The 288,358-nt window shown below is 46.6% G+C and overlaps 2 protein-coding genes and 3 pseudogenes across 2 annotated transcripts; 3 read left to right on the forward strand and 2 right to left on the reverse strand.

Moving 5' to 3' along the window:
- The first annotated feature begins 4,194 nt into the window (after window positions 1-4,194).
- On the forward strand, window positions 4,195-9,869 carry LOC144095569 (uncharacterized; annotated as a pseudogene).
- A 51,079-nt stretch (window positions 9,870-60,948) lies between these two features.
- LOC144095025 (uncharacterized) lies at window positions 60,949-93,451 on the forward strand. Its single transcript, XM_077628847.1, has 7 exons — window positions 60,949-61,083; window positions 64,884-65,256; window positions 67,288-67,597; window positions 75,236-75,388; window positions 81,147-81,282; window positions 92,888-93,005; window positions 93,363-93,451. Exons 2-7 carry the CDS (start codon window positions 64,905-64,907, stop codon window positions 93,398-93,400), a joined length of 1,107 nt encoding a protein of 368 aa, XP_077484973.1. The 5' UTR covers window positions 60,949-61,083; window positions 64,884-64,904; the 3' UTR covers window positions 93,401-93,451.
- LOC144095570 (uncharacterized) lies at window positions 93,378-228,848 on the forward strand. The gene is made up of 12 exons (XM_077629259.1): window positions 93,378-93,466; window positions 93,788-93,892; window positions 112,896-112,958; window positions 131,398-131,463; window positions 131,523-131,591; window positions 138,580-138,683; window positions 162,727-162,827; window positions 171,525-171,646; window positions 197,717-197,781; window positions 227,583-227,742; window positions 228,029-228,102; window positions 228,734-228,848. The coding sequence occupies exons 1-12, from the start codon at window positions 93,443-93,445 to the stop codon at window positions 228,846-228,848; spliced, it is 1,068 nt and encodes a 355-aa protein (XP_077485385.1). The 5' UTR covers window positions 93,378-93,442.
- LOC144094416 (uncharacterized) lies at window positions 115,637-119,240 on the reverse strand (annotated as a pseudogene).
- Window positions 119,401-120,877, reverse strand: LOC144094417 (uncharacterized; annotated as a pseudogene).
- Window positions 228,849-288,358: the final 59,510 nt, after the last annotated feature.

Consider the following 288,358-nt stretch of genomic DNA (forward strand, 5'->3'; position numbering starts at 1 on the left):
GTAAAATAAAAAAAAATCCTCCAATAAATTTACCTTTTGCTCGTGCTCTTCAATAATTTCAAAATGAAGGCTGCTGCTCGCAGCTTCTGCTTCTTGACAGCTTCCTTTCTTTGTTTCAAGCTCTGGTATGAAAAATACAGTGACTTTATTTGTTGTACTATAAGTCTCAATTCTGCATGGTTTTTGCCTTTTTTGAAAAAGTAACAGTGTTGAGATAGACCCACAAGATAGGTGGTTATGTATGCCAAAGGCGCTTGGTGCTAGCCTACAGAATACAAAGAATACACATGAGTGACTGCATACTCACCGCCTTTTCACCTGGCACCGTTTCATCGCCTGGCACCCTTTCATTGCCTGGCACCCTTTCATCTGCTTTTTCAATGAAACGCGGCAGCGGTTCCCGCATCAGTTTTATTTTTTTCCTTAATGAATCGAATGTGTCTGAAAAGAGAATGTTGTCCAGATTTGAATTAGTTGCATTCATGGGTTGAAATGGGGCAACTTTACAGTTTTAATACAGCTATGAGATGAGAAACATTATGTACCTTTTGTGCTCCTGATCAAGCTGCCATCAACAGAACTCTGCACAGATGCAAAGCTTCACACCTTGGCAACACCATATGTGCCTAACTCAAAACGTCACAATATTACACCATCCTTGCAACTGTACATTGACCATCAGTATGGTGGTGTCAATTTTTGAGGTAGAGAACACATTCTGTACACTGTAGGTATCGTTTATTGTAGGTGCAGCCACGTGTTGGGAACACAAGAGCGGAACATTACTGCTTGCACTTCGCCTGGTAATCGTGCTCTCAGCAGCGGACAAATAGCTAAACACATTCGATGGCAGCCATTTTACCACGACCGCAAGGCGAACACGGCTGTAGTGGCGCTGCGTCGCTACATCCGTATTGAATTCCTTCCGGCCTGGCGCCTGGGACCGCACAGGAGTACAGAACAGGACCCCACTACGCTTGTGAAGAGCGCTCGAGCGGTGTGCTTAGAAGCAAATGAAGCGAAGCGTTAGCGTAGCTTATCTGCTAGGACCAAACTGTACCTGTACGGTTTGCATGTCAATTCGGACAGCCCCCCCCCCCCCCCCCCCCCCCCTCCCCCCGTGGTTCGGTGGCTTTTGCGTTCGGTCGTGGTGGCCGTATTGCGATGGAGGCTAAGTACAAATCGGCCTAGAGTTGTGCGATGTACGCGCACGTTAAAGAACCCCGGAAGGTCTGAATTAATCCGGAGCCCTCCTTTATCCCTCATGGTCCATGTGTCGCTTCGGTCCGTTTACCTCCACAAAATAAAATTTACTAATTGTCCACTCGAATGTTATTAGTGAATTTCAGTACCTCTGAATGAGTCTGCACAGCCAACAGAAGCAAAGCGCACAGAGCCAACCGCAGGCCGGCAGGTGCCAGGCATGTTCAAGGCACATTTTCGGCCAACGGCGAATGCTACTCAGGACCGGAGCAAACCGTTCGCACGCTCTAAACAAGTGCTGGCGCAGGCTAAGCTCTCTCCAGATACGGTTAAGCAAATCATACAAAGGCAGGCTCACCTGCAAGCGCGAAAACGTACGCTGGGTAGTACCCTAGTACCGCTCCGTCTTCACTACACCAATATATTTCATTTTTTTTTCTCACTGTTGAAGTCGCCTTCATTCGTAGGCGAAAATCGCTTAATTAGTGCCACCGGCACTATTGCTTTCACTCAGCCCTCGTATCTCACAAATGCAAGCATTATGAAAGAAGAAGTACGAGTGTCGTTGCCTCTGAACGACGGCGACAATGCGTTTCGGCTACGGCATGGCTACGACTACATCCCTGAATGGCTGCGTTCGGTATTTGGAACGATACTGCAGTGGCTAACTGTAGCCATACCTCAATTCGATTCCGCTTTTCTAGTATTGATACGCGGACTGAACATTATCAATAAAGCTCTGGTACATTCGTCACGAATATCAGTGCAGTACATAGTCAGGTTGACACACAGAAAATTCTACTCCTTGTAGATATCAAATCATATAATGGCGATTTCCGCTGGTCGTGCTGGAGCAGCTTTTCTTGCTCCGCGACGACAAATTCGAGTTCCACTGTTCGACCTGGACCGACCGCGCGAATTCCGCTGGTCGTTTGGAGCAACTGCGTTCCATACGGAGCGCTGGTCGACAACGGTCGCTGTGCTCCGAGGCGGTTTGGGGCGCTCTTTTGCGATTCCAGCGCCTCGCTTCAGATCCACCAGTGGAATTCGCCATAAGTACAAGGGAGCGTCCCATGTATACATTGCATGACTTGAAAACGAGTCCACACAAGTTCTTAACGAGTCCAGTATGTCCACGACAACATGCATACTGATTCTAGGTAAACAGGGGATTTTACTCGTGCGCTGGTACAATTAATGACTCATTTCCTGAACTTGATTCTTGCCTTGGACAGGGGTACATATGTCAGTGTGCTCTAAATAACCCCACAGAGGCTGAGCCTTCAAAGAACTTTGGGGTACGTTGAACCGCAGAGATAGAGCGAAGAGAGGAGGCATGCTATACTCTAATAATTCGTTAATATTAACTGATTCAACGTCCTTTATTTTGAGAGGAAGGCTCAAAGCCTGTGGGGGGAAATGGGGAAATATACGTTAATCACACTCGAGGTCCGAGACAGTGTAGTTTAGTCGGCACCTTTATACCGCTCTAATCAGGCCACTTTGGCTCCCATATAAGTAGTAAATAGGGGCTGTGTGTCGATATCCGTGTGTCGAGCATAGCAGCGCGGTGCGGCAATTATTTTTTTGCTGTAGTGACTGTATGGCCATTCTCCCGGTTTCAAATGCAGTGCAGTACGAGGACTTTACCGCGGTGATCATATTAAATAACGCAGTGCTCGCGCCGCAACTCTGTAGCACTTTGTGGCACGGCGTCTGCGTTAGTGCAAGCAACTTTTCAGATGTTTTCTCGAAGCGCCTAGCGTCGTTTTCACGAAGTCGGTGGTGCCGCCTGCGTTTAAAATGTCTGCTGGACACAAAGTATTCTAGAGCACTATAGAAATGCCTTTCCAAAGCAAGTTAGACGGACGCCACAAATTCCTGCAGCACGCCTGGGAAGTGCTGCTGTTTTTGGAAGTGTTGTTGTTGTTAGCCTATCAAAAGATGGCACATACCCACACTGGGGCACAAGATGGCACATACCCACACATACCCACATCGGGTGGCTATTCACCTGTACTCAGGTAATAAAAATGAGGGCTGTCTGGTGGAGTAAACTTATTTGCTCTCTAACGTGACGGAATGATTTAGTAAAGGACACTGCAGCTGATTTTTTTTTGCGAAAACAGCTTGGAATGATACTGAAATTAACTTCGCATAAATGTGCTGCAGTTCCTTCCTTGAGCGTGGAAGAAGGCGCTGTGCGTGAAGCGTGAACTGTAGTTATTCGGCCATTCTTGGCATTTTTGACAACAAGGGTGCTTTAAATACACGCAAACAAATTTTCATATTACGCGACAGGAACGATCGCTTCGTCGAAAAGCTGTCGGTGCGAGTGCGTGTCGCAAATAATCGGGTCCTGCTTAAAAAAAACTCGAATAATGCTAACAGTCTGCTGTTCCAGATGGCGTCATACGATTCAGCGTTTCGTGCAGCATAAAGTTACTAGTCAAGTTAGAGCCTATAGCTTGCGTCAGGGATTCGAACTAGCGACCTATATTCAGGGACTGCGTAAAAAAACGTATCATGGTAACTGGCGGCTCTAGTATTTGATGATTGATTGCCATGTGATGGGCGATGACAAGTTAATGAAGTCATTGTTTTTATTTGATTAATTAAAAATAAAATAAGTATTATAAAAAGCAAGGTTGAAAAGCATGATGATGCTAATTAAAAATTTAGTGCGTATAACTGATAAAATTAATCCTTTGAAACAATTGAAGAAAAGCGTTCAATGGTGTACTGCTCAGATTAGAAAGCACCCTTTACGCCATCGCGATTGAGTATTGAGTGCAGGCAAGCTGGAAAAGCCGGTCGTGTACGGAACGTGCTGGCGGATACTATTTCGTGGCCGAAGCTGTGTTGTATAAAAGCGTCTGCTAGGTTGCCAGTAGCCTTCCGCCGGTGCGAACTCTCAACATCCGCGATTGCGAAATCCACCGAGATCGTACTCTGCTGGTCATACGTACCTGAGGTTTACTGACGTTGACGATGTCGGGATCTGCTCCGAAGGAACGGCGTAAGCAGTATGTGGAGCCCGGCGCTTACTTTGACGTGCCGAGCACAACTCTCTACAGGCGTCAAAAGGGCCATTTTGGGGCAGCCGTTGTCGGTCCGTTGAGTGCCATTGTGCTCACGGTCAAACCTACAAGTAATGGAAGTGTCTCCAGCGGTCAACAAAGCGCACCTTCCACTGAAAGCACCGCGTAGGACAACACGGACGACGCAGCGGGCAGTACGGAGCCGAGGGATGAAGTGCACTCCACTGACTACCCAGAAGTTCCGCCCATTGAAGGTGCCGCGCAAAACGGAGCCAGTGGTGCAGCAGCCGACGCAGAGCCTCCAAGCTACGACTTTCAAAATGACGAGTTGCAACCAGAAAGTGATTCTTGCACCGACGCCAGTTCTAATATGAGTGGTGACGTTGGCATTAACAGTGACTACGACCTTGAAAATGACGAGCTGCAACCAGAAAGTGACACCTGTAGCAGAACCAGTTCTGATGTGGGTGGTGACATTGGCCTCGGCAGTGGCAGTCTCACTGAAGAATCTGAGATTTCTGAAGATGAAGATGATGGGTTCCCGTCATCCTTTGCACAATTCAGTAACGAAAAGTTGCCAAATGCAGAGGTGACCAAGATGGGCGCTATAGCAGCTGTTATGGCATATGCAGTATCACATGGCCTAACATGGGCTGCATTAGGGGACTTAATAAAGCTAATAAATTTTCTATTTGTACAAAATGTCTTGCCCCAAAGCACATATGCTTTTCGCAAACTGTGGTGCAAGGAAAAACGAGACATTGTGCAGTACCACTATTTTTGATGGACATGCGGTGCTCTACTAAATGTGATTGAGAAGTCAGCACAGTACCCCAACTGCCGGTGCAAGAGTGCCCTGCAGAAGCTCAAGGACCGCGGCTCATTTTTCATCATTCTGAATTTACATAAGCAATTCAACTTTGCAATTGAAAGTACGAAGGCCCAGCTTCATGAAAACCTGGAGAAGCTGCAAGAGCCACAGTCTGTCATTTCTGACGTTACAAGTGCACAGTGCTACAGCAGTATGCGGGAAAGACTTCCGAAAGATGATCTCACTCTCACTATCAACACCGACGGGAGTCCAGTTTGGAAATCGTCAAAGACTTCAGTGTGGCCCTTACAGTTCATTGTGAATGAACTGCCACCGCACTTGCGGTTTAAGCATCCTGTACTTGCTGGGCTCTGGTTCGGCATGAAACATCCGAACATGCAACTTTTCTTGAAGAAGTTTGTAATTGAAGTCAACACTACCGAAGTAGTTAAGTGGACGTATCTGACAACTACACACCACTCTAAACCAGCTGTGTTGTGTTGCTGAGTCGATGCGCCAGCAAGGACAGCGGTACTGAATATGGTCCCCTTCAACGGGTACTTTGGATGCCCCTGGTGCTTCGTCCGAGGGGAGCATGTTGAATGTGAGCAGTACCTGATGATTCTTAACAGCTTGACACTGGTTTGGGTGATTGCTGAACACTGAACAGTTATCAGGGCTATCAGCAGAACCGAAATCAGAAGAGCCTAATTTTTTTTAAGGGTGCCAGCTTATGGAAACTACTGTTCATGTGCTTAAGTGCTGTATTATCTTTTTGCCTGAAGGGAGCATGCGGTAAACCATAAAAGAACAGCTAGAAGCCAAAACCACGTACATGATTATACGCGACATGAAGCTTGCAGAAGGTTATGATGACGTAATCAATGGCTTCAAATGGCCATCTGCACTCATGAATTTGGGAGGTAAGGGCATTTTTCTCCTTTCTTCCTTTCTTCTCTAGCTGGCATGGACTGACCGATCTCACAACTTCTACATATGTGGCAAAACATGTCCGAGGTATGAACGGTCGATTAGTAAAAAGGAAAATAAGGTTAATCGCCCTCACTAAACATTCAAATTCCTGCATGATCAAGTTCATTTCTTGTTTTCAGCATAAGAACAGTGATGCAAACCACATCCGTTTAGGTGGTGAGAGATAATGTGTAACCTGCGAATTCTTTCCTTGGTTACTCATGGAAACTCCCTTGAGTGGCAGTGCTTGCCATGATATGTGCCATTTTTCCACGTCGTTATGCCGGATTTGTGGTGCACCAAGGCAGCCAAGCCTGTCATATACACAAGCCTAGATCAGTGCAGCATTTACATAAGCACAAGAGATTTGGCCTGCATGCTTTCCCAATGCTCCAGCCTTTCCACCTCAAGAAGGAGGAGCTTCACTTGCTTTTTATCCCCGGGGTTTTCTACACATTCCAAATGTCTCCACCAGGCCATGGTTTTCGTCAGCTATAAAACAATAGCACTAGGCTGCTGCCTTGTTTATTAAACTGTGCAACACTTAATGCAAAATTGGTTGCTTCCAGTATTTACTTTCTACAGCCCCTGCAATATGTTAATTTTTTGCAACTAATTTTTGGCAGTATTTTGTCTCATTTTATCCACCTTCAGTACCTTCATCAGTATTTTACTAATTCCTGTACTTTATCTCATGAAATTGTGCTGTATTTTTACTGATATTAGACGTTCTCTTTTATTTCATGTATAGACCTTGTCAATGGGTTCAGTGTGGAATATATGCACTCCGTCCTGATAGGCGTTGTAAGACAAGTGACCGAGACAATTTTGTCAACGTCGAACTCAGGTCAACACTTCTATGGTGGTAAGGCAATGCACTCAAAGCGGTTCATTCGTGATGCACTTACTAGTGACAGTGCACATTAAAGAACCCCAGGTGGTCGAAATTTCTGGAGCCTTTCACTACGGCGTCTCTCATAGCCTGAGTCACTTAGGTACTTTAAACCCCTATAAACTAAAACTAAAACTTACTAGTGAATGTTGCTGAAATATTACTGCTTTTTGTGGCACTGCATTTATTACTGATTATCGTCACTTTTTGAAATGTGCATCTTATTGCAGGGAAATGGCAGCTGAGAGATCGTAGACCATGCACATGCTATAATCTGTGGCCTTGGCTTTATTGAGTATGATTAGTGGAAGGCACTGTTGATGGTGCCTCTACGTAGTGTACAAAATGTGGTGAAATAGTATGATGCAGCCGTTTAGTACTTACTACTAAGCTGGCTTCCTAGTGGACATATTTTGAGAAACCAAGATGACATAAGATGGTGGTAGCATATTTCATTATCAACCGGCACACTTAGGGACTAGTAGGCTGCTGGTAACTGCTGGGTAGGAAAACGTGCTGCATAAAATAAAATGCTGAATCTTCTTTACAGTGTACTCAGCATTTAATCTTATTTTAATTGGTAGAAGCAAGTTGCAACCATATGCATGTACAGATATTTATATAGTGTGTATAGCAGTGCTTCTGCCTTTAATTTTTTTCCTTTCATCTGTTGGGATTTTTGTATTCTACAGGGTATTATCACCTTGCCTTATTCTCTCTGCTCACAACAAAAGTATGCACATTTATTTTGCAGGTCGTCCTTCTACACTTGAAGACATTAATTTAAGGCTGTTGGCCATCAAACCTCCACACTGCGTGACAAGGCTGCCTAGGCCAATTAGAGAACGAGGACATTGGAAAGCATCTGAGTGGAGGCAGTGGATACTGTTTTATGCTCTGCCGTGCCTAGAAGGTATCCTGCGCCCGGACTATTGGAGGCACCTCTGCAAACTGTCAGAGGCTCTCCACATCTTTTTGCGAGAGGAGCTCACTCTGTCTGAAATTGCCAAAGCAGGTAACTTATTACAGGTCACATTTGTGAATATAGCATAGCTGTAAATTAATTGGCATAATCATAAAATTTTTTGACTATGTAAGATTTTGACCTTTTTACACTCTTCTACAACTGTCTGCAAACCATTTTGAAATATTATTTACAATCATAAATGTTTTTCCTGCATAGTATATTAAGAATAGTCAATTTTGTGAACTGTGGTTCTAAAATATTCACAGAAGGCACAAACTGGTCGGTGCATAAACTTCAAAAATAACTCCTGCCATCTTGTAACCCCTTTTCCTCTTTTTTATAGTGCCTTTCATATTATCCGATGTCATAGTATTCGTCATGTTAGATATATAGTTCTGCTTTTGTGCTATTTGTTCTTGTAATTAACTACAACACTCCTGAAACATTATCCATTGCTTACCTGTTAAAAGTTGTGATGTGGTAAATTTTGTAATGATTCTTTTGCAGTAACACAGACAATTGAGCTAGTTGCTACATCTTTGAAAACTTTCCAAAGCGCTGCGACAGGAGACACAAAGAGAGACACGAAGGAGAAGCGCTACTATCAACTGAAGTTTATGGAAAAAAACACAAGGTTAAATAGCTCACGCAAGGCAGCCAGCAGTGCATGCCCCTACCCCCAAAATGACAAAACCAATCACTGTGTTGAATTAAGATACCGACATTCACAATCATGGATTACAACAGATGGTGTGCTGACGCATATGTCGGAGTTTTCGTGCATATGATATGCCTCTGATAATTCTGTTGTTAGTTGATTAGAATGCCTATACAGAATGTTTGTACTATTGAACACAGGTACACATGCATTTTTGTCCAACGGGTTAGAATTGTTAAGTTCGCTTTCTCTGTAATGCAGGGCCAAATTAGAGGTAGGAGTGCCCTTTAAAGACGAATTATTTTGGCGTAGCTGTGTGCAGCTTTTGCTTATCAGCTAGTGTCATGCAATGTAATGGTGTGTTCTTTCTGGAAGAGAGATTTCATGTTCCTGAACATGGAACTGCTTGTTTTCAATGAACCTTCGCATAGAAAACTTGAAGAAAAACTTGCAATGATGTGGATTGAGAATAACTTGACTGTGTTTGTCGAGGAAATTTTTAATGGCTCTGAACTTCCCCTAATATTCGTTACTTTTTATTTTCAGAGCTGCTTCTGGAGAGCTTCGTCATTCAGTGCAAGAGATTATATGGGGTTGCCAGCTTGACATTTAATGTTCATGTGCTTCTTTATTTGGCTAATTGTGCTCGGTCACTTGGGCCACTGTGGGCACATTCTGCTTTTGTTTTTGAAGGTGGAAATGGACACGTAATTCGGCAGGTGTCAGCTGCAAATGGAATCCCTCAGCAAATTGTTGAACGCATTATTATGCATCGACAACTGCACAAGGTGATGAGCAGCAGCTTTCTGTGTCTCCACGAGAAAGAGTTTTGGATGGAGACCTTTGGGTATCCCCTTTTACAGAAGGCTACGAATGTTGGCAAGTTGTGCCTTTTAGGCAAGGGAAAAGACGTTGCTCTAAGCGCTGAAGAGCAGGATGCTGTGAATAATCGCTTAGGCACGAGTACATTCACAGCATTTCAGTACGAGCGCTTTTTACAAGCAAAACAGGTCTTTAATAGCACTGCATACAAGCGACCATCCCGTTCTGACTCAACATTCATCAAAACATGCAGTGGCTCGTACGAGCGCATCGAAAAAGTATTATTACTAGAGGCCAAAATTTGCGTCTTGATGTGCAGACCAATAATCATTGCAGACAGGGATGCTGCACCACCGCACATCAAAGAGTTCTTTGTCTCATCTGGCAGAACACTTAATGTGGTACTGCCGGAAGAAGTGGCTGACTGCTGCCTTTTCATTGAATTTTTGCAGCAAGAAAAGACATTCATTTGCGACTTACCAAATAGGATAGAAATGTATTGAGGCTAGCAGCAACTGGGTCAAGCGTCTGATCACATGCTTAGAGCATCAACCTCATAAATCCCGCAAATGTAATAATCTAAATTATCGTAATTCCTTAAGCAAATAGCACTAGCACAAATAGAGTCATACCGGTACCTACGAATAACAAGGCTAGCAGACTTTCATGTTCTGAGCATATCCTAACGTAGTAACTGAAAGTTCAAAATCACTCAACCGAAATCCCTCAAAATCACTCCGCAAACTCACCTACAAAACGTTCATTTGCTCAAAATTGGAACTTGTGCCTCACCCATTTGGAACCTGCACCAAACTTATCTTATTTCACTATTAGAATCAGTGCAAAGGTGTGCAGCCCGGAAAATAGTGTGATGTTATGACCACAGCATCAGTGTTTCAGGCACAAAATTGTCGCTCGGCTTACCTCCACTGTCTTTTCATCACACAATTGCCGAACTTTGTCCTTTCCATAAGCTATAGTGTGAGCACTGACTGCGGTTTCATCCATCTCACCTATCTGTACACCCACTTCATCTTCCTCACCTGTGTATACTCATCGTCATCACTTGGGCTTTTTACGGGTTGGAATAAACCTGGTTCGTGAAGTCTTGCCCTACACATACGTGGTGGACGTGTGAGCTACAATTTCCCTCACTTGCACAAAGCATTCCTACTTCCACCAAATAGAACATCGCGTCGTCTTTTCAACAATTTAATTTTGCAGTATTTACATGGTTACACTAATGCCTACCATAAATCCTTTTTTTGCCATCAGCCATAGAACGTTGGAAGTAGCAGTTACCTGCCAGAGCTCATGCTAACTGAGTCCGATCTGAATAAATTCTCGAATCTACTGTTCAACCATACTTGTCATTAGCTGTAATTAACACGCATTGCCTACTACTCCTTATGTATCACAAGTGCACTTCTTATTAACATCTTTTTATGAGTTACTTTTTGCACCCCTATTCATATTATCAGCACCCTTTTCGATGTTGCTTGTATTGCTGCGCGGCCACAGTGTACATAGGTATGTTTGCTTCACCCTTTTGCATTGCCCTATAATAATTTGCTCGCCATCTTTTGCTATGTAACAATAATGTCCTCTTGCTTTTTTTGCTCCGCATTATGTAGTGCCCCACCTAAAGGCCCTTAAGGGACAATAAATGATGATTTTGATACAGGTTGAAAACATCTGCGGAGATGTACTGGCATGTGTTTGTGCCAGTGAATGTACAATAATAGTTATATATATCCTAGTGGAGCAGGATTCCCTTATGCTACTTGGTGCTTATTTGTAGAAAGTACACAACACCAAAGCAATACCTAAATGTGGATTCAGCTGAAATTCTGTCCCGCTGTGTCCTCACTTCATGTCATTTTTTCCTTTCTCTTGAGATCTGTATAGTAACTAGTGAAAGCTGAAATACTATGAAAATAAAGTATACTTTTATTTTTGCATTTCAAGTAGACAGACTGTGTGCAAACTGTCCTGCATGATTATGTGTTTACTGTATCATTTGCTTTATATATAGTGTATTACAGAATATATTTTTGAAGCAAACGTGTCCCTGTCTTTATACATGCATGCTCCAGTAATATCCGAAATTTGTCGATTGTTTAAAATAGCAGATGTACACACTGTAGTGCAATAAATAACAGTGTATAGCAGCTCACTTTTCTAACAAATTTTCGTCACTTCAGGGCGCCTAGTTCTGACAGGTGTTCTCTGAGGTGTTACCAAGAAAAGAAAATGGACCGCATATCGAATGAATTATTCTGAAAAATTTTACTTCCCAGAACCTGGAAATGCAATATTTTTTGCCATACAGGGTATAAGCATGCCAGAGCACACTTTTCGCGTTCATTTTCTTAGTGTTAGGTTGTATACCAGAGCAAAAAATTTGGAGTTGTTTTCATGGTCCATACATATACATGTTTTCCTGCCGATATAGTACATTACACGGTACCGCACTAGAAAAACTTTGCATACATACTTTTAATTGTCTTCACCCATTGAAGTTATCTTCGAACGATTATTCAACAGTTGATTGAGCAATAAAAGCACGGTGTAGACAGCCTTAAAAGCAGACATACAGCTCAAAGGAGCATTCACTGGTGCGCAAAAGCCGTGTTTGAGACCTTTTTTTTAAGGTGCTTCATGTTGGGTGAAGGTGCCGTTATGCATGCGGTGAGGCTTTCGCGCGGCTCCTGCTTTTCTTGGTGGCATTGAAAGCGAATTGATAGGCTTAGCGGAGCGTTTAATTCTACCTTTGAGCAGAATATTTGTTAACCTTGCTCGAAAACTGACGCTGTGTTTTTCTTAAAATTACAAAATTTGATGTCGCTATTAAACAAGACTAATTTAATTTATTGAATTAAAATTGAAGGTTCCTGTTTCATTTTCGCAGTCAAATCCACGCTAGCCATGCACCCAGGGCATCGCGCCGTTCGCTGCCGTGCACGAGCCGAACTCGTGGACTTAGCCGTCGCTGCGGTAGTGTTATTTACGAGTCCGCCCGCACTTTGGCCGCAAAGAGCGCTTAAAACGTGTTCTAACTGCCTGGAGACAGCCCCCGAGGCTCCCGGATCTGGTCGGCCGGCCGCTTTCGAATGGTAGCGTGCTCTGGGTGCACGATAGCGTGCACCCAGAGAGCGCATATAAGTTCGTATAGGCCTCGCCTCTTCGCTCTGTTCCAAGACGGGCCTGCCAGCGTTCCTCTCGACCAGTATGTGCCTGCCGTGCTCGTTGCCTCTATGAAACGCGAAATCAGTCTTGATCGTTTTGAGGTCACCGCGGTGCTCCAAGCCGACTTCTTGTAGTGACGTCCAAGCGCGACACTTAGATTTCTGCATTCGGGGGTAAGCTTTCCGAATTCACCGAGTGCAACGCGTTTCGCGCTTCGACATCCAGGTGCGTCAGCCCTCTGCCAACCACGCAGGTTGCCTCGCATGATCGACGAACATATGACACCATCGCTCACAGCTAACAGTCTACACTCCCAGTATTATGCCAACATCCGCAATGAATGAAGTTTCTCCAGCAGTTGCTGCCACCACGTTGCCACGAAGCCAGCATCACGGACGAAATCCATTATGTTGACCCCTAGCGTCTGCTGGAAACCGCCATGGCCGCCGATACCAGCATCATGGTGGTCAATATAGCGCCAGCATCGATGACCGTACCACTATTTTGCCACTATAGCCACCAAGAATCCACTCTGATTCATCTATAGCCACCAAGAATCCACTCTGCTTCCTCTATAGCCACCAAGAATCCACTCTCCTTCCTCTATAGCCACTAAACATCCACTACGTTTCCGCTATGGATCTCGGTAAGATTTGCGATAGGGATTGCGGGAATTTGAAGACGCTTCAAGTTTAAAACTTCAAAATCACGATATTTGCTGTGCAAATGCTAGGATATATTCTTTATTGAGCTTAATGCATATTTTAGGAAGCTCAAGACCTTAATATTTATGCTTAGCTGCTTGAAGTGCTGCACATGCACCGTATTTATTGCCTAGTCAATACGACTAGCACGGCGGCTTGAAAGAACAATTTTATATTCTAGCTATTTACTTATTTCTATTATCTATTGCAGGAGTGGGCCTGGCCTGGGTTTTAATTAAAATTTCTGGATGATTTTTGGTGCAAACGTATTTCATTAAGTGGTAAAAACATGAAGCTCTCTCAATGACTTACCTAAAATAGTTCATCGAAGATAGTTAAGTGCTGAATCAATATTCAGCGCGGTAAAGCACAATCAGAACCGATATAGTCACTCTATGACGAAATCAACTTCAAGGATAAAATTTGTACTATTATATAAACTATGTAGTGAAAGATTCTGATGCCATATTCAAAACCTCATTCAGTGTTGTATATCATACCGATGACGCCTGCGATGAGTCAAAACTCGCCTTAAAAACCTTCTTTTCTTTGACTCGCTCCTCACATCGCCTTAGACATCGTAATCGCGATAGAGTAGCGCGGTCGCGACGATGGAACGAGTGCCTTAATAACTGTGAAAATTAACATCCCCTATCATACTTAGACAGACGATGGTAAAACGTCGGTAAGGCTACTACACACTACAGCTCTGGGGCACGCGGGAGAGAGACTGCCGTATAAGCTAGGCAAATCAATATGCATTCCGCAACACGTCAGATGCACGCGTATTTGCGAGCAAAAAAATTAACGTCAACAATGCAAACGCTTTTCGCCGAAACCCGCACTGAGTTCCAGAAATTAAAGTGGATATTATGGGTGCATTCCATGCAAGAACAAATGCAAATAGAACACAACAAGCAGTGTCAACAAATGGTAAGAATAGCCTGCGAAAATACACACAATGGCTAGGAACTTAATCACGATTATCTGGCTCCTGATGATCGCGAAAGAATTTTCATGGGTACACACTGCTTTAGGTACCACGAAATGCACAGTACCTCGCAGTGGACAGTGTCGTTTGTCGGAACCAAGACCTTAAGGCCGTTATTAGGATTCACTTTTTGCTGCGGCTGTCATTTTTTTCCTCGAGGAAACGCGAACAGTACGAAGTCATTTTCGTGCCGGCTTGTGCAATGCAATGTGCCGCAATCGGGCATAATGCGGCACTAAATGTAGAGTTGGAATTGCCAGAGTGTAGCCCAACGGAGCTCAACCTGCAGTAGGGCCAGACGGCCTGCGCACGGTGCCGGCGTAAAGCGAAAACACAAGCAACACGATTCTTTCGCACGTATTTTCTGGGCGATGGCCAGAGGGGCAATCATCGTTCAGAAAAGCGTCAAGTGCCGAGACAGGCGCGGAGGACGTGAGATGGTTCGCGGCGCGGGGACAAAGTTCACAAAAGTTCGCTGCTTTCAATATCAAGGGACTTTAGTTGCAATAGGGCGCTTGCTGGTCTTCTGCTGGTTGTACTGGTATCTGTCGGGTACTTACTGGTTTTCTGTTGGTTGTACTAGTTTAAGAAGCGTGCTTATATTGGTTGCCTGCTGGTTTTACTGGTTCCAGCAGGGTACCTAATGGATTTCTGTTGGCTGCACTGGTTCCGGCTTAAGGAATTTTCGCTGTTCAATTAAGAGAGCTTTTTGCTTTTGTTTGCACGGCGTAATATATCCTTCACCTAACAGAATCTTGCTGCTAAATCTATTCGAGTGTGAGGGCTCAAAATTGAATAAATAGTGCAAATATTTAATGGGACAGCTTTGCTTAATAACCATTCCCCACTAACCCCTGTGGGACAACCATCTTTGGGGGATATATAAGCCTGAGCCCCTATGGTATTAGAATGTGAGTACTAGTTACACATGCAATTTTTAGGTATAATATACAGCTTTACTGTTGCTGGTTCCTGGTTTTCACGCGGGGTTTAAAGCTGCGTTTGTATTCCTAATACGTGCAGACATGCATGGTCCTGCAGGATAGCTTTACCAATTTACCGTAGCTTTCGAGTGTTTTTTCGCCCTTTTTTTGCGCTTTGAACGTTTTGGAAGTTACTATTCGTTTTTAGCGTTTCAGAAAGTTTCGAAAAAAGAGGACATATTGTAGAAATGATTTATCTCAACATAATAAAATGTAATGTTTGGGTGCTATATGGAAGCTAACGGCTCCAGCACCAACTGGTTCCAGCACCAACTGCTTCCAGCAGCTACTGTCTCCATAGTGCACAGGGCACAGACCACAAGGCACAGGGCAAAACAGCAATCAACGCCAGAAAAATTCGCCAACCAGCAGAAAACTAGAAACGAACTTAAGCCGTGCAGCCCAGTTACTTCACTGCTAACCCAATGCACACTTATTGTTGACTGGTACGGAATTCTTGGCACATTCGCGTGTGGAAGGCATTTATTAGTTCAACGACTTTTTTTCTTTGTGCCTGAAAAGAATTGTTACTTTTGTAAACAGGCGTGTGTATTCTTTTCCTTTTTCTCTCCGTAATTTTCTACCAATAGGTTTACTTTCAGGAGCGAGTGTTACGTTGAGAGCACTCGTCCTTGTGTCTTTTTTTTCTTAATCCTTACGCGCTGTTGGGAATGCTAGATGTGAGTTGAGCGGAGAATATCTCACTTCAGCCGCCTAATCGCTAATTTATGTAGGCTGCGGCAGTTCTAAAATCATGTCGTTTTTTTTTCTCGCAGCGCTTACGCAAACGCGTGTATGCATGCAGGTCAATTTTTGAAGCTCGATGCGAGCGCGTGGTCCTGAATGCGTTTTGGGCAGTCAAAGGCGCTTGCGCTTCGAAATGAGCCGAAAAATAGAAGTTCCACATGCTACGCCTTTAGCTTTAATTTTCTGTATTAAATAAAAGGTCGAATGGGCGGTTCTTTCTACGTGCACAACATTACGCGCCTAGAACCAAAGCGGGATTATAGCGCCCTCCATTATAGTACTTGTCTTCAAGGTGAAGCTGCTGCATGCAGGCGCAATAAGCAGTTACACTGGTATTCAAGCTCCACTAAAAAACACGGATGACACCTGTAGCAGCGCTCGCATCGCCAGTGGAGCTGATGAAGAGAAAAAAGGGAACGCGAACTGGCTCGCGCAACTCAGAACTCTCTAGCAACCGGCCTGGCCAGCAACGTCTACCACCCGGTCCGCCGGCTCACCAGCCGCAGCTATCGGGACATCAAATAAATGTGGATCACCTTCCACACTTTAAGACTGATCGCAATTGAAAGCGCGATGCAACAGAGTCACTTTGTGCGGCCTTAAGATCTACCACAGAGTACACATTTCACTCCAAAAGTCATGGTCAAGACCTGTATGTTGTTATCTGTCATCATGCCTAGCGAGATGCTGTCACAGAGTCCGGTGGAACAGGAGCTATCCGGGAAGAAGCGCCGAATGACAGGTCCATCCGGCTTATAGACGCCCAAGACTGTTGGAAAAAACAGGCCGAGAAACGAACGGCACAGAAAGGACAGTAAAGGCACTGACTCGCAACTCCGATTTTACTCACAAACAGCAGAATACGTGAATATGCTGAACAAAGGCATATACTAAAGGAAAAAGAAAAGTCATTGAGCCGCGGCTATATATGAGAACTCCTTTTCATGCAGGACAATTGAAGGGTTACTAGCTCATGTGTTCCCCGCAGGGACATCTGCAGCGTGCAAATGTTGGTAAGCTTTGAAATCACGAGCAATTGAGCATCAGCGGGAGCATCCCCGGAACGGGCTGGTGGTGAAGAGTGCGTTAACATGGATCCGAGCGCTGGTGCTTAGCCGTGCGTGGCTCATCCATTTACGGGGAAATTTGGATCCTGGTGGCTGACCCGATGCCGAGCGTTTCTACCTTTAAGGCCCCTCGGCGGAGGCAATACACCACTTTGGCCCCAGCTTCCTTTAGACGCCACCTCCGGCCAGACTCGACCGGGGTAAATCGGCAGTCACCTTTTTCTGTCCTCCTCTTAATCTTTCAATTTCCTGTTTATTTCTCAAAACTCTCTTGTTTCTCCCTCCCTAGTTGGTTTTTCCTTTTTTTCCTGGCGGCAAGAGTTAATATTGTGTCACCATGTAAACTGAGTTGCGCCAACTTTGGTTACAGTTGAAGTGTACAGCTGGCATGAGCTTAACACACATGCAAGTTCCTGCCCTACTTCTTTGTAGGGCTATTTTGTGAGTGGCTGGCCGCACAACCGAACACATACATTTTATGGCTCCCCCTCTCCCCCAAAACGATCGCATTCACAAGAGAGCACGGACCGATGCAACTACGCAATTTTCAGCAAAGCAAAAACATTTCCAAAGTACCATGCTCTTCATAGCCAAGAAACAGAAAAAATCCGCAAGAACCACGTCCCCAATCATAATGTCCAAATGTATAACCGATTTCTTGCGTACAGACTACAAATATATATTCAAAGTGTCTAGTGTCACCTTGAACGCACAAACAGCCGAATACTCGAAACTTCATGGCCTATTATCCATAGGAGAAACAGCGTCTGCGGTGTGATTTCTAAATCAGACTTCGTCCACCTAACTGAGGAGTACATGCTTGAGGGTCTGAGAGAAAAGAATGTCCTAAATGTACATCGTATTGAAATAAGGAAAGAAGACAGATATATCCACACAACCCATCTGGTCCTGACTATCTTCTTGAGCACACTCCCTGAGCCCATAGAAGCAGGCTATCTCAAAATTAACGTTAGACATTACATACCAAATTCCGCGCCGATGCTTCAAAAGCCAAAGATACGGCCATGGGTCGCAAAGCTGCCATGGCCGCAAAACTTGCGCTAAATTCACCTCAAAAGAACATGCTCTCGAAAACTGTGAAGGACCAGCACTGTGCCGCGCAACTGAAAAGGTGATCACTGCGCCTATCAAGGTCATGTACCTGATGGAAGAACGAGAGAGAGAGACAATGAAGACAAAACACGATATCACATTTAAGGAAAGGTGAAGACTCATCTACGCAAACAACAGTTTTACACGTTCCCACGAAGACAAACTCTGCTGATGTGGTGCACAGGGGCGGAGCACAACATGGCACTACGGCATATGCCCAGGCCACTTCCACCGAGCCTATGAGAGGGACAGCGTACATTGTCCAGCAAACTCCAAAGCACTGAGCGCCGGCCCATGGTTCGGGAACCCGCAGGACATCCTCCCCACCGAGGGTTTTCTGCCCGGCATCGCGGGCCTCGAGCACCTCTGGTGAGGTGATTGATGTGTTTCCCACTCCACTTTGCAGCGGCAGAACGGCTCTCTTGAGCGAAGAAAAGTCCGAGCCGTGGTAACGGGGCGTGAAAATAAATCCCTTCCATTCCCACTAAGAAGCATAGAAACTTGACTTTCTTGGTTCAATGGAACTGTAGAGGTATGCTCAGGAATAGCAGTGACATAGCACATATTCCAGAAACAACGTTGTCTGTAGCTTTACGTCTTCAGAAAACCAACATTGGTCCACAACAAGCGAATACCCTAAAACGCTATAAAAGGTTCCAACGCCACGCCTGCAAGCAAATAGACGCTCAGGAGGGGTCCAAATTTTCAAAACAATAACAATCTGCTCTGTATAACTTCCTCCACCGTTTACATTAACAGTCCCGGATCTACAAGAACTTATCGACGAACTTCCAGAACCATACTGGTAGCTGCGGATTTTAATGCTCCCTCTCCTTTTTTGGGGAAGCGAACGCTCCGACTCTAGGGGCCAAACGATCGAAGACTTTTTCCTCACAAATAATATGTCTTTTAAACAAAGGGAGGCCACATACTGCTCCCCAATCTCTAGGAAAATGAGCTGTCTAGCTTTCTCTTTTACTTCACCGTCTGTTCATCGACAACACATATGGCAGCGATCACCTCCCTGTACTAATCTTTTTATCAGCTAAAGCGGAAATCTTCCGAACAAAAATCACGACGTTGGAAGATTCGCTAGCACACTTGAAACTTTTTAGAGCAAAAGCTGCTTTAGAAGTTTTAGAAAATCTCAGCACCGATAAGGTAAATGAAATGTTCACGAATTGTCATAGCTTCCGCACATCTAGCTATTCTGTCATCGGGGCCGGTGCGAACAAAACAAAAAATACAGCTGATACACGTAAGCAACGGAGCAAAAAACTACAAACATAGAGCGTGGAGTTAATTTTGCCGGTATGAGACAGAAGAGAAGGTCGCAGAATTTGAAAAGGCAAGAGGTAAAGCTCGGTACGTCCATCGAAGTGCTGAGAAAACATCATGGCAGGGCTATGCCTCATCAATAATCAGTTCAATCACATATAAACAATGTGGGAGCGGGTATGAAAATTAAATGGCAACTTCTCACTGTTGACAGTCCTTTTAGACGCATCTGGCACACAAACAACCATGGGGAAACAGACAGATATACGGAGGAACATTCCGTTGCAGTTTCCAGTTTCTCACATTATATTCAGTTTTTTTAATACAAAAATGCAGCCTTAAAACAAACTTGCGATGCGTGGAGGTGAAAACGAACAATATAACAATTTTTTAGTCTCCATGAAATATATACAATGCAAGATATACAAGAAATACATGTTCCGCGACCCAATGACATACAGTGCGGATGCTCGGGAAACCAAGGTGTCGCTACTCACCACCATCTGCATGTTGCAGATGCCCCTGCGGAGGGGAGGGAGATCAAAGAGTAAATTTTTTAAATCTATAAAACCACAGGGTTGCTTCGACACTGATGGATTACAAATCAAACCTCTAAAATAAGTTTTAGATACATTTTTCCCTGTATTACAGCGCTGCTTCAAATGTGTTTTTACTCGTGGAATTTTTTCTAAAGGATTACAGACCGCTTAATTTGTTGACTGCGTATTGCTTAAGAGTACGTATAGCGGATAGGGGGAGTATGGAACGTTTTCTGAAAATATCACCTTAAAACTGTACGTTTGCTCTTTTCTAAGGATATTCGGAACTAGTCATGTCCGAAAGACTTCTTTCCTTAAAAAAAGGTAACACTGTATCAATATTGTCTTATGAAAGGTAAATCGACAGAACGTGGTGCTTGCACATAGAGCAGTAATATCAGTAGCACTTGAACGAGAACTGCATGTTTTACGTTTTTTATCGACTGTTTTAAAGCTTTTTACAGGGTCAATCACCTGCCTTCATTGAAGAAAATTAGTCATGTTTTTGTCCACGCCCTATTTAATGACCTAATCAAACCTTATCTTTAGTACCCAAGCAGAAAGTAATAACAATTATGCGTGACGTTTAAGTTCTATATTGTCAGGGGCGCAACAGGGAAGCATTCTTGGGCGATTGTTATTGTGTAAATGCATCAATGACCTAGTTGAATACTGACAGCTCTGCTAAGTTTGACTCTGATGACAACGCATCCTTATCAATGATTGCGCGATATCCAAATGGCTTTGTTAACAAAGCAAACACTTCATTAATGAAGCTATCATTTTGGTAGACAGAAAATTCTCTTGTGGTGAATGCAGCCTGAACATAAGCTGTCCTTTTTCGATCTAAACATCGCAAAATCCATTTGCAATTTAAAAACATGCTCATTAACAGTATGCCTCTTCCTAAATAATTGGCAGTGTTTTCACAACAGCACATGTCTTGCGATCCGTAAGTAGACACGATAAGGGCAAAAATGTGCTCACTTTCTGGAGCATACAAGTCAAGGAAAATAAGATGCCCGTTATGGCATAAATGATGGTAGTCAACAGCCACCGAAACCAAGGTCCATAGGAAAAGTCTTTTTTATTTGTAGTTTTTCACTAATGCTAAATAAGAGCACAATAAAAACAACCACACGCCCTCTGTGGGATTCGAACGCACGACCTTCGAATTTTGCGTCAAGTGCTCGATCAACTGAGCTACGGCGACGGCTGTCTAATCTGATTTCCGGAGAATTTATAAGTTATGTAAGCTAACCTTGAGAGTGTTATGCAGTGGTACCCTCGTTCACAGCGTCGGACTTCATGTGTCCTCTATTACCGCGAGAGAAAGCGAGAGAAATAACTTTAATTTGCACCCGTCAAAAATAAAGGGGGAGAAGGCTATAGCCTAAACCCCCGAGTGCCACGTAGGAACGTAGTCGAACTGTGAAGGCGAAAGCTGTGCGAGAACATTCTTATGCTAGCTATGACCTTAAGGCTGTCAGATTAGAGGCCTTCGTTGAACTACTAAGTATCCGGAGCACTTTGCCAAATTGACATTGCCTCCTTAGCAGCGCAAAACTTATTCACAACTCGCTCTTATATCTGTAGTCCGTTACTGTGATTTTGTCTGAGGGACGACCACCCTACTCCCCCACCCAATATGATGAGATTTGGCAGGATCCGCGCAGACGCAAGAAATATGGTGATCAAATGCTGCGCTATTTGGGTAAATTTGCCTTCCAATGTGATAATGTTGACTTTCTGTTACCATTTCTCGTGTGCAAAGTGTAACTCATTTATTCTGTGCGTGTTGTTTGTTCCTGATTTAGGTATTTTGTATAGTTATTCCCAATGCTGTGTTGCTGTCAAGCCCTAATTTGAAGCTTTCTGTGCACTGGCCGCAAGATTAATCTGTATAGATACTCATGTTGAAATGAAATTGTATTGAATGAAAACCTACAGCATTTGCGAGGATTTGCTTCAATCACTAACGAATCTCGCAAAGAAAGCGCACCGGCACTCAAAAATTGCGAGCGCCGCGAGTGTTTCATGCGGCAAATTACTCCTTCCGAGTGCGCCGCTTACGAAATGTTCAACGTTTCTTTCGCGTCTGTCGCGCTGAGTAGTGATGAGTCTTATGACGTGCAACATGGAAATGGCATTGCAACACATGTGCACAAACAACTGCACATAAATCACTGTACGGATAAGTTTAGCCTTTCCAACCTATAGTGGCTCGTTGCGTCGGACAATCTCTGCATTAAGGGAAGGAATGTTGCCCTGTCATCAGAAAAAAAAACTAGCACGGAAATGTGTTCAAGGCCACAAAAAATTATAGCTTTTCTCTAAGCCACTAAACGGTAAATTCTTGGAACAGTACGTCATTAAATTTAACCATGTGGTGTTAAGCCTGCAATGGCAATTTCGGAAGAAAATACTATAGGCAGCGCAAAAAGCAATTGTATATTCCTAGGGACAGATTTATTACGCTCAGACAATCCTTGCGTTCATAGCATCATGCTAAGGTAGCAAAAGCGACCTGTTCTGACGGGCTATACTGCAAGTCACGCGACACTAAGTGATAACTTTACCATCCTGACGACAGTCTTGTTACGCTGACTAACCTTATTGGTTTCATACCGATCGTTGTGGCGTGGCTGAAATTACTTGTGATGATTAATGTTGCTTTGTGTCACGTGACAACTGTTTCTGCGCATGAAAAATTCATTCGTTTGACGCCTAACGTCACAGGGTTACAATAACGACGTGTTGTGATGCATGATACTGCAATTCATGTAAGGCCGGAGAGATTAAGGACTAAGAGAAAGAGTTTCCTCTCAACGATAGCCATATTACCCAAGGAAAACCCATCCATCCTAGATGCCCAATTTGTTCGGTTGGGAAAGTGCCTCACCATTTCGGAATACAACGGGACGAAAGAGTTCTGAAACATCGATCGTCTTCTAACGCGTGTAACATGGGAGCAATCGATACCCACCTATATAAGGCGCGAAACATTCCACGTCATTTAACAATTTATGAAGTCACTTGACATCGTTAAAACACCTAATTAAAGATGCTTGTCGTTGTGAGTACCTTATTTTATTCGAAGTACCTTTTGTGTCATAACCATCGTGATTGAGATGAAAATGTGTGACGTCATTTTTCAAGTGACACGAAGTCATGCATCGGCTGATCACAGGGACTTTGTGCTGGTCATTACCCTATAGAACGCTACGCATATGTTGCCATGGTATTTAAGGCGTGATACTATGCTGCGAGTTGCGGAAGACTGCCGGTGCATAACACCTATCAGTTTCGCGCACTGTACGCACAGCATCCTTCATTACACAAGCTGGGAGGTATAAACACCTAGTCTAGCATTGTAAGGGTTTAACAGGTTACATTACCGCAATCATGACTTGCTTAATTGGTGCATAATTCTTGTTAAATACAACTAATTTGTAGATCGCGTTGTAAGTCTGAAAAGGCTGGTGATGGGAATTTTGAGGAATAAACTAGCGGCGCTTGAATTAATTTCTTTCGTCCTTGGATAAACATCTGTGCCACCTGGAATAAATTGGTTTAGCTTATTCGGGTTTAACTTCCCAAAGCGACTGAGGCTATGAGGGACGCCGTAGTGAAGGGCACCAGAAATTTCGACCACCCGGGGTTCCTTACCGTGCATGCACTGACATCGCACCGTACGCGAGTCTCTATAATTTCGCCTCCATCGAAATACGATCGCCGCGGCCGGGATCGAACCCGCGTGTTTCGGTTAAGCAGCCGAGCGCTATTACCCCTCATTGAATCTCGGGTTACACATTCGGGCGGTCAGATTTCAGTGAGCAGGAAAGACTAGTCGTTTGATTCCGAGAATGATGCAGTTTGATTCAAAATACTTGCTATAAGCTGCACCAGGAGTGAGTTTTCGAAACTTGTCATGTTGCCCGCTGCGGTTCTGCTTCGACGGTCGGACAATCGCTTCCCTGTAGTATTTTCCGATCATAATTGTGTTTTTATCCTCTTGAGACTGTGATTCACTGTGCATATTGCATAGGTATGGTGACTGTCGTAGTCATTATATAGCTAAAGCTTTGCGCTGCTGAGGAGTGTTTGTACTGTACGAGATGAAGTGCGCACAAGGTGAAGCTGCTTTTCACAACGGAATACGTAAGACATATACCAGCGGGAGGTGAAACAAAGTTGATCTTTTTCACCTGCATCAGAGAAAATGGCTGCTACGTCTAACAAGTACATCTAGAGCACACTCCACTCGAGAGCCTTTGTCCTCTTGGAGAACGATGTCAAAAGCGAAGGAAGCGTAACAATATTTATAAGGTTAAAATTTCTGGCCTAGCGTTGTATATGGCATTAATATTCATAATTAAGTAAGAGGGAAAATATAGTGATGGATGCCGACATTACTGAGAAATTTCTACAATGCTGCTCTGCTATCACCTGCAGCCATATTGGCGGACAGGTATAAAAACATCAGTTGAAGGACAGAATTATAGTCTTCGCTATTAAACACACAACCTTTTAGACGACGCACATCCGCAAGATGCACCTGCTTCTCTCTGCATTGCATCTGCGCTTTCTCTGCTTTCGTTTTCTGTGTGCCACGGCCCCAAAGAATTAAGCGCGGCGTGCTTATCTGACGGCCGTCAAGTGCTCTAAGCTGTTGGTCGCCATGTAGATAAGTCTCGTCAACGGGCTTGCGGGACTAACATCACGGTTGCAAGGAGGACGGCATGCTACGGTAACAAGCTTTTGTCGTTTTTGTTCTGTTTCTATTGTTTACGTTCACTATATATTATCACTTCTCGTTCTTCAAAAAAAATTTAAGTTGCCAGTCAGCGCTTGTCTTGCCTTTGTCTCGCCTTTGTTGCACTGTTCACCCACCATGTACTATAACAACATCTCTGCGCTCGTGCTTTGGTTGTTTTCCATGTATATTCAAGAATTTATAGGGCGCATGTTGAGCCAACATAACAACATTGTATTAGGCGGCATAATTTCTAGACACCGTTGAATGTGCGCACGACACTAAACATGGGAAGAACTTTGCACGGAGAGACGACACACCTCCATGTTTTGCACAGAAATACGTTCATGGCCTATACAGGCCGCCCACAATTCCTTTGCACACAGAACCAAATGCGGTTCCGTGGGCGTGGGTCAATAGCGCCGTCCTAATCTCTGTTATATCTATCTTGCCGCTTTTTCACTTGCAGGTTGCACAGGCAGCATTCATCGCTAAGGAGCCCCTCCGGGCCAACTCGACTGCCGTTGAAGCTCTCGACAAATTAGCTGTCGGGGAATCTAACTCGCTCGAAGACTGGGCCTGCGAGCGGCCAAAATAAACAATATTTAGGACAAAGCATTTGCATTGTTCGCATAAATAGTACAGGTCGCAGACCGCTCAAGGCTTTGGAACGTTGCCTGTCAAACTCAAGCAAATGGCTACATTTATCGGGGGTTTAATCACAATAATGATTTGCTTACAAGAAATCAGACGAGAGAATAAGGTGGCCTGGAGAGCGAAATTCTCGCTGAAATTATTCTCATGAAGTTATTTTGTCCGCAATTTTACTCAAGAATGAGATTAAAGGTGCATCCTTGTAGTCAATTTGTGCCCAGAGGAGGGCAAGTGATTTTACCGAAATAGTCACCAGTAGACTTAGGTTACCCTGCCGAAAGTTTTTCATAATTTCTTGTGTTATCAGAGACGTGATATGGTCTGTATTATAGCGCCTGTACCAGAACTGTAAGGGATTCCAGAGAACTGAGTCATGTGACCAGCTATTCATGGCAACTTCGATTGAGCTTATGTTTCTGAAGCCGGCATAATTACAGTGGCACTCAGAGTGGCAAACGGCCCTCAGCACAGCAATCAAGTCTGGCCAAGTGATTGCTGTGGTAGAGTCCAACCATTGTTTTATCTCATAGCTTAACGGCAGAAGAGGAGTGACAGCGCAGTGCTTACGACGTTCACCTGCTAAGGAAGTTGCGGTACTAAATTTTTTGCCGTGGTAGCGCATTGCAATGCAGGCAATATGCGAATGAATTTCAGATGCTGATGACAATCCCTGGCCGGAAAAAACTTGCACTTGAACAATTCGTTCACAAGACCTGGACTATTAATCATAATCAGATGGATTCCATTTTGAACTTCACAATATAAAGAAGAAATCTGCTTAGGAACTTTTGGAAATGTTTCATGAGGGCTTGAAACATATCGTATCCATCCTCTATATCGTAACGTTTTTTGTTAATCTGACTTTTTGTTTGGAGCCTCTCGGTGCGGTAACTTCATCAGCTAATCAAATGCGAGAAATATGTCAACCAAATTGCGCTTGATCTGTTAATACCTCCGCAATCAGGGCCTGGCATCGTCTATGTACGCGCTACTATATGCTATGAGGCTGGAAATAAAAAGCACAGCTGCTCACACGATAGAAGGAAGATGGCATTGCCATTGGAAATAAGATAAGTTTGCCCGCTTCAGAAGTAATGGCGCTCCTATAATGACGCGGTCTCACCTTGTTGCATATATAGCCTTTGGATTAATTAGCAGACTTCAGCTGACCGCCTGCCGCATGTTCGTTAACGGCAAACGCGGATGGGCGCTAACCGTCAATGGGAGCCCTTTTAGAGTAACTAGACCGGAGCGGTGCGCGGGATGCGCCCAAGTATTCAGAGCTCACCTAAAAGAGAACCAGCCTAGAAACATCTGTTTCTGAGCAGAGGCGCAAGCTCCAGCGAGAAAAGTCGATTCTCCTCGTTGAAGCGTTTCTCTTTCACGCATTAGAGATGTCTGAGTGCCTCCAACGAATTTGTTTCGTTGTAGTTGCTGTGACGGGCACGAAAGCCAGAACAAGCTTGTAGGTGCGCTAGGAAGTGACCAGATTGAGGAACAAGTATGCGGTTATTCAGTTGCAAATCTTTCAAAACAAGTACCGTATACATTGCTGTGGTTTGTAATACGTGCGCTGCAAGCATGCGCACGCAGCTAGACATTTAGACAATCTTAAAACAAAAAAATGATGCTTGTTTAGTCAGAACAGAGAGCTCCTTTCGTGCATTTAACGGCGAAAGCCTTTGATGGCTCATACTCGCGGTGACCGTCCGTCCGGTCACGGTGACCTCGCGGTGTCTATCGGTTACATTTTGCCCCCTAGGTCACGTGACCATGGCCAGGGCGTGACCTAGGCAGGTGGCCCAGGTCACGTGACCTAGGTCAGGTGGCGCCACGCTCGCGCCAGCTGCTCTTTTCGGTTATGAAATGAATTCAAGCGCGGCAAATTCAAATCTGTCCAATGAGTCGCAAACGGCTTTCGCCTTCCCGCAGTTAAGCGATATTTAAGTGCCTACAACGAATTTTTCTCATTTGTAAGTCTAACGAGCACGCTGTTTGATGCCGCCTTATGCTCCGTGAAACAACAACACCTCATTACATCCACTGCAGCGCAAAGGTTTTCCCCATTTCTCTGCATTAGTCCTATCCTTTAGCAGTTCCGTTGAATGTATCCCCGCTAACTCACCTTCTTACGTCCCCTGCTGCGCTTGGCTTCTCTTCTAATCAACGCCGTTACCTTGGACCAGCGACCATCTTGCCTTCGCATTAGATGCAATAAGGGCAAGATGGGCCCAAGCCCATTTCATCTTCTGTATTTCGACAAGGATATATTTAATCCGTGTGTGTTAGTTTTTTCCCTCAACCACTATTCCCGCTTCCTGTCCCTTAATGCTACGGCTATAATTTTTTTTTCTTTTCATAGCTCGCTACGTGGTCCTTGACTCAAGCTGAGCCATTTTCCTGAACGTTTTCGTGTTATAAATGAGTAGCGGTAAGATAGACCTGTTGTATTCTTTACCTTGAAGGACAGTGGTAAAATTCCATTCATGATGTCAAAGAACCTGCCATATGCGCTCCACCCCAATCTTAATCTTGTAGTTATTACGGGCTCATGATTAGGGTCAGCGGTGAGTAACCGCCATAAGTAGATGTATTCTCTTACCACTTCTAGCACCTCGACGCAATCGTGAACTCTGAACAGACCAATGTAATAATGATGGATTTCTCAATAATTATAGTCCGTAAAAACAGACACCAGCTCTAACCTTATTTTACACGGTAGAAAATCCGGTAATAGGAGTTACCGGGCACTGCTCTACTACACTACGATCTTGAGGAAATCCGAAAATGCGATCGGACGAGAGCACATTGAATTCCATCAATTTGTAAACAATTGGTTCCGGCTGCGCGAGTTCAGTCTTATGAGGGTACACATGAACCAGCGAACCTTTTTTAAATGATATAGAAGATTAGCAAGTCACAACAAAACAATCCTCCGTCTTTGGCATTTATTCTGCGTGTTTCCTTGTAAAAAAGAATTCTTGAAGGTATCGCACTGTCCTGTTTGATTTAAGAGCGTGATTGTCTCAAAGCAACTCCGGGCTGTGAGGGACGCCGTAGTGAAGGGCTCCTGAAATTTCAGCCTCCTGGGGCTCTTTATTGTACACTGAGATGGCACAGTCCACAGGCCTCTAGAGTTTCGCCTCTATTGAAATTCGGCCACCCCAACCGGGATCCAAACGGCGTCTTTTGAGTCAGGAAGGACTCAAAGAGCGGACACTCCCATAGGCCTGAGCGGCGCAATTGACTGAGGCGCAACAAGCGGCAGGGTGCGGGAACTTCCGGTGTGGGTTTCTGCCTGGAGCAGCATCCTAGCATGCGATGCGGCCTGCCGCGCTTTCGTGGCGCATTATTTCTTTTCAGCAGGGTTCCCCACTTCATCTGTTTACTTTCGCTCCAGAAAGATGAAAATTACGTTCCGGGCCGTTAGCCGCCAACAGTGCAGCTGCGCCACGCCTTGGTCAAACAGTGTCAATCTACAAGCGACACCAGGTGCTTTGTGAAATGAATATTTTCTTCCGCACATAAACCAAAATCTGATAGAGTAGCCGGCGCCATTGCTCGTCCCACAGTTCTGGCGCGTCCATCGTTACTGCAACGCGTCTCACAGCAGCGGCTGTCGTTACCACCTTGCACCGCGAGCTGAAAAAATGTAAATTACGAGGTGTCATTCTGGTATACCTTACACAAAAACTGTGCGAACAGGCGAAGCACGTGAAAGCAGCAAAAATAAGACCAACGTAAACATGCCTTTACGAATCTCGTATGCGGAACATTTCTGCACCACACACAGTACTGCAAGATATATCCCGATGATTTACAAGCATTCGTTTGTTCCTCGTGGTGATTCTCTGCCCCCCAAAACCTAAGTCCTCTTCCAAGGACAACTGTGTGTTTTGTAACAGCACCGTAACGGCTGAAGCACGGGCTCTCAGTGTGTATGGGCACCGAGAGCAAATGCGCGAATGCAATTTGCACATCTTGAGAAGCGTAGAAGACAGTTTTCACCACACCAGGTCCTAGTGTTCAAACACGTTTATTTTTATTCATGGTCCTTTTGAATAACACACTCCCTTGTTGTCACTAGTAGATGCAATACACAATTTTAGTAGAGCAGACGGCAGAGTCTTCGACGTACGCACAAGTTTTTAGTTTTTGAGCTTTTCATGCGTCACTTTTTTTCCCGGCACTCTTGAAAATTACGTGCCCTTAGTACAACACTAGAATGCTCGTTCTTGACACGTTCGAATGATTTGTCAACAGATATTACTCGAACGATGTTGTAAATTGTTGGGGGCTATAAAAACTTCACATGCCATAAAACGCAAAGCGCAACCATGCGAAACTAAGCGCACCGACCGGCGCCATGGCTCGAGCAGGATAACGTAGGCGTGTTTTTCACATCCGCAATATTCCGCCGGCCAGCGTGCTTAGCAAAACTGCTTCAAATGCAGCGTAGATTGGCAAAAAACAAACGTTTCTAACTTTTCCCCACTGTCAGAAACAGCAGGAGTGCCATAAGCCGCGCCTGAACAGCTGGCAGGCCACGTAGCGTACTCGCTTCTTTACGAACTGCGCAATTCAAGGCACCGGCCCGTGTGGTCAGCGTAAAGTGTTTGAAATTCGGAGTAGTTGGGAAAAAAACATTTCTCACCTTGCCGTCGTGAGAAACCGTGTGAGTTTTACGTCGAAGTTTTGCGCATACACGCAGAGTCTGTGCGCTAGGAAAGACGACGCACGTTGCAGGCGCAGCCGCGCAGGCGACCGTCTCCTTGTTTCAGATCTCGTTTCGTTCTGACTCGTCTGCCCGTCTGCTCCGTCGCCACTTGCCCACTCGCCCGCACCGCCAGCGTGCGCATGCGCGCACCCGCTAACCCTGGCAGGGACACTAAGGAGAGGTGATGCCAATAATCGTTTACGTATTTTCTAGCACCAGATTTCGTCGAGCGCGCGACCTTTATGACTGCCTTTCTCTATGCTCTGCGTCGTCTTTTTGCGATGAGACACGGTGTGAGCGAGTGAATCTGTTGCTTTGCCGTGTTTCTCAATGTTGCACTAAGCTCAAATGAGGCACAGAATGTTAAGCGACTCTTGCGTTGAATAGAGCTACTGCTGCAGAAGTAGCGTCTAGGCCATTTGTGGCCAGCGCTCTTCCGAGAAATGGCTCGGCCAGGACAAAAGGTGACCACATGGGATGTGAAGAGGGGGAGGGGTTAAACAGTTGAGAGGACTCTGGAATGCTCGTAGGATGCGAGATAGGCACTTGCCAAATCGGTAAGAGGCTAGCAAATGACGAAGCGAAGATGAAAAACTATTCTGTATGCGCAAGATAAAAATAAAGAATTGAGGGCGAGCTTCATATCAGGCGCCGGAAAACCTGGAAGTAGAAAACGAAGAGCATGGTCCTCGATGTGACCAAAACGGCTCCAAGGAGCGTAATGTGTTTTGTAGGCTGATTCGTTGAAGCTAGGATGAAAATAATAATGAAAAGTAACAAAAATAAAACAATGAATAAAACCAGTATACACAATGCGTTCTTTTCAATTGTTTAATTACCGCTACATGTGGCAAACAAGGTAGCCGAACACACGACCTAAGAACACCGTTCATAAATACAATTACTGGTTGGTGATTAAAGGGGTGGTGTACTTTCGATACACAACAGTGCAGAAAAGTCGGCCTCAACGATGTTCATGTGGCCCGCCTGTGTGTGTCTGGGGAAGCTCGAAATAATGCGATGCGCTACTCCGCAATGCCACCATTCGGGATCGTTGGTTGTAAAACTTTGCTCAAAGAAATAACAAACAATACCAGTAAATTGCGATTGGAAACAACTTTCAATTCGTTTATTAAATAAAAACGATGTTTACAAGCAAAGACAGATGCAAGAGCCATTCATACGAAATATTCAAAGGAACAGTAAATACCGAAGAAAAAAACATTTACAGATCAAAGAAGCGTGGCATGAAAAGGATTGAAAAGTTTTGTTTTTAAATCTGAGCTTTATCTCTTTTTTTTCTTTCTCGTAATCTGCCTCTTCACGCAGTAAAACTACTTCGTTTTTCACGGCTGCTGCTGTTTATTTGCGATAAGACCCAAATTCAGCTTTAATCACATCGTCTCTCCTTTCCAGAGGCGCCATGCACCTAGTTAAATTTACTAACATGCAAATAGCGTATTTATTTCTTATTTCAAAGACGCCGATTCGGTGGGTGCGGCATTGCTTCGCGACGGCGTTTGTCGTCGGTTTGCCGAGAGCGGGAGCGAAAAGCATATTTCGGGTATTTTCCCGGCTGTGAGTACGCAAGCGCGCTCGAACACACCTCAAGCGAATGTTTTCTTCTTCTTGCTTTATTTCTTGCTTAGACATTTGCCTAGGAGTTGGCTGAGCCTAAAGGCACACACGTTGCCTGACAGGGCATCAGCCCCCTCCTACATGACAAACAAACGTGCAAAATACAAAAGCCCGGCAGGCCGGTACAAAACTGTATCGTAGATAAGGACATAAAATCAAAGAAAAGTAGGCACAAAAACAAGCATTCTACATAACAGAAATACATACGCAGTCTGCAAAAATACCGAAGCGTTTGACGAGAATTTGCATCGTAAAATTACGGCGCTTAGTGTGTAAAGAAATAAGGAGACCAATACATATACATATATATACATGAAACACTGCATCAAACAATGAAGCACTACTTATACTTATACAAGCCTACTCAAAAACAAGGCATTATGGACATAAAAGCGCAAACAGGACAGACAGGAATACACAGACGAGAACAAAAAATCACTGTCTTCTCACTTAGCAATTTTAGGCTACAATATGCTTATATGAGGAACTTTAGTGATCGGTATAGGCGACATAGGCAGGGTATAGGCAGGGCAATGTCATTAGCAATATGGATAAGATAGTTAACGTAGCCGAAGAGTTCTACACAGACCTGTACAGTAGCCAATGTAATCAGAGCGTTAATGAGAAAGCCAGCAGTGCACAGCAATGCGTCATCCCGCCAGTAACGAAAGATGAAGTAAAGAAAGCCTTATAAGCAATGAAAAGGGGAAAAGCAGCTGGGGAGGATCAGGTAACAGCAGATCTGTTGAAGGATGGAGGGGACATCGTGCTAGAAAAACTAGCCACCCTCTATACGCAATGCGTTATGACCTCGACTGTACCAGAAGCATGGAAGAATGAAAACATTATCTTAATTCATAAGAAGGGAGACGCCAAGGAATTGAAAATTACAGGCCGATCAGCTTACTATCCGTTGCCTACAAAGTATTTACTAAGGTAATCGCTAATAGAGTCAGGGCAACGTTAGACTTTAATCAACCAAATGATCTGGCAGGCTTTCGTAAAGGATATTCCACAATAGATCATATTCACATTATCAATCAGGTGGTAGAGGAATGCGCAGAATATAACCAACCTCTATATATAGCTTTCATTGATTACGAGAAAGCATTCGACTCAGTGGAATCCTCAGCAGTCATACAGGCATTGCGTAATCAGGGGGTAGAAGAGCCTTATATCAAAATACTGAAAGATATATATAGCAACTGCACAGCTACTATAGTCCTCCATAAAGTCAGCAATAAAATTACAATAAGGAAGGGCGTCAGGCAAGGAGACACGATCTCGCCAATGCTGTTCACCGCATGTTTACAGGAGGTATTTCGAGGCCTGAATTGGGAAGAGTTGGGAATAAGAATAAATGGAGAATACATAAATATTCTGCGATTTGCTGATGACATTGCCTTGCTGAGTCACTCAGGAGGTGAACTGCAAATCACGATCAATGAGTTAGACAGGCAGAGCAGATCGATGGGTCTAAAAATTAACATGCAGAAAACCAAGGTAATGTTCAACAGCCTACCAAGGGAACAACAGTTCACAATTGGCAGCGAGAGCCTAGAAATTGTGACGGAATACGTCTACTTAGGGCAGGTAGTGACAGCTGATCCGGATCATGAGAGGGAGATAACTAGAAGGATAAGAATGGGGTGGAGCGCATATGCCAAATTCTCGCGGATCATGAGAGGCAGCTTACCAATTTCTCTCAAGATGAAAGTGTACAACAGCATAATCTTGCCGGTACTCCCCTACGGGGCAGAAACGTGGAGGCTAACGAAAAGTGTTCAGCTTAAGTTAAGGACAACGCAGCGAGCCATGGAAAGAAAAATGATAGGTGTAACGTTAAGAGATCGGAAGAGGGCAGAGTGGGTGAGGGAACAAACACGGGTTAATGACATCCTAGTCGAAATAAAGAGAAAGAAATGGGCTTGGGCAGGGCATGTAATGCGAAGGCAAGATAACCGCTGGTCCTTAAGGGTAACGGAGTGGATTTCAAGAGAAAGTAAGCGTAGCAGGGGGCGGCAGAAGGTTAAATGGGCGGATAAGATTAAGAAGTTTGCAGGCAAAGGGTGGATGCAGCTGGCAAAGGATAGAGTTGATTGGAGAGACATGGGAGAGGCCTTTGTCCTGCAGTGGGTGTAGTAAGGCTGATGATGATGATGATGATGATGATGATAATAGGCGACATTGCGACAAAGAAGAACCCTCTTACATTCATTTCTGAATGCGGAAAAAGTTATTGTAACTTATAGTTATCTCTTTTAATGAAAAATCTGGCAACTTGAAAGGACAATGTTAGACGACCATAATTTATCCTTACTCTCGGCATCCTTATTTCGAGGTTCTCTTATAGCGTACAAACTTACTCTGTCTGTGGATGGGACAAACAAACGATTGTTATGTACCCATTGTAGCAACTTAAAGTGGTATACCTTATCTGCCCACAGCACATTGTACTTTGTAAAGAGTGGATTCTTTCTTAGTCCCCTTTCCTCACCGTGATAATTTTCGCATATGCGTAATACCTTCTTTTCTGAAGTAATAATTTTTTATTGTAATTGGAAGCACTTTTTGTACCCAAGACTAAAATACTATAGCTTTTTCTGGAATAGAATAGTTAGTGATATAGTGTCTGCTTCATCCATGGTGGGATGAAGTATTCGACTCTGTAGAGACAACCAATGACACGTCATAAGCCAGGCTTAAAGCAACTAACGCGGGCGTTGCAGGACGTATCACTACTAAACCTTACACCAAGGAATTTTCGGCTCAGTGACCTCCCTCTCCAACAGGCTGCTTTCATATCTGATGCTAATACGACTCTAGTCCCTCAAGCTTGTGCGCTTAAATATTAGGTGTTTAGATTTTGTTGTATTTAGAGTAATGCGATTGGCTTGTGGCAACCTGGAAAGTTTTAATAAGTAATCATTAGCAGATTTTAAGGCATCTTTTTGTTGTTCCTGTACAAAAATATATATGTGTCGTCATCATACATTTTTAACTGAGGGGATCCTGGTATTATATTTATATCATTCACATATATAAGAAATAGTAAGGGCCTCAAAATTGATCCTTGAATGACGCCGTGTTGTATTCGAAGTGTGATTGCCTATGGCTACATATTGTGATCTGTTTTTCAGGTATGTTTCCAGTAGTCTCAGTGCAATGCCCCGAATCCCACAGATCGCTAGTTTTCATCAATATTTTATGCTGCATAGTGTCGAACGCTTTTCTAAGATCATTAAATAAACCAAGGGTTAAGAGTTTCTTTTCTGTTTTCAATAACATTGTCTTTTATGTGTATAAGGGCCTGTTCCGTAGACTTATTTGCTTGAAATTCATACTGCGCATCAGCTATTATTTGATGTTTCTGAAAAAGCTAGTGAATCGATCATTAATGACGCTCTAAAATATTTTTGAGAATACTCTAAGAACAGAGATCGGCCGGTAGTTATTCATATTTGCTGCACCGCCGCCTTTACACACAGGAACTACTTTACTACATTTAGGTCATCCGAAAACTCCCCAGTGAGAAGCATTAGGTTTATTATATAGTACAACTCAAAACTAAGATGATTTGCGGCATGTTTAATTGGAACAGCCTTTAGGCCGTCATCTCCAGGCGCTACGTCACTTTTCAAGCTTCCATTTGTTTTGAAATCGTCATTTGGACTGCAAGGAAAAAGGGAGATAGAGTTCATTGTACTGTTTTTGTGTGTACGGCCGTGCATGCAAGAAATTGGACCTGTGTACTTCCCTGTGCTAATGAACCTAAGAGTCATTTTTTCTGCAGGCTGATCATTGAAGAGACGTTCACCATCGACTGAGATATGTCTTACACACTGGCTTGGGCGCCTTTTCTTCATTAGATCGGTAACCATCTCCCATACCCTTTCACGGTCATTGTGAAAAAGATGAATTTGAGCCTGAACTTATTCGATGATCACTTTCTTCAGATCTGAGTTCAATTTGTGTCTGTAGGATTTAAACTCTTAATCAGTAAATGTACCCGGAATGGGGAAAATAAAGGAAGGACTGCCGACAGTGGAAGCCATTCGAAGCAGAGCAGCATTTTTAAAACCTGTCAATCAACGACGGCTGGCTGCAGTTCGAACCATATGGGATCGCAAACTGAACATGTAGGTTGACCTGCGGTTGAGATATCGCAGTGACCGCGGTTTCCTTTGACAGCCATTTTTTAGTGTCTCGCGAGACCAGTCAGTGGTAATCGAGAGTGTTTTTGGTTGTGCGATACGCGAAAAAGTTTACACCTCTACTGCGTTGTTGTAAATATTAGTGGGCACATGCAAAACCTAAACTTCAAGGAAAGCGCGGAGCGTATAGGGTGGCTCATAGTGGTAGTCTATGTTGGAGTGCCTTCGTATTCGCCCATTTACTTCTCTTTAACGTACAGCACTACTAAAGCTTTTTACAAATTTTCTCTTTTTTTTCAAGAAACTGATCACTACAGCTCCGCGGCTAGAAAACATAGAGCAAAGCTTTTTTTTTATCTAAGCTACTGTTTTCACTCTCAAAGGCGCACCTCTTTTCGAATGGCAGCGTGTTCGCTTGACCTTTCGCGCATCAGATACGAACCAAGTTGTGAAATTTTCTATACCTGCTTTAATTTCTTGTAACCAATGGTACTATATTTAATCACATGTTCTCTGTAGAATTCTTTATAGAAATAGGGACTACAGAAACTCTGCTTGCCGTTTTAGCGAGACTTGTGTGGTCTTTGGCATCAGGTAACGATGTTGATCTCGTGCATTCCAGTGTTAGTTGAAAGCTAGCTTTCCTCGCAGACATTTTATATGTAATTCAAATCAAAACTAGACGTGAATGGGAGCTGAAAGCATCTGATGCATCTAACACTATTAATAAGCGAGCATGCGTGAGCGCTCGGTCGCGCGCAGTTACCATTACATTTGCTTTTACCCTTAATAGTCTTGCAATTTCATTTGTCTTGCAGTACATTGTACTTTTTACTGACTGCAGTTCGTTCCTTGTGTTCAATTTGTCGCTTGCTTTGTCTCTTTTCTTCTGTCTGTTTGTCTACAGAGTGCTCGTGTAAGGACTGATACGGAACTTGTTATTATTGCAGATGTCCTACTTTGTATTCTGTCGTGTTGCCACCACCCTTCTCTGAGTAGCATTTGGCAAAATCTTGTACAATGGCTCTTTTATTTTTCTGTTTTTTCACCATTTCTTTTTTTGAGGTCTCGTTGGCATTCCCCTTTGCCCCTAACTCTACCAGTTTCTCTTGGAAGTTGCCGCCTCGTTGAACAGGGGTCAAGTTCCTCACGCTTGTCACCAAAATTCGGTGATGATCATCAGCTCGAGGGTCAGTTCACTTCCTTTCTAAGGTAGCTCTGATGTGGTGATTGTTGTTTGTAGAGGCTATATGTTAATAAAATAAGAACGGTAGGAAAAGATGTTTCCAGCAGCGGCATCTGCCATCGGAACCTCAAGCAGTTGAGCTGCGACTAGCGGGAATAAAAGGACATGGAGAGGACAGGGAGAGGGAGAGAAAGGAAAAACGATAGTAGGAAAGAATAGGGGTGGGGGTAATATTCAATATGTACAAATAAATAATATCGAAATAAAAGCGGGATGCTGCGCCGCGCATGATATGAGTACTGAGGTGGTGGCGAAAGTACTTTTCCTGTCCATTTTTAATTTTATCTTTAATTTCTTTTTTTTCTGTCGTTCGCCTCCTTCCGAACACGTGCATTCACTTAGGCTATCGCCTTTTTAAGTTTTCATGAATTCTCTTTTTCGTTCGTCGTCTCTTTTCCTCGCCCCCCCCCCCCCCCCCCCCCCATGGCTTGCACTCACGCTTTACACTGCTTTTGAACCTCGCGCGCGCTTTATAAAAGCTTTGTGTTTCAGATGCTGTAGTACACTCGAAAAAAGCTAGTGCTCCATCTGAGCGGTCGTGAAATAAATTCTGCTATGTTTTTATATTTCTGCTGACTCTATACATCTATATCTGTCAAACAATCTCCTTGTTTCCTATATATGCGCGCGAGGTACAAACGCGGCGCAAAGTACGAGTGCAAACAGTGGGAGGGAAGGAAAAAAGACGACGAAGGAAAAAAAGAGAATCTATGACATCTAAAAAGCCGACACGCTATATGTATATCATATGTTTGCCAAAAGAGCCCCTCATTTCTCTTCTCTCTCTCTCTCTCTCTCTCTCTCTCTCTCTATATATATATATATATATATATATATATATATATATATATATTAAAGTTACGAGTTGAAATACACTTGAAGAAACACATATTTACCAACAGTTTCCAGACGGTTGACGTCCCTTCATCAAGGCACGATGTGCGAACGCAAAGGTCTCCGTTTTCGGAGCCCCGAATGCACGTGGAGAGGATAAAACGCTCGCTTTTGATTAAACAAAGCGCTCACGAGAGAGACAAACAGGGAGTCACCAGAATCCTTCTATCGACTGAGGGAAAAGATGATGGTTGTCAAACGAACAGGCGAAAGAATGGAAAAACAGAGAGAAAAGAAGAGAAAGCAGAGGTAAGACACACTGGGGGCGGAGTGGGGTGAGTTGCCCACAAGAAAAATGCCAACAAGAATTATTATTCGTGGAAGCGTCCTTTGGCGGAAGCGAGACGTTCGAACACGAGGAATAAAAATAGCATAGACCGGAAAAAAGACAGAAAAGGAAAAAACAGCCGCAAAAGTACAATGAAAGGAAAAACACCACTGCGCTCATACGTCTTAGAGCGCGACCTGCTCCTCAGGGGCGCAGCTGTTAACAAGACGATATGAAGAAAAAAAGTGATTTAATTTAAACTGCCTAGAGAGCCCAATTTATTTTTATTGACTTCTTTAAGGTAACAGAAAGCGGCACCATCATTTCATAGTGCTTCTCGCTCAAGCGCAACGAGGAGATCGGCTACAGTGGTCGTTGGGCCGCATCTCCAGTTAGAGGTGGGGTTACTGGATGCTCCTGGTACGCGGTCGCTTAATTTTTTTATTGTAAAAGTGCCATTGAGTAGATTTCTGTACTCCAGAAGCTGAAAGCATTCAAGTCCAGCACAACACCTGCAGTACTGCCTATACCTACGCTTGCAGCTGATTCCAGCATGCATTGCACTGGGGAGCAGGCACGGAGTAATACCGCAGTAGGGCATTGGTGCTGAACTTGCAAAGTTACGCTTTTTAGAAGAAAAATTACTTGAATTCAGCTTGCGAGAATAAATGCGACTGAATGGTATTATGCACTGTGACGTTCCTTCTGTGTGCTACGAGGGTGCGCGTTCGACGGCGCGGCGTAGACGGAGCCCCCAGTGGCGGCGAAAGCACTCAAGGGAAAACAATTCAGCTGGAAGAGAGGAGAACGGCGACAGCCGGTCTCGTTTTGGAAGCAGCCAGCAGACATGTTTCTACTGTATATGGCTGCAAGCAACTTGAGTGGGATTGCTTTCGGGCCTGCCGCCGCGGAGCGCACGGAGACGACCCAGGTGACAGCGGCATCATCAATTACCGAGCCATACTCGTTGAGAGTGAACGACCAGAACGAAGGGGTTTAAGCACAACCGGACCCCCTTTCCATAGTGTCGGCACGAGTCGAACGCCGCCGCCGCGGGGAGACGGGCGTTATCTTCCCCAATTGCCATGGCCGTCCAGGAGACAAAGGGGCCTCGTTTCGGCGGGCCTAGCCCCGTGGCAAGACGGCGGGCATCATCAATCAACCCTTCCGAGCACATCCCAGGACAAGGGACCCCTTTCCCGGCCTTTTAGTGACCTCGCGTTCCGGCCTTGAGTGGCGAGTGTCATTTGATGGAGAACGGAGGTCGGTGACCCGCGGGAACCGTCAACCAGCCAGAGCGCGCCTTACCACAGCCGACGCTACCTCGACGACAACCTTCTTCCCTAGGACTCAACACCTGAGGGAGCGAGACCATAAGTGCGGTGGTGTGTTTGTGCGCCCAAGTGAAAGCCCTAGCCCCCCCCCCCCCCCCCGCCCCTCCGGCGTGGGCGTCCTCACCCTAGGGAGTGTGGGGATAAGAGGATATAAAAATCGACAAGGAGCACGGAAGAGAACGCTGAGGACGACATCATTCGCCAAGGGGGCCTTCAGCGCAGAAGCCCGACGGCGTGCAGCTTCTGCCAGCAACCGTTCGAGCTCAACTCCGGAGCCCCTCCATCGTCCCCATGAAGTCGTCGCCACGTAAGCTCGGACGCCCCAGCCTCTGATGTATAATCATAATCATGTGTAATTATTGAATATATCTGTTTGTTTAAACTGAGCCATACGGTGTCTCATTGCCTCTCCGTCCCGTGTGGACCTGCGCATTATGGGGGGTCATCACACTGGTGTCAGAAGTAGGGTTTCAAAAGCAAATGTCCTCTGAATGCTGCGACATTCATGACTTCAAAATTGTAATCAAAAGGGAATCACAGTACTGATTGTGGGACTTTTACTCCCATTTGAGAGGCTTGAGGCACCGGAGGGCTTGAGTGAAAAATAAAATGTCTGTATCTGAGGGAGCTCCCACTCCACAGCCGTCGCTCGGAGCAAGCATGCTGGCATTAGGAAGCGTCATTCCGACGTTTACAGGAGATAAGACAGGGGTTCCAATCTGCGATTTCTTTTCCATGCTAGAAGAGATTGGGAAAATGGGGGGATGGTCCGATGCTCAAATGCTGGGAATGGCGAGGTGTAATATGGCAGGAGCTGCTCATGATTTTGCATGGCGAGACGAAAAAGTAAAATCCACAATATCATTTGCGGAATTTAAGAAGCTCGCGTTTGAGCATTTCGACACTGAACCACGTCACGTGCAGGTACAGAGGTTCCGTGACGCCGGACAGATGGTAGGGGAGGACGTGCGAACGTTTGCGTCGCGGCTTCAGCGCCTAGCACGCGATACGTTAAGCAGGGAGGAGGAAGGTGACCAGCTAAGGAAGAAATACGCGGAGGATCTACTTAAAGAGGAAATGACCGCTTTGTTCGTGGCTGGTCTGCAAGACCCCGTGCGCCGGTTCGTGCTCTCGCGCAAGCCGAGCAATTTCGACCAAGCCGTGGCGGCCGCATTGGATGAGGAACGAAATGAGGCGTTAACGACAGCCGCAGCGAGAGTACGCGTCATAGAGAGAGCGGTGCTCAACCCTGAGGTTGCTCTCTTGACAGAGCGGTTAGATCGCTTAGAACAGATGCTATCTCAGCAGGTGGAACGCCAGGTTGAAGCGCGCGCTCAACAGCGCCCATTCGCTGGAAACCGGAGACCGCCACAAAGCTAGAGGCGCGGTATGCGAGATTTTGAAGAAATCGTATGCTTCGCTTGCCAGGGTCGCGGACACATCGCCAGGTTCTGCCAAAACGTGCGCCGTGGGGAGCCACAAAGAGAAGCAGGCGAGACGCCCTAAGCAAGCCTACAGCGGGGCTCCAGATACCGAGACAAAAAACTAGATAGTCCTCCCCATCCTGAGGAGCATGGGGAGGGAGCAGTGGATGATGTGGTGGTAGTTTGTGTGGCCGACGAGGCTTGCCCTGTTGTGCGTTGCAAGTTAAATGGTTTTTGCATGGAATTGTTGATAGATACGGGGTCAAAGGTGACATTGCTTAAGGAGAGCAGTTTTAACACGCTTCGAAGGAAGGGGGACCGCGAGGTGCTGGAAGTGTCTGGTGGTATGGCAACCAAATTTGTAGGCATAACGGGGGATCCTCTTGGCATAAGTGGACTCTACCGGTTACACTTCTCTCTCGGCGGAATTGCATTGGAGCACCCCTGATACGTATGCCCGGACACGGTGTCTCTGCCAAACGGAGTGTCAGGTATATTAGGGCAGGATTTTTTGAGAAAAGGGAAGGTAGTAGTCTCATTCTCTTAGGAAGAGGTTAATGGGGGCGGCTCAAAAGTTCCGTTTTTGAACAGGAGAGGGGCTGAGATTCGCATTACCGATATTGACACCCGTCAAACAGTGGGATCATTGGAGAAGGTATATTCGCGGGTTGCCGTCAGGCTGGTCGATGAGGCGGTCATCCTTCCTTGGTCGGAGCACATTTTGTACGCGTTTGTGCCATCAGATGTAGAGAGGGGCGCCGTGGGAGTGCTTGAGCCGGTCGACTCTCTCAGCAATGGCCTGAAGGCAGCCGCGTGCCTCGTGACAGTTAATGACGCCCACAGAGTGCCCCTACGGGTGGTTAACTGTAGCCAGCAGCCACTGAGCCTTCCCAAGAACAAAACATTGGCTTAAAGTGAAGTCGAGAGTTGGACGAAAACTCGTCTGGTCGGGGACGATCATAATAAAACTTAAAAAGAGGACGCCGACCAGAAGTAAAAACCGAAAAAAAAACAACAAAATGACGTTTCGGCTCCCGTACGGGAGCCTTGTTCACAATGAGAAGGATTAGAATGTGCAACAGGATTCAATACGTTTGAAAAGAGGGCGCAGGGAGCGTGCGTATACAGGAGTTAGATTTCCAGTGTTGCGATTGAGGGTGCAATTAGTCGTTTAATGAATAATGATTCGAGGTGAAGGCGTACGGTACAGATTCTTTTCAGTTGCCAGCACGTGTGCCCCACCCCAGTCAATATCGTGGCCAGTTGATACGGAGTGTTCGGCGATAGCATTAGAGTTCACTTTTTTGTTTTTAAGTCATTACAATGTTCTTTTAGGCGTCTATTAAAATCACCAGTCTCGCCGATGTAGACGCTGTCACAATTAGAGCAGGGGACGCTGTAAACAACGCCAGGGTACTTTTATTTGGGGAGAACGTCTTTGACGTTAACCAGCGCATGCCGAAGTTTCCTTGTGGGGACATGGGCAACGTGAACTTGGAATTTGCGCAGAATACGCGCCAAGGCTTCGCTTATTCCAGGTGTGTAGGGAACAGCGGCACGTTTCAGAGGGGACAACACTAGATTTTCGCGTGTCGGGCAAGATAACTGCTTTTCAGCGGATGCCACAAAAGCAGCTGGGTACTCGTTTCGCGCGAGTTCTTGCCGTACAGTACCAAAGTCGAACGCCCGATCTTCAGGAAAACTGCATATGCGTTCAGCGCGTTTGAACAAGGTTGTGGCAACAGATTTCTTTTGATTAGCCGGGTGCACAGATTTGAAGTTAAGGTATCTTCCGGTGTGAGTGGGTTTCCTGTAGACGCTGAATGATAGCTTTTCACTGTTTCGTTTTACCATTGGCTTTCTTCACATCTGCGATAGAGAAACGTGAGCCCACCGATACGGTACTCGCAACTGTAGAGCATGCTAGTCCTTCGGCTGCTCCAAAGGTGTCGTTCGATCTTTCTCACGTAAAATCCAGGGAGAGGGAGGCTCTGGCTGGTTTGCTGAACGACTACTCGGAGGTATTCGCCGCGTCCAACCTGGATTTGGGCTGCTGTGGCGTTATAAAGCACAGGATAGAAACCGGCACTTCATCGCCCGTTTACCAGCGTGCGTACAGGATTCCTTACTCCCAACGTGAGGAGATGGAGCGGCAGGTGCAGGACCTGATTGATCGCGGCATTGTCGAACACTCAAAGTCGCCCTGGGGAGCACCAGCACTATTGGTGGAAAAACCAGATGGCTCGTATCGATTGGTAGTGGACTACCGCAAACTAAATGCCGTAACTCGCATCGATCCATACCCCATCCCCAATATACAGGAGACGCTTTCTCAGCTGGGCTCTGCCAGGTACTTCACGGTAGTGGACATGGCGGCGGGATTCTGGCAGATAGCAATGGATCCGGCAGATGCCGAGAAAACGGCATTCAACACGCCCTCAGCGCACTATGAATGGAAAAGAATGCCGATGGGTTTGGCCAACAGCCCTGCTGTCTGGCAGAGAACCGCTGATGTTATCCTGGCAGGTCTTCTGGGGAGGCTGTGCTTCGTGTATATGGATGACATAATCATATACAGTGACAGTTTTGAGAACCATTTGCGCGATATTGAGCAGGTTTTGGTGCGACTAAGAGGAGCTGGTCTCAAGCTGAAGCCGTCTAAGTGCCAATTCCTCAAAAACGAGGTGAAATACCTCGGGCACGTTGTTTCAGCTGACGGCGTGCGACCGGACCCTGAGAAACTAAGGTGTGTCGCGGATTTTCCATCACCGACTAGCGTCCGGCAGGTCCGGCAATTTCTCGGCCTGATCGGTTACTACCGAAGGCACATAGAGGAGTTCGCCAAGCTCACTAAGCCGCTCACCGCCTTAACAGCCAAAAATGTCGCCTTTCGATGGGACGAAAACGCGGAGGATGCTTTTGGGGCCCTGAAAAGGAAGCTAATGAGTGCACCGCTGTTGCGCCACCCAGATTTTAATTTGCCCTTCGTTATGACCAAAGATGCGTCAAAGTTCGCAGTTGGTGCCGTGCTATCTCAGGTTATCGAGGGCAAAGAACGTCCCGTTGCTTTTGCTAGCCGACAGCTGAGCCCCACAGAGCAAAAGTACGGAGCTACGGAAAGGGAGTGCCTCGCCGTTGTCTGGGCAGTAAAGTACTTCAGATGCTACCTTTACGGCCGCAAATTCAAGCTAGTCACAGACTGCCATCCTCTGAAATGGGTGATGAGTGTCAGGGACCCTAGCTCGCGACTCGCTAGATGGAATCTACACCTGCAGGAATACTGCTTTGAAGTTGAGCACAAGTCAGGAAAATACATCTGAATGCTGATGCACTCAGCCGCACAGCTGCCGTGGCAGCTATAGATGAGTTTGTCCCCGTAGTCGACCCCGCCGAATTACGCACAGAGCAGTGCAAAGATCGTGACCTGAAGCGAATAATCGAAAGCTTAGAGGGCGCACCGTCTCACCCCGAACAGCTAGGTTATCTCATTGGCAAAGACGGCACCCTGTGTCGGCGCACAAGGCCAACCAGGAAAGGGAGACCAGAGAAAACCGCTTGGGAGAGAGTCGTCATACCTCGGTCGTGGACAGAAAGGGTTCTTCGCGCGTTTCACTATGCGCCATGCGCCGGTCATTTTGGCGTAGCGAAGACACGCAGGCGTGTGGAGCGTTTGTACTTTTTTAGTGGCATGCGACAGGATGTTAGAGACTACTGTGCGAAGTGTCATTCCTTTCTCGAAAGAAAAACACCCAAGGGACGAAAACCAGCTCCAATTCAGCCGTTCCCTGAGGTTTCGGCTCCCTTCGAGCGGACAGGTATGGACATAATGGGCCCATTGCCCACGACCACTTCCGGAAACAAGTACATTTTAGTATTGGTCGATCACCTTTCAAAATACGCGGAAGCGGTAGCACTCCCAGATCAGACGGCAGACACGGTTGCAAGAGCATTTGTCGAACAGATCGTGCTCCGACATGGACCCCCGAGGCAACTCTTGACAGATCGGGGAACGAACTTCGTGTCGCAGCTAATGAGGAGAGTTTGCGAGCTGCTTAAGATCGCTAAGAAGCAGACAACACCGTACCATCCGGCTTGCAACGGCGCGGTGGAGCGACTGAACCAAACCGTGGCCGGGTTCCTGTCGCATTTTGTTTCGCGCGACCAGCGGTACTGGGACTTGTGGCTCCCGTATGCAATGTTTGCCTACAATTCCGCAGCACACGAGAGCACGCGCGAATCGCCATTCTTTCTTCTCTACGGCCGAGACCCGGACCAGCCTAGTGAAGTGCCAGAGGGCCCCCGTCGTGTCCCATACGCTTCACTGGACGACTATAAGGTTGAGCTAGAATCGCGCTTGCAAGTGGCGAGGGACATCGCAAAGGAGGCCTTAAAGAAAGCGGCGAAGCGCGGGAAGGAGGTGCACGATCGCAGTTCTAGAGACGCGCCGTTTGATGTGGGGGACAGCGTGTACATTGAAAACTGCCAAAGGCAGATTGGGCTAGCTCGTAAGTTCCAGACGAAGTGGAGAGGACCGTGCGAGGTTGTCTAGAAGCTTTCTCCGGTAAACTTCAGAGTCCGAGACGTGAACCGGCGCTTGATAAGGATACACGCAAATCGCCTGAAGTCGGCACCGGTTCAGTATTCACGAAATGAGGAAAGGGAAAGCGCGGATTTTGATGGGGACAGAAGTGAAGCGGAGCGCGCAGATAGTTCGCAAGAAACGCCCTCTCCTGCATTTGTTCGGCAGCCGCCAGAGGTGACGGCCGGAATTCCACCGGATTTACTTCATGCATTGCTAGAAGAAGAAGCGCGCGAGGTTGCCGCGCAGATAACGCCAGGAGAGGCTCCTGCCACGAGCCCTCGCGAGTCCCAAAGCAGACAAAGGGTCACAGACTTACTTAGTATGACTCATGAAGGCCGATATCCGCTGCAAAATCGGAAAGCTAAGTCGGACTAATGGCGTAAACAGAGCGGAGTTGTGAACTGGTTAGAATTGTGTAATGCCGCAGCTCATAACATTGATATGTGCTTATGTGTTAAGTTATCGGAGTTGGTAGTTAAACCTTTCTGTCATTAAGTAACACCTTCACAGGAGAGCATGCGGAGCGCATGCAGAACCTGCCCTACTTCCTTTCGTTGTCTATATTTTTGTCTGCGCCGTGATCGTGCTAGAAGTGGGAGCTCCTTTGTAACTGTGGTAAATTTATTTCGTCCAGTTTTGACTAGAAAGGAGAGGCTTGGGTGCTGAGTTTCATGTTTATCTGTAAAAGAAGATCAGTGCTGCCCCTGGAGACGCCAGTTATGACAGCGGAGGCATATGGTGTTGTGCAGAGGTGTTGAGTGCAGCGAAAAGTGTTTTGTCGGACGCACTGTGCGAGGCGATTCAGAAAGACAAGGGGAGCTGCATGGACTCAAATGTTCGGAGAACATTCTTCTGGAGGGTGAGCGAGTGTGACGTTCCTTGTGTGTGCTACGAGGGTCTGCGTTCGACGGCACGGCGTAGACGGAGCCCCGAGTGGCGGCGAAAGGACTCAAGGGAAAACAATTCAGCTGGAAGAGAGGAGAACGGCGACAGCCGGTCTCGTTTTGGAAGCAGCGAGCAGACATGTTTCTACTGTATATGGCTGCAAGCAACTTGAGTGGGATTGCTTTCGGCCTGCCGCCGTGGACCGCACGGAGACGACCCAGGTGACAGCGGCATCATCAATTACCGAGCCATACTCGTTGAGAGTGAGCGACCAGAAAGAAGGGGTTTAAGCACAACCGGACCCCCTTTCCATAGTGTCGGCACGAGTCGAACGCCGCCGCCGCGGGGAGACGGGCGTTATCTTCCCCAATTGCCATGGCCGTCCCGGGGACAAAGGGGCCTCATTTCGGCGGGCCTGGCCCCGTGGCAAGACGGCGGGCATCATCAATCAACCCTTCCGAGCACATCCCAGGACAAGGGACCACTTTCCCGGCCTTTTAGTGACCTCGCGTTCCGGCCTTGAGTGGCGAGTGTCATTTGATGGAGAACGGAGGTCGGTGACCCGCGGGAACCGTCAACCAGCCAGAGCGCGCCTTACCACAGCCGACGCTACCTCGACGACAACCTTCTTCCCTCGGACTCAACACGTGATGGGGGCGAGACCATAAGTGCGGTGGTGTGTTTGTGCGCCCAAGTGAAAGCCCTAGGCCCCCCCCCCTCCGGCGTGGGCGTCCTCACCCTAGGGAGTGTGGGGATAAGAGGATATAAAAATCGACAAGGAGCAGGGAAGAGAACGCTGAGGACGACATCGTTCGCCAAGGGGGCCTTCAGCGCCGAAGCCCGACGGCGTGCAGCTTCTGCCAGCAACCGTTAGAGCTCAACTCCGGAGCCCCTCCATCGTCCCCATGAAGTCTTCGGCACGTAAGCTCGGACGCCCCAGCCTCTGATGTATAATCATAATCATGAGTAATTATTGAATATATCTGTTTGTTTAAACTGAGCCATACTGTGTCTCATTGCCTCTCCGTCCCGTGTGGACCTCTGCATTATGGGGGTCATCACAGCACCTTACTATCTTTCATATGTTTACTAGGAACACATCAATATGCAATTGACAGCTAAATATGCCACAGAAAGCAACCTGTCTTGAATTTAGAATTTTTACTGGCATGGCTTAGGTTTTCTCACCGTTGAAACATTTTATAGGCGTCTTCGCCATGCATACAACTACTGCGAGATCATCAAGTGTGGTAAAGAATTTCAGAATGTGATAGGTTTGCAATTTTTTCAGTTTTATAATTAACAATAGTATAACAAATTATTTTCATACTATCATTTGGGAAAGCATAGTGTCTACCCTAAAAAAAATTGATATTCATGTGTTGTTTATTCAGCCAAAAGAAAAGTGATAGTGCGAGGATGTGGTACTTCTCAGATATCTTAAGCACATTCTCCTTTCCACGAGGAAGAAAACATGAAAAACCAGGCACCTGCATAGTTCTTCTCACGTTTAGGATATGCATGAGTGCGTGTCTGCATGAGCACATAATAAAAATAACAACAAGCAGTTCGCAATTCCATAATGCCCACTGCGAGCCCAAAGTAGCTGATTCGGTGGCTGAAGGGAGAAAGAAGCAGCTTGACCAGCCGCATAGCAAGCATACACAGCCTGAATGCAGTTCTGAGCTTGCGCTTCTGATTTTGCTGTGTACTATGGCTACACACAGCCAATGCACAGAATGCCCAGGGAATGGTTCAGCGCTATTTGCAGCAAACCTTTGTACTAGTCTTCTGATTTTTTTCGCGCTGTTTTAACTGCGAGGCCCTTCGCACTGTTGGCTATGCTCGCCGTGCTGCCTTCTTCGATTTCGATGGTAATAGCCCAATATGGCGAAATAGCTTTCCTCCAAAAAGCTAACGAGCACGTCGCTCGCTATCGTTCTTCAATGGGCGTTATACCGTGTTACTCGCTTTTCGCAGTTTTTGCTACACTTATCACAATAAGTGTAGTTTTCTAGTAAAAATGACATATATGCTTTCAGGTGATCTTACCCTACAGGTCTAGCCTATCTTCGTATTTTCCTTTAATGCCCCTTTAAGATGCGGCCACACATTTTTTTTGCCAAAAACAACTTGCGGTATTGATTTTCAGAGTAATAGAGTAAACTATTTTTATTTTAAAAGAAATTGAAGACGCTCGAGCACAATGTGGGTCAGATGGCTTGGAAGTACCCAGTTTCAAGTTTATCAACGAAAAATTCACCAACCCAAACGCTATACATTGTTTTCCCCCTGTCCGACGCTCAAAACACATGCACAGAGGACTCACAAACCGAAGGTTTCTGCTGACATTGCAGTTTTTGTTATGTGTACCCAGATATCTTTCATTCAATCCACCAGACACATCAAAATACTTATAGGAGCACACTTATCGGTTGTGTTATAGGCTCCACCTTCCCACAGAACGATGTATGAAGTCTTCAGAATATTTTTCAGTGAGTAAATCACAGTGAACAGATAAGAAAAGGCAGCTCATCTGCTAACACAGCAATGCATAAATGATCATTTACCACATGCTTCTTTTCTCCTCCAACTGCACCAACAAACCGAAATGTCATTAAAAAATTTAAGTGCACTCTTAATGACAGCAGAACGTTTTACTGCCAGAAATGAAAAATTTATGGTATTAGCGTGACCGCACCTGAATGTGCTGGTAAAACCGTCAGACCACATGATACGGCACAGCTGTGCAACAAGCAGGCAGATATTCTTGCTCCCTGAAGCAAAAAAAAAATGACGTAAGAACATCGTGACCCGAAGCGTTGAAAGCAAATAAAAACACTACACACACCCTTTCTTTACAGAGAGAATGTTAGATCAAAGCACATACAAAATGGCTTTTTGAGCTACTTGTTTCTCCATTGTCAAAACAGCGCTCTAAGATATGGACAGAAGGATGATAGCATTACACACAGTGCACTGAATTAATAACTGAATTTTGTTCTTGATGCATTGCAATATTCACCGTGCAGATAAAAGAGTCAACAATCAGTCCTATCACATGCTCTACCATTATTATAATATTTTCCATTCCAAAAATGCCTTTTCTCTCACTAGATGCTATTGCGATGCACTACTCACGCTTGAGTCATTGTAATCAATGATTACATTGTTACAGTACACAGTCGCGAAGCGAAGAAGACGTTGTTCTGTGGCTGAGCAGTCGACGACGACAAAGATGCGGCAGCTAGGGCTAGTGACTGATGTCAGTACTCCTATTTTTGTGTCTCAGCCGGCCTTATTCTTTTCTCATCAATGGCCACGGTATCAAATGCCACAAATTATGTTAACGCAGAACCTTTTAACACCGATTGGTGTTGATCTCAGTTCTTTCCAGTGGGTTGATGACACGCCGGCAGCAGTGGAATTCCATTTCGACCACATCTTCCCATCTCATGCGAAACACATGCCAGCAAACATTTTAAACGGTATTATCTCGGATCACATAGAGAAATACCCCCATCATACGGTGCTTGCTACCGATGCCTCCGTCAACTGCCAAAAAGCTGCAGTTGGCATCTTTTCGCAGGATTTGGCATGGAGCTATTCCGTCCGCATCCCAGATTATATTCCTATATTCTTTGCCGAATTTTTGGCTCTTGGAATGGCCCTTCACCAAATTCCATGCCATGTTTCTCATGCTATTATTCTCGCTGATTGTTTGTCAGTGTTAGTCTCCCTTGACACTTCACAAGAAGATTTTTTTAGCCGTATCCTGCGATTTTTTATCCCATGCACTTTGAAGGTGGTCGGTTTGTCTGGGTCCCTGGCCATGCAGGTATTCATTCAAATGAGGTGGCTGATTACTTAGAAAGGTCGGCTTTGACGGGTCAGTGACACATCCCGTCCCGAATTTCAGCCTGCTGGCGTTTTCCAGGTTTCAGCGGTTCCTACATATATCAGCCAGGTAACGAGATCCCTTACTAAATACCACTGACTATCAGCACTTAGCATATAATTGGAACGTCCGTTCGTGTAAATCCAGGCTGTGTGAGGTAACAATGACGCGGTTGCGGTGCAGGATTCCAAGTTTGAATTTATATCTATGCAGGTGTGGGTTGACACCGACGAACCTATGTGACGCATGTGGGAAAGTTGAATCTTTAGACCATTTTCTCCTCTACTGCCCAAAGTTCGCACTTCAGAGAAAGATTTACCTGGAGGTCCCTCTCTCCAGGTTAGGGATTCCTTTATCTTTGCCAGTATTATTATCGTTTGGTGCGAACGCCAAGGGATTTGCATTGGGTTCTATTTGTGGGTTTCTCCACGATTACATAATTGCAACTGGTAGGTTGATGTGCTAATTCTTTTAAAGTTCTACCAGCTCTTTTTTTTTCACCAAAATGCTGTCTGTTATTTAACTGTCAATATTGTTCTCTTGTTTTTATTCATTGGTTTTTCAAAATTCACGATTGGTGCTACATTTTGTCATCATCTTCCATGGAAACTTTGTTTATTCAACTACACCTTGGTTATGTGCCATATACCTGGGGTGAAGAAGAAGAAGAAGTAGTGCTTTGCTATGCTTAGCAAGGAGAAAGAGAAGTTAGTGCTTGAGTGACCGGATTTTCTGGTGTGCCTTCTGTGCACTTCCTATTGTTCCTGCTGCTGAACTATCCACGCAATATTTGGAGGAGGTTTTGCTTGGCGCTACACCACGCCCTGAACCTCCGCTGCGGTCGTCACATTGAATCCTTTGCTGTGCCATCCAACGCACATCCGGCCACAGCGTCAACCCCAGCGCCGACTGTGGTCGTGGCACAGCCTCGCAACCCGGACACATTTTATGGCACAGATGACGTCGATGTTGAAGATTAGCTAGCCCTGTATTAGCGTGCGAGTTATCTCAACCGCTGGGATGCGACCTTCATGCTTGCTAACATGATCTTCTACTTGGCGGGCACGGCGCGGGTCTGGTTTGAGACGCATGAAGAAGACCTTACTTCTTAGGACACCTGTAAGATTTATTTCGCAAGCCAATTGGACGCAAGCTCGCCGCTAAAAGGGCCTGGTTCCTCGAGCTCAGTAATCCACTGAGTCTTACAACCCTTACATCCAGGACGTCCTCGCATTTTGCCGTAAAGTATACAGCGTAACGTCAGAGACCGACAACGTGGGTCACATACCCAAGGGGATCGCTGACGATGCTTTTAACCTGCTCCTATAAAAATACTGCGCAACAGTCGACTCTGTCCTGCGGGTTCCCGCAGTTTGAGCAAGCCAAACACCGCCGCATTTCTCCCCGTTTCGACCGCCTTCCGAACACTGCGGCGATATCTTCCTGCGAAGACCTGCCAATACTGCAATAGCCGTCCCATCCTGCCAGTTTAACCCGAATTGTACGAAGAGAACTGGAGGCTATCACTCCCGCCGCTTTCGCCACTCAGCAGCCTGACGCTGCGATTGCTCTCATCCAGGCCGTTGTTCGCCAGCACTTCGCGAACGTGGGTCGCAATTCTGGCCTGCCTTCTGCGTCGTCCTGATCACCAACCATCGCTCCGTTGGTTGTTGCTGCTTCACCGACACCGGCCACCCAGCCACGTTACCGCTATTGGAATCTGGCGGGCTGCCGCACCTCTGACGACCAGCCTATCTGCTTCACCTGCTCGTGTGTCGGCCACATTTCCCTCCACTGCCACAGCCGTTGGTTTTCCCCACTTCACGTTAGCTATAATTATGATCGTCATATGGACTACGGACCTAACTCTAACTATGGTCGTCGGGCCGACAACGGACCTCGTTCTGATTACCATCGTCGTGCCGCCTACGGACCGCGCCAGATGTCTTTCCGTAATGAGTTCTCACACGCCGACACTCCAACCCCGCGCAGTTACAGCCGCTCGCCTTCACCTCAGGTTCGTCACTCCCGTTCGTCACAACTTCAAAGCCATAATTAAATAGTTTTAGGCGCAAAAAAGGACAAGACACATAGGGTAGGAGACAGGACGAAGCGCTTCGTCCTGTCTCCTACCCTATGTGTCTTGTCCTTTTTTGCGCCTAAAACTATTTAATTATGAACCAAAACCAACTAGCCCAGCAGCAAGTGCTCTTAAACTTCAAAGCCCGTCCACTCCACCCTTACCTAGTTCTCATTCGGAAAACTCACCAATACAGCTCCCGGAGGTGACGCTGCATTGACGACCCGGCCCGAAAATGCTCTCCTGACCCCCGCTCCTCGCCGCAACCTTCTCGATATCTGCGTGGATGGTGCACATGTTACGGCTCTTATGGCACTGGCGCTCAAATTTCGGTCTTAAGCTCCTCCTTTTGCCGTCGTCTGAAGAAGGTTGTGACACCCGCCGTTTCCTCAGCCGTTCGTGTCGCCGACGACAGTGCTGCTGCTTCCAGTGGAATGTGCAGTGCGCGTGTTTTCATTGCCGGTCGAACTACAGCCTTCTTGTTCACTCTGCTCGACCACTGCCAGCAAGATGTGATCCTCGGCATCGACGTTTTAATAACATACACGGCGCTAATTGATTTCTCCACTGGCCTTCTTCTTTTGGAACTGCCGCTCTGCTCTGAAAGCGCCGATTCCAGACCATCCCGCTTACGTGCCGCTGAATTTCCTCGCCTGCCGCGCGATGCTGCAACCTATGGTCCAATGCCCTCAATTCTCCTCGTTCCTGATGGTGCCTACTTCACGGACCCATTCAATGACGTCGTCCTTCAGCGAAACGTCATCCTTACACACACCATCCTGACCGTTATTGTAACCGCACCTACCTTCTGATTCTCAACATCAGCTTTTATACTCAAGTCTTACCCCGTGGAATAGCGCTCGCTGAACTATTTTCTTGGACGAATGCGCAGTTTCTGCTCTCGCAGCTGAACCTCAATCTGGTGTCCCTCCTCCCCGCTCGGCCGCTTCACGTCCAGACCTTCTTTCTGCAGTGAATGCGGCGGATTGGCCACCTGACCTAGCTAACGCAATCTCCACCTTGTTATTTTCGTACAATGACGCCTTCGATTTTGGGAATCGTCCTCTCGGCCAAACAACTGCCGTGACCCATCACATAAATACGGGCAATGCCAGCCCCATACACAGAAGGCCCTACCGTGACTCCCTTCCTTAGTGTCATGTCATTCAGACGAAGGTGGACAAGATACTAGCGAACAACATTATCCAGCCTTCTAGCAGTCCGTGGGTGTCCCCTAAGGTGTTGGTCAAAAAGAAAGATGGCAGTTGGTGCTTCTGTGCCGTTATCGTCATCTGAATCAAATAACAAAGACGTCTATCGTCTTGCGGGAATTGATGACGGCCTCGACTGCCTACACGGTGCCAGATATTTTTCTTCTATTGATCTCCGTTCTGGCTACTGGCAAATTGCTGTTGACGAATGGGATCGTAAAAAGACAGCCTTTCTCACTCCCGATGGCCTTTATCAATTCAAAGTCTGCCTTTCGCCTCTGCAACGGTGCTGCCACCTTTGAGCGTATGAGGGACTCGCTCTTGCGTAGATTCAAACGGACGACGTGCTTGTGCTACCTAGATGACGTTTTCTCCCCAACTTTAGAAAGCTACCTACACCGTTTTCTACTTTCCTTGCCGTTTTCCACCGCGCCGGTCTCCAACTCAACTCCAAGAAGTGCAGCTTCGGCTAGTAACCCGCCGCGGTGGCTCAGTGGTTAGGGCGCTCGACTACTGATCCGGAGTTCCCGGATTCGAACCCGACCGCGGCGGCTGCGTTTTTATGGAGGAAAAACGCTAAGGCGCCCGTGTGCTGTGCGATGCCAGTGCACGTAAAAGATCCCCAGGTGGTCGAAATTATTCCGGAGCTCTCCATTACGGCACCTCTTCTTCCTTCCTTCTTTCACGCCCTCCTTTATCCCTTCCCTTAGGGCGCGGTTCAGGTGTCCAACGATATATGAGACAGATACTGCCCCAAGCAGCACAGATCATCGGGCCAATATTGGAAGAGGATGGTCCCATCTTGGTCATTTGTAGGGCCAGCTTTGCCAATACAGTTCCAATGTTGGGCCAATTACTTGTCCTGCTTGGGGCGCCATTTCCTTTCCCCAAAAACCAATTATTAGCTTCGGCCAGCGTCAAATTAGGGTCCTCGGTCACTTGGTCGATGCTTTTGATGTCAAGCGGGACCCTGACAAAGTTCTTGCCGTTCACGAATTCCCCACCTCCAGTTTTTCAAGCGATGTGCGCAGTTTCTTCGGGCTCTGCTCGTATTTCCGACGGTTCATCCCAAACTTCGCCGACGCGGCCCGTCCCCTTAACTACCTTCTGATGAAAGCTGTGCCTTTCTCCTGGGGCCTTGACCAAGCTCGCGCCTTCAGCGCACCTGTTGCGGCTCTCACTGCTCCACTTGTGCTGGCCCATTTCAACCCTCCTGCGGCTACAGAAATTCGCACCGTCTCCAGTATCCATGGTATTGGGGCCATTCTTGCGCAGCGCCAGCACGACAACTATCGTTTCGTTGCCTAGGCCAGCCGCCTGCTATCTCCCTTTGGCCGTAACTATACCATCACTGAGTGGGAGTGCCTTGCACTTGTTTGGGCCTTAACAAATTTCTTCCCCTATTTGTTTGGGCTGCCCTTCTGCGTAGTTACAGACAACCATACCATGTGTTAACTTCCCTCTCTTAACGACCCCTCAGGCCGACTGATTTGCTGGGCCTTGCGCATGCAGAAATACACAATTACTGTTGTTTACAAGTCCGGCCACTTGCACCAAGACGCCGACTGTTTCTCCCGCCATTCTGTCGATTCTCCTGATTCCCACAACCATGCTGCCGATGACTTGTTTTGTCCATCTCGGACTTTCTAGACATCGACGACGAGCATCGCTGTGATCCATCTCTGAGCCCTATAATCGACCACGTCCAAAGCGTCGCTTCCAATCCTGCTCTGTGCCTGTTCGTGCTGCATCGCGATAGTCTGTACCGTCGCAATATGCACCCTGACGCCGCCGACCTCTTCATCGTCGTCCCAACGCATCTCCGCTCCACAGTCCTGCCCAGTTTCATGGCGCTCCTACAGCAGGGCACCTCGGCGTGTCCCGCACGTACGACAGCGTGCGCCGGCGGTTCTTCCGGCCTGGCCTTTACCACTCTGTCCGCGGTAACGTTACTTCTTGGGATCAATGTCAGCGCCGAAAAACGCCCCCGCTCCCGCTTAGTGGCCCATATCAGCCATCAACATTCCGAGTGACCCATTTTTTCGTGTTGGTCTCGATCTGCTTGGGCCTTTTCCCACATCAACTTCCGGAAACAAGTGGATTGCGTTCCGACCGATTACACTAGCCGGCACGCCCTCACGCGCGATATCCCGACCAGCTGTGCCTCCGATGTCACCATCTTTCTCCTCCATGACGTCGTCTTGCTTTGTGGCGCTCCTAGTGATCTGCTTACAGATCGAGGCCCCTGCTTTCTTTCTAAAGTGGTCCGCGATCTTCTCCGCTCCTGCTCCATCCATCACAAGTTGACAACGGCCTATTATCCCCAAACTAACGGCCTTACTGAGCGCCTTAACAGCACCCTGACGGAAATGCTGTCCATGTATGTCTCCGACCACCATCGTGACTGGGACGTCAGTTTACCCTTCATGACGTTCGACTACAATTCCTCGCCCCTAGATACCACCAGATACTTCCCCTTCTACCTGCTCTTTGGCCGCGACCCGCTGCTACCTTTTGAGAGCTTACTGCCTTCTGACCGTTCTACTAGCAATTAGGCTTGTGACGACATTGCCCGTGCTGACGCTGCCCGCCAAATCGATAGGGATGGTCTCCATACTTCTCAGAGCACTCAAAAACGTCGTTACGACCTTCATCATCGTGACGCCCACTACCCTCCCTGGTACTCCTCTGGCTCCCTGCACGCCGTGTGATACTGTGTGAGAAGCTTGTGCTTCATTACGTCGGTCCTTGACGCGTCTTGAGGCAACTGAGCGATGTGACCTCCGAACTCACGCCGCTGCACCCCCATGGTCCTTACGTGGCCCCTCCATGCAGCTTGTGCACGTCGCCCGTCTCAAATCCTACCACTCTCACCCACCCCTAGGCCTCCCCGGGAGTGTGCCTTCTCCAGCGGGGCGGGAGGGGGGGTAGTGTTGCGGTACACAGTCGCGAAGCGAAGAAGACATGTCGCTGGGCAGTCGACGACAAAGACTCTGGAGCTAGTGCTTGAGTGACCTGGTTTTCTGGTGCGTCTTCTGTATAGGGCCTATCGTTTCTGCTGCTGAACGAACGTCGTAATAATGTGAAATACATTAATAACTGACTGAAGCCGGGACCAAAAGCATGGGAAATTATTAAGAGTAAAACAATGTTGAATGATAAAGACACATGCGTATGCACCACCTTCCTATCACTACTAGCGAAGGAAGATGCATTTCTGAAAGAGGAAAGATGAGGGTAACAATGGGGTGTGACCGGACTGGTTTTTGACTATTTTATCGGCACTGTGCATATAGAAATGCTTCATAAATAAATTTTTGTTGCCAGTTCAACGCAGCGTGCGCCTCCTCCTCCTGTCCACATTTTCCAGCACTGTTCAGTATAACGTATACCAAAGCCGAAGTATATCCAGCACACAAGGTTTGCATATTGGGACGGCCCATATAAAAAATTCAGCTCCTTTTTGCTTTTCGTCACAAAAATCAACAAAATAAGCGCACTCGCTACGCTAGGTAGCCTGCTCACATTTAACTTCCAAGAGGCATAGTCCTGCTCCTCTTGGAAAGACATTTTTAAGTTTGCCGGTGTCTGACGGCCGTCAATCCCAGCAGATGACAATGCAAGAATTAGTTGTTCAAAAATAACTGCCTGCATGAGTTAACTGCCAGCAAAGCAAAGATCGGAACTGCTCTTTTTTAAAAATAAAATTGGCCTTAACTAGCAAATGGACTTATCTAAGAGGTGATGACAGCCTGTGTTGCATGGCGTATTCTCCTTCGTTTGTAGAGCCTTCTCATCTCTTTTGGTAAACCTCCCAAGATAATGAACTTTCCTCATATCGTTTAGGAAACGAAGGAACACCCCAATAGCATATTTTTCGCAACCTAACGCAGGTAAATGAAACCTCACTGCAATGTTTTATGCTGGCTGGCTTAGCTTATGTTTCAAGGAAGTGAAAATTAAGTATTGCGATGCTTACATGTTTAGAAAGTTTCCTGAATTAAATACATAGAGGGCATTGGCCATTCAGCCACATGGCTGGCCATAATCTGAGCTTTTTTTCATAAAAATATTTAAACGAAATATTTTATTGGTAGCTTCTTCCGACATGCCGCAGGTTCAATGTTTACCTCGACAGCAAAAAGGGCGCTCTTTATGATAGCTTGAGCCACTCATCGGGCATAATATCTGAAATTGCAATACTCAGCACGCGTAAATATCTGTGGCAGCACACGCAACTTGTTCTGGCTGCTTTCTGGTGACGTTAAGCAGGCGAAAATGACTACAAGCAAACTTGCACTGAACTCGAAAACCTTACATTGGGCAAACTCATGCCATCAAATAGCAAGTAGTTCTGCGGCAGCAACAACGGCTATATTACAGTTTTCCTGACACTTGCTAACTCATTACTCGTTAGTACTCCTTCGAGGAATCGATACGAGCCCGTAGTATATGGGGGAGGGGTAAATTAACCCATGACACGTTAAAAGTGATATCAGTGTAATTAAGTACTATATACATTGCCCTGCAATACTTATTTGACAGTCAAATGGTAGTGAATTTGAGTCTGACTTTCCGTTATACAAGTATAGTGTCAAGCCACAAGCCAATAATGACGCTACAGGACTTACCACTTGCAAGTCGTGGATGCTTTTTCCTTCGATAGTCCATTTTTATGAGATGAGCCCAAAACTTTCAATCTCCAAGTTTTCCTTTTCTTCCTGTTAGCATTTAGTGTATTTTAATTATATACCATGAGATATACGCAAGAAATTCATCAAAGTACGACCTTCTGGATGAGGAATGAGAGAGTGATCCGCGCTTTAAAACAATTTCATCGAGCACATTTTGTGATCAATCTTTGCGCATGAGGGCTGCATTAGCTTATCTTTTTAAATTTCAGTGCTGCGCGGGAATGGAGGTGAATTCCACCAATCACCGAAAATGCGAGCAGGGAGCAAGCGCAGGGAGGGGGGGGAATGCTCATCACGCCTATAGCGACTATAGACAGCGTGACTTCTGGAGAAAAACTACCAATGCTTCTGCTGTGGTTTTGAAGGCCTTAGGAAAGAGCTAAGCAGTCCCTTCGACACTAGCTTGGCCTCATATGCATACAAATGGTAAAAGTGCGTCCAGAATTATTCTGTAAATTCAATGACATCATTGTCAAGCCATTTGGGCCAAAAGTTTTGCACAAAAATGGGGAACATATTTGCACGAATGACTTCAATTCTATAAAAAGACCTCAAATGCGGTGCCTATGCCTTATCGACCTTTAAGAACAGTTGTCATGTAATTGAAGATTGGTTCAAGGCAGTTTACTTAGAGAAAAGGCTTAAACGTTTAAGAATTTTCCAAAGTTTTTTCTCACCAGTGCAGGCCACATCAAACTGAACACCTGTAACCTTTGCAGCCATACTGCATGCCCACCCCTCATGTAATACCCAGTAATGGGGCCTTTGAGGTATCGAGAAATTAATAAATAATAAAATAAATGACCAGTTAAATACCCATTCCGCCACCACGCTGGAAGCTCGAAGTATTAAGCCGCAACTCGATGGACACATCCTACGCGTACCGGCGGAGCGCATACGCGCACGGGCGTACGCCGGATCCTGTCTGCGCATGCGCAAAGCGCGACGCGCGCGCAGGCGCGAGCAGGGGCAGATATCTGTCCATGTCAGATATCCGCGCCTGAGCGCGCGCGCTTGTGCGCGCGTCGGAAGCGGGGTCCGGTTTACAACAATAGGAGGACGGCGGGAGCTCTCGGGACTTTTCTTTATGGCTTGAACCTATCCCAGATTCCTGGAACTTTTCTTCGCGGTTTAAGTTGTCCTTTCAGTGCCCCCCAAATCCCCTTTCTTCACGCTTGAAATTCCTTCGGTCGGCTCGAGAGGGAGAACGCCCCAGCACAGGGAGCATGGAGGTGTATGACTTTTTTCGACGCTTGGCACGGCGCGGCGCTGGGCGCGTAGGCGCTCCGCCGTACGCCTAGGATGTGTGCATCGAGTTGGGGCTTTAGCGTAATGTAGGCGCGCGGCGCACACACCAGCTTCGGGCTCTGACGCCACTCCGCGCATGCGCACTACTGGCAACGCGAGCGGCGTCTGCTCCGCCGTCGGCGAGCCGCGTAGCGCGCACACCAGCGGCGGGCTATGAAGTCACTCCGCGCATGCGCACAACTGGCAAAGCGGGCGGCGTCTGCTCCGCCGTCGGCGAGCCGCGCACACCAGTTGCTGGCTATGAAGTCACTCCGCGCATGCACACAGCGGGCGGAGCGGTGGTGTCACGGCTCAGCGCGCAGCCCCGCTGACCTCGCGAAGTGGCTGGCGTAGTGTAGTTATCGCTAGAAAACCTGTGCGTTGAATTTTGATGAAACAGCCCACTGTGGCATTCTGCCGTTCATATATTGAATAGATGCGTGAGGTTCCTCGAAAAGATCAACCTGGGTCACAAAAGCCTCTCCTCTGATAGCACCTGCAATCGCAGGGCGGTGGTTCATAGCTTAGCCATTCCACCGCGGCGCCAGGAAATACATGAGGACTATATCGATCTATGATTTTTAAGTAGAGATCTATGACAAATTCCGCATATATTGGGCATTAACACATTTACGCTACAACATTATAGACTTAACGCGGAGCTTAATGTTCCCCTCCAATTTTAGTGCGCTAGCAAAAATGCGCCCACTCACCGATGTCGGGGATTTTTTGTTTCTAAAGTCTGCTTGACCTTGAAATCCGAGCCTAGACCCGAAACCGTCAGGAAACTGAAAACTGAATTTCTAGCGTACCTAAATCGCAATTGGCCTAACCAGGAAAGATCATCCGTATTTTTTTCCAATGCCTAGCAAAATCTTTGTTTTAAAGTGTGTCTGTGGCATGCATCGAGTAGTTAAGATTGCCATAAGGGAACGTTGTTGACAAAAGCACAAAAAATAGTACAGAAAAATTGCTACCAGGAAGAGCGGATTTCCGCGGTGTATTGATTGGTATGGCGGAATCGTAAGATATGAACAAATGTTCTGCCGAGAAACAACCTCTCGTTTAAAAATGCGCTCCTCAAGTATTTCGGGGCTTATGTTTCCCGATGGGGTTTAGCATCGCTGCCAAATACAGCCAAATATTCGAGATATCACTTTCTTATGGGGCACGCGACGCCTGTTTTAAGGAGAAAGATGAACTAGCGGCTGGTCAGCAGATCTGCTCTCTCTCGCGCCCTCGTGCAGAGCTAGGCCAGCGGCAGCTTTCTGAAAAGCGATTCGAGGGGTTGTTCTTTGACAACTAAGCCTCTTTGTAGAAGACCGCCACCCACTTCCAACGCAACCCGTCAAACTCGGCGATTCCTGTGGACCCGACGAAACCGGTGAGTTCCGTACGACACCACTGATAGAGCCGGTTGCCATATTTTCGTCTGAAGAGCCATGACACCGCGCTCAGTTAAGCTCAGAGTGAGCGTGATAAAACGCTTCGGTTAATGTCTTCTCCATTCGAATTGGAGCTCCCCTGGGTTTCTTGCCGTTCAACCAAGACAGAATTACCTGTGTTTTCAGGTTGTGGAGTGGTTGCTTGTGGTTGTTGCTGCCTCGCGCTGGCCGGGTAGCTGCCACCAACGTGTACCTCTCTCTTCAATACTCAAGTGTTTGGTATTCAAGACGCGCTGAAAACCTGCGTCGGTGCTTGGCACGGAATTCTCGCAGTCGTGCTTAGCAGCACACAGCGGCCCGCTCGCCGCAGCATGACAACCAAGCGCCAGAACTCTCCCCACCATTATGCAAGCGGCAATTATTTTACTTGCCTAAATGGCGTTGTGTGCATAGTAATGGGAGGCCTGTCGTGCGGCGTTGACGCGCTTAGGGCTTAGAATAGTACGAGACTTCTGCGCCAGCAGCCGCCAAAAGTCCGCAGGAATCCGTGGCAGGTTTTGACCCTATTGGATGAGTCCAGTCACTTTACGGCACACAGCCAATGAAAACATACTGCCGGAATTTTCGTATTAGGCGGCAACATTAAAATCCTCTTTACCCAGAAAATCCGGCATTGCTTTGTCAGCGTTGTCGGCGCCGGCGTTGACAGAGATAAATAGGACGCCGTAGTGTTACAGAGGCGGCCATCCACCGGAGAAGAAACTTTGTCACGACACCTAGGTCACGTGACTTTGTCGCATCATCACAGTACCTGCCCACCTAAATGTGACGAAACTCACCGCCGTTGGCTGTTAAATTATGGATTGATCGCGACAGGTTGCTCAACATGGCCGAACAGGCCCCACCGGTGGCAGCCCTTGCCATTGCCGAGTGGCACAATCCTTAACCGCCGCACCATTGCGGAAGAAACTGTGTGGGGGCTCCCAGGTACCTATGAATGTAAAGTTGAGAACGAGATTTTCTGCACTTATGGGCACAAAATCATTATTGTTATCGCGTGATATCAGCAAGGCAGAGCTGGTTTTTCTCTTTTGAGTTTTGCTGGCTGTTCGGTAACAGAATACCCTGCGCAAAAAGTTGCCGGCAGCCGGGAATAAACGTAAACCAATGAATCTTAGAATGCTACCTAGATGCGACAAACTCCAAAAGGAAACAGAAAATATATATTAATCCTGTTTGTGTTTCCATTTAAAAAAAACAAAAACAAGACAACTCTCTCAAAAGGTATTGTGTGCGTCACGTGACTACAGCTAGCATATCAACTAAAACTGGTGGCTTCATAATGCGACAGCCATTCTGCGGCTGCCGCTTCAGTAGCACACCCCTTTTCTATATTCGGTCCCTACGGGCAACAACTAAAGGCCTGAGCGGAAATAATGCCAATAATTTAAATAGAATGTACTTTCTATGCGTGCACATATAATCAATTTTTTTTTTGCACAGGGCGCCAGTGTAAGCAGACATACAGCTTACCGTGGTGTTTCTGGGGGATCTGGTCGGATATATTGTCTGTAAGTGGTATGTCTGAGGTCCCAAAGCGACAGCTGGCCTATAAGAGACGACGTGGCAGAGTGGTCCGTGTTTTAGTAGAGGGTCCGTGCGATAGTTAAGGTGCACTGACATCGCACAGTACACGGGTGTCCTTGGATTTCACCTTCATAGAAATGCAAAAGCAAAGGCTGCATTGGTATTTTTGAAAGCTATGTTCTAAGCACTACTTGCATTAGCCACATCAGCAGTTGCCTAAGATGAGCAGCATGCACTGTGCGTTGATTGCTTTGCAAATGGCAGACATGTGTGAAACTTTGTAATTTGCAAAGTATTTTGTTTAAACAATAAAATCATTAGTAACTCGGCTGACAACGGTGGTTGCATGCTGGTTGTCACTGTATTCCTGATTGTGGCACTAGGGTTTTCAGAGAAGATCGGTGACTCTACTCTTTGTTGTACTATCAGGAACAAAAGTCTCCAGGACCCACCGAGCCCAAGAGCAGTTTTTAACTCAGCAAGTGTGGTCTGCAACGACCAGCTGATAACAATGCTGCACTTCTTGGTTTCTGGTCTATTGTCCTTGGGGTTTTTTCTTTCAAGTACGGTGTGCCAGCGGTTTCTAAAAGCCTGTTCGTGGATTTCCTCAAACCGCCCGATATTAGATGTATCGGCACGTGCGAGAGAAAGCGACTGAGAACAAGATACGTTTCACGAAATATCAGTTCCGTGACTTTCGAATTTGCTTCAGATGCGTTAATTTAGGATTCCCTCGGCGTTAAGGCGGCGCAGTGCCACTCCTTGTCAAGTAAAAATGAATGTGTGATCAGCTGCAGTGAGATAGTTTTTTTCGTCTCTCTCTCCTCGGCCCACTGAGCACCGGCTCATTTCTTACCAGTGCAGGGATGAGCCTAACGATATTCTCAACTGTCAGATAACATTTAATTTGGTCTCTTTGATAGATCATCAGCCTGCTATTATTAGTGTCTCAAGTTTGTAGCCTCTGCAGTGTTGACGCAGCCAAAGATAGTTCAAGCTTAATTTTATTTTAATATCAAGGCTCCAGATTTGAACGAGCTGTACGTGTTGTTTCCATTAATTGCCTTTAAGTTCGAAGATATAAAATGACGACCGGGCAGCATTGGCAAAACGAGGCTTATGTGTCTTCCGCAGTTCTGAGTAAAAGCACTTCGAGACGCTGGATACAGCGACACAAGACAGAATCACTCTCACTGTACCGTCACACACACAGCGGCAAAAAGGCTTTAATGGGGGGGAGGGCAATCGAAACGAGCTTATTACGCGCAAGCCACCGCTATGTTTTCTTGGACGATGCCTATAATACGAGCTACGCTGTCACTTTAAACATACCCGAAATCTATACCATGCCCTCTATCATTAACGACACAATGCAAATAATTGTCCTTTTAGACAAAATATAGCAAGCAGCATTGATGCAGATCTCCCTACTGATTTCAATACTGGTTTCATGCTAAACGACACGCTACTGTATTGCACAAGCAGCGCAATCCTTTCACGGGTGTCTCCGTGGCGCAACGTTTTTTGTTCTGTTATTGGAAGTGTTTCTCGCATATGCCTTCTCGCGGTAATCACGGAGTTCTGCCCACAAGAAGCCAGACGTGGCATGTGTGGCCCACCATTAATTGCCTCTAAAATCTTCACCTGCCACACAAAGTTTTCAGACGACGACTCTGTAAGAGAAATTGAATTTTACCTTACAAAGCGTTTGTATTCTGATTTAAGGTGCACTGTGCGATTTGCGCAGTCACAATGAGGCTTCATGTATCTATTCAAGAATTCATGCCAAAAAGGGAAGTTGTTTTCATTATATTGCGTTCCCGGGTTCAAAGCTGGCCGTGGAGGCTGCGTTTGTATGGAGGAAAAACGCTAAGGCGCCCGTGTGCTGTGCGATGTCAGTGCACGTAAAAGATCCCCAGGAGGTCGAAATCAATCTGGAGCCCTCCACTACGGCCCCTCTTTTTCCTTTCTTCTTTCCCTCCTTCTTTTATTTCTTCCCTTACGGCGCGACTCAGGTGTCCAACAATATATGAGACAGATACTCGCCATTTCCTTTCCCCAAATACCAATTATTATTAATATTTTCATTATGTTCTCTCGTATATATGCTATCTTCTGCATGTGTAAATATAGTTTCTTAGAATTTTTTTCGCTACAAAAACACTGACTATAAACTTGACGTCACAAGTATTAATACGATCGTTTTGTGCAGGCCACCAACCTTCCCACGACTATGCCATCGCCGCCACCCCCGAAGTCTACTAAAGCGCTGACCCCTCGAACGGTGTTATGGGCTCTCCTAATCGTCATTACAACGTCATTTATGGCTGGATTAGTAATTCGGCTGCTCACTCGCCCTCCAAGGGTAGTGTACAGACCGTCATCCTCGACAGCCGCGGCAGATGCCCCAGAAACAGGAGAGGACCCAACCGGGCCCATCCCACCGCCTCCTGAATGTGTGGCGTCTCGGGAGGGCTATGGTCTGGACAAGCCGATCATGCAGCCGGTAGGCCAAGACAAGCATCAGGGGGACCTGCCGGATGACGTCAAGCCGGAGAGTTACGACGTAACTCTGTACCTGACCGGTGAGAAAAGAATTCTCTCGCCGCGAATGATTAAAGAGCAATGTGAACAGAAGGCAGCCGGTGTTCAGCTCAGTGTACCTATGAAGAAGAAGTGTTTCTCCTGTACAAGGGGGAAATGTGCGTACGCTGAGTGGTTAACGTACTTATAGGGGCATTATTAACCAGCAATTTCCGAGGAATGTTAAAGCACGAAAGAATGCTGCATTGGTCGCAATACAGCAGGCACACAGAGTCACCATTTTAGTAGTCTTCAATTCCTGATGAGCGAAAGAATATTAGCCCCAAACATTAAGGACAATCGCTCGATATGCTTCATTTCTTCAGCTCTGTGGAGTGTCAGCTAAGTGGAGTATCTGTCGCAAATTGCCGCGAATGAAACCTTGAGTTAAGTCTCTCCGCAGGAGCACTTGCATGGATGTTTTTGTCAGTCGTGATTGCTTTCCATATACTAGCTGGGAACCTGTGTTCTGTGAGCGTTGTAGAGCTTTCGCTGTGTTCTTGGCCTGCGGCTTACGCATGCGCTGCTCCTGATACCGAGTCGGCGCGTGACTCTGACGACAACGTGAAGAACAGAGTGGCGAATCCTGCATCCCCCATCTTTACTCTCGTCTAGCGTAACGTAATATATTCAGATGCGTTGCCTGATGCATCTGTGACGCGTCGACACCCGGTGCAAGAGCAGAAAATTACAAATTGGTTAAGTTGATCAGCGAAACAGACGGCTTAACAGCTGTAACCGCTGTCGTGAATATTTACACTAATACTGACATGGGCGGATCCCAGGCGTAGAGGTCATTTTTGATATCGGTGGACATAGCTGACTTACTCCCTGTGAGAAAAAAATAACGCCTAAATAGCTAACCTTGTCATGCTGCGTGTCACCCTCGAATTCTGTGCTGGCTGCATTGTTCTTAAGAATACGAAGTCTGTGGCCCTGCCTTGAGCCAACGACAGGCGTGCGGCACAACCAGAATTCAAGATTTTTATACCATTCTGCCACCTCGCTTGGGGACCTGTCTGGGAACACCTTTGCAGCTGTCGCCCCACTCGAAATTTAATTAGTGATAAGAATGCCACAGAAATATGAAAAGAGGTGCCCTTAGAGATCAACATTCAAGCACAGAGTTCTCAGCACCTTCAACTCTCCCATTCTACACAAGAGCATAAAAAAATAGCTCCGTACAGTCTTTGCAAGAAGTAAGCAGGAAACGGTGTTGATTTCGCAGCTTTATAGCAGTGCCCATAGGGCACCTCAAATACGAAAAGATCTCGAAAGGTGTTTAAAATAGCTTTTCTTATCTGCATACATTTAGAGCTTAAAGGATGCGATTAGCTCCTCTACACGGCCAAGAAATGTACCAAGAAACGTACGGCCAAGAAACGTAAAGTTTAAAAAAAAACTGCTTATAATCGTTTTTCTTGGGAAATAATATTAGTTCTCATGGAGAAAGATACGAACAAAGCAAAAACTATCGAGCTACTTGTGAGGTGCAGAGGCTTTCGCGCAAGACAAAAGTTGGGAGACATCCATGTAATATCTACACATTATATGTTGCGGTGTGAAATGCACGGAATCTCTTAATTTGTCCCCACTTTACGTGCTCATGTGCCACTCCGCTACTTGATTATATTTTGTGACTAAATATTAGTTTATATTTAGGATTTAAAAGAAATTATGGATCCATATACATAGTTGAGGTTGGACTCGCGCTTTTTTAACGACCATTGAAGTGTTGCTTGCTTTGCTGCGGCGGGCGTAAATGACAACCGCAAATTCCGCAGCAATTGACGCTAATGGGATTCATGTCTCCCGTACGACAGTGATACTAGGTTGTATTATACTAGAAAAGCGACTCCAATATGGTAAGATCACGGTAGGGATCCGTTCGTAAAAGGAATCAGTGAGAACAAGAAAAAACCTAGCGCATGCATAAATGTCTTAGCGCTGCAGCTTTACCAATACGTCACGTGAGTCTATGAGCTTGACAAAGCAAGACGAGCGCTCCTCATGCTCCGTGGTTGTTCTCGAAGGGGCGACCTTGGGGCCAGCTATGAACATCACTGCACGCGTCGAAGCACACCTCCGTGTGTCCAAGGCCACTGATAAGTTGGTGCTCAAGGCCAGGGCGGACACGCTCAAGGACATACGCGTGGCCGTGCTCGATGGCACGGCATCGCGTTGCTTCAAGCCACGCGGATTGGCCGTTGACACCGTGAGCCGCGATGCAGATTTCCTCATCGTGCGGCTCAAAACGCCGCTGACCGTTGGTCACCCGTACACGCTGGCCACGGTGCACAAATACCAACCGGCTGCCGACGGACCAATCACGCTGAAGGAAACGTGAGTGCATCAGTGCCTGCCTGCATCTTTTTGGGTCCAGTGTGAACGTAGATTTTTATAAAGTAGTACACTTTTGCTAGAATTCATCTAAAGAAATTTGTTCAGAAGAAGTTGCAGCAAATAAAATATTAATTTCAGGGCGAGTGACCAGCAACCAGGCGTCTCGGCATCCGTGTAGGTGCTCTAAAGGTATTTTCATAGCAGCATTTACTGCAAGATATCTTGCCCTGCTTTCGCGTGATGGGACCAACATCCCACAGCGGTAAAGCCCTCTGAGGTGGCTTAGCAGCAGTGGCTTTCAGCTGTCGTGCTCAAGGCCATGGAGCCGAATTCTGGGCATCACGGCTGCATTTTGATAGCTGTGAAATGAAAAATGTGTACACGGGTTGAGCCATGCGAGTGCACGTTAAGGAAACGGCGTGGTCTAAATTCGGGAAAAATTAATTCTCGGCTTTTCTTCCAAATGCAGCTGTCGGAATCTTGATGAGCATTATTGAGTTGGACGTATTCTTTTCAATGCTTCGTATCGCCAAAATCAGCTTGTTTATCAAACCTTGAGTGGAAAACCGCAAACCGCATTTTTTCGCAGCTTTTGTTCATTTGCAATTTCTGCTGCGTAAAATAATGTAAAAATCAAAAATGCGTGTTTTACTAAGCTCATCTTTATCTTTAGCAGCAGCATGAGAAAGGAGGAAAAAATAGATTGTGTACTTCATTGAAAACTTGCACAGTTCATCCGAGCGGTTTTCTTGCCGTCTGTGCAGAGCGCGATTTCTCTACTCCTATGAGGTGGAATGGATTGCTTCATTCCAGCAGCCCAAATGGTTCAGCAGATATCCTTGAAATCCCGTGTCTTAGAGAGCTTGTGGGTGTTACATTGTTTTCTAGCAAATTTAAGCACCCACTATGCTTATGCACATGTCCACGTGGTGTAAAAGACGAGAAATGTTTTTCTGACATTAAGCAGCCATGCGACGAAGAGCGTAGTTCACGGTGATGCGTTAACATCTATTCAGATCACCGAAATCACGCTTAATACATACTTCTGTTCCAGAAACTCAGTGGAAAACTTGGAAGGGGTTATGACGCGACAGGAATGTTGGGCGATGCAATTCAAATTCAAGAACGTCAGACTGATGGTGTTGGCAGCCTTTATTTATTTAAAAACAGCGCTGCTGAACAAAGGACTCGTACGAAACGACACATACGTTGCTGAGATTTCAGCTGTTTTTTGCTGAAAATCATGCATTACCTCTATAGTCAAACCTCAAGAACGACCCTTTGCACAGTTTCATTAGGCTTGACTTGCCATTACCGTAATTCCCTCGTGGTAACTTGTGTTATTATCACCGATGGCTCTGGCCCGTTTCTCTAAAAGCCAAGGCTACGGAACACTGGCAAACACAGCCACTTGCTTTTATTGAAATATCAAAAACCTCAGCAACTATCCTTTTGCGGTGACCATTATGAATGTACAATACTCCAGTATCAACAAAAAACTCCGTACAATTCCCGTGAGACAATGCTTTCCCGGTTACTTGATTTATTTTCTGAAGACTTCTAGTGTTCTGAAAGCCTCATGTTAATGCACCGGTTTTTCTTGTCTGTAATACGTACGGGCGCAAGACAGTGATCTGGCAGAAAAATGCAGCCTTACAGGAGGCGAACTAACTTTAATAATAATTGCTTTTGGGCAAAGGAAATGGCGCAGAATCTGTCTCATATATCGTTGGACACCTGACCCGCGTGGTAAGGGAAGAAATAAGGGGAGGGATTGAAAGAAGAAAGGAAGAAGGAGGTGCCGTAGTGGAGCGCTCCGGAATAATTTCGACCTCCTGGGGATCTTTAACGTGCACTTACATCGCACAGCACACGGGCGCCTTAGCGTTTTTCCTCCATAAAAACGCAGCCGCCGCGGTCTGGTACGAACCCCTTTGCAAGTTCATTTTGCAGCCGTTCTTCCTTCCTACTCCTTATCTCTTGCTTTGAGTCGTTGATTCCACCTCATACACTTTATCAGACGTTGCCAATAGAGAAGTGGCGCTTTGCCCGTCCATTACTTTCGCATAGGTGTACGAGACGGGGCGGACGCATGGGAAAACTTCTTTTCTAACGGTTTCATTCTTCGAATTAATACGCTGTTTCGAGTAGTGGTTTGAGGTGTTTTTCAACATAAGGAAACTTTATCAGAGCACGAGACAAGGACAGAGTCCCGGAAGGTGGATCCGCCTCAGTGGCTGAGTGGTTATGGCGCTCGGCTCCTGGCCCGTAAGACATAGATTAAATCCTGGCCGCGGCGGTCGAATATCGTTGCATACAGAATTTTAGAAGTCTGTGAGCTCTGCGATACCAGTGCGCATTAACGAATATCTGGAAGTTGAAATTTTCGCTTCCTTTCACTACGGCGTCTGTCACAGCTTGAGCCGCTTTGGTACGTTGAACCCCTAAAACTCATCAACCTTGAAGCTGGCCTCCCTGAAACGCAGATCCTGGGCTGATACTACACTGGTGATCTTGGTAAGGCAAGGTTTTTCACTGCCATATGGATGGAAAACATAGACCGAAACGGTATAGTCGCCATCTATATAGGTATGAGGTGTGCTGCTGGAAGTCCTGCGTATAATAAAGAGCGAAAAATTCTGAATAAAAGAAGTATAAAAATAGCCGTGAACAATATGTCAATCCCCTCATGAACCTTTCTGCGGCGGGATACAGTGTAGTGTTCTATTTTGAGAGCCTAATAATAGAGGTAACGTGGCAGCAGAATGCAACGCAGTAAAGAATGAATAGAAAGGAAGGCAGGCTGCAAAAATAAGCGCTAAACTTGATTCGCCCCCTTTAAGGCTGCTGTAACCTACGAGACCCCTTTGTCTTGCGATCGTACGTATATGAGACATGCAGGCCGATGAATTTACTTAACGCTCTAAGAGCTCAGTTATGCTTTAACAACACAACAAGCCTGGCAAAGCGATATTTTGTGTGCAAGTGTATACCGGTTTTTGTTGACATTTGTGCATTTTCTCATAACGATAGCTGCACAAAAGAATTGGCAGTGGCGTTTCATATTTACGGGAAATCAACTGGCTGTCATAGCCAGCCCTTCATGTAAAGTAAGTGGTTTTACTAAAACAGGAGACCAATCGATGATATCTATACCGGCAGCCGCGGGAGAATTATAATGGCGACAAGTGCATGGACAAGGTTTAACTCTAAAACTGATGCGTATCTTTCATTAAACGCAGTTGTAATTTCAGCGACGTGTGTGTCTTCTTCAGTGTCCTGTATTTGTGCCCACAGGGAAATGTGACCCTGAGGTCTCATCGCAACTTGACAACCGAATCGACAGCAAACTGACTAACGAGGCAGGCGTCCGTTGAACTTCATTGGTCGCAAGAAGTTGCCCAGGAGAAGCAACCTGGGTCGCACAATCCCCATTGATAACAGCACCTGCTTTAAATGGCCACGGCTTAACCGCTGCACTATTGCACCAGGAATAGTATCATCGCCTCCAGGGATGTTTGAGTGCAAAATTCGAGAATGATCAATTCCACCTTATGGCCATCAATTCATTAACGCTGTCTCGCTATACCTTACGGCAGATATAAAGTGTACCTTCATATGTTTCGTTTTTAATAGTTTATGTTGGATTAATTTCGTTTGTATTCTCTTAAATGGGGTGCACTACTGTCTGGAACACACAGGGATCCTCTGATCCAGAATAATAGGGAGCAAAAAACATCGAAGTGCCCCTTTATTCTATTTTGAGTCATTAAAAAGTAATCTAGAGTAACAGCATCATATTTTGACGCATCGTAGGCTATTTCTGCCTACGTTATCAGCTATTTTAGCTCCTTTTTTCTCGAGCTTATTTCACTTTTGAGCCGAGTTTTCTGTCTGTGGCACTACGGTGTATTCTCTTTTATTTGTCCACATAAACTGTTATGATTTTTGTAGCAGGTTTGGCAATTTTTCTTTCTGCTCTTACGCCAACTGAACTCCAACATTTTTTTTTTTTGCTCCAGTCTGCCGTTGCAATATCCATTTTGCTTACATAGCCCATGAAAAATAACTCTAAGCTACATGAAAGGTGACTCAATCATATCTGACATTTGCAAGCATATAATTATGCTTTAGCACAAGATGCTAACATTCTCGCCGCTGTTTCTGCAGAGTACCAAAGTGTTCTCCTGCTGATGCTATTATGTAAGCAGATAGCGAGTTGCAGTAAGAGGTATAAGAAAAGCGCATTGTCGCATATATTATTACTATTTAGCAAGCTGATTGCGGCCTTGATGGCCTGGTATTAAGACTAATGTTATTTGTCTCTATTTTGCCTCCATTCAGTATTCTGTGTTTCGCTGACTTTTTTGTGCTTAAAACGTTTCTCCCATGAGACTCGTTTGCTGCGTACGTGTTGTCAACATTGCTTGGCTTGTATTTCATCAATCTCTACAATTTTAATTTTTACTCTGCATGCATATTACGACCACGAGTACCAAATAATCACAATTATTAAAAGATGGTTTTCTTAATGCTTCCAGTGCCAGAAAAGATTAGATCTAGTCTCTGTCGCACACTCCATTTGACACTCAGACACCTTTGCAGAACCGCAACATTCATCTCCAGTCCTCCTATTATGTCATAGAATAATAACAGGCTGCAAATGTGAAAAAAGAAAGTTGTTATCGTTATATTCAGGAAAATATTGCGTAGAATAACACAGGACGGGGCAAAGAACCACTCGCACACACAAGCGCTCGTGTGTTTGTGTGTTTCTACCTCCCGTCTTGTGTTATTCTGTGCAATGTTTTCCTTAATATGTCGCTACACCAACTGGCCCAACGTTGTACCCTATTAATGGAATATGCCAGGAGAAACAAGTTTTGCTTAATTGTTGGAGGTGACTATAATATTAACGTTTCATCAGATAGCAATCATGCAAATGAACTCAGAAATATGATTCAAGCTTCTGGCTTTACAAACCTGATCACCTCGCCAACCCGTGTTACAGTGTCAAGCTGCTCTGCCCTTGACCTTCTAATTATCACGAACACATGTATTGTTACCTGTGCTGGCACAATTACTAGTGACATCAATGACCACTGTCCTGTTTTTATGACATATGTCAAAACACAAAATTAAGCGAAAAACTCGGAAAATCATTCAGTTCTCAGTACATCTCAAACGACTCGCTCGAGTCGTTTAAAAACAGTATCAGTACGTGTGACTGGAGCCCTGTGTTTAAGTCAACTAAAGTTGACGAAGCATACTTCGAATTCATAGAAATAATTACGAGAGTGTATACAGCACATTTCCCATTTCGAACACTAAAACGTTCTAAAAAGGCGAAGAAACAGAAAAACCGTCTGTACTTTGTTTCTTCGCACACGGACAGAGGAAAACCTTAAAGAATTTAAAACCTTTAGAAATAAGTTAAATACTACGCTTAGGCAGACAAAAGCTTATTACGAGCATCTTTTTTCCAACATAGGCAAAAAACGGCCAGATATTACTTGGAAAACAATAAATAATGTACTCGGCAGAGGTAAAGGCGATTCGTCTCCTGAAATTTTAACGGTCAATGGCACCGGCCTAATTGGTGAAGCTCTTGCTGATCATTTTAATCACCACTTTACCAATGTCTCAAATCATTACAACTACAGCTTAACAACATTGCCCAAAATTAGCATCAGTACCCCTGAAAACATCTTCCTTCGCCCTACTGACGAAACTGAGGTACAGAGGACATTTTTATGCATAAAAAACAGCAAGGCCCTTGATTGTGAAAACATAAAAATAAAACCAATAAAGTACGCGATTGAATTCCTGTGTTCAGTACTGTCTTATATATTTAATTTAGCAATAGAATCGGGTACCTTTCCTGAGGGCATGAAGCGAGCAAGGGTTGCTGTAGTCTTTAAAGGTGGAAACAGAAATGAAGCAACTAATTATCGACCGATTTCTATATTACCTGTTTTCTCCAAAGGACTAGAAAAGATCATTTACTCACGCCTAATAAATTTCTTAGATAAAACTAAGGCGCTGACCGATTGTCAGCTTGGATATAGAAAAAGTAAATCTACGGAAACGACGCTGCTTGCAATAAAAGAAATTATACTACAGAGCATTGAATAGGGAACATATACGCTCGGTCTTTTTGTTGATTTCAGCAAAGCTTTTGACTGCCTCGACCATAACATACCTCTTGAAAAACTCACTTCATATCGCATTCGCGGAAAATCTCATGATTTGCCTAACTCGTACCTTAGCAATAGACGCCATTGTATCTGTATTAACGACCACCAATCATCCTTACTTCCAATACCTTGTGGTATACCACAGGGGAGTGTATTAGGCCCACTTCTGTTTAACTTATACATAAATGACATAGTTCTTATTGACAACAGTGTACAATTCATTATATATGCTGATGACATTACTGCGCTTATTTCTGGTAATGATCCCAATGCCCTTGTGTCACATTGTAATGATGTACTTGAAAAATTGTCTGTCTGGTCCCAATTAAATCGCATCGAAATAAACACCCAGAAAACGAAAGCTATTTTATTTCGAGCCAGAAATAAGAAATTCACTCTAGAAAATTTCTTAATGATTCAAGATAAAAATAGTGACCTTGTCGATACTCACAAAATTCTCGGTGTCTTTTTTTCGTGCCATTTGAGTTGGGACACTCATGTCAACTATGTTTCTAGAAAAATCTCTTGAGTGACTGGAGCTATGTCGCGATGTCGTACTGTTCTGCCGCTAGAAGTTAAACTTCAGTTATATAACGCATTATTTGCCCCGCACATGAGCTACTACAGTTTGGTGTGGGCAAGCACCACAAAAGCAAATATTGAGAAGATAATAGTTCTAAAAAAAAGGTACCTTCGCTACTTAGCCAATATTGATCATCACTCTACGACAAGACATCTCTTTGCAAAATACAAAATTATTAGTTTTGAATATCACTATGAACACAGATTGCTACATGTTTCTATTTTTCTCAGCATGAATGCCAGAGTTTCCTTCGTTCGATGGCATTGCTGCAACCTAGAGCTACTCCTTCTTTAACTCGAATTTCCGAACCCTAGTTAGTCCCATACTTTCGCACGCAGTACAAGTTGCAATCATTAAAACACAATATGCCGGTCTTATTAAATCAACACAAACAGGTAGCCTTCAAATCCCCAAAAGAGCTACGAGTACACTTTTCTCAGTTGTAATTGATAAGAGTCTATTGTTGTGATAAATCATGCAGCAGGTCTGTATTTCCTGATGCCTTCTGCTACTCAGTGTTTGTAGTTAATGTTAGCATACTCTGCCACCAATGTCTCCTGCCGCTTCGTAAACGGCTCCAGGGCCCCAGTCAAGTTGTAGGCAGCAACTTTTAGCCCTGGAGACCGTCCAGTTTTCTGGCGAATAAAGAATTGAATTGAAAAACTGAAAAATATTATCGCATTACAACTGTCACCCAATGTGCTGCCGCATTTCGCCTAACATATACGCTTCCAAACATTATGGCACATTCTTAACACATGTGCGCTGTTATTACACAACATACAGAAGTGATATGCTGCATAAAGTAATTCTTTCCTGCCTTTAGCACAGCATGGATGTTTTTGTCCATGGCTGCAGGTTGGGTCGCATGGAGCTCGAGCAGGGCAGGGTACACATGGCCTTCCCCTGCTACGAGAAAAGGGGTTTGCTGGTGCCAATGACCCTCACCATAAACGTGCCAGGCGACCTCACAGCGATCGCGAATGAAGTGATTGACTGTAGGCATCGTAGGTAAGAGAAAGCCTCTCATTTTCTTTCTCTTCGCGCTTTAGTCAACTATCAATTCTTTAGAAAACGTATGTTTGTTTTGCTGCGGTGAGTGCGGCTGCCATCGCTTGTGCTTGTTGTTCGCAGTGTAGCCAGAAAAATAGTTTTATAATAATGCCATGCTGTAGCGTGGGAAGTATGCCTGGACATATGACGGAAGCGGACTGGTAGGAGAACGAAGGTGCTTGTGTTATTCTGGACCTTCGTTGTAATAGAGCGGGCAAGCTGGCTGCATTATTCAGTTTTGGCAGCTTTAGACAGGGTCAGGCACTTGGACACATAAGGCCGTTACGGGACAGCACGGGTATCCTTGGTGCAAGTGGGCTCGAGGAAATAAAGAAGCAACATTGGAGAGAAACCCGTTGTACTCTGTGTGACAGTTTATAAGCATATGTTGCCAGTGTGAAAATGCGGTCCCAATTGGAGTTGTCAGATGCAACTTACTTGGCCATCATGTGGCGCATTCTGCAGTTCGAACGCTTGGTCATACAATTCCTTTGAAGGTGGTAGGCCGTTTTAGAGCGCTGAACAATGAGGGTTTGGCGAAGGAGTGATTTGCCAGTATGAGAAAGGAAGAGACGGCCCCGGTCGCTCCGCAGTTCCTTAGGTGAGCCATTTTGCAAAACAACATGATGCAAGACAAAAGACGCCATGTCTTGTGCAGATGCGAATAGCAAGGATGAGGTTTCTATGCACCGGGTGAGGTTATCCACTGCAACCATGACCCAATTGTGTCCAGACGGAGTGATGGGAAGAGGCCTGTAGAGATCAATGCCAACGCGGTCGAATCGTTATGTGGGGCAGGGCAAGGGCTGCATTGGAGAGGTAGAACGGCGGGGAGGAGTTTTCTGATGTTGCTTTCAGGACAAGAGGTAGCGTGTTGTCGGATAACGCAGCACATCCACCGCCAGTAGAAGCGCAGTCTAAGGTGCGTGTCTTAACCACACCCGCATGCGTACACTGGGGTTCGACGTTAAAATAGGCGCATACGTCAGAACGGGGCTGTCGAGGAATGACTAGGAGCCATTTGCGCCCGTCGGGAAGTTAGTTGCAGCGGTAAAGCAGGCCGTCCCGCATGACAAAGTGGGAGGCTTGACGATGGAGACAGGCCGGTCCGCCAGACCAGTACATGCTGTAGATAGGGAGGAGGGACGCGATCTAGGGTTCCTTGTGCTGATCAGAAGGCATACCGGCAATGTCAAGGCAAGAGAAATCATTTGTAACGGCAGCTGTAGATTTGAAGTCACAGGGGAGAGGTATGCCGGATATGGTGTAGGCATTGAATGCTTAAAGCTAGAGCGAGATACGACTTCCCTGTCATGCTTGTAAACACAGCGCCGAACGACCAAGGTGGCCAGAGTGATCATTGAGGGAGGACAACCAGCTCAGGGCATACGATCGCTTGCGACACAAAATGTACGGCAAATGGCACATATGATCGCCAATCACTCCTTTTCCGATACGGAATAATTGATTTGGGCCTTGGTCAAGGTGCGGCTGGTTCAGGGAAGACGTGTCTGCGTTGTCTCAGGACTGCGCCGAGGCCTGCGCTGCTAGCGTCAGCGTGTATTTCAGTGGGTTGGCTGTGGTCGAAATGGCGAAGCATCGGATCTAACACAAGAAAGCGGCGCAGCGTGGAAACGGCCGCATCACAGACTGGTGTCCAAAACGAGTGGTTGGGGTCGCCGAGAAGCATAGCCCTGTCAAATTTCTTCATTATGAGCTCCTTCACTGAGGTAGGTCGATGGAACTCGGCAGCTGCAGGCAGCTCTTCAGGATCGAGAAAAGAACGCGTTCTTTTGCGCCGACATGGCCGGATAGTAAGCTGCCGGGCAGCGAAGCAGCAGTTCTTTATATTCCGTCGGCGTCGGTCAGACATTGTAGGACGCAATCGAGGCGGCACCGGTGCAACGAAAAGAGTCTAGAGAAGACGACGACATAGTCCAGGTAACAGAGACACGTGTTCCAATTGCGACCGCACAGATTTGTGTCCATCATACGCCCAAAGTTGTCCGGCCGATTGCAAAAACCGTACGGCAAAACTTTACATTCGTAGATGCTGTCGGCCTTAAGAAAGATTGTTTTGTGCCGGTTAGAATCCGCCATGCGCATCTGCCAGTAGCCGTAGCGCAAGTCTGGCGAGGAGAATCCCGCGCCTTTCAGGCAGTCGAGGGCTATGTCAATACGGGGAAGTGGATAAAAATCCTTTCGCGTAATCTTGTTTGAACGATGGTATGCCAAACAAACCGCATGGATCCTTCCGTCTTCGTTACGAGAACAACGGCGGAGGCCCATGGGCTCTGGGAAGACTGAATGACGCCAAGCTGAAGCAGGCCATCTAAATATTTGTCATGACGTTCTGGGTGCGCCATCTGCCGGATGGCAAGGCAAACGACGTCGGCTTGGTTAATGCGGAAAGCGCGCTCTCTTCGAAGATGTCGTTCGTCTGCCGGTCGGAGCTAATCTCGCAAGGAACACCACTGCTTCTGCTACTAAATGCCGCACTGAAAATGTGACAACAACCGCACTGCACACACTAAACACTACTAAGTCGTCGCTTGTGAGTTGCATGTTCGTCCGGCAGTTGGCGCAGCCTGTTAGACCGGCTGCTTGGTTCGCGTCTGGAGAAGCTGTACTCTTAGCGGAAAACAGTTTTTTTTATTGGTTTTGGGGGGAAAGGAAATGGCGCAGCATCTGTCTCATATATCGTTGGACACCTGAACCGCGCCGTAAGGTAAGGGTAAAGGAGAGAGTGAAAGAAGAAAGGAAGAGAGAGGTGCCGTAGTGGAGGGCTCCGGAATAATTTCGACCACCTGGGGATCTTTAACGTGCACTGACATCGCACAGCACACGGGCGCCTTAGCGTTTTTCCTCCTAATTCCACCAAATGCAGTGAAGTAACGATGTTTATTTAGATCTCAAACTTAGGCAATGATATTCCACTTTGTGAGTAGTGTTTGCTCTCGATTAGGCTAGTGTTTTGCGCACAGGATTTTTTTTAATCGGCCACATAAAAACGTGAGTCGCTGTTTATTAGGCTTCCAGTGAGTCAACTGTTTGATTCTACTTTTCTATTCTTAAAATTGTACGTCCGTTGTTTTTGTATTTGTGTATTCGACAAATCCAAGAGCATGTTTACCCCTTTCTGTCACTCAAGCTACTGTGGCTTTGTGATCACTACGTTTATATACGAAACAATAACACGAAAATTTTAACACGAAAGCATTAATAGTCTTATAACGAGAAAAGCCGGCAGTGTGTGCGTACTCGAGGATAGTACAGAAAATCGCATCGACAAGAAAAATACGGTGCCGTCATCAAGCGGCCGTAAGACGAGCACAGCAAGCTTGTCTAGCTATTTCAAACAATAATGTACATAGCATTCGTCTATATACGTATACCAGCCTTTGAAAAATTGAACAACCCGCCGCGGTGGCTCAGTGGTTAGGGCGCTCGACTACTGATCCGGAGTTCCCGGGTTCGAACCCGACCGCGGCGGCTGCGTTTTTATGGAGGAAAAACGCTAAGGCGCCCGTGTGCTGTGCGATGTCAGTGCACGTTAAAGATCCCCAGGTGGTCGAAATTATTCCGGAGCCCTCCACTACGGCACCTCTTCTTCCTCTCTTCTTTCACTCCCTCCTTTATCCCTTCCCTTACGGCGCGGTTCAGGTGTCCAACGATATATGAGACAGATACTGCGCCATTTCCTTTCCCCCAAAAACCAATTATTAAACATTGATCTGAAGAATTGTTTTTGGGAAATGGCGTAGTATCCGTCTCGCATATCGGCGGACACCTGAACCGCGCCGTAAGGGAAGGTATAAAGAGGGTGTGAAAGAAGAAAGAGGTGTCGTAGTGGGGGGCTCCCGAAATATTTCGACCACCTTGGGATCTCTAACGTGCACTGACATTGCACAGCACACGGGCGCCTTAGCGTTTCGCCTCCATCGAAACGCAGCCGCCGCGGTCGGGCTCGAACCCGGGAACTCCGGATAAGTAGCCGAGTGCTCTAACCACTGAGCCACCGCGGCGGGTCGCCTTTGGACTACCTCAATTTTTCAGACTGATTTCGTACTAAAACTGTGACGCAGTCGTCTTTTCTACAGCATTCCGGATGGTGTCATACGATTTCTCGTCGCATATAGGTTACATGTGCTAGTGAATTTTGAGTCTAGATAGCGACAGGGATTAGAACCGTAGACATAGCCACCTTCAATTGTTTCTCTAACCGGGTTCTTTACCTCTTCCCTTAAGGCGCAGTTGAGTTGCCCACTGAGATGCGAGACAGTTACTGGACGATTTCCTTTCCTCAAAACTAATTATTATTATTATGCAATTCGGGATTCATCCCTTCTCCGTTCACCGCTCACGGTGGTGTCATACGCTCGCGTGAATGCTATGGGGATGGTTTTGCTTTGGTTTATGGGGGGTTTAACGTCCCAAAGCGACTCAGGCTCAGAGGGTTGCCGTAGTGAAGGGCTGCGGAAATTTCGACCGCCTGGGGTTCTTTACGTGCACTGACATCACACAGCACACGGGCCTCTAGAATTCCGCCTCCATCGAAATTCGCCCGCCGCGGCCGGGATCGAACCCGCGTCTTTCGGGCCGGCAGCCGAGCGCCATAACCACTCAGCCACCGCGGCGGCTGCTATGGGGATTCTTGTGCGGGTGGGTTTAATGCACCGAGGCACACTAAGGCTTTCATATTCCCACACGTAAGTAGTCTTAAATATGTGTGTAAAATGGTTTGTTGGTACCTTTGGTGTACACTTGTGTGGATTTGTCACCCCGTTAACTAGTAGTCTTGTGTGTTTTTTTCGTCGTGTCATCTGTTGTACTATTTCTGGACGCAAATAATGCTATTCTTAAGACAAGCATTTAACTTTTACTACTTGTTCCTTGCGATTTCTTGTTGATGTGGTCATTGATAGGCATCATATCGAACTCTTAGAGTAATTGGTTCATTTTTATTGTTTTCATTTGTGCTTGCTTGTGTCACCCCCTTAGCCCCCTGTCCGGATCTTCGCTATCTTTGGTATAAACTTTTCAGGGTTAGCTCTACTGTCACTCGGTCGTAGTGTTACTCTCATGGTATAGCACAGCTTAAACCACATATATCGCAGTGGCACAAAACTTTGAATCTTCAGAACTATTTCCTTTTCTCCCGATCAAAACTTTTGCCAACGTAAATATCGTTCTCCGACATTGAAACCACCTTTACACTACATTTTTTGAACGAACACCTCTAAGCTTCTTTTAAGCTTTACAGCGACAATAAGCACACAATGCCGCGTGAGAGATCACTGCCCTGAAATGAGGTCATGATGAATGAGAAAATAAGATGAAGATGAATCAGAAAATAGACTTCGTCATGCATGTGGAAGGCAGGTTTTCAGCATCGACAATGAAACCAGGTGGCATTATTTTTAAAGAAGATAAAAGAAAATTGTCGCTGAGAAACACATCAACAACCGTGATTCTTTAATGTTTTGGATCTTACAGACTTGCAACATTTAGATTAAGGGCTTTTTGTACAATGTGAGAGATGGGGATAATATGTGCTCTAAAGCTTCTTTTGATTGCGGCTTGCATGCGAACTGAATATCTGTAAATCACTCGATCTATATAATGAATTTGAGGATTTAAAGTTGTAGTAAAGGCAAAGTAATACATTTTTGGTCAGGCATGCGCTTTCAGCAGAGGTCTGTTTTCTTTACCATAGCGAGCGGAATGCCACTGGAAGAACCAGCAGAACGCAGCGTGAATGGAAGTTCGTGACCACAATGCCAATGCCGCTCCACAAACTCGCCTGGGCTGTCTTTCCACCCAAGCTGAAAGCGTACGACATCATCCCAGGTGTGAGTATCGAAACGCATCGTTAAAAGGGGCTTCCGCATGATTTTGAATTAGCTATGCCGTATATTCATTACCGCACTCAGGCTTTGCGAACTTATGCTCACAGGCTGATTTTACTTTTACAGAGAATGATGCGAACACAAGTTGGTTCCGTTTTAGAGCTAGTACCACTGCTATATAGACGGGATTGTGCACAGGAAATGTAAACTAGTTCCGAGACGGACATGATGGATGACAAGTGAATTAATTCTCTCGAAGCGAAGGCTAAAAAATGGTACATAATCAGCGGTTATTTTCCGCTTTTCGAAAGGAAATAAAAGAAAACCTTGCGCGTGCAGTACACTCTTCGAAGGAATGCTACTGTGAGCAAGCAAAAAACATCCAAACAAGAACCAAACAAAATACAACAAAAGACAAACCATACAAAAAGATTTGAAATTATGCAAGCAAAAAAATAGTGCAGTCTCTCCAATTTATCCTTAGAAAATGTAGTTACCGATTACCGTGACCATGCGTGCCATTTTGATGACAACGGTCACAGTGTGTTTCCTAATTTGGTAATTTCTTCTTCCAGTGAAGCAGTATTTCACCCCTCTTATATGAATTTTATTTCATACCCTGACATAGCTTCTATGCAACTAAATTTAAAAACGAAATCATCGTGTGGTTGTGACAACTTTCCTATCATATTTGTGAAGCGATATGCTTAGCTAATTGCATTCTTTCAGTATTTTGTGTGTTTGTTTGAAGCAACATTTAAGAGTGCCTGGAAGGTAGCCAGAGTTGAACCCTTACATAAGATAGGTGACTGACCGGCTTTATTACAAAATTACCGTCTAATAACTCGTACATCCTCATTTTATAAACTAGTTGAACACATTATTACTAATCAGTAAAATGAAGTTTTGATGACCACTCAGTTCTCTAGAATACCCTGCACGGGTTCGAAAATGCTACTCAAAATTTATGCAATGAGTGACAGTAATACATTGCAATATTTCTACTTTTCAACAAAGCGTTCGTTATAGTTCCGCATTACAGCCTGACTAAAGCTCGGACGCATTGAAGTTCCGGAAATACCGATCATATGAAAAAATAACTATTCCACCAATCGCTATCAATTCGGAGCAAAAAAAAATGAGCGAGAATGTGGCTGTCTTCTGATAGACTCCTGCATGCGTTGTTTGGGACCCGTTGAATAAACACATTATTACTCTTCTCAACAAGGTGCTGGGGAAGGCTGTGAGGATGGTTCAGTGGAAATATTCACCGTGTGACTCACACTCTGAAGTAATGCAGGATGTCTTCTACACAGAGAGAAAATAATTACGTTTGCAGTTTTTTCCTTCCCAACTTCTGGATCTAGCCATTGGCCCATCAGCATGTCCACTTCAACGTCGAGGCACACTCGTCGCCACAATCCAAATTCGCTGACGCCGTATTTTGCGCGAACATATTTACTCAAATTTTCATCTTCACTCGCGCTGCAGCCAATTGGAAAGATTATTACCTCTCGCCACGCTTCGGTAATTTGTTAACATTGTTTGCATTGCTTTGTTTATCGTTTTACCCACCCCGCTGTGGTCTGCTCAATGTTTGCAGTGTTGAATAAAGAATAAAAAAAAGCGAGAGTTTTTGAGAAAGTGTTACACATAAACACCTAACCAGCGGAGAAAATAGGAAGATCCATTCCATCTTCGAGCCTATGCTACAGGCGTTAACAAAAGTGGCAGTCAGATGCGCTGTGGGGCAGACAGGTTACGTCTGAACATCAGCAGTTGTCCAGAGAGGGAGTGTAGAGAGCAGCAGAAAAGGGCGTGGTCGACAGTTGGCAGTCGTTGTCACACGCTTCGAGGCAAGGTGTAGCGGGGCTGCTTGACATGCTAACTCCATACCACTGTCGGCAATGTGACAGACACCAAGGAGCAAAATCTTGCTTGCTCAGTGTTTAATGTGGGTAGGCAACAGATATATTCGACAGAACGAAAAGAATAAATATGAGGTAGCGCGCACTGGGAGCTAGTCTCATATGATGAGTGGAAGTTTACCAACGTCTTTAAAGAGGAAAGTACATAACAGCTCTATGTCACTGATACTCACCTGTGGGGTCAGATACGTGAATGCCTATTTAAACGGTTGAACTTAAATTGAGGACAACGCAGCGAGCGGCGGAAAGGAAAACGCGAGGGGCAAAAATAAGAAAAAGCAAGGCAGCAAGTGTCAGGGAACAAACGCTGGTGATTGCGTACTCGAAATCAAGAGGAGAACTGTGCTTGGGCGGGACATCTACTGCGCTGGCAAGATAATCGTTGGTGATTAAGGGTAACCGAGTGGATCCCAGAGAGAATGCAAGCGTATCAGAGAGGAGGGGGGGGGGGCAGAATGTTAGGTTACAAGTTTACGGGAATAAGTTGCCACGACTGGTACAGGAACGGGTTAATCAGAAAGATATACTAAATGCCTTTGTCGTGCAGCAGGGTGTAGTCAGGATGTCGATGATAATGATGAATTTCGATGAAAACGCGCAGTGCTTTAATTCGGCACACTGTTATTGAATTAAGGATTTCCGAATCTACCAGGCCTGCATCATATCAAGAAAAAAAAAACATGCCTTTTTGACAATAAAGGCACTCTATATCAGCATTTTATTCTTTATATAGCGGCCGTTATCAAGCACCACATATAAATAAAGCAGCCGTGGCCAACCGGCACTGCCATCAAAAAAGTACTTTGTTCTAGCCTCGAAATTGCGGACAAGCGCTTCAGTTCAGTGCTGCCATGTGCTGAGCTCTACCACAAAAATTTTGATTGTTTATCACATCGCAATGCAAAACCACTACATATATCCGAATGCTTCCAGGAGTGTTTGATGTGAGCACAGGAAACACTTTATCCGTCTCATTTTCAAAGCCGTACACCGCAGGCAATAAGCATAAACATCGTAGCGCACAATTAAACAGCTCTTATTTTCTTTCAGTTACTGTTCTGCCGCTGTTGCTGAGTTGTTATGGCGCTTGGCTGCTGGGTCGAAGGACGCCGGTTCGATCCCGGCCGCGGCGGTGGAACTTCTAAGGAGGCAAAACTCTAGACGCCCGTCTACTGTGCGATGTCAGTCCACGTTAAGTAACCCCAGGTGGTCGAAATTTCCGGAGCCGTTCACTACGGCGTCTCTCAAAACCATAGTTGCTTTGGGACGTTAAACGCCCAGAAAATCGCAAATCTTTCAGCTACTCACGTAAATGCCCCTTGACCACCTCCGTGTTCGATACTGGCAGCTCACAGACACCGCTGGAAGGTAATGTGCAGGAGAGCTGCACATGTGCACGTGTCAAATTAAGCGTATTGGAGGACCCCTGCACCTGTAGCGGTGAGCAGCGCTATAGTATCGCAAAGCTTATGTGGTGCAACATAGCGGAATTTGAGTCATTCAGCCACCGCTAACTGCAATCATTTTCAATGATTTTCTCATCGTGTGGTCATCATTGAAAGCAGAGTTTGAAAGCATGCGTCATATTTTCTATAGCAGCCGCATTTATCGCTTACATTGGGAGCGGAAATTTATCTGGCGCAACTACACCATGGTTCCCACTTCGCTTATGCTGTTTTTACTAATGTTATGCAAATCTTTCTTTAGAGGAAATTTGTTATGCTGCCTGTTTCCCCTTTGCTGCACATGAAATACTAAACTTCGTTCCTCTAAACGCTCTCATATAAAGCAACTACTTTGATACAGCGGGGTGATTAGGCTTTGAATAATGTAGAGCTGAACATGTCGCGCAATGCTATAGAAGCTTTGCCAATCCTTTAAATCTGTGACCAATGTTCGAGGTCTCAGGTGGACTCGAGTGTAAGAGTGAAGGGATTCAGTACAGATTGCATCGCTATCGAGAATGCTGCCGATGCATTGTGACTGGAACTTAAGAAGCAAAATTACGCTACCTACTGAGCAGCATTATAAGCAGGGACACAAATAAGCTGCCCTAAAAGGCGTAAAAAAAGCTTTGACAGCTTACAGTAATAGTAGGGGAGCAGGCTGTTGATATGAGAATTCCGAACTGAGCTGTAGGAAACACTCGATAATTTTTCTCTTCACTATCATTTTCAATTAGTCACAAACTTCATGTATGTTTTTGTAATTTTTTAATTTTGTAATTAATTTTTCTCATCAGTTTGCCAACCGGATTGTCCGTTAATCAGGAGTTAATCAGGCGTTAACCCGTTAATCAGGCGTGACACATGATTGTCTGATTGTTGCTGTTTTGTGCAGAGATTATGCCAAATGGGTGAGCGCTAAGCTTAGCGCAGCAGCTAGCTGAAGAACCGTCGCACACTCGCGTGCAGACTTTTTTGTCACATAGCTGATATTTTTTTCCACCCCCAAAATTTTTCTGGGAAACACTCGCCCTGTGACCGCAGTTGGCTGACGACTGAGGCCAGCAAAAAAATTATTTTTTTGAACAGGAAAGTTCCGACAACCTGGGAGAAAAAAAAGAGAATCGCTTTTTGTACTCTATGGTTCAGGCTTAATACGCATCTTTAGGTTGAGGACCTTGCAACAGGCAGCCAAAGTGAGTGCAACGCCCCAGAAAAGTTATACCGAACAGTTTTTAACTAATTGCTTTGAACATTGTGAACCTGTAGAGCGGAATGAATTCTTTGTTTTGCTGCGTGATTTCCAGACGGAGCATAAAACTGGTGGGCGCCATGTTTAACCAGCGCATTTGACAAGGCTGTTTAATCGCTGAAGGACTGCATGGCTGCATCGCGAATATTCTGCGGAAAGTGGCAGTTCGGCTGTGGCAACTCAGTTCTCATCAGGATTACTAACTGTACTGTCAGCACACGACCCTTGCAAGATCGCAGCGCTGCGCCTTTGATTACTGATGGCACAGTCCAAATCCATAGAGACGTCTTACCTTTTGTGCCTACAAAGCCTTTGTGGCAGCTGGCCAGAGTTGGTTATAAGGAACTCACATAAAACTGCGCCTCTATTATGGCGATAGCCTTTAATGGCTCATACTCGCGGTGACCGTCCGTCCGTTGCATCGCCGCCTAGGTGACGTGAACTACCCGCGGTGGCCGTTCTTTCGTTACATCGCCGCATAGGTCACATGACTTAGGTCACGTGACGCTACGCTCGCGCCAGCTTCTCTTCTGTCGTGAAATTAATTCAAGCGCGGCAAACTCAAATCAGTGCAATGAGTTGCAAACGGCTTTCGCCTTCCAGCTGTTAAGAGGTATCCAAGTGCCTCAAACGAATTGTTCCTGGTAGATTTTGCAATTTTGAACCGAAAGCTTCAATACGCCATGTGTTCAAGAGGGTACCGTCAGCGCATCCTTGAACAACTTGGGTCACACAATCCTTACCGACGGCTGTGATAAGAGCAGCCAGCTGCCAGTGTAGTGGCGCATCACTGAACCGCTTCTCCACGGCGCTGGTGGTGGTATCAGGACTCTCATCTATTTATGAATGCTAAGTAGAGAATGAGGAATTCTGCATATGTGGACATTAAAACACAAATTACATCGCATCATGCGCTTAAGGCGGAGATTAAGGGCCTCCTGCAATCAATGAGCATTTATTTCACCAACAAAGTGTACAGGTGGCGAAAAAGGGCGGCCGAGAAAAGCTGCAGGTTACGCAGCTTGACAAAAGCCCCGTCCGCCCCTCAAGCAGTGACAGGCTATAGTACATGTAAAGAAACGTACATGCACGCACACTGATAACAAAGAAAAAAACATGTAATCGATGCTGATCAAGACTTACAAAGACAGAAATACCACTGAGATCTGTCATTTATGATAACATATGTTGTAACAGAAAACTGTGTCGAAATAGCACATGGTTATCAAATATGTAAATCTTGGAAGGCAGATGCATGTAGTACACAGGTGACGCAGAAAAACACGATTGCACTTGTAATTGAATATTGCATTCTTCTTGTCAAGTGAAATGTGATGCATATTATGAACAAGAATAATTCAGTTAGGCGCCAATTATTTAGCGTCAATACATCGATACCTAGTTGATAAAAGTAGTTTATTAGATTAGGTGGAGTACAATTTGCGCGCTGCCGGCCGTACTCTGTGCGAGAGAATGTTATTTGCCATGGGGGTTGGTGTCTATATGGGTACACGTAGTGGGTGTGTTTGAGGTTTGCATTTGGTCGAAATAAGTCCAGTTTTCCATCGACTGCACTTTTATAGCATCTTAGTAGTTTGTTATTACACACATCTGCCACTTTAAGTATTTTAAGTGTCTTAAGAAATCCTTCCGTATGTTCAAGAAAATGTGCATTTTGTATGGCTCCTACTGCTTTCTTTTGTAAAATAGTCAATTTATGCAGGTTTTGGGACGTCGTATTTCCCCAAACTGACACACAGTAACAGAGATGAGAATGGAGAAGGGAATGGTATATGAGTTTTTTATGGCGACAGGAAGATAATGCCGTGTTCTGTTAAGCACGCCAACTGATTTGCAAATTTTTGTACACATAGCGTTAATATGTTCATTCCAGGAATGTTTTCTGAGAAAATTACTCCTGAAGAATCACCACCTGCTTTTGCACGTCTGCGCAGTTTAACTAAGTGAAACCCCTTCCAATTTTCTTCCAGAATCAGCTGACTCCTGTTATAACGCCTCAACTTCCACCCGAGGCCATTCGTACATTTGCTTCGCATCCATCTCCAAATAGTTGATATGCTTCTGTTCTCTATCCACACTTTTTGCAGCGATAGGTACACGTGGTAGCTTGCAAAATAGTCTTCGTTTCGCAGCCGTGCGCTGCATGGAACTGAGGGCTTGCCCAGAGCCTCCTAGAAACAGAGAAGGCTGGCACGGCGCACTGGCGCTTCAAACATGGGGACTGAGGGATAGGAGGTATGGCTCATGCCAGGAGGCGCTGCTACCTTTGTAGCATCGTGATGATGATGATACGGCGAGAGGGAGTGAGGAATGTGCCTATAACTCTAGGCCTATGCGTAACCACCACAGTGTACTTACTCTTCGTCAGACATTTAAAACGTATGGCAGTAACTGCCCTTAGGGACGATCATGCAAGGCGTACGATAACGGGAAGACCGAGCACTGCTACGGGAACACAAAGAGACGAAGTTGGTATGATGCGCAAGACGCGAGTATAGAGGGCGCGATGCACCCGATACAGACCGAAGAATGGTCTGAGTTTGGTGACCTGCATGATATAACGTAAAAATTGTTCACGTTTGCTGGTAGTACGTTCACTCGCATTTATTTATTTATTTATTTATTTATTTATTTTATTTATCAATACTGCAATCCCCTCTGGGGATTTTAGCAGGGTGGGATACAATAAATACATAATGAAAACAATAACACAGACAAAGCATATAATACAAATTAGATCCATGGAGCGTATAAACAGTTAGACAACACATTTCTAAACAATACCTGAAATAAATGCCGATAGTGATGATTTTGAAATTTGATCATTGGTTAGTAGATTCCATTCAGTTACTGTTCGGGAAAAGAAAGGATACTTAAAACAGTTATTATGGGTGCTAAAGGCGGTTATTATGCGACTGTGTCTCTGCCTTGTAGAATACCCAGATGAAAAACTAATTATTCCCGTGAGGTCGGTTTTATAATGACCGTTAATAAGTTGAAAGAGGAATTTTAGTCGTGATACACGGTTTCTTTGCGTTAATGGTGGCAGGTTTGCTTTCATTAGTAGTTCGGTTACTGATGTATGTCCAAAGCTATTATATATGAAGCGAACTGCTTTTCTTTGCACCATTTCCATCTTGGTGATGTTAGTCTTGGTGAAAGGGTCCCAAATTACACATGCATAGTCTAGTATCGGCAGAATTACACTTTTGTATACGAGCAGACGGACAGAAGGGGTGGAAAGTCTCAAAGCCCTCCTCAAGAAGAATAATTTGCGGTTAGCATTAGCTACTACATATTCAAGGTGCTTAGTCCAAGTGAGATCATTAGTGATCCAGAGTCCTAGATACTTGTAGTGTGTTACTTCGGAGAGAAATATGTCGTTAGTAGCATATGGATATTTAAGTTTGTGCTTCTTGCGTGTAATGGTCATAAAAACAGTTTTTGAAAATTAATTGACATTTGCCAAGCTTTGCACCAGGCAACAACTTGTCCTAAGGCATTGTTCAGCAGTTCCTGGTCAGCGGCATTCTCTATTTCCGAGTACAATACACAGTCGTCAGCATAAAGTTTAACCTTAACGGGAATACCACGCAGTACATCATTAATAAACAAAAGAAACAAAAGAGGCCCAAGCACCGAGCCCTGCGGGACGCCAGAGCCAACTGAAAGTCGTTCTGAATGGTGGTCATTAAAAACAACAAATTGTTCTCTGTTCTCAAGATAAGCCTCAAGCCAATTAATTAGTTGAGAATTTTTCAGTATTGCGCCTAATTTGTGAAGTAACTTTTTATGAGACACCTTGTCGAAAGCCTTTGAAAAATCCATAAAAACAGCGTCTATTTGTTTCACATTGTTAATTGCTTTAGCAAAGTCATGCACTGTTAGAACCAATTGGGTATTTGTAGAGTAGCCTTTTCGGAAACCATGTTGATGCTTCGTAAGTATATTATATTTCTCCAAGAACTCTGAGAAATGATTATGAATTATGTGTTCCAAAAGTTTACATACCGTAGATGTTAAAGAAATTGGGCGGTAATTTTGAATGCACTGTTTTTTTCCTGCCTTATGTAGTGGCTTCACTGTGGCAGTCCTCCAGTCGCTCGGCACTTGTCCCTCGCACAATGATCTCGTGAACTGAACGTGCAGGTATTTTGAGGTCCATTCTGCATACCGCTTTAAAAATGTGTTTGGAATGTTGTCCGGACCGCAAGACTTTTTAATGTCCAGATTTAAAAGAATGTTTAGTATTCCTGTTTCACTTATTTTACCATCGGGTATAGGTGACGTAGGTAATTCGAAAGACGGCATTACGCCATTATCTTTAGTAAAGACGGACTTAAAATGTTTAATAAATGCATTTGCTATTTCCTTGCCATCGCACACATCTTTACCATCAACATGAAACACATCACATTCCTTGGAAGTCGGAGAAATAGAACGCCAAAACTTTTCTGGAGCTGTAGTTATGAAACTGGGCAGTGATTCACCATAGTAGCGTTGTTTATCGGCATATACTTTATTCTTAAGGCGGGAGGAGATTTCGTCAATCTTGTTTTTGACCGCCTGTGCAGCATGGATTTTCAATCTTTTCTTAAGACGCCTCAATTGCTTTTGGAGTCGTAACGTCTCACGGGAGATCCAGGGGTTCCTGCCGTTTTTCTTTTTAGTTATCAGCGGGACAAAACGGTCAATGCACTCTTTTACTAATTTTTTAAACCTGCACCAAAGCGAATGCACATCATCTGTGCTATCTGAAAAGGCATCGAAGTTAAGCGAAAGTATGTCAATGATTGATACATCATCGGCTCGAGAAAAGTTTGGGTAAGATGGATATTTAGGCTTGCTATTCAAGACGGCATCAGCAATGGTGAGTAGGACAGCTTCGTGGTCTGAAATTCCAGGTACTATTTCGTAATTTGTATCTGCGCCTATTGATCCGCTGACAAAAAATAGGTCAAGGACTGACTGAGAACTGCCCTGAATTCTTGTGCTTTGTTCCACAATTTGCAATAAATCAAAGGAAAAAGCAATGTCCAACATTGCTTCACCTAAAGCGTCATGTTTTTCAAGTGAGAACGTCGACCAGTCTATATTAGGTAAATTAAAATCACCTGACAATATAATACGATCACCAAGTTTGACATTCGTGTACAAATATTGTTTGAGATCGTCTAGAACGGAAACGGTAGAACTAGGGGGCCTATACGTTGCTGCAATAACATATCTAACATTTCCATAGTATGCTTTACAAAAAATACACTCTACATTGGGTATATCAGACATTGGGAAAATTCGCAAGGTTGACTTAAAGAGTATGCTAACGCCTCCACCTCTACCATCACGGTCTTTTCTGTACGAACTGTAGCCAGTGGGTACAAACTCACTGTCAAATACTGTGTCGTTAAGCCAAGTCTCAGTCAAAACCGCAATTTCTGGATCGTGCAAAAGCAGAAGAGCCTCCAACTCAGCAGTCTTGTTTAGAACACTCCTACAATTAACATTTAATATTTTCAGGGTCCGAGGTTTATTGGTGAGAAGTCAGTTTGATTTCTTTCTAAGCCTGAAGCGAGAACCTTTCGCTTCGTCCCAACCAAATAGGACGTTATCAACGCTTAGTTTATCGAATAATAACTTTGCTTTGGCTCCTTCGTCTCTCTCTTCTTTACAGCTTTTCCATAACTGTTTACGTATTTCTCGAACTCGTTTTGAATAATCCTCAGCTATTGATATGCCGGAGTCTTTGAGCTTGTGACATAATTGTAATATGGACATTTTTTCACGGAAATCGAGCAGTTTTAAAATGACAGGTCGCACCTTGCTTGCTTCCTTTTTACCAATTATATGGCATCTTTCGACGCCACTTACCGTTAAACCCAGCTTTTCCTGAAAAACGCCGTTTGTTACTTTCTCTTCCAGTTCATGGTTAGACTCAATTCTGTCCTCCTCTATACCGTAAATGATAAGGTTATTTCTTCTACCTCTGTTTTCTAAGTCATCCATCTGGTTTCTAACTAAAGTAAGCTGCCCCTGAAGTTCTGATATGGTAGATTCCATATCTTTCACCTTCGTGGCTAAGACATTTAGGCCGGATAACTGTCTCTCAATACCGTCAATCCGCTCAGTTAAAGAGGAAAGCTTGTCTTCTATCTTGTTTTGTGATGCCTGTAGGCCCTCCATTGTTGAAGTAATCTTACCCTGGCCTGCTAGTAACTCCGATAGCATCTCTTTTTCAGTTGGACCAGGATTTGCTTCAATATCGCCACAAGACAACAGATCTTTCGATAATGTAATAACACAAGACAGAAAGCACTCAACGCTCAGTGGGCAGGGCAGCAGCACTAAAAAACGATCGTCACTTCGATAACAATGTTCATATTTGAGATTATCAACCTGAAGTGCAAAGCAAAAGTGATTGCTTAGCAAGTTGCCGTGTCTGCTGCTGACATGCCCACTGGCGAAGAAAAGCTCCGGTGGTGGATTTATAGTCGATGGATCAGCCACGTGACATGACGTCCCCGATGTCGTCAAAGGTGTGGAAGCTGATAGACAAGGTTGGTCTGGTTCAGTGATGACTCCGTCGGAAAGCAGTACTGCTGATACGGCATCGAATCCTTGAACATGGTTCGCACGTGTCGCTTGATACCACTCACGCGGCGCTAGCAGGGCTCCGAGAAAGACCTGAAGTGCAAAGCAAAAGGGATTGCTTAGCATTTCGCAATGAAGGATGAGTGCTTCAATATTGTTCTGTTTAAGGCACTGGTGTTTTGTTCTACAGCTATCCACAATATTCTAGAATGCACAAGGATGAATAATATACATTGCTCCAAGAACCCTTCGCAGTAGAATGCGCGCAAGAGCGCTGGAGGAAGAAAGAATTTAACAATAAAACGTCATACGTGCTGCCACTCATTTGTAAATAGGTACAATGAGAAACGTTTATTGTCTCTGTGTGTGTGCAGTTGGTGAGGCAGTTTGCTGAAAAAGAAGACGTGGAGCTCAAAGCTGACGCCAGAAGGTTCTTTCTGTTCCTAGAAGAATACTTCCAAGAAGTGGAAAATAGATATATCTCGAAATTAGGTGCGTACTGCAACATCATTTTTAGTATCATATAACATACAAAACTCTTTGAGTGTAAAAGGAAGCGCTTGACATTTTACTAACATCTCATTTCCAGAGAAAAAGCGCTTCAAAGTCTAATGGGGAACATTTGCCCAGCGCCCTGAAGTTCAATCCTTTCACTCAAGTGTGAAATAGCGGTGCTACGGCGACTTGTATAATTTTGCTTCCAGTCCCTTCGAGCTGGTCGCCTCTACCAAGGCTTTGTTTTTTTCTTTGATCCTCAAGTCAACCAACGGTTCTTGCTGCCGTCGCCTTCTGTCTAATCTTCGCCTTGTGTCTAAACCTACTGTTCGTCCTTCACTCTCTGCATTCCAGACTTTGTTTTGGGAACAGAAGTACAAGACAGCATATGATTTCTTCTGCTCGATCCGCCTGTCGCTACCAAAGGCGTCGACATGTGCAGCAAGATCGCAGGGCAGGTAAATGCCGGAGGTTGACGCCGAGGTAATCGGTGATGTGTGCCAAAGTTTGACTCTCAACGTACTCGCGCCGCGTGTATGCGCCTAATATTTTTTCAAACAAGAACACAAGGTGGGTAGAGCCTCTGTAATGTGATATAGCTCGTAGTGTCAAAGTGTCCAACGCACGTATGTCTCGTGTCTAAAGGCACTCCAATTCCATCGGCTCCCTTCCTAATGAAGCCTATGAATTTTAAAAGGAAATAACGTCGCTGTGACGTGTATGGAAAGCAATAAACTCGGCGTGGCGGTGACGGCTCTACCTGTCTCGTGCCGGTGCAGTGGACAAGCCACCTGCTCCCGCAGCACAGCAAACCGAGCTGGTTGGCTTCGAGCGGAGTGTCCTACCTCTGCCGGCTAGCCTTCGCCGATGATGAGGACGGCGTGGTGAGCACTGATGGGCTGGCGCATTCTGGTGGACTTGCTATTCGCTCACGCCTTCGGTGTACCCGCAAGCCACCTTTTGAATACTCCTTGCTCCCGAAGAAAACGAGAAGCTCTACGGAAGGGCGGATGAGATTTCCTGGATATATTTACGCATTCCAACACTTCTATTAGTTATTCTTCAATTTAGGTACAGTGAACAGTACATTTCTTTGAAAAAGGTTTCTATAAGTACAGAGGAGTCTCCACGACGAGAGAATTAAAACCTACTCTATATATTGTTTTGAAGCACTTCATGTTTGAGTGGACCTAATTGCCGAGGAGGTGGCGCAATTACGAAAAAGCCACGCTTCTTAACTTGGCAGGTGTTTGTAGCCGCTGCTGCAGGGGTGCGCGACACAGAATGCGGGACGTCACCCAAATCAGGCATAATATTCTGAACGGGGTGTTAAATACGACCAGCAATAAAAACTAATTGAATGAATATTTTTTTTTAATTCAGAAACATTTCCACATACCAATCGTTTGTTTGTGAGGTAAAAAATTCTAGATTTCATGACAGCATGAACATAAAATTGCTCTCTTTCTCTCATCGTCGTCCTTTTGACCCCAATTTCATGTGTTTTGTTTCTAGGCCTTAGAGTGCTATATATTCAGTTTTCTTGATATATGGCGCGTCGCTTTTTACACAACACATGTATTCCTTTAACTTTTAAAGGCGTTTTAACTAACACTGCACAATTTAAACAATGGGGTTAATGAGTTATAAGACCGCTTTCTGGCATAGCATTGTGAGCGGTGTAGTACATCAGAAAAACCTAAGACGTGCTAACTACCAGGCTGGTTGATTAGTAAAGAATAGTTATGTTTCTAGCTGTTACTGTTTGGCCTTTGATTACTGAGTGGCGTGTAGCCTACGGCAAGCAATATCCGTATCATTTTTTTTTAGAATTTCCCTAACCCGGTTACCCTTGGCGGTGTGGACCAACACATTGTAGCTAATTTGTCGAGTTACGTGCACTGGAGAAGTTGCTTTGCTTGCAACCTTCCCGAAAGACAGTGCATTTTGGCGCGATGTAGCTAAAATGTGATTGCTTACAACTCCGGGGGTAACCGCGTTACCCCCGAAATTTTAAACAATAATATTGCCACCTGGTGTTCTCAGGTGGCGCTGAAGTGTCTTCGAAGACGTTGAAGTGTCTCGCGCTGGCTGGCTGGCTGCTTGCTGTATTCTGCTGGTTAGCGACCTGTCTCCCTGTTTTCCGTTACATATGGTGGTGGACGTCAACTTGCCCGTCTTCACATTCAGCGGCAGCAGGGCACGGATGCGCGCCGCTACAACCTCCGTCATCGGCACGTCGAATACCATCCGGGAGACCAAGTTTGGGTGTGGACCCCGGTACGCCGCCCAGGCTTGTCTGAAAAACTGATGTGCCGTTACTTTGGACCGTACCGAGTTTTGCGCCGCGTCACCGAAGTGACCTACGAAGTTCTTCCTGACGGGACTGTGCAGCCTCAGCGTCGTCCACCCCGCTCTGAGGTTGTGCACGTTGTCCGCATGAAACCCTACTTCACGCGGTAATGGATAGTACGCTCAGTGTTCTGCTAGTTTTCGCGTGGGACACCTTCGCCCACCTCCCTTGTACATTTTTGTGTGCTTGTGCTGTTTTTTTTTCCTCTTTCCACTGCCCATACTGCAACCCCGCTTTTGTTTTTCTTTTTTTTGGAGGGGGAGTAATGCCACCTGGTGTTCTCAGGTGGCGCTGAAGTGTCTTTGAAGATGTTGAAGTGTCTCGTGCTGGCTGGCTGGCTGCTTGCTGTATTCTGCTGGTTAGCGACCTGTCTCCCTGTTTTCCGTTACATAATGGATATTACCTACCGCAGGCTACAGGCCACTAAGTAATTAACGAGTCCAACTGTAATAGACTAAAACTTAGCAATTCAATATCAGTTAAAAAGCCTGCTTGTTAGCATATTGTAGCTGTTTGCGATGTACCACACCATTGACAAAGCTGTGCTGAAAAAATCACTCTTTTAACTCGAAACACCAATTTTCTTTTTAATTTTGTACAGTCATATAAGAAACGCCCTGTACATTTTGTTATGATGTAATGATTATCATACATACTTTTATTCAGTGCAGTCACGGTTGTTCTTGCTGTCGCTTAAAGTTCTGAACAACTTGTCTATTTACGGGCTATTCACTTGGAGGCAGGCTTGTCACTAATCTTTATCGCAAGGTCGTTTCCAGACCAAACTATCTGCACTTCGAATGCAATGGCGCTACGAACAATAAATAATTGCCATTCCCTGTAGCCAGATGCGCAGTTTAGGCAGATCTGGCCAAAGAAAGACTTCCATTGGAACTCTGCTGAGCTTAAAGGCGGGCGGTTGAGGCACAAATACGAGTCCCAAATTTTAGGCCATTCGACCAACTAAGCTCTATCTGCAAGCTAGCGACAAACAGCACCGCGAACTATCTTCCAGAGCTCTGAATTTCCACAGAAATTGCATTGCAGAATTCTTGTGCTAATGCAGACTTGTCCGGCCATTTCGAACCCGGGTAACTCAAATTATTTGAAATATCAAGCACAGATCATCCCCTTGTAACTCCTGCGTCAAAGAATGGTTACGTGTCGTATACGGAACTCATTTTACTCCGGTCATTCAATATAATAGATCGTGAGTCCCATCCCTGTAATTCCTGCTTCTCATCACGGCCCTGCGTCACGGACTGAACGTGAGTTGTGCTAGAAGGTGGCCTTCTTTCCCTTGTGCTGGTGTTAAACGCCACTTCGCTGTTATGCAGCGAAGCCAACCTAACGAACTCCTATCGGTGGCCATTATCTGGCGTTCTTTGCGTGCTTCGCTGCCTAAGGACTTCAGGTAGCCAATTGCACATTACATTTAATTGAATTTCTGTATTTTTACGGCATTGGTAACAATATCAGACATTGTATAATAGGCAGTCGCTTTATCCAGAGAACCGTCCGCTGCTGCTTCGATGCAAAGCAGGTTGGGGCTGGCAAGGCCTACCGATCACTGTTTCGCCAGGATTTTTATTTATTTAATTTATTTACATATACTGCAGCCCCGATGGGGCTATTGCAGGAGTGGGAGGAAGAGGAGAGAAAAAAAAGGCAGAGAGGGACAACATGTTCAGAAGTGAACACCATTAAAATACAGAACAGAAATGCAACAGACTAATCACAGATTTGGTTCCAGGGAGCGTATATCACCGGGTAAAGAATTCCATCATTCGATAACAGGAGGAAAAAACTAAATTTGAACACATGAGTGCGCGCGTGAATGGGTGTTACATTCAATGGCTGGTAGCTCCTTGTAGATGAGGATGCTGAAAAATGCAAATACTCAGACAGTGAAGCAAAGCGGGATGAATTAACAATACCATGAAAATATTTTGAACACTCATTGTCGCGGCGGGTACAAAGGAGGGAAAGGCCTATGGCAGGAAGAGTGGATGAAGATGAAAAATTTCTCATACCGTCGGCAAATAAACCGTACTGCTTTCCTTTGGACGGATACCAGCTTACTGATATCGGACTGTTTATGAGGATTCCAGATTATTGACCCATACTCCAAAAGTGGACGAATTAAAGCTTTGTATGTTACCAGTTTAGTTTCTTGGGGGGCAGCACTAAGTGTACGTTTTAGATAACCTCCGCATTGCATTATTGGATATTGTGTTAATATGCTTTGACCAGGACAAGTTAGAAGAAAAAAGACCTAAATATTTGTACTCGGACACTTGATTCAGAGAGTTATCTTTGAAAGAGTAGGTGTAAGAAGATGGTATTGTGCGATTACAGAATGACATGTATACAGATTTACGAAAGTTTATTTGCATTTTCCATGTTTCACACCATGAGCAGAATGACACGAATGACTGATTTAGTTGCGCGTGATCCTCAGGGGTGTTGATTGAACTGTATATCACACAATCGTCTCCATACAACCGAATTTTAGAAATAATATTTTCTGGCAAATCATTAATGTATAATAAGAACAACAGTGGTCCGAGCACGGATCCTTGTGGTACACCGGATGATACATTAACAGTTTCAGATGAACAGGAGTTGAAAGAAACATACTGTGTACGATTAGAAAGAAAGCTTGATATCCAGTCTACCAGTAACGGGTTTTTGAGTATTAAATTAAGTTTACAAAGAAGTTTGCTGTGGAGAACGGTGTCGAAAGCTTTAGAAAGGTCGATAAATAAAGCGTCGATTTGTGAACCCGTGTCGAGGGAACTAGCAATGTCGTGCGTGAATTCTACAAGTTTTGAAATGGTACTGAGCCCGCGCCGAAACCCATGCTGAAATTTGCACAAGATATTGTTAGCTTAAAGAAATTCTGTAATGTGCTTATGAATGATATGTTCTAGTAATTTGCATTAGTGTGAAGTTAATGAAATGGGGCGATTGTTGGACAAGATTTGGGTGCTGCCAGCTTTAAACAGGGGAATAACTTTTGCAAGCTTCCAGGCTACGGGGACGGTTGCGGTTGATAGCGATTTCTGGAAGATGCTAGTCAAATACCGGCTGGTCCAAAGAGAGTAACGATGCAGAAATACATTAGGGATATCATCAGGACCACTACTTTTTTCACATTTATGTTCAGAATGAGGCTCAGAACACCTTCGACGCTTATTGAAATGTCATCGACAGAACATTGAGAGTTGCTAGGAAAAGTAATCATTTCAAGGTTATCTGTTGTAAATACCGACTGAAAATATGTAATGAAACTAGTAGCTATAGCTAATGAGCCACATACCGGCTTATCATCAATAATGAAGGTATTGGGACTAGTTCTTTGTGGCAATATGGATGCCCAAAATTTGCGTGGATTGTGTTTCATTAATTGTGGCAAGGAATTTCTGTAGTAAAAATCTTTTCCCGAGTGAACTTTGGCACGGAGTTCTTTAGCGTCGCTGAACTGTTGCAAAAGTTCAGGGTTACCATTGCGCTTGGAAACGCGTAGTCTGGCAACACGGCGAGAAAGATGCAGTATGTCTCTTGTTATCCAGGGCATACTGTGGTTTTGCTTTTTAGTTTTTAATGGAACAAAACGCTGAATACAGACCTTCACAATGTTCTCGAAAAATGTTACTAAAGAATTCACGTCACATGATATGCTGAGGTGCTGAAACTGTTCAAATGCATCACTTAATAAATCCAGGATAGGCACGTCGTCTGCTCTACTGAAATCCGGAAATGTTGAATAAGTCAGTTTTGAGGAAGGAATAGAACATGGGATCGAAACAAGAACAGCTTATGATCGGATATCCCCTCGACAACCTCGCATGTAAAATTCGTCGCGAAAATTGAAGAGCTTAAAAACACCAGATCCAGTATTGCCGAAGACCTCGTGGACTTATAAACTATCTGTTTTAATCCAAATGACAAAGAAAAATTGACAAGTTTATTACTGATTGCAATGTCTTGACCAGTAATGGATAATGTATGCCATTGAATTCCGGGAAGATTGAAGTCTCCTAGGATAATTATATTTGGATTGTTGATATGATGAGAATGCAAGAAGTTACTTAAAGAATGCACGTGGTCTACGGAAGTGCCTGGTGGTCGATACACCGCACCGATAACAAATGATTTGTTACCTACGTAGAGTTTGCACCAAGTTGACTCTATTTCGACAGGGACCGAAATTTTAACAAATTTCAGACTAGACTTATGAAGAGAGCGACACCGCCTCCTTTCCCATGCTGCCTGTCCGCCCTAATTACAACAAAACCTGGAGGAGTTATTTCAGAGTCAATTATACCATCATGTGGCCACGTTTCGGTGACCGCAATGACATCAGGCGAATGAGTTAGGATTAAAGAGATAAAATTTGGAAGCTTGTTTACCAAACTTCTGGCATTGATGTTCAGAACACGAAGGTTGGCGGCGCTGTCCCGTCAGTCAGAATCTGCGGGTGGCTTGGCAGCAGTAGCATTAGCAGCAGCAGTGTCCGGGGGCGTTGATTTCGAATCTGACTAAACTTTTCTCAACATCATCCCAGTTTTACCGCACGCTATCAATAAACACGTGGTCACAACGCAAATGAACCTTCGAGCCACTGTCATGATAAGATTGTGTTGCATCCCATATTTTTTTCCGGATCAATCGAACGTGAGCAGAGAAATCCTCGGATAAGCTAATGCCTGAATTTTTGAGCCTATGAGCATTTTTTAACGCTTGAGTTTTTTCCCGAAAGTCAAGTAGCTTAACGATGAAAGGACGAGGGCGCCCTTCCTGCTTTCTACCTAGCCGATGATACCTTTATATTTTAGGACAATCCAACTGAAGGTTATCGATGAATACCTTAGTCACCGCAATGAACAGAGCTTTGTTAGTTTCTTCATCTTCTTCACCAAGACCGTGAAATGTAAGATTGTTTCTGCGAGAAAGGTTTTCCAGCTCATCATTTCTTGAAGCAAGCTTGCTAACAATCTCAGACAACGAATTCAAATGGCGTTGCACGGGCCCGTCGCTTGCGTCGCCGTTCGAGGTCGGCGAGCTTGACTCAAGAGCAGAGACCCGTGATTCAAGTGCCTCAAAACGCGAGTTCACTCTCTGCTGGAAACGTTTTATATCTGCAATATCTTCGGCCATGCCGGCAGACGGCACGTCGCTGCCTGTTATACGTCGCTAGAATGGGTGCATTTATTCTGGTCTTTACGTTTCCGATAACCTTAACTGCTGCCATGTTTACATGTCTAATATTCAACTTTTCTGCAATCGCCTTCGAGTTCGGTATATTTTGGTTTGACGTGCACTCTTCCTCTGCACCTAATGTTTGTCCAGTCGAATACATTACAACACACTTGCCAAAACTGAGCGCTCTATAATCTGTTTTTTCCTGTTTCACTAAGGGCCCTGTTCAGCTGATACACAATTCATCCGGGATAATTCTGAAGTCGACAATAATTGGCAATCTTTTGGTAACGGGCGTAGCACACTCTAAACGAGCTCATTATGAAATCCGCAATCTACTGATGGTATACAGAGCACCGTGCGCAACGCATGAAACGTTTTCGTTACAGGAGGTGGAGCTGAGATGTGATATATATGTAGACTCTGAAACATCAGCCAAACAGGGAAGAAAAATTAGGGGGACACCTGTGCTCCACCTGAAGTATATAAAGCGACAGCATTAATTTGCTCTGTTCCTTCTTAAGTATGAGATCTAATTATATACGCATTAGCATACATCAGTATGCTTACTAGATCACGTGATTCGCAACAATAGACACAATTAACCAAGTCGAATGAACTTACCCCAGTGGCTTAGAGTAGCGTATCAGGCTTGCAACACAATGTCTTTGGTTCGATTCCCGAGCAATTACCCCAGCTTTCTTTTGAGCGTAATTAATTTAAATTCTCTCTTAATTACATTTCAGCCATACTACAACGTAATAGTCACAATTAAACTGCAGTGTAAATGAATCTCATTTTGCAGCTCAAGGTATGACGTCACATCCCTCTCAAGCAATTCTGAATTAGTGTAAGAACGCTCACGGCGTTTCCTCCTAACGTTCACTCTAAGCTGTCGCTAAAATAATCCTTAATAATCATAGCTAAAACTCGAAATCTCTCCCTGGGCTCACCTTTTCGTGGCGCGTTAACATTCCCGGTCATAGTTGTATATATTAATGCGAAACCATTATATGGCTCAGTTTTCTGGGCCAAACTTGCCTGCAAAATGTTTTCTATCGATGACATCACTCCAAGTGAGTCAATGTGTAAAAGATGAATAATAATGAGTCATAAATTTATGGCATTATATGCCGTGATGAATGATGTGGTCACTCCATTAATGAGTAAACCAATTGGTGTAATTAAAGAAAAAATGTTTATTAGTTAACGAAATTAAAAACGATGACGCCGTCACTAATTTATTGTGGAAAGAGACGCACGGCGCAAAATTGCGTCCTTTGCTGAAAGCGACGACACTGCTTTGAGCAACAGATATCGAAGGTGCAGATGAAATCGCAGCCATGACATCACTCATCATGATACTGCCATAACTTCAAAATGATAGTAATACTGCCACCGCCTTAATGTGGTGGCAGTATTCCTGAAAACATTCACCACAATTTTGAACAACCGTTAATCGAACAGTTTTTTTTATGGTGTCAGCATTTCTCTTTGCATATAGCTTACATGCTTCAGACAAGTTGGAGGCTATCTTGCGACTAGAGTTCGGACCGATGACATATGCACCTTCATTTGCATGTTTCTGATAATTGCGGTAGGGCTTCCGAGAGAGAAAAAAACCATTATTGTTGGAGAGGAATTTGGGGCACGCCCTTGGGTCCCCGCACAAGCCCATTGCACTACAGCGTTTATGTCCTTAAGGTTCATAGCACTGGCAACCCGGCCAGCGGCAGTGGTCAGCACGGCCTGGTCCTCCGTGCGCCGCAGGCTCTCCCAGTTCTCCCAGGTCTTGAGGTTCTCAAGGCCGCGCGGGGGAGGGTTCGCCGGACAGGGGGAGAGAATGTGGAGGGAAGAGGCTAAGGCTTCTAGGGCACTGGGCAAAGGCAAGAGTGGTTATGAATAATGATAGTGGGCTAGGGCCAGGAGTGAATGCGTGTCTGTAGTTTGCACCAGAGTTCTACGTGTTTTTATCTAGGGAGGGGAGGGCAATGAGCACACTAAATTCACAGTACACTGTACTGATGGGCGATTCCTATGCGAAGGTGCTCAAGATGCAGGCTGGCGACCATGTGGTAGGCGACTATGGGATGTGTTCTAGAAATTGCAGAAGAGGGTTGTTAGTAAAGTTCTAAGCTAGAATTAATCTACGGATCATGAATACCTTCTTCCGCAAAAGGGAGAACAGGTCAGGAGCGTAAATTGCTGGGCTAGTTGGTTCATAATGTTGTCAGGGTGGAACCAGCGGAACACAGACGCAGGACAAGAAAAGGAGGTACACACACCACACCGCTGGACTTGCAACTGATTTATTTCGAAGAAAACCACCACATTTAAAGGATTCCCTGCGCAAGCGCACACTCTGGATGAAGGGAACTGTAGTAAGATAAAAGAAAGTTATATTCTTTATCCGTGATAAAAACCGAGGGATCGCTGACACACTTTTCCTTGTTTTTCCTGATTAGAAACGCTTCAAGAATTTCACGCTCTCGTCTTGTTCTCCCCCGACCGATAATGCTCGTGCGGTGAAGCAAAGGAGAACATCCCTCGCATACCTTAACATGCAAGGCTAAATTGCTGCCAGTGCCTGAATTGAACGTTGTTCGGTGCTGCCTCAGACGTTCATTGATGCACCCTCCGGTTTGCCCGATGTAGGTTTTCCCACAGGACAATGGGAAGCAATATACCACCCCTACTTCACACGAAGTGAACCTCGTCTGGTGCTTGGTTTTACAGGTCCCCTTTTTCTGCGGACCACCAGACGTACGGGCGCACAAACCCGATAGTTTCCGGGGGGCAGAAAAAACCGCAGTGACACCGAATTTTTGTGCCACTTTTTTTAGACCATGCGATGTCTTGTGGCAGTAAGGAAGCACTTCAATCTTCTTCCTGTTCTCTTGCGATGGACTAGCAGACTTAGCCGACAGTTTCTTCATCTTATTCCCCAGTGATTCAGCCACTGCAAGCAAAACCGACGAGGGAAACCCAGAATCTGACAACCGCGCGACCTGCTCGGCCAGACTTTGCTGCATGACATGTGGGCAACTTTTCTTGAGAGCGTTCGAAAAACACAAATTTGCGATGCTGCGCTTCACCAGCTTCGAATGCGCCGATTCATATGGCAAAAGCGACTTTTTAGTCCTGGGTGAATATTTCCTATAGTCGCTTTTGCCATATGAATCGGCGCATTCGAAGCTGGTGAAGCGCAGCATCGCAAATTTGTGTTTTTCGAACGCTCTCAAGAAAAGTTGCCCACATGTCATGCAGCAAAGTCTGGCCGAGCAGGTCGCGCGGTTGTCAGATTCTGGGTTTCCCTCGTCGGTTTTGCTTGCAGTGGCTGAATCACTGGGGAATAAGATGAAGAAACTGTCGGCTAAGTCTGCTAGTCCATCGCAAGAGAACAGGAAGAAGATTGAAGTGCTTCCTTACTGCCACAAGACATCGCATGGTCTAAAAAATGTGGCACAAAAATTCGGTGTCACTGCGGTTTTTTCTGCCCCCCGGAAACTATCGGGTTTGTGCTCCCGTACGTCTGGTGGTCCGCAGAAAAAGGGGACCTGTAAAACCAAGCACCAGACGAGGTTCACTTCGTGTGAAGTAGGGGTGGTATATTGCATCCCATTGTCCTGTGGGAAAACCTACATCGGGCAAACCGGAGGGTGCATCAATGAACGTCTGAGGCAGCACCGAACAACGTTCAATTCAGGCACTGGCAGCAATTTAGCCTTGCATGTTAAGGTATGCGAGGGATGTTCTCCTTTGCTTCACCGCACGAGCATTATCGGTCGGGGGAGAACAAGACGAGAGCGTGAAATTCTTGAAGCGTTTCTAATCAGGAAAAACAAGGAAAAGTGTGTCAGCGATCCCTCGGTTTTTATCACGGATAAAGAATATAACTTTCTTTTATCTTAATACAGTTGTTCTCTTCATCCAGAGTGTGCGCTTGCGCAGGGAATCCTTTAAATGTGGTGGTTTTCTTCGAAATAAATCAGTTGCAAGTCCAGCGGTGTGGTGTGTGTACCTCCTTTTCTTGTCCTGCGTCTGTGTTCCGCTGGTTCCACCCTGACAACAGGGAGAACAGGAAGTGGACCTGGAAGAGCCCCAATGTTGAAACTAAAAATGAATTTGGCTTCATACCACGCGCTGAACTTAGCATAGTTCAGGATGTAGACGTCCTCGGAAAAGTTCCTTGTAGGGGCCACAGAATGATAAGGCTTAGAATTATCTTAGGCTTGAAGAGAGAACGGAAGAAGAGAGTGAAGAGGAAGTCCACTAATGAGATAGCGGTAAGAAGGAAACTAGAGGAATTCAGGATATCTCTTCAGAAGAGTCATTCATCTTTAACTGAGAAAACGTTCCTAATGTTCATGCAATTAACGAAAATCTGACAGCTATCATTAAGGAGTGTGCAGTAGAAGTAGGCGGTAGGACAGTTCGACAAGTTACAGGAAAGCTATCTCATAGGACGCAAAATCTGAATAAAAACGCCAGAGCATGAGTGCGTCTAATCCTACACACAGTATAAAACTAGCATGGCTATCGAAGTTCATAAATAATAGCAACGTAGCCCACATAAATATTTTTATTATGAAGGGAATCGAGCATGCTCTAAAAAAGAGGTAGCCTAAAATCTGTGAACAGGAAACAAGGTATACGTAAAAATCGGATGAATGCGTTAAGAGACATGGAGGGCAGTGTCATTAGCAATATGGATAAGATAGTTAAAGAAGCCGAAGAGTTCTACAAAAATGTATGCAGTAGCCAATGTAATCGGAACGTTAATAAGAGTGACAGTGGCGCATCGCAATGCGTCATCCCGCCAGTAAGGAAATACGAACTAAAGAAATCCTTAGGGGCAATATAAAAGGGAAAAACAGCTGTTGAGCATCAGGTAACAGCAAATCTTTCGAAGGACGGAGGGCAGATGGTGCTAGAAAACTAGCCGCCTTCTATACGCAATTCCTTATGACGTCGACCGTACCAGAAGCTTGGAAGAACGCAAACATTATCTTATTTAAAAGAAAAGAGACACGAAGTGCTTGAAGAATTACAGACCAATCAGCTAACTGTCCGTTGCCTACAAGGTATTTACAAAGGTAAATACACTTTAATCAACCGAATGATCATACAGGTTTTCGTAAAGAATATTTCACAGTAGACCTTATTCACTGTATCAATTAGGCTATAGAGAAGTGCGCTGAATTATACCAACCCCTATTATACACTTCATTGATTTTGCGAATGCATTTGAGTCAGTGAGAGCCTCAGCGCTCATACAGGCATTGTCGAGTAAGGGTGTAGAAGTGCCTTATGTTAAAATACTGGACGATATATATAGCAACTGTACAGCTACGATATCTTCCAAAAAGTCAGCGATAAAATTCATATAAGGAAGGGCGTCAGGCAAGCAGACACGATCTCGCCGGTGCTGTTCACTGCCTGTTTAGAGGAGGTATTTTGAAGCCTGAACTGTAAACAGTTGGGGATAAGAGGTAATAGAGTAAACTTAAATAATCTGCGATTCGCTGATGAAATTGCCTTGCTAAATCACTCGTGAGGTGAATTGCACTTCATGATCAATGAGTTAGACTGGCAGAGCAGAACGGTGGGTCGAGAAATTAAGATGCACAAAACCAAAGTAATGTTCAACAGTCTAGCAAGGGAACAGCAGTCCACAATGTCTGACTCGGGCCACCTCGCTTGCGTGTGCTATGAGGGCCCTTTGGAACCCTAGCTCGCAGCTGGTGAGCCGGCTCTCCCATTGCTGCGCACTTGGTGTTGTATGTTTGTAGAATGTCTTGTTTCTCTCGTATTCCCATGTGATATGATATAGTAATGGCCTTGCTCCGCACCACGGGCATACGGCGCAATATTGTGTGGGGAACATCCTGCTTAGTATGTAAAGATTTGGAAAGGAACCCGTCTGCAGTCTATGCCAGCCTGCGGCTTCCTCCTTCGTCAACGTTTTGTGTGGTGGGGGTATTGGAATCTTAGCCCTCTATATATGTTTAGCAGCTCTAAATAACTGTCCTCGCAAGTAATCGGAGGCTCTCCCGGGGGGACTGAGGTGCCCGCTCGGATGGTGAAGCCTCGAGCTAAGCTGTCCGCCCCATCATTGGCCTGATCCCTGCGTGGCTTGGTATCCAGATTATGTTGTGTGTAGGTTGTCCTTCATAGAGCGGTGCTCTACTTAAGATCTTGAGTGCCGTGCTGCTTATTCTACCCCTTATATAGTTTCGGCACGCCTCTTGTGAGTCTGTTAGGATGTTGAGGGATTTTCCTATCCTGTATCCTTCCCCTGCTGCCAGTGCGACAGCTATTTCCTCTGCTTCTGTTATGTCTGATTCCGCTGCCGTGAGACTCGTGTTTAGTTTGCTTTGATTATTAGGAACTACCGCTACTGCGTGTTTACTGTGTTCTTTTGGATAGAGGGAAGCATCTGTGTAGACTGTGTTTTTTCTCTGCTCCATCGTTTTTTCTTAGAATTCTGCCCTAGCCTGTCTCTTACTGCTATGGAGATTGGGGTCCATATTGCGGGGGACAGGTTGTATGCGTAGTTTCTTCCTTAGCAGGTCCGGTATTATTGCCCTACTACTTTGCGGTTTTTCTATTTCCCAACCCAGCTTTGTCAGGAGCGCCCTTCCTGTTGTTGTGTTACTGAGCCTTCGCGCTTGTGCCTTGAGCTGGCATTCTTTTAGTTCTTCAAACGTGTTGCTGATTCCCAGCTGCATCAGCTTGTAATTGGCTGTGTTTCTTGGGAGATGAAGGGCTGTTTTGTATGCTTTCCGAAGGATTGCTTCGGCTTGTTCTGTTTCGGCTTTGATGGTTACATGGTACGGCAGGGAGTATGTGACCCGGCTGACCACGAGACTGTTGACCAGCCTGAGGGTATCTTCCTCTTTCCCCATGTAGAAATTCGCCGAACTCAACAGCAGGAAGGAAGCGCGAGCACAACAATGGGCTGGAGGTACATGCTCTGGGTAATACCGTGGCGGATTTTTCAATTATTAGTCAAACACTGGCTGACAGGCTGCGCAAAGTATAAATCGAATGGATTGGGCCAGTAATTAGAAGTGCTGGGGATCAGCTACTGGCACCGACTGGGAAGTGCTATGCCCGGATAGGAATAGGAAACTCTGTGTTCGTTCGCAGCTCCATTATTCTCCCTGACTGCTGCGAATACCTCATTTTGGGCATGGACTTTCTGCGCCTTCATGGGGCTGTAATAAGCTTTCGGGACAACGTCGTTGCCTTCACCAAAAATCATGAAGACCTTGGTTATGCGGAAGTACCACTGATGCCCTTACACGTAACAATGAGGCGGTGACATTACCTCTGCTATCATGCTTTCTTTTTGAAGTGAAGTTCGACGTCGCGCATAACGGTGATGGCGTCGCCGAACGGGCAGTCACCCTTGTACTCAGCCTAGGTGTTTCTATAGTTCGAGGGCTAGTCAGTTTGGTCAATGAGCACACCGAAGTGCTGCTGACAAACTTCAGTGACGAGCGTCAGCAAATTCCGAAATTCACAACTTTGTATTTTTCGACAGCCTCCCAAGTGGCAGGACTGTTTTATGCTGCAACAGGAAGGATCAGTGAGCGAGGAGCCCGCACTCGACGTCGATGTGAGCCAAAATTTGTCGTCTTCAGAACAGGAACGTCTTTTGGATCTCATAGCTCACTTTCGAGACTGTTTTGCTTCAGAATCGGGGGTCGGCTAAACGCCTTTGACCAAACATAGAATTATCACTGATGACGCGATTCCCCGATTCGACAAAATCCTTACTGTGTGGCTGCGAAAGAGCGCCTAGCCGTTTAGTGTCACGTGGCCGAAATGCTTAGAGACGACATTATCCAGCCGTCACAGAGTCCCTGGGCTTCGTTCGTGGTACTTGTTAAAAAAAAGGACGGCAGCTTACGATTAGGCATTGACTACCGCAAGCTCAACAAAGTGATCAAAAAAGACGTGTACCCTCTCCCTCGCATTGATGATTCCCTTGATAGGCTACGAAATGCACGTTAACTTCTCATCAATGGATTTGAAAAGTGGATATTGGCAAACTGACGTAGATGAGAGAGATCGATAGAAGACAGCATTCGTCACTCCCGACGGATTGTATGAGTTTAAGGTTCTTCCATTCGGTTTATGCTCGGAACCAGCAACATTTCAGAGGCTGATGGACACTGTGCTCTCAGGACTCAAGTGGCAAACATGCCCGGTGTATCTTGACCACTTGATCGTGTTTTCGGCCACCTTCGAGGAGCATCTACGCCGCTTTCTAGCTATCTTTCAGGCCATACGATCTGCGGGTCTCACTATAAAACCAGAGAAATACCACTTCGGTTACGAGGAGCTGCAATTTTTAGGACACGTCGTTAGCCAAGAATGTGTCCGGCCTGATCCCGAAAAGCTCTCCGCAGTCGCCAAGTTCCCTACACCTACGGACAAAAAGAAGATGCGGCGCTTCCTGGGGCTTTGCAGCCTATTACCGTCGATTTATTGCTGGCTTCTCACGAATCGCTTGGCCATTAACTTCAGTAACGCATTGACAACGCTGTCGTTCGCTGGGGTAAAGAAGAGCAGCAAGCTTTTAATGAACTCCGGAGACGTCTACAGACGCCACCTCTCCTGGCGCACTTTGATGAAGGCGCCCCAACTCTGCTTCATACCGATGCGAGCAATGTGGGTTTAGGTGCTGCATTAGTGTAGCGCCAGGATGGTGTAGAAAAAGTGATTGCTTAGCCAGCAGGACCCTGTCTAAAGCAGAAGCGAACTATTCGACAACAGAAAAAGGATACCTTGCAGTGGTATGGGCGGTTATGAAATTCCGCCCTTACTTTTACGCTCGCCCCTTTCAAGTCATTAGCGACCATCACTCTCTCCGTTGGCTGATGAACTTGAAGGACCCTTCAGGTAGACTCGTGCGTTGGAGCCTTCGGTTGCAAGAGTTCCACATGACGATTATGTACAAATCCGGAAAGAAGCAAGCGGATGCTGACTGCCTTTCGCGAGCACCGATCCAACTCTCCACCATGACTGGTGAAGACACTGCTTTTTTAGGAGTCATCGATGGCGCAACTCCTTCCCAACAGCAGAGAGGACCAGGAATTGTTTCCTCTTATTGATTTCTTGGAGAAGCGAACTACGGCTGTGTCTAAGATTTTTGCACGCAGCCTCTCTTCTTTCTTTCTTCGCGGCTAGGTAATTTACAAGAAGAACTTCCGTCCTGGGAGAAACAGTCATCTACTCGTCGTCCCAACAGGTCCCCGCGCGGATGTCTTGCAAGCCTGCCACGACAAGCCAACCGCCGGCCATTTAGGCTATACCCACACGTTAGAGTGAGCATAACGCGGATACTACTGTCCGAAACTGCCGGCGACAGTTAAGCACTATGTGCGAACGTGTGTAGACTGCCAGCGTCGTAAACCACCTCCTGAAAGACCAGCCTGCCCACTCCACCCTCTTGAAGTGCCAAACACACCTTTCAAGCAAATTGGCATGGACCTCCTCAGACCATTTCCGACGTCTACTGCCGGGAATGAATAGATAATTGTCGCCACTGATTATCTAACTCACTACGCGGAGACAAAGGCTCTGCCCAGGGGTACCGCCGCCGAAGCAGCTCGGTTCTTCGTTGTGAACGTTGTCCTCAGACATGGCGCACCAGCACTCATTATAACTGACCGAGGAATTCCATTTACGGCCGAGCTTTTGGAAACCGTTCTCCGTCTCAGCAGTACCAGTCATCGTAAAACGACGGCCTGTCACCCTCAAACCAATGGATTGACGGAACGCCTCAATAAGACCATCGCATACCTGCTCTGAATGTACGTCGACGTGGACTACAAGAATTGGAACAAAATTCTTCCCTACGTCACGTTCGCCTACAATATGGCACAAAAAGACACCACTCGAATGACGCCTTTCAGCTTTCTTCATGGGCGACCAGTGACAACTACGCTGGATGCCAGGTTGCTCCCGAATGCTGACGGCGAAGATGTCGATCAGGACACCGAGGAATTCGCACAGCGCGTAGAGGATTCTCGCCAACTAGCGTTTCTGCGCATCAGAACTCAACAGGAGTATGATGCACGACGCTACAATCTTCGCCACAGATATGTCATATATGAAGCTGGCGACAAGGTGTGGCTCTGGACCCCTATTCGCCGCCGTGGGCTCTCCTTAATACTACTACGGCGATATTTCGGGCCGTATGTTGTGCTGAGAAGTTTAGCCGACGTAACGTATGAGGGGGTGCCAGTCGGGTTATCGACATCCAAGAAACGCCAGCAACAAGTCGACGTCGTCCATGTTGTAAGTATGAAGCCATACTACACGGACCGATCTTGACCTCCTACTTCCATTTCTTATCAAGACGACGCTTCCTGAGGAGGGTGAAAACGCCGCATGCAAGAAGGCGCAATTTTTTAAACATCTTGCTTTCATCTAAATGGCATTAAATTGCTGACACAAGAGGGTATATATTTAATACAGTATCGGTGATAATTACAACTCTAATATTGCTCGTTGTATGCGGAGGTATGAAAACAAATCAGGTTCTAAACGATGCACAAACCGCGCAGATAATTTCAGAAATCAAATTGAAAAAGAATATTTTTTGGGGGGGGAAACGAAATGGAGCAATGTGAGTTGGGCGTCATTTACTTTTCTAAAACCAACTTTCATTTTCCTTCGCTTACGGCGCGGTGCGGGTGTCCGCCGAGATTTGTGAGAAAAGCGTGCTTTCCTCCATAAAATGAACCTTCTTTACGGCACGAATCAGGTGTCCACCGAGATATGCGAGACAGGCGTCATTTCCTTTCCTTAAAATCAACTTTATCTCACTTTCCGTCCCTCACGGAGTGATTCGGTTGTCCAGCGAGATATGAGACAGGCGAAATGTCTTTTCCTTTGAACCAATTTTCATTTCATTTCAAATCCCTTACGGGCGCTCCACCTGGTGGCCACACAGGCCCCACGTGCCCTGAACACACCTGTGGCAATCAAGTTCTCTCTCTCTCTCTCTCTTATGGGCGCGGTTCAGGTGTCCACCGAGATATGTGAGACGCGTCATTTCATTTACATGTAGCCACATTCAAGGTCAAACTTGCGGCTCCGCTGACTTTTGATAAACTTTCGTAGTGAAGCGTTTTGCTTCAAAAATGAGTTGGTTAATGAAAAGATAGGCGCGGCGCAGAACCGCGATGACGCACCGAAGCGATGACGCTGGTTTCAGCAAAATATATCCCGAGTGTAGATGAAATCCCACGGATGTCACAGGGTGACCTCAACGTGCTGGCAGCATTCCAAGAATACGTTCACCAAAATTTTGAGCATGCGGTCCTCGTACAGCATTCTCGCTAATACCACAGCATTTTTTTTTTCATATAGCATACAGATTTTAGTCAAGATAGAGGCGAACTTGCGACAGTGGTTGGGACCAGTGACACCTGCGTCTTCAATTGCATGCTTTCTCAGACTTGCGACGAGTTCGGAAAGATGACACATGCACCTTCAATTGCATGCATGAAGGCGCGGTTCAGGTGTCCACCGAGATTCTGAGATCTGAATGCTCCTCGAAATACATGCGTTCGCATTTTCTTCTCGAGACTGCACAGCTCAGTACAAATGCGCTAATACTGATGCTACTAGCAAGGGTGATGGCAGAACAAATATCTTGGCAAAAATAGATTCGTTGCAAGGCGACAGCGCAAATTTTGTCTTGTGGTGTCAAATGACGACACCAGGGAGGAGAGGATTCACTGCACAAGTAGAATAATGATCCCTTATTGTAAAAATTGTCAGGTTATAACAATATATTTCAATTTTTTGTTGGTTTTGTAGAAACGCAGAATCGTGAACGCTAACGATGCATTCTGGGAGGCTGGTGTCCCAAATAAACGAACTGGAATTGGCGATAATTTTCGGAGTGGGTTGAAATCTACGCTAGGTTATAGTTTGCCCTAGGTAAGATTAGCCATGCTTTTCCCTTTCGAGTGTTTGCATTTGAAAACGTTAATTCTGTATTGTGTGGCAATTTTTCTCACTTCGCAAGTAGCCAATTCCTAAAAGAAAGACCATATACTAGTTGTATTTTTATTCATATGTTTATTTCTATGCCTAGCTTGAGTGATCCGCCAGCATGGCACTTCTGGCAACATTGGGGCGAAGATATTGTGATGAGCGATAGCCACAAGATAGTGTGTGGCAAGTCATACTAATGATGATGTACATATGCTATTCCTAGCGTGAGCTGTTGTACGAAATCAATCCCACCAGGGCACAAATTGTAGCAATTGTACACGCTTCTTTACCCAAAATTTCTGCAGGTGGCAGCTTTCCAACCAGACATAGACAAATGCATTGCGAACGCAGCCACCGACGACATCAAGGTAAGCTTTAAGCCTGTGCGGCAATGTAGAATGCATGATGGGTGGTGTTTGGGTCAAGGGTGATTATTATCTCGGCAAGCCTTTTACACAGGCCGCCGTTTAACCTCTGTCGATGACAAAAAGCTCAATTAACCTGGTTGGTGTTCTGTAAAATTAAGTAGTTTTAGAATTTAAGTCAAGCACACTGCAACTTCAGAGCAGCAAAGCTACGGGCAAATCAAGCTGGCTCATAAGAAGGCCACTATTGGCCCCAGCAACCATTCTAAACCTCAGCGACTAAGGCTGAAGCAAGCCTCGACGCTATCCTGTCAAACTCTCCGTCCTCGATGTTATTATATTTATTGCCGTAGTCTTGTCGGCAAACCACAAAGAGTGTGCCAAGCTTTACATGCGCAGAAGCTCTTTAAAACGCAGTTTGTATTGCTTCTGGACAACAAAATGCTCCTATAAATTATCTTTTTGAAGAAAAAACTTAGAATGGCGTACATGAAACCGTGCTCATGCCTTCAAAAAGATGTACTGCTGGGTATGGACGCGAACCATTCTTGTAAAGGCATCGTTGCTGAAGGAAATAGGCCCGCACTTACTGTGTAGGCCACAGTGATGGAAAAAATTGGCGGTGGTTCAGCTCCGCTTAAACCTGTAGTGACGGGATAGCTACAGCTGGCAGATTGGAACTTGGTCACGTGACGAACCACGTAATAAGCCACTTCGCTACGTCGGCGGCAGCTGCTCCGCACCACGTGACCAACCACGTGACAGCGTGGCGGCGCAGCCACAGGGTGGCGGTGCCGCCACGCTCAAGGCTCGAAATGCTACCGGAACGTAGCTATCACTACAAAACGAAGCCTATGCCACTGGCGTCAGGTCCTCGCACAGTATCTTTTTCTTTGTTTCATACACTAGGCAATCCGTCATAACTAGCTTGACGCGCTCAATTCTGAGCGCTACAGCGATCGCGAAATATGAAGTTTTACGATGGCAGCTCCGTAGGCAAGCCACTCGTAATCCTGGTGCAAAAATAGGCGATTATGCCGGGCTTCCGAGCTGGCATTATGACCTCGTCTGTAAGCTCCTCGAAGTCCGGTGTTTTCACTTAACCCTGGGATTGCACATAGGGCAGAAGTTGTAAATGCGGATAATGAATCGGGATTCGTAAAGATCTGAGATTACCGCAAGACCTCGCACGTGAGGTTTACCAAAATAGCGACACGTCATTGCATTGGGAGAATAATATAACACAAGGTGAAAAAACGTCTTGTATGAGCTGGTGTACACACTTCCAATTTTTTTATCCTGAACGTGCGAGCCTCGACTGCCCGGCGCTGCTGCTCCGGAAGAAGGAGAGAAAAAAGCGTTAGAGGGCAAGGGCACTACCACAGTTCGCTTTTCTCGAGTAATCTTCGTCTGCTATAGCCTGTTCTGATTCGTGCGAAGCAACCCCTACCCATCATCGGCTCTTATGCACTGGAGCCCTCAGCTGGTGCGACGGATTGTTATTCGCTACTTGTATTGCGGGTGAAATATAAAAACATCTTGAGAAAACGAAGCAGCACGAAAAAATGGGGACGAAAAAGACACACATACGACAGGACGAATGCAGCATTCGTCCTGTCGTATGTGTGTCTTTTTCGTCCCCGTTTTTTCGTGCTGCTTCGTTTTCTCAAGATGGATGATTACCAACTGGCCCAAACTTCGGTGCTTTTGCGAAATATAAAAAGTACGCGCATTTGCGATAAACAGACTAGCATGCTAAAGAAACCGGTTGCAAGCGTTACTTACGGAAAGCTGACAAAAAAGCCACTCGATGTTGCCGCGCGAAACTTGTTAAAGCAAATGCTCTCGAGACGCAAGTCTGAAATTCAGCCGGGGCCTAGAGCCGTGCCTGGAACGCGATGCGCTTGCACCAATCCAGAGCCACAAACATGCTAAAGACAGAACAGGAAACAAAGGCTCTCAAAACTCGGCCACGAAAGTAGCTTCGCACGAAAGAGAACAGCCAAGCAGGCGGCGCCAGCTACAGCGTACAGCGGCATGGTCTGCGCACATGCTCGTTCCCTCTCCCGAATTCCGCTCTGCTTCGCCTCGGCGCTGCTGCACCGGACAGTGGACTCTCGCGCGTTCAGGTTGAAAAATGGGAAGGGTATACATTGACTAACGTATAGACAATAAGACTTAAGTTCGGCTGGGCAATGCGTCCATTATTGGAAGGGGTTTAATAGGTTCTTCGTTCCGAGAAGGAAGTACAGGTGGGAGAACAGAGTGTGATGATTGAAGGGCGGTCAGATGCGGAATGCTAACTTGTACAGGCATGGAGACTGCGACGAATGACGTCAGGAAAAGACTGGAATATTAAACATGATAACATTGGGGATTACGTGATAGGCCAGATCATCAGAATCAAATCTGAGTTTGTCGGAGGGGTAGTGAGATGGCGAATGTACCTTGAAAAGGCTGTTTTGGTAGGCACGGGAGATTGACAGGCTTAAAAAGAGGAATTCGTGTTCACTAAAACAGCGATAATCATATCTAGCAGGACGGCAGAATGAAATACAAGAGAAATTAAAGAAAGACAGAAACAAAATAAAGAGAGCAAGAATGAAATGATTTGTATTGGAGCAAAATTTCTTTGTGCCTGCAGTTGGGCGCTCGCGCGCCCCGACGAGGGCCTACGTCGTCTACGAGGTTGCCGTTACTCGGCACGGGTCTCTGCTCGCCGTTGCCGGCTCGCTGGGTCCCTGCCTTTCGAGCGCCCCGAGGACCTGCTGCACGGCCCATAGCTGTTGGTCTGGGTCGTTGCTCTTCGCGGCTGCCTCCAGCCGCGGCGGGATTGTTCTTGATCTTGCTTCCTTTGGATTTTTAATGCAGACCCACAAGATGTGCGTGTGATCTGCCGTCTCCCTCCGGCAGACTCTACACGTATCGGTCGGGTAGGTCTCGGGGTACATGCGATGCATCAGTCCCGGGCTCGGTAGCGATCCGGTCTGGAGCTGTCTCAGTAGTACCGCCTCCGCTCGACTCAGCCTCGGGTGCGGGGGTGGGAGAGTCCTGCGAGCCAGGCGGTAGGCCTTCGTGATTTCGCTGTTGTCCGTCATGCGGTCCTTGGCTCCGAACCACGTCGGACGGTGTGTTGCCGGGGCGCGGTTGGTTAGCGCTCGCGCCGTTGCGTGTGCCGTCTCATTGTGGTTCTCACTGCGTTCCGACGCGTCGCCCGCGAGCGCCGGAAACCACCACTTGATTCTTACTCTTGCAGTTTGGTCGCTTGTAGTAAGCGCTCGGCCTCCCTGCAGACTTGGCCTTTGGCGAAGTTTTGCACCGCCTGTCTCGAGTCACTCAGCACCGTGTAGCAGTCTGCGTCGGCGATGGCCAGGGCCATGGCCACCTCCTCTGCTTGTTCCGCTCCGGCGCTTTTCACGCTCGCTGCCGTCCTCGTGGCGCCGGTCGACGCCTCTATGACGACCGCTGCGAAGGCGCTCCGTTGGTATTAGGCCGCGTCCACGTACCGCGCGTGCTCGTCGTTGGCGTGCAGGTCGATGAGAGCCTTGGCCCTCGCCGCTCTTCTTCCCTTGTTAAACTCGGGGTTCATGTTCTTGAGTATGGGGTCGATTCTGGTCTGGCGTCGGACCTCTTCGGGGACGGGGAGTTTCATCTCCGCCTCGTTCGAGTGTCCTATTCCCAGGTCGTCCATTATCTTCCTGCCGGCTTTGGTCGTGGACAGCCACGCCAGTTGAGAGGTTCGTTGCGCTTCGGCTATTTCTTCGAGGGTGTTGTGCATCCCGAGTTGTAGGAGGCGAGTCGTGCTCGTGGACTCGAACAGGCCCAGCGCCGTCTTGTACGCTCTTCTGATGATTACATTGATTTTGTTGCGTTCGTGTTGCAGCCATCTGTGTTAGGCTGCAACGTACGCGACGTGGCTGATGATGGATTGAACGAGCCTGATTAGGCTCTCCTCTCTCATGCCAGCCTTCCGGGAAGTGACTCTAGAGGAGTCGCATAGCGTTGGCCGCTTTTGCCGTGAGACTGGCGATGGTTTCGTCGTTTCTTCCATGCTTTCCGATGACCATGCCTAGGATCCTGATTTTGCTGACCTCGGGGATCACGTTGCTGGATTTGGTTACGATTCTCATTTATTCGCATTCGTGTTGTCTGGTCTTGCCTCTTGTTCGTAGGTGGGAGTATGAGGAATCCGATTTTCTCGGCGAACATCTCAGTCCGGTGCCTTCCAGCTAGTCTTCTATCGCGTCCACGGTGTCTTGCAGCACGCCCTCAATCTGGGCGTCTCTGCCGCCGGTCACCCAAAGTGTGATATCCTCCGCGTAGATAGTGTGCCTGACGTCTTCGATGTCCGCGAGCTTCTCGGCCACACCGATCATTACCAGGTTGAACAGCGTCGGCGAAATGACCGATCCCTGCGGTGTGCCGGTGCTCCCGAGCTTCTTCTCTTGCGTTTGTAGGTCGCCTGCTCGTAACTCGGTGGTACTGTCCGTGAGGAAGTCCTTGATGTAGTTGTAGGATCTTTCGCCCATGTTAAGCTTAGAGACTTGGGACAGAATCGCCGAGTGTTTCACATTATCGAAGGCGCTCTTTAGGTCGAGCCCCAGGCTTGCCTTGTTGTCGCGGGTGCTGCCGCCATCGTCTACGATTTCGTATTTGAGCTGCAGCATCGCGTCCTGCGTGCTTAGGTGCTGTCTGAAGCCGATCACCGTGGCCGGGTACAGCCCTTCTCGTTCCAGGTAGTCTTGCCACCTGTTGAGCAGGACGTGCTCCAGCACCTTGCCCACGCAGGACGCGAGCGAGATGGGCCGGAGGTTGTGCGTGTCCGGTGGCTTCCCCGGCTTGGGTATCAGGATAGTCTTGACTGTCTTCCACTGCTTTGGTAGCGCGGCCGCTCTCCAGCACTTGTTGAAGTATTTTGCGAGGTTCTGAATCGAGCCGTCGTCGAGGTTCTTGAGTGCCTTGTTCGTGACGAGGTCCGGAACAGCTGCCGACCGGCTGTTGAGGTCGTATAGGGCCGCGCGGACCTCCTCGACGTCGATTTCAGGATCGAGCTTCGCGTTGGGTAGGCCGCCGTACGGCGCGTTTTGTTCGGTGGGTGTAGTGGGCAGGTATTTGTCATTGATGCGCCTGGTGACTTCGTCGGCGCCGATTACCGAGACCGCCCGATGTATGAGCTTGGCGAGTCTGTCCCTTTGGTGCGACTTGGTCTTGGTTTCGTCGAGCAGGTGCCGCAGCAGGTTCCACATCTCCCCGCTATGCATCTCGATTCACTGTTGCGTGCATAGCGCGCGGCAGTGCTCCTGGATCGCTCGGTTGACCTCCGCCACCTTCTTTCTGAGTCTGCGGTTAAGCCGTTGTTTTTTCTAACGACTGAGTATCGACTGCTTGGCTTCGATGAGATGCGCTAGCCGGCTGTCTACTTTATCAATCACCGCGTCCGTATCAATTTCTTTGGTCGCGTCGCGTACGCTCTTGGTGAGTTCGGGCGTCCACGACTCTGTCTTTGATCTCGTCGTCAGCGTCTGTCTTCTGGCTTCTGGCGTCTCGGAAGGCATCCCAGTCTATCCATCTGTGTGTTTTGATGCTGGTGTCGTTGTGTTCCGGTATGCTGATTTCTACGATGGTGTGGTCGCTGCCGAGGTCAGTTCCCGTGTTTCTACAGGTGATCGCGCCCCGGACGTCATTCTTGACGAACGTGAGGTCCGGAGTCGTGTCCCGGGACTCAGAGTTACCGATTCTCGTCGGATGCGTCGGGTCCGTGATGAGGGTGAAGTCGAGTTTCATGGCGTCTTGGTACAGGTCGCGGCCCTTTGCTGTGTACTTGTTGAGCCCCAGGCTGGGTACATAGTGTTGAAGTCGCCGCTGACGATCAGCGTGTTGCGGCCTGCTGCGGTGCTGGCCCTGTGCAGTATTGTTTTGAATCTGTTTTCTCTGCGATGGGTTGCTGTAGATGTTGAGCAGAAATATGCTTCCTTTTCTCTTCTTGCCCGGGATGATTTCGGTGAGTGTGTGCTCGATCTTGATATTGCTTTGCAGCTCGTGCTCAACGAATTTGAGTCCCTTTCTGACCAGGGTGCACAGGGCTCTCCGGTCGGGCTGGCCCTTGTGCACTCTGTAGCCGGGGAGGGAAGGTGCGTCGGTGAGTGTTTCTTGTAATAGAATCACGTCTGGCTTGCGCGCGGCATGTGCGATGTGCTGTTGGATGACTGCCTTCTTCCTTCCGAGGCCGCGACAGTTCCACTGCCACGCTGTTAAGCCTGCTGCTGTTGTTGCATTGGCGGCCATGATTGCGTTGGTGTGTTCGTGGTTCTCTGGTTGGGTGGATGTTGCGCGAAGAGGGGCGCAAACGTCGGGTGGCTCACAATCGGCTGTAGGGTCCTTTCGATATAGGCGAATCTGTTCGTGTTCTCGGCTTGGTAGGTCTCTATTGTTTGTTTCATTGCTGTCACCGCTGCGATGTTCGCCGTGATTGATTGTTCGAGTCTGGTGAATCTCGCTTCGAATTTGGCCTCGGGGTTGTCGATTCGATCGTTTTCTGTTTGCTTGCGCGTGGCCTCGACGGCTCTCTTCTTCAGTGCCGGTTCCTCTACGGCTGTCTCCTGGGTGTTCATGATTGTTTCGTCGGTCTTGCTTGTGCTTGGCGTGGGTCTCTGTAGAGGCTCGTGGTTGCATAGCAGCAACTTACGGATCTTGGCGATCTCTCTCGTGAGGCTGTTGATGGTCGTTCGCAACGCCTAGTTGTCTTGTCTTAAGGTCTCGTTGGCTTCTCGCACCTTGTTTATATCGTCTTTCTTCGTGGCTTCGGTGATTTTCTGCACATTACTTATATTGTTTCCTTTAGCTGCGTCGACCCAGCTGACTCGCTCACGTGATGGTGACCTTTTCCTACTGAGGCTTCTCTTGCAGCAGCTGCTGTCTCTGGATTTTGGCGCGCGGTTCTCTGATGGAGTCCTTGACTTTCACGCAGCTGGCGGCTTGTCGAGTGACGGGAAATCACTCTCCGATAGCAGCTTGCGTTCGGCCAGTCGGCGCTCCCATTGTCGCTTGCGCACTACGTAGGGGATCTTGTATTTCGCCTTGCACGTTCGGTCTCCGGTCATTTTGGGGTACAGCGATGGTCATCTTTGGGGTTGGCGAGTCCACAGGCCAGGCACGTCTTGATTGAGGGGGTCGGGCACACGTCCTTTCGGTGTCCCACTCTGCCGTACTGCTGGCAAACGTCGATCTGTTTTCTGTAGAGGCGGCACGGTATCAGGGTGACTCTGTATCCGACAAAGTTCGGTACCTTGGGTCCCTGGAACACCACAATCGCGGTGGTCGTGCTGCCGATCCTCTTTGCGCCCACTGCTAGCTGGTTTCTCTCGTTGACGAAGTTCCTATCTAGCTCGGCGGTGCTCGCGTCGATGGGGATGCCTCTGATGACGCCCTTTACGGTGTCGTGAGGAGCCGTGCGTTATGCGCTGACCTCGTAGGGTTTGCCTTGAATATAGATTTCCTAGATGTTAGCGTACCTTGCCGCGTTGTCTTCATTCGATGTACTGACGACCATGATGTTCTGTTGCGTGTTGGGGCAGATAGTGTTTGCGGCGCTTTCCTCGCTCGTGACCTTGCGCGGCAAGTATGGACGCAGCGACGGTGGTGGTGCCAGTCTTTACGATGTCCAGTCCCCCTCTGGGTCTGACGACTATCTTGCTCTCTTCCAGTTGCATGGCTGGCATGCGTGCTGCCTTGATGGCCGAGGCTCTGACGTTCTTGTTGAATTTCGATTTCGGGATTGTTTGACTCCCGCCGGGTCCGTCGGGCTTGCCGCTGTCGGGGGTTCGCTGGCGCAGCCTCGACATGCGTTCCCCCGCGAGCGTCCACCCGGTGTCGCTGTGGTATTCCTCTGGTGATATCTCTTTTCCTTGAACTTGAACGCACATCTGGTTGTCCACGATCATTGTTGTCGTAGCGGACGCCTCCATCTCGGAGCTGACGAGCGGCCGCCGCCGAGGAGTACGGCAGGCGGCGACCGGTGCGACGGTGTTGGGCCTAGCGTCCGTGGGACAAGCCTAGGCCTAGCACTCCTTCACACGGCGGCGGTAGAAAAAGTCACAAAATTTGGCAAAGAAAAACGCACCTCTAGGGTCAGCTGGTATCGGTCGATGCCGCTCGCCTTCACGGACACATTGGTGCAAGGAAAACTTTGTTTCGAGGTAATTAGCACTGCGTAATTGGTTAGCAATGACAGAAGCGATGTGCACACGTCTGCTCACCTCGGCGATCGCAGCGCCGCCAAATGAAATGAAAAAAATAGGGGAAAAGGAGTTGGTGCTGGAGCCAAGGGTCACTGAGAAATGATAGCAAAAGCGGTCGAACGGAAGATAAATGTATAACAGAATATTTAACATGAAAATATTTAAAGAAAACAGAATGTAACTAAGAAAAAGAAACAAAGAATAAAGCGAATACAGAAAAAGAAAAAAACAAAGAAATTGGTGGCTGACCAATTGGGAAGGTCACCGCACTCTAGTTTTCCTCTAGTGGTGTTGTGGTTTTCGAATTTGCGACCACCTTGAATAATATGCTCTTCAAAGGATCTTGGAAGGTGCGTTCCTGTCTCTGCATGATGGCCATTCAGTATCGAGTTCTCTGATTCTTCTCTTTCTCTCTACGTCATATTCGTTCTGGCAGAAGGAGCACTGAAGCATGCAAATAACCCATGTCAACGCGCATTTAAAGATATTTGTTAGATTGAACATGAAGATGATTCCCGTGCTTCCAATCGTAATGTCGATTTTTTAATGTCGGAAGGTCTTACATCTGTTTGCAGAGCTTTCACTTTAATACCTGCTTAATACGAGCGCACACATGACTCTGATAACTTGATTCGTAAAGGACATTTATTATTAAAAAAATACACGTACGAAAAATCGTGGATATTTGCAATATTTTATAATATACATAAGATAAAACACGGTTCTTCTGCTCTAAAGTAAAGTCAGCAACTGCGAGCGAATTGCATTTGTCAAACCTTTTTCCACATGCATGCGAACTGCGCCCAGAGATTGAGGCAATTAAAAAAGTTATTTTCGTGCTAGTTTTTGATCATTTGAGGACAATGAAAAGGACGTAAATGTAAGCTAGGGTTAAAGTGTATGCCTTACTGTGCGAACTGTGCCTGCAATTAAAACGAGGGCCATAAGTCATGCGATGGCAATGAGTTACTATATTTTCTATAGTAACTTCTGCTTCCTATTAGAAGAGGAACTATTTTGTCCACAAAGTGACACTCTCCTTATTTTCGTTTTTACATTTTATTACATAGAAGCAGTTTGAATAGCACGGGCGAAAAAGAAAGGCGAGAAGGAGGGGTGGGCGGAAAGCAGCGCTCAGAACTTTTCGGGGATGTTCTGAGACCGAAACTCCCCTGGCTAAACCCCTGCTACTTATTAAACTTGATGTCGCTGCTTTGTACAACATATTCGCAGTAATAAAATATCAGCGGCCTTTCTAACGGCCTAATTAGGAACACGCGACAACATAAAGATGCAGCGTAACTCTCACTACTAAAATGATTTCTCCGGATTAACCGTTATCACTTAGATCCCTCGCATTACCTTTAAGTATGTGGAACAACAATGGGCAATTCCGAGTTCACCGGTCTTTGCATATATAATAATAGAACTGGCCGCCTCGTGTTTTCCCTCTTCCTATAGATCTTACTTTCTGGCGTTACCTACCACCATAATTCAGAGTTACATAGGCACTTCCATTATGTAGGAACATGTGTCTGAGGAACTAATCGCGTTTGTCTAAACATAATTCATTTAGTTCTTGAATTCTGTTCACCTGTCAGCAGTCATGAACGCGTCAATTTCCTCGACGCGAATTTGTTTAGAAAATCAACATCTTAAAACTACATTTTACGGGAAACCTTAGATCGACAACAATGCTTAGGTTCCTGGAGTCATCATCAGACACACTTCGTAAAGTATAAAGGAAGGACAGGTAGCACTTCTATAGCACTCACTATACCATCTATTTAGCATCTTTAGCATCTATTTAGAAAAATCCAACACTTTACAAAGCCGTATATTAAAGAAAACCTGTACCCTTACTACCCGTTTATGGCTTTTCCTCATGCATGTGAACCTGCGCTGAGACGCAGAGGCACATACTTATGAGCAGACAGCCAGGAGCTAACTTAGAGCGTCCTGCTGCATTCATAACGAGATACTCGAGTCCACTTCCTAATCAACAATATTCTGTGGAACTATATTCTAACGCTACTAGCAAAGACAGTATCGTAGAAATAGTTCCAGAGGCATAAAGGCTGTCGATCAGAAGAAACACAAACCTCACGGACACCTAGGCACCCACTAGGCTGCATAAGCATCCCTGTCCCGATATCGCGGGCGGCTCGATGGTTGGTTGGTGCCGAAATGATAATCAGGCCAACCTGCGCACCCCGGGTTCGAATCCGACCGCGGCGGCTGCGTTTTTATGGAGGAGAAACGCTAAGGGGCCCGTGTGCTGTGCGATGTCAGTGCAGGTTAAAGATCCCCAGGTGGTCGAATTTATTCCGGAGCCCTCCACTACGGCACCTCTTCTTCCTTTCTTCTTTCACTCCCTCATTTATCCCTTCCGTTACGGCGCGGTTCAGGTGTCCAACGATATTTGAGACAGATACTGCGCCATTTCCTTTCCCCAGAAACCAATTATTATTATTTATTAACCTGCGCACCACTGAGCTCTGCGTAAGTTTGGAGGGAGAGGAGCGACAAACCACTCACCCCGCGTGCAAAAGATGAAATTCGACTACTGACCTGCGATACGGGCCACGCCTAATTAGCCGTTGACCGGAGGCATGAGGCGTACACAAGTTGCGTAACAAATGGCTTTACTTAAGGAAGGAACAATAACAAAATGTTGCACAACTAAATCCAAAGAAGTAACATACGTACACAGTAGCGACGGAATTAACAGGCACAAAATCAGTGGCAAGGCCGGGTCGCAGGGGGCGTCGGGCTGCGGTTGCTCGTCGCGAGGCTGATGGGGTCCTGCGGATACGGGTGAACTTGTGCTTTGCGTTTTCGGGTACGCCGTTGCCGCGCTCTACGCGTCAGACCACCGCTGACCACATTCCTGGCTGACTTCACTCACGACCGCACGCACCGAAATCTCCAGACCAACTGCCAGCTAACGATTTTCTCGCCGCCGCGTTCCCGTGAGAAACAAACACAAAAAAAACATTCTGGCTCCACGTACAGACAAGAGGCGAATTTTGAAATGAGTAAAAAACACAAATAAAAGCTCAAAGAGCAAGGCAAAAAAGCCCTATCCAAACGAGGGGAGTCGGAGGGGGTCAAGAAGGGTGCTGGGGCGTTCAACACGCCCCAGCATATTTCCCCAACGGGCAAGCGCTCTCTACCTACACGGCGAAAATGCTAGGAGAGGGCGGAGTGGCTTTTAGTGACCCCTCCAGAGTGGCGATGAGTCAACCGTCCCCAATCAGAGGGGAGGGGCAAAGTCGTCGCCAAGTCGGCGCCACCGCACCGCGACATGTTTCGGATAAACAGTGGCCCCTTGGCTACCACTGCCACAAAGCGAAAGACGGACAGGGCAGGCATGAACTTTGTGACAAGCGACCCATGAATGTAAGCTGGTACGTTTTACCCAGATGTTAGGCCTAGAAACATCTACACAGCGACAGGTCATAAGCACAGATATCGACTTCAACTTTGACGTATTGACTTCCTTTAGCAGGATGTCTTCTAAAGTCATCTACATGATTTAATGCTCCACATGCTTCAATGCTCCTGCTGTCTGATACAATATACCAGAAAGATCTGAAAATCGAATTGATATTATATTTATTTACTTCTTCCTTGTAGGGTTATAAGCAAAAGAGGTGCCGATAAAGCTCTCGGGTACGGCCTGATAAAGCCGCTGCCCCCTTTCGCTTGGAAGCGGCTTAGCAGTAAAGGTTTTATTGAAAAAGGAATTTAGGAGTTTAATATTAACTCATGATCAATATGATATAGACAAACGATCAACTAGACTGCACCTACAAGAGAAATAAAAGTTTTACAACACTCAGGCCATATTTACATTAACTAAACATAGGTATTGGCAACGAAGAGGAAGACTTGCAATTTAGCATACATTGCTCGAAACGAACTGTGGCAAACTGAAGAAGTCAAAATTATTGCACCTATATTATAAATTTGAGAGAGAGGAGGATTGCATAGCTGTTGCTAACTGCCTCAATTTATTCGAGACATGGGGCTCTCAAGGTTTCTGCATCCCCTGTCTTGTAACTTGATTCACTGGCATGAAGCACAGCAACGTAACGCCTGTATTTTTATTTATACTTGTTTCAAGGGTAAGCCGATTTCAAGCGGTATTTGTACAAGTTACACATATGTATCACCCACATAGCAGAAAAAATCTCCACTTTGTGATCCCCAGAAAAAAGTTCAATCTTGACGACGAAAATTTCTGGGCTAAACATCCACGAAGCGGTTCCTTTCACCAAGGGGCATGCATGGCTAAATTACTTTCGCAAAGTAATTAAAATAATTACTAAATGTTTCCAGGAAATCTCGCAGATGTAGTCAAATTAGATTGGAATTACTGCTCTCACAAAGTAATGACATTACATTACAATTACTTGCCAAAGTAATAAAAACATTTTTAAATTACTCATTATTTTTGACGCATTGTTCAAAATTCCTTCAAAATTTTAGAATTTCTTTGTTTTCAGCGCCACTTACCTTAAAATATGCGTCAAAAATTTTTCTCTTCGTTGAGGAAAGGTAGCCCCAGTTCATTGCACAGCTTCTTTGCTGACCTGGATGAGGTCAACTTAATCAAATCATGTATAATTGCTCGTATTACTTTTCAATATAAAGTTCATCGTTAAAAGTGTATTGGCGTGTGCCGCTCTTGATTTCGAAGAATTTGTCGTCCATGTAAACAGCGGGAGTGCATCTACTGCTTGTACTAACGCTCATCGTCCTAAACATGCATCGAGACTGAGACAAGCTGCCAATTCTGGTGGTTAACTGACTCGCTCTAGAGCCATGTTCGCACATGTAAACTGCACGTCGCGGTGACGCTGTCACATAAGTTCCCTTGAGATAAAAATAGGGTTTCAAACCCGGCGACAAAAGGTAGTTTTTCTGAAACTCACATCTAGGTTTGTTGGTAGTCAATTGAGACCATTTCAGTGTGGTGACGTGAAAATTATTCATATATATATATATATATATATATATATATATATATATATATATATATATATATATATATATATATACGAAGCTATCGAGATGAAAGTACTCTGTCAAGCGCTCGCAGTGCGTCTGTGCGTGGGTGCAACACGGCATACTATGGTCATGTATTTCTCTTAGTGGCCCTGCGGCGCGTCTATGTGCATGACCGTACGCAATGCTGGAAGATGCGTAGAACTCGCGTAGACTCTTTACCAAGGCAGTGCTGATACCCGTGGGCACAGCGCCCTTTCATGCACGCAAACCACTTCGCTGGAGACTGGAGTGCTGGCTGTTGCTGGCCGCACGTTTATCTTGCTTTCTAGACGCTCGACCCCACAAACGCGAGGCCATAGCTTGGCCGATACAAGGAGCAGGACGGGCACATTTTTCATCAAAAGGTAATTTCACTAGTAATAATACCTTTTCCCTGCAAATGATGCTTCTAAGTAATTGATTACAATACTAAAAAACCTGCCCAGAAAAGTAATATATTAATTTAAAACATACTGAGAAAAGTAATTTCATTGTAGTAATTTCATTACTATCTTGTCTGCAAATGGGAATATTTAAGTAGGAATAAAAGACAGTGGAATAAAGGGGTAATTTTAAATAACATGGAACATACCCAAACCGACTTCCTGGCCCTTTTATTTGAGCAAGCTTCCGCACGATATGGCTCACATGCTCCACAATGTGTTAACAACTCGTAGATAAATAAATTGTTGACGACATCTCTACCTCGTGAATGTAGTTTAACGTCGTGGCAGGACGCGATTGGTTTCTTCTCCAGACTTATTATAACAGATTGTGTTTTCTTCTGCTGTGTACGCATATGTTTAGAATCTCGACACTTTTTTCAGCGCATTCATGATATCATTCTTTTACTACATAGACAACTTGCAGTAAAAAGAGGCTTGTGCCATAATCTTAGATCTTGTGGTGTCCTTTCTTCGTTGTGTCCCGTTGTTTTATTGCGCTGTTCAAATATGAATTAGATAATAAGTTGAGCGATGGAGGGAATGTAATAATGATCATTACAGTACAATATGAAGCTAACGGCCCAATATACTGCCCTGTGGAACGCCAAAAATAATTGGTTTTAAAATAAAAATCTGAAACTATCTGTCACTGACTACGAGATGAATGGCCACGTTGCTGACATAAGAATGAACCCTCCAAAGGCAGCTTCGGAAAATTTTATTCAGGGTACTGATAACTTTGATAAGCTTAGTGACCTCCCGAATCAGGCTTTGAACGTACAAGAGATGAAAATTGCTATTAAGGCACTCTTAATCCACAAATTTAAAACCTAAGTGTCTTCAAGAAATACAGTCTGTCAGGTAATTTCATTGCAAACATAAAAGCTTGGTCTGGCCTTACACATGACCAGAGTACAATACCACAACAGGAAAATATGCTGCGCGGCCCTTCTCAGTACTTCATATCACCTGGTTATTGTTCGTTCAATGTTTTTTTCTTTCTCTTGCGAGTTTGTTTACTAGTTTATTATTTTTTCTTTGTTTTCCTTATTATTTTCATCTTTTCTTTCTGTTTTGCTCTTCCTTTATATATTTTTGTTTAATTAATCGTACCTACTTTTCTCTACTCCTCTGCGCCTCCTGCTATTTCCTACCCTGGACTCTTGGCTTCAGTACTTGTCCTCGCACACACTTCTCGTGGCAGTATCAGTCATTATAAGGGATTTAAAAGACGTTTATATTTTTCTTTTCGATCTATTATCTATGTCTTTCACTTTCACTTCCACGTATTTGGTGCCGCCATTGTGTTCGGCCTCTCTATCGTATTTTCTTCAGGTTAATCTAACTTCCCCTTACGCTGCCAAGTTCAGCTGGCCCCATACCTTGGCAAAATCTTCTTATCATTTTCGCGAACCATCCGCCTTCCCCATATACCCGAATTTCTTTCTGCACAGCCGGCCTATTTCTTTATCTCAGTATTGTAAGATCAACTGCACTAATATTCTTTGAATGCCACCTTCAGACCCCTAAGCCTGGACAAGTATTTTAAGTTCGTATTCCTCATCTCACCGCCCTTCTGACAGCGCACGTGTCTACAACTCCAGTGCTTCCTGATCGGAGGAAAAGCGCCGTTTAACTCCTGGCAATACTGAATACACATTTTCCAGAGGAGAAATCCTATTGCATAAGCGTTCGCCAGCAGTCTGGGACTGCGAATAAAACCTTATTGGCTTTCTTTTGTGCCCTCAAATATCCCAGGTTAGTACTCTGTATCCGTTCTGTTTGAAATTCTGTTTGACAATACTCGACGACCTTTTTCTTTCTCCATTGTATTAGGTTTAATGGCGCTTAGGAAAGTAAGGCCATTATGAGCCAAGCATATCACCGGAATGTGAGTTAACCTCATCGCACAAATATGCGGGTCGTTTGTAGTATTCAGAAACTGTGCGCAGACCTAAATTTCAAACTATTGTGCGGTCGAAACGCACTTAAACTTGCAAAATGCAGCCAGCGGAACTCTCTCTTAGGGAACAGCCTGGCGAGCAACGCTGCCTACTGTGTTTTCGGTGCTCCTGATTTTGGTGGTAGATTTGACGCCTGGCAAGAGCAGCTGGTGCATTTGGCGAGAGCTTCACCACTGGAGCGAACGGCGCTAGCGTCGACCTTGCGCAGCAAGTGGGATCACAGGTCTCTTTTTAGTGTTTTAGAAGCGGATTATCAGTTGAATTTATGTGTTTCAAATGTTAAAAGTCACGCAACCGTCTGAAATTCTCCTTGTTAGTGACTGCTAGCATTTTACACTTTGATCGTGTGTCGTCGTTGGTACTGCTAGAGTTCAAGCTTTCGCCATGGTCGGTTAATGCTCTGTGCCTCAATGCCGGACTTTCCCTGCAGAACTAAGCGTAAGCTTCCACTTCTATCCGAAAGACAGGATGCTACGAGAAGCTTGGTTAATCAAGCTGCGGATGGGAAAAGATGCGAGTGTACAGTCCCGGCCATAACATTACGGCTCATCACACCTTACCTAAGAAACATTAGGAGGTACTTTTTACCCAGCTTAGCGCACGTCACTGGCGCGTTCACGTATGAACAGAAGACACACTCATATCTCCTCTACAGAACACGTGAGAAACATTTCAAGCGCTGAAGCATTCTTCGTAATATTTTGGCCACAGATGTACATTTTCGTGTGTGCTGAGACATTTCAGCGAACAAGATTTCGTCTATGGAGTTGGTGATAAACTCTTCGGTGAGCATCGTACAAAGCTGCCGTGCCCACTTACGTCCGCTCATGTCTCTCTTGGGAGCTAACGAAGGTTGATTGCTGACAGGATGGAAAACAATGGAACGAAAGAATGCAAACAATGTTCTAACTTTTTTCGGCAGTAGATGCAGATTACATGTCGCAATGTTTCATAATATTTGTTTGTAATATGTAGAATTTAACTGAGAGCAAACTGTCTGCAGAGCAATAGACAAAGTTTAACACTTATAATCCATTTGTGAAACCAACGTTAATAATCATACGCAGCTTTGCAAGTGCAAGATGTAGCAGTCACTTTCCTTCCTTTTATTTCTATCTCCAGTTCATGAGGTTCTTTGTTGACAGCGGAGGTCTTAAAGATAAGCCCGGCAAATTTGACATCATCTTTGCAAAGCTCCATGATGCACACCACCACGTGCTTCGCCTTATAGACGACCTCCCTTTCTATCAAAAGCCGGGAGGTCTCAAATTTTCTCTCAATGAAGTAATTGATACTCGACAACAGAAGTTTCACTGAAATGAAAAAAGATTCTGCAGCGTAATAGAGAAAAAACAACATGAACGTAGCCTTTAGTGGCGTGACAATTTCAAATGGCCGAGAAAGCCGCAAGCATGACAGAACATTACAAATTATAACCTCATGAGGAAAGGCTCAACAAAACTACTCTTCGCGGGGAACACACACATTCGCCCAAAGCTCGAATGGCAATATGATCGCGGTCAATAAGCAAGAACGCGTGGCGTGAAATACAGCACCGTTACATTTAAATATTTCTCCTAGTCGTCTTCACCGTCGAACTTGCTTGCAACGAATAAGTTCAAGGGTGCAGTCGAACGGCGCCGTTTCCGCCGGCACCGCCCGAAAGCGCTCCAAACCTGTCACGAAGAAATCTTATTACCGAGATTCAGTGACCGGTTGCCTCTGACTGGTGGTGTGGCACCTTCAGTTTTCTCCATAGCATCGCCAACAACGCTGGTCGATGCACGGTCATTGCCACTTCAACAATTCGCTCGCACAGTAGCGTGCTCCGCTTTTGCCTAGTGAGTGAGCTTGATGGCTCAAATTGAGCTTAAACAGGCCCAGAACCAAGTGTATTTATTAAATGAATACACTATTACTGCGCAACTAACCTACCAGGGAAAGCGTCAATAGTAGCAGTTAAACGCGCGTTATCCCACTTTGTCCGTCAGGCGCGCGTCGCCAAGTGGTGGCGCCACAGTATGTCCTCGCGCCCAAAATCGCATAAAATAAAGGTCATAGACCTGCCCGAGAAGAATGTTCCAGAGATTTAGATAGGAACAAAGGCTTCAGCCCTCGTTTGTCTGCTCCACGAGGCTTCGACTGAGTCTACGCTGAAAGAAAGTTCTGTGAATTGTAATCTTATAGAAATCCTTTACGAGTGCTTTTAGTTGTCCAGCTGAGTAGTAAAATAGTTTAGGCTGTTATAAAACCTTGCTTAATATATACTTAAGAAAAAACTTGTGGTACAACTTCAACTTAGCATTTTTCATAACCTCTCCAAATTTTGCTACTCCCCCTTTTGTTTCGTTTGCATCACCTATTTGATTCTGCTGAAGTAACGAAGCAGAAAGGCCAAGTTTGAGATGGAATCCTCTATTCTGGTCCTATTATTATGCTCTGTAATGATGTAAGCGTTGCAAAGCGACACTGGTATTATAGCTATTCCTAAATAAAATAGGTACCGTTAGGATACTTGGAAAGCAAAGTTTTTTTTTCACCGCGCTAACCCTCTCGCACGCACTAGCTGTACATAGCTGTGTTCTTTTTCCGCACACTACTGTGTGGAGCTCGGACACCTGAACACTTCAGCACTCTCGCGAGGACTGAAAGCCTGCTAAAAGCCTCTTATACTTTTACTTGGCTGCCAGCCGAACGAAGCTGGCTGGGAAAAAGAAACTGTGTCTCGTTATGGACGCAGGGACTCCTGGCGTTCCGCATGGCCCATATCGCCGTGGGGGACAGCGGCACGAAGAAGACATTAAAGGTGGGTTTGACCGTATAAAGCGCCAAGTTACAGTGTTCACTGGATTTCGCTTACTGCAGAAACATATCGACGAGAAACTGTTCAAGGACACACATGGAAGTGACGCCACCCTTGGTGTATTTTCCCCGGTAAGAACCGCCTTCTAGAGCCGTGGCAATTTTAGATGACCAACCACTTAGGATACCGCCACATTTACAGTAAATAAAATCGTTATTCTCAATATGCTAGCTTCGGCGCTTAATACTAACAGGTGGTGGTAATTTAACGGAGACAAATCAGAACGTCCGAAACGAACAGCCATAAAAAAGGGCAATTGATCATTAAACTGAAAGCGGTTTAAGGTTACTGGGCCAATTTGTTTGGTATCATACATTCTCCGGATTATTGAGCTTAAGTTAGCCTAGAAGCAATCAACCTGTCGAAAGCCGAGATTTGAAGAGTTCCTTGATTCGATGGTGGCGTAACTTTAAATCTTCAGCCGCACATTGACGCAAAGAAAGTCGGCATAAAACTAAAGATTATCTTATTTGTGAGAACGCGTAACCCCGCCCACTGACTTTGTTAACGCAGTTGCCGAGTCACGTAATTGAGCCACTGCCATGCAACTGGAATATCTTCCTCTGCTTATCTCCCTCTGCTCTACGCAGGCGCCTTCGCGAAGCCGCCCCAAACCTTCTGATCTGCACGTTTTGTGAAGGATGTCGCTGCCGTACTGCGCCCTACCTTTCGCCTTACGGGTGTAGCGAGACAGCTAATGAGTTTATAGTCATATGTAGTGTGATTTTCCCTACTTAATATTCATAGATTGCTCGGAGTCCCTCATACCACTTCTGACGCAGCTGGTAAGCAGCGCCGCACGTCAAATCATTCCTTTACCCGGGAGATGCTTGGTTTCATGAGGTCGCCTTCTTGTATGGGTTCCGCCGACTTCACACGCACGCACGCGCACACACACGCGCACGCACGCGCACACACGCGCACACACACACGCGCACACACAGACACACACACAAACACACATACGCGCACACATACACGCGCGCGCACGCACGCACACGCACACACACGCGCATGCGCACACACACGCACGCGCACACACGCACGCGCACACACACACGCACGCGCACGCACACGCACGCGCGCGCACACACACGCACGCGCGCGCACACACACACACGCACGCGCGCGCACACACACACACGCACACACACACACACACACACACGCATACACACGCGCACACACGCACGCACGCACACACACACACGCACACACACACGCACACACACACACACGCACACACACACACGCACACACACACACGCGCGCACACACGCACACACACACACATACGCACACACACACACGCGCGCGCACACGCACACGCGCACACGCGCACACACAATCAGTGGGGTAGCAATACTTTCGGCTTGAAAAGTTTTGCTAGTGGCATGCATATAAGATATATTCCACTCCTTTTAGCTTTAAACTGGCACTCGCTACTTGCATCGAACTCCTCTCCAGTTCAGCTTTCCTCAAGCGCTGCGCCAACGTTGCTGACCGTCCTCTCCAGCGGCGCGTTTTGCAGCAGCCGCTCCAGACGCAGCAAGTGCCATTCCAGCTCTGCTGCCATGCTATACTTCCTCCTTCCTCGGTAACACCGCCTGTATTTTTCCGATGGCAGCCGTGAGATAGCGCATTTGTACACTTCCACTATGCCCTCCTCCTTTCACGGTTACAAATGTGGTAACCACCAGCCGGTTGCGCATTCTTATTGTCACGCCCTGGTTATGTTCTCCCATACCATGGGAACCACCCTCCTGTTTAACATTCCTCCACTCTTGCTATACCCTCCTTCTAGGGCGACTATCTTTAGATTGCGGATTCCTTTTTTCTCTTTGCACAAGATTTTTTTTGCTGCAACCACTCTCCGTGGTGATCCCGCGGAAGCCACAATATGGCTGCGCATCCATAGGCTTTCGTCATACCCTCCTCTTTCCATGCTTCTCCTGCAAACATACTCCACTAACACAAACCTTGCTCTTCCCATGCTCTCCTATTTCCGCGGTAACCAGCTGATAAACATCCCCGTGATAACCAATATGATTACGCATTCATACGCTCTCGACATACCCTGTTCACTCCACGCTAACACTCCCTGAATGACGTTTGCCGCCGTGGCATCCAGGCGCCGGTTGCTCTCGTCATGTCTTGTTCCTTCGATGGCAATCATCTTGGACTAAGGCATTTGTTCGTTCTTCCTATGCCTTCTTTCTGCCAGTACAACCACCCTCTTTGTGGATTTCGTAGCAGCCACTTTGCGGTTTCGCATCGTTCGCTTTGTGCTACGCCCTTCTCCATACGTTTCTCTTGCGGCACACGTGCTCCTGTTGCACATTTCTTGGCTCTTGCTTATTCTCCTCTTTCCATGGTTAACCCCCGATAAATCTGGTGCTAACCAGCCTCCGCTTTTGCATTCCTATGCTCTGGAAATGCCTTTGTTATTTCACGGTAACTACCAGCCGGATAGCTGCTCCGGTAACCCTTCGGCTGCGCACTACGACTGCAACGCGCGAAATCCATGAAGCATGCCCTTAACAGCTGTCGCTGTAAAATATACAAGTAAAATATACAAGCCATTGTTCACCAGCATTTTCGCAACCGTGATGAGGGAGAAGCCTGTAGTAGAATCTTCACTTCTAGGTGCTTACTGCTATTCACTAAGATCGTAGTGCCCTTTTGTGTGATCCACCCGGCGTGAGCCCTCAAGTTCTCGCTGATGGGAGCCTACATGTAGTAAACCATGAAAAGCGGTAGGTTAATTGCACCTGCGGGAATTTACACCGGTGAGCAGATATCTAGCAATTCTATGCAGCTATTCATTGCAAGTGAACGGGCATCTCTAGGAGCATACTGGTACAGCATTCCGAAGGTTCAATACTGCAGCAATCCATAGTGTGAATAATCGAGCGGCAAGCGACGCCATTGGAAATGCCGGTAACATGCTATATTTACTGCGGTTGCCAGATAATATTGAACGACGCCTGGAAAGCTGAAAGGCAGACCTTCCGCAGTCGTGGCCTTTTGGTCCTGGCGTCCGCTTCGGCTGCGGGAGGTGGTTGGTTCGAAACCCGCCGCCGGACACCCACCGGTCAAAATAGATACAAGCCACCCACGGCCCGGCGCCCGGCTTCTTCAGGCGTGTGTACTAAGAGGAGGCTCCACAAACCACGCTGCACCCTTTTGGAGGCAAACCCAGTTTCGAACGCTCAGACTGTAAAGGTGGTTCGTGTTTCACTGCAAAATGAAGAGTTCAACTCAAAGCTCGTACGCTGCAACTAGCGTCATGTTCAACACTACTGTAAGCGATCCTTCGTCAGAAGCAACAACTTCGGAGTATCACTGAGGTCCTGGGCAAGTCCGGTTTTTCCGGCTGACCAACTTTGTGAGAAAAAAAGGCCACTTCTTTTTGGATGTGGTTAAGCAGCAAGAACTGATAAAGTGATGGGCAAGTTACCTGCAGGAAATAGATTTACAAACATACCCATCCTTGGACGAGAAGTAATTTATTGTTGCATTGACCTCACAAACTGAGCTACGCGAGAAATGTGATCATTGGTCACAGTAGAACTCTCCCAGGTTAGCCTGCCTCTTTCTCGGACATGCTTCAAGCGAAGAATGACCGTGGTAAGAACACAGCATTGCTAAGCCTCCCACATAGCTTAAGCGATCCCCTGGTCTTGGGACAGGCTGCAAGGGCTAAATTACAGCTTCACTGTCCCACTATGCAATCACGAGATAATTTTCATAAAAACTTGACAGCCCAGTTTCACGTGCCCCAGAAACATCGCCTTCAGCCGGTAATTACAATTCGCTTAGAATAACTGAAAGAACTGCATTCTTTTCTGCGGATCAATTAAATACAAAAAAATTAGCTGTCCGCGATTAGGACAGCCACCCTGAAATTTCGCTGACAGGAAGTTCACGCTGTGGCTTGCTGAAACTAGGATGAGCTATGAAATCCACGCGCAAATTCATGGCCCTGGAAACGAACGCAAAGACAGCCGTGCTGCTAAAATTATCATTGCCTTCGTGAGTTGCATGTAAGCCACCACACCTAAGGCGCCTCCCACCTCAGAATCAGGTAAAACTCGACGATGACGACATCAACGCCATGCAGCCGGAAGGTTCAGTCATCGCCATTCCTATATATATATCAGACATAACTTCACCAGCGAAAGAACGGGACACCAGGAGAAGAAGAAGACAGGACAACGCTCCCGTTCCTGTTGTCCTGGACAACGTTCCTGGACAACGCTCCTGGTGTCCCGTTCTTTCGCTGGTGAAGTTATGTCTGATACACACCAACTAGCCCTCATGGTTACCTTGTTACTATATATATATATCTGCCAAATGACCCAATACGATATCGCGCGGTCCTGTGTCCCTCTGCTAGCAGATTTCAGGGCAATTACATCGTTACCTACGCTGCTTTTGACCAAGCTAATCTAGTGGCCAATAATTTTTCTCGATGGCACAATTCAAGAAAACTTTTGCGAGGAAATGATTTTCGAAGCGCTGCACGTTGAGAAAGAAGAGTACACGCTAGGTGTTGACAAGCAAATCCCGCTTAGAAGATAACTACACACAGCCCTACACATTTCTCCGATCACCTTGAATTGAACGAATATTACATCACCAGTCCGTCTGTTCGCTTTATTGAATAATAACTTTGCAAAGCAAAAGAGTTCTTACTACTAAGTCGTATTGTCACGTAGTGGTGAAGGCAGTCCAAGCAGTGAGGAAGACAGGAAAAAGTTAGTGCGAAGGAAACCGTTTAAGGGGCTGACCTGCGCCCACAATGGAATGAATGACTCGGCAGCGGAGAAAGCAGCATGGTGCTCTGCGGTGGTCGAGCAGAAGTTCCGCTGCTCTAGGACGTGTTCAATTGAAAATGGTAGCGAACTGTCGATGTGCGGGGTCTAAATTTACCACAAACGTGAGGAACAGCGTAGAATAAGCTTCGCCAGGATGCGATCCATCGAGATAACTGTGGTCGCATCTTGCTTCACAGGGAAGGCCATAGAGCCGCGTGCTGGCAGCTTTAAAGAATGAACAAATAAAGAATACAAAGATCCGCGGCTGTATTGTGAATTTAGTGATATGAAGTGTTATGTAGCTAGCGCTGGAACTCCACGGCACCTTTAGTTGTCATTGTACTTCAATACGTAATATATGACCGCGAATTATTCGGGCGCAGAGAGCCGCGTTTCATCTTGTGTAAAATAATGTACCAGATAATCGCCATTGCCCATTGTGAGATTGGCGAGAAGCACAAGCGCAACCAAAGCTGCTACCAAACTGCAAGCAAGCGACAAAACTTTAAGCGCTAGTTTTGCAGCTGTGTCCCAAAAATTGCGTCAAAATTACCAGCACTGCACCTGAGTTAGCGGCGGCTGCGCTTTTACGGAGGAAAAACGCTAAGGCGCCCGTGTGCTGTGCGATGTCAGTGCACGGTAAAGATCCTCAATGGTCGAAATTATTCCAGAACCCTCCACTACGGCTCCTCTTTCTTCCTTCTTTCACTACCTAATTTATCCCTTTTCTTACGGCGCGTTTCAGGTGTCCGCCGATATATGAGAGATACTGCGCCATTTACTTTCCCCCAAAACGAATTCTTATTATTATTATCACCTGAGTTATCTAAAATACTTTATCACCGTACCATGCTTCTGCTGGTACGCTTCACCACGTCGCCATCATACCTATCACCAATATTCATCATTCACTAAATAACACCTCCCATTGATGCGTGTTGAAGATTTCCTTCACCGGCGCCGGGCAGTATTCCGAGGAAGGTGCAAAATCTCGCTACTTGACATTAATCATTTCAGTGGTCGCTCCGTGTATCCCACCCTTTATATACGTATTGGTTAACGTTGTGTTCGGCGAATCACACTGCAAAGCGCACGTGCCTTGTTATGAAGACAGAGAAAACACAATGCATTGCAAGCAACCGCGTTGAACTAGGTTCTATGGCGTGCAGTATTGATCATAAATATGAGGTGACAAAATCAAATCCGGAGCATCTGCATATTCTTAGAACCGAAATAAAATTGAACGTATACTCTGCGATGTCACATTGGTAGGCTTAGAAGGTCTGGTGATCAAAATAATTCGCATTCCACCTCCCCTGTGCCTCTGAAAGCAAACCCGGAGTTTTGGTTCGTTGATCTACAGATAACATAATGGTTTATGTGAAGCTGCCCACGTGTGCCAAGCGCACCTCTACAAACTTAAATCCAGGGTGTTCTCTTATCTTCTGATTTGCTTGCGTGACACTAGGTTGCCCGTCCTCGGTGTCGCCTACATCGATATCCCTGCGGATCTTCCGTTTTAAGAAGCACCATGGAATGCATCAGAGTTCAGAGAGGAAGAGCTGACCTTAGCTATAGAAATCCCCTCGTGATAAATCTTATGGTGATGAGGTTTTAAGCGTTACCCTCATCACTGCTTCTCAAGTGCAGCTTGAACTCTTGTACTAGTCTCATACGTTCGACTGTACATTTTCTGTTTTGTAAAGCTCATTTGTTTTGTAATGCTTGTTTGCGAATTACAGTAGGCAATTAGCGCACAAACGTGAAGAAGCTCTTTTTCTATCATGGGAATCAAATCAGTTGAATGAATAAAATACAGGTAAATTTAAAAGGTGAGCAGAAGAGAGAAAAACTAATATGACATATAAGATTGGACACGCTTGGGTCTCCGGACCAGTTCGAGGTCCCACACTATGTCGAAAGGTTCGTATTCCTTTTGGACGTGACGTCGGCCTCCGGAATCACCACAGGCAGCTGTGATGTTGGGTTCGGCAAGACCTCCCAGGCCTCCCAAGATGAGGTGGCGGGCTGTCCCTGTGGGGGAGGATCAGAAGTGCAGCCGAAACGCACTTTCGAGATTGTGGCGTGAAGGTCGCAGCCTAGAGAGCATGCAGGGGAGGTTCCACCACAGTGAGATAACCGCTTAGAGCTTGACAGAGAGAGCAATTGAGAGCAGATATCCGCTACTGGTCGGCGTGCACTCTCAGAAGCGCATTGTGACGACAAAATGCTATTGCAGGCGCTGCCCAAGAAAAAGCTTCAGGCATTTCTGGCGGCAAGCTTCCAAACTGTCCAACTGGTGAGAACATTCGGGGCACAGAAGAAGCTCACATGGAAGAAGCCGTAAGTGTCCCAGTCTCTATTTTCTTAGCGCCTTGAACCTAGGGCTGGCTAGAATAGGCGGCAATTACGTGCTCCATAGATCTTCGCAACGGCATTTTGTAATAAAAAAATGTTCGAAAAATATCGGCAGTGATTTCAAAATCTGGAAGCGCAGAGCCGGACAAAACTGGCGTCTTCTATTGTAGCACCTGTTTTGGTGAACCAAAACTTCCATCAAAGCGCTTTCCTTCCTGCCTCTTCAGAAAGTAGAAGTTCGTACGCGGTTCCCTGAGGACTTAAATAGTGCCGTAGAGTAGGGCTGATGGTAAGCTTAGACCAATTAGCTTTTTCTAACGCGCAAAAAAATGGAGCTCGAACAAGTTCTATTTTCTTTATATCCATGGAATAACGTATAGGCCTGCTATTACAGCATGCGTCTCTCGAAAACTTCAGTCGCATGCGCAGTTCAAAGAGAGCGGCAGCTTTGACCAATGGCATATAAGAAAGCAGCGTACTTCACCGCGCGCAATCAGTAAATGCAGTGCGGTGAAGGCCTGTACTGATGAACATAAATTGGAAGAAAGCGGCCTTTTATTCCTGACACTTGCTATGAAATATTTGTGGCAGGTATCGCCATCACGGATCGGTGCGCAGTCACAGAGATGTGTCCGAAGGGCACAATATTTGGATGTTCTGCATGTTGCGTACTACCTTTGATTTCGACCAGTTGGTCATCACTTGGTAGCTTTGTTACTTTGTAGGCGGGGCCAAGGCATTTATGAGACCCTTTAAAGCTACAAATGAGGTTATCTTTGCATCTGGTTGCTCTATTATAAACTGTGGATCACATGGTGTTTTTGAAACGTTTTTTTTTGTTTTCTCGTGATTAACTGAACGTTTTGTTCTCTTTTGTGACGTCGATCGTTTTGTGGAAAAAGGAGATCCATAAATATGTGCACTGTTCAGCCGTGGTGCCAGCCACCCACCATGGAACCCAAGAAGGGGACGATACAAAAGCTTGCTAGCAAGAACTGCCCATGCCAGCCGTACACCACTACTATAACCAAATATGCGGTAACTCAGGGTAGCTACTCCACACAAAGTTATCTCTGGCCACCAGGAAAGCAAGGAACGTCCAAGAAGTGGACGAGTATAGTAAAGTTGTGACAAGAGATAGGAAAGGGAAAGATGGAGTGGAAGACAAGAGAAGGTGACTTCCAATTTCTCCCTTTCGGGTGAGTACTGAGGTGTCGTCTACAGGAAGCTGGGGCAAACTTCATGTGTTGCCTCGGCCAAGTGACCCTAAAAGTTCAAAAGATCGGCACCGGCTCAACCACCACAACCATCTTTTTTTCGAATAAGGCGGTGCCCCGCACGGATAAGCTTGAGTGCTCGGGTCCATGGTGGTGCACTGCTCACCGTAGAGCCTCAACTCATCATCACCTGCTTGCTGCAGATGCCCTGGGGTCCCGTATAGTGGAGGACGAGAAAGTGCTTTTGCTAGAATGAAAGCTAGGTGACGCATTGTTTCGATTTACGTGCACCGTTGATTACTTCTCGAAAAAAGTTAGACTGTGTCCTACTTCTCTACTAACACTCTTCAGGAAGTGTGTGTTTAGACTGTCTCTCAGGAGAGTGTTAGGTATCAGCATAACGACTAGCAAACATTTTAACGACTTTACATTCGCCAGTTTTTGAATCCTTACTCGGCCGACGTTCTCGTGCATGCCGCAAGCACGATAGCGTTCACAAATACGACATTTACAATACAAACTAACAATTATAAACCTTAATATAAGGAATGCATCGAACATGAATAATCGGAGAATTAAACCATAGAAGTATATTGCAACTTATCACCTCGCCCTTGAACCCATGCATTGATTTTTTTTTGTAGAATTTCGTTTTCCCGCAACAGATGGAAGTTACGGAAGTCTGTTTAAAATTTACTTATATAGGCAGAAATGTATGGACCGATATCGATTGTTCTCTTTTTTCGAAAGAACTAGGAAAGTTATCCATTTCCACCCTTATGGAAAAATAATACGTTTCGAATATATACTGGAGGTATTTATAACATATCTTAAACATAGATTTTATTCTAGAACACAGTAAAAATCTGCAGGAAACAGGTTCCTGAAAATTCATGCATGGTATTCGACATATATTATTAAAATTTGTCATATATACCTCGCTTAAAGCGTCCGACTAGTAGATTTGAAACACGTGAAAAATATGTATGTGCTTGTGGCATCTTTTCATTGTATAAAATGTGTACTTTCGTTGATACGAAATGAAATCGCTTTGAGCACGTTCCAAATATGCAAAAAATATGTATGTTGTGTTTAAATACTTGCCAGCGTATTTAATGTGCAATTGCCTAAATACGAAATAAATGCTTTCAAATCATGCTTCAAATTTAATGACTGAGCAGTCCACGTAAATATATTCAAAGCAGACTTTAAGCTGGCGTAGAACAATCTAGTGCTCTAAATTACGTTTCCGGAAATCGCATTTGCATGTTGGCAATGTATTTCAAGTATATAAAGTGTATTTTCATAAATGCGCAATTAATTCTTTCAAATTATATTTAAATTCTAAGATATAGTCAGTCGGCGTAATCTTATTTGCAGCACATTTCAAGAAGCCGTGGAACAATCTAGTGCTTGAAATCATACTTCTGAGAGCGGTGACAACTCTGCCATTTCTGTCGTCATTTCTTTATGGTAATTTCCAGACGGAAAGCAATCACCGTTTAGTTACACTACGTGCGGAGAACGTCATAGCCTTATACCAGTAATTACTGGCGTCTGCACCTTCGAGCCCCAATATGCGAGCGAAAAGGATCCAGACTCGCAAGACCGACGGGCTCTAATAGACACCAATGTATTCGTTGGTAAACAAGTCGACTCCTGACCGTTGCCTGACGCACGTTACTATTAGTAGTTCGCTTCTAGATCACCCTCAGATTCGAAAGTGACCGGGCCACCACTATGTGAGAATTTTCGGACCCGCCGTTATTGAGCGAAAAACGCTTCATCATGCGCAATAATATCTCGTCTCTTGTATCACGTATTTTAGGTAAGCCAAGTATCACTCTTGTGGAATAAATTCCTGTTCGCTGACGTCACTTTCTGTCAACGTTTGCTCTCTGCCGACATCTTTCCTGTTGAAGGTGCATCACGTGACCTTGAAATGTTATAGACTTCTTGATTGTGTAATGGGACCGACAGGCGCAGCGCAGCGAAGAAGCGGACGAGTTCAAGCGGGACAACGAAGAAGCAGACGAAGTGCAGCTGGGTTTTTCGAACGACGCCTGTGAGTGTGCCCGTCGTGTCGCCGGACAACCAAGACCAACCGACCTGTGCTTCAAATAAACGCCTTGACACTTGGTGGAGGTGCCTCGGTTCCCGTCCCGGTCCTCATCCTGGAACTTCGAAGTGGAACGCTCCTCGTCTCCGCCACCATGCCGGAAGGTCCGAGTGAACCATCGCAGCCCCTCCCTGCCACCGTACTCTGTCACGGGGTGCAGCGCCAGCGTGACCCTTCTCCTTTTAGTGGCACCGATGACCAAGACGTCGACGATTGGCTGGCCTCCTTTGAGCGCATCAGCACTTACAATCGGTGGGACGATTCCGTCAAACTTAGCAACGTCCTATTCTATCTAACGGACGTTGCCAACCTATGGTTTCGCAACCATGAGGCCGACCTTCCCACCTGGTCGTCTTTTAAAACAAGCTTCGCCGACGTTTTCGGCCGCCCCGCCGTCCGGAAGCTTCGCGCCGAGCAACGTCTTCGTGCTCGATCTCAGCTCCCTTCCGAGACGTTCACCAGCTACATCGAGGACATCGTTGACCTGTGCAAGCGTGTCAACCCCTCCATGTCCGAAGGGGATAAAGTCAACCACATACTTAAAGGCATAGCCGATGACGCTTTCCAGATGCTGCTGGCGAAGAACCCCACCTCCGTCGCCACCGTCATCCAGCTGTGCCAAAGCTTCGACGAACTCCGCAAGCAACGCGCATCTACGCGGCAGTCCGGCGCGCCTGCGGGGGGTCTTGCTGGCTTGGCCCTTGGTGGCTCGTCTGCTGAGCAGTCCCTGTTCATGCAGCAGGTTAAAGACTTCATCCGCGAAGAGGTCGCTCGCCAGCTTTCTCTGCTGCATCACCTTCCCGACCCCGTTTGCCCTCCGCACGACCTGGCGCCATCTCTCACGCCCACAATCCGTCGTGTTATTCAGGAGCAGGTCGCTGCAGTTCTGCCATCCAGTCCCCCACCTCCTCCTGTGGCAGCGCCGCTCACCTATGCTGAAGCAGTCACCGGTACACGCCGCTCGCCCACCTCTGCCGCCTACCCTAGCAGCCCGGCCTTTTATGCTCCACCGCCGTCTATACCCCCGCCGCAGGTACCGGTTCGTCGACCCCGCCGAAACCCTACGAACCCTTGGCGTACCGAGGACAATCGACCGATATGCTATTCCTGCGGTCTTCCGGGCCATGTCGCACGCTTTTGCCGTCAGCGATCTCCTCGTTCTGGCGATTTCATGCGCAATTTCCGGTACGATTCCGGGCCGCCCTTGCCTAATGTCTCTTCTGCCTCCTCTACACATCGCTCCCAGTACCCTACTCGTCGCTCGCCTTCCCCTCGTCGACGTTCCATTTCTCCGATGCTCCGCCGCCCGGACCCTCTCCCAGAGGAAAACTGACTGCCGAAGTTCAGGAGGCAAGAACTGCGTGTTTTGCCAACTTTTTAAGTCCTCCGTGTTCTCCTGCTAACGTGATTGAGGTGTCTGTTGAAGGCGTCCCCGTTCTCGCGCTCGTCGACACGGGTGCTGCAGTGTCAGTAATTAGTGATGCTCTTCGCCGCAAACTTCGTAAGGTGACAACGCCGCTGTCTGACTTCTCACTACGTACGGCCACCTCTCAGCGCATCCACCCCATCGCAGCCTGCACGGTCCGCGTTACTATCAACGACGTCGCCTATACCATCGAGTTTGTTGTGCTGACCGCCTGCTCTCACGATGTCATCCTCGGCTGCGATTTCCTCTCGACCCACCGTGCAGTGATTGATTGTGCCCGTGCGGAACATGAGCTTTCTCCCCTGTGTGATGTTTCGTTGTGTGACCTACCTGTGCGCTCCGCTAAGCTTCTTGTAGCTGCCGACACCGACATACCTCCCTCCTCTTCAGCCCTCGTTCCGCTCCGCCCCGACTCTTTCCTCAGCGGCCCTGTTCTTTTCACACCTACCGCAGCACCCACTCGCCATCAGCGCCTCCTCATTCCATTCGCCGTTGTCTCGATTTCCGATGGCCACTGCGCCATCTATGTCACCAACCCATTTTCTTACCCGTCGTTTGTTCTTCGCGGCGAATGCCTCGGCTCTATTGAAGAACTGGACCCTGCTCTTGCTTCCGAGTTCTCCGATACCCGTGCCTGCTCCCCAGTTACTGCCTTAGCCTGTTGTGCGACAGCGCCCGATCTGATTTCCATCGACGTCTTTCGTCGTAACATCGCTCCCGACCTTCCGTCCGCTTACCGTGACCAACTCTTGGAACTTCTCTGCCGCTTCCGCAACTCTTTCGACCTTTCCCAGCCCTCCTTGGGGCGCGCATTGGCCGTCTCTCACACAATTGACACTGGTACCCACGCTCCCTTGCGTCAGCGACCGTACCGAGTCTCGCCGAGCGAGCGCCGCGTCATCCGTGACAATGTTGACGACATGCTTCGGCGCGGCATAATACAGCCTTCTCACAGCCCTTGGGCCTCTCCTGTTGTCTTGGTGACGAAAAAAGATGGCTCCATCAGGTTCTGTGTGGACTACCGCCGTCTCAACAAGATCACACGCAAGGATGTTTATCCTCTACCCCGAATCGACGACGCACTGGATTGCTTGCAGGGAGCGGAGTATTTTTCATCCCTCGACTTACGCTCCGGCTACTGGCAGGTCCCGATGGCGGCGAACGACAGGCCGAAAACCGCTTTCGTCACCCCAGACGGCTTGTATGAGTTCAATGTGATGCCATTCGGCCTCTGCAATGCTCAAGCCACATTCGAAAGGATGATGGACACTATTCTCAGTGGCCTCAAATGGGAAACTTGTCTGTGTTACTTAGAGGACGTTGTCGTTTTTTCCAAAGATTTTCCTTCCCATCTGCACCGCCTTCAGCGCGTACTCACTAGCCTTACTGACGCCGGCCTCCAACTAAACTTGAAAAAAATGTTACTTCGGTGCAACGCAGCTCACAATATTAGGCCATGTCATCTCCAAAGACGGCGTTCTTCCTGACCCTGCCAAACTTCGCGCCGTCGCTGACTTCCCCAAACCAACCACCTTAAAAGAACTTCGCAGTTTTATAGGCCTATGCTCATATTTTCGCCAGTATCATCGCCCCTTTAACGCAGCTTCTTGCCGGCAGCCCGAACCTTTCGTCTTGGTCCCACGCCTGCGATACCGCGTTCAGCACTTTACGTCGCCTGCTGGTCTCTCCCCCCATCCTTCGCCATTTTGATCCCGCCTGTCCGACAGAAGTTCACACTGACGCGAGCGGTGTGGGCTTGGGCGCAGTTCTTTTCCAACGAAAGCCTGGGTATCCGGAATACGTCGTCGCTTACGCCAGCCGCGCCCTCACCAAGGCGGAATCAAACTATTCTGTTACAGAAAAAGAATGTCTCGCCATCATTTGGGCAATTGCCAAGTTCCGCCCTTACATTTACGGCCGGCCCTTCTATGTCGTCACAGACCACCACGCCCTATGCTGGCTATCCTCCCTCAAAGATCCTTCTGGCCGACTCGCCCGCTGGGCTTTACGTCTCCAGGAGTTTGATATACACGTCATTTATCGCTCCGGCCGCAAGCACTCGGACGCCGACGCCCTTTCTCGTTCACCACTCCCATGCGAGTCAACCTCTGCCCTCGTCTGTGCCTACGAATTCTCTTCGTTCAACATCCCTGATATGCTCTCCGAACAATTGAAGGATCCTTGGATCACCTCGCTGCTAAACTTCCTGAACACTCCCTCGCCGCATCCTTCGACCCAGACCCTTCGCCGCCAAGCCCACCACTTCGCCGTTCGTGATGGGCTCTTATACCGCCGTAATTACCTCCCCGACGGCCGGAAGTGGCTGTTGGTCATCCCTCGACACCTCCGTGCTACAATCTGTGCCTCTTTTCACTCCGCTCCACAATGCGGCCACGCCGGTGTACTGAAAACATATGCTCGCCTTCGTCAGCGATTCTACTGGCGAGGTATGTACCGCTACATACGTCAGTACATTCGGTCATGCATCGCCTGCCAACGTCGCAAGAAACCTCCCCACCCCGCCGCCGCTCCTTTGCAGCCGTTACCTTGCCCTGGCCGTCCCTTTGACCGCGTCGGCATTGATCTTTATGGCCCGCTTCCAACTACTTCGGCTAATAATCGGTGGATCATCGTTGCCGTTGACCATCTCACCCGTTACGTCGAAACGTCGGCTCTCAAATCTGCTACCGCAAACGATGTCGCCCACTTCATTCTACACAGTCTTGTTCTTCGTCACGGCGCCCCGAAAGAACTTCTGAGTGACCGCGGCCGTGTTTTTCTCTCGGACGCCGTCGAGGCCCTGCTCAAGCAATGCCAAATCGTTCATCGCTACACCAGCGCCTATCACCCCCAGACCAACGGCATGACTGAGCGGTTCAACCGCACTCTGAGTGACATGCTCGCCATGTACGTTGACACCGCCCACTCCAACTGGGATCAAGTGCTCCCGTTCGTCACGTACGCGTATAACACAGCTACTCAGACAACAACGGGGTTTTCTCCTTTCTTCCTCTTATATGGCCGGGAGCCTACATCCACCATGGACACCATCCTTCCTTATCACCCTGACCCTTCCGAGACCACCTTACTCTCCGAAGCTCACCTGTATGCCGAAGAATGCCGGCAACTTGCCCGCTCTTTCACCACACAGCAACAATGGGATCACAAGCACCATCGGGATTCCCCGGACCCTCCAGCGTCATACCCATCTGGCGCCCTCGTTTGGCTCTGGGTGCCTTCCTCCACTCCCGGCCTCGCCACGAAACTACTGTCTCGCTTTCACGGACCTTACCGGGTTGTCCACCAAACTTCTCCGGTGACTTATATCGTTGAGCCGCTCGTTCCCTCTTCGGACCACCGTCGCCGGGGGCGCGAAACTGTGCGCGTTGAGCGCCTCAAGCCTTACTATGACCCGCCCATCCTCTCCTCTCCGTAAGTCGCCAGGATGGCTCCTTTTTCGGAGGGAGAGTAATTGTAATGGGACCGACAGGCGCAGCGCAGCGAAGAAGCGGACGAGTTCAAGCGGGACAACGAAGAAGCAGACGAAGTGCAGCTGGGTTTTTCGAACGACGCCTGTGAGTGTGCCCGTCGTGTCGCCGGACAACCAAGACCAACCGACCTGTGCTTCAAATAAACGCCTTGACAATTGATGAAAACTCCGTGATTTTTCAGGGAAGGGCTCCTTATGCTTATCGCTTATAGCTGGGTCAGTCATTAGTTCTGCAGAAGACAACTGTAAGCAGTCTCATCCGACAATTAGACCTTTCTTAAAAACCGAAATGTATAAATTGTAATTTAACCGAGCGGCAGGAGTTGAAGCAGCGCAGCGAAGAGGTAGAAAAGGTAGGCGAAGTGCAGCTGGGATTTCGAGTTACGCCTGTGCGTGTGTCCGTCGTGTCACCGTTCGACCAACGCCAACTGACCTGCGCTTCGGATAAACACCTTTACAATATTTGCAAATATACTAAGCGGATATTTAGTTAATTTGTAATTTATAATGATGCATATATTGTGTATTTTTAGAATAATTTTTATGTATAATTATTGTACTAAGCGGGGAAAGTTGTATTTTTGAAAACGTGTTGAAAACGTTACTCCTAGAATGCATAGAAAGCATGAATTTTGGATGTTAAGCATGTGCGCAAACATATACAAAACCTGAAATTAACCCAATATGTTGTAAATGCATTTTAAACACAGCCTTTTCTCGCTAAGGGCAAGTTTAGTTGTTTTTTTGAATATGCTCTAAGTACTGATTAATTTTCAACAAAGATTCCGGAAAATTTTTGGAATGAATTTTTCGAATGAAACTGGTTTGTTCAAGCGGAGATAAATCGTTAGTAAAACAATATAAATCGTTGCTGCACATTAAGATTTTACATAGACTTATTAAAAGCCTTGAAGAGTGGTTTATTGCAGAGCCGAAAGGGCTGTCGGCGTAACCGTTGCACAAACTGACTCAGCAGCATTGGCACCAGAACAGACTTCCAGAACGAGCTCGAGCTCTCCCACGCGTGCGGCAGCCGGTCGCCGAGGCCGGCCGAACCTCTTCATCGTCGTCGATGGTGGCGCACTGTCGTCTTCTTCATTTCAACTGCCCCCGCAACAAGAGGGAGCCATCCTGGCGACTCAGGGCGAAGGGGTGACAAGGGGGTCATAGTATGGCTTTAGCCGGCTTACGTGAACAATTTCGCGGCCCCGAGAGCGATGATCTGAAGAAGGGGTCACTGGCTCGACGGTATAGTTCATGGGTGACGTGCGCTCCAAAACACGGTATGGGCCGAGGTACTTAACTTGGAGGCAGCCGGCACAGACAACCAGACGAGTGAGTCAGTAGGAAAGTCAAGGGCGGACTGGCCGCGGTCACTAGCATATGTGCGGAGGCCTTGAGTGATACTCGTCAACGAGCGAGCCAGCTGGCGGCACTGTTCGGCATGGCGGGCAACGTCAGAGAGAAATGTGCACTCCGAGCTGTCGGGGTGGTAAGGAAGGATGGTATCCAGGAGACAAGAAGGTTCACGGCCATAAAGAAGAAAGAACGAAGAAAAACCGGTTGTGGCTTCTGAGGCAGCATTGTAAGCATAGGTGACGAATGGAAGCACTTGATCCTAATTGGAGGCGTCGGAGGAAATGTACATGGCAAGCATGTCTCCTAGAGTGTGGTTGAATTGGAGTCGTCGGAGGAAATGTACATGGCAAGCATGTCTCCTAGAGTGCGGTTGAAGCGTTCAGTTAGGCCGTTCATTTGGGGATGGTAGGCAGTGGTCTTGCGATGAACGGCGTGGCACGCATCCAGCATCTCGTGAAGGACGCCAGATAAGAAAACACGGCCGCGGTCGCTGAGGAGTTCCCGAGGGGCGCCGTAACACAGGATGAATTGATGGAGGAGGAATGATGCGACGTCGCGAGCACTAGCAGAGGGCAGGGCTGCCGTCTCCGCATACCTAGTTAGATAGTCCACGGCAACTGTAATTTACCGATTCCCGGCAGGCGTAGACGGCAGGAGACCATACAGATCGATGCCTACGCGATCGAAGGGTCAAGCTGGGCAAGGCAATTGTTGTAACGGGCCGGGAGAGGGGAGAGGAGCGGACTTGCGCTGCTGACAGGTAATGCAGGAGCGTATATAACGGCGAACAAAATTGTACATTCCACGCCAGTAGTATCGCTGCCGCAGACATTCGTAGGTTTTCAGCAAGCCTGCATGAGAGCTTTGTGGGTGGGAATGGTGATGCGCACAAACTTCAGAGCGAAGCTGGCGAGGAATAACCAAGAGCCATTAGCGGCCATCCGGGTGATAGTTGCGGCGATACAGTAGAGAGTCGCGAATCGTGAAATGAGAAGCTTGACGGCGAAGGGCTAGAGGTAACGAAGCCATAGAGGGCGCATTGAGGGCATCTAGGAGCGAAGAAATCCTTGGATCTCGACGCTGTTCCATGGGGAGGTCCGTGGCAGTGAACGCGGACAGCGCCGAGGCGGACAAGGATGAAGAAGGCGTAGGAGATGGCAGGGGTGCGCGCGACAAGGCGTCAACGTCAGAATGTTTGCGGCCCGACTGATATACGATGTTAATGTCGTATTCCTAAAGACGAAGGGCCCAGCGGCCGAGGCGTCCAGAAAGGACTTTGAGGGTAGCCAACCAGCAGAGGGCATGGTGGTCCGTAACGACGTCGATGAGGCGGCCATAAAGGTAGGGGCGAATTGGCGAGGCACTCCTTTTCCATAACGGTTGTTATTAGATTCGGCTTTCGTGAGCGTACGACTGCTGTAAGCAACAAGGTATTAGGAAAAGCCGTCCTTACGCTGTGCAAGGACGGCTCCGAGGCCTACGCCGCTGGCGTCGGTGTGCAACTCGGTTGGCTCACTGGGGTCGTAATGGCGCAGGATCGGTGGTGAAGTCAGAAGACGACGGAGAGTAGCGAAACCAGCGTCGGAGAGTGAGTTCCAAGCAGACAGATCGGCGGGCCCATTCAGGAGCTTCGTAAGCGGGGCGATGATAGAGGCGAAGTAGCGCACAAAGCGGCGAAAATATGAGCATAGGCCCACGAAGCTTCGGAGCTCCATAACAGAAGTCGGCTTCGGAAAGTTTGTGACAGCACGAAGCTTCTCCGGATCGGGCAGGATGCCTTCTTTGGAGACGGCATGGCCGAGGATGATCAGTTGGCGGGCACCAAGTCGACATTTCTTGAGGTTGAGTTGGAGACCAGCGTCGGTGAGACAGCGCAGTATCTTGAGCAAGCGCTCGAGATGTGTCGGAAAATCAGGGGAAAAACGAAAACATCGTCTAAATAGCATAGTCAAATACGCCATTTGAGGCCACGCAAGATGTTGTCCATCATGCCCTCAAAGGTTGGGGGAGCGTTACAGACGCCGAATGGCATCACGTTGAATTCATAGAAGCCGTCAGGGGTGACAAAAGATGTTTTCGGGTGGTCAGATTCAGCCATGGGGACTTGCCAATAGCCGGAACGGAGATTGAGGGAGAAGAAGAACTCGGCTCCTTGCAAACAGTCGAGGGCGTCATCAATACGTGGTAGTGGGTAAACGTCTTAGCGCGTAATTTTGTTTAGGCGACGATAATCAACACAGAACCGAATTTAACCATCCTTTTTTGACGAGCACGACGGGCGAAGACCACGGACTAGAAGAGGGCTGGATAACACCGCGGTGCAACATGTCGTCAACCTGGTCAGCGATGACGCGGCGCTCTGGAGGCGACACACGGTAGGGGCACTGGTGGAGAGGGGCATGAGGGCCTGTATCAATACAGTAAACGACGGTGGTCGCACGGTCCAAAGAAGTTGTCTGGTGATCGAAAGAAGAGCGGAACTTGTGAAGCAGGGCAAGGAGCTTCTCGCGGTGAGCTGGGTCGAGGTCGCTGGCCACTGAACGGTGAAACATCTCCTGGGAGATCAAGTCGGAGGCAGTACTAGGCGGTGTGAGGGCGGCGACGGAGGTACCACCGCAAAGAGTTTCATCGTCGAAGGGCAAGAGCAGGTCAAGCTGTTCAATGTGTCCAAGACATTCTCCATGGAGCAAGGTGAACTGATAGGGCGAGGGATTCGAGGCAACGAGTTCAGTAGTTCGGTTGCCCCGTGACGTATGTCCAGGACGGCGAATGGAAGAGGTAGGTGTCGGCGAGAAGCGAGGACGGGCGAAGGCGCGAAGAGTACAGTCTTGCTGGACCCAGACGTGGCGGACACGGGAACGAGCACGGCACTGGCGGGGGGAACATTGGTATCCGCGGCAACAACACGTTTGGTACCAGAGCAAGACGGAGGGTCGTCGGTGAGCGTATCAGGGAGCACGGATAATGCCACATGAGCACGGGCACAGTCTATGACGGCATGATGGCGGGATATAAAATCCCAGCCAAGGATGAGGTCATAGCAGCCAGAACTGAGAACTAAATTCGATGACATACAAAACGTCCGCAATGAGGACACGTGCTGTGCAAGCAGCGGAAGGATGAAGTCTCGGCGTTAGCGGTGCAAAGAGATAGTCCCGAAGGTGCGGTGGTGACTTTACGCAGCGAACGACAGGAGTTCTCGGATATAACAGAAACGGTAGCACCTGTGTCCACAAGCGCAAGTGCTCGAACGCCGTCAACTAACGCATTTAAAAAGTTCAGTGGGGAAAGGCGAGGACATGAGCTTATCGAAGTGTGCGCAGTTCATGCCCCAGGAATTGCGGCTCCTAGTTTTCCTGTTCCGCGGGAACGCTAAGACGGCGAATTGGTGACAGGGAGCGACGGCGAGGGGAAGGTGAGCGGTGCGAAGCGAATGGATGGCGGCCGGGAGCAGGGTCAGAAGGGGCCGCTGGGGGGGTGGTGGTACTGAAGGTGGGTAAAGGTGTGGTAGGACTGGGTGTAGGCCGGCAGATGTCGCATAGGGGCAGGCAGAGAACGGCGACAGAGGCGCGCGACGTGGCCGGTAGACCACAAGCGTAGAAAATCGGCCGGTTATCAGCCGTGCGCCAAGGGGTTTGAGAAGCCGGCGCTGGGTGGAGTCGGGGAGCAACAGGCGGAGGCACTGGTGCGGGAATGCAGGCCAAGGCCTGCGGCTGCGATGGACGTGCGACGACTTCGGCGTATGTGAGAGGCCTAGGCATGGGGGCAGGAGGCATCGCAATGGGTGCACCATAGCCCAAAGGCGCAGCAACGGGAGCGGGCTGCATCTCGAGAAGGTTGACTTAAGGAGCTACGGGAACCGGCTGGCGACGAGCTGGAAGTGTATCGGCTACTTCCTTGGCGATGGTGTGCCGCAACTCAGGAGTCAGGACCGGGGGCGAAGAGTGTGTGCCCGAGAGGAGCGAAAGCTGCCGGGCCACATCATCGCGTACGAAGTCTGATTTGACCCAACAGGTCACTGTTGACAGCCAGGCCGGATATGGACTCGCCAGGCACGACGGATGAGCGACGAGCGCCAAGGCGTAGCTTGCGCAACTCATCATAGCCCTGGCAGAGATTGTACACGGAAGCGACGGTAGTTGGACTTTTCGCCACCAGCATGTGGAAAGTGTCGTCGCCAATTTCCTTCATAATATGCTTGATCCTGTCGGCCTCAGCCATAGACGGGCCGACACGTTTGCAGAGATCGACCACATCTTCGATGCAGGTGGTGAAGCTCTCACCCGCAGTCCAAGCCCGAACGCGCAAACATTGATAGATCAACGCGAAGTTTCGTTTCCGTAATGCGGGACAGCCAAAAACTTCGCAAACGTCGTCTTGAAATTAGCCCAGGTTGGAATATCAGCCTCGTGGTTCCGGAATCAGAGGTTGGCGACGTCAGGCAGATAAAATATGACGTTGTTGAGTTTCATGCGGTCGTCCCAGTTGTTATGGCGACTCATCCATTCGTACGAGACCAGCCTGACTTCAACATCTTGATCGCAGTGCCCGCTGAAAACGACGGGTCTCGCTGTCGGACGGCACCGCAGCAGATGACAGAGGATCCCACCTGCACGGTGGGCTTCGGGCTGAGCGGGCATAACGGGGGCCGGTAGCGTGCGGTTGCGGAGGTCCAGGGCAGTTCGAGGACGGGGAACCAAACATCCACCAAGTGAAGAGTGGTTTATTGTAGAGCCGAAAGGGTCTGGCGGCGTAACCCATGCTCAAACTGACTCCGAAGCAGTGGACCAGAACAGACTTCCAGAGCGTGCTCGAGCTCTCCCACGCGCGTGGCAGCCGTTGTTGTTGTTGTTAGCCTATCAAAAAATGTCACATACCCACACTGGGAGATCGGCCAAGAGTCGGGTGGCTGAAGTAATCTTTGCACAAACACTACCTGAGGGAAATTGAAACGAGACCAGGAGACACCAAAACGGAGGTCGGCTGACAACAGAAAATGCTTTGGGAAAGGTGGAAATGGGACTATTAGATCCTGAGGTAAGTTTGCACAGTTAAAATTTCAATTCTTGATAAGAGAGGCGGAATGCGGGCATCAAGGTACAGCACATTGGCAGCCACAAATTTTGGAAGGCCGAGGCACATGCGAAGTGCTTCCTTCTCTAAAAGGACGAGAGGACGAAGATTATATGTAGCCGAAGCTGAAAACAACACAGATCCAAATTATAAAATTGGCCTGACATACATTATGTAGATCATTAATAGCGCATCTCTGCGCATGCCGTACCAGTGATGACAATCTCCGTAACATGCCCACGGCACGAGCTCCTTTCGCCGTGACATGGTCAATCTGAGGTCGCCAGGTGAGTTTGTTGTCATAAATGACCCCTAGGTATTTTAGGAATTGAACCTGCGGTATTATTTTAACTGGCAAATGAGAGAGACCGCTACTGGAGTGTATAGAGGGAAAACAAGGGTGGCGCACTTGCCAACATTTAACTTCAGGTGATATGCGCTCAACCAGTGCTGAAGTGTATTCAAATATGACTGCAACAGACCATAGAGGGAATGTATATCCGGCGCAGCAGCAAAAAACGCAATGTCGTGCGCATAGACGTAAGTGCGTACATGGCGGTGGAGAAGAATTGAGCTCAACAGAATATTAAAGAGCACAGGAGAAAGAACAGCTCCTTGCGGTACACCTCGCGTTTGTCTGTACCTCTCTGAATGAACACCATTACGTACGCAAAAGAATAACCTGTTATAAAGAAATGCAGATATCTATGCAACTATATAATCTGGAAACTGAAGAGACTGTAGCCTATGTACCAGGATGGAGTGTTCTACACTGCCGTAATATTTGGCGACGTCTATCGTAACCAAAGCCGCGACCAGGCGTTGACGACGAGCAAGGAGAATTTTGCTGTCAAGATCAGCACGTACCTTCCATATCGAACACCGTGGCCGGAAACCAAGTTGGCACGGGCTGAGTATAGTTTTGCGGTCCACAATGGCTGACACCCGAATTAGTAACTCCCTCTCTATCAACTTTACCAAGTTTCATGTTAAAGAAAGTGGCCTAATATTATCCAATTCATAGCCTCCACCCTGATTTTTAAGTAAAGGGATCACCTTGGACAGCTTCCACTCAGATGGTATCCAAACGTGTATGAGAGAGTAGTTTATTAGGTGCAATAAGGAGTTGGGAGACACTTCAAAGAGAATCTTGAGCCTCTTTGTAGGAACACCATCAGTACCAGGAGCACCATCTGGCAATCTGGACAACTTGTGAAAGCTCTGATAGATTTACTTGTGAGGCATTATCATTTTTCACGACTGCTGCAAACAACATTGGGCGCAAAGGTAGTAAATACAAGAACCGCTTTTGCAGGCCTGTGGCAAATAAACCGCCTGGATGGCTTCTTCAGGTGACAGAACAAATTACTGAAAATTATGAGAGTATATGAGCTGTTTCCTAGACCGTAGAAAACCAAATAGTGCATGTCGGTTGCCCACCTTTGAAAGATAATCGAATTGTTCTGAGTCATATTTTTCCTTCGCGCGAAAAAGTGTGCGTTTAAAGGTGGCTGCAATAAATTTATAATCACACCAGTTATTCGGGCATTGGTTATGAAGAAGCTTTTTCCATGCTGCCTTCCTCCGCCTGTAATCTCTTGTACAGTCCGCATTCCTCGAGTTAGAAGAATTCCCTTTTGTTGGCCTCACCAGAAACTCCGACTTTTTACCACTCTCCTCTATAGCCAGATATATGCTTGCTGACTGGTGGACCTCGGCGATATTAGACACTGAAGCAAGGGCAGAGCGCAACGCCGTCTGAAAGCTGTCTTACATTTACAGACCGCAACTGATAAGACTTCGGAGGTACCACGACATATAACAAAATGAATATGTATATGGTCAATTGAGGTGCCGCTATCAAGAGTCGACCAATTCGTTACGCCATTTCCAGGACTAATGAACGTGAGATCTAAAACAGATTGAGTGTGTGAGCGAAGACAGGTGGCCGATCCTGATTTTAAGCACATCAGGTTGTGATCAGAAACCCAGTCCCAAAGGCGCTTGCCGCATGTATTAGTCCTAAAACCTCACGACACATGGTGAGAATTGAAGTCCCCAGCCACGTGAACTGGGTTTTTACAGTTAGGGAGTAACAAGTCCAGATGTCTAACATCCTGGACTCCATTGGCGAAATAACAATTTGCTATTGAAATTGGAGAGCACCCAGGAAGTACAAAGTGTAGTGCCAAAATCTCAGTCAGGAGACATTTGTTGAAAAGATACCATAGCCCTGTGGCAAAATTTTGAAGAGACTAAAGTTAGTAAACCCCCTCCTCTAGACTGGTGATCTAGGCGAAATGAACGGTAAGTTTTGATATGAAATTGTTTGTCGGTTGAAAGCCAAGTTTCTTGCAGAATTTTGACATCCGGATTAAGCTGGGTAGATATGCAGTGTAAATCTGAAGAAGCTGAAAAAATAGAGCGACAGTTCCACTGCAGAATTCGCAACGACGGTATGGTTGCGAAAGCCTAGCAGCAGCAACTGCCTGCTCCAAAATGGTATCCTTGGGTTTGGTGCCAAGCTGCTGCTTCTTTGATTTGGGCTGGGTGCACAGAGAAGACAACGAATGGGACTTTGGGAACCCGTTGCGCTTAAGAAGCCGCGCATCAGACTCCACCATCTCGGAATCATAGATTATAGCAACATCCCTCGAAGTACCCGAGGTAGGTACAGCGGAAGGGGCAGAAGTTTGTTCCTGGGGCTGTGATGCTATTGGAATTGTAGACCGGACAAGCGGAGAGAGAATTGCTGTCGAAAGAGGTGCCAAACCTGCCTGCACGGCATGCGTAAGCTGAGTAGCTAGAACGTTTGCAAGGCACTCCGACACACTTGCGACAATCTTTTCTACCAGTTCAGGCATGCAAGCCTCCACAGCAGCCGCAATTGCCTGGGACAGCGTTGAGTCTAACGTGACACCTTGCCGAGCGCTCACACCGGCTTAACCGTGGGCACGTTCTTTGACCTCTGAAATAGCGTCACGGTGCGAACAGCGTTTTCTGTCAATTATATGCAGAATTTGGATTTCCAGAGCTCAAGAGGGACAATTTGAGTAATTTGCAGAGTGGGCACCACCGCAAAGGCAACACTTCTCATTCTTCTCAGTGCAGGTGCTCGTTGAATGACCATCCCCACAGTTTCAACACGTCAAGTTGGATTTGCAACCGCCGGCGCTATGTCCATAGCGACAGCAGTTGTTACACTCCAGAGGCTGAGATGATAACGGGTCTACCCGAAAAATTAGAGGCCATGCCTTGATTTCAGAGAGGCAGGAAGTGCCGGAAAAGGTAGCAATCACAGATTCAGTGGGCATCCGCAAGTTGTTTACATCCCGGCTACAGCGGTGCACAGCAACAACACCAGCATCCGACAGAAGCTCAAGAGTCTCTGCCGGAGACAGGGAAGAGTCAACGCCTCGTACAATACCTTTCGTGCACGCCAGATGTGAAGGGATGAAGGAACTTACACGAAGAGAGGCAAAGGCTGAGGAGTTTAGCAAGTCTCTTACACAGGCGAGGTCTGGCGTTCTGCACAGAATCCCGCCGCGTCCAAACTGGCGTACCTCTGAGATCGACCCATAATGAGAAGTCGCCGACTGGAGAGCAGCCCGAACGGCACCAGGGTTGTTCATCTTGATTACACCACCATCCTTAGGCACCAGCGCGACAGGGATACTGCCGACACCACTGGGCAAAAAAGCTTCCAACGGCAGGAGATCAGGGGACAGAGAAGCCGACCAGAGGGAGCTCCCCTGGCCGGGAGACTGGGTCGACAAAGCACGGGCATACTGCCTTACCACGCAAAGACGCAGAGAGAAAAGCCACAACCAGCCACCCGAAACTTAGCCGATCGATCCCAGCAGAGCAGAGCTTCCAGGGGCTGCTCGGCAAAGCCACCCGCGGTCTAAACGTCCTGAACGTCCTGCTGACGGGGTCTCGTTTCTCGCGGGGTCTCGGGGTCCGGGGGTCGAGGCCGGCCGAACCTCTTCATCGTCGTCGATGGTGGCGCACTGTCGTCTTCTTCATTACAGCCTCTAAAAACGTTGTCGCAGTACTCTTCGTAAAAATTACTTATTGTGTATTCTCGGTCGCAAAAGTTTTCGTGATCTGGGAACTGCGATGCATGGCGTAGCGAAGCAAAACTGCATTGTTGCGCCATGCATCGCAGACCCCGAAAACGTTTGCGGCTGGAAGCACATCGCAACGCATAATACCATTTATTTAAATTATTAATGTACGACAAGAAATTAATCAGACCTAGAACCAATTTTCAGAGGCGCACCGCGAGAATGGACCAGTTCTTTTCTCTTTGTGTATAAACGGTTTACATATTTTAATACCAGAAACCACAAATACCTCTCGTCTGTTGCGCATATAATACCGCTTTGTTTGATACAGTTATTAACTTAACTTTATAGATATCCAAAATTACGCGGAGAAACTTTTTACTTTTTTTATCATAAACAGATGCCGATATTTTCCAGTAAATTCAGGAACTATTCTCTTTTACGACCTTAGAAAGCAACTGTTAGTGCACCCGGAATCAGTCTTAACACTGGAAGGATAAAAATAGCTGACACTTTAAGTTTTAGAAGGGAAGTTCATAACCACTAGGTAACTGGAATCCATAGGAAATATTTCAGAACCACATACGTACTCAACAAACGCATGAAGGCACTTTTTAAACGCATAAAGTCATTAATATATAATTCCGTGTTTATAGCTGGGTTAGTTTATGCGCATTTATTGTGGAGAACATGAAGTGAAAAAATTTGAGCATGCTATTTTTGTTGCGAACAAGTTTTATTAGAATTATTGCCTATGTTGCCTTTTTCACCACGCTAGAGGGTATTTTCAACGATAACGAATAATTAAAGTACACAGTTTTTTTACATCATTTTTTAACGCCTTTTTTTTAACGTTTTTTTAACGTCATTCTGCCTTGCTACAAGTAACATTAAATCATTTCTAAGTGATTTGGAAGTTGCAAAATATATACATAATACGCGCCTCACGGAATAAATGTTTGTAACGACAGCCGCAAGCTACTATTCACAATCTATTAGTAACACTTCCGCAAAGCTTTTAAATAGTTTCGACGTGAACATAGGGGCCCGTGTACGATGCGACATCAGTGGACGTTAAAGAAGCTCAGGTGATCAAAATTTTCTAGAGCCTTTCACTACGTCTTTCTCTATAGCCTGAGTTGGTTTGGGAGCTTAAACCCCAATACATAATTGAACTAATCAATGTGAACAGGACTGATGCAAGAAAAAAATCAGGAAAAGTTCACAAGTTCTTTTTCTTCTCTATATGTCCTTCCGTATGTGTGGTTGCATTTTGTTCTATGCACTTTTTTCTTTTGTGTGTTTTTCAACAGTGTTGATGCAGTTGTTATATTTCTGTTCCGTATCTGCATATACAAACAGGACCATTTAAGGTGCAAGTGCCTTTAAATGGGAGTTATTCTATTTATACTTTGTACATGAGTATTTGTGAACGGCTTCTAAACGTGATTACATTTAATTTGCATTTTGTTCGCACGTGGTAATCTACAATTATGAACTGACTGTACGTGAAACGTCCTGCTGACAAAAGATGGGCAGTCGCCCCGTCAAGCTGCTTTAGCAGCATCTTTTGGCGGCTCTCTCCTTCCTATGCAAAAAACGACAACGAAAAAATTTCATTACAGTGGGTTCAATTCTAGTCAAGTTTACTTTTCTTTTCGTCGAAAAGAAAGGGGCCAGGACTAAAAGCTGTGAAAGACAGCTTGACAAAGCTCTGGCCCCCCTACAATAATTGGCAGAGCAACAGCTAGGTGAACGATCAGTTTGCATCATTTTATACACCGAAGAGTTTCATATTATTACTTTTGTCCGTATGAAAATGACACACAGTAAAGCATAAAACAGAAAATTAGACATATCCCAAAAACAGAGTCTTAAAGTTAGAATACATCAAGATAACATTCTAAATAAAAAGCAACACTAGGTTCACAACAGTTTTTCGGGGCAAAAAAGATTCGGCGATTAGACTCACATACCTGATCGAATCCAGTTGCATGCAACTTATTCAGTAGTTTTTGTACAGTGTAGCATAATGATTGAGTGTATGGATATGTGCGAGGCACTGAAACAAGATATTTTTCTTTGTGTCGGGATTGTCGGTCTCGGATATTTTCTTTTAATTCTGAAAGGTTTACGACAATACTTGCATTAGATTTTATGAAGTATTTATAAGCTACGATTATCTTGTAATCAAAAAAGGAGAACACAGGGAGGACAATATTACTTCAAGAAAAGCTCTTTGGTTGGATGACGGTAAGACACACCCGCAACACACCGTAATGATCTTTTCTGCAACAAGTGTAATTTGGATAAGCTGGTTACCCCTGTGGTGCACCAGACTAAGCTGCAATACTGTAAGAGCAGTAGCACAAGCGCATTATATAACAAGAGTTTTATTTTAGAAGGCAGCAAGTATCTTGTTTGGGCGATGGCGTCAACTGCTGATGCAACTTTTGAATGCAAGTGATCTATGTGGTCGTTCCATGTAAGGTGCCTTGAAAAGACCACTCCGAGTACTTTCACAGAGTTCACAATTTCAACTTTTTCTGTTCCTAATCGTACGCTCAAGGTATCCGGTAATTCCTTCCCTTTTGGAATGTATAGGACTGCTTTTGTTTTGCTTGTGTTTATTTATAAGTGGTTTGCTTTGACCCAAGAGTCCAAGTCCAGAAGCGCCATATTTGCTCGCTCCTCTATATCTGCTTGCGTACTTCCGGTAACGAAAATGGTGGTGTCGTCCGCATAGGAATTACACTTTACGTCCTGAGTGCAGTGCACCATATCATTAATATAAATAAGCAAGAGTAGCGGTTCGAGTATGCTTCCCTGTGGCACGCCGGCATGAACGGATTGCAAAGAAGATTTAATGTTATTTATTTCGACATATTGTGTCCTGTTGCTAAGGTATGATGTAAGAAGCGCATGTGGTGTTCCACTAACGCCATATCTGTGCAATTTTGAAAGAAGGATAGTGTGATTGACAAGATCAAATTCCTTTGAAAAATCGACATAGATGCCCAGTACCATACGTTTTTTGGTGAATGCTACAATGATAAATTCTTTTTGCGTTAAAAGTGTTGTTTCTGTTGATGGACGCTTCCTGAAACCATGTTGATAATCGATCAGAATATTATTACATGATAAAAACGATACAATTTTGGTGTGTAGTATTTTTTCCATACCTTTAGAAAATACTGGTAGTATCGTGATTGGGCGATAGATGACGAAAAGACTACGAACTCCAGATTTAAATACAGGAACTACACGTGCAGTCTGCATTGCTTGGGGAAATACGCCCGTGGACAAAATCAAGTTATCTATAAAAGTAATGACTGCAAAAATTACGTCAAGAACGTGCTTCACAGGAAGTACCTGCATACCACATACATCATCGGATTTACTATTTTTGATGGAATTGATACAAAGGCATACTTCTGTGCAGTCCGTCGGAGAAAAGAACAGTGAATAGCATGTAGGCAACGTAGAAACATCGGGAGTGCTGTTCATTTTGGCCAAGACGAATTTCATGATCTTTTAACTGTGAGCGCAGGGCATCACGTTCCTCCTGCAAACTAGTAACACATTTTCTGAGCTCTTCATTTTCTTCTTCAACGATCTTAACTGAGGTTTTAATTTCTTCATAGCTTTGATTTATGTATGTCACGCTGCTCTTAATTTCTCGGATATCTTATCTTAGTTCCCGCTCGAATCCTTCATTGAATTCTTTGAATTCTTGCTTTTGTTCATGCTTGAAATCTTCAAACAGTTTCACAAGTTGTTTCGACATTTCGGACAATTGTGCTCAAGTGGTATTCCAAGGGTTTACAGTTTACGGGGCAAGATCTAGACGCAAGCAAAAGAAAGCAGGATTTCAACTCGGACGATATAATACATCAAGGAAAAATTTGCATGTGGCAGCAGCAATATTTCGGATACGTTTAAAGTAATATGACAGCCACAGAAATCCAGCAACTAACCTGTAATACACGGGAAAAGGTGCTTAGCGATGTGTTCGCTCCGCCACTGCTGCTGCCGATGCGATGTCTTGCTTCCGTTGAGGAAATATATAGCCCTTGTCACGGTCGACGTCACGGATAGCCACTATCTTTGAAGATATTTCAGCCAGGTACAGGTGCACTCCACTGCTGAGGGCAGGCTTTCAGCAAAAAAACGGGTACAAGCGGCGGACAGGCGTCGGACGGTGGGCGAAGTTTCTCGGGACGGCACTCCTGTAATACACGGGAAAAGGTGCTTAGCGATGTGTTCGCTCCGCCACTGCTGCTGCCAATGCGATGTCTTGCTTTCGTTGAGGAAATATGTAGCCCTTGTAGCTGTCGACGTCACGGAGACCCGTTATCTTTGAAGATATTTCAGCCAGGTACAGGTGCACTCCACTGCTGTTGGCAGGCTTTCAGCAAAAAATTGGTACAAGCGGCGGACAGGCGTCGGACGACGGGCGAAGTTTCTCGCGACGGCACTCCTGTAATACACGGGAAAAAGTGCTTAGCGATGTGTTCGCTCCGCCACTGCTGTTGCCAATGCGATGTCTTGCTTCCGTTGAGGAAATATATAGCCCTTGTTCCTGTTGACGTCACGGATAGCCGTTATCTTTGAAGATATTTCAGACAGGTAAAGGTGGACTCCACTGCTGTGGGCAGGCTTTCAGCAAAAAAACGGGTAGAAGCGGCGGACAGGCGTCGGACGGCGGGCGAAGTTTCTCCGGACGGCACTCCTGTAATACACGGGAAAAGGTGCTTAGCGATGTGTTCGCTCCACCACAGCTGCTGTCAATCTCTATCTCAAATAAACTGTAGAATATTTATTTCGTTCAATTAGATATAGGTTCATCATTATCAGTGGTGAGCTCATGTTCGCATGAACCATTTCTCTCATATAAACTAAACAAATAAATTAACAGAAACCTAGTCAATTGCGATTTATTACGTAAACATAATGTAATTATGCGAGATTACAGGACCACTGCATGCCTTCCTTAACACACCCTGCCTAAGCTCCATTTACCACCTTTGGTTACTATTTCTATTAGCCTCACGCCTGCGGTGTTACGTGATAAAGTTACTGCACTGACCAGGCTATCGGGTGCGCGCTCTGAGGCTGTAACGACATTCAACTTTGCACCTATTAACATTCTCTGTTAAAGTTTTTAGCAGTGGTCTCAAGTCGAATACGGCTTTTTTTCTTTGGGGGAGGGGGGTAACAAAATACTTGCGCGTTGAATCAATTTTCGCGAGCCTATGCTTCTCTCTTGCATTGCAGCAAAGCCACCCCAGTGCTGGTAGCCACCAACGCAGTCAGCAGCACTCTGAAGCTGAAGACGCCGGACGGTTTTAATGTGTCCTGGCTGGACGCTTCGAAACGTATGTATCATAATCGCTTATAATATGCTGGCGATAACTGACTAGAATATTTGAGCCTTCATACTTTTTTGTGTTAAACGCCGAATTGCGCTAGCAGTGTGTCCCGCGGTTTCCTCGATACGAAAGCGTATGTAATAGCAGCCACTTGTACAGAAACTCATTTGCTAGAAGCCCCTCGCCGAAATTTTTATGTTGCGTGCTGAAACTCGCAGCGTAGGTTCTTCACTCTCGACGAATGTGACTGGAAAAACCTGCTTTTCCTTTGGCCGCAACCTTCACAGCCCAGTAAACGGTACGCAGATGCGACAAAAATTGTGCTCAAAACGCGAACTGTTGTGTGATTTCTTTGCTGCATCAAAACTTTATAAATCCACTCCTGTCTCACCAGTGCGACATTGCTACCGCAAATCAAATGTGCTGCGAGTATTCAGGAGCTTGCGAAGGCATCCCTGCCTACCAGGTCGATGTTCTCGCCTGTCGCATCGAAAGGCGATCGGTTTCCGTCGATCGGTCGTAGTATCGGTGGTTTTTTTAACCGAGGTCGAAGTTATTAGCTGTTTTCCGTCAAGGCCGCGGTCAGTTGAGCTGAACATGAAAAGAATGGTTCGCAGCCAGTGAGCTTTCCAAATCAGTGATGTATAATACAAGGAGCCAGTGGGCGGCCTTCATACTATTCAATTCTGGGCCGAGCTGTTGAACAGACAAAATTACTCCCTGTGCTGCATACAGGTATTTAAAACAGGTGAAAAAGGGGTCAGTATGGAGTGCGCATGGGGCCAGTACATACTGAAGGAGGCTACGGGAACCTATATAAAGAGGCAAAAAAGCTAGTAAATTATGGCTGCTCTGGCAGCACTGCCGCCGACAGACCACGGCGGAGATAAGATCGCTCGTGTATGGCGTGCAAACGCTTACTTGTCGCACGCAGCATCCAGCTTAGTAGTGTTTTTGTATTTCGCAGGAATCTTCAGTGAACTGAAAGAAAAAGTTTAGAAAGACAGAAATTTCTGAGTTCCGCATTTCGTGGACCACTCTAGAACGGTCTGTTTAGAATTTTTTCCTAATCAGTTATGCAATTAAGATGAAGCAAAAATAGTGTGACTTCATCCAAACAATAGCGAGCAACGTGAACTTGGTCACGCGGTCTTCGAGTACTTCTGAATATTTTTAAACTCCGGCTGAAGTTAGCTGGGACACCCTCTGTAACAAGACCGACAGAATTGACACAAACATGGCAGTTTGGGCATGTTAGTATTGCATGGCAGGATTGAACAGCGCACACAGGGCAAGGACACAAAGAAAGAAACGACGAGACAGGAGAGCAGAATTACAATTTATTTTTAACCTCGTCCCGGAATATATAGGTATACCATGGCCGAAATCACACATGCGCGGCAAGTGGAACGTTCGTGCACTGACGTAGGTAGAGAAGTTCCTTACGGGTAAGAGCTATCAATGACATTGATACCGAAGAGCAACGTCAGCCATAAATCATTTTGGCTTCAATAATTTCGCGAGCCAGTTTATATCAGTTTCTTTAATCAGTGTAGTATTAGTTGAGGGCTTGACACGTGGAAGCCTGACCTCAGTCACCATCTTCATCTGCACTGTTGTCATCAGGCTTACATTTCCTGCAAGTGTGCGCCATGAAACCCGCCTCGCTTATTTAGACGTTACAATGTTCCCGGAGCCGGTCGTACAAACACCTACCACTTTGGCGAATGTAGCTTTTCCCTCATGACAGTACAATGCTGTATACAAGTGAGTTGGCACTTTCAACGAACTTGAATAGGTTCTGCTTTTTGCACTCTTTATAATTGGCACCACCGCGCTTAGTGAATCGGCAGTTGCAGCTTGTCAGAAGCGCAAGAAAGAACTTCTACATTCGCCGTTTGACCGATCTTTTTTAGGCGATGGGCGAAGCCGTGTACGTGCGGGATGCAGAATTCTGCTGTTTATGGAAAGATCGGGAAGTGATGGTGTCTTTTAAGCAAATGCGGTTAAGAATGCTTTATGCGCCGTTGACCAGGACATGTGTAGGAAACCCCGCGGCTCTGAGACGCAGAATATTTTCGTTGAAGCTGACAGCCATAAGCTCCGGGTAGGACTTGTTTAAATGATATATTAAGCATAATCTCCATTCAAAGCATTCCAAAGTTGTTAAGAGGCGTGTTGCAAGATTATGCTTGGATGGATCATAATAGGCCGGCTATGTCATAAGACTAATGATGCGAATGGTTCGAAACCTGTTAGAGCGCTAGTTTTGTTGTAGGCCTTGTAAAAGCTCTTCTGGAGGATACGTGCGTATCTGGCCGTTAGGAATACCCAAACCACACGTACCCAAGAAGAGGAAGCAAATGCTAAATCCCTTAAGATTGTTAACGCCAATATTTTCGGAGTTGGTGCTACACGCCCATATTTATTGTCACTGTACGCATGTGCAGAATCACCACATTATCTCGAGATTGTTGTTCAAATTACAGTATACAAAATATTTTGCAGAAAATACCGTTATTCTTGCCTGACAAGTAAAGTAGCCATAAACTCACATGAGCGGCACACAAGTCGAGACCGGACCTGAGATTTGATCACATAACCAGCCGCCATCTTGAAATCTCGGACGGACAATAAATCTTGAATGCGAGTAGTAAGATTTAGCACTGTTAAAAGCTTCCCTTGGGAGAGCGGGAAATTCTTACTACTAGCTTGCTCACCGCTTCCAATAAACGTCCTGTAACTTGCACCCGATCTCTGCGGTTTGTACTGCGGGAGCGATATAATGAACTGCCGCATCTGCGGGGCCTTTTTTTGCTAAGATTTTATAGCTGTTGAAGTTACATCAGGCCCCTGTGACTTTCGGTCTTTTTAAAATTTGTTTTAAAACAATGTTAAATTTGAGCAAGTCTTTAAGAATTACATTTGTAAAATGTCCCATTTGCCTTTATTCATCTCTCTTTAGGTGCTCTGTCATCATAATACTACTAATATTGTGTTTTCTTGGGGCGAACCATATTGTTTCAGCTGGCCTTTAACCCTTCGTTAAACAGTAATACATAGGTGCACAATTTGCCCGGAGTACTTGAAATGGCAATGAAGAGACAACAGTTCGCCTATTTACGTTATTTTTGCAAGCCTCCTTTCTCGGTTTAGAAAAGAAACAAATCAGCGCATTTTCATCTTTTGACAATGTCGCTTATTGGCCGCCTGTGCCTTTTTACAAGCGGACGTGTGCACTTTGACGCTGCCCATATTAGAGGGAACAGATGTTCCAGCATTTGGCTCATCAGAGAGCTGCTCATAGTAGCGTTTGAACTAATGTAGAGTTCTTAAAAAAATTCATTTGTAGGCCGAAACAAAAGGGTTCGACCACGCCCTACTTCTTGTTACTGACTTTTAGGTGAAAGTATGTTTCATTGTGTTGTATAAAACGGGTTAAAATAGCTTGTTGCTCAAGGTATTTTATTTATAGTGTCATTAATAGTGCCATTTTCTCGTCTGCATGCATCGCAGACATAGGCTACCACGTTTCACTCTACATTAGTACGTCGGCATGTGTAGCGTCACAAGTATCGCTTAAAGGTGCCCTGAGACATTAATCAAGCATGAGGTCTTTATTTTTGCATGCAAAGTGACTGTGACACCCGAACGCACAGAGAGATCGCTGAAATTGTAATATTTAACATTTTATACAGCTCCAGAAACCGCGACAGTCAGGCAGGAATTCCGGAACTAGTGTCTGGAAAAGCCTTATGTCAAAATACTGGAAGAAGTCTATAGCAAACGCACAGCTACCATAGTCCTCCATAAAGTCAGCAACAAAATCCGAATAAGGAAACATGTCAGGGAGGATGACACGATCTCGCCAATGCTATTCTTCACTTGTTTGTAGCAGGTATTCCGAGGCCTGAATTGGGAAATGTTAGTGATAAGAAATACTGGGGAGTACATTTGCAATGCCTTTGTATGTAATGCGAAGGCAATATTACCGCTGGGTTTTAAAAATAACGGACTGGATTCCAAGAGAAGGCAAGCGTAGGAGGAGTCGCAGAAAGTTATGGGCATACGGTGGGCGCATCTGGCAAAGGACATGGCTAAATGGAGGCACACGGGAGAGGCCTCTGCCCTGCAGTGGGCGTAGTCAGACTGATGATATGATAAATCCTCGTATCGAGTTGATCGCGTCTCAACGCAGCAGCAATTCCTGGCGGCCAAAATGATACCGCAACCTGATTTGGCGCTTCCTTTTTATTGGTTCGGCGTGCAGCTTGAACCTAGCTCGTTGATATTGGCAATATGGTCCTAAAATGTGATGTTTCTTAGTGCTGTAAGCTTCTGGCACGCAACAAAAGCTAACAAAATTTAGTGCGGTTTAACAGCTGTTGAACCCGAATAGAGAACGAAAGGTGCGGTGTATCGGGTAATTAGATGCGGCTTGGCGTATGTTACGTTCATATCGTCCTGGGTACCCTGGCAGGTGGCAGTTAATCGTTGATCGCGAGAGTCTGCTCACCCAATGAACGCTGCGGCCAATTGCTGCAGTGCCGCGTGTCTGGCACAACGTTATCAGCACTAACGCATGTAGCGCACATCTCTCTCTCACCATCGCCACGTACCTCAAAGCGCAACTGATACGTCCGCTGGCAGAGGTAGTGAGTTATGCGCTCTTCCTTTTTTTCAACCCCAACCCTAATGAACACAATGAATGCAGACGGCTTATAGCTTCACTGCCGCGTGCTTGCCACAACGCTGTCAATGCGAAAGCAAGCAGCGCGCATCTGTTCCGACTGCCACTCAGCTTTAAGCGAGACTAAGGTGTCCACTGTCCCAGGGGCCAGGAGGAGGAGGTAAAGTTTATTAAAGAAGAGGTCTTATGCATGGGTTGGGGTGACGTTCCCCTCCCCGCGGTGGGCTCGTCTTCTAGGCGAGACGCGAGGTGGCCGACCGACGATGTCGTTCGGCGACCTCTTCGGCCCACTCCTTGAGGCAGAGTTGAACCTCCGGGTCCTAGCTGAGCAGCGCGGCCTCCCACTGCAATTCGGTAGAGAGCTGCAGACTCTGCGATGGCTTGTCTTGATTACATGAGTATACGATGTGTGGTGCGTCTGCCTTTTTGTGCCGACAGTGAGAACAGACGGGGCGGAACTGCTCTGGGAACCATAGGAATACTTGTACGTATTAAGGAAAGTGTCTGTTTGGATCTGCCGCCAACTGACTTATGTTCGACTTATAGATCTCTGTGGGTCTGGTAAGATTTGTCTGTTTTTTAAGGTGTGGCAGTAATTTCTCTGTAGGTCGTCGCTTGCTCCTCGGTCGAGCTTAGCTCGGGGTAGCGCACCTCCAGATTAACTACGAATCCTCTGGCAAATTGGTCGGCTGCCTCATTTCCAGGATTGTCCGAATAGGCGGGGACCGAGATCAATGTGGTCTGGTGGGTATTGGAGATTTATTGTAAGATTTTGATGGCTGCGGAGTGGGCCCTTCTTTTCGCAATATTTCGAATTGCGGTTTCAGAGTCGCTGATGATGGAATTGGCAGTTGTGGAGGTAATGGTTAAAGTTATGGCAGCTTCGTCAGGCTCCACTGGAAATTTTGCTTTATCAATCGTCGGCGATGCAACGGGAGTACCTTGTTGATCGACGACTTCCAGCAAAAAGGCGTCTCTGTCCGCATTCTTTTCCATTTCCACGAGCGCCTAGTCTTTTTGAACTGAAAATCGTTCGTAAAGTTTATGTGCCCTAGGTTTTCTTCAGTCCGTGTCACAGTGTGGATGCAGGTTTTTAGTCATGGGATGTATTAAGTGTGCAGGCACGTGTATTTGGATTGGCAAGGTGTGTTCACGGATTCCTTCATATTTTATTCCTGCTTTCTTTAGGATGAAACGTCCCGTTAAGTGCCTGATAGTCTTTCGTATTTTGCGCTGGGGTGTGCTTCAATCATTTCCGCTAAGGTGTTATGAATTCTTAACTGTTGCAGTTTTTCATTTGCGGTATGACAAAGGAGGTTGAGCGCAATTTCGTACGACTGTCTAATTAGAGAATCCAAGTCGTTCCTTTCTCTGACTGTGAGAGTGACGTGTGGTGTATAGTAGATGGCTCTGCTAAGAACGAAGGCATGCACTAGTTTCCTGGTGCCGGCTTCCTTAACTCCTCCGAGCCTAATCGCGATGCGTCTGATGAGGTGAGAGATTTGGTTTACAGTGTTTCTAAGTTTGTTAATTTGTGTGTCGTTTTTTGTTTGACTGTATCAGCATTCCCAGGATTCGTAGTGTTTCCACTTCTGGGATGGCTGCCCCTTCCGCGTAGATTTTTATCTCAGGCGATTTATTCTTTCTTTAACGTTTTGTGCGTAGTATGAGGACTTCAGATGTTTGGGGGAGCACGCGAGTCCCGCAGGTTGTGCCTCCTCTACGACTACATCTACTGCTTGTTGTAGCGTATCTTGCATCGAGCCGATACTCCTTGAGTGGTCCAAAGGGTGATATCGTCCGCGTACAAATAGTGTTCAAGGCCTGGGATTTTTGCGAGTTTGTGTTCCTTTTTAATGAGGGTTATATTGAATAAGAAGGGGAAGAGGACCAATACTTTCGGCGTTCCTCGGTCTCCTAAACTGAAGGTGTCGGATTTGATTGTGCCAGTTTGAATTTTAGCCGTTGTATTGTAGAAAAAGCTCTTGATGTAGTAGAAATGTTCTTTCTAATTCATTCAACGCTGAAAGAGATTTTAGGATTGCTTTGTGTTTGACGTTTTCAAATGCCTTGGTTAAATCTGAAACTGTGATTGCCCTGGTGCTTCTTTCTTGCTCCTCAGATAAAACTTCTTTTGGTATTCTGAGCATCGTATCCTGTGTTGATAAATGTGGTCTGAAGCCCACCATACTGTTTGGATAGAAATTCTCTTTGTGCATGTGGGACTAGAATCTGTCTAGTATAACGTGCTCTATCAATTTTCCTATGCAAGAAGTAAGCGAAATAGGGCTGAGGATTTTGAGCGCGAGTTTTTTGCCTGGTTTTGGGATGAATTTAACGATGGCATGTTTCCAAGACACTGGGAGTTTTCCTTCCCTCCAACACTCGTTCGCAAAGTCCGTGAGGGCTGTGGTGGAAGCGTCGCCTAGGTTTCTCAGCGTCATATTGTTGCAGTTAGGCGCCTTTTCTGTGGTTTCGAAGCTCCCGCTCTTCATCGGTTTCGGCGCAGCTCCCTAGCGGCCGAAGGTCGTTGAACGTCGAAGCTGTGTGGTTGGCGAAACGCGTGGAACATAGACTCCCGAGGCTACCGCAGCACCCGTTCTGCAACTCGGCCCATCAACATAGGCGACTTCCTTCGCTTCCATATTTCCGAACCTCGCTGTAGAGCTTCGGCTCGTTTGGCCCTTCTTTGTACGTAATATTCTGGGTGCATGTTTCTAGGGAAGGCGTGGACTGCCGAGGCGTTCCTTCTTTCCCGACTAATTTCGACATTGGTTTGGATGCCTCTGCCTGGCCTGAGTCCCACTTGGTACATTCACCGTGCCTGTCTCGATCGTACATAGCCTCTCTAACTGGGACACTCGCAGTACCTCCGCCAATTCTGCCCACTACAGCGGCGGCCATCCGAGGCCGCAACATTGAGACTGCGAAAGAAGTTGCGATAGCGCTCGCTTGCATAGGAGCGGTAGCCGAGTTCACAATTAGAGAGAGCAAAACTGCCATCCAAAATTTTGGGAAGGGGAGACATTGCCAGAAGCGGCCAAAATCTTAACGCAAACAGCGCTGAAAAGGAAAATTCAGTTAATTTGGAAACGCGCGTACGTTGCCGCCTCTGGTAAGGAGGCGGCTCAGGAGCTAGCCCGAGCTGTCTACTTCCGGGCAGCCATCGAGCCCCTGGCGAACTGGGCATACGACGAGCGTCTGCAAAATTACGGGGAATTCATAGACCATTATAAATTGGGACGCAGACTGGTACCCCCCCCCAAGATGTTGGCCTAAATAATAGAGAAGCTGTCGTGTGGAGGCGCCTCCAAACTAATAACTGTCATTAACCAGGTCTGGGAGTTTCACGTGCTAGCAGAGCGTAGGGAGAACGATCAGTGCAGACACTGTTGGTCGGGCAAACCCTCGACCACATAATTTGGGCGTGCCCACAGTCCCCAGTGGTGTGAGAAAATATAGTAAAAGAGTAGTTGGAGAGAGAGGGGAGAGACCTTCGCTCTGCAGTGGGTGTAGTGAGGCTGATGATGATGAGAGGAGCCTGGAAGACAAAGAAGTGGGCTATGAGGAACAGACCTTACAATCCTACCAACATAGAAAGAGCATTGGGTTAGCTTTATCTGTAGAGCTAGTGACCATGCCTATGGTGCGGACATAGGGGCGACGACGCCTTCAAAAATAGCGGCTATGTGCTTCTCCGGCTTAACAGCTATTGCATGCCAGCATGCAGTGCGTGTTTGCTACATGGGGCCCCGATTGGTCGCGCCCAGTCTCGGAGACCGGGTGAGTGAAATGAGCAAACAAAATCCGCTTTCGTCTCATATTTAAATCTGAAATTTTCTTAATGTAATGTTTCTAGTTTGCATGCACCGATTTAAATCAATAATTTTGCACTGGTAAGAGAAATGCATGACACATCCTTTTATTAAGATTAATCGGCACTGAGAAAAACATCGTGAAGCCACTTTAGAAGCGAAGGCTCAGTTGAACAGGCAGGTATACCATCTGTGCAGCTGACACCCAGCTTGTGCTCGCCGACAGTGAGAGCCTGTTCGTGAATCCCGGAGTCATGGCTTGCTATGGTGTCGAGTTGGACAGCATATCCTGGGCTCTGGCCGGACGCAAGATGGAAAAGGTGAGTGCATAAGCCTGTCTCGGTTACGCAGTAGTGTCGTTAGATTCTTGTAGGCTTGTGTATCGTGTATGTATGACATTCAGACTAAACAGCGCCGAGCAGAAAACAGATTGCAGTTGAAGAAATGGTGCGCCGAACTGCTACAATCACAGATGCGGCCTCTGAGTATTACTTTTGAAGAAGCAAGAACGTTATGAATTGCGCTGTCTCTTCCGCATAGGAGAAAATGTAAGCGAACATAAAAGCTAAAAAATCGGCTTTTGCTTTGGCTAAGGAAAAAATACGTGCTGTAGCCTTGACAATGGGGGCTGGGTGCTATGGGGCTAGCATCCCAAAGCAGCTCAGGCTAGGAGGGACGACATAGTGGAGAACCCCGGGTAACTTCAAACACCTGTGGAACTTTATTGTGCACTGACATCGCACTCTACTCAAACATTGGCATTTCGCCTGCATCGAAATGCTACCGACGCAGCCAGGATTGAACCCGCCTATTTCGTGTCATCAGCCTCGAACACCGTAACCACGGAACCACCGTGGGGCTCAGCTTTGATAGTACTAGAGGTACTAAGCAGTCTGCACGCGTTCGAAGATAAAAATATAGTTTTTTTCTCTGATATGGAAAACATATAGTGAATTGGGACGTAAAATGCAAAAGAAATACTAATGGCATTGTTGTTTCCTTTTAGGTAGAAATGTATTTCCTTGGCAATTTTTGCACTCATGAACAGGATGCAGACATTATAAAGAAAAAGTTATCACAACGTATGGAGATAGAAAGAGCAGCAAAATTATGGTCACGGCGTTTTATGGCGTTAGCCTTGACATGCTCTCTCCATGAAGCCACCGGCACGCCGCGTTATCACGTGGCTTGTACTTGAAGGGAGGCCATACTGGTTTCGAATAACCGTGGTTGTCTACTTTCTGGGTTGCTCGAGATTGTCCTGAGTGTTATAGGCTACACTTGTAGAACATCTGTCGTCGCCTTTAAAGAAACCACGGCTAAGAGTGACGGCCACTCTTTACCCGACGATCCTTCGGAGTATTTTCTGGCCTTCAGTTCTCCGTATAGATAATTTGAGTTCCGCTGCAGATAGTTATCGGTTTTTCATGCGGATGGCGGCACGACGCTGCAAAGGTCATTGTCGAAGGCCTTTGTTCTTGCTTTAGGTTGCTTTTCTCTAGCAAAGATCCCAGAAAAAACTAACTTCTCCGATGCGGTGATTGGGCGCGGCGCACCACACTATCCTTCGGCACCTGTCCAGGCCATACGCAGTGACCACGTGGCGGGGCCATCCGCTCATCCGGGTGGCGTAGCTATCTCTATTCCGACAAACCTAAAGAAACCAAGCAGACACCCCTTCCCCCCCCCCCCCCTGGCCCCGGTCGGGAATACCCAAGAGCTCTTCCCACAAGGTCGCGGTCTAAATCTAACGTCCGTGTGCCTTCTGCGAGGTCTTCCAGCACATTTGAAGAAGCGATGGACACTGCCAAAGTCCTCCCCATGCCGTGTACGCTGGATGGAAGGCGGGGCTCGTTGGCTTGGTCAAAGGAAGATAGGCCCCGAATCACGGCGCTCTAAACAACTTGATCTAGTTTCTCACTCCATACAAAGGCGCAAATTAAGATCGCGTTCGTAATACAATAGAGCTGTAGAGAACACCTAAAATACTAGAGTGTGATAAGACATCCTAGGAGCATACGCTCCTTTCAGTTGATGTTAACAAGAGATAAATTTAGATGCTGCAATAAATAATTTTCTTAAGAACTGTACTGTTTTCCGCCCCGACCGAGAGCAGGTAAGGATTCTGTCAGAAGGCACAGCCATCATAGCGAAACATGCAGTCCTGGCTCCTGAGCTCAAACTGAAAACAAGACTCGAATCTGTAGCAACCACTCTGCTTCCACATAAAACCATTGCATTGCGCTCTGTATATAGAAGAGCAACAGCTCAAGGTAACACTCCACGACTTGGAAGGCCGTTTAGAGCAGCTACCAGAGCATTACCTGGTAGTTGGAGAGTTTAGTGCACAGTCCTGCTCTTGGGGAAGTGAGAAAACGGACGCTAGAGGAGCAGCTGATAGAGGACTTTGTTCTATGCAGTAATGTCTCTTTGCTCAAATTTGGAAGTTCCTCATTCTGCTCCCCAACCTCAGGTTAAATTAATGTTTTAGATTTCGACTTTTAATTCACCGTCTATTTTTAGCGATTTTGACTGCAGTGTTTTAGATAATACATATAGAAGCGATCAACTCCATGTGGTAATAAGTTCGTCGTCTTTGCCAGCAGTCATTCTAACAAAACCGCTGCGTTGCAAGCTTCATTTAACTCACTGGCCATTATTTAGAAAAGAAGCGAGACTAGAGGATATAGTTACAGAAAGCTATAGAATAGATTAGACAAACGAAATGTACACAACATGAAATCTTTCTGCCGCGCATGTGTCAATTCCGCAACCTAAAAGTGTGGTGGACACGAGAATGTAAGGAGACAAAAAAACTACAAAATAAAGCTTGGGGAGTCTCTCGCAGGTACCCAACACACGAGAACCATAATTGTTTTCAAAACGGTGACAACATATGTGCAGTGTATTCGGCGCATTCGTGACGAAACATCATTATGAGATAATTGTCTTGTATAAACAGCTCATCACATCAAAACAAATGTGGGAGAAGGTTCGAAAACCGAATGGCAGCTACTCACCATTCACAATTCCTCTTCTGACAACACCTGATACAAAGCTTTTATAGGGCGATGGGGAGGCATATTGTGGGGGCACATCACTGGGATTTCTATTTGTTCACAGTATACCTAGTCTTTTTTTAATATTGAAAATACAAAAATATAGCCGAAAAACAGATTTCCAACAAGTGAAGGTGGCAATGAAAAATACAGTAGTCTAATCGCCCTCCAAAAAATGAATAGAGTACTGTCTGCCGGCAAGGCAACTGCTCCAGAACACAGCCAAATACACAAAAATGCTTCACCATCTTTGCAAGTCTGCCGCAGGACTATTGAATTTCTTCAAGGAAATATTCCTGGAAGAAAGAAACCTAAGGAGTAGAAAAAGTTATTATAGTACTATTCCTGAAGCCTGGGGGCCACCAACTCCCCTAGCAGCTATAGGCCAATAGCCCTAGGGTATTTTGGAACCGGGCATAATTTGTTTCATTTTCTCAGTCGTTTGATTTACGCTTCAGGTGAATAGCATCGCGTGTCATCCATGGATTTTTTTCTTTGTATATTTTGTTACAGTGGAAATGAAATTGTCAATGCAATGCCTGACATGAACCTTAAAACATGCCCATTCTTGATTAATGGTTGACGAATCATCCATACACAGTTCAGGAAAGTTGGCGTATTCATGAACAAGGTATGTCATAATGGCTGCGTCATTTGCCTTTCGAAATGCTAATATCGGCGAACTACCTTTTCTGACAGCCAGAGCAGCAGGGAAAGGCAGACTAGTATTTCAGTGTCTATTGCTGTTGATGGAAAATAATAAGTAACGAAAACCAGATCGAGTATCTAGCTGGACGACACTTGAATTCGAGTAGGGGTGTGGACCACTTCAGTCAAGTTAAATGCAAATATAATGTCCGAGAGAGCATTACTATAAAGGTTGATCTCGCGATTTGAGAGCTCCACTCCATTTCTGCAATATGAAAGTCACCAGCCAAAATAATCTCTCACCTGATATAAGCCGGTGCATGTAATGAAGTAAGGGAACCAGTTACTCTGGATCAGCGTTTAGTGGCTTATAGACAGCGCCTACGTGCAGGACGTATCCTTCTATGTTTAGTGTGCACGAAATACTTTCGACGTTCGGCACATATTGCATAGCAATGAAAGATAAATCATCCCTCCTATCTGGAGGGATGATTATAGCCACACCCTGCCTCTCGATGCCCTATCTTTGCGCAGAATAGCATAACTTGGCGGAACAACTTCATTATCTCAGACGTTAGAGAGAAGCCACGTTTCGCATGTAGTGACCACCTCCGGACTCAATGATACCAATAAAGCTTCCAGGCATTCCAATTAGTTAACAAGACATCGCGCGTTCAAGTTCAGAAGGGTTACGTTTGATTAGACCGCGTGGTTCTGCGGACTGAGCTGGATTCTTCGTCGGTTTTTGGTTTTAGCTCAACCATATCGTCGCTTTATGCGTCCCACGCAAAAAGGCGGCCAGCTATGCGATCTTTATCGTAAGTTAAAAATACCTTCTGTTTCCGTTTCCGCATTTCTTTAGTTTTATTCCAAAACTTTTTCTTATGTCACGAACGTTGCGTGAAAACTCTTCAGCAATATATTATCTGATATATCAGTTATTTGCAATTTTGAAGGATTTTCGCTTTGTCTCTGTAGTCATGCAACTTAAAAAAATGACCGGTCTAATATGAATGCCGTCACCTGGTTATGGTCTACCACGTCGATGAATTTGATTTATTTCACGCAATGTCAACATCAAGAATGTCTCAGAATTCCATATACAAGTGCCTTCTGAAGCATTTCAGAGGATTTTCCCTCAGGTTCACTCAAGCCGTAAACAATCAGACCGCACCAAAGACTCCTATCTTCAAGATCATCATGTTTTTTGGACATGGTTTCAAATTGCTCAAGTACTGTCACATTCTTCACACACTTTAAGACTTGTTTTTCAAGTACAGCAATCCTCTCAGGGTTTTTGTCTATCGCGGATAGTTTTTGGTTGGTTACTGTTTTGCGCTTTTTTTAATTTATTGTATGTCAGCTGCGATTGCTTTCAATTGGGCTTCATAGAGACGTGTCCCTTGGACCCGGATTTGATTCAACATCTCCTCTAAGAAGTAGTAAAAACAGCAGGTCACAAAACATTTCATAAACAGGCCGTGGGTGCGACAGCACGAGCAGGCAATCATGATAACTGCGGTAACACTTTCCATATCGTCTGCTCACCTGGGCGAAGAACAGAAGCGGATTTGAAGCCATGATCCTGGCGTTGCCGCCGTGCCTACTGCCGAAAGCTACTTTGAAGCCGTGTTTTATACTGGTTGCTGTCGTTGACGATGCGGCTTGCAGTTCAAAATGCTGAACAATTGGTGCCGCCGGGAACGGTGGTTGGTCTCTCGATAATTGGGATCAGAATGATTGGACGAGTTGCCCAGTCACCGTCGTGAGCCGGGAAGTGCATAAGCGGTGTGGCGTGCTTCGTTGTCGGTACTGGTATCAGCAACAACCAAGCAAAAACATGGACAACGAACAGAAACGGATTTGCGGCCATGATCCTGGCGTTGCCGCCGTGACCACTGCCTCAAGCTACCTGGAAGCTATCTATTATACTTGTTGCTTTCGTTGACGATCGGGCTTGCAGTTCTAAAGTAAAAAATATGTGCCGCTGAGAACGCTGGTTTGGCTGTCGATAATAGGCATCAGATTGATCGGGTGAGGCACCCAGTCGTCGGCGGGAGCCAAAAGTCCATCAGCGGTGTGGCATGATCTGTTGTCGGTCCTGGTATCAGCAAAACGAAGCAAAAACCTGGAAGAATAGAAAAGAATTTGCGGCCATGATCCAGGGGTTGCCGCCGTGCCTACTGCCGAAAGCTACTAGAAAGCCGTGTTTTATACTGGTTTATGTCGTTAACGATCAGGCTAGCAGTTCCAAAATTGAAAAATTGGTGCCGCTGGAAACGCTGGTTTGTCTCTCAATAATAGGCATCAGAATTATCGGACGATTAACCCAGTCGCCGTCGGGAGACGGTAAGTGCATCAGCGGTGTGGCATGCTACGTTGTCGGTCCTGGTATCAGCAACAACGAAGACCGGGCCGAAGTACAGAAACAGATTTCAGTCCATTATCCTGGCGTTGCCGCCGTACCCACAGTAAGGAAATTCATTAAAAAATATCTCAAGATGAAAAAACTCTTTAGAGAAACGGTTCTCGATCCTTTTAGCACTCTGTGGAGGGCGGCCCACAAGCCATGTGTGACCAAAGGACTGAGAAGATCCAAGGCCACTCAAGTACATCGTATAAGCACGGGCTTTGCTCGTACTCCTGCCTGAATGCATAAGACGGGCATGTTATCGTCTCCGCAATTTTCTATATGTGATGTGCGCGGGGATATAGAACCTTAAATTATATGCTGCCCAGAGTACAACGCGGAAAGATATGCGATGTTCACTTTCTTCTAGAAGACACGAGCCCTTCACAGTACAGTTCAGGACATTGTCTACCCGAGTGGAAACCATACATGCAGAAGGGAGGCTGCACGCCTTCTTTTAACATTTCTGCAGCACAGTGATCTTGTCTATAAATGGGGACAGCAGGAATGGACTATGGCCTACTGTGATTGAATGAGTGCGTAGCTGGTGTCTTCTCGAGTGGACAAAGTTTTACTTTGGGTGAATGTGTGCATGAATGGAGGCATTGCAATGGACTGTGTTCTACTTCGACTGAATATGTACATATATGGTGAATTCTGGAGTGGTCTATGTTCTGCTGTGAGTGAATGTTGCATAGATAATGACCAAGGGAGTAGAATACGTACTATTATAAAAGACTGTGCGCACAGTGGGGCAGATCCGACAGGTTTTAGGTCAATATAACATATAAGTGACGGTACGGTGGATCAATTGCCGGCAGAATAGGGTAAGCTAATCGGACCTGTAGCATACAACAACTCAACTCAACTTAGGGCAGACAAAAATGGGCTTAAATTCTCCCCTCAAGAAAGACTTTCTGCTCTTTTCTCGCTCAAAAGATGTGCACAGATTGATCCAACTCAGCACTTAAATGAACTTATACTTCCAGTAAAATGAGAACAACTCACTTCCCTCCCAAACATAAACATGACAAAAAGAAAACTTCCCGATTCCTGAATATGCTCAAAGTACTTTCACGAAAGCGCTGAGCATCTGATAGAGCAGACTATGGATGCATTGCGTATGAATCTTCGAGGTCCTCATATCTAAAGCGACTGGATCCAGTGCATAACCTTGGTTTAAGTCTCTCAACTTGCGCATACAGATCATCCCGCGTAAAGACTCTCTATGTCGAAGTCAGTGACCCCTCCCTTACAGGCAGAGAAGCTATGCTCACATGCGCATATGTCATAGAACTTCGTTCCTTGCCGAAACAACTCTGTTATCCATTAGTTACCAAGTGCACCTCCAGATCACTGTTCAACAACAAACCGCCCTCAATCAGACCTCTGCTTCTCCGATTCGAGAATATTTGTCAAAATTGGAAATACCAGATACTGTTCCTGACGTCGCATCAATGCGCGACCCTGGCCACTCCCCATCGTACAGACTTCCCACTCTATGTGACTTTACATTAACACGCTTTCGCAACAAGCACCACATGAAAATATGATAGAAGTACTTCGAAGTACTAGAATATTATATAACCGCAGAGAGTTTTATACTGGCGGCTCAAAAGAGCAGATTATGTCGAAAGCGCGGTAGTTCAAAGAAACTGGCAAAAGATACTAAGGCTGCCGAACTGCGCATTCATTTTTACTGCCCGTTGTTGATGATTATGAATTTTTATGGCGCAAGGGCAGCTTGGCCAAAGAGCTCCATGGCACAAGGTAGTTTTCATTTCAGAGGGCGGGGTCAAAGACCCATTTCCGAAGGATTTCACCCTAAAGAAGCCGAGCACCAGGCAGGGGAAAGCTTGAACCCATTGCAACACCTGTGGGTACCCGGCGGCACTGGGGATCGAACCCCGCACCTCCCGCTTGCGAAGCTAATGCTCAAACCACTAGGCGACCGCTGCGATGCTACTGCCCGTTGTTCTGATGTCTTCGTATTCAACGGTATTGAATACTGCATAATGTACAAAGATATACTTAGCTTGCTAACGGCTTTACGTTCCAGAAATGCGGTCGAACCCTTTGTAGCAAAAACATACATAACAAAGAAAAAATCCCAACAGAGGGGCATATGATAAAATTCTCCTGGGTGTCGAGCTATATTGGAATAGATGGAAATGAAAGAGCCGACATGTGCGCTGCAGAAGCTCTAAATCATGAAATCAAGAAAGTCAGCATGCCCCATAGAGAGTAGATTAAAATAATACACTATAATTTGAAGACTAAATTGCAGACAACTTGGGATAATGAAATAAATACCAAGGTGCATTTCCTAAACCCGCTGTGCGTGAAGTGGAAGACCTGCACACAGAAGGAACGCTTAACAGAAATATTTTATGTCGTCTCCGCATTGAACACACACACCTAACACATAACGTTTTGAGAAGAACTGCAGATAGTTCTTGTTGGTGTTAATACATAGTGGTGGTTCAACAGCGCAAACACACACAGACGAAATAAGAGACGAGACACACAAAACAGCGCTGATACGTCCTGAAGGCAAATGTCTTGCCGACAGTGCCACGAAGCAGTGCGTGCTCGACAGATACACACAGCTATAAGCGGAGATAGGACCGCTGGGTTTGTGCGTCTCGTCTCTTACTTGGTCTACGTGTGCTTGCGCTGTCGAGCCACCACTATACATAACTTCTTACTGACTAATAAAACATCTTTGTGAAAGATGTGGTGACGAGCTCACACTAAACAATATTTAACTGCCATGCTGAGCACTCCAAAATAAAAGAAATTGCTTTGCTCAAATTGTGTAATGAACGCATTCATTTTCACCCAGGGCTACTCTACTCTTACGCGATCATGTACCGGAGCAATAGGCTAGTGGTTGAGGATCCGCCTCGCATGCGGGAGGTGCGGGGTTCAATCCCCAGTGCCACCTTATGCTAACCAAAGATACAGTGGGTAAAACCTTTTTTAATTTTTTTTTGAAATACCCTAAGGGCCATACGGCATTATAGAGGGGAGTGGTTATACAATGTAGTAAAACATAGAAATATGAGCACAATATTACAGAAGGTTGCTAGTTATACAGTGTTAGCTAAGGCATCTTGAAATAAACGGTGATCATCGATTAGTGCCAGTGGTGCGGGAAGGTGATTCCACTCGTCGGATGTCCGGGGTAAAAAGGAATGAAGTAGTAGTAGTAAGTGATTATTTACTTTTGTTTAGGTTTTCGTTCTGGAGAATGGTATTCCAACCTTGTGGGCGTGATCCATGAGTGATGACACGTACTGTGTGGGTGAAATAAGTTCTTCGCGTAGATAAGAATGGTGAAAAAATTTATGAAAAAGGCGAAGACGAAGTGCCCGACGACGGGACGCAAGGGATGGCAGACCGAGACTAGATTTCATGCTGGTTATGCTTGCAGTTCTGTTGTACTTAGAGAGAATGAATCGAGCCGCTGTATATTGGACCATCTCAAGTCAGTGCGTTAAGTTCTGCTGATAAGGATCCCATATCGATGCAGCGTATTCGAGTTTAGGTAAAACTAGGGTTTTGTACAGTAAAAGCTTTAGCGATGATGGCGCTTTAGCAAAGTTACGACGAAGGTATCCAAGTGTTTTGTTGGCGTTGTTAACGACAAGTGTGACATTAGCAGTCCATGTAAGGTCATTAGTAATCTGAACACCGAGGTATTTATAACAGTGTACGGAGTCTAGAGACAAACCGTTAAGGTTATAAAAGGGCAAGTTATTAGTCACTCGAGACACACGCATAATTTGCACTGGAGCCGAGGTCGGATTGTAGCATTAGTATGTCGCTATCGTACGTTATTTCCCTGAATATTACGCAGTCGTCGGCGAATAGGTGAATGTGAGATGAAATGCAGGAGGGTAGGTCGTTATTGTAAATAAGGAAAAGAAGCGGACCGAGCACAGAGCCTTGCGGAACACCGGAGTGGACCCCACTCGGACCTGAGGTGAGGTCATTAATAGAAACAAACTGTTGACGGTTTGTAAGAAAAGCTTCAAGCCACGTTAGAATCTTTGGGTCCAGGTTAAGTTGCTGCAATTTGTATAGTAGGAAGTTTTGACAAACTTTATCGAACGCTTTCGCGAAATCTATGAACACGCAGTCAGTGAGTTACGATCAAGGATAACATGCAACTTATTAGTAAAGGATACAAGTTGGTTCAATAAAACGTTTTTCTGGGCGAGTTGGTTCATTTTGCTCGAGGGGATGCTTGTAGCGCGACAAAAAAACACAAGGGACAGAGACGAACGGGGCAAGCGCTTGTCCCGTTCGTCTCTGTCCCTTGTGTTTTTTGTCGCGCTACAAGCATCCCCTCGAGCAAGATACAAGTTGGGTTTCGCATGAATGTGATTTTCGGAATCCTTGTTGAAATCGCGAGAAGAAAGAGTTCGATTCTAGAAAGTTAGCTAGGTGAGAAAACAAGATGTGTTCGAGAAGTTTACAAGAAATGCTTGTGAGAGAAATTGGCCGGTAGTTTAGTGGAGAATGCTTGTTACCTAATTTGTGGAGTGGAATCACCTTCCCCATCTTTCATGCGGCAGGTAGCGAACCCTGGTCAAGTGACTGCTGAAAAAGTTTTGTTATTATGACGGAATAAAAAAAACACTTGTATTTTTTAAGAATTTGGCATTGATTAGGTCGCAACCTAGAGCAGTGGATATTTTTAGAGAGTTTATCAGGTTTGCAACACCATAAAGGTCTATTGTAACAGGATACATGGGCGCATAATCGAATGACACCGTGCTAGGAAGCGGGGGATCGGTGGTGATAGAAAAATTGGATGTGAAGACGTTGTTTAATACGGAAGCTTGCAGTTCGGAGCGAATGATAGCCCCAGAGTTGTTAACAAAAGATTTGCTATTGCTATCAGTCGGGTTGATGGTGCGCCAGAACTTTCGCAGGACAGTGCATAGCATGGACGGAAGTTTAACTTGTAAAAAAGTGTTCTTCGCCTGTTTTAGCGCTGCAATATATTCACGTGAAGCAATTTTGTACGCAGACCTTCGGTCACAGTTGAAAGAATGTTTTGCAATTTTGTACATACGCTGTCTCCTGTTAGACAACCGCTTGACATTAGTGCTGTACCAGGGAGCTGTGCTGTTAGAGGTAAGTATACGGGTTGGTATGTACTTATACGTTAAGTCCCAATTCAATTGAACGCTGCAATAAAAAAAACCGTCCAAGAAAGTGTCCAGGAATACACGCAGCTCACTGTTTATCGCGTCAAAGTTGGCCTTATTGTAGTTATAAATTGTTTTCATTTTCTTTTCAGTTTTCGGCCGAGAGATGCAAATTCCAAAGGTTATGATGGTTTGGTCGCTCAGGCATGGCAAGTCCGTAGTGTTCGAAACAAAAGAAGGTTGCGTTGTAAGGACAATGTCGAGAGTATTTGAAATCGAATCTGTTATTCTGGCGGCTTCTTTTACAAGTTGTGTGAGAGAGAAGACAGAGCATAAATCAAGGAAGTCTTTAGCTAGTGTTGAGCTGGGATTAATGGTAATGGGGTCAGTATTCAATGAAATGTTCGGAATATTAAAGTCGCCAAGTAGGAACATAGGCGATGAAAGGTGCAGAGATGTAACAAGATTTATTGCATCATGGAGTTCGTTCACGAAATTAGAAGTCAGATGGAGGACGATAGCAAACTCCAATCACAAGTTTCTGGTTATTAAGAACGATGTTAGCCCAAATTAATTCTAAGGAACTGGGAAACTGAATGCATTGTGACTAAGTCCTTCTTAATGGCTAATAAAACATAACCTCCCTGTCTAGTAGTGCGGTCGCAACGATAAAAGGAAAACCTCCGGGCTGTCGGGAAGAGTTCCCAGTCGTTAATTTGAGGTCGAAGCCAGGTCTTAGTTAACACAATAATGTCGGCGTTAATAGTATCAATTGCAGATGCTAGTTCATTATGCTTGTTAAGGATGCTACGTATGTTGCAAAACAATACCTGTATGTTTAACTGACGTGTTTCAGTTCCCCTCCCGTTTTCCTAGCTAGTGTCATGTGATGACGCTTTATCGCGGCAAGCATGTGTATTCTGTGGTGAGGCAGACTTGACTGTGCTGGTGCTCGGCTTACCTGGGGTGAAATGCTTGGAAAATGGGTCTTTGACCCCACCTTGAGTAGTCGAAAAATATCTTGTGCCATGACGCTCTTTGGGCACAGATGCCTTTGCGCCATAAAAAATTCCGTCATCATCTTAAGTATTAACTCAATTGTTGACATGTCTTATGCTTTTAACTTCTTAAGAGAATCTGGTTTTCTTGATTAACTGTGAACGCCTCACTCATTTTTGATATACGTCCGCCACTCTTCAATCCCGATAAGAAGGCTGAGGTGTCTATTTCTTTGTTTGGGTAGCCTCGACATCATTTCCCACCAAGGATGACTGCTGAGGTTACCTGACTTTTAGAGCTTTTACCTTCAGCCATTTCAAAATATTTTGCATTTTACCTTCACTTGGTGGCACGAATTACCTTTTTAGGCCATTTACACCACCGTTGTTTTTCATGTCTTTTACAATATGTTGCACTTGGAATGAAGATGAACCAGCCCCGAAGTCAACGACGACGAAGCGCTCGCGCCGCCGGTTGGATGCTTGTGCTGGATGGAACACGGCCGCTTGTGTCTGGTCTCTCGGCTCTCTGCCTCGTAGATTGCCTGTGCCAAGGTGTTCGTAGCCGGCGCTTCCATCGTGCCAATAAACCGCTCTACATTTGGTGGAGGTTGCTGTGTTCCCCTTTTCACCATCAGCGTGGACCTTCGCAGCCGCACCATCCCGATGTCCACTACCAAGGCCAGTCAACAGCCCGCCACCACGTCGCAGCCAGTCATCTGCTCCGGTGCCGTACGGCACCGCGACCCCGCTGTCTTCAGCGGCCATAGCGACCAGGACGTGGAAGATTGGCTGGAATCATACGAACGGGTGAGCCGCCACAACAACTGGGACGACCGCGTGAAGCTTACCAACGTCATCTTCTACCTCAGCGATGTCGCGAACCTCTGGTTCCGCAACCACGAGGCCGACATTCTCACTTGAGCCGTTCTAAAGAGCACCCTTGCGGAGGTTTTCGGCCTTCCTGCAGTGCGGAAACTGCGCGTTGAGCAAAGCCTGCGCGTCCGAGCTCAGCACACGGATGAGACTTTCACCAGCTACATTGAAGACGTAGTAGACCTCTGCAAGCGTGTTGATCCGGCTATGTCCGAGGATGACAAGATCAAACACACCATCAAGAGTATCAATGACGATGCTTTTCAGCTGTTGTTAGCGAAGAGTCCCACCACCGTTACCTCGGTGTATACCCTTTGCCAGAGTTTCGACGAGTTGCGCAAGCAACGTCTTTGCGCTCGTCGGCCTCCTCCGCCTGCCGACTCCGTCTCCGGCCTGGCCATCAATCCAGATCTACTTGCTACCATCAAAGACTTTGTGCGTAACGAGGTCGGCCGGTAGCTCTCGCTAATATCTCGCCAACATCAGACACCGACCCCCCTCAGCACTGAGATCCGGCACGCCATCACGCAGGCGGTCGCGGACGCCCTCCCTCCTCTTCCATAACCAGCCCCCTTGGGTCGGCCTTTCCTCGACCCCGCCACCGCCTGTTGCTGCTCCGTTGAGCTACGGTCCTCCAGTTGAAGTGCCGCCTGCCCCCACTCCCGTGCCTCTCACGTATGCCGAGGCTGTCGCGCGACCACCGCGACCGCAGGCTTATACGTACGTTCCTCAAGTGGTGCCGGCGCCTGCTGCTCCACGGACCCGCTTCACGCCCCCTACCTACAACCCTTGGCGCAAGGCTGACAATCGACCGATATGCTACGCCTGCGGCCTTCCGGGCCACGTCGCGCGCCTCTGTCTACGTACTCTGCATGCGCCTGTCCACCCTCTGCCAGACTACCCTGATGCAGACCGTACCTTTCGCCCACGTTTCGGACCACAACCTCAGGAGACCTCTCCTGACCGCGAGCATGGTCGCCAGCCCTACGTTTCCCACCGCTCGCCCTCGCCTCGCCGCCGCTCATTGTCGCCCATGAGGCGTCGCAACGTCCGCGCCGATTCGGAAAACTAGCAGCCGCAGTTCCGGGGGCACGAACTGCGCACTCATCGCCCTGCTTAAGTCCTCGCCTTTCCCCGCCGAAACTTCTTGACGTTTTTGTCGACGGACCACCGTTTCTGTTATTCACGAAAACTTCTGCCGCTCGCTTCGCAAAGTTACAACCCCATCTTCTGGACTCTCACTCCGTACCGCCAGCGCCGATATCGTTCATCCCTCTGCCGCTTGCACAGCACGCGTCGTCATCGCCGATGCTTTGTATGTTGTCGAATTTTTAGTCCTCCGTGCCAGCTCCCATGACGTCATCCTTGTATGGGATTTTCTCTCCCTGCACAGTGCCGTCATTGACTGTGCCCGTGCGCACGTCGTCTTCTCTCCACTCTGCGATGCTCTCCTCGAGGAGCCTCCGATTCGTTGTGCTGCTAAGCTTGTTGTCGCCGAGGACACTGACATTCCCCCTGACAGTGCCGTGCTTGTCCCTGTTTGCGCCGCCTCAGTTTTTGACGCCACCGTTCTCTTCATGCCTTCCCCTGTACTTGCCTCTCGCCGACACCTATGTCTTCCCTTCGCCGTCATCGACATTCACCACGGTGCTGCCGCCGTCCTCGTCTCTAACACCTCATTCTCCGCGCTCTCCCTGCTCCGTGGCGAGTGCCTCAGCCATTTTGAAACCGCTGCTTTGATTTCTTCCTTCGACACTGATGTAACCTCCTCCAGTGCCGAAGTCGCTGCCCTCACCCCACGTGGTGCTACTCCAGCTTTGTCATCGGACATTTTCGACCGCTGCATTGACCGCGCTCTCGACACTGCTCACTGCGCGCAGCTCCTTGCCCTGCTCAACCAGTTTCGCTCATCGTTTGACCACCAGTCGACTTCTTTGGGCCGTGCGACCACTGCCGAGCCCCACATTGACACCGGAACCCATGCTCCTCTCCGTCAGCGCCCCTACCGTGTGTCGCCTCCCGAGCGCTGCGTCATAACTGAGCAAGTTGACGACATGCTACAACACGGCATTATTCAACCTTCCGCCAGTCCTTGGTCGTCCCCAGTCGTCCTGGTTAAAAAGAAGGGTGGCTCGATACGATTTTGCGTGGACTATCGCCGGCTCAACAAAATTACGCGCAAAGACGTCTACCCGCTACCAAGTATTGACGACGCCCTTGACTGCTTGCAAGGCGCCGAGTTCTTCTCCTCCCTGGATCTCCGGTCCGGCTATTGGCAATTCCCGATGGCTGAGTCCGACCGTCCTAAAACGGCGTTCGTCACCCCTGACGGACTCTATGAGTTCAACGTGATGGCCTCTGTAACGCTCCCGCAACGTTTCAACGAATTATGGACAACATCTTGCGCGGCCTGAAGTGGACTGTTTGTCTCTGCTATTAGATGATGTTGTCGTGTTTTCGCCCGATTTTCCGACGCATCTCAAGCGCTTGCGCCAGATACTGAGCTGCCTCACCAATGCTGGCCTTCAACTTAATCTCAAAAAATGCCACTTTGGTGCCCGGCAGCTGACAATACTCGGCCACCTCGTCTCCGAAGACGGCGTCCTGCCCGATCCTGACAAACTCCGTGCTGTCGCTGACTTCCCTAAACCGACTTCTACAAAACAAGTGCGCCGATTTGTGGGTCTCTGCTCCTATTTTCGGCGATTTGTTCCCAATTTCGCGTCCATCGTCGCGCCCCTGACGAAACTTCTTAATGGTCCCGCCGACCTGTCTACGTGGGACTCGGCCTGCGACGACGCTTTTGCTGCGCTCCGTCGTTTTCTCACCTCACCACCTATCCTTCGACACTACGACCCCAGTGCCCCTACTGAAGTGCACACCGACGCAAGCGGAATCGGCCTCGGGGCTGTCCTTGCCCAGCGAAAGCCCGAATTTCCTGAATACGTCGTTGCGTACACCAGCCGTGCCCTCACCAAGGCTGAGTCGAACTGCACCGTGACGGAAAAGGAGTGTCTCGCCGTAGTGTGGGCTCTAACAAAATTCCGCCCATACTTATATGCCCGCCCGTTCACCGTCGTTACCGATCATCACGCTTTGTGCTGGTTGGCTTCACTCAAAGATCCCTCAGGGCGCCTAGGCCGCTGGGCCCTCCGTCTTCAGGAATTCGATATCACCGTAGTTTACCGATCGGGCCGCAAGCACTCCGACGCCGACGCCTTGTCCCGCTCCCCACTGCCCTCTCCGGCGCCCTCTTCGCCAATATCTGCATCCCTACTCGCAGCGCTCACTACCATGGACATGCCCCATCAACAACGCCAAGATCCATGGATTTCATCGCTGCTCGATGTACTTCGTGCACCCTCTAGGGCCTCCTTCCCTCGAGCATTTCGTCTCCAGGCTTCCCATTTTGCCCTTCGCGACGGTCTTCTGTACCGGCGCAACTCTCGTCCAGATGGCCGCAAGTGGCTTCTCGTGATTCCCCGACATCTCCGCACTGAGATTTGTGAACACCACCATGCCGATCCTCAGAGCGCTCACGCTGGCTCGCTGAAAACGTACGAGCGACTACGCCAGAGGTATTATTGGCGGGGCATGCACAACTTCGTTCGTCGCTACGTTCGCTCCTGCACGGCATGTCAGCAGCGGAAGTCGACACCTCGCCCTTCGACTGCCCCGTTACAGTCAATACCGTGTTCGACTCGCCCTTTTTATCGTGTGGGCATCGACCTATATGGGCCACTTCCCTTCACGACCGCTGGGAATCGCTGGATCATAGTCGCCGTGGACCACCTAACTCGGTATGCTGAAACCGCTGCCCTACCTGCGGCTACTGCTCGCGATGTAGCCTTCTTCCTTCTTCACCACTTTGTCCTGCGTCACGGCGCTCCTCGCGAACTTCTCAGTGACTGCGGCCGTGTTATCTTGTCTGAAGTTCTTCACGAGCTTCTCGCTGCGGGCCACACAGTCCACCGCACCACTACTGCTTACCACCCTCAAACCAACGGCCTCACCGAACGCTTCAACCGTACTCTTGGGGACATGATTGCCATGTACATTCCCTTCGATAGCTCCAATTGGGATCAGGTTCTTCCGTTCGTCACCTATGCATATAACACCGCCTCTCAAGCAACCACCTGCTTTTCCCCATTCTTTCTTTTATTTGGACGCAAACCTTTTTGTATGTTGGATACAATCCTTCCCTACAACCCCGACAGCTCGTAATATGCTTCCATCTCTGACATCACCCGCCATGCTGAGCAGTGCCGCCAGTTGGCTCGCTCCTTCACCGCCGAACGTCAAGGTCTCCGTACCCATGTTTCCGATCAAGACACTCCCGCGGTTCACTTCTCCACTGGCGCACTGGTCTGGCTCTCTGTTCCGAATACGTCCAAATTTTCGGCCAAGTACATCGGCCCTTACCGCATCTTGGAGCGTACGTCACCGGTCAACTACATTATCGAACCGGTGACACCTTCTTCGGACCATCGCCGCCGTGGCCGCGACGTCGTTCACGTCAGCCGCTTGAAGCCGTATTATAGCCCCCTCGTAGTCTCCTCTCCTTGAGTCGCCAGGATGGCTCCCTCTTTCCGCCGGGGCCCTTGGAAGGAAGAAGATGAACAAGCCCCGAAGCCAACGACGACGAAGCGCTCGCGCCGCCGGTTGGATGTTCGTGCTGGATGGAACACGGCCGCTTGTGTCTGGTCTCTCGGCTCTCTGCCTCGTAGATTGCCTGTGCCAAGGTCTTCGTAGCCGGCGCTTCCATCGTGCCAATAAACCGCTCTACACACAAATCAATTTTCTGTACATCTGTTTGGCACTTTATATCCCCATATGCTTATGCACCACTAAATCAACAAAAGACGCTAATTGCTGGTCCCTATCGTATCGGCAACCGACCTACCTGAACATGGCCAGAATTCTGTTGCCGGGACTGAGAAAGTTGGTAGCGGAAACTTTGGACACTTATTATGTACGATGATTTTCACTTCATTTCTAAGTACTTCTCTGTCAAGACTTCGGACGCTGTTGTTTGAAGCATTCCTTAGGGCTGCCGCCGTAGGTATGCCGCATTTCGCTGTTCGCCACAAGAATTCAGTTGTTTGGAAGCCCGTCTTCTCTACTCGTGGTACCAGCGTTTGCAACTTTGCTGATGTTTTCAGAAACTGGGGCTCCTGGGAGTCTCCTGGTAAAGCCTAATATTCTGCCATAGTTCAGATTCAAGCACTTTGGTCCACCCGTTCACGTGACCCCAATAATGATCTTCATACCTGAACAACGCCCGGAGCTCCGGTGGCAGGATTCGCCTGTTGCGGCAAAATGAAGAGACCATCGATTGAGAGGCCGTTAGGACGATGAGGTTGGCACACGTGTTGTCTGGATCATGTTTGCTCTTTCGGTATTTGAAAGAATCCATAACAAAAAAAATATCCTGGATCAGAATTTTCATTTGGGCAACCTGCTGATGTTCATGCTGACATCACATCTCGAAATGCAACGAGGAAGACAGATGCAAAACGACGCGCACGCACGCCTATAAACAAATAATTATGTTAAAGCATAAGGAAGGTGCCTTTAGTGGCCATCAGCACCACGTGGAATCAGGCAGCCGCAAAATGACAAGAGGATAGAAAAGTTTTTTAGCGTACTGAATGGTGGCAACAGTGAGGATATTATGTAATCCAGACAGCCATGGCTGAAGACGAACGTAAGGATGGAGATAGAAGAAAAACCAGGTAAGAAAGAACAAGAACCGAAAGGCTTAGAGAGGTGCGTGACATGGGAAGGCAAGCATCAAAAAAAGATGACCGCGGAAGGCAGGGTTTTGTGCAAAAACGGAGCACGCGGCGCGAGCAGGGTGCAAGAAACAACGCCATTCTTGACTAAAGCAAACAGTTGGCAAAAATAAAGCACTATAACTTTTAGATAACACGGTTTATCAAAACGCTGAATCAGCTTATTATACCGCCCTGAGGTTGGAGCATTTTATGCGACGTGGCACGGGTTTGAAAAAACCCTTATGTAAAAATAATACAGCCGAGCCATGAAGTAAACTGGTAAAACAACACTAAATTCAACATGAGGTAACCAGACACCTTGAGCTAGAACTGAAGAAAACCAATAAGCATGGCTTCAAAACAGCCCTGAGATTAAAAATACACCGCGGCGTCACGAAGTAAAAATGGGTAATACCTTGAAATCTCTATCATCATGTAGAAATAAAAACCAATGCTCAACACCAAAATGCACTCTATAAGGAGTTCCTATCTTGCTCTTTGGTTTTGGCATTTTTTTCTTTCTCTACCCTGCCGTTCATTGGCAGCCTTATCTGTCTAGATTACAGCCTGTCTCAACTTTGGTCATCATTCCGTTCGGTATTTACTCCTAAACAGCATTTGCATCCAAAGCAATCGCCAAACACCCAGCAGCATGATTGCATAGTCATATCACGAGAAGGTATTCTTTCATTACTCTTAAAACTGGATTCTAAGAGTCACCTGCTCCAGATAACATGCCTAACGAATTTCTGAAGCGTTACTGCGAATAGGTTTCCTATTTTTTAGAGATAATATTTATAGCATTATTACGTTACAGCACTGTAACGGGTTATTGGCTGTTAGCAAGAGTTCTACCTGTTTTTAAATCTGGTGATAAATTTGATGTTTCAAATTACCGTCCTATATTTATCTCATGTTCTGTGTGCAAAATGTTAGAGCATATAATATCTAAATACCTTGTAGCCTACACTGAAGGTATTCACCTTTTTTATAGTAAACAGCATGGCTTCCGCAGCCGTCTCTCGACAATAACACAACTCTTTGAAATTACTCATGCTTTTGCTATAGCCATAATCTCAAAAGAGCAAATTGATGTCATTGCGATAGATCTCTCCAAAGCATTAGACAGAGTGTGTCATGGCAAGCTTTTACACAGGTTGCATGGTATGTGTATTGATGTACAAATAAATAATTGGATTTAGGCTTATTTAAATAACAGACAGTTTGCACCAATAGATGAAGACCCCTCATCGACTTTACCAATATCATCTGGTGTTCCGCAAGGATCTGTTCTGGGTCGTATGTTGTTTTTATTATATATTAATGATATTGCGAATGACGCACACCCTCTCGTCGAAGCGCGCTTGTTTGCTGATGACATCGTGTTTTATTCGCATAAAATGCCTGCAAGATCAGGTTCTCTTGAATGACTCTTTGAAACTTGTGTATAATTTGTGTGTAAAGTGCGACATGAAATTTAACTAAGAAAATTCAACTTCTATGATTTTGTCGAACAAGTAGAAACCATTAGCGTTCCAGTACATAATAAATGACAGAGCATTAAGGCGTTCTAATAAATTAAGATATTTAGGTATAACGATTTGTCATAACTTAAGGTGGAGTGATCATGTACAAAACATTTGTGGAGCAGCTCAACGAAAACATGGATTCCTTTAGCAGAAGTTAAAAGATGCGCCATCGGATGTCAAATTAGATGCCTATAAATCAATAGTAAGACCAGCTCTGGAATACGCAAGTATAACTTGGGATCCGAATCAGCAATATCTTGTAGACAAAGTTGAACGTGTTATAAGATTGGCAGTAAGGTTTATATTTTCGTCTTACCAAAGAACCCAGTCTGTATCAGAACTTCTTTTACGAACGCAGTTACCAACATTGGCTATTCGCAGAAAAATTTTTAGGCTAAAGTTTTTTTTATCAGCTTTATTACAGCGCCCGTCCTTGTCGCCTCGTCGATGTCCTCGTCTGTTCAGCGCTGCTTTTCCAGAAAACCATGTACCAACAAGCCCAACTCGCCGCATTAACCTTATTACAGTATGTTCAATCTGGATTCCAGCATGTACTTGCGGCCACCCGGAAGATTGTCATCGCGTACTAACCGTCTTTTTGGACTTATGCCGTACACGCCGAGAGTTGATGTGTATAAGTTTTCGTTTCTGCCTAAAACATGTACAGAATAAATAACCTTGAACGACGCGTATTCGACAAAACATGTCCACTTGAAACATTTGTAAAACAGCTGGAGCTGTGTTGTATTGACTGATTATCCTAATTCCACTTTGTAACAGCCCGCAAGGGCTAACAACATTTGTAAATAAAGAAACAAACACGGTAGTTCTTCAGCGTCTTGCATTTTCATGGCAACATGGTTGCCACGCGCTGATGGGCGCATACAAATCGCCGTCCGTATTCTTCAATAAAATCAGCTTGAAGTAGGCGGCCGACCCTATCATCTTGCGTCTATCGTCCTCGCGCACTTGGTGATCTTCAGTCAACATGAGCGGCCGCCAACTTTCCCAAACCAGGATGCTTATATGGCCGCTGAGCATCAATGGCTGGAACAATTCGCCAGTAACGTTTAAAATTATTTTTACCAAATTATAAGGATTTGTTCTTCCACAAAGCTTTTAAGTAAATTTACTCATACCTGAACACGCCATAACACTTGCTTTATTCATTTCTTGTGTCGAAAAAGGCTGGCAGATTTAACTGAAAATGTTTCTAGCCGCACGGCAAAGTTTTCCCGGATTCGTCGCGTGCTTCTAGCACCTCATCGCGAAAGTTAATCCCCGGCTTCTAACTGAGGGTTTCCAAGCCCGGCAGCGATTCCTTTATTCTACGACCGGTAAGCAAGTTTGTTGTTGTGACCGCAGCCGACTTGTACAGTTCCTTGCAGGCGAAACTCAGCCCAATACAATTTGTGTTTGAAACCCGTTTTCTGGATTGATACTTGAAGAGCATCCGTCACTTTCAATTGACGTCTAATAGAGGTTCTGCATCGGCAGCCCACCATGCGGCCGAAGATGCAGTTTGCCGTAAAGTGTTTGTTACTACCCTTCAAACAGGCCCAAGAGCCGCCTATTTTCAACGGCGTACCTCATGATGTTATATGGAGGAATGGCTTGGCCTGTTTGATAACGTGGCTATAATAAAACAATGTGCAATGACCTCATGAATCTTCTGAACGTGTTATTCGCTCCTGACTGCAGAGCAGGAATCTGGATTGGAACTCCTCAGATTTCCCTCTCAGCCTAGGAATAATTGAACTCGTAAAAACAACCACTGACATCCATTGGAAGGAAAGCGTAAAAGTGATGCTTGAGTAGCGCATCCAGCGCCAAAATGAAATCGTCATACATACGTCGACGAGAGGAAGCACCGTTTCAGTCACGGCAAAGCCGCTAAGCCTGTAAACATGGGCATCTTTCTGATTCACACCGCAAAAAGTAGCCGTTTTAAGGTCTGATGCGCAATCCTCAATCGTCTTTGTCAATTTGTGAAGAAGCGTCTAATGTTGAGTGGACCCAGGGCGTCCAGATCACCCAGTACAAGAGAGCGCTCGAAGTTGTATCAGCAAGCATAGCAGGCGGCACGCCTCCAAGTGGAAACAAACGGAGGCGTGGTTTCCTCGACGTAGCTTGGGAAGAGCTGCGTCAGCTGGTACCGCCTTCACGCCAATTTGAGGTCGAAATTGTCAAGCACATTGTCAGCTGAGAAGTTCAGCCTGTTTGGCTACTCTTCAATGAAAACAACAATGGAAGACCGACCTGCTCACGTGCGCCGCGGCAGTCAGTATCCTAGGCGCTGACGAGACCACCGAAACCAACTTCGTCGTAACCAACCCAGTCCAGAACGCCGCGATCTGGTCTCCGCTCGCCCAGCGTACGATCAACGCTCGAGCGTCAAGAAGCGCGACGCTTGAAGAACCCGTGAAACCAGTCCCTTGTGCTTTCACTATTTGAAAGACTGCCACATCCTGCGACTGTGCCCCTAGAAACGCATGTGTCTTCATGGTTTCTCACTCGACGCACGTAGACCGCGACGTGAGCAGCGATCTTCGAAGTCGAGGAGTACTTGGGCAATGTCGGGAGCTTGCCTAGTCCTTCATCGATGTCACCGTCGCCGTCATCTGCATGGTTCTTGTCAAACCGCAGGAACACCTTGCTTTCGCATGAAGGTTCCTAAGGTCTTGTAGCGGTAACTGAATTCTGCAACATTTTGAGTCGATGTTGCTAACCGGCGAAGGTCCTCCACCAGCGACATCCCTTGAATGCGATGCACCCACTCCGATGCCAAAGCACACGATTTGAAGCCTTACAGCGAGAACGACGAAACGCAGGTTCGGTATGACGAAGCCTCTGACAAATCTGCCGTGTATACTCACGAGCCATAAATCCAATACCCAAAAAATGGTGACCTCACTTTAAGGTGAGCGTGAAATTTGAATTCATTCACCGCCGTCTTTGAAGTGCCATTTGATGGCCAAACAACTACCGCCTTGGTCTACGCAAAAACAGACTACGGAGTAATCAGGGGACCCAACCCTGACAACAAAAAAAACGTTCCGACGGCTTGAGACGACCCACAAATGAGCACCAGTAGAGCTCGGCTCGCCATGTTCCTCGACGCCGAAAACAAAACCTGGGAATATGTCCTTCGCTATGTCATATTTGCGTGCTGCACTGCTGTCAAGTACCCAGGACACCCTTTAGGATCGCCGCACTAGACTCAGCCTACAACCACGTACTACGCCATTCTGTGAAAAGTCACTGATGGGGAGTGTCTACATCGCTGCGTTAAGCAATCAGCGAATGGCCGATAGTTGAGCGGATACTGACTAAGGATAAAGAGGTGATTGACGCTTGGCACTTCAATCTGTGCCAGTGCTGGAGAATATAGAATCCGGATGATAGTATGTGGGAGTGGCCGCCTATGGCCACTGCGAACTGATCGAAAATCTTTCTTCCTCTTTTTGGCCAATACAGTAACCTACTCGAATAAATTGACTTCAAAACCGTTACCGCAGGAATCACAACATACGAATTGCGCCTCACAAGCAAAGAAGATTTATATGTGTGCCTAAAGCGTTATTGGGGCGCATATGTGCTTGTGAGGCGCCGTTGGATTGCTGTGACGCCACCGGGAACGATCTTGGAGTCAATTTACCTGAGTAGGATACTGTATGGGCCAAAAACTAAAGCAAAAGTTTTTTGGTTAGTTCGCCGTGGCGAAAGCGTCATTAGGCGTGCTAACGGACGCTTTATTACTGCATTCTCATAAATATAATAGCGTTCTTCTCCCTCCACAAACGTCATGCACAATGGAAAAAACCCCAAGCCAAACTACACCTTCCAAAATTGTTGCCCACAACCAAGTCAGCTGCCTCCACCCTTCACAAGCCCACCACCTACTAGATGTCTACGGAGGAGTGGACCGAAAAACAATTGCAAAACTGAATTCAAAGGCTCAGTGGGAAAGCCAGCAGCCCTACAGACGCACAAATAAATAGGCGCCCCTTCTACTTTAGTCCCCTTATATGAGGACGAGCCCCTAGCTGGGGGGCTGCCACCCATACTTACCGTCCTCGATCGACCAGCCCTCATCACATTACCTCAGAAATATTTTGTGGTGCATATGAAACGTAGGCTTAGTGTAAAAGTGTTCTATTGTTCCCTGTGTTGTGCTGGTCTCTGTTGCTGTATTGGAGTACCTTGATCTTCGTGTAAAGCTTTCACGTATCCTTCATCACTGGCACAAATGCTAACGGAGTACTAGAGAGAATGCACAGCATTTACGGGAATGTGTTCATTGATAAGCAGCATGCTCACATAGAACAATCATGCGGCCGAGAGAGGTTGTCGCCGAAAAGCAGGGAAGATACGCCGTTATAGTGGCTGAGTATGAACTGGAAAATTGTGCTGGTTTTCTTGTTCAAATTCTTTATACTTTCAAAACGTCCGGCGGAAAGAGAATGCCACTATCACTGCCTCGAATGCTCTGCTGTCCAAGTTTTGCAGAAATTCTTATGCACTGGTCATCATCCTGGGACATGTCTGGCGCACTTTATGACTTAGACTGATTTTCTTCTATTGTGCGAGAGAATGGAGGTGTTCAACTTCTGTCCTAATTGTTGACCAGAAAATGCCCATTTCAGACAGGGGTTGGAAGGCAATTACTTTATTTCGTCGTTACCAACGCGACCAATGGCTAGGACCAGACCACTTGCGTCCAAGTTAACATGTGTTGGGCATGTCCGAAGATGCCGGAGCTGATCAATAGTGATTTCTGGCGGCATTAACTGCAGGTGCAGCGTGAAAACAGTGCGCTTCAGAAGTACACTAAAATAACATTAGAGCTCTTATTGCTTCAGTTCAGGCATATAGGCATCCGTTCTACTGTGCACAGCATGTCACGCAATTAAACGTAGTATGCTTCTCTCAGCTAAGATGGCGCATTGTTCGAGCTCAAAATTAGCACAGAAATTGCATTTGGTTGGCAAAATTGTGAAAGGAAGTTGTGACGAAGGTGGAAGAATGGGCAAGCAGAGGGTTGTTCCATGGCGTAATGCAAAGGTATATGGCTAAGCCAAAGCAAGAACAGCATTGTGAGCGAAATATCACGCCCATGGCTCCGGCAGGTTTTCTGTACAGTACAACTTAAGAGGCTGTGGCGCCAACTGGGTGACGTGAGCTTGCGGCGTCACCACACTCTTCCTGCCACCGAGTGAGCGACGTGCCCACTGTGGCAGGTGATGGATAAAAATAAAGTTTGATCGTTCGCGAAGTGCAATGTAGGCCACACAGGGCCAATCATTGGGAGCACATACCATCGCAGAGCAGTGGCGAATCGCTTAACCGCTGCAACAATGCCCCAGAAATGTTATGAGGACCCCTAGGAATCTATCAATTTAAAGTAGAGGAAGACATTCTGCACATATTAAAATTAACCCACTATGCTTTCGCGTTATACACTTACGGTGGAGAAGTCTTTCCGCCATTTTTTTGTGCTTTAAGAGCATTGAGACAGCATCTAATTGAGTAGAAGATTTTAAAATAATTTAGAGGAATTACAAAAGGTGGACATTAGGTGTGGACATCATGCCAAAAACTGGCATCCCGTGCGCTACCAGAGTACTATGGCACATGTTTTGACAATAAAAACATTATCAAGGTTTGTTGAGTGTCAGATGGACTGATCAGCTTTCAAAATAGGAAAGAACTCACTGACCTCTCCATATACAACGAAATTTTAAATGTTCATTAGCGTAGGCTTTTAAAACATCAATATCTACATAAAAGGTGCTTCTACAGTTTAGTCCTTGTTTTATATCTTGTTCTCGTTCTGGCGCCACCTATCATGAGCACGAAAGCCCCCTCAGTGCAAGCTGCGTGCATGCGCTCGGTTCTCGACATGATGGCCGGTGTTTTGGCTTATTTCAGGAGGAGGCCCATGTGTTCAACGCACGGTATCTGCTGAGTGAAGCTTCAAAGCAGTACGCGAACGTGTAAGTAAGCAAAATGTTTTAGGGTGACAGATATTTCTAGAGTGAATTAGGAGGTTTTAAGTAGCACATGCGGGAGGTCATTCTGCAGTCAACTTCAAAGAAGCTAATTTCAAGCCTCTGGTAGCGTAAGCCACGTTCAACCGATATCGCACCAATACACAACGGAGGCTGCAGTTCGCCGTTCACATTCCGGGAACGAGCTTTCCACTGGATACGGAATCCGGCATCATTATACTTCATTACCCTGTGAAGAAGCTCTTTGCAAATTGTCAAGCAAGGTGTCTCGCTCTGAGGGCTAAACTTGTGCCCATTCTTCGCCGTATGACGTTTGTTTATTCCAAGTGTGTTAGAAAAGGCTGAAAGCACCTGAGCCCCGAAAACTGTTACAAGCGCTGAAAGGTTTCATCATCAGTGCAAAGCTTTATGAAATGCAGTTAAGAAGAGCATGTCGAGGACGAAGTCTGCTAGACGTGGGAAAAGGAAACTTGTGCGATAGCTTCTAATAATACAGAAAATGGCACCACTTTTCTGGTTCAAGTCAGAGCTCCTGCCTTTAACTTTCACCTTGATATAATTCTTATAGAATGTTCTGGTAGCAACGAAGGTGTCGGCTTTGAGGGCTGCAAGTGCCAAGCAGTGATATTAGTTCATTATGGTAAGCGGAGTGCAGATAATAATAACGACCCGCAAGGTGCTCTGTTGTCTTACCATCTTTCCTATACTCTATTACTCGGGAGCAGACGTATTATTCACCTACATGTCTGGAATAATAAAAAATAACTAACTTCTGAGCGGCTGCTGCGATGTCGATTTCAGATAGTTGGGGTCTGGTGACGTGTTTTAGCTGCGAGCAAACATCAACAACTTTGACTTGGCGGTGACCGAAAAAGACGGCAACAGAACACACAAATGATACTGACCGCAGCCCTGACGTGCCCATTTTGTCGTCCTTTCGAGTAATTATAAGGAAACGGACTTCTGTTATTATAATAGAGCCTTTCTGCGGTACGTGACCCCGCAGTTGCCATACGTTATCCCGGCATACATGACCTTGCACACTCTTGACAGGATCTACATGAATTCGCTCTTGTACGTGAATATTTCACGTCAACCGACGGGGCACGGGATATGGTGCTATATAATAATAGGCCGCAGCGATGGCTTGATGTACAGCATGCACCTCGCATGCAAGAAGACCAGGGTTAAAATGCTGGTCCCGCGGAATTCTCCATCGTCATTAAAAAAACCGCGTGTTGATGAATTGCATTACTAGGCCGGGGGTGTGCCCTGATATCGGTGTCTATAACCGACAATGCACTCCTTCAACAGAAAAAGATTTAGCAACCTGGTGTAGCACTTTTCCAGAGCATTCTATGAACAAACCAACTAACCCTCGGTCCTCATCATCCTGCGGCTGCAGTGAACTGACCAAGGCGGCGGACAGACCTTTTTCGCCGCGGAGGGCGCTCAGAATTCCTGGCGCCGATAGGGCGCTATTGGAGATTGAGACTGGTTACGTTTACCGCTGGAACTTATTGAGTGAGACTAGCCTTGCAGTGCTGTTTGAGAAACATGTGGGCGGTAACAGGGGATGCCATAGGGCTTATTGAGGTCAGGTAGGGTGTATACAGTAGAAAAGAGGGTATATACTGTGCTATGGTGGATTGGCGCACAGGAGAGAACTAAGTGTGAGATTCCTCTTCGATAACGATATAGCTGGTAACTTAGAGGATTTATAGAGTATTAACGAGAGGGTGGGGACGACAGTAATTACGCTAAATAACAGCTACAAACTGAGCGTGGTGCAGGCTTACGCAGATGCGTCCAGCCGCAAGGACCACCACATCGTGTAAATGTGGTACGATGGCGTGAAATCGGCAATAAATAAATTAAAATCATAGTGCACTGTACGGACCTGCTACTTTAATGCAAAGGCAGGGGTCATGAATTTTTTTCCTCTCGTCGATGTTGTTGGATCTTGATGTTGGCGTGGAGTAGTAGAGGGCGGGTCTCCTGAGTGACCCTGGGGACGCACTTTGCGACTGGTGAGTTTAGACATGTAAGCGGTTCTTCCGAACGGTGTGATACTCAGAAGGCTTTCCTCAAGAAGTTATTTATTACAATATGCACACAAATAGTTTAGATATGCCGACGGATTTCAGCCCCTCAGCTTGAACTAAATCTAGAACTCGAAATTCTACGACTTCAGACTACCACCGTCCACCGCACGGCCAAACTGTCCGGACGCCGCTCAAGGAACTCGTATCGGCAAATCCATGTCCCGGGGACTGCCACTAGCTTCACATGACTAATCTGTCCGGCTGCCACATCACAAATCTTCTGCTCTGTCCTTCGCGCGCACACATTTTGTTGGAGTCCCTTTAAACTTTATGCTCGCAAATAGGTAATTCTACCGCAAAAACTTAATCTTTAGCCAATGAATGACTTTCGAGCCATCATTTAGCTTTAGGGATGACAACGAAAAAGAAAAGTACGCAATGTTAATCGCACGCCTCAAATATAGCCTTCGTGGCTGACTAGGAAATACTGCAACAAGAAGAGACAAACACAATTTAACAGCCGTTCTGGCCAGCTAGCGGGAAGAATAAAGAACGTACAGTGCAGATCCACCCGCGCCGCATTGTCGCCGTCTCAAGTTTCGGAACGACTTCCAAAAACAAACCGTTGCTCACTTTCTTGGGGCGAGGAGAAGGAAACTCGTGCTCGGTGCCGTTTGGAGTGTCTTTCCTCCTATGCAGGTGCATCCCCCTGCTAACCTACGGCGGCACTTCTCACGCTTTACCACGACGTAATCTAGTAGCGTCGTGACACTCCTTTTCTTCTCCCCTCATTCTTTTTTTTTGTTGCGCCACTTCTGAAGGTACATGCTTCCCTTTTAGACTGCCTGAAGACTAAGTACTTCTCTCGAGATACACAATTCAGCACGAAAATAGTCTCTAAACATAAATACAGGCATGCAAGAGGATAAGGGCAACATACACTTCTACACACCACACTACACGCCATAGGATTGCATAGTTCAAGTGAGGGTAAATTACATTAAAAGCATGCGCGCTTATAAAAGCAACAAAATCAAGCGATTGACGCGAGCCTCAAACGTCGCTACTCTCATGCTCCGTGCTGAGGGGTTCCTTTTGCTTGACCAGTTCATTACAAAGCCTGTCAACAAGCAGTCAATTTTGCTCGCCAACTCGTCTGTCGCTGCGCAGGAGAGGGTATTGTGTGGGACCATCTGATAAATTATTAGTGGCACATACACCAGACCAGCCCCAAATTGGTCTCCGGTCGATCCCTTGAATGATATTTTCCCTCGTGGAGCTACCGTTTCCTGTCCACTGCGACATCTGCTCCCGAATACAATCGTGCCGAGATGACAGCTTCGCATGAACGCAGGGAAACATTGCCCACCAGTGCTTGCCGTTGAGTCTTGAGTCTTGCAGATTTTTTCAGCGTTATGAGTGTTCACTTATATCGCTCTGGCAGCAGCTTCCTAGCCTTTGTTTCTTGGCCTTCTCAGGGCATATGCCCTAAACTGCACAGTGGTAAAAGTGAGGCGTCGCGGAGTTCTTTTCCCTATCCTGCACCTAATTCCTGCCAGCAGAATGTCCCTGGATGATAGCGTTAGGAACACCTGAATCTCAGTTTCCGATTTTTACTTCAGTATCTTGACACTCCCTAGCAATGTGACCTGGCCGGCCACGACGGTAGCACAGGTTTGTCGTCATATGGGCTATAAATGGCGCTTGCTTCACCTCCACTGTTCTTACCCATGCAGCTGCGACGCCCCAGCCATCACTTCTCTTCTACGGCATTCACCACAAGTCTAGAAGAGGGCGGTGAGGGGCTAGTTGGTACGACATTATGGAAAATATGAATAACTGCGCAAAAAGGACGGGACAAGAGAGAAGAAGCACAGAAACACACAAGACAAGCGCAGACTAACAACTGGTTTATTGCACCAACGCCTCCTTCCTTCGACTCCGTCCTTCGACGAGATTGCACTCCACTTTTCGGCAGCACTAAGATTATGTTACGCGCGAGGGACAAGAAAGAACGTGAAGTTATTGAAGCCTTGGAAATCGTGAGATTAGGGCCTGGCAAATGTGTTAGCGAGGCTTCTATACAACTGTACCGCAAGGAGTTGGAGTTTCTTGGTTTGGCGTGATGATTATGGCTTTGGTCTTTGCTGATGGTGCGCATGCGCTTTGTTGTCGAAGGAAGGAGGCGTTAGCGCAATGAACCAGTTGTTAGTCTGCGCTTTTCTCGTGTGTTTCTGTGCTTCTTCTCTACTGTCCCGTCCTTTTTGCGCAGTTATTCAAATTTTCCATAATTCACTACAAGCCATACTCATGCGCGGAACGCTATCTCCCGACGATTTCCCTCGGCTGCTGTCCAGAGCCTCAACCACTTGTATATGTCGGTCTATTTTGGGACCGTTTCCATATTCCTGAAGAGCTATGTGTCTCAGCGCGTCATTATACAGTACCTCATTCAGTTTATCAAACACTACCAGCTCCACCAGCTCTTCCGATTCGGTGGCTGTTCTACTGCTGATAAGAGTAATTGCTCCGCAGTAGGCATCCGATCTGAAGCCGCGATTCCAGCGGCCCTTTCTTAACCGCGTCGAACATTCTTTTATATTACGCCGGACTCTGTCGCAATTCACTCAAAATTTCTTCCTTCACTTGCTAGTACTCAGGTAGTTATTTTGTGCCATTTTGCCTACTCAGAAACCACTTACGTTTAGTGAGGTAATGAATCAGGGTGAAGGATTGCACACTTTTCGGTAGTCTGAAGGAGTGAATCAGCATCACCGCAGTATGAAACTACGCCGATAGAAGTGATTAGGTTTCAGTATTCGAGGTGGTACACTGCTCAGCATTGTGAAAAAGTTTACTGCCTCTTCCCTTTTGAAAGATCAACTCTCCCTTGTCTGCATGATTTCTCTGTCTCCATCTCAACTTTGGCCGTCTTTAGCCCAATATCTAAAATTTTAATTTACATTTATGTGAAGTTTGGCCCTATTCAGTGCTTGCGTCAATCATTCCCTTTGTGGTGTTATCATCCATCTCTGGCGACAGTAGTTTTCTCTTTCCCGTCGTAAGATAACAAAAGCTCAGAGCAGCACTGTTTGCACACCGATTTTATTTTGCTGCCCTCATCTTAAAGCTCTTCAACCAGCCCAAGTTCCTGAGTTCTCGCACAGTTCGCTCACACTGACACGCCACCAGGCTTGGTACGTAACGACGCAACACCCTCAGGTGCAGCTCAATTTCAGTCCGTCCTCCCTTTCTCTCTTTGTGTCCTCGACTCTTCGCCACATATACATCAGTATCGATGCTACAATGATTGGTGATGAATGGTGGCGATCCGCCTGTTCTCTCTTGTTTTTGTGCCGTCGTTCTTCGTTCTTGATGTCCGTTCCTTTTCTCACTTGGTGCCCACCTTTCCACTTCACTTCCCCACATAAGGCCAAATATTCCCTGTGATCCGACTAGTTCGACATTACCGTCGGAAAGCAGCGGTGCTTGCCTTCTGCGTCAGTTTAGATTGTTTGCTTTTTCTCTCGCGAAAGTTGTTGGATCCTTATGTTACCTTAGAGGAGTAGAGGGCGCGTCACGTGAGTTACAGAGGGACGTGCTTCAGGTTTGGTGCGTTCAGACAGGTGTGCGGGTCTTAGGACAGTGAGACACTTGAAAGGATTTCCTCAATAAGAACTTATTGCAATTTGTACACAACTGGTCTACATATGCGGCAAGCTTTCGGCCGCTCAGTTTCAACTAAATTCAGAACCTCGAACTTCCACGACTCCAGAACTCCGCCCACCACCACACAGCCAACCTGGGAGGCCGCCGGTCACGACAATGCTTTCAAACTCCGCGGCACCGGGAACACAATCGGCCGCACACGACCGATCTTATCGGCTGCCGCACCGCCAACCTCCAGGGCTCCCCTTCGCGCAAACATCCTGTTGCATTCCCGCCATAACTCCATCCTTGGCCAATAGACAATCTCCTCCAAAAATATCTGTAGCCAATAGACCACTTCCCTACATCTTTCAGGCTTAATGAATTCGCGCGTAATTAAGCACACAATGCTATGAAGAGAAGAGACAACCAAGATTTAAAAGACGTGCCACTGTTTGCCGGTCTAGCAAGCTTGAGTGAAGGATAACAAAAAAAAAACGCGCAACATCGGTCTAGCCTAGCTTTCCTGTGTCGTATCGTCTTTCAGACCGGTATAAGAAAAACAAGCAGTTTATCATTTCTTCGGCCGAAGAACAAAAAAAAATACCACGCGCCGTCTTTTTGACATTCTCCCATTTTTGGGATATTCTCCTGCTCCGTCCGGGGTCACTCCTCACGCTTTGCCACGAGGTACGCTAGCTGCGTCGTGACAGTGGGCCAGAGGCAGGATGGAGATGTCGCGGTAGGCGGTTATGGCATAGGCTCCATGAGTACGGAAATGAGTAGCTCTAGGAGGAGCAAAAACTAAATAGTCTTCGTACTATGCACTCACCCTGTCATCGTGCACGATATGCAGGTCATCGGAAAGGTGCTTTGTAGCGACCGCATTATGGTAAGGTCAAAATTTGGCTTAGATTTGTTGAGAGGAAAGAAGAAACTTGCAAAGAATCGAGAATTCCCTAACAAACGGAGGTAGCCTAAAAGCGCCGAAGAGGATACTAGGCATAGGTACAAACCAGAGGTAAGCGTTAAGAAGCAAAGAGGGCGATGACCTAAGATATATGGATAAGCTAGTAAATTAGCCGAAGAGTTCTACACAAATAAAAAAACCACCTAAAGTAATCAGAACGTTAAAAACAGAGGCAACAGCGCCTCTTAGTAAGCCATGCCATCATTAAAAAGGAAAGAAATGCTTAGGATCAATGCAATTTGCGAAAGCAGCTGGTGAGGATCATGTACCAGCAGATCTGTTGAAGGACGGAGGAGAGATTGTGTACAAAAAACTAAGAATGTTCAACTTAAATTGCGGAGAGCTGAGTGAGCTATTGAACACAAAGTGATAAGTGTAACACAGAACGACAGGAAGAGGGAAAGTGTGCCACGGATGAAACTCTGGTTAACGACATTCCAGTAGAAAATAAGCGGAATTCATTGACTTGGGCAGGGCATGTAATCCGAAGGCAAAGATTGTGGACAGTCTTAAAGGGTCACACAGTGGATACCACTGGAGGGGAAGCGTAGCATGGGACGCCAGAACGTTAGATGGGCGGATGAGATAAAAAGTTTGTGGAGGTAGGGTGGTTGCAGATGCCACAGGACAGGGTTAATTGTACAGATATGGGAGAGGTTTCTGTGGCAGCATGACGTAGTGGGCGAGTTTTTATTGCAACTTGAAGGAATGAGGCAGGGCAAATAAAATGAATGACAGGGATAGGAGATACACAAGCGTTGAGCACAAGCGCTAAGCTAAAAACAGCTTGTTAATTAGAAAAAATACAGCTAAACATCCAACCGCCAAGCTATTATGTATTATCTTAGAAAAATAAAGAAAATAAATATTATATCTCAGACTATCGTCCTTTGACACCGACAGGCATCCATCTGGTTCCAAAAGCTCCCTCTAGGCTCGATAAGGCCACGGAAGTGCTGCTCGCACAAAAATCTGCTTCTTGAAAGATGGAGTACGCCTCTGCTATTTACGGAACCAGGTGGTCTCTGCAGCGATGCAGCACAACCGATTTTTCGAAATATAGAAATACTGGCGGGGTTTAAAATGTGTGACCAGTTTCGAAGAACCGGATCCGACTAACGATTGTTCGTGTTATGACAGGAGTTCTTTGAGGCACCTGCCTCTTTGGCGTATTTATAAATGTCCACAAGTGAACGGGATCTATTTCATGGTTTATGGGGTTAAACGTCCCGAACCTACACGGGCTATGAGGGACGCTGTAGTGAAAGGCTCCGGAAATTTCCTTTATCTGGAATTCCTTAACCTTCACTAGCAACACAAAATACAGGGGCCTCTAGAATTTTGCTTCCATCGAAATTCGAGCTATCATCATCATCGTCGCGGTTCAAAGAAGATGCAGTCTTGTTCACTTCAGCGCTATCCAAAAATGGTACTTTGTTTCTCGTTTACATGTGCCCTCGTCAACTACTTTCCTGTTCTTCACCTTTATCTTCTGAAGTAGCCTGTTGCAAGTAGAAACAAGCATGTTTTGCGAACATCCAGCCGGTGTGCATCCAGACCACTACACTGCGAAGTTCGATCTGACATTGGTTTGGGCAGTACATATTATTTGCCGATCGAAGGCAAGTCATGGCGATTCCTTACTTGACAAGGTTAGAATGGTTTGAGACAAAATCAAAGAGTGTTTTTTGAGTTCTTGGAGCGTAGCGACACAGGAACTGCAGACTGCCTTCATTTGTCATCTAATAGGTGAACCTCAGTTCAGGCGCCTTGATTGAATATACAGAAATAAATTCATTTACAACTTCGGGAAAGGCGTCAGTCTGTTGCGCATCCTCATAGTCATCCATGCGCCGAAGGTATTGAAGTACTCTCCTTAAGTTAATTTTTGTTTGCTGCGCCTAAATATATATACTGCTCAGAGCAGGCGCGACAGTTGAGCAGATGAATGTGACGTGCGCTTCATGTTGGTGTTACCTATCTCGGACAACATAGTGATTTGAAAATAAAAGGTTTGTAGCTAGATAAATCATTGCAATGAAACACCGCAAGTATCTTTTTGCACATCAGGTACCCATTTTATGCGAACAGCTCGGAGGAGGTTATCGATACACTGTCAAACACAAAAAATTCCGTTGTATCCGCTTTCAGCTTCGGCATCGAAGATATATATTACTCATTGCCGCATCTGGGACTCATGAAACATGTCAGATAATGCGTCAGGGAGAACGTTGAGAGTCACTTTATAAAGAGTTGCGGTATTTCAGTGGAATATTTCCTGGAGCTACTATTCTTCTATCTGCAAATGATTTTGGTGTCTAGAAGAAGTGAGACGTACCTGCATTCAGCGGTCCGGCATGCTCATCGGCTCAAGTGTCGCGCTTAATTTGAACAGTATACACAAGCAGCACGGCGACAATGGCAAGGCACTGATGGTATACTGGGGAAAATTGGATCAAATAAAGGCCTATAATGGCGCCAGACTGGTGGCTACCCGACCCAATGTTTTAGCGAGTGCACCACATTGGCTTTTCAATCAGCAGCCAATAATTGGCGTACAAGGTAACAGAATGGCTTCAATGCCATGCATAGGCTATTCAATATCAGCCATGCAGGATACCTCAATGGCGTATCAAACACATGGCAGCCGGCCCAAGTTGCCAGCTATAAAATATTTCCCGCCCAAGCATATACACTGGTTGTTTATCACAGGCATCCAGACACACTCTCTGGCTACCCAATTTTGCCCACCCAAGCTTACCCGCTGCGCTGAATGTTGACTGCATGCATCTAGGCATACTCACTGGCTGTCCCATTAGTTGTTCCCCAACATTGCGTATGCCCTATCCTGTGCGTTGCACTGCCCAATCCATGTGTGACGAATGTTAAAGCTTGGCATGCATAGTCTATGCAACGAGTCTGCAGATGCCACATTCTATTGTTACAAGCAATTAAAATGAGTAAACCAGCAAGTTTAATCTCTGGACATATATTACTCATCACAAGGTGCCGAAGGTACAGACGGGGATGTGGAGGATGTGCGGAAGCGATTAATTAGTCCGGTAGGGTCTCATCAGAGCTCGAACACCTCGTCAAAAACTCCGCTGCTGGAGCTGTCCCCAGGTTCAAGGAAGCGGCTGCACTAAGAGCAGGGCCACGTACGGTCCCAGCCAGCCGGCATCTCAGCCATGCTCTTTTAATGGCCGCCTTTCCCGGTCCCAAGCTGCGGGCAGCCACCTGATGATGTATGCCACGAAAACCTGCAGAGCTGTCTTTCCTTTTCGGTGTTGACATCTGCACGTACAAACAGCAAAGGAAAACGTTATTTTGCAAAAGGCGTCTTCGACAATACTAGCTAGGATAGCTAGTTCAGGCAGTAAGGATTAGAATTAAAATACCTCTAGCCACTCCGCAGTGCCTTGCCAAAATAAAGCTTTTCCTGCTGAAATTGAGCTGTGCGGGAAGGCCCATAACCGCCATCACAACACAGGCTGCAACCTCTGGCAGCTTGCGTTCCCCTAGCTGAATGAGCTGCCGGCGCTGAAAACAACAAATAATTGTGTATTTCAATACGAAATCACAAAAATAGATTGTGTTCTGCGTGCAAAGAAAGTGCTAGGCTAGTTAGTCATGTATGTTGAGTCTTTCGGTGAAAAAAGAAAAAAGGAACAAGCATGCCGAAGCATTTATACAATTTTACTTGTTTCCGAAAACATATCTGTGTGTCTCAAACCTGTTTGAACTAGCAGATGCTTTCTACCGCGATCCAAGGACGGCGTCCCCGTAAACTATTAGACGTAATTAACAAAATTCCATGCTCAGTGTGCCCGGCGTCATTCATCTGGAAGACAAAATCTGCAATCTTAGAAAAAGGCTACTCAATAATGGCGTCCGGTCGATGTATTCAGAAGGCAACACCCTCGTTGAGCACTTTCAACGCATCGACCACAGAATCACCCTCGGAGATTAGTGTCTTGGCCGTGAAGTGTAATTGGGTAAAGAGAAGCCGCGATAAGTCATGAAATATCCGGCTGACAAAGGCAAATTTGAATAGGGCTCTGGGAAAGCTCCGCTCCGCATATGTTAATGGACTTCGCCACGTGTTAACAAAATAAAAACGGAGGCTGCTCTCTGCAGCTACTGGCTCGCAACTCAGTCGCTCCTCAAGAAGGGACCATGATTGTCTCGAAATGCTAGGTTGAAAATAAATTATTGGTGGCGTCAGTATTGTCCAACCTAAGTCTCCTTTCAAAATTCTACTTAGACTATAATGCCATAGCAAAAAATCTCTGCCGAAGGCTTGTTCTGCTCCGGTGGTGCCACTTCTATAGATCTGCGCCAAAGACCTACAGCTCACAAATTATATGCAACGTCCACCGGTGCACAAGGTCCATCGGTTTGCTGCCATTAAAACAATCATGTACAAAGTCAGCGATGGAGGATAGGGATGAAAAATTCAACGTTAGCGGTAGTTTCATCTTTCTCCATTTTTTTAAAATTGGCTTTGTAAGTTAGAAAACCTCTTTTCCGGCATATAAGTTAGCATGGTGTATTGCAGTACATTACACTTAAAACTTTCGAATTGGCAGATTTTTAGACTGTCGAACAAGCGGTTACCTCAGCGCTGTGGCAGAGCTGATTTTGGCCACATTCCGTAAAAAAATGGGGGTGGGGGCACTTTGACTATTTAAACTGCGTGATGCGAAAGCCTTTCCGCGAGACTTTGGCTGCTACTGTTGCTGCCTTTGTGAATGATGATTACTAATTACTAAATCCGGCGTTTTGTATCGCCCATTCGGCGTTTTTTCCTGTGTGCTCTGACGACTTGCGGTGAATTTCACATCACACTATTTTTTCACGCGATTTTTTGACATTTCTTGACAACTTTGGACAACCATTCTTGTTCTCTTATCTTTATTAATTAACGAGTTATTTCACGATGGGTGACGACTTCCGGTGGATGTGACGTCCCACTGTTCCCGCGGATATATCGACGTCCGTGCAGCAGCGACGCATTTTTGACATTTTTGCCTATAATTAACTAATTACTCTGCAGTCGTCAAACTTAGCTTCTTGTTACAATTTTTCCTACTGCATCTAATGAAACTATTCTTGTTCTCGTAACTTTATTAGTTCGCGAGCTATTTTACTATGCTGTGACAACATCCGGTGGATGTGACGTCCCACCATTACCGCGGCTATATCAACATCCAGGCTACTGAGACGCCATTTAGACATTTTGCCTATCAATAAATAATTTACACTCATCAAACTTGGTTTCTGGGGTTTTTTTTCCTCCTATATGTGATGAAGTCATTCTTTTTCTCCTATCGTTAGTAGTAGTGACTAAACAAAATGTCACGGACGGACATTAACACGATGGTGGCCGCGAGCATGAGCCGTTAACGGCTTTCGCCTTAATACATGCGCTTTCGAGAGCTATGCAGGTATAGAAACTTCAGCAGAAAAAATAGCAAAAAATAGCAAAATTGCAAAACCCAAAAGTTGCTGGGCCGCAGCGCCGAGGATAACCACGTCTTCAAAACAATAAAAACGGATGTGGATGTTACGGTGCGTTACATGCACCTCAATAAATATTGGTATAAAAGGTAATTATTCGATATTGCCTAACCAGCCTGCTAGTTATTGCATCTTAGCTGTGTTCTGATGTAATACAACGGTGACAATGCTATGCCGGTAAAAGTACATTTGTGGTTGAAAAACATATCTTGAAAATTGCTGAAAATCTTACGTGAGCTAACTCATAACCGCTTGTATTCTACACATTGCGGATCGGAAGTTATATGTGCGTGCAAAATATTATGGACAATAATTCAAAACAAATACACCAGAAATGAACTCACGTGTCCAGCAGATGGCTCCCACTGGTTGGCGATACCTACGAAAACATATCACTGCAGAATTGAAAAACCAGGTCCGAACGGCCGTATGCTCTATCATTCAACAGAAGTAGACGTTTCAGTGGGATGTGGCAAGCCGTGGGAAACAGACAGACTGTGTATAGAAGACAGAAGCCTCGAAAAGCTCGCAAGGCCAAGAGAAGAGATTTTTGCTCTTGGTGACGATGGGAGAAAGGGGGAAGCGGCGCGGGTAGTAACCTTTCTCTGACGAGGTGATGGTCGCTGCGGTGCCATAGAGGGAAATGAGAAAAAATAGTAATGGGAAGAATCCCTCGTGAGCCCGAAGAGAGGGAGAGAAAAAAGGGCAAGTATAGACGCGCGCCATTTTTCGCGGGGTGCCGAGGAAAGGAGGCTGCAGTGAAAGCTAGGGAAGTCGTCGAAAAAATAAACGTGATGCACGCCGCGGCAGCCGCGGCGAGAGCGTTGAAAGTTCTCGGAAAAACGCGTGTCCATGGCACTCCAGTGCCTGCTTTCTCTGCATGCGCTGCGCACTGGAGCGCACCACTCTGCCATTGGGGCTAGAAGGAAAGGTAACTTAGTTGTGTATGGTGTTTATGAATTCAAAACTTCACGTAGACGTGAAAAAATAAGCTTTGGCACCTGCCAACGTCGCGCCCTACGCAACCGGAACTCCGACAAACAATTAGTTCACAACACAGAACAGATGGACACGCCAGAAATGCATACAGACAGTGAATGAATGAGAATATCTAGGAATTAGGGCAGATAATTCACATTAAGGATAAAATAATCAATATAGGCAATACATAAGTAACCAATAAGCATAATTATATTTGAGACCGTCAGCAGTAACCTTTCTCTGACGAGGTGATCCTCGTCAAAGAAAGGTTATGCCCGCGCCGCTTCCCCCTTTTCTCATCGTATATATGTATATATATATATATATATATATATATATATATATATATATATATATATATATATATATATATATATATATATATATATATATATATATTATGAAAGGAGCCGACAGTCACCGAAACCGATGTGCATAGGGGAATGTATTTTTTTTAGTTTTTTTATTGTGTAGTGCTAATCAGTGGGATAATATTACTTCAATTAATTTATCGCCTAAAGAAGTTTACTTCCAAAGCAGCAGAAAAAACAACCACGCTGCCAGTGGGAACCAAACCCACAACCTCCTAATAAGGCGTCTGGTGCTCTTACCAACTGAGCTACGGCGACGGCTGTGCAATCTGCTGCTCCCGCGGGTACTTATGTTTATTGGGTATAAGCGAACCTTGAGAGTGTTCACCAGCGCCACCCTCGTCCATAGCGGCGGACGTAGCACGTCCTGTATTACCGCGAGTGTGACATGGAATGTCATCTAACGGTGAGGGCGGGAACTGTGAGAGAGCCCTGTTATGCTACCTATGGCATCAAGACTGCCAGAACCGAGACCATTGTTAAGCAATTAGCAGACAAGGTAAAGGAAATGAGGGTCTCGTTTTGACAAACTGATGAAGGGAGCCAACAGTCACCGAAACGAAGGTGCCTAGGGGAATGTTTTTCTTAAAATTTTTTTTAATGTGTAGTGCTAATGAGTGGGATAGTAATACTTAGATTAATCTATCACCTAAAAAAGACTACTTACAAAGCAGCAGAAAAAAACAACCATGCCGCCGGTGGGAACCGAACCCACGACCTCCGAATATCGCGTCCGGTTTTCTTACCAACTGAGCTACGGTGACGGCTGTAATAAAATTTATGTGGCAGCGTATTCGAATGAACGCAAAAGCGGATGTGCTCTTTATGAACACGGGCACCCGTGGATCTGATCTCTGTCTTCTGCCGTACATGCGTGTGGCGCGTCTCCTTGTTGGCTTTTCTCTCCTGCGGATCCCCACACTCTGCGGACCATTCGTCGCTCCCGCAGGTGCTTACTGCGTACCGGTGAGGCAACAGCAACGGCCCAAGGGTTGCGCTGCGTCATGTAGAATGGCTGGGAAGCATGCACGCGCATTGGAAGCATGCATACACGGCGGTCTTTGGGCAGGAGCTGGGGGGCAGCTCAACCAAACTCAGTTAACCCAGCGTACAAAAATCGTGACAGACAGAATGGAAGATTCTGTCCTGCGGATAACGGTGCTGCTGCTGTTGACAACGATGACGCAAATCTGAGGTACTCAGGAACGAAGAGAAGGGCAGGCTCTGAAAAAGTTACAAATCAAATACCCAAGTGCATACGCATAACGTGGCCGGCTCGCACATATCTGCCGCACCATTCGGCCGCGCTCCGCTCTGCTTTCTTTGTGAGGTCACACTACGCATGGCTCTCTCTGCTATATTCATAGAACTCATAGTTGTATTTTGCAGCTGTTTTTTTTCTCTTTCTGGGCGCTGCGGGCGAAGCAAATTCTAGTTCGTATGGTTTATGAAGTAGAATATTACTATACATAGCTCGAGCTACATCATGCGTACAGGCCGAACAATGACATGTTCAATATCGACGAGCCATCAAAATTGGTTGGAGAATACTGAGCAAGTAGTGCCCGGATGTATGCAATTTGGAGGCCAAACACAACACGGAGGAGGTTAAAGATCATGAGCCAGGATATACACATTTCTTATCAGCGATCGTTACTGGTGGGACAGTATTGACCAACGCATCCCAAGATGAGTGCTATACTGGCTACCCATCGCAAGCGGTAGGGTAATATTTGTCAGCGATTACTGTGCATACGTTGTTGGGGAGGCATCCCAACTGCTACGACAATATTGACCAACTTATACCAAGACATGTCTGATGTGCACAAACCATAAAAGTTGGCTTGACAACAATGAGCAATTTATGTCATGATGTATGCCACTCTGTCCAGCATTCGCAACAGCGCAGACAATATTCGCCAGCGTATGCCAGGTTGTACGCGATGTTCGTGGGCCATAATTTTTGGCTGCTCATCGTTGAACGTTGTTCATCGGTGTGTGTGTGCCAATGTTGGGGAATAAAGGGCATAGCCGGCCCATTCATTAATGAACGTGTTCTCGAATGCATTGGCAAGAACGGGCCACTTTAGGATCCCGGAATGAAAACGCGTTTACAATAGCGGGCAAATGGCATGTGCTGCCGGGGTGTGTTTAGGTGAACTGGATAAGGCACTGGAAAGAGACTGGGGCAGTACTGTAAGCATCACGCAGTACGTGGACGACTATCAGGTGGCAGTATCGACTCTGGCTTGCCCGGTGTTGTAATCGGTGATAACATCATTACCGTAATTTCAAGCAAGGCGCCTGTACTGAGGTTCAGCTATGACGAGCCTAAAGTAGGTAGTCTGGAGTTTCTGATATGAAATTCAAGTTTCAACTTTGCACGTGCGTTGGCGCTACACACCATGAGCTCAAAAACTACATGATTTTGACTCTAAGCATTCTAAGCTTGTCAAGGAGGGCTTCGTTCTGGATTGCCTTGAAGCGGCAAATTGGAACTCACGCGCACACGATATCAGCTAAGTCTTTCAAGATTCGCCTGATTAACGCATTTCATAATTTCTTTTCCTCGCACGGTTTCCCAATGCAACAAATTAGCCGCATCATTGCTGATTGCCTCATAGTTTCATCAATCCTCGGCGCACAAGCCCAGAATCAGTGACTTCTTATCGGACGGACTCCCTGCTGAATCACTCTGCCGGGAAAAGTTTTTCTGTTGTCTATTTTGCAGTTTATTCTTCAGCACCTGATATATTTTTTCTTTTCTTTTCTTACTGTGTTAAATGCCCACTCCTGCCAAAGGCCCGGCAAGAAAGCTGGCAGTGCGTTTAAATAAATTTACGACGTGGACAATGCACGAGAAACGAACCGGTGCCTCTAGCTCCCTATTTGTAGATTATGATTCAGAAAATAATTTTACATGATGGTTATTTGCAGTAGCGGTAATCTGCGATAAAGAAGATCGATGACGTGGCACAGCAGAACAGAACATAGGTCCGCACCAGAGTGTGTTGATTCTTCCCAACGTACTTAGCACTACACACCCACTCTCTCCCTCGTACCAAAAGCACTGTCCTGGTACTCACTACACAGGCAACGTAGAGTAAAAGTAGTTAGGCTTGAGGCATCACACATGTACGATATCGGGGTTGGGTGTAGCGGGTGATGACTGTGAATGCAGCGGCGCGATATGGTACACCACCGTGGTCACGGGACGTACAACAGGGTCAGGGAGCGCATAAGTTTTTCTGATAGGTCTACGCGGCGAAACGGGACCTAGAACAAAACAGGGAATCCAGGAAGGTAGGTTATTTCGCGATGGCAGCAGTATAACGGAGTTACTGAGAAAACTGGGACGCGGTCATACTCTGGCGGGCTACAAGGCGGGCGGCTTCGGCGGAGTCGATTGCATCCTGAGCATATGTACTCTTGGAGCAGTGGCGGTCAGCACATTGTCGAATGGCGAAAATGGATCGCTGCCATACAGATGATAAAAAACGTGTGAAGCGTGCTCTATTGCGACGTGTCTACTTGTATGCGAATGCCACAGCTGTGATGCTAATATTCTATTCATGTTGACCGTCAGAGGCGTACAAGAAAATTATTTCGGTGAAGGTACTGTTCAGATGTTCGGTCAGGCTGTTCGTCTCTGGTTGGTAGGCCGTGACGAATTTCTGGCGCATGGGGCAAAAGCATAGATGCTCGGCGACCACTTGGGAAAAAAGCTGCGACCGCGAGTATGCCGTCGTGCAAAAGGAAGTGAGCGACATCACTAGCATAGATCGTGGGGATCATTCATATGATAGCATAGCGCGTCGAGTAGTCTGTCGCCACGGTGATCAATTTGTTACCCAGGACAAACATCGGAAAAGTGCCGAGCAGGTCGAGACTGACGCAGGAAAACGGGAAAGTTGTCCTCGACGGTGAACCGAGGGCTTCTTCCGGTGCTGGTAGAGCTCGCGAGTGGCCACTTAGCGACGGAGAGTGTGTTAGATACCTGGCCCAAAGGAATGGCGCGCACGCTGTCGTACGTGATGAATGCACCAAGAGTACCTGCCGTGGAAGCACAGTGAAGCTGTTGAAGGACGCTGGACCGCAGATTTTAAGGGCGCTGTCAGACCACATAATGCGCTGGTACAGGATGCTTTCGTGGAGCGCGAACTGGGCGAAGGAACCATCAGGGCGGTTGACAGTAAGGCGTTCGAAGAGGGAACGCAGCGAGGAATCTAAGCGCTGTTCTTGAGCAGTGCTTCGGAAGAGGGATATTGACAAAACGCAGGCGTCAGCGTCACATTCGTTAGAGGAAGGGGGGATCTAGAGAATGTTAGGACAAGCAATCCGCTCTTGGTGCAGTGGACGGAATTGTGGACTACCGAAAAATTATATTTTTGACTGCGAAGTTCCCCGCACCCCATCCAGCCAGTATGGTCTTTGAGCGAAGAAGGCCGGCATAAGGCTTTATGATCCCTTATAACTGAGAACAGGTGCCGAAACAAGTAAGGGCGGAGTTTGGTAATTAAGCGAGGCTTCGTCGTATGATAAAAAAATTCAGCCCTCACTCAGAAAGGAGACGGCTAGGGTACGCAGTTACCCGAATCTAATTGCGTTGCCGTTGATAAAGTAGCGCACCAACGACTTGGCCGCTCGCGTCGGCCCCAGGTTCTGTGGGGCAGAAGAATTGAAGTGAGCCGAGACAGTCGGAGCAGTGAAGGCGCTGAGAAGTGCTCTGAACGCGGCAGTTGGATTAGGTCCCCAAGGGAACTGGACGTCCTTCGTTAGGATCGTGTGCAAGAGAGTGGGCGATTTCCGCTAAATTCTTGATTAACCGGCGAAAATATTATCGGAGCTAGAGGAAGGTGTGCATATGACCCGATGAACGGTTAGTAGGAAAGGAAGTGACGGCGTGGACGTTTTCGAGCACGTGTTTGACTTGAGCAGGGTCCACCTTTTGACCGAGGACCTTGAGCTTACGGCGGTCGAAAGAACTTTCAAGCGATCATGTTGGGCAGCGGGGGTCAAGAGAAGATTTGCAGGTCGAGTGAATGATACAGCGTAGACAGGCGTCATGTGCCCCAAGGTAACAGGGCATTAAGTTCAAATTGATGGAAGCCGCTCGTGGTGAAAAAGGCAGTCGTCTGACGGTCCCTTCCAGCGACAGTGATCTTCCAGTATCCTGAGCGAATATCAATGGGAGAAAAGTAGCTGGTGCCGTCCATGCAGTCGAGAGCTTCTAGGGCAGGGGTAACCGTCTTTCTTTGTGTGGTGTTCAGGTGGCTGTTATCGACACAGAATCGCCAGGTTTGATCTCTCTTTTAGAAAAGCACTACATGGGATGCCCTGTAACTACTTCTAAGGCTCGGTAAAGTTGCCAGCAAACATCTTGTCACTCTCTGTCCGGACGACAAGGACCTCAGAGAAAGACAACCTATAGGGCCATCTGTGAATGCGGCGGGTATCGCTGGTGCCATTGCGATGGGCGACATGAGACGTTTGGCCCAAGAGACGGTAATAAAAGTAAAAAAAATGCAGCTGTATAAGGGCAATAGGCTGTGAACCGCTGGATGTCCGCATTCATGCTGAAACTTCGATCCGCACGCGAGGGCTGCGTTGAAGGGGTGTTGAAGACGTCAGTTGTCGGGTCAATCGTGATGGCAGATACTGTGAAATCAGTCAATGGAATAGGTGAGCATGTGATATGTCGGCGCAAAGAACTTCAGGCAGGCAGGTAGGTCTAGTTCTGGGTGATATGTTCAACGGTGTAGGGAAAGACGATGTGACGCTGAAGAATCCGAGTGGTGCGAGGGCAAGCGACATAGTCTCCATCAGGAACGGGAGGAGAAGGCGAAATAGGGATGTAGACAACAGCTTGAGGCTGAAGACGAGCAAACTCTGTAGTGTGAGGCCGAGGCGCCGACTCGCGCAGAGCATCTCCTAGTCATGGCAGCGGTGCTGTCATTGGCAGTGCGAACCGTGGACGTGGCGCCTTGCGTTACAGCTTTCTTGTTGTGGTGGCGCAAAGACGAGCTCAGGCCAGACACTTGGAAAAAATATCAATGACGGAAGCTAACGAAGCACCATCCACAAGGACATTCAAGTGATTACGTTGGGGAGCGGGCCTCAAGAGGTGATTAGCAGAGAAGGTGAAGAAGTAGTGGAAGCTGGATAGAGATGAGTTGCGACGAAAGAAAGGGAACGGGAGCGCCACCTTGCGGGTGTTCAGAGGCTGGTCTCACTAGCTTGCTGAGCGGGCTTGTCGTAGAGTGAATCCGGAAGAGGTGAGTAATGCCACAACGTGGTCGCTGCGATGGTCGACGAAGGAGAATGGGTGGGATGGGAGGGTACAAAGCCGGTGGCAGTAACTGGAGATGTGTCCGACTTGCGAGCATTGAAAACAGATGGGTGGATCATTAGGGGTAAAGAATTTGTCACGATGGCGGAATCGGTGCCGGTGTGAGAATCGGGGACTGCAAGTGGCAGCCGCGATCACTAGAGGAACCGGGCTGGCATTAACTTTGTCCACTGCGCGAGCTGAAGGTACGGCCATATTCGCAAATTCTTGGCAAATGGCAATCTGGATGAGGGTCAGCGTTTTGTCTGGCAGGTGTAAGCTGTACACTGCTGCGGGCGTCATCACCTCCAGTTAGCGGCGCATGATGCGGGTTTAGTTAGCCTGGCCGGAAGGCTGCCACAGTGTTGGAAGATAATCGCATGAAGAGCTGGCAGCGGTTTTTTGGCAACCGGCCAAAGCGGTGGGAAATGCGCCTGTGTTTTACCTGGTCCTAAGTGTCGGGACCCCTCAAGAACAGATGTGACCTTAGAACAGTCATTGCAAACCAGCAGGTTGGGCATCGGCGCTGAAGACATGGTCATGAGGTGGCGGCAACTGTGGATATAGAGCTTCGGGACCTGGATCGAATTTGAGAACTTTCTATAAGCCATATTGGCAACTTTTGGCAAATGACAAACTGTATGAGGGCCAGCGTTTTGTCTGGGTGTAGAAAGGTGTAGACTGATGCGGATCAATGATGTGTACGACCGTCTTGCTCTGTATGAACGCGTCAGAACGTATAACAGGTGGGATGTGACAATCATGCTCGCAAATGCTATATTATATCTGAACGGCACCACTCGAGTGTTTATCTAAGCGCAGGACAATAATTTGACATCGTGGGATGTCTGTGAGCAGAAACTCCGTGACCTCTTTGAGAAACCTATCAGACCTCAACTCGTCGCTATGAAGAGACTAGCGTCGCCCAAAAGTCTGCAGAGCCTCACATGGTATCGCTTACATATCGCCAGCACTTCCACCGAAAGTTACATGATGACTATGTGCAGCTGAGGCAAAGTATTGATGGCCTGGGAAAGCAGAGCACTAAAGAAGCGCACAACACAGCGTCGTCATTGTTCTAACCATTTCGTCGTCCTTTCAGCGTACGTAGCGACATTGTAGTTAACCGAATCTTACATTGAAGGTGAACAAAATAGACGCCGATAATTTTGTCGTTTTGAAAATACCGCGAAGTATCAATTTTTTAGGCGAAAAGGAAACTTAAGGTTTCTTATAAATCCGTTGTATGATCTTGTTGTTATCCACTTGAGTTGCTACTCTGAGGCCCTTAGTAATGAAGAGCAAGAGAGACATGCATGTAAATAGGTATGTTTGTCCTGCCTCTTTTTTAAACACTATAAAATCTCTCTAAATTGAATCTTCGAGTGACAACTGCCTGAATAAAACAAGATACTGGATAAGGATAGGCACTGGGGCAATTATTCTGATAAAGTTATTGGACAACTCTGTGTGCAATGAGTTTCGTCCCTGGCACTAAGTTTTTAAAATTTGTTTTCCTATGTAACGGGAAACTTTACGGCATAGTGGTGCAAGTGCTGACGGAGGTAAAACAAAACGCGTATACTGTTAACAGAAGGCGAATCCATGCTCATTTACGGCAAACTTTGAACCGCTACATCGGATAACGATGCTTTTTACGTTTCAGTGCTTCTTTGGCGTTGGCCAGGTGTGCACTGCACTGTCATGTGCGCCTGATGCTAATGCGGTAGAAGTGGCAGCGCAACCAGTTTGGGACAGTACTCAAAAGAAGATTTCTGCAATACACTCACCTGAGGCACAATGCTAAAAGTATTGTAGTGCACGGGAACGTGTTGAAATTTATCATAGCAAGAATTTATTCATTTCACCTTATTCGGGCTGGCTTTATCTGCCGGTGCTGAATCCAGGATCAGTTTTCAACATTACTTCGCAAGTTAGCACAGTCCAACGTCGCTGACCTCCTGATCGCAAGTTAGCACAGTCCAACGTCGCTGACCTCCTGATGCGGTCTTTGAACAGCATACATAGTTTTTTTTATTGGGAGCCGGAAAGTTAACGGACGATAGAATAAAGTCTGGTATGCCGTTCGGCGATCAGATGCGCGCCCATGTTCTGTTGTCTCCTGCCGAATACTGAACGTTGAACTTTGTTATTAGTTCTCAGCACACATTCTTTCAATCGGCAAAAATACAGCCCTGGAAAGAACATTTCCGGAATTGCCTCGCCCTTATTCGGTGCAGGTTGAAAACTTATGAGCTTGTTGAAAAGCGTTAGACGGAACATTTTATTTAAAAATTTGAATGCGCAGATAGATTACCACTTTTTTACACATTCGAGCCAGTGCGGGCAATCTGAAGGAGACGAGTAATTAAATGAAGTGGTTGAGCGTAACCATTTCCAACGCGAAACGCAGCGCCGATGGCTCCTTATCCCCATCTAGAGGCGCAAAAGCGTCTTGCAGAAAGGCACCAGCATGGCGCCAGCCGGGGATATGATAAGGCGCGAAGGCCAGGAATAGCACAATGATCACGTGACAAAATGTGAACACGCGCATGCTTCCGCGCTAAAATGAGTCTGTAGCACCGAAGGCATAAAGAAGCTAAGCCTTGGAAGGGACGACACAAAAGATACATAGCTAAAATCTTTTATTCCTGGAAAGTGAGAACCAAGAAGAAAGACAGGCAAGCTTGCATCGTAAAATCTCTGCCCCGGACGCCGGAACAAAACTTTTAAGGGAGAAGATTCTGTTGGCGCGCAAAACAGGTGTATCCGCGCTTCACAGCGCATAGTAAAAATCTGCAATTGGCGAAAGGCAAGAATGGGAGTACCGCTGCCATGAAGATAGAGAGCAGTGCTATAGTTTCTTTAATGTCTCGCAATAAGAGAACCCGCTGCAAAGAAGTCGTTGCCAATCAGTCCAAGTAGGGACACTAGCACAGTTACACAGCAGATGCATTAGGTGCGTCACTCTGAAAGCAGAAGCGGAGGGAGGGGCGTTAAAGCAGTTTTTAGTGTGTACTCCTACAGCCTCCTCCTATATGTAATAAATGTGGAGGGAATCTTTTCCGGTCGAGTGTTTTAACATTTTTGTTGCGATCGCATGCAGATGTCTTGGGAAGAAATTCCCAATTATCTTTTACGTGCATAAATGCTACTACAGTATATCTATGCACAATGTCACCTGGACAAAACAAATACACAGTGATTTGTTCCGCTGAAAATGCCTGCCCACGCTGCATCGTTAGTGTAATGGATACGAGCAATTTCCCTGGAATTAGCAAGACGCATCATAAAGCTCATGTGAGCACACTTGCTGTGCAATAGTCTGTCTTTCCCAGCGAACGAACCGCCCTGGTGGCTCAGTGGTTATGGCTCTAGGCTGCTGATCCAAAAGGTGCGAGTTCCATCTCGCCCTCGGCAGTCGGATTTCAATGGAGGCGAAATACTCGAGGCCCGTGTGCTGTGTGATGTCCATGCAGGTTAAGGAACCTCAGGAGGTAGAAATTTCAGGAGCCCTTGACTACGGCGTCCCAACAGCCTGAGTCGGTTTTGGATGCCAAACCCCCATAACCTAGACCGAAGATCAGCAATGTCACAAGAAGCCAGATATATTTCGTGGAGCATGCAGAAAGAAACGCAATAAGGGTTTTTTTGAATGCGAAAGCCATTAATTGTTCATACTCGCGGACTTGGATCTCTCCGGAGTCCGTTCCATCCAGTAACTCGATAAGAAAAAAATATTTGTGTAGAGTGGGATTCAAAGACCATGCTTCCGTTCTGCAGTCGAGCGTGCTAACGACCACGCGACTTTCTGACAACGCATATGTAGTTCTCCTTGTCTAGGACACTGGAGAGTGTTTGAGGAAAGGCATCAAATCAGACAGATGCCTTCCAAACGCCCTCCAGTGTCTCCAACATCTTTGTGCACAGTGGGATTCGAACCACCACCGTCCAGTTCAGCAGCCGAGCGTGATAATGACTACGCTACTTTTTGCCAACGCATATAGAGTTCTCCTTGTCTAGGACTCTAGAGAGCGTTTGCGGAAAAGCGTCGAATGTGACGGATCCTCCAAAACTCGCTACAGTGTCTCCAGCATATTTGAGCACAGCGGGATTTGAACCACCATCATCCAGTTCAGCAGCCGAGCGTGATAATGACTACGCTACTTCTTGCAACGCATATGTAGTTTTCTATGTCTAGGACGCTGGAGAGTGTTTGAGGAAAGGCGTCGTATGAGACGGATGCCTCCCAAATGCCCTACAGTGTCTCCAGCATCGTTGTGCCCAGTGGGATTGGAACCACCATCCTCCAGTTCAGCAGCCGAACGTGATAATGACTACGCTACTTCTTGCCAACGCATATGCAGTTCTCCTTGTCTAGGATGCTGAAGAGCATTTGCGAAAAGGCGTCGTATGAGACGGATGCCTCCCAAACTCCCTCCAGTGTTTTCAGCAATGTTTCTGCACAGGCTGATTTGAACCACCATCCTCCAGTTCAGCAGCCGATCATGCTAGTGACTATGCTACTTCCTGCCAACGCATATGTAGGTCTTCGCGTCTAGGTTGGTGGAAATTGTTTGCGGAAAGACGTAGAATCAGACTACTGCCTCCCAAACGCCCTCCACTGTCTCCAGCACTTGACATACGCAAATAATTGCGCACCTAATCAACAACTTAACCACACATCAGTGACACAAGAAGCGACACCGAGCTAAAGGCTTTCGCCTCACGGCACCTTAGGTCAACAAAGTGCCGCCCGAAGCTTTGACAAATATGTCAAAAATCTAAAAACACTATTTATAGGGCACATTTTGAACATAATATAGGAATTTAGAAAAGAAAAGGAAAGCAGACAAACTTCGCTTAACAAGAGCGTAAAACAAGTAGAAAAAAGGAGTATGCCCATAGGGCACCCTGTGTTCAAAAAAGAAGTGTTAAATGAAAAAGCATACACATGCATAGCTATGTCCAGCGCACATACATGTCAACAGTAACAATTTGAAAGCTAAATATTGGGTGTTTTCCTCAGAGTTGGCACTCTAGATAATTCTAGTGCTTTTTTGATTTCCATCAAAACGGTCACAAGCTCACACAAGGTATACGACCATTCTGTTTAATGCCTGTTTTAGGCAGTAGTTGCTATCTAATCTGTGTTGTAATCTCAGCACGTATCTATGGATTACAGGCGCGAAAACAGACCACAAGGTAGATAAACGGGACGGAGCGCTCCGTCCCGTTTATCTACCTTGTGGTCTGTCTGTTTTCGCGCCTGTAATCCAAAGATGTACCAACTTGCCCAGCAAGACGTTCTTTTCAGCACGTATCTAGTTTGGCAGACAGCTTCCTGGAGGGGAGCTTCTACACAGAACAGAAAAAAACAGTATTGCATAAGGTTATATAGGGATGGGTATTGCTTCCTGGTTTACATGTATTTCTTGCCGCTGTCGTGAGAATGTTCAACTTCCTGCAGAGTGCGACGTCCTTACCTTGTTTCATATCTGAGAACGAAACTGCACTTTTCGCAGGCTACATGCTTTTTAGACTAACACAGAAAATAAGAGTTTTTTGAATTATGGGTGTTTTCGTTTGGGTGAGCAAAGTTTAACATACGCTGGCTATCAACAGGAGCTGGTAGCCAGCGTTATCCAGTCGCTGAAGCCGCTTGTGAAATCTGGCCTGCAGACACCGCTCGCGGAATTTCGAGAATTTCTTGGACAAGGGGTTGTTTAGTAACACACATGGTCTTTGCAAGAGAAGTCAAACTGAACATCCATATACTGGATTTTGCCCGTGAGGCAGTTTCAGAGTGAAGGAACGTCATTAAGAATCTTTATAAGAACGTTGACAACATCTGCGACCGTTTAGTCAAATATAAAAGATGTAGTTCTAATAAAAACAACAAAATAGTTGTATATGGAGCGGAACATCAGTCTAACACGTGTCCCGTTTAACTGCGCACTGATGTGCTTATCAATATAAGATAAAAAGGTTCCCAATAGAATAGGTGCAATAGACTAGCCAGTGCAATTTCCAGCTTTTTGCAGATAAAAATTCTTGTTAAGTTCAATGACTGTTGAAGGATGATGCCTTTTCCAGCTTTTTTTTTTGAATTTTTACCAGTTTTGCAGATACCCTGTTCTGGCTGCATAAAAAAGTCGTTTTTTCTGCAATAAACTGAGTTGGTAGTATGCGCTGTTTCGACCCACCGCATATTTTCTGCTTCCTTGTGCTTTGCACTATTCAAATCTATAGCCTGGAAGGGTCGCTAAAGAAAGGGACTGATCTGAAGCTGGTGCAGATCTTTTTCTTCTTCGTTCAGCTGCGAAAATAGTGACGGGAGAACCTCGGGACGTGCTCAACACAAAAACAATGTTCTCACATCGCCCTCACTTGCCAATAAATGTCGCGCGGCGAGATCATTCCAAACAGTAAGCTCTCCCGGCTTCCGGCAGAGAATAGGCATTGCATTTTATTGCGGCATATGCGTCTGCGACACACAGGACCAGCCGGAGCTTATTGGTCTTTTGGTAGCATTTGTCCTGTAGTATTCATCTTGCTAGACCTTAACTGGCAGTGATTTTGAACTCCTGAATTTTAAGACCCGCGTAGAAGGTATTCCCCTTAAGAGTTGTTGTACTGATTGAGAAACTTTAGTGTAGTGTTGTAGGCTGGCAACTGCAAATTTGTCATACAGTGTGGTTTCCAATATCCAAGACGGCAGAGAATTCTTACCTTGAACACCGGCTATTGCTTGGTGGCTTTGGCTTTCGGCTGCTAATTCCAGGGCCACGTGTTCAATGCCGGCTGCGGCGCCGGTACTTCGATGGGAGCGAAATACAAAAACGCTCATGTTTTCTGTGTTGTCATAGAACGTTCTGGAATCTCAGGTAGCCTAAAGTATTCAGGAGCCGTCCAAAGCGGCGTCCCTCATAGCTTGAGTCACTTCAGGAGGCTCAAACCTCCAGTATATCCGATACATTCTCACCTTAAAAAATCCAATCTTCTACCTATTCGCGGCACCACACTATTGACGTACACTTCGGCACATTAACTCCAGAACCTTGGGCGCTGTTACAGGACATATATACAATATATCCGTCCTCACGCTATGATACCAACCCCAAGACTGAGGCGTGGTCTTATCTGCGAAGACCCAAAATAAAAGGCAAGCTCAATGAATGAAGCTTCACCGGCTGCGTTCGCCCGGTACACCACGTACAGCGCGCGTTCAGCAGTAGGCTAGCCGATACAAACTTGTGGTGACATACTTGAGTGATCATACTGCATTGCACTAGTGTTTTGCATATGAAAACACTGCAAGACGAACCTTGCTACGGTTGGGCAAACGCTGGTGGTCTTTCGTTTAAGTTCCTCTGTTATGGAAAGACACAAGGCAGTTCATGGACTCTGCTTGAACCTCGCCTGTGGCCACAATAGCCCCAGGAACTGCAATGGCGCGTAGGAACGCGGATTAGTGAAAAAATATGAAGCTTGTAAACATTTTCTTGGTTGTGTATGGCGATTCAAAAATCAGTGCCGCACGAATTTTTTTTTCTTTTTTATATTTGAAGGGGAGAGGTGCGGTAGTTGAATCGGGGTTATGTAACGCATTCCGCGGCGCTTTAGTCCACCATATTTGTTCATACAGGCCACCATATTTTGGAGGCTCAACTGGCGTATCTCGTGAACAGGCACGCGCCACCAGAAAGCGCCGACAACTGTTTCTGCTACCGTGGGTGTAGTCTGTGAATTTCTGCTGACTACTGTGCATTCTTCTCTCTTTGCTCAGTATAATAAGCACTATAGCAGCAACGAACTCCAAAATATATCATGGTTGGTTTACCGAGAGGAGCGAAATTTAGCGCATGGTTCATACAATAAAAACTCGAGGGGGCACCTAAGCTATGTCTTAGGGGTAGAGCGTGCAAGCGATAGTGGTTTAATGTATTAACCAATTAATTGCTTTTGTGGAATTGACCATTCTCCACATAATATTTATAGATCGTAGAGAGTCCTCTTAATACTGGAAGAGTAGTGCAAATTTTAAGAGATGCGCCACTGCTATGGAAGGTGGCTCTCAAACAAAGCCACCAGTGGGGCTTGAGAAACCGAAGTTTTCCTTTCTGAAGCAGCCTCTGCCGATTTTTTCCAAGATTTTCCGCTTGCACAGTTTGAATACTGGCCAAATAAAATGTTCTCGACAGGAGCCTGTTGATTCGTGTTCTTCGGGGATTCTTGCATTGGGAACTTTTGACCTGTTAGCAGGCAGACATGTTTAAGCTGGTTTAGCTCCATCGTTTCTTTAAAGGTAATCTAAAGGCTTGTGGTGTTCTGGCATTTACTGCAGAAATTTATAGCCGTATCTAACGAACATGCAAACCTGCACAAAAACACGAAGACGGAGAAAAAATTTGCAAGCGATCCTACAAAGCAATGAAACAAATAAGCTTCAGCATGCTGATTTGCTCTTTATAGGAGCCACTTTAGCTCAGAGGAAGGTATCTGAAGTGTTATAAACGAAAACGTAGCATATGGACGGGACGTAGAAGGGTGAAGACAGGACGATTGCTACACTAACAATTGAAATGAATGAAATGCGACAGTAAACCACACCCCATCGCAGAGCAACAACACGCATGCGCATAATATAAAACAAGGTAAAAACAATCTGATAATCTTAAAACGTGTGGAAAAAGATAAAAAAAGGAGAAAAGAGAAAGAGCGATAGATAATAAAAGGTGCTAAGAAAACTCAAGTGCGTTTTAAAAACTTCAATTCCTTCTCCATCAGATACACAGATGGGGTACTAATGCACGTATCTTCACTACATCCTTCTACGTCCTGTCCATATGCTACGTTTTCGTTTATAATATGTCTGACCAACTAGCCCCTCAGTATAATCTGAAGTGTTCGCTGCCGGCAAGACCGCTGCTAGTGCGATGCCGTTGCTGCCGCGGTGTCTCTGCAATTGCGAAACGTGGCTTTAAGAACGGGGCGACACTCGAGGTTACTCACGTCAGAACACTTCAAAAGCAGGAGCAGAATATAACCAGGCGTGACGCGCGACTATGACGCAACTGGCATTTGCGTTAACGTGGTCTATTAAGTTGCCAGTCTCAGCACACAAGCACAACATACACTTCCCGCGCCGCGAAGTACGTGCGAAGACTCCTTGGTGCTCTTCAGCCAGCTATTTTTCGTTTCTTCTCTGTGAGTTCCGCACATCCAAATACGAGAGCTGGCGGACGGAATCCAACGCCACAGGGACATTGGCGACCTTTTTTCTAAATGTATCCCTATAAAACAAAAAATGCCGGATTTGCGCTGTCATTGACTTGTCGATTATGCGTTCATTCAATGTCAGTTTAATTGCACAAGCACTACTGCGCAACGTCGAACCGGCTCGCAGAGTTTGTATGAAGTTGACCTTGGTAGTTGCCTTGGTGAATTCAGAAATCAATTATTACAATTATTATTGGCAAGACCGGGATTTTAAACCGCGCCGGCACGAATATATCCATGTCACTGGACGATAGCTCTATGGTATTGCATGATAGCTCTGTGTTATCGCCGCAGCCGACTGCACCTCGTTTTATGCTGTACCAGTCTCGGGCTGTGCCTTTGCACATCGTCATCTTCCCAACTAATATTACTATTGAACTACTCTACAACTCTCGTGCTGGGCACTGTATATTGTCTTCATTCACTAAAAATACTTTCGAACTAATATTATTGCCAGATATGTTGCCAACCTAGCAAAGCAAAAACATGAGCAAACCAGGCTAAACGCATACTCTAGTGTGTCTACTGTTTACAGCAACATTAAAACCCTATCGCTTTTTTTTCGCGGTGCCTCCAAATGTTTGATGACTGACCAGGCAACACAAGAATTTTGTTGAAATACCTCCAACTTTATCCGACAGGTCGTGGCCCCACGATATCGCAGGATTCTTCTGGGCTTGCGGAGTCCTCAAGGGCGGAGACATAACACTCTGGAACCACTACGCCAAGCAGTTTGTTAACTTTGAATACCATGGAAACACTATGCTTGTGCTGACGACGGACCTCGAGAAAGCGTACAAGGTACACCAATTTGGCAAAATAAAACAAACGTACGCAACCATTATAATGAGCGCACATACCTGAAATAGATGAATTTTTAAGTATAATGTTGAGGACTGAAAAGTCTAAGGAACTTAAATATTTCTTTAACCGCTATTTATATGTTAACGCGTATTGCGCCGTACGTCTACGATGAAATAGCAGAATGCACTGCAGCGCTGTGTACGATTTCCTCTTATGCTTTCATTTTTATATAAAAGCGGACAAAAACTCTTGAAGAAGAATTTTATCTTCATATTTTCTTTAGAAACGTGTGGAAGAGCTCATAGAAGAGAGGCTAAATTCCATCAACACCACTGACCTTCAACCTCCGGCAGAAAAGTAAGTGTTAAAACTATAATGCTTATATCACAGTACGTGCCGCTGACTGAACATGATCATCTTCTGGCTTTCTCGAGGATACAGGAAACCCTTTTAACCTTATATAAAAAAACTAAACAAATAGAGTTTATTTTGGAAGAACACATCAAGCTTGCTTGGCTGTAGTTGCAAATTCATCGAAGGTGTACTGGTCAGTGTTTGTTGCTGTTCCCTCTAACGTTTTGTTTCAATTTCCCAGAAAGACCGGCAAGGAAGCGTAACTAAACCTGCGCGAGGGAACTTTTTCTCTTTCGCATTAAACAAAATGAGAGAAAACAGGAATTTCGCTTTGAGTAGCATTGACAATTCGTCGCGAATATTCTCAGAACTAGCAGAGGTGAAACTGATGGAAATACTCTTGCATCTTTCCATCCATCAGTGAACTCATGGCGTTAAAGGTGCACAAACAAGCGTTAAGACACAAACGTGGAGCATGGTGTTTCTTCTTTCATTTTCCTTTCTGCTAACCGGATCTGCAACCTCACTTTATTCGAATACAAACAAATGGCGGAAAGGTTGTATAGGCATTTTTCATGACTGCTCTATTTTGCGCCTCTGACGGGATACAGTGGCGCTTCTTCTCTCCTGGCAGGACCTCTACAGCTCTACTTTTGGCGAACGTGGCGTGTTTCATCGGCAGCGCGAAATGCGCAGAATTTACCGCTGGACTTAAAAGACTCATCCTTGACAGCGAGTTCAAAACGTAAGCCTTCTTATTGCCGTAAATGCTGTTTCACATCCATAGCAGCATAACTTTGGAGTTTACTACTACTACTATTTAATTTTATACTGCACCTTGTGATGTTACCGGCAGCAATGTCGGGTACTCGTCTAGCTTCGCCGCGTCAACGACATAATAGTAGTTTATACCACGAATGACAAATGGCGCTCTCTAGAACTGTGCGTCTGCTGAACGTTGTTCAAACACAGTCTGTTGGCTCAACTTATCATAGACGAGCCGTTCGATAGCTAACAGCTGTCGCACCTTATGTGTCTGTATGCTGGTCACCCTCTTTTTGTTACATGTCATTATTTCCGTTCGGTGCGCTAGGAAGAGTTTGCGAGAAAATGCGTACATCCCTTGTATATGTGACATGCTTCTCGCGTTATGCGCCCGAAGTACATAGAGGAGGGAGCGTTTTATAACCTCTGTTGCGTGTACACAAAGCATGAGTATAAAATCACAATGCATTGTTATTAATAATTTATTTCTAGCTTCATGTGCATATCAAAACGCCACAGCGCTGTTCTTTGCCACATCATTCCTTCGGAATAGTAGAGTGAAGCTAAACTATACAAGGTTTCCCACGAGTTGCATAACAGCATGTTGCACAGTAATGTCGAAATTAGTTATTGGCACGACAAGCAAACACAGTGAACTCATTTGGAAATCTGCGCGGCTGCAGATCCTTTACAGCAGAGAGGTGTCATTATTTGTAGGAAAAGAAATTGTCTTCGATAGTAGGCATGTTCCTTTAATGCGAAAGCACTATATGGCTATTTCCTGTCGCAAAACGTGTCTTGAAAATTTGTCGCCACGAAAACATCGCACCTTAAGGAGGATTGTGAAAAAGTTTAAAGGTGTTGGGTAATGCATTATTGAATATATAATATGCAATGATGAGAATGACTAATTATACTAAGTCAAATTATTTTATTTAATCTAATGTTTCCCTTCGAAGTGTCGTTTTGTGTAAATATGTTCGTGAAAAAAATGTTAGAATGTAAAAAATTATGGAGTAGTTGGGCAACAAAATTTCTTTATTTATAATGCAACTGACAAGCTCATGGACAGACAAGTGAGAGGAAACAAAAAATGAAAAGCCAACAAAATCCTACGATAAATAAAAATAAACAAAATAGGAATAAAATACATCCATAGAAAAATTTATGAAAGGTAACAAAATATTAAAAAAAAACATGAAATATAGAGAGATGAGGGGGAACGGCTTTCGCATTTCTGCTCTAAGCAGACATGCGAATTTATCCTCTTATGTACAATCCTGTAATTTGTTAATAAGGTAGAACATTAGAAAAAAAAATGCCTACAGCTTCAACGAGCCAAGACAATTTCGCATGGAGTACCATTCCAAGTGCACTGTGGAATATGCAGAGGCCATGAGGAGGTCTGATGTTAGGCTTTAGCGGAAACGTTCTGTGTCACTTACAGAAGATTCTTTCAGTTTTGGCGGCCACCCGGTGATCCTGTCGGAGAAGCAAGTGTATATAATCTATTTTTCCGACGTACCATTCTAAGAGAACTCCCCGAGTGGGATGGATAGAAACTTTAGACAAGTGTCAAAATTAATAATACAAGTGTAAAGCAGCAGATATTCAACCTTTAAATAAATTTGAGCCTGCAAAGCCTGGGCTCCAGTTTGAAGAAAGGTTAATGCTTGTGGGTTGAAGGCTTGTTTCTTGCGCTAACACACAAGTATTACATACGATTTTGTGCTATTGTCCCAGAGCGGTCAATATGGAAACATTTCGTTGGAAGTTTGTTGCAAAATGACCTAGACACGTTAATAATATTTCACCCTTATGGCATGCAGTTGTAGCTTCTTTAAGATACGAGAACGCAAGTGCTTTATGTTCGTTTCATACTGTCTGATTCTCGTTCAACACATGTTCAAGGCAGTAGCCGAAAGATTGGTGTAATGTGGACAACCCGCATTGAAAGATATAGCACCAGCTAACAGATAGAGGAATCAGTAAAACATGTTGAACAAAGTTTAAAGTAAATGATGTATCTTTATAACAGCATTCCAGAAATAAGTAGATAAGACGCCATTCCGGATATATTTTGAAGTTTATATTGGGAACTTCGTTCGATGTATGCCTCGCTTTAGAGCAGGTCTTTGAAAAGAACTAAGAGCTCCCCAACTCTACTCTGCCACCAGTAAACCACTCTTCCACCTTACCGAGTTTATATTGAGTTTTCGGTACTCTGGGCACTGTTAGCTCAACCGGACTACAATTTGTCCATGGAATGAAATCTTCCCATGGCTCTTAATGTGTCTATGAACAGTTTCGCCAAATCCTGTGTTCTAAGCCTACATTAAGAATCATTACTAAAGGGCGAAGCATAAAATGAGAAGTGAATGGGAAAAAATCTCTGATGATGTCGGACATTTGATGAGAGTGGTTATTTGCGAAATCCAGATCGAACCTAAACGATCCTGGCCGCAGGTAATGCGCTGATTGCAGCGATGACTTAAAGGTACAGTGCATGCCCGATTGAACGAAGAGCACGGTTCAGAACTGGTCCGCTGTCTTCTTCACCTGAATAAAACCGTCTGAGTGCCAGTTGGCTGGAATATCCAAGCCCGTGGTACGACCTTATACTGGCGAACAGAGCAGACAAATCCAAACTCTCTAGAACAAATTTCAGCCACTCTGGTTCATTACAAGGACACAACATCGTACATTAATACACCATATGACCCCTAGGTCTCGGTCGCCACTGGTTCCGTAGCAATTGAGCAACGTTGAGATGAGGCCTGAAAGTAGACATTGTGATAATATCTAGCTCCAGACATGTTTCCATCATGAACTGGACGACGCAACGTTTAACTGTAGAAATTTATCTAATGCTGCACTAGGAACCAGCGGTCGAGAATTTGGTGCCATAGGGCTTATAGACTTGAGGAGTACTTCAAGAACGCTAAAACCAATTACCAGAATAGCACTATACCGGGTATGTTGCTCAATAACCCAATAAAATTTTGGAGCGTCATTAACCCCTCTGAAACGTCTAGAATATTACTAACGAATTCAAGTGACGAACCTGTATCTGAACCTGCCTGTGCAAGTGTACTGAATGATGTATTTTCGAGCTTTTTTTCAATTGGTGAAACTAAGAATTTCCCTCAACTCTCTCCTAATAACTTCCTCCCAATATACCCGGTAGTCGTCCATCCTGACGGTATAGTTAAAATAATTGATAATCTTAAGATATCCTCCAGTGCTGTGTTGATTGCATTACTACAAAGTTCCTGAAAAGTACTAAAATGTATTCATCGCTTGCCCTATGTAAAATATTTCACCAATCTTTGGAAAACGGCAAACTACCGGCCGATGTGGAGATTGGAAAGGTTGTTCCTGTGCATAAATCTGGTAATAAACATTCGCCTTTTAACTTCCGGCCCATATGTATTACCAGCATCCCATGCAAGATCTTGGAGCACATACTCTTTTCACATATTGTCACTTTCCTTGAATCAAATTCGTTTTTCCATCCTTTTCAGCACGGGTTTAGGAAATCCTATTCATGCGAAACACAGTTACTCTTATTCACGCACAAACTCCACGCAATTTTAGATTGCCGCTCGATCGCCGACTGCATCTTCCTAGATCTCGCGAAGGCATTTGATAAGGTTTCCCATCATCTTTTGTTACTAAAACTACGCATGTTGGGATTAGACTCTAACATTCTAAAATGGCTAGAAGTTTTTCTTACCCATCGTCAGCAATTTGTTGCCGTTAACAATGTTAATTCCGCCGTTCACCCTGTCGTTTCCGGTGTGCCCCAAGGCACCGTCTTGGGGCCCCTGCTTTTTCTTATATTTATCAACGACTTATCCAGTAACCTTTCTTCTTCTGTACATCTTTTTGCCGATGACTGCGTTCTTTTTCGGGAAATAACAAATGATGGTGACAAGCCCATGATTCAGTCTGACCTTAACGCTATCTCAACATGGTGTAAAACTTGGAATATGACTTTAAATGCTGAAAAGTGCAAACTAATGCGCATTTATCGCGTTAATAGTGAATCGCCCGTATATACTATTAATGATGTGTTGCTTGATCCAGTTAAAAGATATAAGTACCTCAGAATTCATATTACGTCTGACCTTGGCTGGCATGCACACATTGAGCACATCACTAACAAAGCTAATCGCACGCTCGGATATCTGAGACGTAACTTTCACGCAGCCCCAACTAACATCAAACTTCTACTCTATACGACACTCGTACGTTCACAACTAGAATATGCTCCATCAACCTGGGACCCTGGTGTTAAGAGTTTGAGCGACCTACTGGAGATGGTACAACACAAATCAGCACGGTTTATTCTCTCTGACGTTCGGCGTACATCAAGCGTAACCACTATGAAAACTACGCTAGGCCTATCTTCACTTGCATCACGACGCAAAATTGCACGCCTGTGCCTTTTTCACAAAATATTTCATCATGAGTCTATTCGCTACGCGTTACTTGTTCCCCCTTCATATATTTCACGCCGCATAGATGACACACATAAGGTAGGCATTTCTATATGCAAAACTAAAACATTCTCGGATTCTTTTATTCCTCGCACGCCATATGACTGGAACCACCTTCCTTCCTCAGTTTCCCCAATTCTTGACCCTGTATTGTTTAGGTCTGCTGTTATCGCTTCTATTGAATGATATATTGTGTTGATCACTTGTTCTAACTTATCAATGTTGTGATAATATATTGTTCTCTGCTGTTTGTATTTTCAGTGTTATGTATTACCCACTCCCCTCTGTAATGATTTGGCCTGAGGGTAAAATAAATAAATTAAAAAATAAAGTGTACCGTTCAAGGAATCCGGCATGTCCGTACTTGGATATTTTGGCTTATTCGGCAGAGAAGAAATAATTATGAGATTATTGTTCAACAAAGATACAGCTTGCAACAAATAGAAATTAAGTAGCATTGTTCATGGCTTAGCAGTTATCGTATTTAAACTTAATGAGAGGGAATTTCAAAATGCTACATGCTTCCCAGCATACATCTAACGACTGCCAGGTAGTCGAAAGCTTCTTTAAAGACAAGGAATCGGTAATAAATACAGAAAATATTTAAATCGTCCAAGCAACGCCTTAGGCAGCCGAACGGGATAGCGTTAGAAGTCACGATAATGAGTTTCTGCTTTCGACTCTTCCCAATCGAGCAATGATAACGAGCCCGCTCTTCTGCTGTGGCCTCGCTTCGCCTAACACTCCTTACGCTCCGCCTAAGCCTTCCTTTCGCAACTGCGCGTCCTCCATCAACCTACGTAGTTTTGCTTCAGCCTCTTTCTCATAGCTTTGCATCGGCTTGGTGTTTTCGCCGCATTGCTGCAGAGTCAAGTGCTAGTGCGGAGGCGCCTTGGTTAGCGCTTGAAGGGTGTTTACGCGGCCGAGACGGTGGGTCAGTGGTTATGGCGCTCGGCTGGTGCCCCGCAAGACGCGGTTTTGATTCCGGCTAGGGCGGTCAAATTTCGATGATGGAGGAACTCTCGAGGACCGTCTACTGTGCAATTTGATTTCACGTCAAAGAAACCCAGGTGGTCGAAATTTCTCGAAACATTCACTGCGGCATCTCTCATAGCCTGAGTCGGTTTGGGGCTTTAAATTCTGATAAACCACAATCAAAAACAGGATGCTTACGCTCCTTCGCCCTCTTCTGAGGCCTGTCGCTGGGAGGTCGACTACGACGCTGCGAAGCAATCTGCTCTCCACTCATCCGAATCTCCGACGCTCATTAAAAAAAAGGCATCCATCTTGAACGACATATGACATGAGTGATAAGCGCTTTTTCGCCTTTACTATACCATTACAACAATGCCACGCTTCATGTAACATGACTCTATGCGTCAACCACAAAGCATCGGAAACTTTCGGCAAGCTCTGACTTCTGCGCAGCTGGCGCCGCGCCAACCATTGGTCCGTCGATCTGCCTTGACATCTTACGAACGGTGACTCGCCGATTCAATGTGATGTGAGAACGTACACGGGTTTTCCTTACAACGTCCGCTGTAACAGTACCGTGTTAACGCAAAAGAGTTTACCAATGGGCGCCTTTAATGCCGAGGCATTTAGGAGGAAGCATGAAGCCAGGCAATGGGTGACGGCGGCTGATGTTGAAAAAATAGCAGGCGTGATTAGGTAGTAATCTTCAAAGAATAACAAAATACGGATCATATTACCTTACTCTGCAAACTTTAGAGCCGGATATGGAATTCAAAGTGCACGAATGATGCGAACAAATGTGAAATAAACTTCATGTTCTGCGCATCCAGGCATCGTGCTAGGTGTGTTGGTGCTTGGAAAGGTGAGAGGTATCGATGAAAGCAAGGTAAAATCAAGAAATAACCTAGGCCCGGCGATGAAATGAGAAAAATGTCAAGGAAGGAGCCCATCAAAAAAGTTAGTGGTTAAAAAGTAAACAAATTGAGGAGCTGGCGCCAGAACAGTGTCACGACCCAAGGAGAGCATACAGTTAGGTGAGCAAGGGAACCCAAGAACGAGGTCGGTCCTTTTAATCCCAGAGCCAAGTCTAGCCCGAGCGGGGCACTATAGCTCACCGCCGATTTGTCGTTTTTTCGACTAAGCACCGAGGCCATGCAGATCTAGTCACGTGGGATTATTACATGTCACCCTATTCCGAGAAAGAGTATCGGTTGATGCGCATTGACCTATAGACAGTAGTAGAAAAAACAAAAACTGTGAGGTGAACTATAAAATTCGTGCTAACTGGGAGCCAGGAAAGCTCAAGTCCGCACTTGAGGGAAGGGGATCAGGTCGCTGAACATAGCGTGAACGCAGCGCTCATTGAAGTGTAAAATTGTTTTTAAATGCACCACATTTAAGATTTCGGGACGCTGACGACTAGCGCCAACAGTGAGAGTTCCATCAAAAACAACTTCGTAGTTGACGCTGTTGAGGCGGCGCAGTACTTTGACCGGATCGAAATACATATGAAGGAAGGTTTCGCACAAGCCCTTGTGGCGCAAGCGGGTACACACTCCCACCTGGTCGCCCGTTTCATAGTGCACGTCCCAGTGCCGGAAGTTATAATGTCGGGCATCAGCGGATTACTGGTCCTTGGTTTGCAAGCGGGCTAGCTGACGGGCTTCTTTGCTTGCTCCACAAAGTTGCCTGCCCCAGGCAGGACCGCTTCATTTCAGCATGGTAACATTGCGTGCAACATTAGGCGGACTGCCCTGCCATGGAGGAGACGGAACGGGGTAAACTTTGTGAGCTCTTGCTTCGCGATACTGTATGCGAAGGTGACGTAAGGCAAGATATCGTCCCATGTTTTATGCTCAACGTCGACGAGCACGAGACAATATCCGCCAATGTTTTGTTGAGTCGTTCGGTTAGGCCATTTGTTTGGGTATTGTACGCTATAGTTTTTGACGGTCTGTGTGGATAAGAGTTAAGATATCCCGTACAAGCCAAGCTGTAAACTCCTCGCATCGATGGGGCGGTGTGTCTAATCACAATTTCCTGCATAAAGAAGTGAGCAAACATCGTTGGCAGTACGTTGAGAAAGGGTTTTCGTTTCAGCGTAGTGTTTTAAGTAGCCTCTGGCGGGCGATTCACTTGGCGCCGGTCGACGACTGAGGAAATAAGCCTAGAATGTCCATGCCGACTTTGTCGAATGAGTGGCATTTGAGGTGGCTGGATGTACTATACCATGCCGGGAGGCATGAGTGCAGGTTTTTTTGCCGCTTTCATTTTCGCCACGTTTTGACGTAACGCTTGCCGCGTGAGGTACGCCGTGGCCAGTAATACATCTGCTCGACTCAGGATAGGGTGCAAGTGGAAGCCAGGTGGCCGTAAGTTGGTTGTGCATGGCAGGCAAGGAGGACCTCATCCCAAGGATCAGATGGTACCGCGAAAGCTCTGCGCTTAATCGAAAGAACGGTGTAGCGGCGGTTAGGAAGAGAGGAGCTGTGGATGGATCTGTCTCTGGGGTTTATTTATTTATTTTATCCTCAAGGCTTGCTGAATTACAGAGGGAGTGGTTGTATGTGAAAAATACAGAAAAGAACACGAAGCAGACAAATTAATAATCGACATATACAATGGTGGCTAATGCGGTTCTAAAATGAGTAATGAAGTCTAGGGTTCGACGGAATCCCGTCTGGCGGGGAAACTTCATACTGATGAAGAAAACATACACTCGCCAAGGTTGAAAATAAGAATGAATTGACGTTTCGGCGCCCGTACGGGTGCCTTGATCACAAAGAAGCAAAGGACGGGCCCGTCCTTCGCTTCTTTGTGATCAAGGCACCCGTACGGGCGCCGAAACGTCAATTCATTCTTATTTTCAACCTTGGCGAGTGTATGTTTTCTTCATCAGTAAAATGAGTAATGTCTATAATGCTGGCAATTGGTCCGGGAAGGTGGTTCCAGTCCTTGGATGTTCGAGGAATGAAGGAGTTGCTGCATGTTTTCGTCCTGATTGGAGAAATTCCAACCTTGTGTGACTGGTCCAGATGAGATGAGATGTACGAAGGCGAAGAGATGAATGCGCTACGAATCTTGGGACAAATATGAAGTATTTTATCGAATAAGCAAATTCGAGAAAATATCCGACGAGAAGCTAATGAAGCAAGATTTAACATGCGTTTCATTGATGATATGCTAGCAGTACGATGGTAGTTATGCAGGATGAAACGAACGAAATTATTATGGACAAGCTCCAGGGCATAGGTTAGGTCAGCACAGCTAGTGTCCCAAATGGATGCAGCGTATTCTAGTTTGCTACGGATTAATGTTTTGTACAGGAGAACTTTAAGTGAGCTGGGGCAGAAGAAAAATTACTGCGAAGATAATCAAGCATGCGATTAGCATTGTTAATTAGGATGTTAATGTGAAAGGACCAAGTAAGATCAGAAGAGGTTTCAATGCCGAGATAACGGTAGTAAGTGACAGATTCGAGCGCACTGTTATTTAGGTAATAGAAGCTATGACTACAGGAATTTCGAGAGACACTTAGGGCTTTACATTTAGATGTATTAAGGTCCATTTTTCACAAGTCACACCAATTAGCAATAGCATTCATATCATGTTGCAAGACATTAGTATCCTCCGAACTGTTCATTTTGCTGAAAGACAACACAATCATCAGCAAATAAATGAATGTTAGAGGATACACAGTCAGGTGGGTCATTAATGTATATTAGGAACAACAGAAGACCAAACACTGAGCCATGAGGCATGCCAGAACCAAAAGAACATAATGATGAGTTCCGATTGTTAGATGACACAAACTGGGAACGGTTTAAAAGAATTTGTTCAAGCCAAGGTAGCATGTCTGGTTCAAGGTTTATTTTGGCTAGTTTGAAGAGAAGGAGTCGATGACAAACTTTTTTAAAAGCTTTAATAATAATATTAATAATAATAATAATAATAATATTAAATAATTGGTTTTTGGAGAAAGGAAATGGCGCAGAATATGTCTCATATATCGTTGGAGAAATGAACGGCGCCGTATGCGAAGGAATAAGGGAGGGAGTGAAAGAAGAAAGGAAGGAGGAGGTGCCGTAGTTGAGGGCTCCGGAATAATTACGACCACCTGGGGATCTTTAACGTGCACTGACATCGCACAGCACACGGGCGCCTTAGCGTTTTTCCTCCACAAAAACGCAGCCGCCGCGGTTGGGTTCGAAACCGGGAACTCCGGCTCAGTAATCGAGCGCCCTAACCACTTAGTCACCGCGGCGGGTTAAAAGCTTTCTTAAAATCAAGAAATATGCAATCAGCTATTGAGCCTATATGAATGATAATTTGAGGATTGTGAGTGAATTATGCTAATTGCGTTTCACATGAAAGAAATTTACGAAAACCGTTAAAAGGATTCTTGGGCTTTCCCTACGCCTACCTGCATGGGTCTTCTTGGATCGTGACAATATATCATTAAGGGGTTAGTTCGGCAGCAGAAATGATAAGCTGCACACAGAAGACACACCAAAATCCGTCATTCAAGCACTATCTGCACTGTCCTCGTGGTTGTCAACAGCCCAGTCAGAACAACCTCGTCTTCATTTCGCGACTGTGCGCCATAACACTAGCCCCTCCCCCTCCATCCCTCAGAGAAAGGCACAGTCCCTGGGAGTCCTAATGGTGGTGTGGGCGAATGGTAGGGTTTAAGACGAGCGACGTGCACGAGCTACGTGGAGGGGGACGTGGAAGGAGAGTAGAGGTGCAGTGGTGTCAGTTCATAGGTCACACTGCGGAGTTGCCTCAAGACGCGGTAAAGACCGACGTAAGGAAGCAGGAGCTTCTCACACAGGCCCACACGGCGTGCAGGGAGCCACAGGAGTACCAGGGAGCCGGGACGGTAGTGCACGTCTCGGTGAAATTGGTCGTAACGAAGTTTTTAAGCGGTCTGAAAAGCGTGGATACGATCCTGATAGATTAAGCGGGCGGTGTCACACCAGCAATGGCGTCACAAGCGTAAGTGCTGCCAGAAGGGTCATTAGGCAGTAAGCTGTCAAAGGGTAGTACCGGGTCACGGCCTAAGAGTATGTAGAAGGGGGAGTATCCGGTGGTATCATGGCGTGAGGAATTGTAAGCGAACGTCACGAACGTTGAACTCATGTCCATTCACGATGGTGGTCGGAGACATACATGGACAGCACGTCTATCAGGGCGCGGTTAAGGCGCTCTGTTAGGCGGTTGGTTGGGAAAGTAAGCCATTGTGAACTTGTGACGGGTGGAGCCGGAGCCGAGAAGGTCGTGGACAACTTTAGTAAGAAAGCAGGGGCCGCGATATAATGCGCGTGATAGCGCGCCGGATAGTGTAATCGGCCGCAATGGCAATTCACTTGTTTCCGGATGTTGATGTGGGAAAAGACCCAAGCAGATTGAGACCAGCATGAAAAAGTGGGCCAGTCGGAATGTTGAGGGGCTGAAGCTGGCCACCAGGCCGTACCGGGGGCATTTTCTGGCCCTGACATGGATCGCAGGCAGCAACGTAACCGTGGGCAGAGCGGCAAAGACCACGCCCGAAAATCCGCCGGCGCACGCTGTCGTATGTGCGGTACACGCAGAGGTGCCCTGCTGTAGGCCCGTCATGAAGCTGGGAAAGTACTGTGGAGCGGAGAGGAGTCTAGACGACGCGAGAGGCCGGAGCCATCAGGGTGTATATTGCGACGGTACAGGGTATCGTGATGCAGCACGAACTGGCTCAGAGCAGGATCGGAAGGGGCGCTGTGGAGGCGGCCTTGGATGGGGCGCAGAGATGGTTAACGGCGCTGCTCGTCCTCGATGTGTAGAAAGTCCGTGACGGACAAAACACAATTGTCGGTATCATGGTTTTGGGAATCGGTGGATTCGACAGGATGGCGGGACAAGCAGTCAGCGTCTTAGTGCAACTGGTCGGACTTGTAGACAACAGAAAATGTGTATTCCAGAAAGCGCCATGCCCAGCTTCCCAGGCTCGCTCATTAATGTAATAGCTACATTCGGAGAGAGATAGCAGGTGGCTGGCGTAGGCAATGGCACGATTGTCGTCGTGCTTGCAGTGTGCGAGGATGCCGCAAATACTGTGGCCACTGGCATCGGTGCGAAATTCGGTAGGCGAAAAAGGGTTGAAATTGGCCAGCGCAGGTGGAGCAGGGAGGGTCGCAACAAGCGCGGTGAAGGCGCGAGCTTGGTCGGGGCCACACCAGGAAGGCACATCCATCTTTATTCAAGAGGGTGGGAAGCGGACCGGCCGTGTCGGCGAAGTTCGGTGTAAAACGGAGGAAATGGGAGCAGAGCCCGAGGAAGCTGCGCACATCGCTTGAGAAACGGGAGGGGGACTCGCGTGCGGTACGAACTTTGTCCGGGTCGGGCTTGAAGCCACAAGATTCAACCGAGGCCGTAGTCCGAGGCCTTTAATTTGGCGCTGGCCGAAGATGCACTCCTTGGAGCTGAGTTGGAGACTGGTGCGGCGGACAACCGCCATAATAGTAGAAAGATTGTGTAGGTGGTTTTAAAAACTTAAGGAGAAAACGACAACGTCATCTAGGTAGCGCAAGCACGTTTGAAGCCATGCAGGAGCGAGTCCATCATACCCTCGAAGGTGGCAGGAGCATTTGCTACTTTCCTCTCGGTTCTACCTCTTTGTTTCCTGTAAACGTATATTTAGCGCACAGCCTTCAGAAAAGAGCATTGCAGAGGCCGAAAGGAATGACTTTGTATTGGTACAGGTTGTCGGTTTTACCAAAACGTTTCTCATCACGGTCCCATTTGTCAACAACAATTTGCAAGTAGTCGGAACGGATTTCGACAGAAGAAACATAGCTCGCACCATGTAGGCAGTCGAGGGCGTCATAAATTCTCGGAAAAGGATAAAGGTCTTTCTTTGTTGTTTGATTAAGATGGCGATAGTGGACACAGAAGCGCCGACTGCCATCTTTCTTTTTGACCAAAACCACAGGGGACGCCCACTGACTGCTAGAAGGCTCGATAATGTTGTCCACTAGCATCTTGTCCATCTCCGTCTGGATGACATGGCGCTCAGGAAGGGATACACGATAGGGTCGTCTGTGTATGCAGCTGGCATCGCCCCTGCTTATGCTATGGGTCACGACAGTAGTTTGGCCTAGGGGACGATTCTCAAAATTTAAGGCGTAGCTGTAGGGAACTAAAAGGGTGTAGAGGGAAGTGGCGTGGTCAGGTGGCAAATCCGCCGCGTTCATTGCAGAAGCAAGTTCCGGGCGTGAAGTGGCTGATCGGGGGTCATGGAGACCAGACGGAGGCTCAGCTATGACAGCAGGAACTGGGCATTCGGCCAAAGGAAATAATTGGCGAGTATGATTCCACAGTGTAAAACATGAGTAGAAGGGCTGATGTTTAGAATCGGAAGGCAGGTGTGGTTACCGGTGACGGTCAGGACGGTGGGTAGCAGGATGACGTTGCGCTGAAGGACAACATACTGCTTTGGATAAGTGACGTAGGCACGATCAGGAACGGGGGAACCGGGGACATTGGAATATAGAATGCAGCATCATGCGTCAGGCGAGTGAATTCTGCGGCACTTATGCGGGGCGGCTTAGAATCAGCGCGTTCAGAGCAGAGCGGCAAAAAGCCGATGCCGAGGATCACTCGTGGGGGCAGTGGTCGAGCACTATGACGAGGACGGGTGTAGTACAACCGGCAATGCAAACACGCGCAGTGCACATTCCAACGACGGCTGCAGCAGTGCCGTCGGCGACAGGAAGGGTTGATTAAACCGCGGGTGTCACAAACATCTTCAGACGACGGAGAAAGGAGGAGCTTAAGACACAAATTTTCGCGCCGGTTTCAATCAGAAGGGTAACTGGTGCACCGTTCAGACAGGTGCCGAGAAGGTTGTGTCGAGGAGCGGAGTCAGGAGAGGATTTTTGGGCCGGGCCATCAATGCAGCGTCACCTCCGGGAGCTGGATTGGTTAGTTTTTCGAATGAGAGCCACGTAAGGGCGGAGTGGACGGGAGATGAAGTTGCGGTCAACGGTAGCGGTAGACCTTAGATGTAGACAAGCGGCTGTGCCAGCGCGGTGTTGTAGTGTGAAGGGCGTGTGAGAACTCAGCACGGGATGACATCTGGCGTGGTTCGTAGTCGGCACGACCATCGTAATCAGAGCGATGTCTATAGAGGGCAGGACGATCGTAATCAGAGCGAGGTCCATAGTGGGCACGATGATCGTAATAACAGCGATGTCTCCAGAGGGCAGGAAGATAGTAATCAGAGCGAGGCACATAGTGGGCACGATGACCGTAATCAGACCGAGATCCCTAGTGGGCACGACGATCGTAATCAGAATGAGGTCCATAGTGGGCATGACGATCGTAATCAGAATGAGTTCCATAGTGGGCACGACGATACTAATCAGAGCGAGATCCATAGTGGGCACGACGATCGTAATCAGAGCGAGATCTATAGTGGGCATACGATCGTAATCAGAATGAGTTCCATAGTGGGCACGACGATACTAATCAGAGCGAGATCCATAGTGGGCACGACGATCGTAATCAGAGCGAGATCCATAGTGGCCATGACGATCGTAATCAGAGCGAGATCCATAGTGGGCACGACGATCGTAATCAGAGCGAGATCTATAGTGGGCATACGATCGTAATCAGAATGAGTTCCATTGTGGGCACGACGATACTAATCAGAGCGAGATCCATAGTGGGCACGACGATCGTAATCAGAGCGAGATCCATAGTGGACATGACGATCCTAATCAGAGCGAGATCCATAGTGGGCACGACGATCGTAATCAAAGCGAGATCCATAGTAGGCATGACTATCGTAATTAGAATGAGGTCCATAGTGGGCATGACGATCGTAATCAGAATGAGGTCCATAGTGGGCACGACGATCGTAATCAGAATGAGGTCCATAGTGGGCATGACGATCGTAATCCATGAGGTCCATAGTGGGCACGACCATCGTAATCAGAATAAAGTCCATAGTAGGCATGACGATCTTAATCAGAATGAGGTCCATAGTAGGCACGGCGATCCTAATCAGATCGAGATTCATAGTGGTCACGACGATCCTAATCAGAACGAGATCCATAGTGGGCACGACGATCGTAATCAGTGCGAGATCCATAGTGGGTATGACGATCGTAATCAGAATGAGGTCCATAGTGGGCACGACGATCGTAATCAGAATGAGGTCGGTAGTGGGCTCGACGATCGTAATCAGCGAGATCCATAGTGGGCACGACGATCATAATCAGAGCGAGATCCATAGTGGGCATGACGTTCGTAATCAGAATGATGTCCATAGTGGGCACGACAATCGTAATCAGAGCGAGATCCATAGCGGGCACGACGATCCTAATCAGAGCGATATCAATAGTGGGAACGAGGATCGTAATCAGAGCGAGATCCATAGTGGGCATGACGATAGTAATCAGAATGAGGTCTATAGTGGGCATGACGATCGTAATCAGAATGAGGTCCATAGTAGGCACGACGATCGTAATCAGAGTGAGGTCCATAGTGGGCATGACGGTCGAAATCAGAATGAGGTCCATAGTGGGCACGACGATCTTAATCAGAGGGAGATCCATAGTGGGCACGACGATCCTCATCAGAGCGAGATCCATAGTGGACATGACGATCGTAATCAGAATGAGGTCCACAGTGGGCACGACGATCGTAATCAGAGCGAGATCCATAGTGGGCTCGACGATTGTAATCAGAGCGAGATACATAGTGGGCACGACGATCGTAATCAGAGCGAGATCTATATTAGGCATGACGATCGTAATCAGAATGAGGTCCATGGTAGGCTCGACGATCGTAATCAGAACGAGATCCAATGTGGGCACGACGATCGTAATCAAAGCGAGATCCATAGTGGGCATGACGATTGTAATCAGAATGAGGTCCATAGTAGGCACAACGATCGTAATCAGAGCGAGATCTATAGTGGGCACGACGATCGTACTCAGAATGAGGTCCATAGTGGGCATGACGATTATAATCAGAATGTGGTCCATAGTGGGCACGACGATCGTAATCAGAATAAGGTCCATAGTGGGCATGACGATCTTAATCAGAATGAGGTCCATAGTGGGCACGACGATCGAAATCAGAATGAGGTTCATACTGGGCATGACGATCGTAATCAGAATGAGGTCCATAGTGGGCTCGACGATCGTAACCAGAGCGAGATCCATAGTGGGCATGACGTTCGTAATCAGAATGATGTCCATAGTGGGCACGACGATCGTAATCAGAGCGAGATCCATAGCGGGCACGACGATCCTAATCAGAGCGATATCAATAGTGGGAACGAGGATCGTAATCAGAGCGAGATCCATAGTGGGCATGACGATCGTAATCAGAATGAGGTCTATAGTGGGCATGACGATCGTAATCAGAATGAGGTCCATAGTAGGCACGACGATCGTAATCAGAGTGAGGTCCATAGTGGGCATGACGGTCGAAATCAGAATGAGGTCCATAGTGGGCACGACGATCTTAATCAGAGGGAGATCCATAGTGGGCACGACGATCCTCATCAGAGCGAGATCCATAGTGGACATGACGATCGTAATCAGAATGAGGTCCATAGTGGGCACGACGATCGTAATCAGAGCGAGATCCATAGTGGGCTCGACGATTGTAATCAGAGCGAGATACATAGTGGGCACGACGATCGTAATCAGAGCGAGATCTATATTAGGCATGACGATCGTAATCAGAATGAGGTCCATGGTAGGCTCGACGATCGTAATCAGAACGAGATCCAATGTGGGCACGACGATCGTAATCAAAGCGAGATCCATAGTGGGCATGACGATTGTAATCAGAATGAGGTCCATAGTAGGCACAACGATCGTAATCAGAGCGAGATCTATAGTGGGCACGACGATCGTACTCAGAATGAGGTCCATAGTGGGCATGACGATTATAATCAGAATGTGGTCCATAGTGGGCACGACGATCCTAATCAGAATAAGGTCCATAGTGGGCATGACGATCTTAATCAGAATGAGGTCCATAGTGGGCACGACGTTCGAAATCAGAATGAGGTTCATTCTGGGCATGACGATCGTAATCAGACTGAGGTCCATAGTGGGCATGACGATCGTAATCAGAATGAGGTCCATAGTGGGCACGACGATCGTAATCAGAATGAGGTCCATAGTGGGCATGACGATCGTAATCAGAATGAGGTCCATAGTGGGCACGACGATCGTAATCAGAGCGAGATCCATAGTAGGCATGACGATCGTAATCGTAGTGAGATCAATAGTGGGCACGACGATCGTACTCAGAATGAGGTCCATAGTGGGCATGACGATTATAATCAGAATGTGGTCCATAGTGGGCACGACGATCCTAATCAGAATAAGGTCCATAGTGGGCATGACGATCTTAATCAGAATGAGGTCCATAGTGGGCACGACGATCGAAATCAGAATGAGGTTCATACTGGGCATGACGATCGTAATCAGAATGAGGTCCATAGTGGGCTCGACGATCGTAACCAGAGCGAGATCCATAGTGGGCATGACGTTCGTAATCAGAATGATGTCCATAGAGGGCACGACGATCGTAATCAGAGCGAGATCCATAGCGGGCACGACGATCCTAATCAGAGCGATATCAATAGTGGGAACGAGGATCGTAATCAGAGCGAGATCCATAGTGGGCATGACGATCGTAATCAGAATGAGGTCTATAGTGGGCATGACGATCGTAATCAGAATGAGGTCCATAGTAGGCACGACGATCGTAATCAGAGTGAGGTCCATAGTGGGCATGACGGTCGAAATCAGAATGAGGTCCATAGTGGGCACGACGATCTTAATCAGAGGGAGATCCATAGTGGGCACGACGATCCTCATCAGAGCGAGATCCATAGTGGACATGACGATCGTAATCAGAATGAGGTCCATATTGGGCACGACGATCGTAATCAGAGCGAGATCCATAGTGGGCTCGACGATTGTAATCAGAGCGAGATACATAGTGGGCACGACGATCGTAATCAGAGCGAGATCTATATTAGGCATGACGATCGTAATCAGAATGAGGTCCATGGTAGGCTCGACGATCGTAATCAGAACGAGATCCAATGTGGGCACGACGATCGTAATCAAAGCGAGATCCATAGTGGGCATGACGATTGTAATCAGAATGAGGTCCATAGTAGGCACAACGATCGTAATCAGAGCGAGATCTATAGTGGGCACGACGATCGTACTCAGAATGAGGTCCATAGTGGGCATGACGATTATAATCAGAATGTGGTCCATAGTGGGCACGACGATCCTAATCAGAATAAGGTCCATAGTGGGCATGACGATCTTAACCAGAATGAGGTCCATAGTGGGCACGACGTTCGAAATCAGAATGAGGTTCATTCTGGGCATGACGATCGTAATCAGACTGAGGTCCATAGTGGGCATGACGATCGTAATCAGAATGAGGTCCATAGTGGGCACGACGATCGTAATCAGAATGAGGTCCATAGTGGGCATGACGATCGTAATCAGAATGAGGTCCATAGTGGGCACGACGATCGTAATCAGAGCGAGATCCATAGTAGGCATGACGATCGTAATCGTAGTGAGATCAATAGTGGGCACGACGATCGTAATCAGAATGAGGTCCATAGTGGGCATGACGATCGTAATCCATGAGGTCTATAGTGGGCATGACGATCGTAATCAGAATGAGGTCCATAGTAGGCACGACGATCGTAATCAGAGTGAGGTCCATAGTGGGCATGACGGTCGAAATCAGAATGAGGTCCATAGTGGGCACGACGATCTTAATCAGAGGGAGATCCATAGTGGGCACGACGATCCTCATCAGAGCGAGATCCATAGTGGACATGACGATCGTAATCAGAATGAGGTCCATAGTGGGCACGACGATCGTAATCAGAGCGAGATCCATAGTGGGCTCGACGATTGTAATCAGAGCGAGATACATAGTAGGCACAACGATCGTAATCAGAGCGAGATCTATAGTGGGCACGACGATCGTACTCAGAATGAGGTCCATAGTGGGCATGACGATTATAATCAGAATGTGGTCCATAGTGGGCACGACGATCCTAATCAGAATAAGGTCCATAGTGGGCATGACGATCTTAATCAGAATGAGGTCCATAGTGGGCACGACGTTCGAAATCAGAATGAGGTTCATTCTGGGCATGACGATCGTAATCAGACTGAGGTCCATAGTGGGCATGACGATCGTAATCAGAATGAGGTCCATAGTGGGCACGACGATCGTAATCAGAATGAGGTCCATAGTGGGCATGACGATCGTAATCAGAATGAGGTCCATAGTGGGCACGACGATCGTAATCAGAGCGAGATCCATAGTAGGCATGACGATCGTAATCGTAGTGAGATCAATAGTGGGCACGACGATCGTAATCAGAATGAGGTCCATAGTGGGCATGACGATCGTAATCCATGAGGTCCATAGTGGGCACGACCATCGTAATCAGAATAAAGTCCATAGTAGGCATGACGATCGTAATCAGAATGAGGTCCATAGTAGGCACGACGATCCTAATCAGATCGAGATTCATAGTGGTCACGACGATCCTAATCAGAACGAGATCCATAGTGGGCACGACGATCGTAATCAGTGCGAGATCCATAGTGGGTATGACGATCGTAATCAGAATGAGGTCCATAGTGGGCACGACGATCGTAATCAGTGCGAGATCCATAGTGGGCACGACGATCGTAATCAGAATGAGGTCGGTAGTGGGCTCGACGATCGTAATCAGCGAGATCCATAGTGGGCACGACGATCATAATCAGAGCGAGATCCATAGTGGGCATGACGATCGTAATCAGAATGAGGTCCATAGTGGGCATGACGATCGTAATCAGAATGAGGTCCATAGTGGGCACGACGATCGTAATCAGAGCGAGATCCATAGTAGGCATGACGATCGTAATCGTAGTGAGATCAATAGTGGGCACGACGATCGTAATCAGAATGAGGTCCATAGTGGGCATGACGATCGTAATCCATGAGGTCCATAGTGGGCACGACCATCGTAATCAGAATAAAGTCCATAGTAGGCATGACGATCTTAATCAGAATGAGGTCCATAGTAGGCACGACGATCCTAATCAGATCGAGATTCATAGTGGTCACGACGATCCTAATCAGAACGAGATCCATAGTGGGCACGACGATCGTAATCAGTGCGAGATCCATAGTGGGTATGACGATCGTAATCAGAATGAGGTCTATAGTGGGCACGACGATCGTAATCAGTGCGAGATCCATAGTGGGCACGACGATCGTAATCAGAATGAGGTCGGTAGTGGGCTCGACGATCGTAATCAGCGAGATCCATAGTGGGCACGACGATCATAATCAGAGCGAGATCCATAGTGGGCATGACGATCGTAATCAGAATGAGGTCTATAGTGGGCATGACGATCGTAATCAGAATGAGGTCCATAGTGGGCACGACGATCCTAATAAGCGCGAGATCCATAGTGGGCACGACGATCGTAATCAGAATGAGCTCCATAGTTTGCATGGCGATCGTAATCTGAATGAGGTCCATAGTGGGCATGACGATCGTAATCAGAATGAGATCCATAGTGGGCACGAAGATCGTAATAAGAGCGAGATCCATAGTGGGCATGACGATCGTAATCAAAATTAGGTCCATAGTGGGCATGACGAACGTAATCAAAATGAGGTCAATATTATGCACGATGTTCATAATTAGAGCGAGATCCATAGTGTGCACGACGATCGTAATCAGAATGAGGTCTATAGTGGGCATGACGATGGTAATCAAAATGAGGACCATAGTGGGCATGACGATCGTAATCAGAGCGAGATCCATAGTCGGCATGACGATTGTTATCAGAATGAGGTCCATAGTGGGCACGACGATCGTAATCAGAGCGAGATCCATAGTGGGCACGACGATCGCAATCAGAATGAGGTCCATAGTGGGCACGACGATCCTAATCAGAGCGAGACCCATAGTGGGCACGACGATTGTAATGAGACTGAGGTCCATAGTGGGCATGACGATTGTAAGCAGAATGTGGTCCATAGTTGGCATGACGATGGTAATCAGAATGAGGTCCATAGTGGTCATGACGATCGTAATCAGAATGAGGTCCATAGTGGGCATGACGATCGTAAGGAGAATGAGGTCCGTAGTGGCATGACGATCGTAATCAGAATGAGGTCCATAGTAGGCATGACGATCGTAATCAAAATGAGGTCCATAGTAGGCTCGACGATCGTAATCAGAACGAGATCCAATGTGGGCACGACGATCGTAATCAGAATGAGGTCCATAGTAGGCACAACGATCGTAATCAGAGCGAGATCTATAGTGGGCACGACGATCGTACTCAGAATGAGGTCCATAGTGGGCATGACGATTATAATCAGAATGAGTTCCATAGTGGGCACGACGATCCTAATCAGAATGAGGTCCATAGTGGGCATGACGATCTTAATCAGAATGAGTTCCATAGTGGGCACGACGATTGAAATCAGAATGAGGTCCATACTGGGCATGACGATTGTAATCAGAATGAGGTCCATAGTGGGCACGACGATCGTAATCAGAGCGAGATCCATAGTGGGCTCGACGATCGTAATCAGAGCGAGATACATAGTGGGCACGACGATCGTAATTAGAGCGATATCTATATTGGGCATGACGATCGTAATCAGAATGAGGTCCATAGTAGGCTCGACGATCGTAATCAGAACGAGATCCATTGTGGGCACGACGATCGTAATCAGAATGAGGTCCATAGTAGGCACAACGATCGTAATCAGAGCGAGATCAATAGTGGGCACGACGATCGTACTCAGAATGAGGTCCATAGTGGGCATGACGATTATAATCAGAATGAGGTCCATAGTGGGCACGACGATCCTTTTTAGAACGAGGTCCATAGTGGGCATGACGATCGTAATCAGAATGAGTTCCATAGTGGGCACGACGATTGAAATCAGAATGAGGTCCATACTGGGCATGACGATCGTAACCAGAATGAGGTCCATAGTGGGCTCGACGATCGTAATCAGAGCGAGATACATAGTGGGCACGACGATCGTAATCAGAGCGAGATCCATATTGGGCATGACGATCGTAATCAGAATGAGGTCCATAGTAGGCTCGACGATAGTAATCAGAACGAGATCCATAGTGGGCACGACAATCATAATCAGACTGAGGTCCATAGTGGGCATGACGATCGTAATGTGAATGAGGTCCATAGTGGGCATGACGATTGTAATCAGAATGACGTCCATAGTGGGCATGACGGTCGTAATCAGAATGAGGTCTATAGTGGGCATGACGATCGTAATCAGAATGAGGTCCATATTGGGCATGACGATCGTAATCAGAATGAGGTCCATAGTGGGCATGACGATCGTAATCAGAATGAGGTCCATAGTGGGCACGACGATCCTAATCAGATCGCGATCCATAGTGGTCACGACGATCCTAATCAGAACGAGATCCATAGTGGGCACGACGATCGTATTCAGAGCGAGATCCACAGTGGGCACGACGATCCTAATCAGAGCGAGATCCATAGTGGGCACGACGATCGTAATCATAATGAGGTTCATAGTGGGCATGACGATCGTATTCAGAATGAGGTCCATAGTTGGCATGACGATCGTAATCAAAATGAGGTCCAAAGTGGGAACGACAATCGTAATCAGCGAGATCCATAGTGGTCACGACGATCCTAATCAGGACGAGATCCATAGTGGGCACGACAATCGTATTCAGAGCGAGATCCACAGTGGGCACGACGATCCTAATCAGAGCGAGATCCATAGTGGGCACGACGATCGTAATCATAATGAGGTTCATAGTGGGCATGACGATCGTATTCAGAATGAGGTCCATAGTGGGCATGACGATCGTAATGTGAATGAGGTCTATAGTGGGCATGACGATCGTAATCAGAATGAGGTCCATATTGGCATGACGATCGTAATCAGAATGAGGTCCATAGTGGGCATGACGATCGTAAGCAGAATGAGGTCCAAAGTGGGAACGACGATCGTAATCAGAGCGAGATCCATAGTGGTCACGACGATCCTAATCAGAACGAGATCCATAGTGGGCACGACGATCGTATTCAGAGCGAGATCCACAGTGGGCACGACGATCCTAATCAGAGCGAGATCCATAGTGGGCACGACGATCGTAATCATAATGAGGTTCATAGTGGGCATGACGATCGTATTCAGAATGAGGTCCATAGTGGGCATGACGATCGTAATTAGAATGAGGTCCATAGTGAGCATGACGATCGTATTCAGAATGAGGTCCATATGGGCATGACGATCATGATCAGAATGAGGTCCAAAGTAGGCACGACGATCGTAATCAGAATGAGGTCCATAGTGGGCATGACCATCGTAATCAGAATGAAGTCCATAGTGGGCATGACGATCTTAATCAGAATGAGGTCCACAGTGATCACGACGATCGTAATCAGAATGAGGTCCATATTGGGCACGACGATCCTAATCAGAATGAGGTCCATAGTGGGCATGACGATCTTAATCAGAATGAGTTCCATAGTGGGCACGACGATTGAAATTAGAATGAGGTCCATACTGGGCATGACGATCGTAATCAGAATGAGGTCCATAGTGGGCTCGATGATCGTAATCAGAGCGAGATACATAGTGGGCACGACGATCGTAATCAGAGCGAGATCCATATTGGGCATGACGATCGTAATCAGAATGAGGTCCATAGTAGGCTCGACGATCGTAATCAGAACGAGATCCATAGTGGGCACGACAATCATAATCAGACTGAGGTCCATAGTGGGCATGACGATCGTAATGTGAATGAGGTCCATAGTGGGCATGACGATTGTAATCAGAATGAGGTCCATAGTGGGCATGACGGTCGTAATCAGAATGAGGTCTATAGTGGGCATGACGATCGTAATCAGAATGAGGTCCATATTGGGCATGACGATCGTAATCAGAATGAGGTCCATATAGGGCATGACGATCGTAATCAGAATGAGGTCCATAGTGGGCACGACGATCCTAATCAGATCGAGATCCATAGTGGTCACGACGATCCTAATCAGAACGAGATCCATAGTGGGCATGACGATCGTAATCAGAATGAGGTCCATAGTGGGCATGACCATCGTAATCAGAGCGAGATCCATATTGGGCATGACGATCGTAATCAGAATGAGGTCCATAGCAGGCTCGACGATCGTAAACAGAACGAGATTCATAGTGGCCATGACGATTGTAATCAGAATGAGGTCCATAGTGGGCATGACGATCGTAATCAGAATGATGTCTATAGTGGGCATGACGATCGTAATCGGAATGAGGTCCATAGTGGGCATGACGATCGTAATCAGAATGAGGTCCATACTGGGCATGACGATCGTAAGCAGACTGAGGTCCATAGTGGGCACGACGATCGTATCAGAATGAGGTCCATACTGGGCATGACGATCGTAATCAGAATGAGGTCCATAGTGGGCACGACGATCGTAATCAGAGCGAGATCCATAGTGGGCATGATGATCGTAATCAGAATGAGGTCCATAGTAGGCACGACGATCGTAATCAGAGCGAGATCCATAGTGGGCACGACGATCGTAATCAGAATGAGGTCCATAGTGGGCATGACGATCATAATCAGAATGAGGTCCATAGTAGGCACGACTTTCCTAATCAGAATGAGGTCCATAGTGGGCATGACCATCGTAATCAGAATGAGGTCCATAGTGGGCATGACGATCCTAATCAAATTGAGGTCCATAGTGATCACGACGATCGCAGTCAGAATGAAGTCCGTAGTGGGCATGACGATTGTAATCAGAATGAGGTCCATAGTGGGCATGACGATCCTAATCAGAGCGACATCCATAGTGGGCACGACGATCGTAATCAGAATGAGGTCCATACTGGGCATGACGATCGTAATCAAAATGAAGTCCATATTGGGCTCAACGATCGTAATCAGAGCGAGATCCACAGTGGGCACGACGATCGTAATCAGAGTGATATCCATAGTGGGCACGACGATCCTAATCAGAGCGATATCCATAGTGGACACGACGATCCTAATCAGAATGAGGTCCATAGTAAGCATGACGGTCATAATCAGAATGAGGTCCATAGTGGGCATGACGATCGTAATCAGAATGAGGTCCAAAGTGGGCATGGCGATCGTAATCAGAATGAGGTCCATAGTGGGCACGACGATCGTAATCAGAATGAGATCCATTGTGGGCACGACGATCGTAATCAGAGCGAGATCCATAGTGGGCATGACGATCGTAATCAGAATTGGGTCCATATTGGGCATGACGAACGTAATCAGAATTAGGTCCATAGTAGGCACGACGATCGTAATCAGAGTGAGGTCCATAGTGGGCATGACGATCGAAATCAGAATGAGGTCCATAGTGGGCACGACTTTCCTAATCAGAATGAGGTCCATAGTGGGCATGACCATCGTAATCAGAATGAGGTCCATAGTGGGCATGACGATCCTAATCAAATTGAGGTCCATAGTGATCACAACGATCGTAGTCAGAGCGAGATCTATAGTGGGCATGACGATCGTACTCAGAATGAGGTCCATAGTGGGCATGACGATTATAATCAGAATGAGGTCCATAGTGGGCACGACGATCCTAATCAGAATGAGGTCCATAGTGGGCATGACGATCTTAATCAGAATGAGTTTCATAGTGGGCACGACGATTGAAATCAGAATGAGGTCCATACTGGGCATGACGATCGTAATCAGAATGAGGTCCATAGTGGGCTCGACGATCGTAATCAGAGCGAGATACATAGTGGGCACGACGATCGTAATCAGAGCGAGATCCATATTGGGCATGACGATCGTAATCAGAATGAGGTCCATAGTAGGCTCGACGATCGTAATCAGAACGAGATCCATAGTGGGCACGACAATCATAATCAGACTGAGGTCCATAGTGGGCATGACGATCGTAATGTGAATGAGGTCCATAGTGGGCATGACGATTGTAATCAGAATGAGGTCCATAGTGGGCATGACGGTCGTAATCAGAATGAGGTCTATAGTGGGCATGACGATCGTAATCAGAATGAGGTCCATATTGGGCATGACGATCCTAATCAGAACGAGATCCATAGTGGGCACGACGATCGTAATCAGAGCGAGATCCATTATGGAAACGACGATCGTAATCAGAATGAGGTCCATAGTGGGCTTGGCGATCGTAATCAGAATGACGCCCATAGTGGGCTCGACGATCGTAATCAGAGCGAGGTCCATAGTGGGCACGACGATACTAATCAGAGCGAGATCCCTAGTGGGCACGACAATCGTAATCAGAGCGAGATCTATAGTGGGCACGACGTTCTTAATAAGAATGAGGTCCATTCTGGGCATGACGATCATAATCAGAATGAGGCTAATAGTGGGCACGACGATCCTATTCAGAGCGAGATCCATATTGGGCACGAAGATCGTAATCAGAATGAAGTCTATAGTGGGCATGATGATCGTAATCAGAATGAGGTCCAAAGTGGGCAAGACGATCGCAATCAGAGCGAGATCTTTAGTGGGCACGACGATCGTAATCAGAATGAAGTCCATTGTGGGCATGAAGATCCTAATCAGAATGAGGTCCATAGTGGGCTCGACGATAGTAATCAGAGCGAGGTCCATAGTGGGCACGACGATCGTAATCAGAATGAAGTCCATAGTGGGCATGACGATCGTAATCAGAATGAGGTCCATAGTGGGCACGACGATCCTAATAAGGGCGAGATTCATAGTGGGCACGACGATCGTAATCAGAATGAGCTCCATAGTTTGCATGGCGATCGTAATCTGAATGAGGTTCATAGTGGGCATGACGATCGTAATCAGAATGAGATCCATAGTGGGCGCGAAGATCGTAATAAGAGCGAGATCCATAGTGGGCATGACGATCGTAATCAGAATTGGGTCCATATTGGGGATGACGAACGTAATCAGAATTAGGTCCATAGTAGGCACGACGATCGTAATCAGAATGAGGTCCATTCTGGGCATGACGATCATAATCAGAATGAGGCCAATAGTGGGCACGACGATCCTATTCAGAGCGAGATCCATATTGGGCACGATGATCGTAATCAGAATGAAGTCTATAGTGGGCATGATGATCGTAATCAGAATGAGGTCCAAAGTGGGCAAGACGATCGCAATCAGAGCGAGATCTTTAGTGGGCACGACGATCGTAATCAGAATGAAGTCCATTGTGGGCATGATGATCGTAATCAGAATGAGGTCCATAGTGGGCTCGACGATAGTAATCAGGGCGAGGTACATAGTGGGCACGACGATCGTAATCAGAATATAAGTTCATAGTGGGCATGACGATCGTAATCAGAATGAGGTCCATAGTGGGCACGACGATCCTAATAAGTGCGAGATCCATAGTGGGCACGACGATCGTAATCAGAATGAGCTCCATAGTTTGCATGGCGATCGTAATCTGAATGAGGTCCATAGTGGGCATGACGATCGTAATCAGAATGAGATCCATAGTGGGCACGAAGATCGTAATAAGAGCGAGATCCATAGTGGGCATGACGATCGTAATCAGAATTAGGTCCATACTGGGCATGACGAACGTAATCAAAATGAGGTCCATATTATGCACGATGTTCATAATTAGAGCGAGATCCATAGTGTGCACGACGATCGTAATCAGAATGAGGTCTATAGTGGGCATGACGATGGTAATCAGAATGAGGACCATAGTGGGCATGACGATCGTAATCAGAGCGAGATCCATAGTGGGCATGACGATCGTTATCAGAATGAGGTCCATAGTGGGCACGACGATCGTAATCAGAGCGAGATCCATGGTGGGCACGACGATCGCAATCAGAATGAGGTCCATAGTGGGCACGACGATCCTAATCAGAGCGAGACCCATAGTGGGCACGACGATTGTAATGAGACTGAGGTCCATAGTGGGCATGACGATTGTAAGCAGAATGAGGTCCATAGTGGGCACGACGATCGTAAGCAGACTGAGGTCCATAGTGGGCATGATGATCTTAATCAGAATGAGGTCCATAGTGGGCGTGACGATCGTAATCAGAATGAGGTCCATACTGGGCATGACGATCGTAATCAGAATGTTGCCCATAGTGGGCATGACGATCGTAATCAGAATGAGGTCCAAAGTGGGCATGACGATCGTACTCAGAATGAGGTCTATAGTGGGCACGACGATCGTAATCAGACTGTGGTCCATAGCGGGCACGACGATCCTAATCAGAGCGATATCAATAGTGGGAACGAGGATCGTAATCAGAGCGAGATCCATAGTGGGCATGACGATCGTAATCAGAATGAGGTCTATAGTGGGCATGACGATCGTAATCAGAATGAGGTCCATAGTAGGCACGACGATCGTAATCAGAGTGAGGTCCATAGTGGGCATGACGGTCGAAATCAGAATGAGGTCCATAGTGGGCACGACGATCTTAATCAGAGGGAGATCCATAGTGGGCACGACGATCCTCATCAGAGCGAGATCCATAGTGGACATGACGATCGTAATCAGAATGAGGTCCATAGTGGGCACGACGATCGTAATCAGAGCGAGATCCATAGTGGGCTCGACGATTGTAATCAGAGCGAGATACATAGTGGGCACGACGATCGTAATCAGAGCGAGATCTATATTAGGCATGACGATCGTAATCAGAATGAGGTCCATGGTAGGCTCGACGATCGTAATCAGAACGAGATCCAATGTGGGCACGACGATCGTAATCAAAGCGAGATCCATAGTGGGCATGACGATTGTAATCAGAATGAGGTCCATAGTAGGCACAACGATCGTAATCAGAGCGAGATCTATAGTGGGCACGACGATCGTACTCAGAATGAGGTCCATAGTGGGCATGACGATTATAATCAGAATGTGGTCCATAGTGGGCACGACGATCCTAATCAGAATAAGGTCCATAGTGGGCATGACGATCTTAATCAGAATGAGGTCCATAGTGGGCACGACGTTCGAAATCAGAATGAGGTTCATTCTGGGCATGACGATCGTAATCAGACTGAGGTCCATAGTGGGCATGACGATCGTAATCAGAATGAGGTCCATAGTGGGCACGACGATCGTAATCAGAATGAGGTCCATAGTGGGCATGACGATCGTAATCAGAATGAGGTCCATAGTGGGCACGACGATCGTAATCAGAGCGAGATCCATAGTAGGCATGACGATCGTAATCGTAGTGAGATCAATAGTGGGCACGACGATCGTAATCAGAATGAGGTCCATAGTGGGCATGACGATCGTAATCCATGAGGCCTATAGTGGGCATGACGATCGTAATCAGAATGAGGTCCATAGTAGGCACGACGATCGTAATCAGAGTGAAATCCATAGTGGGCATGACGGTCGAAATCAGAATGAGGTCCATAGTGGGCACGACGATCTTAATCAGAGGGAGATCCATAGTGGGCACGACGATCCTCATCAGAGCGAGATCCATAGTGGACATGACGATCGTAATCAGAATGAGGTCCATAGTGGGCACGACGATCGTAATCAGAGCGAGATCCATAGTGGGCTCGACGATTGTAATCAGAGCGAGATACATAGTGGGCACGACGATCGTAATCAGAGCGAGATCTATATTAGGCATGACGATCGTAATCAGAATGAGGTCCATGGTAGGCTCGACGATCGTAATCAGAACGAGATCCAATGTGGGCACGACGATCGTAATCAAAGCGAGATCCATAGTGGGCATGACGATTGTAATCAGAATGAGGTCCATAGTAGGCACAACGATCGTAATCAGAGCGAGATCTATAGTGGGCACGACGATCGTACTCAGAATGAGGTCCATAGTGGGCATGACGATTATAATCAGAATGTGGTCCATAGTGGGCACGACGATCCTAATCAGAATAAGGTCCATAGTGGGCATGACGATCTTAATCAGAATGAGGTCCATAGTGGGCACGACGTTCGAAATCAGAATGAGGTTCATTCTGGGCATGACGATCGTAATCAGACTGAGGTCCATAGTGGGCATGACGATCGTAATCAGAATGAGGTCCATAGTGGGCACGACGATCGTAATCAGAATGAGGTCCATAGTGGGCATGACGATCGTAATCAGAATGAGGTCCATAGTGGGCACGACGATCGTAATCAGAGCGAGATCCATAGTAGGCATGACGATCGTAATCGTAGTGAGATCAATAGTGGGCACGACGATCGTAATCAGAATGAGGTCCATAGTAGGCATGACGATCGTAATCAGAATGAGGTCCATAGTAGGCACGACGATCCTAATCAGATCGAGATTCATAGTGGTCACGACGATCCTAATCAGAACGAGATCCATAGTGGGCACGACGATCGTAATCAGTGCGAGATCCATAGTGGGTATGACGATCGTAATCAGAATGAGGTCCATAGTGGGCACGACGATCGTAATCAGTGCGAGATCCATAGTGGGCACGACGATCGTAATCAGAATGAGGTCGGTAGTGGGCTCGACGATCGTAATCAGCGAGATCCATAGTGGGCACGACGATCATAATCAGAGCGAGATCCATAGTGGGCATGACGATCGTAATCAGAATGAGGTCCATAGTGGGCATGACGATCGTAATCAGAATGAGGTCCATAGTGGGCACGACGATCGTAATCAGAGCGAGATCCATAGTAGGCATGACGATCGTAATCGTAGTGAGATCAATAGTGGGCACGACGATCGTAATCAGAATGAGGTCGGTAGTGGGCTCGACGATCGTAATCAGCGAGATCCATAGTGGGCACGACGATCATAATCAGAGCGAGATCCATAGTGGGCATGACGATCGTAATCAGAATGAGGTCCATAGTGGGCATGACGATCGTAATCAGAATGAGGTCCATAGTGGGCACGACGATCGCAATCAGAGCGAGATCTTTAGTGGGCACGACGATCGTAATCAGAATGAAGTCCATTGTGGGCATGAAGATCCTAATCAGAATGAGGTCCATAGTGGGCTCGACGATAGTAATCAGAGCGAGGTCCATAGTGGGCACGACGATCGTAATCAGAATGAAGTCCATAGTGGGCATGACGATCGTAATCAGAATGAGGTCCATAGTGGGCACGACGATCCTAATAAGGGCGAGATTCATAGTGGGCACGACGATCGTAATCAGAATGAGCTCCATAGTTTGCATGGCGATCGTAATCTGAATGAGGTTCATAGTGGGCATGACGATCGTAATCAGAATGAGATCCATAGTGGGCGCGAAGATCGTAATAAGAGCGAGATCCATAGTGGGCATGACGATCGTAATCAGAATTGGGTCCATATTGGGGATGACGAACGTAATCAGAATTAGGTCCATAGTAGGCACGACGATCGTAATCAGAATGAGGTCCATTCTGGGCATGACGATCATAATCAGAATGAGGCCAATAGTGGGCACGACGATCCTATTCAGAGCGAGATCCATATTGGGCACGATGATCGTAATCAGAATGAAGTCTATAGTGGGCATGATGATCGTAATCAGAATGAGGTCCAAAGTGGGCAAGACGATCGCAATCAGAGCGAGATCTTTAGTGGGCACGACGATCGTAATCAGAATGAAGTCCATTGTGGGCATGATGATCGTAATCAGAATGAGGTCCATAGTGGGCTCGACGATAGTAATCAGGGCGAGGTACATAGTGGGCACGACGATCGTAATCAGAATATAAGTTCATAGTGGGCATGACGATCGTAATCAGAATGAGGTCCATAGTGGGCACGACGATCCTAATAAGTGCGAGATCCATAGTGGGCACGACGATCGTAATCAGAATGAGCTCCATAGTTTGCATGGCGATCGTAATCTGAATGAGGTCCATAGTGGGCATGACGATCGTAATCAGAATGAGATCCATAGTGGGCACGAAGATCGTAATAAGAGCGAGATCCATAGTGGGCATGACGATCGTAATCAGAATTAGGTCCATACTGGGCATGACGAACGTAATCAAAATGAGGTCCATATTATGCACGATGTTCATAATTAGAGCGAGATCCATAGTGTGCACGACGATCGTAATCAGAATGAGGTCTATAGTGGGCATGACGATGGTAATCAGAATGAGGACCATAGTGGGCATGACGATCGTAATCAGAGCGAGATCCATAGTGGGCATGACGATCGTTATCAGAATGAGGTCCATAGTGGGCACGACGATCGTAATCAGAGCGAGATCCATGGTGGGCACGACGATCGCAATCAGAATGAGGTCCATAGTGGGCACGACGATCCTAATCAGAGCGAGACCCATAGTGGGCACGACGATTGTAATGAGACTGAGGTCCATAGTGGGCATGACGATTGTAAGCAGAATGAGGTCCATAGTGGGCACGACGATCGTAAGCAGACTGAGGTCCATAGTGGGCATGATGATCTTAATCAGAATGAGGTCCATAGTGGGCGTGACGATCGTAATCAGAATGAGGTCCATACTGGGCATGACGATCGTAATCAGAATGAGGTCCAAAGTGGGCATGACGATCGTACTCAGAATGAGGTCTATAGTGGGCACGACGATCGTAATCAGACTGTGGTCCATAGCGGGCACGACGATCCTAATCAGAGCGATATCAATAGTGGGAACGAGGATCGTAATCAGAGCGAGATCCATAGTGGGCATGACGATCGTAATCAGAATGAGGTCTATAGTGGGCATGACGATCGTAATCAGAATGAGGTCCATAGTAGGCACGACGATCGTAATCAGAGTGAGGTCCATAGTGGGCATGACGGTCGAAATCAGAATGAGGTCCATAGTGGGCACGACGATCTTAATCAGAGGGAGATCCATAGTGGGCACGACGATCCTCATCAGAGCGAGATCCATAGTGGACATGACGATCGTAATCAGAATGAGGTCCATAGTGGGCACGACGATCGTAATCAGAGCGAGATCCATAGTGGGCTCGACGATTGTAATCAGAGCGAGATACATAGTGGGCACGACGATCGTAATCAGAGCGAGATCTATATTAGGCATGACGATCGTAATCAGAATGAGGTCCATGGTAGGCTCGACGATCGTAATCAGAACGAGATCCAATGTGGGCACGACGATCGTAATCAAAGCGAGATCCATAGTGGGCATGACGATTGTAATCAGAATGAGGTCCATAGTAGGCACAACGATCGTAATCAGAGCGAGATCTATAGTGGGCACGACGATCGTACTCAGAATGAGGTCCATAGTGGGCATGACGATTATAATCAGAATGTGGTCCATAGTGGGCACGACGATCCTAATCAGAATAAGGTCCATAGTGGGCATGACGATCTTAATCAGAATGAGGTCCATAGTGGGCACGACGTTCGAAATCAGAATGAGGTTCATTCTGGGCATGACGATCGTAATCAGACTGAGGTCCATAGTGGGCATGACGATCGTAATCAGAATGAGGTCCATAGTGGGCACGACGATCGTAATCAGAATGAGGTCCATAGTGGGCATGACGATCGTAATCAGAATGAGGTCCATAGTGGGCACGACGATCGTAATCAGAGCGAGATCCATAGTAGGCATGACGATCGTAATCGTAGTGAGATCAATAGTGGGCACGACGATCGTAATCAGAATGAGGTCCATAGTGGGCATGACGATCGTAATCCATGAGGCCTATAGTGGGCATGACGATCGTAATCAGAATGAGGTCCATAGTAGGCACGACGATCGTAATCAGAGTGAAATCCATAGTGGGCATGACGGTCGAAATCAGAATGAGGTCCATAGTGGGCACGACGATCTTAATCAGAGGGAGATCCATAGTGGGCACGACGATCCTCATCAGAGCGAGATCCATAGTGGACATGACGATCGTAATCAGAATGAGGTCCATAGTGGGCACGACGATCGTAATCAGAGCGAGATCCATAGTGGGCTCGACGATTGTAATCAGAGCGAGATACATAGTGGGCACGACGATCGTAATCAGAGCGAGATCTATATTAGGCATGACGATCGTAATCAGAATGAGGTCCATGGTAGGCTCGACGATCGTAATCAGAACGAGATCCAATGTGGGCACGACGATCGTAATCAAAGTGAGATCCATAGTGGGCATGACGATTGTAATCAGAATGAGGTCCATAGTAGGCACAACGATCGTAATCAGAGCGAGATCTATAGTGGGCACGACGATCGTACTCAGAATGAGGTCCATAGTGGGCATGACGATTATAATCAGAATGTGGTCCATAGTGGGCACGACGATCCTAATCAGAATAAGGTCCATAGTGGGCATGACGATCTTAATCAGAATGAGGTCCATAGTGGGCACGACGTTCGAAATCAGAATGAGGTTCATTCTGGGCATGACGATCGTAATCAGACTGAGGTCCATAGTGGGCATGACGATCGTAATCAGAATGAGGTCCATAGTGGGCACGACGATCGTAATCAGAATGAGGTCCATAGTGGGCATGACGATCGTAATCAGAATGAGGTCCATAGTGGGCACGACGATCGTAATCAGAGCGAGATCCATAGTAGGCATGACGATCGTAATCGTAGTGAGATCAATAGTGGGCACGACGATCGTAATCAGAATGAGGTCCATAGTAGGCATGACGATCGTAATCAGAATGAGGTCCATAGTAGGCACGACGATCCTAATCAGATCGAGATTCATAGTGGTCACGACGATCCTAATCAGAACGAGATCCATAGTGGGCACGACGATCGTAATCAGTGCGAGATCCATAGTGGGTATGACGATCGTAATCAGAATGAGGTCCATAGTGGGCACGACGATCGTAATCAGTGCGAGATCCATAGTGGGCACGACGATCGTAATCAGAATGAGGTCGGTAGTGGGCTCGACGATCGTAATCAGCGAGATCCATAGTGGGCACGACGATCATAATCAGAGCGAGATCCATAGTGGGCATGACGATCGTAATCAGAATGAGGTCCATAGTGGGCATGACGATCGTAATCAGAATGAGGTCCATAGTGGGCACGACGATCGTAATCAGAGCGAGATCCATAGTAGGCATGACGATCGTAATCGTAGTGAGATCAATAGTGGGCACGACGATCGTAATCAGAATGAGGTCCATAGTGGGCATGACGATCGTAATCCATGAGGTCCATAGTGGGCACGACCATCGTAATCAGAATAAAGTCCATAGTAGGCATGACGATATTAATCAGAATGAGGTCCATAGTAGGCACGACGATCCTAATCAGATCGAGATTCATAGTGGTCACGACGATCCTAATCAGAACGAGATCCATAGTGGGCACGACGATCGTAATCAGTGCGAGATCCATAGTGGGTATGACGATCGTAATCAGAATGAGGTCTATAGTGGGCACGACGATCGTAATCAGTGCGAGATCCATAGTGGGCATGACGATCGTAATCAGAATGAGGTCGGTAGTGGGCTCGACGATCGTAATCAGCGAGATCCATAGTGGGCACGACGATCATAATCAGAGCGAGATCCATAGTGGGCATGACGATCGTAATCAGAATGAGGTCTATAGTGGGCATGACGATCGTAATCAGAATGAGGTCCATAGTGGGCACGACGATCCTAATAAGCGCGAGATCCATAGTGGGCACGACGATCGTAATCAGAATGAGCTCCATAGTTTGCATGGCGATCGTAATCTGAATGAGGTCCATAGTGGGCATGACGATCGTAATCAGAATGAGATCCATAGTGGGCACGAAGATCGTAATAAGAGCGAGATCCATAGTGGGCATGACGATCGTAATCAAAATTAGGTCCATAGTGGGCATGACGAACGTAATCAAAATGAGGTCAATATTATGCACGATGTTCATAATTAGAGCGAGATCCATAGTGTGCACGACGATCGTAATCAGAATGAGGTCTATAGTGGGCATGACGATGGTAATCAGAATGAGGACCATAGTGGGCATGACAATCGTAATCAGAGCGAGATCCATAGTCGGCATGACGATCGTTATCAGAATGAGGTCCATAGTGGGCACGACGATCGTAATCAGAGCGAGATCCATAGTGGGCACGACGATCGCAATCAGAATGAGGTCCATAGTGGGCACGACGATCCTAATCAGAGCGAGACCCATAGTGGGCACGACGATTGTAATGAGACTGAGGTCCATAGTGGGCATGACGATTGTAAGCAGAATGTGGTCCATAGTTGGCATGACGATGGTAATCAGAATGAGGTCCATAGTGGTCATGACGATCGTAATCAGAATGAGGTCCATAGTGGGCATGACGATCGTAAGGAGAATGAGGTCCGTAGTGGCATGACGATCGTAATCAGAATGAGGTCCATAGTAGGCATGACGATCGTAATCAAAATGAGGTCCATAGTAGGCTCGACGATCGTAATCAGAACGAGATCCAATGTGGGCACGACGATCGTAATCAGAATGAGGTCCATAGTAGGCACAACGATCGTAATCAGAGCGAGATCTATAGTGGGCACGACGATCGTACTCAGAATGAGGTCCATAGTGGGCATGACGATTATAATCAGAATGAGTTCCATAGTGGGCACGACGATCCTAATCAGAATGAGGTCCATAGTGGGCATGACGATCTTAATCAGAATGAGTTCCATAGTGGGCACGACGATTGAAATCAGAATGAGGTCCATACTGGGCATGACGATTGTAATCAGAATGAGGTCCATAGTGGGCACGACGATCGTAATCAGAGCGAGATCCATAGTGGGCTCGACGATCGTAATCAGAGCGAGATACATAGTGGGCACGACGATCGTAATTAGAGCGATATCTATATTGGGCATGACGATCGTAATCAGAATGAGGTCCATAGTAGGCTCGACGATCGTAATCAGAACGAGATCCATTGTGGGCACGACGATCGTAATCAGAATGAGGTCCATAGTAGGCACAACGATCGTAATCAGAGCGAGATCAATAGTGGGCACGACGATCGTACTCAGAATGAGGTCCATAGTGGGCATGACGATTATAATCAGAATGAGGTCCATAGTGGGCACGACGATCCTTTTTAGAACGAGGTCCATAGTGGGCATGACGATCGTAATCAGAATGAGTTCCATAGTGGGCACGACGATTGAAATCAGAATGAGGTCCATACTGGGCATGACGATCGTAACCAGAATGAGGTCCATAGTGGGCTCGACGATCGTAATCAGAGCGAGATACATAGTGGGCACGACGATCTTAATCAAAGCGAGATCCATATTGGGCATGACGATCGTAATCAGAATGAGGTCCATAGTAGGCTCGACGATAGTAATCAGAACGAGATCCATAGTGGGCACGACAATCATAATCAGACTGAGGTCCATAGTGGGCATGACGATCGTAATGTGAATGAGGTCCATAGTGGGCATGACGATTGTAATCAGAATGACGTCCATAGTGGGCATGACGGTCGTAATCAGAATGAGGTCTATAGTGGGCATGACGATCGTAATCAGAATGAGGTCCATATTGGGCATGACGATCGTAATCAGAATGAGGTCCATAGTGGGCATGACGATCGTAATCAGAATGAGGTCCATAGTGGGCACGACGATCCTAATCAGATCGCGATCCATAGTGGTCACGACGATCCTAATCAGAACGAGATCCATAGTGGGCACGACGATCGTATTCAGAGCGAGATCCACAGTGGGCACGACGATCCTAATCAGAGCGAGATCCATAGTGGGCACGACGATCGTAATCATAATGAGGTTCATAGTGGGCATGACGATCGTATTCAGAATGAGGTCCATAGTTGGCATGACGATCGTAATCAAAATGAGGTCCAAAGTGGGAACGACAATCGTAATCAGCGAGATCCATAGTGGTCACGACGATCCTAATCAGGACGAGATCCATAGTGGGCACGACAATCGTATTCAGAGCGAGATCCACAGTGGGCACGACGATCCTAATCAGAGCGAGATCCATAGTGGGCACGACGATCGTAATCATAATGAGGTTCATAGTGGGCGTGACGATCGTATTCAGAATGAGGTCCATAGTGGGCATGACGATCGTAATGTGAATGAGGTCTATAGTGGGCATGACGATCGTAATCAGAATGAGGTCCATATTGGGCATGACGATCGTAATCAGAATGAGGTCCATAGTGGGCATGACGATCGTAATCAGAATGAGGTCCAAAGTGGGAACGACGATCGTAATCAGAGCGAGATCCATAGTGGTCACGACGATCCTAATCAGAACGAGATCCATAGTGGGCACGACGATCGTATTCAGAGCGAGATCCACAGTGGGCACGACGATCCTAATCAGAGCGAGATCCATAGTGGGCACGACGATCGTAATCATAATGAGGTTCATAGTGGGCATGACGATCGTATTCAGAATGAGGTCCATAGTGGGCATGACGATCGTAATTAGAATGAGGTCCATAGTGAGCATGACGATCGTATTCAGAATGAGGTCCATATTGGGCATGACGATCTTAATCAGAATGAGGTCCATAGTTGGCACGACGATCGTAATCAGAATGAGGGCCATACTGGGCATGACGATCGTAATCAGAGCGAGATCCATAGTCGGCACGACGATCCTAATCAGAGCGATATCCATAGTGGGCACTACGATCGTAATCAGAGAGAGATCCTTAGTGGACAAGACGATCGTAATCAAAATGATGTCATAGTAGGCACGACGATCATAATCAGAGCGAGATCCATAGTGGGCACGACGATCGTAATCAGAATGAGGTCCATAGTGGGCATGACGATCATGATCAGAATGAGGTCCAAAGTAGGCACGACGATCGTAATCAGAATGAGGTCCATAGTGGGCATGACCATCGTAATCAGAATGAAGTCCATAGTGGGCATGACGATCTTAATCAGAATGAGGTCCACAGTGATCACGACGATCGTAATCAGAATGAGGTCCATATTGGGCACGACGATCCTAATCAGAATGAGGTCCATAGTGGGCATGACGATCTTAATCAGAATGAGTTCCATAGTGGGCACGACGATTGAAATTAGAATGAGGTCCATACTGGGCATGACGATCGTAATCAGAATGAGGTCCATAGTGGGCTCGATGATCGTAATCAGAGCGAGATACATAGTGGGCACGACGATCGTAATCAGAGCGAGATCCATATTGGGCATGACGATCGTAATCAGAATGAGGTCCATAGTAGGCTCGACGATCGTAATCAGAACGAGATCCATAGTGGGCACGACAATCATAATCAGACTGAGGTCCATAGTGGGCATGACGATCGTAATGTGAATGAGGTCCATAGTGGGCATGACGATTGTAATCAGAATGAGGTCCATAGTGGGCATGACGGTCGTAATCAGAATGAGGTCTATAGTGGGCATGACGATCGTAATCAGAATGAGGTCCATATTGGGCATGACGATCGTAATCAGAATAAGGTCCATATAGGGCATGACGATCGTAATCAGAATGAGGTCCATAGTGGGCACGACGATCCTAATCAGATCGAGATCCATAGTGGTCACGACGATCCTAATCAGAACGAGATCCATAGTGGGCATGACGATCGTAATCAGAATGAGGTCCATAGTGGGCATGACCATCGTAATCAGAGCGAGATCCATATTGGGCATGACGATCGTAATCAGAATGAGGTCCGTAGCAGGCTCGACGATCGTAAACAGAACGAGATTCATAGTGGCCATGACGATTGTAATCAGAATGAGGTCCATAGTGGGCATGACGATCGTAATCAGAATGATGTCTATAGTGGGCATGACGATCGTAATCGGAATGAGGTCCATAGTGGGCATGACGATCGTAATCAGAATGAGGTCCATACTGGGCATGACGATCGTAAGCAGACTGAGGTCCATAGTGGGCACGACGATCGTATCAGAATGAGGTCCATACTGGGCATGACGATCGTAATCAGAATGAGGTCCATAGTGGGCACGACGATCGTAATCAGAGCGAGATCCATAGTGGGCATGATGATCGTAATCAGAATGAGGTCCATAGTAGGCACGACGATCGTAATCAGAGCGAGATCCATAGTGGGCACGACGATCGTAATCAGAATGAGGTCCATAGTGGGCATGACGATCATAATCAGAATGAGGTCCATAGTAGGCACGACTTTCCTAATCAGAATGAGGTCCATAGTGGGCATGACCATCGTAATCAGAATGAGGTCCATAGTGGGCATGACGATCCTAATCAAATTGAGGTCCATAGTGATCACGACGATCGCAGTCAGAATGAAGTCCGTAGTGGGCATGACGATCGTAATCAGAATGAGGTCCATAGTGGGCATGACGATCCTAATCAGAGCGACATCCATAGTGGGCACGACGATCGTAATCAGAATGAGGTCCATACTGGGCATGACGATCGTAATCAAAATGAAGTCCATATTGGGCTCAACGATCGTAATCAGAGCGAGATCCACAGTGGGCACGACGATCGTAATCAGAGTGATATCCATAGTGGGCACGACGATCCTAATCAGAGCGATATCCATAGTGGACACGACGATCCTAATCAGAATGAGGTCCATAGTGGGCATGACGGTCATAATCAGAATGAGGTCCATAGTGGGCATGACGATCGTAATCAGAATGAGGTCCAAAGTGGGCATGGCGATCGTAATCAGAATGAGGTCCATAGTGGGCACGACGATCGTAATCAGAATGAGATCCATTGTGGGCACGACGATCGTAATCAGAGCGAGATCCATAGTGGGCATGACGATCGTAATCAGAATTGGGTCCATATTGGGCATGACGAACGTAATCAGAATTAGGTCCATAGTAGGCACGACGATCGTAATCAGAGTGAGGTCCATAGTGGGCATGACGATCGAAATCAGAATGAGGTCCATAGTGGGCACGACGATCCTAATCAGAGGGAGATCCATAGCAGGCTCGACGATCGTAATCAGAACGAGATCCAAAGTGGGCACGACGATCGTAATCAGAATGAGGTCCATAGTAGGCACAACGATCGTAGTCAGAGCGAGATCTATAGTGGGCATGACGATCGTACTCAGAATGAGGTCCATAGTGGGCATGACGATTATAATCAGAATGAGGTCCATAGTGGGCACGACGATCCTAATCAGAATGAGGTCCATAGTGGGCATGACGATCTTAATCAGAATGAGTTTCATAGTGGGCACGACGATTGAAATCAGAATGAGGTCCATACTGGGCATGACGATCGTAATCAGAATGAGGTCCATAGTGGGCTCGACGATCGTAATCAGAGCGAGATACATAGTGGGCACGACGATCGTAATCAGAGCGAGATCCATATTGGGCATGACGATCGTAATCAGAATGAGGTCCATAGTAGGCTCGACGATCGTAATCAGAACGAGATCCATAGTGGGCACGACAATCATAATCAGACTGAGGTCCATAGTGGGCATGACGATCGTAATGTGAATGAGGTCCATAGTGGGCATGACGATTGTAATCAGAATGAGGTCCATAGTGGGCATGACGGTCGCAATCAGAATGAGGTCTATAGTGGGCATGACGATCGTAATCAGAATGAGGTCCATATTGGGCATGACGATCCTAATCAGAACGAGATCCATAGTGGGCACGACGATCGTAATCAGAGCGAGATCCATTATGGAAACGACGATCGTAATCAGAATGAGGTCCATAGTGGGCTTGGCGATCGTAATCAGAATGACGCCCATAGTGGGCTCGACGATCGTAATCAGAGCGAGGTCCATAGTGGGCACGACGATACTAATCAGAGCGAGATCCCTAGTGGGCACGACAATCGTAATCAGAGCGAGATCTATAGTGGGCACGACGTTCTTAATAAGAATGAGGTCCATTCTGGGCATGACGATCATAATCAGAATGAGGCTAATAGTGGGCACGACGATCCTATTCAGAGCGAGATCCATATTGGGCACGAAGATCGTAATCAGAATGAAGTCTATAGTGGGCATGATGATCGTAATCAGAATGAGGTCCAAAGTGGGCAAGACGATCGCAATCAGAGCGAGATCTTTAGTGGGCACGACGATCGTAATCAGAATGAAGTCCATTGTGGGCATGAAGATCCTAATCAGAATGAGGTCCATAGTGGGCTCGACGATAGTAATCAGAGCGAGGTCCATAGTGGGCACGACGATCGTAATCAGAATGAAGTCCATAGTGGGCATGACGATCGTAATCAGAATGAGGTCCATAGTGGGCACGACGATCCTAATAAGGGCGAGATTCATAGTGGGCACGACGATCGTAATCAGAATGAGCTCCATAGTTTGCATGGCGATCGTAATCTGAATGAGGTTCATAGTGGGCATGACGATCGTAATCAGAATGAGATCCATAGTGGGCGCGAAGATCGTAATAAGAGCGAGATCCATAGTGGGCATGACGATCGTAATCAGAATTGGGTCCATATTGGGGATGACGAACGTAATCAGAATTAGGTCCATAGTAGGCACGACGATCGTAATCAGAATGAGGTCCATTCTGGGCATGACGATCATAATCAGAATGAGGCCAATAGTGGGCACGACGATCCTATTCAGAGCGAGATCCATATTGGGCACGATGATCGTAATCAGAATGAAGTCTATAGTGGGCATGATGATCGTAATCAGAATGAGGTCCAAAGTGGGCAAGACGATCGCAATCAGAGCGAGATCTTTAGTGGGCACGACGATCGTAATCAGAATGAAGTCCATTGTGGGCATGATGATCGTAATCAGAATGAGGTCCATAGTGGGCTCGACGATAGTAATCAGGGCGAGGTACATAGTGGGCACGACGATCGTAATCAGAATATAAGTTCATAGTGGGCATGACGATCGTAATCAGAATGAGGTCCATAGTGGGCACGACGATCCTAATAAGTGCGAGATCCATAGTGGGCACGACGATCGTAATCAGAATGAGCTCCATAGTTTGCATGGCGATCGTAATCTGAATGAGGTCCATAGTGGGCATGACGATCGTAATCAGAATGAGATCCATAGTGGGCACGAAGATCGTAATAAGAGCGAGATCCATAGTGGGCATGACGATCGTAATCAGAATTAGGTCCATACTGGGCATGACGAACGTAATCAAAATGAGGTCCATATTATGCACGATGTTCATAATTAGAGCGAGATCCATAGTGTGCACGACGATCGTAATCAGAATGAGGTCTATAGTGGGCATGACGATGGTAATCAGAATGAGGACCATAGTGGGCATGACGATCGTAATCAGAGCGAGATCCATAGTGGGCATGACGATCGTTATCAGAATGAGGTCCATAGTGGGCACGACGATCGTAATCAGAGCGAGATCCATAGTGGGCACGACGATCGCAATCAGAATGAGGTCCATAGTGGGCACGACGATCCTAATCAGAGCGAGACCCATAGTGGGCACGACGATTGTAATGAGACTGAGGTCCATAGTGGGCATGACGATTGTAAGCAGAATGAGGTCCATAGTGGGCACGACGATCGTAAGCAGACTGAGGTCCATAGTGGGCATGATGATCTTAATCAGAATGAGGTCCATAGTGGGCATGATGATCTTAATCAGAATGAGGTCCATAGTGGGCGTGACGATCGTAATCAGAATGAGGTCCAAAGTGGGCATGACGATCGTACTCAGAATGAGGTCTATAGTGGGCACGACGATCGTAATCAGACTGTGGTCCATAGTGGGCATTACGATCGTGATCAGAATGAGGTCCATAGTGGGCATGACGATCGTAATCAGAATGAGGTCCATACTGGGAAAGACGATCGTAATCAGAATGAGGCCCATAGTGGGCTCGACGATCGTAATCAGAATGAGGTCCAAAGTGGGCATGACGATCGTACTCAGAATGAGGTCTATAGTGGGCACGACGATCGTAATCAGACTGTGGTCCATAGCGGGCACGACGATCCTAATCAGAGCGATATCAATAGTGGGAACGAGGATCGTAATCAGAGCGAGATCCATAGTGGGCATGACGATCGTAATCAGAATGAGGTCTATAGTGGGCATGACGATCGTAATCAGAATGAGGTCCATAGTAGGCACGACGATCGTAATCAGAGTGAGGTCCATAGTGGGCATGACGGTCGAAATCAGAATGAGGTCCATAGTGGGCACGACGATCTTAATCAGAGGGAGATCCATAGTGGGCACGACGATCCTCATCAGAGCGAGATCCATAGTGGACATGACGATCGTAATCAGAATGAGGTCCATAGTGGGCACGACGATCGTAATCAGAGCGAGATCCATAGTGGGCTCGACGATTGTAATCAGAGCGAGATACATAGTGGGCACGACGATCGTAATCAGAGCGAGATCTATATTAGGCATGACGATCGTAATCAGAATGAGGTCCATGGTAGGCTCGACGATCGTAATCAGAACGAGATCCAATGTGGGCACGACGATCGTAATCAAAGCGAGATCCATAGTGGGCATGACGATTGTAATCAGAATGAGGTCCATAGTAGGCACAACGATCGTAATCAGAGCGAGATCTATAGTGGGCACGACGATCGTACTCAGAATGAGGTCCATAGTGGGCGTGACGATCGTAATCAGAATGAGGTCCATACTGGGCATGACGATCGTAATCAGAATGTTGCCCATAGTGGGCATGACGATCGTAATCAGAATGAGGTCCAAAGTGGGCATGACGATCGTACTCAGAATGAGGTCTATAGTGGGCACGACGATCGTAATCAGACTGTGGTCCATAGCGGGCACGACGATCCTAATCAGAGCGATATCAATAGTGGGAACGAGGATCGTAATCAGAGCGAGATCCATAGTGGGCATGACGATCGTAATCAGAATGAGGTCTATAGTGGGCATGACGATCGTAATCAGAATGAGGTCCATAGTAGGCACGACGATCGTAATCAGAGTGAGGTCCATAGTGGGCATGACGGTCGAAATCAGAATGAGGTCCATAGTGGGCACGACGATCTTAATCAGAGGGAGATCCATAGTGGGCACGACGATCCTCATCAGAGCGAGATCCATAGTGGACATGACGATCGTAATCAGAATGAGGTCCATAGTGGGCACGACGATCGTAATCAGAGCGAGATCCATAGTGGGCTCGACGATTGTAATCAGAGCGAGATACATAGTGGGCACGACGATCGTAATCAGAGCGAGATCTATATTAGGCATGACGATCGTAATCAGAATGAGGTCCATGGTAGGCTCGACGATCGTAATCAGAACGAGATCCAATGTGGGCACGACGATCGTAATCAAAGCGAGATCCATAGTGGGCATGACGATTGTAATCAGAATGAGGTCCATAGTAGGCACAACGATCGTAATCAGAGCGAGATCCATAGTGGGCACGACGATCGTACTCAGAATGAGGTCCATAGTGGGCATGACGATTATAATCAGAATGTGGTCCATAGTGGGCACGACGATCCTAATCAGAATAAGGTCCATAGTGGGCATGACGATCTTAATCAGAATGAGGTCCATAGTGGGCACGACGTTCGAAATCAGAATGAGGTTCATTCTGGGCATGACGATCGTAATCAGACTGAGGTCCATAGTGGGCATGACGATCGTAATCAGAATGAGGTCCATAGTGGGCACGACGATCGTAATCAGAATGAGGTCCATAGTGGGCATGACGATCGTAATCAGAATGAGGTCCATAGTGGGCACGACGATCGTAATCAGAGCGAGATCCATAGTAGGCATGACGATCGTAATCGTAGTGAGATCAATAGTGGGCACGACGATCGTAATCAGAATGAGGTCCATAGTGGGCATGACGATCGTAATCCATGAGGCCTATAGTGGGCATGACGATCGTAATCAGAATGAGGTCCATAGTAGGCACGACGATCGTAATCAGAGTGAAATCCATAGTGGGCATGACGGTCGAAATCAGAATGAGGTCCATAGTGGGCACGACGATCTTAATCAGAGGGAGATCCATAGTGGGCACGACGATCCTCATCAGAGCGAGATCCATAGTGGACATGACGATCGTAATCAGAATGAGGTCCATAGTGGGCACGACGATCGTAATCAGAGCGAGATCCATAGTGGGCTCGACGATTGTAATCAGAGCGAGATACATAGTGGGCACGACGATCGTAATCAGAGCGAGATCTATATTAGGCATGACGATCGTAATCAGAATGAGGTCCATGGTAGGCTCGACGATCGTAATCAGAACGAGATCCAATGTGGGCACGACGATCGTAATCAAAGCGAGATCCATAGTGGGCATGACGATTGTAATCAGAATGAGGTCCATAGTAGGCACAACGATCGTAATCAGAGCGAGATCTATAGTGGGCACGACGATCGTAGTCAGAATGAGGTCCATAGTGGGCATGACGATTATAATCAGAATGTGGTCCATAGTGGGCACGACGATCCTAATCAGAATAAGGTCCATAGTGGGCATGACGATCTTAATCAGAATGAGGTCCATAGTGGGCACGACGTTCGAAATCAGAATGAGGTTCATTCTGGGCATGACGATCGTAATCAGACTGAGGTCCATAGTGGGCATGACGATCGTAATCAGAATGAGGTCCATAGTGGGCACGACGATCGTAATCAGAATGAGGTCCATAGTGGGCATGACGATCGTAATCAGAATGAGGTCCATAGTGGGCACGACGATCGTAATCAGAGCGAGATCCATAGTAGGCATGACGATCGTAATCGTAGTGAGATCAATAGTGGGCACGACGATCGTAATCAGAATGAGGTCCATAGTAGGCATGACGATCGTAATCAGAATGAGGTCCATAGTAGGCACGACGATCCTAATCAGATCGAGATTCATAGTGGTCACGACGATCCTAATCAGAACGAGATCCATAGTGGGCACGACGATCGTAATCAGTGCGAGATCCATAGTGGGTATGACGATCGTAATCAGAATGAGGTCCATAGTGGGCACGACGATCGTAATCAGTGCGAGATCCATAGTGGGCACGACGATCGTAATCAGAATGAGGTCGGTAGTGGGCTCGACGATCGTAATCAGCGAGATCCATAGTGGGCACGACGATCATAATCAGAGCGAGATCCATAGTGGGCATGACGATCGTAATCAGAATGAGGTCCATAGTGGGCATGACGATCGTAATCAGAATGAGGTCCATAGTGGGCACGACGATCGTAATCAGAGCGAGATCCATAGTAGGCATGACGATCGTAATCGTAGTGAGATCAATAGTGGGCACGACGATCGTAATCAGAATGAGGTCGGTAGTGGGCTCGACGATCGTAATCAGCGAGATCCATAGTGGGCACGACGATCATAATCAGAGCGAGATCCATAGTGGGCATGACGATCGTAATCAGAATGAGGTCCATAGTGGGCATGACGATCGTAATCAGAATGAGGTCCATAGTGGGCACGACGATCGCAATCAGAGCGAGATCTTTAGTGGGCACGACGATCGTAATCAGAATGAAGTCCATTGTGGGCATGAAGATCCTAATCAGAATGAGGTCCATAGTGGGCTCGACGATAGTAATCAGAGCGAGGTCCATAGTGGGCACGACGATCGTAATCAGAATGAAGTCCATAGTGGGCATGACGATCGTAATCAGAATGAGGTCCATAGTGGGCACGACGATCCTAATAAGGGCGAGATTCATAGTGGGCACGACGATCGTAATCAGAATGAGCTCCATAGTTTGCATGGCGATCGTAATCTGAATGAGGTTCATAGTGGGCATGACGATCGTAATCAGAATGAGATCCATAGTGGGCGCGAAGATCGTAATAAGAGCGAGATCCATAGTGGGCATGACGATCGTAATCAGAATTGGGTCCATATTGGGGATGACGAACGTAATCAGAATTAGGTCCATAGTAGGCACGACGATCGTAATCAGAATGAGGTCCATTCTGGGCATGACGATCATAATCAGAATGAGGCCAATAGTGGGCACGACGATCCTATTCAGAGCGAGATCCATATTGGGCACGATGATCGTAATCAGAATGAAGTCTATAGTGGGCATGATGATCGTAATCAGAATGAGGTCCAAAGTGGGCAAGACGATCGCAATCAGAGCGAGATCTTTAGTGGGCACGACGATCGTAATCAGAATGAAGTCCATTGTGGGCATGATGATCGTAATCAGAATGAGGTCCATAGTGGGCTCGACGATAGTAATCAGGGCGAGGTACATAGTGGGCACGACGATCGTAATCAGAATATAAGTTCATAGTGGGCATGACGATCGTAATCAGAATGAGGTCCATAGTGGGCACGACGATCCTAATAAGTGCGAGATCCATAGTGGGCACGACGATCGTAATCAGAATGAGCTCCATAGTTTGCATGGCGATCGTAATCTGAATGAGGTCCATAGTGGGCATGACGATCGTAATCAGAATGAGATCCATAGTGGGCACGAAGATCGTAATAAGAGCGAGATCCATAGTGGGCATGACGATCGTAATCAGAATTAGGTCCATACTGGGCATGACGAACGTAATCAAAATGAGGTCCATATTATGCACGATGTTCATAATTAGAGCGAGATCCATAGTGTGCACGACGATCGTAATCAGAATGAGGTCTATAGTGGGCATGACGATGGTAATCAGAATGAGGACCATAGTGGGCATGACGATCGTAATCAGAGCGAGATCCATAGTGGGCATGACGATCGTTATCAGAATGAGGTCCATAGTGGGCACGACGATCGTAATCAGAGCGAGATCCATGGTGGGCACGACGATCGCAATCAGAATGAGGTCCATAGTGGGCACGACGATCCTAATCAGAGCGAGACCCATAGTGGGCACGACGATTGTAATGAGACTGAGGTCCATAGTGGGCATGACGATTGTAAGCAGAATGAGGTCCATAGTGGGCACGACGATCGTAAGCAGACTGAGGTCCATAGTGGGCATGATGATCTTAATCAGAATGAGGTCCATAGTGGGCGTGACGATCGTAATCAGAATGAGGTCCATACTGGGCATGACGATCGTAATCAGAATGTTGCCCATAGTGGGCATGACGATCGTAATCAGAATGAGGTCCAAAGTGGGCATGACGATCGTACTCAGAATGAGGTCTATAGTGGGCACGACGATCGTAATCAGACTGTGGTCCATAGCGGGCACGACGATCCTAATCAGAGCGATATCAATAGTGGGAACGAGGATCGTAATCAGAGCGAGATCCATAGTGGGCATGACGATCGTAATCAGAATGAGGTCTATAGTGGGCATGACGATCGTAATCAGAATGAGGTCCATAGTAGGCACGACGATCGTAATCAGAGTGAGGTCCATAGTGGGCATGACGGTCGAAATCAGAATGAGGTCCATAGTGGGCACGACGATCTTAATCAGAGGGAGATCCATAGTGGGCACGACGATCCTCATCAGAGCGAGATCCATAGTGGACATGACGATCGTAATCAGAATGAGGTCCATAGTGGGCACGACGATCGTAATCAGAGCGAGATCCATAGTGGGCTCGACGATTGTAATCAGAGCGAGATACATAGTGGGCACGACGATCGTAATCAGAGCGAGATCTATATTAGGCATGACGATCGTAATCAGAATGAGGTCCATGGTAGGCTCGACGATCGTAATCAGAACGAGATCCAATGTGGGCACGACGATCGTAATCAAAGCGAGATCCATAGTGGGCATGACGATTGTAATCAGAATGAGGTCCATAGTAGGCACAACGATCGTAATCAGAGCGAGATCTATAGTGGGCACGACGATCGTACTCAGAATGAGGTCCATAGTGGGCATGACGATTATAATCAGAATGTGGTCCATAGTGGGCACGACGATCCTAATCAGAATAAGGTCCATAGTGGGCATGACGATCTTAATCAGAATGAGGTCCATAGTGGGCACGACGTTCGAAATCAGAATGAGGTTCATTCTGGGCATGACGATCGTAATCAGACTGAGGTCCATAGTGGGCATGACGATCGTAATCAGAATGAGGTCCATAGTGGGCACGACGATCGTAATCAGAATGAGGTCCATAGTGGGCATGACGATCGTAATCAGAATGAGGTCCATAGTGGGCACGACGATCGTAATCAGAGCGAGATCCATAGTAGGCATGACGATCGTAATCGTAGTGAGATCAATAGTGGGCACGACGATCGTAATCAGAATGAGGTCCATAGTGGGCATGACGATCGTAATCCATGAGGCCTATAGTGGGCATGACGATCGTAATCAGAATGAGGTCCATAGTAGGCACGACGATCGTAATCAGAGTGAAATCCATAGTGGGCATGACGGTCGAAATCAGAATGAGGTCCATAGTGGGCACGACGATCTTAATCAGAGGGAGATCCATAGTGGGCACGACGATCCTCATCAGAGCGAGATCCATAGTGGACATGACGATCGTAATCAGAATGAGGTCCATAGTGGGCACGACGATCGTAATCAGAGCGAGATCCATAGTGGGCTCGACGATTGTAATCAGAGCGAGATACATAGTGGGCACGACGATCGTAATCAGAGCGAGATCTATATTAGGCATGACGATCGTAATCAGAATGAGGTCCATGGTAGGCTCGACGATCGTAATCAGAATGAGGTCCATAGTAGGCACAACGATCGTAATCAGAGCGAGATCTATAGTGGGCACGACGATCGTACTCAGAATGAGGTCCATAGTGGGCATGACGATTATAATCAGAATGTGGTCCATAGTGGGCACGACGATCCTAATCAGAATAAGGTCCATAGTGGGCATGACGATCTTAATCAGAATGAGGTCCATAGTGGGCACGACGTTCGAAATCAGAATGAGGTTCATTCTGGGCATGACGATCGTAATCAGACTGAGGTCCATAGTGGGCATGACGATCGTAATCAGAATGAGGTCCATAGTGGGCACGACGATCGTAATCAGAATGAGGTCCATAGTGGGCATGACGATCGTAATCAGAATGAGGTCCATAGTGGGCACGACGATCGTAATCAGAGCGAGATCCATAGTAGGCATGACGATCGTAATCGTAGTGAGATCAATAGTGGGCACGACGATCGTAATCAGAATGAGGTCCATAGTAGGCATGACGATCGTAATCAGAATGAGGTCCATAGTAGGCACGACGATCCTAATCAGATCGAGATTCATAGTGGTCATCATCATCATCATCATCATCAGCCCTACTACACCCACTGCAGGGCAAAGGCCTCTCCCATGTCTCTCCAATTAACCCTATCCTTTGCCAGCTGCATCCACCCTTTGCCTGCAAACTTCTTAATCTCATCCGCCCATCTAACCTTCTGCCGCCCCCTGCTACGCTTACTTTCTCTTGAAACCCACTCCGTTACCCTTAAAGACCAGCGGTTATCTTGCCTTCGCATTACATGCCCTGCCCAAGCCCATTTCTTTCTCTTGATTTCGACTAGGATGTCATTAACCCGTGTTTGTTCCCTCACCCACTCTGCCCGCTTCCGATCTCTTAACGTTACACCTATCATTTTTCTTTCCATGGCTCGCTGCGTTGTCCTTAACTTAAGCTGAACTCTTTTCGTTAGCCTCCACGTTTCTGCCCCGTAGGTGAGTACCGGTAAGATTATGCTGTTGTACACTTTCCTCTTGAGGGAAATTGGTAAACTGCCACTCATGATCTGCGAGAATTTGCCATATGCGCTCCACCCCATTCTTATCCTTCTAGTTATCTCCCTCTCATGATCCGGATCAGCTGTCACTACCTGCCCTAAGTAGACGTATTCCGGCACCATTTCTAGGCTCTCGCTGCCAATTGTGAACTGTTGTTCCCTTGCTAGGCTGTTGAACATTACCTTGGTTTTCTGCATGTTAATTTTTAGACCCATCGATCTGCTCTGCCTGTCTAACTCGTTGATCATGATTTGCAGTTCACCTCCTGAGTGACTCAGCAAGGCAATGTCATCAGCAAATCTCAGATTATTTAGGTATTCTCCATTTATTCTTATTCCCAACTCTTCCCAATTCAGGCCTCGAAATACCTCCTGCAAACATGCGGTGAACAGCATTGGCGAGATCGTGTCTCCTTGCCTGACGCCCTTCCTTATTGGAATTTTATTGCTGACTTTATGGAGGACTATATTAGCTGTGCAGTTGCTATATATATCTTCCAGTATTTTGACATAAGGCTCTTCTACACCCTGATTACGCAATGCCTGTATGACTGCTGAGGTTTCCACTGAGTCGAATGCTTTCTCGTAATCAATGAAAGCTATATATAGAGGTTGGTTATATTCTGCGCATTTCTCTATCACCTGATTGATAGTGTGAATATGATCTATTGTAGAATATCCTTTACGAAAGCCTGCCTGATCATTTGGTTGATTAAAGTCTAACGTTGCCCTGACTCTATTAGCGATCACCTTAGTAAATACTTTGTAGGCAACGGATAGTAAGCTGATCGGCCTGTAATTTTTCAAGTCCTTGGCGTCTCCCTTCTTATGAATTAAGATAATGTTTGCATTCTTCCAAGCTTCTGGTACAGTCGAGGTCATAAGGCATTGCGTATACAGGGTGGCTAGTTTCTCTAGCACGATGTCCCCTCCATCCTTCAACAGATCTGCTGTTACCTGATCCTCCCCAGCTGCTTTTCCCCTTTTCATTGCTTCTAAGGCTTTCTTTACTTCATCTTTCGTAACTGGCGGGATGACGTATTGCTGTGCACTGCTGTCTTTCTCATTAGCGCTCTGATTACATTGGCTACTGTACAGGTCTGTGTAGAACTCTTCGACTACGTTAACTATCTTATCCATATTGCTAATGACATTGCCCTGCTTGTCTCTTAATGCATACATCTGGTTTTTACCTATGCCTAGTTTCCTCTTCACTGTTTTTAGGCTACCTCCGTTCTTTATAGCATGCTCGATTCTCTCCATATTAAACTTCCTTATGTCAGCTACCTTGCGCTTATTTATTAACTTTGATAGCTCCGTTAGTTCTATTCTATCGGTAGTGTTAGATGCCTTCATGTTTTGGCGCTTCTTAATCAGATCTTTCGTCACCTGAGATAGCTTCCCGGTATCTTTTCGAACTGTCCTACCGCCTACTTCTACTGCGCACTCCGTAATTATTGATGTCAGGTTATCGTGCATTGAATGAACATCAAGATCATCTTCCTCAGTTAAAGCCGAGTATCTGTTTTGCAGCGCTATCCTAAACTCCTGCGCTTTCCCTCTTACGGCTAACTCGTTAATGGTCTTCTTCTTCGCTAGCTTCTTCCGTTCCCTCTTCAAGTCTAAGCTAATTCTAGACCTTACCATTCTATGGTCGCTGCAACGCACCCTTCCGAGGACGGCCACATCCTTAATGATGCCAGGTTTAGTGCATAGTATGAAGTCGATTTCATTTTTAATCTCACCATTGGGGCTCTTCCAGGTCCACTTCCTGTTTTCTCGTTTGCGGAAGAAGGTATTCATGATCCGTAAATTATTTCTATCCGCGAATTCGACTAATAACTCTCCCCTGCTATTTCTAGAGCCTATCCCATAGTCACCTACCGCGTGGTCGTCAGCCTGCTTCTTGCCCACCTTCGCATTGAAGTCACCCATCAGTACAGTGTACTGCGATTTTACTTTATTCATTGCTGATTCTACGTCCTCATAGAAGCTTTCAACGGCCTGGTCATCATGGCTGGATGTGGGTGCGTAGGCCTGCACCACTTTCAGCTTGTACCTCCTATTCAGCCTAATTACTATAGCTGCTACCCTCTCGTTAATACTGTAGAACTCCTCTACGTTGCCAGCTATATCCTTATTAATGAGGAAACCCACACCTAGTTCTCGTCTATCCTCTAACCCGCGATAGCACAGTATGTGTCCGTCCTTTAGTACTGTATACGCCTCACCTGTCCTCCTAACTTCGCTAAGCCCTATCACATCCCATTTAATTCCCGCTAGTTCCTCGAACAGCACTGCTAGGCTAGCCTCACTAGCTAAAGTTCTAGCGTTAAACGTTGCCAGGTTCAGATTCCAATGGCGGCCTGTCCGGAGCCAGAGATTCTTAGCACCCTCCGCTGCGTCACAGGTCTGACCGCCGCCGTGGTCAGTTGCTCTGCAGCCGCTGGGGACTGAGGGCCGAGGGTTAATTGGTTTGATCATAGAAGGTTGTGGCCATGTACTACACCAGGGTGGCCAAGTCCTGTTCTGGTGAGAGAGTGCGTTGTCGGTTCTGGTCACCGAGATAAGGCCGCACTCCAGGCCTGGTTATGCAATTCCATCGACACGCGGTTTTTTTTTTTAAACCCGGTGGAGAATTGCGCGGCACCAGGATTTGAACCCCGGTCCTCCTGCACGCGAGGCGGATGTTCTACCTCTACGCCATCGCTGCACCTTTCATAGTGGTCACGACGATCCTAATCAGAACGAGATCCATAGTGGGCACGACGATCGTAATCAGTGCGAGATCCATAGTGGGTATGACGATCGTAATCAGAATGAGGTCCATAGTGGGCACGACGATCGTAATCAGTGCGAGATCCATAGTGGGCACGACGATCGTAATCAGAATGAGGTCGGTAGTGGGCTCGACGATCGTAATCAGCGAGATCCATAGTGGGCACGACGATCATAATCAGAGCGAGATCCATAGTGGGCATGACGATCGTAATCAGAATGAGGTCCATAGTGGGCATGACGATCGTAATCAGAATGAGGTCCATAGTGGGCACGACGATCGTAATCAGAGCGAGATCCATAGTAGGCATGACGATCGTAATCGTAGTGAGATCAATAGTGGGCACGACGATCGTAATCAGAATGAGGTCCATAGTGGGCATGACGATCGTAATCCATGAGGTCCATAGTGGGCACGACCATCGTAATCAGAATAAAGTCCATAGTAGGCATGACGATCTTAATCAGAATGAGGTCCATAGTAGGCACGACGATCCTAATCAGATCGAGATTCATAGTGGTCACGACGATCCTAATCAGAACGAGATCCATAGTGGGCACGACGATCGTAATCAGTGCGAGATCCATAGTGGGTATGACGATCGTAATCAGAATGAGGTCTATAGTGGGCACGACGATCGTAATCAGTGCGAGATCCATAGTGGGCACGACGATCGTAATCAGAATGAGGTCGGTAGTGGGCTCGACGATCGTAATCAGCGAGATCCATAGTGGGCACGACGATCATAATCAGAGCGAGATCCATAGTGGGCATGACGATCGTAATCAGAATGAGGTCTATAGTGGGCATGACGATCGTAATCAGAATGAGGTCCATAGTGGGCACGACGATCCTAATAAGCGCGAGATCCATAGTGGGCACGACGATCGTAATCAGAATGAGCTCCATAGTTTGCATGGCGATCGTAATCTGAATGAGGTCCATAGTGGGCATGACGATCGTAATCAGAATGAGATCCATAGTGGGCACGAAGATCGTAATAAGAGCGAGATCCATAGTGGGCATGACGATCGTAATCAAAATTAGGTCCATAGTGGGCATGACGAACGTAATCAAAATGAGGTCAATATTATGCACGATGTTCATAATTAGAGCGAGATCCATAGTGTGCACGACGATCGTAATCAGAATGAGGTCTATAGTGGGCATGACGATGGTAATCAGAATGAGGACCATAGTGGGCATGACAATCGTAATCAGAGCGAGATCCATAGTCGGCATGACGATCGTTATCAGAATGAGGTCCATAGTGGGCACGACGATCGTAATCAGAGCGAGATCCATAGTGGGCACGACGATCGCAATCAGAATGAGGTCCATAGTGGGCACGACGATCCTAATCAGAGCGAGACCCATAGTGGGCACGACGATTGTAATGAGACTGAGGTCCATAGTGGGCATGACGATTGTAAGCAGAATGTGGTCCATAGTTGGCATGACGATGGTAATCAGAATGAGGTCCATAGTGGTCATGACGATCGTAATCAGAATGAGGTCCATAGTGGGCATGACGATCGTAAGGAGAATGAGGTCCGTAGTGGCATGACGATCGTAATCAGAATGAGGTCCATAGTAGGCATGACGATCGTAATCAAAATGAGGTCCATAGTAGGCTCGACGATCGTAATCAGAACGAGATCCAATGTGGGCACGACGATCGTAATCAGAATGAGGTCCATAGTAGGCACAACGATCGTAATCAGAGCGAGATCTATAGTGGGCACGACGATCGTACTCAGAATGAGGTCCATAGTGGGCATGACGATTATAATCAGAATGAGTTCCATAGTGGGCACGACGATCCTAATCAGAATGAGGTCCATAGTGGGCATGACGATCTTAATCAGAATGAGTTCCATAGTGGGCACGACGATTGAAATCAGAATGAGGTCCATACTGGGCATGACGATTGTAATCAGAATGAGGTCCATAGTGGGCACGACGATCGTAATCAGAGCGAGATCCATAGTGGGCTCGACGATCGTAATCAGAGCGAGATACATAGTGGGCACGACGATCGTAATTAGAGCGATATCTATATTGGGCATGACGATCGTAATCAGAATGAGGTCCATAGTAGGCTCGACGATCGTAATCAGAACGAGATTTATTGTGGGCACGACGATCGTAATCAGAATGAGGTCCATAGTAGGCACAACGATCGTAATCAGAGCGAGATCAATAGTGGGCACGACGATCGTACTCAGAATGAGGTCCATAGTGGGCATGACGATTATAATCAGAATGAGGTCCATAGTGGGCACGACGATCCTTTTTAGAACGAGGTCCATAGTGGGCATGACGATCGTAATCAGAATGAGTTCCATAGTGGGCACGACGATTGAAATCAGAATGAGGTCCATACTGGGCATGACGATCGTAACCAGAATGAGGTCCATAGTGGGCTCGACGATCGTAATCAGAGCGAGATACATAGTGGGCACGACGATCTTAATCAGAGCGAGATCCATATTGGGCATGACGATCGTAATCAGAATGAGGTCCATAGTAGGCTCGACGATAGTAATCAGAACGAGATCCATAGTGGGCACGACAATCATAATCAGACTGAGGTCCATAGTGGGCATGACGATCGTAATGTGAATGAGGTCCATAGTGGGCATGACGATTGTAATCAGAATGACGTCCATAGTGGGCATGACGGTCGTAATCAGAATGAGGTCTATAGTGGGCATGACGATCGTAATCAGAATGAGGTCCATATTGGGCATGACGATCGTAATCAGAATGAGGTCCATAGTGGGCATGACGATCGTAATCAGAATGAGGTCCATAGTGGGCACGACGATCCTAATCAGATCGCGATCCATAGTGGTCACGACGATCCTAATCAGAACGAGATCCATAGTGGGCACGACGATCGTATTCAGAGCGAGATCCACAGTGGGCACGACGATCCTAATCAGAGCGAGATCCATAGTGGGCACGACGATCGTAATCATAATGAGGTTCATAGTGGGCATGACGATCGTATTCAGAATGAGGTCCATAGTTGGCATGACGATCGTAATCAAAATGAGGTCCAAAGTGGGAACGACAATCGTAATCAGCGAGATCCATAGTGGTCACGACGATCCTAATCAGGACGAGATCCATAGTGGGCACGACAATCGTATTCAGAGCGAGATCCACAGTGGGCACGACGATCCTAATCAGAGCGAGATCCATAGTGGGCACGACGATCGTAATCATAATGAGGTTCATAGTGGGCATGACGATCGTATTCAGAATGAGGTCCATAGTGGGCATGACGATCGTAATGTGAATGAGGTCTATAGTGGGCATGACGATCGTAATCAGAATGAGGTCCATATTGGGCATGACGATCGTAATCAGAATGAGGTCTATAGTGGGCATGACGATCGTAATCAGAATGAGGTCCAAAGTGGGAACGACGATCGTAATCAGAGCGAGATCCATAGTGGTCACGACGATCCTAATCAGAACGAGATCCATAGTGGGCACGACGATCGTATTCAGAGCGAGATCCACAGTGGGCACGACGATCCTAATCAGAGCGAGATCCATAGTGGGCACGACGATCGTAATCATAATGAGGTTCATAGTGGGCATGACGATCGTATTCAGAATGAGGTCCATAGTGGGCATGACGATCGTAATTAGAATGAGGTCCATAGTGAGCATGACGATCGTATTCAGAATGAGGTCCATATTGGGCATGACGATCTTAATCAGAATGAGGTCCATAGTTGGCACGACGATCGTAATCAGAATGAGGGCCATACTGGGCATGACGATCGTAATCAGAGCGAGATCCATAGTCGGCACGACGATCCTAATCAGAGCGATATCCATAGTGGGCACTACGATCGTAATCAGAGAGAGATCCTTAGTGGACAAGACGATCGTAATCAAAATGATGTCATAGTAGGCACGACGATCATAATCAGAGCGAGATCCATAGTGGGCACGACGATCGTAATCAGAATGAGGTCCATAGTGGGCATGACGATCATGATCAGAATGAGGTCCAAAGTAGGCACGACGATCGTAATCAGAATGAGGTCCATAGTGGGCATGACCATCGTAATCAGAATGAAGTCCATAGTGGGCATGACGATCTTAATCAGAATGAGGTCCACAGTGATCACGACGATCGTAATCAGAATGAGGTCCATATTGGGCACGACGATCCTAATCAGAATGAGGTCCATAGTGGGCATGACGATCTTAATCAGAATGAGTTCCATAGTGGGCACGACGATTGAAATTAGAATGAGGTCCATACTGGGCATGACGATCGTAATCAGAATGAGGTCCATAGTGGGCTCGATGATCGTAATCAGAGCGAGATACATAGTGGGCACGACGATCGTAATCAGAGCGAGATCCATATTGGGCATGACGATCGTAATCAGAATGAGGTCCATAGTAGGCTCGACGATCGTAATCAGAACGAGATCCATAGTGGGCACGACAATCATAATCAGACTGAGGTCCATAGTGGGCATGACGATCGTAATGTGAATGAGGTCCATAGTGGGCATGACGATTGTAATCAGAATGAGGTCCATAGTGGGCATGACGGTCGTAATCAGAATGAGGTCTATAGTGGGCATGACGATCGTAATCAGAATGAGGTCCATATTGGGCATGACGATCGTAATCAGAATAAGGTCCATATAGGGCATGACGATCGTAATCAGAATGAGGTCCATAGTGGGCACGACGATCCTAATCAGATCGAGATCCATAGTGGTCACGACGATCCTAATCAGAACGAGATCCATAGTGGGCATGACGATCGTAATCAGAATGAGGTCCATAGTGGGCATGACCATCGTAATCAGAGCGAGATCCATATTGGGCATGACGATCGTAATCAGAATGAGGTCCGTAGCAGGCTCGACGATCGTAAACAGAACGAGATTCATAGTGGCCATGACGATTGTAATCAGAATGAGGTCCATAGTGGGCATGACGATCGTAATCAGAATGATGTCTATAGTGGGCATGACGATCGTAATCGGAATGAGGTCCATAGTGGGCATGACGATCGTAATCAGAATGAGGTCCATACTGGGCATGACGATCGTAAGCAGACTGAGGTCCATAGTGGGCACGACGATCGTATCAGAATGAGGTCCATACTGGGCATGACGATCGTAATCAGAATGAGGTCCATAGTGGGCACGACGATCGTAATCAGAGCGAGATCCATAGTGGGCATGATGATCGTAATCAGAATGAGGTCCATAGTAGGCACGACGATCGTAATCAGAGCGAGATCCATAGTGGGCACGACGATCGTAATCAGAATGAGGTCCATAGTGGGCATGACGATCATAATCAGAATGAGGTCCATAGTAGGCACGACTTTCCTAATCAGAATGAGGTCCATAGTGGGCATGACCATCGTAATCAGAATGAGGTCCATAGTGGGCATGACGATCCTAATCAAATTGAGGTCCATAGTGATCACGACGATCGCAGTCAGAATGAAGTCCGTAGTGGGCATGACGATCGTAATCAGAATGAGGTCCATAG

Source organism: Amblyomma americanum, chromosome 6, assembly GCF_052857255.1.
Source record: "Amblyomma americanum isolate KBUSLIRL-KWMA chromosome 6, ASM5285725v1, whole genome shotgun sequence".
Taxonomy (NCBI): domain Eukaryota; kingdom Metazoa; phylum Arthropoda; class Arachnida; order Ixodida; family Ixodidae; genus Amblyomma; species Amblyomma americanum.

Bases quoted from the DNA above. Each gene is read 5' to 3' on its own strand.
- LOC144095025 (XM_077628847.1), top strand. From the start codon at position 64,905: ATGCCATCGCCGCCACCCCCGAAGTCTACTAAAGCGCTGACCCCTCGA. The intron at 67,598-75,235 runs GTGAGTGCATCA...CCATGGCTGCAG, and splicing joins CCAATCACGCTGAAGGAAAC to GTTGGGTCGCATGGAGCTCG. The intron at 81,283-92,887 runs GTGAGTATCGAA...GTGTGTGTGCAG, and splicing joins CGTACGACATCATCCCAGGT to TTGGTGAGGCAGTTTGCTGA.
- LOC144095570 (XM_077629259.1), top strand. From the start codon at position 93,443: ATGTGCAGCAAGATCGCAGGGCAG. The intron at 162,828-171,524 runs GTATGTATCATA...CCATCTGTGCAG, and splicing joins CTGGCTGGACGCTTCGAAAC to CTGACACCCAGCTTGTGCTC. The intron at 228,103-228,733 runs GTAAGTGTTAAA...CTCTCCTGGCAG, and splicing joins CTTCAACCTCCGGCAGAAAA to GACCTCTACAGCTCTACTTT.